The sequence below is a fragment of the Echiichthys vipera genome (genome assembly GCF_963691815.1).
Source record: "Echiichthys vipera genome assembly, chromosome: 19".
Classification (NCBI taxonomy): Eukaryota; Metazoa; Chordata; class Actinopteri; order Perciformes; family Trachinidae; genus Echiichthys; species Echiichthys vipera.
This window is the reverse complement of record NC_139844.1, coordinates 12,200,829-12,487,668: the sequence shown is the minus strand read 5'-3', so window position 1 is coordinate 12,487,668 and position 286,840 is coordinate 12,200,829. Positions and strand designations below refer to the sequence as shown.

General features: G+C 39.7%; 13 protein-coding genes across 14 annotated transcripts; 4 read left to right on the top strand and 9 right to left on the bottom strand.

The window, feature by feature from the left end:
* Positions 1 to 11,878: 11,878 nt before the first annotated feature.
* Positions 11,879 to 41,162, bottom strand: kcnk3a (potassium channel, subfamily K, member 3a; the record flags this gene model as incomplete). Its single annotated transcript, XM_083933521.1, has 2 exons — positions 11,879 to 12,795; positions 40,880 to 41,162. 2 exons carry the CDS (start codon positions 41,160 to 41,162, stop codon positions 11,879 to 11,881), a joined length of 1,200 nt encoding a protein of 399 aa, XP_083789647.1.
* A 14,607-nt stretch (positions 41,163 to 55,769) lies between these two features.
* enpp1 (ectonucleotide pyrophosphatase/phosphodiesterase 1) lies at positions 55,770 to 85,249 on the top strand. The gene is made up of 23 exons (XM_083933615.1): positions 55,770 to 55,951; positions 61,245 to 61,317; positions 66,008 to 66,068; positions 67,772 to 67,869; positions 67,952 to 68,031; positions 69,578 to 69,697; positions 70,816 to 70,925; positions 71,023 to 71,088; positions 71,169 to 71,241; positions 71,834 to 71,942; positions 73,130 to 73,261; positions 73,372 to 73,403; positions 73,541 to 73,668; positions 74,946 to 75,015; positions 75,747 to 75,834; positions 76,802 to 76,986; positions 77,585 to 77,624; positions 77,709 to 77,869; positions 79,197 to 79,329; positions 80,094 to 80,168; positions 81,256 to 81,388; positions 83,159 to 83,303; positions 83,474 to 85,249. Exons 1-23 carry the CDS (start codon positions 55,817 to 55,819, stop codon positions 83,624 to 83,626), a joined length of 2,400 nt encoding a protein of 799 aa, XP_083789741.1. The 5' UTR covers positions 55,770 to 55,816; the 3' UTR covers positions 83,627 to 85,249.
* A 1,073-nt stretch (positions 85,250 to 86,322) lies between these two features.
* LOC310962207 (cysteine-rich venom protein TEL1-like) lies at positions 86,323 to 89,256 on the bottom strand (the record flags this gene model as incomplete). The annotated part of the gene is made up of 7 exons (XM_083934594.1): positions 86,323 to 86,450; positions 86,942 to 87,024; positions 87,216 to 87,310; positions 87,478 to 87,620; positions 88,514 to 88,604; positions 88,773 to 88,868; positions 89,179 to 89,256. 7 exons carry the CDS (start codon positions 89,254 to 89,256, stop codon positions 86,323 to 86,325), a joined length of 714 nt encoding a protein of 237 aa, XP_083790720.1.
* A 3,125-nt stretch (positions 89,257 to 92,381) lies between these two features.
* sytl3 (synaptotagmin-like 3) lies at positions 92,382 to 97,464 on the top strand (the record flags this gene model as incomplete). Its single annotated transcript, XM_083933665.1, has 12 exons — positions 92,382 to 92,479; positions 92,777 to 92,992; positions 93,516 to 93,583; positions 93,900 to 93,951; positions 94,051 to 94,117; positions 94,198 to 94,270; positions 94,684 to 94,811; positions 95,111 to 95,233; positions 95,849 to 96,021; positions 96,113 to 96,209; positions 96,307 to 96,477; positions 97,334 to 97,464. The coding sequence occupies 12 exons, from the start codon at positions 92,382 to 92,384 to the stop codon at positions 97,364 to 97,366; spliced, it is 1,299 nt and encodes a 432-aa protein (XP_083789791.1). The 3' UTR covers positions 97,367 to 97,464.
* Positions 97,465 to 100,679: 3,215 nt separating this feature from the next.
* ezrb (ezrin b) lies at positions 100,680 to 135,566 on the bottom strand. Its single transcript, XM_083933798.1, has 14 exons — positions 135,470 to 135,566; positions 133,406 to 133,508; positions 125,854 to 125,937; positions 118,071 to 118,166; positions 115,904 to 116,178; positions 114,494 to 114,577; positions 114,246 to 114,392; positions 110,721 to 110,817; positions 110,037 to 110,200; positions 107,225 to 107,355; positions 105,831 to 105,991; positions 104,398 to 104,490; positions 103,878 to 104,162; positions 100,680 to 102,152 (listed from the first exon to the last, which is right to left on the bottom strand). Exons 2-14 carry the CDS (start codon positions 133,415 to 133,417, stop codon positions 101,988 to 101,990), a joined length of 1,794 nt encoding a protein of 597 aa, XP_083789924.1. The 5' UTR covers positions 133,418 to 133,508; positions 135,470 to 135,566; the 3' UTR covers positions 100,680 to 101,987.
* Positions 135,567 to 138,287: 2,721 nt separating this feature from the next.
* On the bottom strand, positions 138,288 to 142,472 carry rsph3 (radial spoke head 3; the record flags this gene model as incomplete). The annotated part of the gene is made up of 8 exons (XM_083934593.1): positions 138,288 to 138,349; positions 138,828 to 138,914; positions 139,119 to 139,281; positions 140,038 to 140,241; positions 140,718 to 140,863; positions 140,953 to 141,094; positions 141,199 to 141,280; positions 142,363 to 142,472. The coding sequence occupies 8 exons, from the start codon at positions 142,470 to 142,472 to the stop codon at positions 138,288 to 138,290; spliced, it is 996 nt and encodes a 331-aa protein (XP_083790719.1).
* A 5,927-nt stretch (positions 142,473 to 148,399) lies between these two features.
* Positions 148,400 to 154,988, bottom strand: LOC310961476 (T-cell activation Rho GTPase-activating protein-like). Of its 2 annotated transcripts, none has more exons than XM_083933552.1 (10): positions 154,918 to 154,988; positions 154,416 to 154,500; positions 154,246 to 154,299; positions 153,817 to 153,874; positions 153,388 to 153,539; positions 152,896 to 153,057; positions 151,911 to 152,020; positions 151,367 to 151,553; positions 151,058 to 151,139; positions 148,400 to 150,261 (listed from the first exon to the last, which is right to left on the bottom strand). In XM_083933552.1, the coding sequence occupies exons 2-10, from the start codon at positions 154,440 to 154,442 to the stop codon at positions 149,135 to 149,137; spliced, it is 1,959 nt and encodes a 652-aa protein (XP_083789678.1). In that variant the 5' UTR covers positions 154,443 to 154,500; positions 154,918 to 154,988; the 3' UTR covers positions 148,400 to 149,134. The 2 variants fall into 2 exon arrangements, with proteins under 2 accessions (XP_083789678.1, XP_083789677.1); XM_083933551.1 differs by having other exon boundaries at positions 154,886 to 154,982.
* Positions 154,989 to 156,037: 1,049 nt separating this feature from the next.
* Positions 156,038 to 169,640, bottom strand: LOC310962204 (rho GTPase-activating protein 20-like; the record flags this gene model as incomplete). Its single annotated transcript, XM_083934591.1, has 5 exons — positions 156,038 to 156,047; positions 156,856 to 157,020; positions 159,982 to 160,152; positions 165,057 to 165,142; positions 169,596 to 169,640. The coding sequence occupies 5 exons, from the start codon at positions 169,638 to 169,640 to the stop codon at positions 156,038 to 156,040; spliced, it is 477 nt and encodes a 158-aa protein (XP_083790717.1).
* A 6,860-nt stretch (positions 169,641 to 176,500) lies between these two features.
* opn8c (opsin 8, group member c) lies at positions 176,501 to 183,573 on the bottom strand (the record flags this gene model as incomplete). The annotated part of the gene is made up of 4 exons (XM_083934584.1): positions 176,501 to 177,019; positions 179,422 to 179,753; positions 180,798 to 181,091; positions 183,468 to 183,573. The coding sequence occupies 4 exons, from the start codon at positions 183,571 to 183,573 to the stop codon at positions 176,501 to 176,503; spliced, it is 1,251 nt and encodes a 416-aa protein (XP_083790710.1).
* A 2,775-nt stretch (positions 183,574 to 186,348) lies between these two features.
* On the bottom strand, positions 186,349 to 225,016 carry ppp2r5a (protein phosphatase 2, regulatory subunit B', alpha isoform). Its single transcript, XM_083933878.1, has 13 exons — positions 223,922 to 225,016; positions 207,396 to 207,592; positions 199,702 to 199,803; positions 199,511 to 199,603; positions 196,173 to 196,303; positions 195,287 to 195,346; positions 194,831 to 194,939; positions 194,334 to 194,387; positions 194,122 to 194,172; positions 193,907 to 194,026; positions 192,892 to 193,019; positions 191,309 to 191,410; positions 186,349 to 189,008 (listed from the first exon to the last, which is right to left on the bottom strand). The coding sequence occupies exons 1-13, from the start codon at positions 224,067 to 224,069 to the stop codon at positions 188,756 to 188,758; spliced, it is 1,548 nt and encodes a 515-aa protein (XP_083790004.1). The 5' UTR covers positions 224,070 to 225,016; the 3' UTR covers positions 186,349 to 188,755.
* A 1,849-nt stretch (positions 225,017 to 226,865) lies between these two features.
* On the bottom strand, positions 226,866 to 232,530 carry dtl (denticleless E3 ubiquitin protein ligase homolog; the record flags this gene model as incomplete). Its single annotated transcript, XM_083934252.1, has 15 exons — positions 226,866 to 226,956; positions 227,554 to 228,206; positions 228,385 to 228,508; positions 228,666 to 228,755; positions 228,842 to 228,954; positions 229,354 to 229,458; positions 229,546 to 229,652; positions 229,752 to 229,825; positions 229,913 to 230,028; positions 230,208 to 230,273; positions 230,445 to 230,565; positions 231,180 to 231,241; positions 231,324 to 231,416; positions 231,522 to 231,659; positions 232,479 to 232,530. The coding sequence occupies 15 exons, from the start codon at positions 232,528 to 232,530 to the stop codon at positions 226,891 to 226,893; spliced, it is 1,980 nt and encodes a 659-aa protein (XP_083790378.1). The 3' UTR covers positions 226,866 to 226,890.
* A 1,927-nt stretch (positions 232,531 to 234,457) lies between these two features.
* ints7 (integrator complex subunit 7) lies at positions 234,458 to 242,837 on the top strand. Its single transcript, XM_083933479.1, has 20 exons — positions 234,458 to 234,594; positions 234,734 to 234,863; positions 235,450 to 235,596; positions 235,719 to 235,856; positions 235,941 to 235,987; positions 236,667 to 236,866; positions 236,981 to 237,103; positions 237,181 to 237,298; positions 237,475 to 237,609; positions 237,944 to 238,041; positions 238,358 to 238,597; positions 238,733 to 238,870; positions 239,057 to 239,263; positions 239,533 to 239,727; positions 239,918 to 240,021; positions 240,126 to 240,194; positions 241,070 to 241,202; positions 241,525 to 241,623; positions 242,072 to 242,257; positions 242,497 to 242,837. The coding sequence occupies exons 1-20, from the start codon at positions 234,501 to 234,503 to the stop codon at positions 242,776 to 242,778; spliced, it is 2,883 nt and encodes a 960-aa protein (XP_083789605.1). The 5' UTR covers positions 234,458 to 234,500; the 3' UTR covers positions 242,779 to 242,837.
* Positions 242,838 to 245,392: 2,555 nt separating this feature from the next.
* Positions 245,393 to 284,557, top strand: lpgat1 (lysophosphatidylglycerol acyltransferase 1). Its single transcript, XM_083933750.1, has 8 exons — positions 245,393 to 245,514; positions 246,167 to 246,420; positions 258,777 to 258,895; positions 260,476 to 260,571; positions 263,921 to 264,200; positions 268,989 to 269,115; positions 280,288 to 280,394; positions 282,854 to 284,557. The coding sequence occupies exons 2-8, from the start codon at positions 246,183 to 246,185 to the stop codon at positions 283,003 to 283,005; spliced, it is 1,119 nt and encodes a 372-aa protein (XP_083789876.1). The 5' UTR covers positions 245,393 to 245,514; positions 246,167 to 246,182; the 3' UTR covers positions 283,006 to 284,557.
* The last annotated feature ends 2,283 nt before the right edge of the window (positions 284,558 to 286,840 follow it).

Sequence of the window (286,840 nt, the reverse complement as noted above, 5' to 3'; positions counted from 1 at the left end):
TTAAGTACAGCATTAAAAACAAAAACAGAATAGAGAAAAGACAACATACAAATGGAATAAAAGATCTGATAAAAAGGCAGAGGAATAAAAGTAGTCAAAATGGTAGCAGAAAAGGTCAAACACAAACCAAAAGCTTGCCTGGATTAGTAGTAGGGTTGCCAACAGTCCCTTGAAAAAGGGAATCATGCTGTATTCAGAAACAAAAGTACGCATCCCGTATTGAGCTGAATAGGGGGGCACTTTGTCACGTATTACCGTGAGAATCAAAAATAGTATGTAAATTGACAATAGAATGAATTATTATTAAAAAAAATTAGGGCAAGCTTATTCCCAGCATCTCCTGCTCTGTGACCAATGAGCTGACAGCACACTCACAAACAAGTGTTACGAACCAGAATCCAGCTCATCTCATTGGTCGAGGTATTGTTGCTTGCGAAAAAGGTACCTGAAGACAACAAAGCAGCATAGACGGCAGTGATGCTGACAGTACTTTACAGGTCTCAGGCGGCACATCTTCTATCAGCAATGCAACTACTCCTCCGAGAAAAAAACTGAAAATAATGCAAAAATACTGAGAGGAATGGTAAGAAGGAAAAACACTGGTGGAAAAAGTACAAGATAACATCTATGAAGCGCACTGCACTGTGACTTTTTCCATAGCCCATGGTGGACTAACTAACCTAAAGTGACAGGCTTCCAGTGGTGGGCAGTGGGCACACAAGAAACATAAGGGACACCAAAACTAGAGGAACCCGAGACCAATTTATGGTCCACCAGGCAACGCCAGAGGCAGATATGGTATGGAAATAACATGCTAACGTTCGTTTTAATAGGTTAACTTCTAAAATAATGACCAAAACAGCATAAAAGCGGCCAAACTCACAGCTTACAGTTTGAGCCGGTGTGCAGCAGCATGACCAATAGTCAGGATTCTTGATAAATCCTGGAAAATAGCGAGACCCTAACGTTCAGAGCTGGGCACACCCAACCCAGACGGTCTGCAGGGCTCATGTGTAAATGCAAGTACTTAATTGTTTGACCCTTTGGTATTATTAAACGTGACTATAAAACCTCATAACTACATTCATAGCTCAGAAAAGACAGAAAAAGCATAATAGGTACTCTTTAAGAGTCTGGCGACAGCGTTCTGAACCAACTGCAGTTTTCCAAACAACTTTTTTGGTAGGCCAATGAAGAGTTCATTACAATACTCCAACCAGCAAGTAATGAAAGCATGAGTCTTTTTTTTTCTCCAATTACAGAATTAATGTTTGTTTTTAGGGTTGAGTGTGAGTCTGTAAACTAAAATCTGTAATAATGATAACATGGCCCCTTTCTTTGAAATGCAAAAGCCACTTCTTTTTCTACTGCCACTTCTCATTAATGATAGCTTAAGGCTATTTTCAGATCTTCCCACAGTTGCTGAAATCTTTGCTAAATGTCTTGAGACTGCCCATTTATCACTGAGTATGCTTGTGAAAATGGAGCCTTCATTATATCAGTACTCTGTGTGATTAAAGTGGTTTCGTTCGTGTTTTTGTGAAACATTGTTGGATAAGATAATTATCAGAAACGTTAGTATCATCATTAATCCCTCTACATTTTACTGTCCAGGATGTCACATTGCTCATTGTGTATGGATTTCACAACAATCATATCTGCTCAGCTCATATCTGTGCTGATTATCTAACAGCCGAGGAGCTCTGCGACAAGGCCGGGGTGTGTGCGGGGGTACGGAGGGCCTGCAAATTTTCCTGCAGATCTTCTTGGAGGACACCTAATCACAAGTGACACAGGAGCAGCACCGCAGATTTGATGTTAATCCATGCTGAAGTCAGAAACATTTCCTAAGCTCTCAGCGGTTCTTTCTAGATAAAAGGGCACAATTGAAATGGTGCCATGAAGGCTGCAATGTGATACTTATTTCAATCATTTACACACACACCTCTGGCTACAATAAGAAGTTAAAAACTAGACTGTAAACATCCAAGCTATTTTAAGCCACAGCAGCTTGTAGCTGTGCAGGTTTTCCCTGTTGCTCTGTGAATATAAGTGTGTTCTCATTATAATATAAGGTGTTAATAAGTCTTAAATATGCACATCTGTTTCCTTACCGGAATAGTCTTTATTTCTGAAATTTGTGTGCATATTATAATAGTGAGACATGTGGAAAAAGATGTTCTTGAAAAAAGAAAGGAAAAAGAATGAAACAAAAACACAATGACATTTCTTTTTGGGCTGTCAGAGCGCCCAAAGAGTTGAGCCTCCAAGGTTGACACATGACAGAGCCTTCCTAAAGCTCTGTCTACTCTGGTAAAAGAGGGTGTTGCTTTTTTTCAGTTTTTGAACTCAATGCACTGTGAAGTTGCAGAAAGAAAAAGCCTAAGAAGGAATAGGTAAGAAGAATATTTAATATATAAAAACTGGATGAAAATAAAAGATGGAAAAAATGATGATGTTATGCTAGTGAACCACTTGAATTCTCAACAGCCTGAATGGAGATATCAAAAGCTTGTGAACTCTGAGATTGCGTTAATGCAGAACATGCATGTTTTTTTTTTTTGATGTTTGATGTCTGTGACGCTGTCCTTTGATTGTCTCTCTGCTGCGCAGCTCTATCAAATCAACCTGGCAAACGTCTCCATTAGCCATGCATTAATTCTGATTACACACAGATAATCAACACCAGATACTCTAATCTGCTAAAGTCTCACATGAAGACTGGTCCTCCTCACCAGGTTTGGTCTGTTGGGACAAAATACGTCTTGCTTGGCAGCACATTAACAGAAAGAGAAACAACAGCCTTTAAAGTATAAATAAAAGATTATTGAACAAGGAGAAAGGAGAGCAGCAGCAGCACACACACACACACACACACACACACACACACACACACACACACACACCCAAGCCGACCTCTAACAGTCTAATTGGTGGACACATATTGAGTCTTTTAAGACATTTAAATAATTTGCAGTTGCATTCATTTTTCAAGAGTTTCAGGGACTGCCTCACTAAGACTGCAGGGTGATGTTGCTACAAACAGAAAGTCAGTGAATGACTGAATTCAGGTAACCATAAAAATAGAGGACAGCTGCATTTACAAGTTCAGATTAAAGTTGTCAAAAGTAAGTAAACGATACAATGTAAGGCTGCACAGATGAAACAACAGGGAAGGGAACCAGCTGTGTGTTCAGTGACTCTCTGTCAGACCGTGAACCAGGATGAGGACTCAAATGCAGACCCAACACACAGACGCAGTTCAGAACACAGTTCAGTACACTGGCAGGCAACCAGAACAGGCAGAGGTACAAAAGGAGCAGGCTAAGGCAGGTCTAAAACAGACTAAGGTCGGTAACAAACTCAAACAAAAAGACATAAACACACAGAAAGAGAATGGCTAGACTTCTGCCATGGAGGAACAAGATGGATTGACACTGAGGGAAGGAAGGGAAGACTAAAGGGCAGGAAGGGACAACCCGTAAATTACCAAAATAAAACAGGAAACCCAAGAGTTGAAAGAAAAACAAGGTATAACTGAACTAACTGGACAAGTTACATATAACAACGTACGTATAACTACGAAAAGTAACACTGTAATTTTTAAGTAATCCACACATTTATTACTGCAGGAATGAAGTCCGGAGCAAAGAAGGAACCCAGGTTATGTAATATAAGAGCGCTTAAATCCATGGGTCAGTATGGTGGATTAGTCCCAAAACAAAGGACTGTAAACCGGGGTGCTGCTGTTTGAGTCCTTAAAGTACTAAGCCAGGACCTTTTTTTCTTATCGTAACCAAGTCATTTTGGTGCCTAAACTTAATCAAGTCCCTTTGCTGGATCAACGTATTTTCTATGTATTCTGCTTTCCTATCAGTTGTATCTCTTTATACCTTCTTTGATTTGTCTTGCAATGCCACAGGTCGGGAACCACTGTATCTGACTGTTTAGTCGTGACGTAATCTACACTGCCACGCGGTGCTGTGTTCAATATTGTTTGAACAGATCTGAGTTAAAAAAAACAACCAAAAACAACGTAATTTACCGCTCTCCTATCAATGAAAAGTTGTCACCCTGAAGAAAGAAGTGATCGCAATTCTTCACACGCTGGTGTTCGCGTTTGGACTGGGAACTCGTATTCTGAAAGGGTGTTAGTCAGCCTTAACAGCCCCATTAGAGGGTAATCTGCCTGAGACTGACATACATTATTTGGTCGAACATAGCATTTCTCACTGGTTCTTGGTTCAACCCCCAGCTCCTATATCCTTGAGCAAGATAATGAATCCCGAGTTGAAATCAGGCCAGTGATTTGAATTGATGTGTGAATGGATGAACTAGGGGCCAGTTTTGTTAATTTAACTATTCAAGTCATTATGGTGGAGTTATGTGAGGCTGTGTCTGTTTGTTTTTGTGTGACACACATGAAAAAAGATAGACCAGTTACAGCCCTTGTAAATCCAGAAACATCAATTAAACCAAACATCAAATCAACTACAAACCAGACTTCTGTATGATGGTAGCTGCTTCATGGTGGTCACAGACTGGAGATGACAGTGTCCCCAGCTTTACAGTTTCTCTGCAGCACATCAGCGGTTGTAGTGAAATCAGAAACATGGCTCCCAGTCGGATTCTGCATGCTCTCTCTAGTTGTCCTTGTCTCAGCTGACAGCATCAACTGATCAGAGGAACATCACACCAAGTGCCAACAGCTTGTTTGGCAACAAAGCTGGACTCATGTCTGAAGCCATGCGAGCAGAATGATTACAGAGGAGATGGGAGGGAGGTGGTGGTGGTGGAGGTGGGGGTGGGGGGAGGAGTCGGCGGCTGCAGAGCCGGAGGTCACAGTTATGCAACACCACTAATGTCAGACCATCACATAAGATGAGACCCTCCCCAGCATCCCTGTTGCTGGATGCCATTTTCTCTTTACATCAGTTTAAATAATCACATTACAGCCGCTTCGAACCAGCGTGTCCAGTTGATTCAGGTGTAAAAGGAAGATGGAACAGGGTCAATGTGTTCTGACTTCTATGGAAATGTATTATTTTTTGTGTCATTAAATCCTATCAATCATCTCTGTAGCACCTTTTCCTGATGGATTTATACGGCACATGCTGTGACTGCTCGCACATTTTACTAAGAGTTAAATAGGAGAGAAGGAGCCATTAAACATCCCAACATTTCCTCTGCTGACAAAAGGAGAGGAAAGCTCCAGGTGTTACTGGGAGAAAGTGCTATTCTTTCTTAAATCTTGGTCTTTAAATGTCACCAACTAGGAGAGAAATGTTCCTCACTGAGAATAGGTGAGCAATGACAATTTTGTCTTCTTAAAAAAACTCCCCCACCACCTCTGGCATCATTTATTTTTAGGCATATATTTTTTTTTATATGTAATGTAATGAATGTGTTTGAACTCACAACTGCTTTATTTAGGGCACAATGAATTGCTTGATTTCATTCTTAGAAATCATGTTTTGATCATTCCTTAAGTCATCTGAAATGAATAAAATTGACATTCAGAGACTACAAACAACAAAGAGACCAGAGTTAAGCAGCTTTTTAGCTTCATCTCTCTCTGGTGACAAGGTCAAAGACATAAGGAGCAACAAGAGAGCATTCTGTACATTTTGATTTTGCTTTATTTAGATGGGCTTGTAGTGCCAACCTCAGTCTGAGATTGCTGTCAGCAGACACTAAAATGGTAACACCAAATAGTAAAGATCATCAAACCGTTCCATGTTCCACTATGGCCACTTTGAACATGGGGAACATATGGTTCATTTTTAATCAAAACTACATGGTTAGGGTTATGAAAAGATCATAGTTGGGGTTAAAATAAGTTTGTAACGTAACTAAAGTGACTAAAGTGAAAGTGGTCTCCTGGGTGAAAGTTGTGTTTGTTTGAAACATCCAACAGCCCGACCTCCTCTCTACACAGACTTCGTTGCTCTTACTTCCAGTTGAAAAGCCAGGCGTGTTTTATGCCAAGGGTGCCTTGTGCGTTGGTATCACGTGTCAAGGGCCATGACAAAATGGTGGTAATTGATGCCCTGGGAATGAGAGCGGCTGGTTTTTGCTTTCTTGCCTAAGGTTAGATGAGAGGATTGATACAACTCTTAAGTCTGTACGGTAAATATGAAGCTTGTTAGCTCAGCTTAGCATAAAGACTGAAAATGAAGGGAAACAGTTCTGTATACACAGTCCAGATCTAAACCCCATAGAGAATCTCCGGAAAATCCTTAGCAACAAAGTAATGTCAAAGAAACCCACTACAGTTACTGAACTGTGGAAGAGACTGAAGAAGAATGGACCAAGATCAAACTAGAGCAGTGTGAGAAACTAGGGCCTCTACACTTCCTGTTTATTTTTGAATCCTAAAGTCTTGAGGAAAACATTGTTTAATACTTCTCTTCTGACACTGTTTTTTTTCACAAAATAAAGGTTTTTCTTGAAGTGCCATGGTTATTTACAAGAACATGCTAGTACAGCAGTGGAATAGCAACAACAGGATGGATATTCTATCAAATTCTGAATGATAAAAAATAACATTATCAAGTATTAATCAATTGTTCTCTAATTTTGATCTCCAGTGTATATTTTAACAAAAAAAAAACTCTCAACAACCTACCTGCTGTGTCTGAAGTGTTGTATTGTCATGGAGATGGTTTTGTTATCATATGACCAAAGAATGAAAATTTCATTAAGTTTCTGTTTCAAAGGTCACGACTGAATCTTCAAGCTAAATTTTGTATGTGTAATGTTAACAAGGACCTGGTATATGCTCTGAGGAAGGCCAAAACACGTCAGCAATGAAATTTTCATAAGATGAAGCTCCACAGACGTTGAATGTTTTGATAGTGTAACACTATTTTCTACTTTTGAACTGGTTTACGCAACACACCAGCATAAGTAATACAACAGGCCGATTTGTTAATGACTCTTTTGGTCTGGGTTCATGTAACATCTATGATTTAATGTTGTGTGGGACACAGAACTGTAAAAAACATTTATTGAGAATAGTACAAAACTTTCTAGCGAAAAGACACAAGGACAGAAAGAAAGAGAAATTCCCATTTTACCGATTTGGACTGAAGTGTGACAGTTCTGTTTAAAGGCTCACATCTTGTTGATTTTGTGTTTTATGAGTGACAACATTTTCTTTATTATAAGATATATTTTTGGGGCATTTTATGCTTTATTTAGATTGTGACAAAGACGAAGAAAAGAGAGGGGAAGAGCTTGAAGCCTGGCCACTGCGCTAATGCCGAAAACACACTAAGCAGTGGTAATAATTAAATTTGTATGTGTTTCAGGCAGGAATATATTATTTGTTACATAGGTCAACATACCACAGGAGTCACATATCTCTTTTCACTTATCCGCTGTGGGTATTATCTGCTGCTAAAAGATAAAGCATCCCCTACTTTTAGTTTGGTTTGAATCAAATGGCTGCAGATTTGGAGCGACCACTAAAGCTGCATTTGAAGCATTTGCTATTAAAGTGTTTAAGTGTGTTTAAGTGTTTCTATCTCAAGAAAGCAAAGAGTGACAGGAAAGCTATAGTTTTGACATGTCAGTTGGTAATACACAACATCTTTATTTCCTCAGGACATAAAAAGACATTTCCTCTCTTCATGATTAAAGAGCGGCGCATTCTCTGCTCGTGAGATAAAGGTCCTGGCAGTATTTTCAGTTTCCTGTGAAAAATGAATTGGATTAATGCAATTTGACTGAGGAGTGAGAGGAACTGAATACTGGACATTCAGACGTGGGGGCTCTGGTAAGATTGGAAACCCATCACCCACTAAACAACCACCACTGTCGCCCTTTTCCAGGTTATGACTTCCTCTGCTGACTCTGAAAAGGACTCATCCAGAGATTACTCAGTGGGAGAATGGCAGCGTATTCTACAAGTTGCCCATCTCAGGAGACAAAAGAGTGACAGGAAAAGCTTGAACGAAATGAAAGAGGAGGTGGTTGTGTGCTTCAAATGTTGAAGAAAAATGAGATAGAGAGAATTCACACATTCAACAGGCACAGAAACCTCAGATGTTTTGGAAAATGGTTTCTGAAGAGTGAAGTGTTTCTTCTCTTCTTCTCCTGCCAGCCCCCTTTTAACCTTCTTGTTAACTTACAATCACTTGTGTTGCTTCTTCACTCAAAATCAATGCCTTGATTTGACAGCATACTGATTACCTAGTGTTATACTTTAACAAAGTAAAGATGACCCTTTCCAGCTGGTTTCTTGGTGAAAGAAATTGATTTATTCATGTGATTAGCAGCCATATTGTTGCAGAGTGCTCATTTACGGTCTATTTACACTGGAGAACATTTAGTCCACATGTGGCCTTGCATGTTATTTCTCCATTCATCCGTCACCTCTAATAATCTTTAATTGTATCTAAAGTTATATAAGAAGACAATCAATACATACAAATGTCTTTGCAATTTATATCAATTTGTCATTAACTTCCTCTGGTGTTTATACAAGTTGAAAGTGCAGCAAAAATGGTTTAACATAAGCATCACTTCAGATTGAATTTTTCCTCAGTTCATTTTGTAATGCTTGGTCGTCCAAGCATGAAGAACTGCAGCCTGTCAGATGTCATTTGTGTCCTTAAACTCACAGATCCATGCATTTTTCTGCAGCTTTCTCAGATTACACAGCTCTTAAAAAAATTGTTTTAAAAAGTGCTCATCAGTGGGTTTTAAACAAGACTGAGAATGACAGAGGTGCTTGGACGACTTTGCAATACTTGGATAAATAGTACAGAACCAAAAGACTGAATGCATCAGAGATTAAATAAACTGACCAAAACATCATCAGGGCTATAGATACAGAGGACAGGATGTTCTTAGTATTGTTTCAGAGAATTTGGTAAAGAAGAAGTAGCACAAAAATTACATATTGTGAAGACTGTCTCTTACAATTTTTGGAGTTTTTTTTTAAGTTGTCTTTTTTCAGCCCAAAACATTTTGACCAGGAGAGATTTCATTTAAGAGTGAAAAAAAAGTACTTAACGTGGTGCACAATAAAGTTTAGAAATGTGAAAAGTATTTGGTGATTAAACCATGATTGACCATTGTCATACATTTTTTAAGGGGGTAGAGATGTCAAGAGCAGTACAGGAATTTCTCCCTGATGGAGTTTAGACACTGGTGTTGGTGAAGGGATGAAGGGAAATGCCTGAAGATCTGGATGGATGTGATGCGGAGCTTGCCTTCTGATGATGGAAGGGACCCTGGGCACTGGATGTGGCGATAAGAACTTGAGGTGAATGGGGTGGTGGGTTCTACCGATTTCACATGGAAATGAATAAAAATCTGGTTCTTTTAACTTTAAGAGTAAATGCACATCATCTGATACATTGTAAGAGAAACAGAGAGATAGAGAGAGAAAAAATGAATTTGAAGCAGTAGTCCTCCTGAACTAATCACAAGAGACTTCAGGTCAGGCCAACTTGTAACATGTAACAGAATATTTCTGTGGTTTTCTGATGTACAATATATACAATTGTTTTTCATTTGCATAATAGTGGTAATTGAAAATCTGACACATAACATGACTGTGTAAAGAAAACAGAATATGGCCCAAAACGCTTCCCTGAGGAACTCAATCGTCAATATTAAGTACCCACAATACATGCAGGACAAACGTTCACTGATTACTGTCAAACATTCATAGTGTTATCACATGAATTAATCTTAGATTACTTTCACACATGACAACAGACATCAACTCTTAAGATTGTTACTGCTCTATGGTTCTATGTGTGGGGTTGTCATACGAAACAGAGAGACAGGTGATGTAAAGACAAAGATGAGCTGGAAAGGAACACTGTGTCCGCATGTCAGACCTCGGATGGTGAAGGATGAAAGGAAGGACACCTAGATCTCAGCTGATCGTCTCTCCTTGGAAGTGGAGCAGAAGAGTTTATGGTTTGTGGCTATAAAGGTGCAAAATGTGACAGTTACATAATAACTATCATACCAGGGTTGAGTAAACTTAGAGTCACCTCGTCCTAACTTTGGTTATGTAATTGCTGAAAAGTTAGCGGTGATGAAAACAGTGGTGACATAGTCACCAAGGATTTGCTACTACAGTGTCCAAACAGGCCAGGCCGCATGGTACTGTAGGTGTGCGTTTTACTTCACATAACAAGATGTTAAGCCTTGAGTCTATTGAAACACTAAGCACAGTAGATTTCTCAACAAAGTGAATATTAAAGCCATATTCAATACACTAACAGTGCAGTAAGCCTTGAGAAAGAGTTAACACTAATGATATCAAATAAGAACGGGCAAAATTACAAAAAACTTATATTTCACCAATAATAGCAAGACCCATAGTCATTAGACCAGTTGACACTCAAATGAATAAACTATATTTTAAATTAAATCAAATTTTATTATGACTGAAGAAAAAAACATACTGTAAATGTGTAGCCACACACAGAGCCAACTTTCAGTTCATGACAGATGCTGAACAATGTTAATAAGAATGTTCCAGTCGGGAAAAAGATGTGACTGAATGTGATATGACTCAAACATTGAGACGTTGTAAAGTAAAACTACAAAAAAATAAAACAAGGATAATGTAAGAAAAGGACTTGAACCAAAAAACACTGCATGAAGACCTCAGTTGGCTGAATCAAGTGTTTCTAGGTGGGGTTGGAGTAAAGACCATGTACATGATGTGCAAACTCTGAGGCCATTTTCTAGTGAGGTGTACTGCTACTTCTCCCAATCATTAATAACACAGAGTATCAAGTCAAACATTTCAGACTGATAACACAGGAAAGAATTAATTAGGGCGTATAATTTATATAACAAAACATAATGTGATTCCATTAAATAAGAAATAAAATAAAAGTGCACTGAATGCCCTGAAGCAACAGTCTTCTAAGGTGCAGCAGTGAATAAGATATGACTCTCTATTATGCACAAAGCGAGCTTACAGGCTCTAAGTTAAACAGAATATAGTTGTGCTATATATAAATAAAATAATGATGAGCAACAAGCACATAAAACAGTTTGATGCACAGGAGGAAACTATGAAAACCAAATTCATAGTTATGAGGTCTGAAAGGGTCTGCAGGGAGGCCTAGTGGTTGGAGAGCAGCGCCCCAGGTTTGATCCCCACAACAGCTACAGGTGTCCCGTCCTTCAGCACGACATTTAAGTCACAGGAAAAGGAAGGAAGGAAAAACTGAAACCTGAACGTGAGCTACAGATACACAAAAGAAGACACTGGGAATCTTTTTTTTGAAGTCTTTCACTGAAAAAATAAGTTTTTCCTGTCAATAACACCTACTAGTCAAGTGTCCAAGTATATACACCTTTTCATTTCACTGCAGTGAGTTTAATACTTACAAGCGAAGATCCCTTTTGGAGAGTCTTTTTTGGAAAAAGTGGATTTAAGATTATTCAATAAAATATTTCTTCTTAGCGGGGCATTATATACAATCCCTCTTAAAAACATTTCTCACAGTGTACTTTGTCACTTTTCATTGTAGAACAGGAAATTCTGTCATATGAACAAAGGAAATACTGAATTCAATATAATGTAATTTAACAATGGAATTCAGAGGTGCAGAGAGCTGCATTTGTAGCAACAGTTTCAGAGTTTGTGTAACAAATGCTTCTTTTCAAGAACCATTAGCATTATTTCTCAATGACATCCATAATGATGTTAGTCCTAAATGGTTTGTGCTCAGCTAATGGAAATTAAATACACAGAGCCTGGAGGCTGCAGCACTGGTCTTTTGTGCCAGAAAGAAGCAAACATCAGGAGTCCTGCGTCTCTTTAGGACAGGCGATGTGCTCCTCTGATGTCTTCAGCTAATCTAATAACACAGCAGAAAAGCCACCTGCAGGTTTAGATGGAGCTTCTGCGTTTATTGAGTCTTCTGTAGGTGTTAATGCTGTGCAGACCAGTGGAAACTGAGCTGATGCCTGAGTGGTGTTGCAGGCCACACACGCAGCCATTAGAGTGCAGGGGGTTGGAAAAAGCCTCTCCCTGCTCCATGTAGGTGTCTGAGGTGGAGAGGTCACGTGGGATGATCATGGGTATGGAGTATTGCAGCTTCTCTCTACTCTTGTACCAAAGACAGGAGCACATGGATTGGAAGTGGAGCACTTCAGCGTAAACGTTACGTAGACCCCGGCTCGCTGACCCTCCTCCACTACCTCCAACAGCGCTTCCTCCGCACCCGGAAGGTGTGGAGGAGGAGGAGGCCTCGTCTATAGAACAGTGGATGTGTCCACCCGCCTGACCGTTGTGAGCGAGGAGAGCCCTCTGCTCAGCATCCCTCTTCTCATCCTCCGCGTTCATGGTCATGAACCGCAGCACTGCTAAGTTGAGGAAGGCTCCGATCACAGCCAGGCCCGTCAGGATGTAGATGAAGCTGAAGGCCACATAATCCGGCTGTTTCTGCAGAGCATGCTCATTCTGCAGCGCTACATAGTCCCCGAAACCAATGGTTGTGAGTGTGATGAAGCAGTAGTAGTATGCATGAAAGAAGCTCCATCCCTCAAAGTGTGAGAAGGCCAGCGCCCCCACGCACAGTGTGCTCATGCAGGATATGAAACCTATGGTCACCATGTTGACCATGGAGACTTCAGTGCGCCTCATGCCTAGGCACTTCTTTAGGCGGTGGAGCAGGTACCTAACAAAGGTGTTGATCCGCTCACCGACACTCTGGAACATAACCAAGGTGAGCGGGATGCCCAGGAGGGCGTAAAGCATGCAGAACACCTTCCCTCCATCTGTGCTGGGGGCTGCATGACCATATCCTGAGGGGAAGAAGGAGAAAGGAGCAGGGTTACTAGGGCAGAACTAATTAAATCTACAGTGCAGAGGACAGGGGTCTGAGAAAAGAAGGCTGGAGGCTGGAAAGATAGAGTCAAACCTTCGAGAAGACATATATAAATGATTTGTATTCTTTGAGCAGCACTTTTTATAAATTCACAGACTCTTCATTTCACAGCGGCAGAATGCCATTGAAGATGAAAATGCACAGCAGTGTGGCGGGAATGGCCAAGTATTGATGTCGTGGAAGAGAGAGAGAGAACCCTGAATTATTCATTGACAATTGGTCTCTGTGGAGTGACTTCAGCTAATGAGTACGTTTGCACCTTATTAGTCTTCTACATTTTTCCAGATCAAATAAACAGCAGAGATTATGTTGCAAATATTGGTCCTTATTCTGTTTATTTAATAAAATCACTCTTTGTCCTGCAGTCCTTTGAATATTTGGATGAAAGGAACCCTACAGCAGAACAGAATAAGTCAGCAGTGTGGTTGGTGCGTGCTCCTGAGTCTTCTGAACAGTGTACAGCCCCAAAACAGAATACAAATCTCATTATTAAGCAGCTCCATGGCACAGAAAATGCCACGTGAAAGATTTAAGAAGAAGCTTTTCTGTAATTTATTTCCCATAAAAGAGAGAATAGTTCATAAACCATTTACTCTACGGACATATTGTACCGTCAAAGACTGAAATGGCCACGTGGAGAATACTTGTGAGTGTTCGCCACATTTCGGATGACTCATACTGACTGAGTGATTCTGTATGCACTCACACTGTAGAGCTCATGAATTTCAGGATATATTTGAGCTTCCTTCCGGCACATTTCAGGTTAAGCGCCAACCTTTTGTCTCATAACGTCATCCTCTCGCTCCTATTGTCCCACAGGATACGGCGCCCTTGCGTGCAACATCATTACTGCCTGATATATTCCCCAAATGTGGACCTGTTGCACACAGGAGCCGGGAGATGATGTCCCTGATAACAATGGGATCAGCAAATGGAAAAGGTTGACCAATAGTTTGAATGTAATTACTCCAGGGGTTGATTTAATTCTTTGGGCTCTGGTTTTATTGTCACACTGATCCGTGCGGTCGAGCCATCTGTCTGTCTAGTGCCAAATCTGTTTAAAGCTTTCCCTGTTGGGCTGCCAAAATGAGAGCCAATACAACTGATGTATCCCCTTGTGGAAGAAAAACCAGACCTGCTTACAGAGCAAAGACACATTCTGCATCTTAGCAGCATTGCATAAAGACTATATTTACTATATACCATTTCCTGATGACAGAGCGATGACTGACTACTAACAGGTACTCTGTTCTGATTAGAGGTCGATTATGTATCTTTATTTTGAATTGTTTTTCAACTGGATGCTATTTAACACAAGTATGTTAAATTGTTGCAACTGTTTTTTCATTCAGTTACATTTGCAATGTTAAGGTCAGATTGGTCAAGTCTGCACACATATGACCTGGGAGGCAGGTTTATCCATGAGCCTATACTGTGAGAGTTCTTTGTTTTTCATCATTTAATGGAGTTGAAAATAGCTAATATTTGCTAAACTGTTCATCCATTAGGCCTTTGAATGTTTTATATCAACCATTTTCTTTTAGCTATTTATACTGTTTATTCATTACTTTTAGCCAATTATTATTTATTTGTAGCTGATTATTTCAACAGTTTAATCAGTTGCCTAGTTTTAGGCAAACTATTTAAACAATTTAACTGTTACTTTTAACCATTATTTTATTACATTTACATGATCTATTTATTTTGTTATAAAATTATGTTCGTGAAAAACGTATTTGTTACTTAAGCTAACACTTTTTATTCATTAGATTTAGCTATTTCAACTGTTTATTGAATACTTTCAGCTATCTATTTCAAACATTTATAATTGGCTAACTGTCAACCTTTATACTTTTAGCTACCAATTGCAACCATTTTTCTACTGCTTTTTGCCACGTAACAATTTATGCATTACACAGCTAACTAGTCCAACAGTTTATCCATTATTTTCAGATATCATATTTGAACCATTCATCTATTACTTATAGATTACTGTTTCTTCTCACTTGCTAATTAGCTTTCATACACTTGTTGCAGACACACTTGCTCCTGGGGTGTAGGAATCACTGCTGTACAATATGTTTAATTACTACTACAACAACTACAACACGTCAATTTATTTGACCTTTATTAAAACTCATGACAGGCTGCTTATCATAAATGCTTGAGTCTTTTGTCACTTTGCTCCCCCACACTTCAGCTCCGGTCTGTGAATATTAGTGTGTTCTATTGATCCACCATGAATATATATTAAAGTCATAACTTTCTGAAGAAGATTTGCATTGCTTCCAATTGAGAAGGTACAACACTTCCCTCAAGCTCTGCATCAGAAAATATTATAATATAAATTGCCGTTACTTTAACCTTGCACAAGCATTTACTTCTGGCCTAAGCTGTGGCTGAATCCAACAGAAATGCTGTATTTTCAGCATCTTGATTTATATTCTGTCATTAGGAAACAAAAAAGTCCCATTCATCCATAATACTACTAATCATTTTCATGTCATATCCCATATACGATTATTATATATATATATTATATATATTATAACAGTCCTGCTTAGCTTATTCTCATCAACAGGTTTGTATGATATCATTAGAAAAGTTATGCCAAAAATGTGTATGATATCTTACAAAATATGATGTTCTATTTCTGCAATAAAACAACCGGAAGTGGATCACGACAGTTACATTTAAGAAATAAAAGGTGACGGTTGGGCACCAAAATGACTTGGTCAGGATTGGAAAAAAGGTTGCAGTTTGGCTTTGTACATCCGCGACACAATCTCCAGTCCCCCGGGTGAATGTTCTGTGTTTTGGGATCTAACCACAACCCCTACCTCTCTGAGCAGAGGTTGGCAATCTTATACTATGTTATCGGATTTGAAGGATTTTGAAGGTATATGAACAAACAGTGAATGAGGATAGTTTGTTGGTTTAAATTTTTGGTGTTAAGGTTTGCAAAGTTTAGTAACGCCTTTTGGTTATCCCAAGCTATGATATGCTAATAGTCATAACAGACTATGTGAGGTTATAGGGATTAAACTCCAGAGAATGGGCATGATTGAGTTGCATTCTCTATGAAATGAATACATTTTAAGAGGAAGACTTTGTTGTTTCCTATTCAAAATGTTGCTCTAGTCTCAGTTTTAAGAAGTACATTCTATGTCCAAATCCTGTAAGTAAATCAGGTAAATGCACTGACTGACCATTCATTAGAGAATGAGGACGGTGTGTTCAGGTGAGCACACAGGCTTGAGCTGCAGACCTGTCAGGAGCTGTCAGCAGCAGGATGCAGCTTATCGAGTCACGGGGACCGCTGGAGTGACAGCGGCGCTCGTCAACTGCCGACGCAGGAGCTGAAGGCGACAAGGCCAGCAGTCCTGCCGCCGTTTGAGAGAGTAGAGAGGACCCGCATGACAAGTTCATCGTCCCCTCTCTTCCCCCACAGCAGCCGTGACAGAGTTATCATGAGACAGGACGTCTCTGCGCCTTGTCCTGGCACGCAGGGGGAAGCCACCAGGGCCACTCGCTCTGTTTACATGGATTACAATCATTGCCACTGGCAGATGAAAAAGTGCAGCCTCGATGCTCTGAAAGGTGAAAAAAAAAACAAGGGACCAAAGAGGTTTGATTGACATCTGGAAAACCCCAGACTCTTGCACCTGCTGAAGCATTAAAACTGAACATGTTTGGCTGCAACTGTTTGCACATATGTCATGGATAGACGAGGAGACACACAGACGAGACATCCAGGAAATTACAGGATATCAGTTTTTTTTCCCAAAGGAAACAGTAATTGCCTTCAAAATTAGTTCAGTTTCTTAAATTGTATAAGGCCCGTTGCAGCATATAAACAGAGAATCAAAGACTTTGCTGCAACCCCGAGCTGATCATAACATATATAACCATATCATATAAGGTCTCATAACCTATATTCTGTCATTATCCTGAAGAAAAAGAATATATCTTATAATAAAAATAATAATAACATCATAAATAAACACTGAAAGAACATTAAAAGAGTTATCAGGCAAAACTAACAAAGGTGCAGCATATAACTCTCTCCCTCCTCGTTGCCTCTCATTACAGATTCAGAGTCACAGAAACATTTTAAATGCTTCAAAACAACACAGAGAGAAGGAATATTCCCTTATGATATCTTTGCCATTCAGAAACTGACAGATTTGGTGTCAGGTCTTCAATTGTATATCTTTACATTCTCATTTATTTCACAATTTTGAAACCTCTCATTCATTTTGGCGGATAGACACACACTTTCATTCAGTCCTGTGACATGTTAACCCGCACTCTGATTTTCTGATTTGCAGTGAATGTGAATGGAATTCCATAGAAAATACAGTATATAGTATAGTTGTGACATCACAACCATTTAAAGGCACAGTTCCTGAATATGAGCTTTGTGCATTTCTCTTTAGATTCAGTGTTATGATTCTTTCAGAGTATTTATGAAGCACCTCGACCAAAAATTACACTGAAATCTCACTTTTTACAATATGGGACCTTTCTCATCTGCAATGCAAAATATATCATTGTTGCTGGCTGTTGTTCGCCCTTTTGCTCGTGTCAGTGTGAGTTTGTCTCCAAAGATGACAGCTCAGTGCATACAGTTCCTTCCTCGTGGTACCTGCCTTGAAAATACAACATCACAGCATCCAAAATCTTCATTATCCTGATTAATTAGGCAGGGATAAAAACCGGCTTTGAAAATACATCAAAGAATGGCATAATGTGCCTGTTAGGGCTCCAGTTCTCTGTCACTCAATTAAATTTTCATTGATTACCAGGCACAATGTGTTCTCACCAACAAGATGATGGGTACAACCTATTCATCAAGCCCATCACCTCAGCTAATGGGGCAGGATTCTCAAAGAGGAGGCGCATTAATCAGAGACTAATTTATCAGGGATTTGTAAAAAAAAAAAAAAAGAAAAAAAAGGAGAACTTGTTGAGACCCATGAGTATAAAAGAAATGTCAAAACATGCAAACAAAAAACCACAAAGGTGAAGTTTCCGTTGGTAAAAATATAACATACAAATATGTGCACACCAGTGCACCAGATTACAAATCATGTTATGAAACATGTTATATATATATACATATACTAACAGAAAGTCTCCACAGAGTCTCTGGAGACGAGACTTCAGGATGTGGACTTTATAACAGATATGCTGCTGGGGGCAGTGTCGCTCTCTGGGGTTCAGTGGTGACTGATAATGTCCTCAGACATCTCAGCACCCTGGAGACCAGCCAGTGCCACACTGTATAATACACTCATCAGTGTGTGTGTGTGTGTGTGTGTTGCAGAATTTCACTCCAGACTGAAAGGCAAAGGTGAAAACAGTAGCTGGCTTGATACTATCATCTTTGCGTAATTGCACAGTATGAACAGATAGCATCTCGTGCTAAATTACTTTCTAAAAAAAAAGCAGTGTTTGCTGCATAAAGAGGATGAGGTTTGGTCTTTTTTCAAGGGATCTAACTAAATTGTTACTGCTGTGATCACATATTTTCTTGTATGTGAAACCTTTTGACATATATACAATGTATCTTCTGCTTTTAACAGCCACCTGCACCTAAACATTGATAGATATACGGAGTATGGGAACATTTGTATAAATTATGAGGAATTTACCTAGAATATTTCCATTTGATTGAGTGGTGCAGCTACTGCACATATAGTCTTACGTTTTAATATATGTCACTTAGTGAACTTAATAGATATATAAAATATATATGACACAGTCAGACAGAGTGGAATAATAGGATGTTGGATCCCAACTATAAAACTATTACTAGTATTGTCTTTTATTCCCTTTTTTTGTTTGAAATAACTTTGTCTCACACTCAACATGTAGCTGTTTATATGATATAAGTTGTATGTGTGTATGTGCATCGTGATGTTGTTGACATGCGTGTTGTGTGATGCAGTGGCTCCGGGCCCAAGACTAATTTCCAGGTGAGACAATAAAGTATATCATATCTTATCTTACCTCATCTTATCTTATCTTAGAATCAAAAATGGCAGAAAACAAAAGGTAACGTTAAACCTATAACATACATGTAATGGCCAAAAATAATCTGCGCTATAACAAATTGTGTTTGCTGTGCTTTTGGTCATTGCAAAGCTTCCACTGCTGCTTGCAAAGCTTATTGCTGTGAGTGCATGGTGATATGATAATAACTGAAGGTGACTCAGACATTTTGATCAACTCAGCTCCTCTCATCTGGATTATGGCAGTTATATACTGTGAGGACATGGTTTAAAGAGATTTTAGGGAGTAAATCAAACTAAAAGTGTGAAAGTGGGGGCACAAAAGTGGAACTTATGACCTTGAGAGAGAAATACTGATGTAAAATAAGTTTGAAGAGCAAAACACTTTACAGGACAATAGAATACACACATTAAGGAGCATTATGACATTGTTCTATAGGTTAGTCACCAGGGTTGAATGATTTTTCAATAAAAACAAACAAAGAGACAATTTCAATTTGAAATATAAGGAAAAACATCCTAACATCAGTCAGTTAAAAACTCCTGCTGGAGCTGAGTAACTGGAGTGGCTGTTATGATTTACAGCTCTCCTAAGAGGACATAACTGTCAGTGTGTATCACTGTAGAGGTCAGTAAACAAATTCCTTCTGCAATGCTGAAGAGTGCTCAGAGGTGTTACACAGAATCAAAATATTCAGCCATATATGGCTAGCCTAGTTCTTCATCATACAGGTGGCTCGAGCGGTCATCCTGGCGTGACGTTACTCTTATCTGCGTTTACGCCATCCCTCAAATTCCTGCGCAGATTGGGGAATGTTCTGTACAACCATGAAAATAAACACTGATCATGTCATCCATTTGGTACAGGCTGTCTTTGAGCAGCAGCCCACTCTGCTTCCCAGCATGCCTTCTCCACAGCTCACTTTAATCTCCAGCTGCGTCTGGCCAAAGACATCATTACACGACCAACAAAGTGTAACTCTTGTCCAACCCCCCACAGCTAACACCCAAAGAAGTTACATTAAAAGTTGACTATGATCCTGTATTTCCCACGAATGATGTCGCATCCCTACCTAAAATGTGCACCCGCAGACCCCCATCAATCCTCAGTCACCGACACCTCAAACTCCAGACGACCCCATCATTGTTTATTCAGGCTCTCAAACACAAGCTGTGGTTCTCCCGCCTCCCTCCATTACTCTGTCCGGCTTCTGACCCACGAGACCCTGCTGACAGCTGCTGTGTAATGTCCGTGTTTGTGAAAGCAAAGACTTCTAGGAATATCAACATTCAAAATCAATAAATGCAATCATGATTCTAGAAAAAAGAAGATGCCTCATTTATTTTTCAATGAGTTATGGATTAGAGAGGAAGCCTTTTCTGCTGTTTGGATCGCTTCAGTGCAGTATTATCCAGACGTGCAAAGCTGCAACATCTACCATGTTCGTGCAATTAGTTAATTACGTTAATTTGTCCGGAAACAACAAATACAGCTCAAAAACAGCCATTTTGTTTAACATTAGGGCCTCAATGCACCAGACTGTCATATTTTTACATTAACATATACACATAAAATGCTCTCTTCTCATTGGGAACAAAAAAAGATTCTGAGATAATTCTTCTTCTCAGAATTAAAACCACTTTGTGGACACAGGCCCTTAGTGCACTGTTTAGCGTTTAAAATGAGAGCGTTTGTCTGGCAGTGCTGGATTTCAGCTTGGTCACAAACTTTCTCATTGTGCACAGACGCCAAGAGTGCAGATGCAAAAGACCAAGTAATGCTGACCAATAAGAGTAGACTGGCCTTTTTCGAGGGGGGGCTTAAAGGGACTAAAGCACTAAAATGAAGCATTTCCGAGTTTGAATACGGGTATATTCAGATAGACCGTATGAGAAAATTTTGTTTTTTGAACATTAATGTAAACATGTTCTAGTAGAAACTCAAGTGTGAACCCGAAAATGAGCATGATATGTCCACTATAAATGACATCTGATATTTTTGGCACTATGAATGTATATCAGCTTTTGAACTTGGATCAGGATATTTGCAGGGACATGCTTTGTTATATTCACTTCTAATGATGTTCCAACTCCGACATTTCCCCTGTAGTTGCTCTCAGCAGAATATAAGAATAATCTCTCTAATCAAACTTTCATTATAAGCCCCAGCAGTGAACGACGAGACTTTCCAACCAGTACAACAGATAGAGAAACTGGGGGATACAGGATGTATTCATCACAGGCAATCTGATGTAACGCCAAAGGAGACAGCACATTGGCAAAGCGTCTGTCTGGGTTCACTTTAACTCGGTTACCCCTGTGTGGGCTCCAAATCGGGCCTGGGAGCATGTGCTCTTGTCCAGCCCACAGCTGAGTCCCAAACATTAAAGCCTCAGAAGCCTGGACAACAAAGCGAACAGCAGTTAGATCAGAGAGCTGTGACTCCGTTCCCTGAGCGGATAGTGTTGGAGTAAAAAACCTCTCATCATCAGTCAGCACACCCACAACATTCACACGTTACATGTAGAAGCACTTCCATCAAAAGCACCAATCTGTGTCTGTGTGTGCGTCGGACCAGCTTAGTCTTATGTTTGCTTTTACTGCGGGGGAAAAAAATCAGGGTCTTTTTCCAAAAGTACTCCTTAGGTTCCTTTTTAGGGGATATGAGAGGAAACCTTGGCAGGCCGTAGTTTTCCATGAGGTCAGTAAGCAAGACATTCCAAGCAGAGTGTGAGATCTCTGGGAGGGTAAGCTAATTAAATAAATCAGGTGATTTATGTACCTGATACATAGTTGATATGGACTTGTTTTAAAACTTACAACACAGCTGGACTAAAATGGGGTTCACATACACAGATTTTGTACACAACAGGGGGGCAGGGGAGGAGGAGGAATGAGAAGAAGAAGACAGGAGGGATAAAGGGAAACAAAGCAAGATGAAAGGGTGAGAAATAACGCTGAAAAGAAACTGATCTAGAATACATAACTTACTCTCCATTATAGCAATGCTCAAAAAGGTCCATCAAAGGAGGATCATTTAAAGCTTTAAAACTAAATTTAGATGGTAGGAAGTCTTTAATTTGTAGTCATTGCTAGTGTAGGATTTCTTTCCGGGCTTTTAGGAGGTCAACTCAAATAACAGACGTATCTGTTTCAAGTGCTCCACTTGGGCTATGTGCTTTAAAAGTGTGCCTGTGTGGGCACAGAGAGAGAAAGAACGAAGAGAAAGTGAGAATGTGTTGTGTAATATGATACTGGAATTTGAAATAGTTTCTTTAGGGAATAGATGCTAAAACAGTGCTGAACAGCTGGCAGGAGAGCAAAACACACTTTTCTTTCAATGTTGGGAATGATAACAAATTCAATCAAAGCGAGCAGAGATACCCAGAAAACTGACATGATTGCTGAGCCAATGTGTCCTTTTATCTCCATGACGAGCATAGGCCGGGGATACCGGGATAACCCTAACCCTAACCCCCAGGGGTTCATGGTTAGCTAAAAGAAATAAAGGACTAGAGACTATCCCTTGATGGGATCACACCATTTTTTCAAAAGTGTCCAGAATAAATCTTTCACTGGCTTCCTGTAGCTGCTCGCATCCACTGCAACACTCCTACTTAAGGGTCAGGCCCAGCTTAAATCCAGGACATGGTTAAGCATTACACCCCAGCCCGCCCAATGATCCCGACAGAAGAAAGTCTACACATCTTCCGTTGCAGGCTTAAAACACATCTCTTTTGACTGCACCTTGGCTTAGAAGATGATGGCTTATTTAAACTTACATCCTGCACTCATATGTAGCACTCTGTAGTTAGGTTTATTAGAAGCTATCACACTTACTGGATTATTGCTATTCTCGGCTTATGCACTTATTGGAAGTTGCATGGGCAAGATTGAAATGAAAAGTAATGTAAATAGGGAATGGATAGACAGTCATTTATTCAAAAATAGCAGATATATAGATAGCTTAAAGTAATCTGAAGGATAGAACAGGTAGTGTACAAACAGGTGAAACAGAAAGTATAGGGAAATGGATAAACAGTTAGCTAAAAGTGTTGATAGGGTTGAACCGTTCCGGTTATGACAGAAAATTAAACACTATCCACTTTTGATGATTGTGTATCATTCAGTCGAATTCAAATGTCACTGCCAATGATGGTGGTGAGGATGACGAGGATCATTTTCTGTGGAATATAATAAGCGCAGAGACACACTTACATCTAGGCTAGGAACTGGGCCAAGTGTGAATCAGGAGACGGCTATTCACATACTATTAAGTGCCTTTGATCCATTTGCATTCCAAATAAGCATTTTGTTTACGTGACGGTGAAAAGACAGCTTATACTGTAGAGCATAAATGACAAAGTTGTTAATCCTAACACACTGGAGGGGGTCTCTGCGCTCCAGCATATGATAATTTGCATGTGAAATAGTCCAGTTTAGTGTCATTAAAGAACAAAGCATATGTGACAAGCCTGCTATAATTTCACATGGTTATTTTGCGCCTGTCTTGTGATGTCTGGTCATTTGGACTGCAGCCGTGTAATGTTTTATTCAGTTGAATGCTCTTTTTAAAAATAGCTGCTGTCTTGTTATCTCTTACTACTTTTTTCCCCCTCACCCACATTTATTTTCCTTCCAGCTCTGTCTTCCCACCCTCCACTCTCTCTATATTTCTAAGTCCCATCAGTCTCGTAACTCAAAGAGATGTATTTGCTCTTTCCCTGCAGCCTCTGCAGCACAGTCACCTGCCTCTGTCACCTGATTCCTGATATATGCATATGCGCTCTGGCCCCCATTCAGCTCGTTCAGCTGCTCTCAGGGAACAGATGCTGCTCTAAACAGACATGTGTTGGCGAAAGGGGAGGCTCCACATAACGCACGCAGATCAGTTTACACAGCAAAAAGTAAGACAATATGGAAAAACCCTGGATTAAATGAGAGGAACACAAGCAAGCATGGTGATAAACATCAGTGCTAGGTTACACAAAGACTTTTAATTGGAAAATACGATCATAATTACTTTCTGTGTGTATAGCAGGGTATAGTATATCCTCATCAACTTATCCTGAATAAACTGCAGTACAGCAACGCTAAATATATGTTTGAGAATATTTAGAAACAGCGTGAACATTACAAGGTTTGTCTACCAAAGAACTGACTTTTTCTTTCTTTTTAATGTATAATGTCCCACTCAGCATATTTCCTGGTCACAATGACTTAACAACCCAAATAAATGAGTCCTTAACACAATGATATTCTCTATATTGATATATTAATGACCCATGGGTGCATACTGTTCTTGCCAACCTTGAGACTTGGAAAATAGGGATGATTTGGACACCAAAGAGGTAGAGACTTTGATTCCTGCATTAAAAAAATAAACTAAATAAAAAGAACACTGAATCAACATATATATGTTAAACACTTTCAATTTGACTGTTATTTGTCAGAAAATGAATATTGAATAATTTGTCTCCATCAGTTTTCATTAAGTCATTCATATGTTCATGTTTTGCCACTCTTCCTCAGAAAGTCTGTGTGCCACTGTTGCTTTCAGTAACTGTAAACATCTCCATGTGTGTAGTAATTTGACTGCAACAGATATTGTGTGAAATTTAAGCAGCAAAACTAAAACATGTAGTGATAAACTTGGCAGAGGAAACAGAACTAAACTTTGAGCTTCTGAAATAATCAGTTGAAGTGTTCCTCATGAGTGTAGCAGTAGCTCTGCTCTGTTCACATTTTAGATAATGTATTTTCATTTTTCTTTCATTAAAAATCCATTATTTCACTCACAGATTAACGAGCATCAGCGCTGTACAGTGTCAGAAACAAAAAGGAAAAAGAGGTGTGATAATGATTCTTAAATCGGGAGACATTCTGGAGAATGGTGATCCCTGAAGGACACCAGGAGAGGGCAATGAGAAATGGGAATCTCCTGGGAAAATTGGGAGGATGCCAATATGCTTGAGACACTACTTTAAAAGAATATTAGGAAATTTTAGAAAATCTCTTGTGGAAAGTTAGATGAGAAGATACCTTGAACTTTTGTTTCAATTCAAAAAACTTTATTTGTCCCCGGGGGGCAATTCAGGTTTGAACTTCAAATTGTTTCATATGGAAAAAGAAGTTGAAGATACACACACATGCACAAACCCATATGAGGAAATGTGTGTGCTTTGCAAGACACAGCACAAACATTAACACACGAGTATGTGTGTGGTCCATTGACAATAGCTTTCTGCTGGAGACATGAGTGCCCATCAACGTACTGGCTGAGCTATCTAACTGGACTCCTTGCCACATTGTAAAGCTATCATATGTCATGTCATGTGATGCATGAGGCTAATGCTGGCACCTGTCTTAATGACAAAATGCAATTAAATCAAGTAATGAATCTTGTTAAGGTGTTATATGAACCCCCTTACTGCGCTGCCTGCTACCCCTGATCCTACTGATCAAAATACTGTCTGTTGTTCTGGTTGTTTTATTCTTCTGCTGCAAAACTAACAAGAAAGCAAACAACGAAAGCTATTTGCCTTAATGCCATTTCATAAGAGAGCCTCAGCTGTCTTTCACAGCATGGAGTCAAAGCCTTGATTGAAACGGAGACACAAAGGGGCTTCAATAGCAACAAATCGCTTTTAAAAGTGAAGCTAATCTATTCCTTAATTTTACAAGCATTCTTTAAATGTTATAATGGTAAGTACTGGAGGGGGGTAAAGGTACACAAAAAGTCATTTTGGTTCAGAATTCAGTTTACGTGTCAAGGTTCGGTGCAAGTTCAGTACAGCTGGGGGAAAAAGCTAATAGATACACAAGGACATGTTTCTTTTCATTTATTTCATTTAACAGACAACAGTGCAAGTGTCAAGGGCAGACAGCTTTGTTAAACTTTTTTCATTATATAGGAACATTTCAAATACTTTTGTTTTACAGTGAAGAAATGCTTCTCCAAAGGGCAGCAGTCACAATGGGCAAAATAATTGAAAAGCATCTCCTAATATGCTATGAAACTGAAAACGCAAAATGAAACTTGTTCATTAGGAGGAGAATTACAATTACTTCCACCGTGGCTATATTTTAGGTCTCACTCCAGACAAGTTTTAAAGTATTTAAAAACTACTCTGCTATGATTAATAATCTGTTTATTGTGGTTTTCCCACATAGAAAGTAAAAGAAAGCCAGAGAGGGGACTGGAAGCACATCTACTCTTTTTGTGAGAAATTCTGTGTCTGTCCTTGCCCTGTTGTTCTTACCTACGCTTGTGTTAGGTTACGAGTCTTCAGTGACTACATTCTAGCTTCACCGGTGAAAGAGCAGCAAGCATCACAATGAGATTCAGCCATGGACATACATGTTTGAGTCAGCTTCCGAGGCGGCGCAGCCGTCTTGTGCAGCCTTGTGGTCAGATGGCTGTCTCACATTCAAAGCACACAAACCTTTACCATCCCGGTGATCAGCACATCTGGGTGATGCCATCAAATGCACGTTAGCATGTTGGATGTGTTTCCATTTGCATCCTCAACAACAGTGCAGCAACAGCAACAAACGTCCTCGACAAGTGTGAATGACTCGCAGGCCAATCCACTTGTTGTGCTAGCCCCAGCATATGTTGCTAACGATGTATGGCAATGGCAGACTTGTGAACTTTGGTTCCACACTATGTGCATCAGTCTACATACTATGTATTCTGCGTTTGGCTGCATGCATCGGACTGGTGACAGTTTGGTACAAATTATGAACCATTACAGCCCTAATGGTAAGAGCTATACTTTCAGTAGTTTACAGAGACTTTGTGTATATGTGGGTTAAAGTTTAATCTCAATAACAAGCAGATAGTGAGTGTTTTATCTCCACAGTCATGTCAGCATATCATTTTCTTTAAGGGAGTGAAAATGCTATTGCTCATTTGAGTTTCTTTAAACTAATTATAATCATCTTAGGCAGTACTTAGCCCAGATGCAGAGATGGTATCCTTGCAAAATAGATAGCGAAGATAGCAGAAGGGGAGGGAAATGCTGCTGAAGTATGCAGCCAGGCTTATAGATCCGGTGAGTCAGACTAAGGTTGAAGCCCTGACCGTTGTTTCTTCTGCCTTTCAGCCCATACATACAAACATGTGCTATAAATGTGGACAAATCGTATATAACTTTGTCCAAACTATTACGGAATGACCATCCAGTTTTATTTGTGCGACAGGTCTCCTTGTCACCTTGGTGAGGTAACCACAGCCTTAGGCGGCCCATATGGCGGGAGCAGACAGACAGAGAGCATCAGCTCCACCTCCCCTCAATCTGCAGGTTCACCTTACCAGACCTGGGTCACACAGTATCTGCAAACCCATCTGTAGCTTTTGTTTTAACCTACTTGAAGAAGCTGCATTATGATTTTGATATATTTTGCTTATATACCAAACAGGTCATCTAATAAAAAAAAAAGGATCATTCATTATCATGAATCTTGTACAAACAGTGGTGTTAGAAAAATGTGTAAAATTGCCTTTTTTTTGTTTTAAAGGATGTCTTAAAATCTATTATTCAGTGATATTTATAATGTGGCAAACTCAGACAGTCTGGAGGAGAAAACCACTATAATAAGGACACGCAAATGTCACCACTCAAGTTTATGTTCCAGCCTAATATTCATTAGGAGTCAGACTACCCGACTGATTCATTAGATCATGACAAAGTCATAATGTGTCTAATATGAATTCAACACAAGATAGTGTTGAAACTTGTCTCATGGCACACAGCAGTTATTATTCACAGTGTCTGTGAGGCAAAAACACAAGCTTGTTTACGGACATTCTGAACGTACATGAAGATTATACAGGTGGGTTACATTTCATACATATCATCTTTTCATTCTAAATTTTGTTCATTACATTTCATCTAATTCGTTTTTCTGAAGGGTGACACAGAGCACAGTTGTAACCAAAGACCATAAATATCACTAGCCATTACTTTTTTAATACTGCAATGATAGCTGGTAGGCTTACTGGCAAGCTATTGTAAATGGGTTTTTGTTCAGGCACAAAGAAGGAGTTCAAAAACTCCCTGCTTTGTATTTGGACCACTACAAAGTAGTGGTTTATCAATCGACTTTGATAAAATTGGACAGAGGAAAAAATATCCTATGACTCTATAACAGTAAAAAGCCCTAAAGTATCTTCAGTTTAAAGTAACAAATATTAACAGAGGTAAATCAACCCAAGAGGGCACTCGCAGTACTAACATCAGAAACGTGTCTTAGAAATGGGTTTCCAAAGCTGCTCGGCCATTTTATGAGCACTTCACTCCACAGAACTGGGTCTGTCTGACGTTCCTGTCTGTTATAGGGAAGGTTTTCGTTGGCACCGTACTCTACGGGGGAATTGTTGGGTCTATGTAAATCATAAATAAGTCATAGAGTGTGATCTACACCTACTCTGTAAAGTGTCCTGAGATAACTTTTGTTATGATTTGGCACTATAAATAAAATTGAATTGAATTGAATTGAATTGAATTGAATTGAATTGAATTGAATTGAATTGAATTGAATTGAATTTAGATAAAGCATTTGGGTACATCCTTCATTGGCACCAAATGTTGTCATAGACATAAATTGTAAGGTTTACAAAAGTCCGACATCGACAAAATCTTTGGGAATACTGAGCTGATTCTTTCTGAAAGATTTTCCCCATAAAAACAGAAGAAAGGACAAAAGAAAACCTAACTCACTACCTGGTGATGGCAAAAGCTAACATGGAAGCTGTAGTGGCATTATTGCTCAACACATTTGCTAGAAATGCATCTTTGACGAATCAGATTGCTTTCGTACCTGTTTACCAAATTGCCATGACCAATACATACTCTAGTGGTTTTCCACCACTACACAACCAGCATGTGAATGAAGAGCAGACATCACTGCTGACAGCTGTGACGTTAGGATTATTCCACAGAAAATAGGTTAGCAGCCTGTTGTTTTAGCCCAAGGTTGTCACAGGGTGTTTTTTTTTGTATGGATATTAAATGTGTACTCATAAGCTTGCACTCCGATAGCAGCCCTCGGGGGTAAACACGACTCACCTATCACTGTTATTGTTATTATCATTAGGCCCCAGTGTGTGACAGTCCACTTCATCCAGGTTGGCTTGTTGAGAGATTAAGCAGATGCTGGAAACAAATTGGAAAACAAATTCCCCTGGGAGACAGTATATATGCCAGGCGAGGTACAGTCACTTGGCGCTGCCCGACCAAATCGTTCCTCCGCTCTCTGATCAAGTTGGAGCAGCGTAAAGCTAATGCAACACCCGGGTTACCAAAGCATTCAACGCAAGGAGAAGGTTGGAGCCGTCAGGATCCAGTGAGTTGTGAGAAGATCACTTCAGGTTGTTATGATAAGGACGGCAATGAAAGCGCTCCGCTTTGTCTGCGAACCATAAACATACAGTATTAGCTTCTCACCGCTCACCTCAGTGTTTAGACGCTTTTTGCACTGCTGAGGAGCCTACCATGTTTGATGTGGAAATATTTTTGGCATATGAATGTATTGAGGCAGTAAAGGCTACTGAGGCTCCTCCACCATCTCTGGGCGCTGGGGAGACAGCTCAGTGCTTTGGGCACTAAATCAACCCTCAGCCTGGTATAAACCCCCCTCCTGTCTGACAGAAATGTGTGTGAGAGCTGTGTTTCATCACATTGACTTCCTCAGGGAGAGTTTCTCTCATGTGGTTGTGTGACTCGCTGTGTATCGTCTTTATATAGCAGCAGAGGGTAGCTGTGTTTTTCGGTCCCCTGCGATGCAGCTTCAACTGGTATTTTTGATAAAATGTGTCATTTGAAGCAGCTGACGATAATTTGTGTTTCATTTGCCAGGTGACTGCTCTTCACATATTGATTCTCAGAAACTTAGCTTTGGTACACTGAGCAGTTTGTCTGTGTGTTCTGTGGGATTATACATCACTATGTGACTCTATACAGTAGCTCTAATGCTTATTGAAGAGGGTAAATAGAGTTCAAACCTGCAAGGACGCACAGACACACACCACGCGCAACACATAATGAGCTTCTCGGTGCAAATTTCCCATCAGCATTCAGACATTTCTCGAAGAAATAAGCGCAGACAATTTGCAGCTCACGGGGACTATAACATTGTGTCTCTTAAGCATCATTGAGGAAAATGTCTAGGTGCTGTTGTCAGGTGCAACATTTCTGCATAATTTGCCAAACACAATGCATGCCATTTCAGCCTGTTCATATGAAATGGCATGCATCGATTTTTGGAATGAATGCTTTCATAGCCTAAGAACTCCAGCAGTGTGGACAAAAAACACATTCACGTGAGAGACTAAATCTCAGAGGAGACACATTTTTGAGTGCCATATGTGTGAATATGATTAATGACCAGTGTTGCCAGGTTTGAATGAAACCAATCAGAACTTCAGATGCCCAAATTTCAAAACAGTAGCTTCATTTTTTGTATTTCCAAATGCAGTAAGACTTTTACATAATAGTAGGGAAGATTTTTATTATCGATTCATATGCAGATTAATTGGTGTTTGGTATATAAGAAAATAAAGTGATGCCTTTAAATGTCTTGTTTTTTAACAGAGAAAAGCAGGAAATCTTCATATGTTAGAGGTTGAAACAGCCTTTTCTGTTGAAAAAAAAAACTTGGCTATCAATAGTTGGCAATTATTTGTCTTGGATAAGATGCTTATTTGGACATGAAACCCATCTTTTTAAATTTCCATCAGAGTAACGTAAAAGAGTGGAAATTACTGTATAGGAGAGGAGAGACCAATCAGCAGAGTTCTGTAAAACTAACTTTCATTGCTGAAAACCAAAAAAGAAAGCTGATAATAACATCAAAAGTATCCCATTTTGGTGGAAAACCTTTCACTCCGGCAACAATGAGTGTAGAGACGGTTTCTATGAATCCTGAACTTTCCCTGTAAAGCTTTTATCTCTGCGGAGTTCTCAGTTCTCAGAGCCACAATAGCCACAGCCTTGTTGCCAGCATTGTTCCTGCAAACACATCTTGACTGAACTGCACAATGTTTCCATACCTTTCCTTTTCAGGTCAAGACAGGAGAATCACAGTGACACAGCCGTACTCAAGAGACAGCCCCACGACACTTTCCCAGCCAGTCTACTCTGTTCAGAGCTGCACATCCCATATCTCATTCTCCTTTGTGTGTTGGTCAGTCAGCGGGCACTGATCAACTGATCAGAGAAAAATGTTTAGCCTGAGCACACTGTTTTTCAAATGATATATCATGCACACAAATGTAGACCATGGAAATACTCAAAAGCACTCCAAGGCATGCATTATTATTTAATAATAAAGGACCACTTAAACAAAATAAAGATCCTTCAGACCGGTGTCTGTCTGTGCAGTCCAAGCTTGATAGATCTCACTCTGTGCCACAGAGCTCCATTATTGTCCAAACACTATTAAATACGCGTGTGACATCTTCCTATAAACATGGGCGCTGTACTTTATTTGGAGTAAATCCCACCTACACCATACTGCTGTTGGAAATACGCACTCTAGCAGAAAACTGCTGGAAATAATCCCAAATAAAAGCACTATTTACTCCAGTTTTAGCAACATTTGCTAAAAACGACAGTGCCCAGCTATTTTATGCATTTGCTTAGCTTTTTCAAAAAATCGAACTACATATTTGTGACTCATTTATGCATTTATTGCACTCAATGCAAATATCTAACTGTATGTAATAAACATCGCAATGTCCCCAAAGACTTAACTGAGATTCTGCATTTGGAGAGTTCATCCAGCAGACCAACAGTCCAGGCAGCGATATGAGAATAATCACACGAGGCAAGTCCGCCAGGATCAGGTCTGGGCTATGACTATCCTCACATACACTTGCTGTACCCAGAGTCTTTCTCATTAACGCCTGCTCTCTCAACATCAACCCGGACGACACAAGACTGCCGATTACCTACCACGGCACTGATGCCTTTGTTACGTGATAACAGAGACGTGACTGAATGGAAACATCCCTGATGTAGCCGTGTAGCTAGCAGGCCGCAGCGCCATCATCACGCTCCACTCCACATTGCATGCCCGCCTGTCCATTCTCCAGCAGACTTTACACGTCATTGAGTTGTATATTTGTGCTCTGGAAGAGATTCAGTCGGAAACTTCCAGTGAGAGAGATTCAGATCTCACTACTGTGTACTATTTTATTTGGTTAAACTCCAGTCAGCCCCCACTGGATTATGAAGTCTAATAAATACAAAGTCATGTTTTGTTTAGTGAGTCAGGCAAGCACTCAACTTTCCATTGAGGCAGCGAAGCATAAAGCAGACGTACAATAGGTAAACATTCGCTGGTCATGTGAACGGAGCAGCAGCAGCAATGAGAGTCACTTCTGTCAACTTTCTCAGACGTTACTCCTTCAGATCCAGAACAGCAACAAGCTCCCTCAGCCAATATTAGCTTTGGATGCTTCTCAATCTGTACACTCATTGGGCTCCCAGTTCAGTGAAATTGGGGCCTTGAAAATGTAAGCATTATTGTTAAGGTGATTTTAATTAAAGAGACTGAATGTTGCAAATGCTGGAAATAAATTAAATTAATTATTTATACAGCTTGTAACGAATGGAGTGTGTTTTACTCTCCCTGATGGCTCTGTAATATATATATATATATACACATATACATATATATATACACATATATATATATATATATATATATATATATATATATATACTGTATCTATCTATTTATCACTTATCGCTCATTATCACTTATTTAGTTTGTACTTATCTTATTTCAATATGCTGCTATACTGCACAGTGCGTATTGTTGTAGATTGTATATACCTACATTTAACCACAATGTCCGTTGCACTCTGTCACATTTAGTTATTGTTTGATTTATTTTATGTCACTCTGATCCTTTCCCACCTTTGTATTGAAACTGTTGCACAATAATTTCCCGCGGGATAAATAAAGCTTCTTGAATCTTGAATCTTAAATCTTGAATATAACTTCATGTATAACTTCAGTACGATAATTACAATAACGAAAACAAAGAGCCCATTAGAACCCACTTCACTGGAGCACTGCCATCTTCTTCATCTTCATTAAAGTCTGTTGCTCATTCAGGTCCACTTAGCTACCTTGAAAAAACTTTAGTAAACTTTTAACATAAACCTAAACAAAGTAACCAACAACAGACCAGAGACCGTCCTGTGATGGGATCACACCCGCTGCAAAATAACCCAGATAAAGTCATGCACTAATGGTCTTGTTCTGACTTCATACCCACTTACAGCGCAATGCTGTGACCACAGCCATCTTCGAACGCTGTCTTCATTTGGTTACGCCCCTGTAACATATTTGTGGGTTCTTGCACGGTCGGGATGCTATTATGGTAACAAAACGTAGCCACAGACAGAAATATTTAGTCAATACCTGTGAAGGTAGTACTCCAGACTGCCTCAGTGGTAGTTCCTGCTACTGAAGGTGTCTCCAAGACTACATTTTTCAATGATGACACCCTTATACTTTGGTTGACACACAGCATTTGATTTAAGCTATGAAACAGGTTTGTTAACCTGACTTTGGCTTTTGTATCATTCTAAGGTTAAAAGCTTGGGAACAACTGTCCAAAACAGCAGAGAGAAATTGACATCGACCCAACTCGATAAAATGTCACTGGAAGTACTCATGTCGGTTTCATGTTGTGTGTTCACTTGTCTTCTTCATGTCCTGGCATTAATGTTTGTGAGACGCCCTCTTCTGCTAATGCACAACAAATCTAGCTACAGGTATAATAAAGTAAACTGAACTTAATGATATGTGCAGGTTGTGTGCAGTGACATTTAGTGTACTAGCATTACAGTACATTTCATAATAATTAGTTATCCAGGCCTGTTACCATGCCAGCTTGCTCAGAACAGTTTTTACTTATAAAGACCTGACCTCCTGTCCTACCGTACCAGTGTCAGTTTACACTTATACATGTCTTTGTTTTGAAGTTTGTGATCTTCTTGTAACCTTCGTGACACAGACACTTAGGGCGGCAAATCAAACAAAGAGTCAATCAAACAGTTAGTCGTCCTTTCTGCTCTTTCAGTTTTCAGTGACAGCCCTGTGGCAGCCCTGACTCAAAGACAGTCCACTGCTCTGACTTAATTAACATATTGCTAACATGGACATATATGTCAGGCACAGTTTGTGCTGTGAACGTTGGGACCTTAAAACCAGTTTGAAGTGTGTAATTCCATAAATCACAACAGAGCCGTCTGTCTTTTCTTTAGTTAAAATTTAATTTTTCCGCAAACATCTCTGTCACATTACAGCTCAGTGTGTCTGTGTGCTGAGTGCGGAGGGCAGCAACTCACTGCAGAGCACGACTCTGGGTTATGTAAGGTAATTTTAGGGCCCTTTTATGCAAGCACCAGGGAGAGTTACGGTTACCTTATCTCCCAAATCACTTACAACACAAGAGCTACACAGCAGGGCTAGGATCAATCCCCCCCTCAATTCAATTAAACTGTAAAGTGAAGCGGCTCTGGTTGATTGTAAACCGTTGATTCATTACAGATATTCATAATTTTATTTTAACATCCTTTTTTTTTTTTTTTACAATTTTAAATCAGTTTTGAGATGCATAACTCTGAGAGGGCTGCTGATATTGAAACAGTTCCAGGATAGAAAAATCAATCAAAAGCCGAGTTTTTCTTGGCCAAATGAACATAACAACCGCAATGAGTAACTGGGCTCTGGTCTTCATCATGGAGCACCACCTCAAAAGGAACATAAGATAACAAGAGTCTTAAGATGTGTTAGCTGCTCTGTGTGGCTGCATTTAGGCACAGCGGTGCTTTGAGCTACGGATCCACATCCAACAACAACAACAACAACACAACAACAACAAAAACAGAAGTTATTCTCTTCATTTCCAGGACTCATTCTTACTAACTATCCCTGAAATCCCTACTGAACTGGGAAAAGGGAGGGTTAAGTATGTTGCTTGGCATCAGTTACAATATAATTAAAAAAAATCTGTATTTGGCAGCTGTTCTCATTTAAAGTGAATGACTGATGCAGACACATCTGGCTGCAGATGTGTTTTTTTTATTGTTGTATGTTTCTTTATGTCTGAACCTGTATTGTCTTGGCCATGGACACACTGTCTTTACGTCAGGTCTTTACTTCTGGTAAATGAAGGTTAAATAAAAAAAAGATGATAGGAATATCATTAGTTTTGCATGTTTTCGGTCATAAACAAAAGTGTATTTTGATCCGATGATGGTGCTGGAAGTTAAAGGATCACCAAAATCAGATGACTGAACAAATTTCATGGAAATCCATCTGCAGTAGGCAAGATGTGAGTAACTGAAGCTTGTTTGAGTTATTTTCTAGCTTTTAATGATCCAAAACCAGAAAGCATACCTTCATATAAATAAAACCCCATGGAAGCATCTCTCTTGTCTCACTGCTGATACCAATATATCACCAGGTGAGTGCAGTACAGCTGTATATTTATTTGTATTGTGCCCTTGCCAGTGCTCCACCAGCTCTCCTCTGAGAAGTGCTGAAGTATCCATCTCCCTCTGTCTGTCTGCCGATGATAGCAGCCCATGTGGAATCCCTGGTAAGAGTTATGTTCTTTGTGCACTCAACCACTTACTGCACTAACCTCTTAAGATGACTGAATAATAATGATGATACTAATGTAAGTAATTACCATTAATAATTCAGGACCTGACCTCTAATTATGCAACGACTGAAAATGGATTCACGCCTGGTTCCCAATCAAAGTCCATGTCAGTGATGAAAATAGAAAAAAAAATGATTGGATATTTTATTCATAGTGAGTCCACATATAGAAACATTAGATGCACTGACCCAGAGAGGATTTGCTGCTCTTTTTCAGCGACAGCCTGCTTCACATTCACACGCTAATGTGCTTCCACACTTGGTAGCATCCCAGCGCATCAACAACTGATGCACTGCTAGTGACAGAGCAACTAAACCAGAGCTGGAAGGGCTTCAGCTCTCTCATCCAAGACACTTTTAATGTGATTGAGGAGTGTTGCCTACAAACCAAACAGCAGATTACTCTCACAGAGTCCAAGTTTTTTAACACTGACTGGATGCTATCTGTTGGGATTACAGTGACTCGTACTGAATGCATGCCATGAATGCATTGGCGTTCACTTTCCCATTCTACACTAATGGAGTCACACACTACAAATGATGACCTGGTCTATTGAAATACTGAGCTCATGTCAAATCTGCAAGCGGCAAAAGGCCAAATGTTCATTGCAAAAACTATTTAACGAGAGGTGATTCATAATAATAAAACTCCAGGAAGGATTTTACAACCTACAACCATATGCCGACTTTAAAGATGTCTATCTAACGCGACTGTTTTGTTTATGAGCCCAAGACGAAGGTGAATGATTTCAGAGATTACATATTAGACAAAAGGTCAAAATATATTATTCTGCAAGATTGATTCTCTAAAACATTCAAGAACTAGCTCAGTTAGTAGTTAAAGGGTCAATTCCCCCCAATTATGAAGAAACACATTGTCTCAATTACTCCTGGTGTTGTCTAACAGTTTTGGTTTTATTCACTCAGGTTTACTGCATCCAACCCAATACAATGTGGGTGAATTGGCTCTGCATAATTAGATTTCTTTTAATAAAAATAATTGAAACAGGTCCTTGTTAATCTGGATACTCCACAGAACAACACTTTTAAGGGACTAGAAAGTAATTTCAACAACAAGCTAGATCAACGCTTAGAGATAAGAGAGATTTTTTTCTTTTAAATTTCAGTGAACCGACCATTTTAATTCACTCTTAAACAACTGTAATATACACAGGACTGTCAACATTAGTAAAAAAATTGGCGTTTTCTTTCCTGCAGTATCGGTACATGGCAACCAGAGTCAAGCTGAGGGAAATAATGTGGTTCTAGACCAGTAAATAAAATGCATCGTAAGGTATAGTAAGGTAGGGGTAAGTAAAGTAATTAAATGTACAGTCTGGCTGTGGCTATCAAAAAGTGTAATGTTCATTGCAGGTTTGAAACAGAGTATGAACTCCGGTCTCCTGAAAAAACAGACATGCTACACCAACATCCCTCACCCTGACTTTGTACCTCACTATAAAAAGCCACACTACTTCTGGCATTGACACTCAATGTTGGCGTTGCGAGGTCTGTAATAATCCAATTATGAATGCTCTGCAACAGTTTCTATGAAGACTTACCTTGTAAGAAATAGTCCCAATCAAAACTGTTCGAAATTTTATTCACCGAACTTCCTCAAATAGTGACCGGGGACTTTATGTTAGAGACAGGCTATTTCTTATTCCCTCTGTTTGAAAATGATAGTATACGTTTAGTATAATTGGTCATATTTTAGTACGAAGCCTCCTTTGATCTGCTCCTGCTTGCCCTCTTATAGTTACTGCCTTATGCTGTTAACACAAACGCAACACTTCCTGTAGCAGTTTCAATAAATAAAAAAAAAACACTTTAAAAAAATGGAAAAACACATCACCACACACACCTCAACCCCACTCATTATTCAAGACCCAGCCTTTATTTGAGGAAATATGGTATGTCCTTTTTCTGAATAGGGGGTTGAAGAAGAAATAAAACGTTTTTGACGTTTGTGTTTTGAGTGTGAGATTTAATTTGATTAAAAAAAAAAAAAAAAGCCAGTTGCCCAAGAGGAACAGAACATGATCCTGCCTGTGTCAGATGTCATACAACACATCAGATAACACACAGAGGATATGATTCCTATTTGTACAGTAAGACAGGGTTTTCACATGGTGCATTTGACCTGTACGTGGTCTAGGTGACCTTGAACTGCTGTCACAAACATGTACGCTGACGTGGCAATGACATGATGTGCACCCCTGGAGGTGGGCGGCTATGTTTGTTTTGAGACCCCCCTGAGCCCCGGACTTTTATCCATTCCCACCTTCTAGAGAGCACTTTTCACTCAAACCTAATTTATTTTCCCCTTGTGATGTTTCTCATATCGCCTCAAACCCCCCCACCCCACTTGGTGAGTAAATGGACACCCTGCCCTCCGCCTCCCCTTTCCTCTGTGGATAGTGATGACTGATTACTGATTGTGACTTCCCCTCCCTTCTTCACTTATCTTAAATTATTAGCATGCTGGGGCCAGATCTTGTCATGTGCGACTCTGTTTTCACTGTGCAGTTTATAAATATGAAAAGTGTATATTTATTCATAGCTTCCCAGGAAATTGTGTGCTCTGGAATCGACAGCCTGTGTGTATCCAAACATGAATTTCAAAATAGTCTGCTCAGACTGACTCGTTGCCTGTTCAACTGGATTTTTCATACAGAGGACATCGTGTCATGTTTTAGCATCTTGGTCCAGGGGGGGTGGGGGGTGGGGGTGGATCTGAATGTCCTGGAGCCTCATTTCTAAAATGACTTCATGACTCATCTCAAAGAATATGGCAGGAGGTAAGAGGTTCACGTCTGTTGTTATACTTTAGTTGATTACAAATAGTTTTAGCCTGTCTTTTACATCAGAAAATATTTTACAAATCTCAGATAGCTTCAAATAAAAGCTTAACAGATAATGTGTTTCACGCAATTATTGTGGCTCACCATTAGGACTTTACTGTAAGCCATGACTGCATGGCATTGCATGTGCAGTACAGTATCTACAGCGTTAACGTTGTGTGCCAGAAGGCAAGCGGAACAGTGAGGGTCTGGTGTTGTCATTAATACTTAATGGCAGGCTGAAACACCAATCACTGTGTTTGTAGCAGCCTCAGGGCTCACAATTACAGAATGCGGTTACAGACACCCGGGGTTGGGTTAGTGTGCAATTAGCTGCCTGCATCTGATAGGGTTACAAGTCACAGGTCAATTAACACAAGAGGGAGGCTCAGATAAGAGGTGGTGATAAGGATGGGTGAAAAAAAGATGTTAAAGCGAGGCGGTGTGACTTTTATAAGGATGAAAAACAGAATCCCCCTGCGAGGTTTAATCAATGTTTTCGTCTGGTGACTTTGAAGGGAGCATAGATATCCACTTCAGTTCCACATCATAAAGCAGTTTCTGATAGCATGGTGACAAAACAGTGAAAAATTTTGAATATAGAGTACACTTAAACTGAGACTGACTTTTTTTTTAAGGAAAGGAGAACTCTTCCTACATTAGGCCAGCCATGAGGTTGCAGTTACCTTCAATGTTGAGCAGATTTTAACTTTAGCTAGAAGTTTGTTTATCTGTCTAATGTTTTTTTCTAAGAAGTAAAGAGATACTAGATTGGGCAAAGGAACTAGACATCATAGTTGTTGCATGTGGTCATTATACCATGACTAACCATTCAGATTGCTTGACTTGAGCTACCCATTAGCTAATGTTTAGATAGATGCTGTGTAACTGACATTAATGAGCAGGCTACAATTCCTAGCCCATTTTTTTTCTTGTTGCACTAGGTTTCAGCATGTCATAGATAAACATTATGTCTTCAAAGCAAGTCAAGAGTAAGGAAAAGTCATTGCCTTTAATTAGCACTTGGGGCCACAGTGGTTGCTGGGTTAACTTGCTTTAAAAGGAACAGCATCAAAAGTTACAAATTCTGAGACAGAGGTAAACAATGCATCCTTTTTTGTTTCAATTTCCAATATTTAAAATGTCTGACTGAGTTTAGCTTGGCTTTATAGCTACAGGCAGAGTGTTATGCAAAGAGCTGAGTGAAGTTGAAATTAAATAACAAACAGGCTCATTTTGAAGGCTGTGTGATAAAGTGAGTAAGGAGCTGGGGGGCTTGTGGTGTTGCAGGGGCCTTTTGGAGCAGGAATAATGAGTAAGAGCACAAGAGAAGAGGCGGACAAATGTCTCATAACTTGAGTTTCCTGGAGCATCTTCTCTAAAAACAACCTTTAGTAATGAGCAGCAGAATTTCATATAGTATAAAAGGCTCTGATGACAACCAGTTTGTCTGGGTTCAGTTCAAAAAAAGGTCTCCTCTCTACTCAGTCTGAGGCAATACACACACTAATGACACTGCAGTAATGGGGCTTCAAGCTGCCACCAACACCTCATGCTGATGTGAAAAACTTGTGTGATGTTCCATATTCAGGTTTATGCTATTTTTAACCTTCGCTGCTGTCAATATAATGATGACAATCCTGTTAATAAGAAGTGTATAAATTACTTCATGATGCAATCTTTTTATGATACAACCATATTATTCAGATAGATCAGCAGAGGATTTATGGTGCATCTGAGTTTATGAATTTAAATTTGAATTGTGTCATCGTTAACGCATGTCATAGTTTGTTATGCATACGCATGTTTTCTGTGTCTTCAGCTGCTGTACTTGAGGCTCCATTTCATCACTTTAGATACTCCAATTTCTATGCATTTTGACATCTGACAGCTACAGGTGCTAGTTTCTCTGCATGTCTTTACACAAAAAAACATATCAAATAATGATCCAAAACCAGAATGTTAAATAAATACATTGCTCTATTAAACTGCAATGGACGAACCACAACAGCAAGAAGTAGCATTAAAACAACATAATAGATATTGAAAACTCACTGCTGCATTAGGCTATGCACTTTTCAATGCAGGACTATTACTTGGAATATTTTAAATTGCAGCATTGCTACTTATACTTTAGTGAATATCTAATGTATGGGCCTATCTATCTGAAACTTTCTTCCTTCAGCATGTTTTTAATCGTTACAAGGGGCCATGATATGTCCCACCTGCTGCATCCCACTTTAATAATAATGAGTGTATGAATATCCTCAATCTGTGGCAGCTCATTCAAAGAATTATATAATGCTTATATAAATGTTTATTTTAAATGTTCGTGATTTACAGTCATAGACATTGGTTCAATTAAACAGAAACCGACGTACAAACTTATCTTTCAACTTTTTAGTCGCAGTAAAAAAAAAAAAAAGTTCCCAGACATGATGCTCTCTCACCTATGGTGGTGATCACAGTGATGGCGAAGTAAAACGAGCCTGCGAATTTCCACTGCACCCCAGCTTTGTGCGGCTTCAGCTCCAGCACCACCTTCTCCAGCTCGTCAAAGTCCTCCAGGGACAGGTTGAAGGTCTTGAGCAGCTCCGTTTTCCTCAGGTCCAGCTTCTCCCTCTGGGTCGTCTCCTTCCGCGATTCCAGCGCGTCGAAGATCGCAGCGCCGACTATTAGGTAGGTGAAGGTGCAGATGATGAGGGCGAGGGTCCTCACGTTTTGCCTCTTCATGGTGGTGTGTCAGGGGGACGGGCGGAGTGTCAGCGCGGGTCTGGAGGACGGGGAGCTCGGCTGGCTCATGGCTGTGCTGCTCTGACGGAGAAGGGGAGCTCTCTGATTACTTTATGAGCCAAGGAGCTGTTCATTCAGCACCACGCCTCCCTCCCTTACCTCCCTCCCTCACACTACAGGAATCCTCCCCCTCCATCCACTCACCCCTCCCTCCCATTTGAGAGAAAATATTGTGTGAATCCCAGGTTTACCATCATTACAGAAGATACTGATAGAACCAGTGATGGGATGTATTTACCCAAGAAGCCTTGACGATTTTGAGGTGGGCTACATGTACTTTGAGTATTTCCATTTTATGGCACATTATACTTTTACTGAACTACATTTCAGAGGCAGAAATTGTACTTTTTTACTAAACCTTAAATCTACTGATAAATTATTATGTATTATTACAGGGGAGGCTCACTAGCAGTACGGTGGCCAAGAAGTGCCAAACAAAAAAAATGTTTTTAAAAGTTTGAAAAACACACGTTAACGGAAAACACAAATGCAAAAGCCACGTTTTTATAGAAACAATTCTATCAACATTGTTTCTATACATTCTGAGCACCCATCCGTACTTCTGAGAACAGGATACAAATGTATTTTATACTCCGTTTTGGCACAATTTTCTAATGAGAATTTTGTGACCCGAAAATAGGGTTAAAGGATACCAAATGTAGAGAAACCCCTGACCATAAGAAAACTGAATCAACTAGACCCTAAATAATTAGTTGATGAATCGGTTAATCTGCAACTATTTTTGATCATTTTACGCATTTTTTGTCATGGCAAATATTCTCCTGTTTTTCTCCATTCCTCAATTGGCCACTTGAGACTGGCTCCAAAAGTGACTCAATCCTTCAAGAACAACACGTTAAAATGCCCAACTTTACAACAGAAATAAACATGTTTATAGCCTGGTAGAAAAAACAGTTGAAGCTCTTTTCCTCGTTCATGCCAACTGTACAGAAGGTGAATCTTTATACTCACTCATTTAAATTATATTGAGTGTTAAAGTTGTGCATTGAGCTTAATTTTAGCTCTTCAAAAATCTATGGGTTATGTCATAGAGACTTCATCCAATTTTTTTCAGTCTATGGTTTTATATAAATGTCAATCTCTCAAATCGAAGTTAAGCAAAGGTATCCCCTTGAGCTTTAGGACATGTGATGGATACTTACCACTATTTTCTGACCAAAACGACTTTAATATAACTTTAGATCCCTGAAACCCAGACAAAAAAAAGTACCACATAGCAAAGACGTCACTTTTCAGTGACTATGACATGAACTTGTTTGTTTTTTGGACTAAAATCATATAAATTCCTGTGAGATACTGAATGTGGAACCACAGCAGCTTACTTTTGGAGACCACTGGGCTACTTGAGCAGAGCAGCTGGAGGTAAAAAGCCTTGTTCATTTTGGGGTTGTTGTTTTTTTGTTTTTTCTAAATGAAGGGAAACTTCTCCATCTGTGAGTGATGCTTGTGAAGTGACTCACTACTACATTTCTATCATATCCAGCTGTTACTATGGCTCAGAGGAACTCTCAAATGTCCGCTCTTTGACCTTATCATTTCCCCTGTGCATCAAGGCAGTATCAGAAACTTTTTTTTTTTCAAACTTGAAAGTAAACAAAAACCTCATATCAAAGTTTATTTACTGTGTTGTATGTGTGTAGTGAATGTAATGCTGTGAAAGAGAAAGACGTGGTGATGAGGATTTGACGCAGAGAGACAAAATGTCAAGTGAAAGTCTAACTGGGGCCAAATTTAATGACCTTCAGTGTCACTGGTTTCCAGTCGGTGGTTCCCTGATGCGTTGTACGTCAGTGGGAGACACTATTTGGCGAGGACACTATGAAGAGGTCAAGGCATTCCATATTGGGTTTGACTGCTTTTTATTCCTTCAATATTGGTGATTAATTTTATAGTTTTCATAGCTCACATTTTTGCTCTAATATAGTCAGAAAGTTTGCTTTCGTTGGTTACAAAACGCTTCTATTTTCTGCTTCTGAGTACATTTTCAGTCAGAATCACACACAACCGAAAACATATCTATAACCGTACCTCTACCACCCTATGTACTGGACTATACCTGCTCTATCTTCGACTGATAGATCCTGGCCAATCTTTTCAATCGTTCCCCACTGTGAGCCAGCACAAAAATAGCTCTGGCTTCAATAACCAGGTCAGTCAAGTCAACTGTGACTGAGCCTGCATAAATCCTCCCTTCACTAACTGGAGTGCTGCAGGCCTCGGCCTTATCAATACGTCAATTAATCCATGACAGTGTGTTCACAAATGTGGCCTTTCATAAAAGGTTCTTTGGGGAGGACTGGAAGACAAATGGCCTTATAAATAAAATCCATACCTCTTCTTGTGTCTACAAAGGGTTTTTTGATTTTATACAGTTAGGCCTATGTATTATCATCTTTATGAGAGAAATGGTTCCAATTGTTATTTGCTCAACCATTATATACCATTACGTCCCTATTATTGAATCATTAGTCACAGCAAATTTATTGATATAACATATTTCAAACCCAAAGGCAACCCAATGTGCTTCTTGACATATGATAAAAACAATAAAAGAAAGTAGGCAAATAAAATGAAAACCCAATAACGAACACACAGAATGAAAACAATCAAACATATACATTTGATTTAAAAGAAAAATAGTTAAAAACGGTGCAAAGATGGGGACTTGAGCTTGGATGTGAAATAATCAGCATTGTCCCAAGTCCTTTGGCAGCTTGACCATGTTTAGTTTTGACTCTGGGAACAGCCATTAAACCAGAACCAGCTGACATAAGAGGTCCGTGAGGTTCATACTGGGTCAGGAGATCTGACAAGTATGTGAGACCTAAACATTTTAGTGATTTATGGACAAGCAAATTAATTTTGACTTGATTCTCTGACATAAATATAAATAGTAGAAATAGTAGCAATAATACATGCACATTTATAGGAAAAGACTGGATATATTCTGTAGTTTTATTTTTTTCATCAACAAACTCAGTGGCTATGGTTCCTAGTTGCATGTTAATTGATTTCAAAGATGTTATTCTCCAAAACAGGTCAAAATATAAACTTTAATTTCCAAAAAGGCTCAGTTATTTCATGGGCATAATACACATTTAGTTGCTGAGAAAGTATTCCAGCAAACCAGTATATGTGGGATAAACTTAAAGTACAGTGCCATAAAGACAACAGTGCAGCTTATTGACATGTTCTTCTATAAGCCTTTATTTTTTTAGTCATTCTCTGCAGCACAACTTGCTTCTTTTTTCTGTTTTTTCTGTGTCTCTGCTGCTTTAAAAAAAATAAAATTGCAAATCAAATCAAAATCAAATCAAAAGGCCCTACTCTACCTCCTTGTCAGTAGGCTGCTCATTTGCAGCTCTGTAAGATGACATAGTATTAGGAGTGATAGTGGCAGGGAGTAGTGTTGAAACCGAAACTCTCATATTGAGGATGGCTGGGGTGGTGAATGGGTCACGCAAACACAGGACTTTCACCTTGCAAACTGGTGCTCATGTCCTGTGGGAAAAGATATGTGGGTTACCGAAGTCATCTTTCCTACGTAACATTCTTAACTGATGCCACAAACGTTAGGATTTTAACCCAAACCACAGACTTTTCTTAAAAACGAACTACATAAGTCTGTTGCCTAAACCTAACCAAATAATGTTAGTTTTGTCTGAATTCACAATGGGGCTCCCAGTTAACGACTGTAGTGACCCCTTTGCCTTCCAAACGATCGCCACTACAGCTGCAATTTCATTTGTTTTAGACGTGTGCAGAAAGACAACCAACATGTCCAGTGTTTCCCATAACAACAACACAAGTTATATCTTATCTTGTGTAACTACCAAAATAAATCAACATTTCTTATTATTCAACATAAATCCACGGCACGGTCAGAAAACTGTTTGCTTCTAGTCATGCAAAACCAGTTTGTCCAGTTTGATTATAAGAATTTGTCTAATGGGCTGTGCACTTCTGCCCCAAGTGGCAGGGGGTTCAAATCAAACACAAACAAAACACAAAAACTAATATGGCTCTTACAAGGACCTTCTGAACCTAGTGGTATGTGTAACCCATATCTATGAGGCTGATAACCACTGAAAACTCCCATTCAATGGAGAGATAACATTAAAGATGGATGAGATATATGAGGCTAAAGTTAGTTCAGGTATTTTAATTTGATGACAATAAGTAATGTATATGGAATATCACCCCACTCATCTTTGAATTGTTGCAGTTACAATCTGCTAACAGTGGTGACGGGTATTGATCTCATGAGAAACAAGCGATTCTGTGATGGCAAGTTGGGAAGGCAAAGGAGGAACAACTTTACATGAAAAATGTTTTTAATATGATGCTCTGTTTTGTGTGTGTTTCTCAGGTTGGTCGTGGGTCTGAAATACAATTTTCGGTCTCAGCTGTAGAGTCCTGCAGACCTGCAGGGCCTCAGCTGCAGGCCGGTCCATTCTCTACATACCCTCCACTGCGTAATCACCGATACATCCTCATGAGCCCTTCCTGCAGCCACTAACTCATCAGACCAAATTTTCCAGAGGCAGGTTCTGACCCCCGGTGGTTTGGGCTGGGAATCCAGTGTGGACTCTCATTACTACGATTTTGGAGAGGCTGAAAAGACCAAACTGAAGTCAGAGCTTTGATGTACTTTGAACCTAGTGGGTGTTCGGTTTGGGAACCTACAAAAATTATACTGCTGCATAATTTAAGTTCTTAATAGTGAGTGAGGGGAAATGATAAATAAGGAGGGTGGATGTTGGTTTTATTGTTGTTTTATTTATGCTCTGGTGCTTTAAAATAGGTGCCTGGAATCTAAACATACATTTTTAATGACTCAGATGTAAAAGTAAATCCCTTTGCAATATTTATTTACATTTTATTTGAGACATTTATCTGAGACTACGCAAGTCAAGAAAACAGGAAACCCCAACAGACATAATACATGTCACAATGCATTTGTTGTGCATCTCTAGCTGTGATTCATGGCCTCTCACATGAACAGGCCTTCTGTTTGATGACAAACAGCACTCTTCCGAAATATGTCTTCTGTGATATGCAAGGACACTCAGGTAATAAACCACTCAGCAGAAAAAAGTTTAGGATCAGAAACAGCAGATACAGGCAGGTCACATGACACAACATGTGACTCTGACTGAGCTGGAAGAAAAAGTGAAAATACGCAAATTCAAAGTTCACTTACTTAGCACTCAAATATTAACTGAAAAAGGTAAATATAAAATCCATACATCCTGTAGAAATAATGCAAAGTCATTTTGAGACCTACAGATGGAAATAAATATACATGTCCACACACACATATGCGACGTATAAAGTGCATACGAACACACAGTTTAAAGTTATTTCTTGCACTCGTTGACAAGGCCTGGGGTGTTTAAGGATGACTTAACATTACTGGAGAGCATATTATATAATGAAACGATATGAGGACATTATTAAGGCAATACCAGGGGAACAGGGGCCATACTAACCCCCCGCCCACCCCCCACCCCCAACCCCACCCCGCCTCTTCCCTACCAGCAAAGCCTCCTAGGAGGGCTGCCCTTCAGCTGCCTACATCTCATTACATGAGGTTCAACGTGGCCTGCAGACTCCTGCTGACATTCAATTAAAGCCTTTCATTTCCCCATCATTTTCTCTGCCTCCATGACTCTGTCGCTGCTCCTGCTGTCATTTGATAATTATTCCAAACATCCCTCCAATTAGAGATGGATCTATTTTGCACCTCAGTGACTATGATACACCTGCTCTTCAGCATGAGAGGATGGCAGGCAGTGATGTACTGATGTAGATATTACTGGGGGAGAGAGAGCAGTAAGAGTAATAACCTGAGTGGTCGGAAGATACTGGTTCATGTGTCTGCACCTTTGACCTGATGATCTCTGTATTTTTTGAGTTGTTGTTGTTGAGTTGAGTTGTGCCACTTTGCCATGTAACTTGGGTCAAACCCAAAATCATTATGCATGAAATTGACATATTTCAGAATCAACTGCTTTGTCGCAAAGGTTAGAAATACTTCTCTCTCTTATTTGGAAAAGTCCTAACTGCATGCTGTAATATACTGTGTAACGATATGTGTCGATACAACTATTGTCAAATAACAACAAAAAGAGGTCTGTCCACCACTTAGATCCAGATTGAAATATTTTGATATCTGATGGATTGCCAAGAAATGCTGTGCATACACATATTCTACCCAGAGGATGAGTCCCAATGACTTTGTGGTTCTCTGACTTTTCCTCTAACGGCGTCAGCAGGTCATAATGTTCACTTATTCATCGATATATAGAGATTTTCTGGATGGATCAGGTGCAAACTTTCATGGTCCCCAGATGATGAATCCTTAAGGCTTTGCTGATCCCCTAACATGTTCTTGGTGTTATCATCAGGTTTTTTAATTTAACCAATACTTTGGTTTATGGCTAAATATCTGCAAAACTAATGACATTTCTATCATACTCTGTACTTTGTGTTTAGTGCTAATTAGCAAATGTTAGCATGCTAAACTAATGAATATGGTACCTGAACATCAGCATCTTAGCCTTGTCATCGTGAGCATGTTAGCGTGCAGTTGTAGCATTTAGCTCACTGTGCTTAATTATAGCTTCACAGAGCATGAGCATGGCTGTAGACTCAAAAATCAACTAATTTTAATTTTTACTATATAGTCCTGTAATTTGCACAATCAGAAAATGGTACAGCTGCAGTTTGTACAGTGTTTCCAGTATTTAGGCGAAATTTTCCTCTCAATCTTGCTTTTAAAAAAATCCCCTAAACGATTATTTGATGATCAAAATCGTTGGGGATTAAATTGTGACAGCATCCGCTCCTCTGCTGCTCTGAGGACACACTTGTTTTTATATTTAATACATTCACGTCCAACCGGTCATCTACAGTCTGACTCAGTCTCTGTCCTTCCTCACAACTTATCCCTGCTACCTGCATTAACACCATCCACTAATGGACACTGTCACATGGCTGTTGTGATATTACATAACACTTGTCTCTCTATATGAATATTTCAGCAGTGATTACCCACACTGTTACCAGCTTTTCTTCCCATAGATGCACAATAAAGATTGACAGCATGAACCTCATTAAACCTAAAGGTCACATATCAGCTCTAAGTTATTGATTTAGCTCTAAATGGATCAATTGCACCGAAAATACAAGGAATACATTTATAAATCATGAAAAGAAAATGAGGACACCTTCAGGAGGCCGAAAAAAAACCCTCATGTGGGCGGTAAGAAAGTACTAGCTCATTATGCAATTAGATATAATTGATGGCAGTGCAAATTAAAGGAAAGTTGATAACTTTCTTTCATTTTAGATGTCATTAGATGAAAAGGCTGTTTACTATAAATAAACTTTAAAAGTTTGCGTTATCCAGTTGATCACTTCTTTCTTTAGTCAGTCACCCTTTTGCGATAGTCAGAGCGCCAAATTGACAATTCTGTCCGTTTGTTTTTTTACTCCGATCTGTTCAAACAACGGGGAATACAACACTATGGCATTGTAGAAAAATAAGGCTTGGACCCAGAAATAGTACTTTGAAAGGGCATTATGTGACAACATGTGACAAAGCCATTATCTTTGTTAAGTTCCCTTATCAAACTCAGACACTTAAAAGGAGACATACTCATTTTAAGGTTTACTTGTATTTTGGGTTTCAACTAGAACATGTTTACATTATTTAACACATTATTTTCTCATAGTGTCTGTCTGAATATAGCTGCATTCATCCTCTGTCTGAAATGCTCTGTTTTAGCACCTGTCTCGTTTATATTCCACTTGCACTGGTCATAAGGGACTGTATGAGTGAGTCACACTTGCTGGCTTGGCTGTCGTCTGCAATTGATTGTTCCCCCAAATGGCAAAAGAGTTCAATAATCGCTTTTTTAAACTAGCATCACAAAATGTTCAGAGGCCACATTAAAGAAACACTTGACTTCAATGGCTAGTCAAGCGTGTTCCTCATTCCAGGCAGCAAAACCTTCAGATGACCTTAAGGCCAATGCTGCTTTCAGGAAAGCTGATGGGATGGAAGAAGTCCCCTTAACCCAGGTTCAGGCTCAGAATACAGAAGATGAAGCTGTACTAAGAAAACAAACACTCAGTATGACTGGAAAGTGTAAAAACAATTTTTAAAAAGGTTGTTACTCCTGATCAGGGTTGGCAGGCTGCATGAGAGAATTTAATCCTTGGCTGAAAATGTTTGCAGCTGCAGAACAGAACTCCTCCACAGACGCATTTATGAGTGGAGCGATGTGGGCATACTGCTGACTGTCACTGTACACTCATGTGTTGTCCTGCTGCTCTCCTGCACTGGGCTACATTGCCTTAAAAAAACAGCCATTCCTAAATAGGATAAACCAAGTGCTCATTAAAAAAAGAATTAAAAAGGTTTAGGAATATATAAAGAGAGAGATTGAGAGATTTCTTATCAAAACAGCCCAACTCCAGTTTGACTGATATTCCCTGGCTTGCAAAAAAATATGATCAAGGAAGATAAATAAAACAGAGATATCATGTTTTGCAAACTTCAAACTTCAAATAAATAGTTTAAATAGTATATATGTAAGTTAACATGTTCAGAAAATAAACACATTCAACAATATACAGCACAAAAAACACAGATATTCAAACCAGAAAACACTATGAACAAGACGAGTGCTTACTGTCCAGTGTGCCATTTATATGAGTTGTTTTTTAATCATACAGTAAAGCCACGATAAAAAAAAAGTCATCACAGAGCAGTGCATCTTGAATTGTTGGAGGGAATACTGTATATTCCCTTTATAATGTCTACCTGTTTGTAGGTTTTTGGACGTTTTGTGTCTATTTTCAGTCGTGTAGCATCTCTTTGTGATCATTTTGTGTTTTTCCCCATCAGTAAACTCTAAATAACATGAAACAAAAACACGATGTTGACGAAGCATTAAGAAGGATAAAACACAAGAGCACTTTTTCATTTTGGCCTGAAACTCAGAGTCATTTAAACAGAGAAGCGAAGAGGCAACCTTTTAAAGGAAGCCTATGGTAAATTCTCACAGCTGTAACAGAGAAACTTTGCCAACGTCCACAGCTTTGTCTTTTTGTCAAATGCCACCTCAGCGTATTCCCAGCATCATTTGCAGGAGTAACGTTTCATCATTAAGCTTCAGACCGCATACACCAGAATTCACTCCCCTGTTAAATACTTGAACAGACTGATGTAGGCTTGAATAAGCTTTTTTTTGGACTTATTTTCCAATTATACAGGACAGTAACTGTACGAAATATATCTATAAAACCTACAGGTCAGATTTATGTTGATCTTAACAAATATATTTAAAAAACCTTTGCACATGTCAAAAACCTGCATGTTTCACCATCCCATGCTGTGAATCCTTATATCAAGATCTCAATGGGTGTCAAAAAACAGTGAAAAATCACAATATATACACAAAGTCAGTAGGTGGGCAGCACTTTTTTTATGTTGCAGTTGTGGGTGAGTGGATATCAAAAGCTTTGAAAGGTGCTCATTATTTCAGGACAACAACAAAAGGAAACAGACCAAAGACATTGAGCTTTACTGTAAATCCTGGTTGACAGGTGACAGATGTGTCTGAAAAGACAGATGCTCTCAATATAACGTGCTGAGGATGTGTCACGCTGAAGGAATCATTCATGGCAGATTTGCAAGCGCCTACAGTAAGTCTCATGGGAACGGCTGTTGAATTCTTTAAGCACACCTACTGCTGCTCTTCTCTGATGCATTATTCATAAGTCAGGGCTCAGTCTGGGTTCAAGTCACTGTACTTCACTTCAAGTGTTGCTTTGAGGGCTTTGAATTGTTCCAACAGTGGCGCCAAATTGATTTTAGAGCATCAAACTCAGATTGTAAAACTGGTAAGCACTGCATCACTTGTTGTTGTCAAATATTACAAACACAGAAAAACCATGAACACATTAGATGACACCTACCCCCTCCATTCTGAATTTGAGCTGCTTCCCTCAGGGTGGCGCTAAAGAGTACACATGGTAAGGAAAAAAAAATACAAAGACTTTTATCCCAAATGCAATTTCCATGGTCAATGAAAAAAAAAAAGTAAAGCTATAGAGAGGTGAAGACGTGAGTGCTATGGACGGGCTGGAACTGGTGCTTGTTGCCTTGTGGGCCAAGCCCTCACCACAGCGATTTCCTGTTTGATCCAATACGGGAGTTCCAAATATTGCAGTTCACAGAGTGTCCACTAGAGGTTTCATAACAGAGCGATTTCTAGTTGACCCCCATGTTAAACAGGCCGTTTTCACAGCATCATTAAACCTATTTAAGGCCTGATAAAAAAAAAATAAAACATTCTAGTCTGTATGTTAAGGTCAAATCTCCATGACAACACTGAGGGGGATGATTTTTTTTGTACCGGGCTAGTTTATATTTTATTGGAGGTTAAAGTTTAAGAATAATTAGGGGTGTGGCCTCTTGAGTGACAGCTAGCCGCTGGCCCTCACTTCTCCTCGGAGGTATACGTCAGCCAGATGGAAGTCACATCAATGCCATTTTTTGGTAAGAGGAAATGAGTCAATGAGTCAAAGTCTGTAGAGATGGCGACTCCCAAGTTGAGAGAACGGACCTCGGCGGAGATGCTACGTCCATTTTTTGTAGTCTATGGTGTAGGCTAGAGGGAGGGAGTATACAGTATGTTAATAGCTAGCTATGGAATGAATGTGTCAACTCTAATGTATCCTCTGTGTTTTAACAGTGAGACCAAAATCAATTTTCATGGTGACATGACCAATAAAGTACATTTTATAGCTTAGCATCATTCAAACCTACTTAGCTTAAACCATATTAAAGACCACAAAATGTTTACTGGGGCAAAATGCAGGAAATTATGCTCAATACGTCTTCATACGATGCAGAAAAGCAACCATGACAGCTGCATATTTAAATGTGTTTTAATGGATATGCATGTAAGCATGATGTACTAGCTTCAATCAAGTGTCGGAACAAGCAGATGCAGAAAATAAAGTATATGTGACACTGCTCCTGAGGGGAAACTGTGTAGGGGCATTCAGAGTTCAAGTTTAAACAGCAGCTTTAAAGTTTAATACATTTGTATTTCCTGCACAAACTTCACATGTATACATATTCAAACCTGAGTACAAGAGAGTGGAATATCTTTCTAAATGTCATGATTTGGACTCAAATGTAAATTTTGCTCTGCAGGTCTGAAAAATGCTTGCGGTAATGTTTCCAGGCCAAGGATTAGTGACACACTCATGAAAAGTGTTTTTTTAAAAGAATTTAAAAAGTCAGGAGGAACATGCGGACATGAGGACAGTAAGTGCTACATGTGTAGGTCAACATTAAAGGTCGTACTGTGATGTCCAGCTGGGTTAGAGACAGCTGTAGGGAGACACTCCGCTGAGAGACACACAGTTCACTGAGCAGCACACATACACATGCACATGCACATGCACATGCACACACACACACACACACACACACACACACACACACACACACAAAAACACATACACACACACACACACACACACGTTCAAACACCATGTAGCTTAAAATGACAACATGGAACCAGGTTTATTTTCATATGCAGGTACTCACACAAAGACACACATTACAGTTTACACACACACATCCACAGGGGGACAGTTAACCCGGGGCTGTTTATGAGTGCAGGACAAGGCAGAGGTCAGAGGTCAGCAGTTCCAGCCACATGTGATCTCCATTATCGCACCACATGAAACAACTGGATCTGAAGGGAACCTGGACCTCACAGAGCTGAAATATGGCTGTGTTAAAGCTGTCAGGGATCAGGAGCAGTATTATGTTATATTTATATAGCACTTCTTCATGAAACTATCTCTACTTCAGGGAAAGAAATTCAGTGTTTCGGTGTTGCAACATCACCATCTGGTGGATGCTTTTGTACCGTAGGTGACTGGATTATTAGTGCTGATGTTTAATGATGTGTAAAAAGTAAACGTTTTACATAAAAGATGTTTTCTGATGTATGAATCTATCATCTATACAAAGGAACATCTGTCAGACAGCATAAACAAACTGCAGAATAAAATATAAATGCATGCAAAGTTTCATTGTCTGGCAGACAAATAGAGGGGGGAAAGGTGCAAACATGAAGAGTTGGCTAATTTTGTGAAACACCTTCTTTGGGTAAAAGTGACTCCCACTTTCACTTGAGCCAATTTCATTACAGTTTTTCTCAGCAATGTTATTCTGGGGAGAAGCTTAAAGCAGAGATCTTCAACAGGGGGTCCAGGACCCCCGGGGGGTCCGCCATATTGTTTGATAATAAAAAGAAAATTCAAAAATATGTCTGAAAATATACATTAACATGAATGCAATGTATTACTAGCAAAGATACATTTGTGAATAAATAAATACATTTACAAAACATTGATGATTAGGCTTACAGGCTTAAAGGCAAGGTAGCCACTTAGGTAGTCACTAAGGTAGTCACTAAGGTCACTAAGGAAATCACTTAGGTAGTCACTAAGGTCACTAAGGAAATCACTTAGGTAGTCACTAAGGTCACTAAGGTCACTAAGGAAATCACTTAGGTAGTCACTAAGGTAGTCACTAAGGTCACTAAGGAAATCACTTAGGTAGTCACTAAGGTAGTCACTAAGGTCACTAAGGAAATCACTTAGGTAGTCACTAAGGTAGTCACTAAGGTCACTAAGGAAATCACTTAGGTAGTCACTAAGGTAGTCACTAAGGTCACTAAGGAAATCACTTAGGTAGTCACTAAGGTAGTCACTAAGGTCACTAAGGAAATCACTTAGGTAGTCACTAAGGTAGTCACTAATGTAGTCACTAAGGAAATCACTTAGGTAGTCACTAAGGTAGTCACTAAGGTAGTCACTAAGGTCACTAAGGAAATCACTTAGGTAGTCACTAAGGTAGTCACTAAGGTCACTAAGGAAATCACTTAGGTAGTCACTAAGGTAGTCACTAAGGTCACTAAGGAAATCACTTAAGTAGTCACTAAGGTAGTCACTAAGGTCACTAAGGAAATCACTTAGGTAGTCACTAAGGTAGTCACTAAGGTAGTCACTAAGGTCACTAAGGAAATCACTTAGGTAGTCACTAAGGTAGTCACTAAGGTCACTAAGGAAATCACTTAGGTAGTCACTAAGGTAGTCACTAAGGTCACTAAGGAAATCACTTAGGTAGTCACTAAGGTAGTCACTAAGGTCACTAAGGAAATCACTTAGGTAGTCACTAAGGTAGTCACTAAGGTCACTAAGGAAATCACTTAGGTAGTCACTAAGGTAGTCACTAATGTAGTCACTAAGGAAATCACTTAGGTAGTCACTAAGGTAGTCACTAAGGTAGTCACTAAGGTCACTAAGGAAATCACTTAGGTAGTCACTAAGGTAGTCACTAAGGTCACTAAGGAAATCACTTAGGTAGTCACTAAGGTAGTCACTAATGTAGTCACTAAGGTCACTAAGGAAATCACTTAGGTAGTCACTAAGGTAGTCACTAATGTAGTCACTAAGGTCACTAAGGAAATCACTTAGGTATTTACTAAGGTAGTCACTAAGGTCACTAAGGAAATCACTTAGGTAGTCACTAAGGTAGTCACTAAGGTAGTCACTAAGGTCACTAAGGAAATCACTTAGGTAGTCACTAAGGTAGTCACTAAGGTAGTCACTAAGGTAGTCACTAAGGTCACTAAGGAAATCACTTAGGTAGTCACTAAGGTAGTCACTAATTTAGCCATGCACAGATACAATTGAGATAAAGGATTCAATGTGCCTTCCAAATGTATGTTTAACATAAACATATGCGGCATAAATATATGAATATAATGATCACTAATATATTGGTACTATAAAAAGCTGTGTGTAGGCTTTAGGCCGCCATTGCTGTTAGGCCGAGTTTAATATGAAACTCAATTTAATACAACATTTGTAGTAGGTCCCTGCTTCGTCTCTCTTTCAGCTAAGGGGTCCTCGGCCTAAAAAAACGGTGAAGACCCCCGGGTTCAAGTGAAACATAACAGCGCACCACTCCAGTGTGACCACAAGATGGCGGCAGCACTCACTCACTTTACATTAAGTTTTTTTTGACGTTCCTCAACAGCTGTTTGACTTTATGTCTCTGCCTCAAAACTGGGAAATTAGACGGCAATAGCACCTTGAACGCACATGTAAAAACAATAAATGAATTAGTTTGTCCATTTTATTGCCCTTTACATACATATTATATTAGGTTACAAGGTTCCAGTCCCCAGCTTTACTAGTGAACAGAAAGTGACACTTGAGACAAAATAGCAAACAGTTGAGGTCGTTCTCTCTGTCCGTCTGTTTTCTCTCATCATCCTCGCAGCTTCCAGCTCTCAGATCAGTCACACGGCTGCTTTGTAAACTTTGGAGACGTCAAGAAACAAGGCGGTGCTCCACTTGAGCAGAGGGGGTCATATGTGTCCTACACACACCAGCACACACACTCCTCAACAACCAGGGAGAAGCTGTGATTCTTTCTCCTGGAAAAAGGGCGCTCAGTCAGCAGCATGGAAGTAACCAAAGGAGAGGACCGCTCGGCCGAACAGGCTGCGTCTTTGTTTGGGACACCAGAGCTGGAGAGTCAAAGGAGGAACACTGAGCGGGGAAAGAAGAGGAAAAAACACTGGAAAATCATTGCGGGGGTACGTTCAACAGAGCTAATACATACCTAATGACCTTCATGACTGACCTAACTCTTGACACAAAAATAACTTTATTATAGTGCCTCTGTGTGGTGCTCAATATACTTTACTGTATAGTCACCTACATGTTATATTTTAAGGGATTTTTAGTGTCACTGTTCATAAAATGTGTCTATGAACTTGAAATGTGTCCATAAACTCTTTTACATCCTGAGTTTATAGTGACTATTAGAGCTATAATTTTTATCTAAATATGTTGAAAAAGTGCCAAACATTCTCTTCTTCCAGATTATTTTCATGGGAATCTAAATGTTAAGTCAATTCCTCGTTAAAAGTACTGGAATTGTAAGATTCATTTGTGAGTTGCACCCCATGTCGTGTTACCTTATCTGACTTAATCATAAGTCATGACAAAACCACACAGCATCTACATTTCTACACTTGTTTACTGTCAGTGGAATGAAGCCACAGCCGAGAATGTGAGTGCTGCTGGTGTGAAAGTGCGAGCCAAATGTTTTCAGAGGCCAAAGTCTCTTTACAGGTGGAGAGGATCTACAGTTTTTAGTGTAAATCAGGACTGGACCTTTAAGGCCACAGTTCTGACTGGGATCCCAAAGAGTGGAGTTTCCGCTGAAAGTTGCATTCAGCTGAGGGACACAGGCAATAACTAGAGTTATTTACATCACCAACTAATCTGCTGATTATTTTCTTGATTGATCACTTCATTGCTTTATTGGTTTGGTTTTTAAAAATCTCAAAAATGAAACATGGCTGTTGCAATATCCTAGAGCACAAGGTGAAAAATTGCAGCAAATTCTGATATTTTTGCTTTAAAAAATGATATGGTAGTTACCAATACATAGTCTTTTGATCAGCTAATTAATTCAATATTGCAGCTCTAATTTTGTTTTGACATCTTTGCGCTCTTCACAAAACATATCTATTAAGCTTTAAATTGACAGCATGTGGAGTTTAGGGTGTATTCATATCCCCTTCTAGGACATATCCTGTTTATATTGTATTTTGTAGTACTTTAAAGGCAAATACTGCTGCTTTTTGGATTTATTTTAGTCATAGTTTTCTACAAGTTACTAACTCTGTCTATCTGACATTGATAACCATCTGCCCGGACATTTAGAAATTACTTTTTTGTTTGTGTTCTGCAGAGTTGTATTACTGTCGCAGAGTAGTCTCAGAAACAACAGCACTCTTCCACAACTCCCTGAGGCATTGAGACAAACCACACATACTCTGTAGAGAAACTAAATCTGGTATACACTTGAGGCTTTTCATAAAGACTAAAACCATAATTGAAAGAATTGCTAAGAAAAATGTCACATGTATTAGATACTGCCTTCATGCAGCTGTGGTCAAAACCATGACAGAAAGGATTTTTTTCCAAGTGAAAGGATAACATTAATTGATATTTTAGGCCAAATGGCACAAGTGAAATACATGAAGCTGTATACCCACTAATCTACCTCATCACTGAAATATAAACTGTACAGTCAGAAATCCTCTGACAGTAAACACACCTTTAAGACTGTTTACTAGCAAACTCCTGCTAAAACCACAGGCACTGGTGTTTTCGGCTGCTGTCTGCCTGCTTGGTACTAATTAAATACACATGTGGCAAAGTCTAGACAATAATACACTCTGTCCAGTCATACATCTGCCACCATACAGCTGTTAGTAATTGTGTTGATATTGGTACTTGTTTTTTGCTCTTGCAAAAGGATGATAGCCTCAAACATGAGGGTTACTCATTAGTTTTTCCCATTAATAGTGACTGCTTGTCATGCTTTAGTCTTCATGTGGACTTTGTCATGCTGTCGTAGTTTTATTTTGTCTCCCAGCAGTCTAATCAGGACTTTACTGTGTAGACAATAGAGACAAATTGAAGGTAGGTTCAGTGTCAGACAAGTAGGTTTCCACCAGACAGACTGTTTACTTTTACAACCCACAAGACCACGTCTCCCCCAACGGAGCAATCCAGGTCTTTCTCCCACTCTCCTCACCTATAGCTGGACAAAATAAGTGCACTTACCCAGACACCACACAGCGGCATAGTTTCATATCCGTCTAGGAATTCATGTGTATGTGAAACAGACTAAATGGATTACTCACGGGTGATGATTCCCTCAATCCTGCCTTTGAGACTTAACTGTGCACTACTACAGCTTTAAGAATGAGTAGATGAAAGGGCATGCATAAGTACAACATGAAATTATAAAAGAAAAATGTAATGTTGAGTCAGAGGGTAGGACTTGTCTTAAAACTAGTGAAAACAAAACTTAACTTGTTAACTGTGTGTATCAACAAGGTTTAAACATCCTCCTTTAAGCGAGCTCCTGTTGTGTGTATTAATAGCTTTTTTAGAAAAAAATAAAATCATTTATAGTTGCCCACTTCAAATTTGACTCTGTTTTTAAAGTGAAAACATATATTTAAAGACTGATGAAAAGATAAGGCTAGATTAATCAGCTTTACTAGTAATAAGAATAAACTTGAATGAGTCAGGGGAGTTCTTAAGATACACGGCGATAAGAATAATATTGTGTGAATCCTTTGAGAAAAGGAGATGATTGCAGCAGAAAAAAAGATATAATGCAATATTTTTTTGTTGCGTCAGTTAATAGTTCTGTAGAGACTCACTCTGAAGTCATTGATTTGAGGGAATCATCACCCGTGAGTAATCCATTTAGTCTGTTTCACATACACATGAATTCCTAGACGGATATGAAACTATGCCGCTGTGTGGTGTCTGGGTAAGTGCACTTATTTTGTCCAGCTATAGGTGAGGAGAGTGGGAGAAAGACCTGGATTGCTCCGTTGGGGGAGACGTGGTCTTGTGGGTTGTAAAAGTAAACAGTCTGTCTGGTGGAAACCTACTTGTCTGACACTGAACCTACCTTCAATTTGTCTCTATTGTCTACACAGTAAAGTCCTGATTAGACTGCTGGGAGACAAAATAAAACTACGACAGCATGACAAAGTCCACATGAAGACTAAAGCATGACAAGCAGTCACTATTAATGGGAAAAACTAAGAAAATAAGCTCTGTGGCAAACACAGGGATGTGATACACCGCATTCGCATGACTTTAACATCACCACTACCAAGCTTTTAACTTGTTTTTGATTTTGCATGCTAACTTCTTCTACAAAAGCACTTCCTCTTAGTGTGAACTGGCTAGTGTGGCTATATAAATAAGTAAAAAGGCAAATAGGCTATAAAGGAAGAATATCAATGCGTTTCAATCCGTTTAACGTCCCCAACGACCTCTTTAGTCTCATCTAGCTTCTTGTTAGCAATCACCTTTTTTACAAGCTTCAAAATTCCAGAGTGTGGTATTTACTAACCTATTTTATGTTGTAGAACAAAACTTGAAAATCTCTTAAGCTTGTGTTAACCGCACCTTATTCCAGGAATCTAACCAGAAACCCATTGACTTCCAGACGAGGGAACCAGGTCTGGGTTTTGGCACTCGTTCCTGTTGAGTGCTTTTGTTTGGGCCCCTGTTAGTGGTCCCAAGATAAATCTGAGGGGTCACGAGATGGATTAAAGGGTTAAAAGACACAAAGTATGGATAATGGACTTTCATGGACGTGTTATTCTAATAATAAGACATTTCTTCAATGTAAGTTGCAAAACATTAGTTAACCAGAACTAGAGACACTGCACTATTTTTAAATCCTGCTTTCAAGCTCCAGACTATTTCAACAACCATGATGACCCCGGCCTGGTGTGGGTGTAAACTGATTCAGACTTCTTTGAAACGCCCCTCTAATTACAAAGCCCATGTCCTCACTGAATGGCCTTCAATGGGAAAATATGAGCTGATCAGCTGATAAAGAAGCAGACAGGCCGACGTCCTCCTCTGACTTTTCAATTACAGACGGCCAAGACCAACATTCGGACGGTTGGATGTGATGCATGGGGGAAAGTGGAAATGATTAAATAACACTGGGCATGGTTAAGGAAATAAATAACAGGGCCACCTTTGCACAACACTGCAAGACATTAATCCCATCTTGAATAAATCTAAGACTCAAGAAAGATAACCAATAAAGTAATGAAGGAATCAAAGAAAGGACAAATAAAGTAATGAAGGAATCAAAGAAAGGACAAATAAAGTAATGAAGGAATCAAAGAAAGGACAAATAAAGTAAATCAGACTAAAGGTCTACAGCCACCAGCTCTGGAAGGCTGTGAGCCACATTGATGCTTTGAGCTAAATGCTAACACCAACATGCTAGGATGCCAACTTGTTCTCATCCCAACTAGCCACATTGAGATGTTTTCTCAGGACCGTTTGGGTTCCTTGAGCGTAGTATCTTATTATGGCAGGTTTACAGCTGAAAGTTTAAACAGATGCAGGATGCCTTGATGGTCGGTATAGAACGCCATTGGGCAATGGTATAACATAGGTATTGATGCTGTGGGGTTAAGAACAGGCTGTAGATGCTCACAATGCAGTAGAGCTAAAGTTTAGAGGGTGATGTTTACCATGTTCACCATCTCAGTCTTGCATGTTAGCATTTGCTTATTACTGGGGTGTTATGGGCAAAACAGCAACTTAAACTGTGACTTGATGATGGCGCTAGATAAATGTTAGGGCATCAGAGAAGAAGTTACAATTCCTCCTGAAGGAAACATGAATAGTGTGAATCACATTTCATGGCATCCACCCAATTTTTTTTGATACATTTCACTAAAAAACACAATTGTAACAAAGGAGTCAAAGTTGGGAGATTACTAAAGTTAGCATGGTTCTTCCTCTGGGGATCCTTATTTCTTGTTGAGATATTTCAGTCTGGACCAAACTAGTGGACTAAACAGTTTCCATCTCTAGAGCCAACACTGCTAGAGTAGTAGAGTGGTTACAGCACACTTTGTGTTGTTGTTGATGATTCCTCAGAACGTCCTGATTTATGGCTTCTCTCAGGGAGTCATAAGTCGGTTTATATTATGGTCACATGTAGCTGACACTAGAGTAGCAGAAGAATGCGTTTTTTTACCCCAGTATCATTCAAAATATTGTGCAGAAGTTTGATGATTGTTCAGTTTTCACTTAGTTAAAGTTTGAGGGGAGTTACTAATAAAAATGGTGATTCGTCATCATTTGTAACAATAGCACATTGCTATTGTTCTACCTCTTGTTTCTTTTACGTTCTGATCACCTGATCCAAGAGTTAAATCTAATCGTGGGTCATGTTTGTTTACAGTTCAGCTGCATGTGATTTATGAACTGTTCAACAAACATCTTGACATTTGTTCTCTGCATTTTTAGGTTCTGCTGCTATGCTTACTGGTGATCATCTTGGCTGTGGTGCTTTCCCTGAGAAAGAGCAGTGACAGGAAAGGTAGGTTCTGATGACTCTGACTGTCTTGATTTTTACAGCTATGGCATGTTTTTTTAAAGTGTTGCCGCACATTTTACATATCCATCCACACAGATTTAGGTGCAGTATTTTAAGGCTGCAGTTTAAAGGTAACCTGTGAATTTTCCTGTTCTGGACCATATGCACACTCACAAGGAAACTCATGAACATAACGTGAATGTGCCAAGGGTGATGCAACACATGTTGCTGCCAGTGGTTTTGCACTGACTGACAGGTGGCAATAATCTGCCAAGAAAAGTTGCAACGTGCCGGTAATAGGCAGGAAGAAGAAAACGGCAAGCTAGAATATATGAACAATATATGAACAATGAGGTGTGTAAAACAAATGGTTTAGTAAATGTAAATGCATGTTTTTGGACCTCGAGGATATGTAAGATACACAAAAAGTGCCGTTAATAATAATAATTTAACTGTGTCACCTGCATTTTGTTGTAGTTTATTCTTGGTTGTTGGTGATGTTGTGGTGGAGTACTCTGCTGATAAATGTCTGACTTTAGCTGTAATCTCTCTTGTTGTTGTGGTATTTGTCTAACAGTTGCCACAGACACACAAAAACAAAACAAAACAATAACGAACTAAAACTCATGGATCTGATCCGGGGATGGAAAGCTATTTCCATCGGGATTATCTTTTTTTCCTGGCAAGAAAACCATACGACAGCAGAGTAATTTGAAAGATATAGACAGAGACAAACAAACATGGGCTTTAATTTAAAAACATATCAGCAGTGATTCTCCAGGAAATGGGAGACAAAGATTCACACAGTAATTCTCAAAGATTTAAGATTTCATGCCCAAATCGGGAAAAGGTTCATCTGCTTAAATATCACTGATACTAAATTGTTATATTATATCATTATTAACTTATTTGTGAACCCGGTCACAACAACAGAGTAAATGAAGATACTTTGGCTGCAACAAGAGAGACAGACAGACAAAAACAACTATCTCTGGTTACATTTTGGAGCACTTATTCAGTGAAGACTTAGAAGTAAAATATGTTCTACACGTTGTCAGTGAGCAGAGGAACAACTGCATCCTGCCGCTGTGAGACTACAAACCTGCTGTCTTGGAAAGTGTATTTAATGTAGAGTCTGCTGTCATTAGATCCCTCAGAAACTCTAACCTGGAAGTATTTACAGCGCCAAGAGGGTCAAGTTACCAACCAACCAGTCTGTGAAAGAGAGAGAGCGACACAGAGGTGAAAGTTACCTCCTGAGAGTGCATATGATTTGTTCACCGGATATGTTTCTGTCAGGGTGGTGCGATCCAAGCTTTTTCTAGCCCACTGTTGCAAAACACATCGTAAACACACATTAAGCTAGACAGGAATGTTCACCCGAGGTTGGCATGTCTTCTACCGCTATAGATTCCCTCTGGTTAGACGGGGGCAGTGGCGTCAGTATGCTCTTTGTTGCAAACCGCCGTGCCAAAACACCCCTCATCCATTTTCGGTGACTGTGGGCAACAGTCCCCAGCCCTGGGCGGGGTGCTCTCTCTGCTGTGGCATTTCCCTTTAACTTATATTTCCCACCCAGCTAACATGAAAGCCATATGGGAAGAATAAATCTTGACTTAGCACTCATTCAGACTTTTGCACATGTATGCAGCTTTGTTAGGAGCTCTGCATCTTGCGTAACCCTTTCTTGGTAAGGCCTTTGGAAGCAGATTAAAAGAAATGAAAATAACTCTATTTCTTCCTAAAGGCTGACACTGTGTAGTATGTATGCTGAGAGCTGGGTTTTCCCGTGGATTACAGACCACAGCAACTTGTCTCCAGAGACAGAGCATCCCCGAGTTTCGCTCCAAACCACACTGCTGGCCTCGAGAGGCAGCGAGGAGGGGCTTTCTCACCGACATGCTAAGACTCCCTCCGTCAAGTGTCCAGTCAGCAGCAGACTTGACAGATTGTATTGGGAAAGCAGTTGCTAGAAAGGTCTGTCCGTGTCCTTGAGTTAGACACAGTTTGTTTCCAAAACCAATAGAGGATATATTGGATTTGTAGTGCTTCACAAATACCAGAGGGCTTTCTTTCAAATCCCACTTTATTGCAACACCAAAACAAGACACACCTGTCTTTTTCACGTTTCTCCCCTATCGATTGTGAAATTTTGAAAAGGTTTCAATACTAATTTTTCACATTATCAGTACTCTCGTCTCTCCCATAGCAAGTTGACACACACACACACACACACAAACACACACACACACACACACACACTCACACACACACACACACACACACACACACACACACACTCACACACACAGAATCACCTCCTCTTACAGTGGTTCTTCTCGACACTCTGCAGTTGAATATAAAAATGAACAGGTTTTGTCATAGTGTTATCTCATTAAAGATGGTTAGTGCAGAGTTTCTGCGGATTTCCATTTGGATATACTTACATTTGAAGCAAATTAACATGAAAAGAAAAGACAAAAGATTTGTAAAGTGATAGCGAGGCTTTAAAGGGAACCAATCTAAATGCTGATGGTGCCATTTATTCTCATACTCAAACATGATTGTAGCAGTTTTAAACTACTGTCATGACACTTTGCATTTCTCACTTGTATGGACTGTGTTCTGTTTTTTCTTTGTGTGAATGTTTTGTTTTATCGGTGTGTTGTTTTGCTGTTGTATGTTAATACAACAGGCCTCAATGAGATTGCCTCTATAGATAAAAGTTAAATAATAATAAATAGTCTTGTCAGATTTAGGATGAAACCAGAGAAAACAACAATACAGGCTATGATATTGTATGTATTTTTCATGACTTTCTTTATAGCTGCACTGATCACTTTGTTTATACGATGACTGTGTGTTGGGGAGCTGGTCGCTCCAAAGAGAGACTTATTACCTGACTCTGCAGGCTGACACAGTTAGCAACTAGCTGGTGAACAAAGTGGAGGATTTTGCAGTTAAGTAGAGCCAGATATTTCCTCCAGAAGTTGTTGGGAGAGCTAAAAGAAGAGTAAATATTGGATTTATACTTGTCAGATGGTCACGACTCCATATAAATGCTGATGTTGACAGCTGGATGTGTAAATAGACTGTTGGCTGAGTGCATAACACGTATCAGTTTTATGTTTACGTCCCCAAAGTGTCCACTGTGTAAATGCAGGTTTAAATAAGTGCTGTAGTTCCCTCAGATTCAGTAAATTAAATGAGTCTGAGGTCACAATGTCTTATTTCACATGGATTTTAGGTATCAAATGATAAAATATAAGTTGTGGTCATTAGTTGAATGAAAAGAAAATCAGTTTTTTTCTCCCTAATGGTTTCTATTAAACAGTTTGAGAAAACATCCTGTCCAGCACATAAAATCTGATTTAATGTGAGTTTTTAGTCTCAACGGCTGAAATCTATTTTTGCCTTTACGCAACATATTCATGTGGTTCACAGTTGTGCTCTCTTCCAGCTCCAAAAAAACAGCGGAAAGACCGGCCAGGAAGCAACAGAACCATTCAGTGTCCTTCTGTCTTTCGTCATCTCATGAATGTGTGGATGACAATGTGGCATTTCTGCACTTTCGCTTCCTCTTGTACCGCATGCTATTGGAATAACTCAATGATCCCATTTTATTTGGCATTAAAGGCCCTGACGACATCTTTTCTCAATCAGCTTCTTGTTGAAGTTGAAGTTTAAACAGTGTTTTTTATTTTACATGAGGGATTTTGTCTATCTCTGTTTTTGTCTTTGCCTTTATCACTGCTCTGAAGTGGGCGGGGCTCCGTTGTAAAAAGGTGATGTTATGTATTTGTCAGAGATTTTCATCCAAATCTGATAACTGTTGTGACCCACAGAGGCCCTGTGAAGCAGACTGAATTAGTTTTTGAGTATTAGAGCAGTTACCATTAAAAACCTGCCTGCGTGTCCTCTGGTGTTGTTGCTTGCAGGTTTCTCAAGAACTACTTTTACAAACTACCTCACACTCGACATTGAACTTCTTTGGAGCAACACACCTGCCTTCTCTTTCTTCATCTGCCCTTGAATGTTCAGCAGTGAGCGACGGAGAGCGAGCTTTACCCAGCATGCCGTTTGGCAGTGCAACAGTCTCCATTTACTACACTGTTTACAAAACGCACTGCTAATAAATATGTCCCCTAGATCTCTAGAGCTGACACTCGACACTGCACTTCCTTTGGTCGTCAGAAATACACCCAAACGGGATTTCAACGGTTGTCAAGAAAATCGTACTTCACTTGAGACAGAGACCATTTTAGTTACACTGAACTCTATTTTATTTTATTTAAAAGAGGAACATTACAACATTTGTTGTCGTTTTTTAGCTGCACACACATACATAATCACTAATTTTCATCTTGCCATGTGGTTTTAATACAGAAATTTTCCAATAAAACACATATTGTGTGTTAAAACTTTTCATTTTTCAGCTCAGTTAACTTGTATGTGAAAGTTGACAACCACCTTGACGAATAGGCAAGACTGATAAGCATCAACAGGAAAATAAAGTCGTACATTAAGACAATTTATTCCTTTGTATGTGTAATGCTACTTGTTCTGGAAGCTTTTTCAGGTTTCTCTGAACTAACTCTGGTCTTTCTTGGCATCAGTATTGTGTATACATAATATATAGTATGTAACTGGAATTGTATCTTTTTTTACTGACAACACTCCTCTTGTCCAGCAGCAGGTGAGCTGTGGATGCAGGTGGCAGATGAGGACAGTCACGAGTCCCAGTGTCCACCTGGGTAAGACAATGCTCTTGTCCTGCTGTTTTAATGTGAGAACTGATGTGGTTTTAATAGAGAGCAAAACCTCAAATCTCAGCTGGTCTAGTTTGGATTACAGCAGCTCTTCTTTCCTCTTCTTCACAATAACTTTCAGCATGTTTTGGTCCTGAGAATGAAGCTTTTCAGCAGTACTGTAACCCCCACAGTTCTGCACAGTTGAGCCCATTGTTCCCAGCAGGCAGATCTTCATGGAAATTAAACGGTGACCACAGAGAAAAATTTAAAAAAAGCTTTGCTGTCAAAGTGTAAATATCCCAAACACATGATTCTTGTGTTTTTCTGGTTTTGTGGAAAAAAGTAACTGTCACTATGGAAACCAGGCTAATGGCTCTGAGTAATCAGGCATGTGTGAGTGTGAGTGTGTGGGTGCATGTGGTCACGTGTGTGTGTTTCTGCTTTGGTAAGGGAGTCACCCCAGACAGACTCGTTAGACTATGGAAAAACCTGTGGCTCCAAATGAAGCTATTTTTGGTTTGAAAATATCTTAAAACAAATTAAAGTGGTCTGTATTTTTGATATTAAAGTCACTCATTCTCTCACTTGTTTGTATTGTTTCTGTTTGTAAATCACACTTACTTTGAATGTGTGACTCAGGCTTTACACGCAAAGAGGAAGCTTTTTTGGAATGTGCTGATTGCAAACATTTTTTTGCTTGGTATATTTTTGAAATAAAGTGTCACATGAATGGTAAATTTTAAAATTGTCAAATTGATTTTGAAAATTATTTATTTACTTATTCATTAACTAATCAACTTTCAAATGATGTATTTATTGATGTTTTTCAGTCTTTTTAATAGAATACACATTTTATTTGACCCATGTTTTTTTTCTTTTGTTACTGTATACATTCATAAATGCTATTAATAATTCCTCTTTTTTCCCCATTTTAACATCAGTTCATGAACTAATTGAACTCAACTTTATTCATAAAGGATATTTCATACAAACAACCAAATGCTTCACACACATCAAAATTAAAAACCAAACAAAATGAAAATAAAGTTGAAACAAAGATAAACAACAATAAATAAAAATTTTGCAAGAATAAAAATGACAACAATGAGGCAATACAATTTTAAAGACAACCTGCGATACTTGACACTTTTCGATACATCCGGACAATAGTTACAAAGCAGGGTTTCCCCCAGCGTAGTTGGCCCCCAGTGGTCCTAAACATCTGGGGATTTTTAAAAAAAATCTATTTTGAGACATTTTTTAAACTACAGTTGCAGTAGGACGAGCTTGTCTCTAGTTAGCTTTATAACGGATCACAAGTAGAAGCAATACATTTTTAATCAGCAGATAATAAAAAACAAATGTGTTGCTCCCAATGAAATAGGGAGGGGGACCATGCCTCTCTTTGGGAACAAAGAAAGACTGACAGAAGTCTCTTAGTCTTTGATGTATCTTCTTTAGAGTCACATTTGTTCCCTGTTCTTCTCCTCTGTGTGTTTGTGTGGTCTGTGATTTCATTCTTTTTCTCCTATTGCCTGCTCAGTCAAAGAGCTGCTTTGTGCCCGGTCTACACAGACCTACTGTACAACACTACTGCTGCCAAAGATATCCATGTGTCCTGCTGAGTAATTATTCCATTTCCCATTCACAAACCCACCTCAGTGTCCACTTAAAGCATCGCTCTTCCTATCTGTCTTCCCACCCAGTTTCTCCAGGCCCCCTCTCATCCTGGTGTCCTTGGACGGTTTCAGGGCAGAGTATCTGAAAGATCACAGCAGCCACCTTCCTGTCATCAACAAGTTACGTAAGTCACCGACATTGTTGACTGCACAGCTCGTCATGGTTTACTGAGCTTCCCGGTGCGACTGAACATTACTGTGTTGCAGGAAACAACGGAACAACAGCGACGTACATGAGGCCGGTTTATCCCACAAAGACCTTCCCCAACCACTACAGCATTGTGACTGTAAGTCTGGTCAGGCCAAATAGTCAGGGGTTCATTTATTGGACAGTTTGGGATCAGATCGTGGCTTTGTTTGTAGGATTTAGAAAATGTAGCGCATGATGGGAGACTTTGGCGTTCCTGTTGGCTGTGCAGATGTATTTGCATGTCCCCTCAGATGGTGAAAGTCTGATCCAATGGTGGGAAATTTTGCAGGAAAACATGTTATTCTCGTATTTTTTCCCCACAGCTGTCAACAAAGGAAGACAGAGTTATCAAGCATTTCAGAGATGGAGAGAAGAAGCAGCGTATAGTTTAGTCTTCTTCCAAAGGCTTACAGCCACAGCAAATTCAATTACATTTTAGCTGAGCTTAGAGTCACAGTATGCCTTCTCAAAGAGCTTTACAGATGTTTGCAAAGAAAACATTTTTGTAAATTGTGGATACCTTAAAAATAACACCAGGTTTACTGAGGAAATGTCTCTTTGGTGGAACTGCTAAATACTGATAGACACTGGAAATGTGTGCAGTGGTTCTTAACCTAGGGGTCAGGCCCACTTCGGAGGGTCACAAAATATATCTGAGAGGTCATAAGATAATTAAAGGGGCAGAAAAGAAGAAGAAAAAAAACAACACTGTGAAGCAAATTTGTATACTTTTTAAAAAATATTCTAATAGAGTGGCCCGCCCCTTCCGCTAGTCCCCAATAGGACCTCTGAGATCATAAAAAAATAATGGGTCTCTCAATGCAGATAATTTAATTATTTTCTTTTCCCAGTCGTTATATATCCCCAAATTAGAAATATGTTGTTTGTGGATTTAAATTACGTCATCACCCTTTCTCTCCACATGCCCCAACTTTTAATGGTTTTCACCCCTTTCGATGCTATTATCCTCCCCTTGGAAAGAAGCTGTGACCAGAGAATAATTTCATATAAAATTCATATTGAGGTCCCATGTACCGGAATTACAAAGGCGGGACTTTGCCACTCTAAATCTTTGCTTTTAAGTTTGACATCATCACAACAAAAGCATTTGAGAAGTTAAGGAGCAACATCTCACATAGTAGGTATCTGAAACATAATGAGAGCCCCCCAGTAAACTGTGTTTTTCTGTAAAAAATAGACACCAGTGGTTAAACCCTTAACAATATATTGCATTTCATCAGCTCATTGTTTTTTTTTAATGTAAAATTGTAACCTGAATAGCACTTACAGCTGTGTAATGTGCTTACCTACTTCCCACCACTCCTGTGCCACAGTTCAACAGTGAACTTCAGTGAAATTTGGGGCTTTTCCCTGCGATTGTAGAGTCAGTATCTCTTCACAGTAATATGGAGGTTACTGTGGAGGCTTAAATGCTTACATATGCTTGTGGAGAGGAGCAGCAGCAGCAGAACAGAGCAGCTTTCACCTCTCCTGCTTGAAAACAGACCCTGCAGTTAAAATAAACTGCCATGGTTGCCAGTAATATTTAGATTAGAAAGACCGGAGAGAGGAGGTAATCACTTTAAATCCCTTCAGCCTCACAATCAAAACAGCTCACCTCGCCTGTGTGTTTTATTCTGCAGGGCCTTTATCCCGAGTCTCACGGGATTGTGGACAACAAGATGTACGATGTGACCCAAGACGCTTTCTTCAGCTTGAAAACTAGCGAGAAATTCAACCCAAAATGGTACCAAGGAGAGCCAGTAAGTGAATCTGTGAGCTCATGATATTGTGTGCTAAAGGTGTGTCCTAATAAACACTATGTTAGGAGAATTTGTTTTCATTGAGTAAGGCCACAGCAAGGCAGTTCTGAGCAATGCTTTCTTAACATTTCCTTCACAGCAGAGAGCCGGACAGTATTGTTCTGTTACTCGTGAGAGTAACCACACCCTGATTTTGTGGAAAACCTGACACGAATCCAGAGAAAGCACTTGTCTTTTGTGAGAAATATGAAGCACAGTGCTCAAGTGTAATTTGCTGCCAGTGAACAGCATTTTTTTTATGACAGCGTTTCATAGCTGAGAATCAACTCTCCCCGTAATAAGCTTCTTGATATAATTATGGATTCTGCTCGTGCTAAATGACAGCTTGTGAGGGCCACGAGTTGTGCTTGTTTAGACGCTTTGTGGTCCCCTTTCAAATGGGAGACCTCTTAAATCTCATTCCTCATCTGTGTGACAGGCAGCTCCTCTTGAAAATGCACAGTGCAGCAGCCAGATGACTTTCCAGGAGGAAAGGAGACGTAAATTAACTGAGACTCCTGGAATGAATTTTTTCATAATGACCCAATAAAACTAAGTGCACCAAAGCAGGATTACAAGCCTGCTGCGTAAAGAAAACACTTATACCTGCAGATCAGTCTAATAGGTATCGATTTGACATATGCGTTTATATTTCCATCGGTCTTCTGGGCTGTGAGGGATTACACTTTTATCCTAATGGACTAAACACTGCGGCTGTGATGAACTGAGTTGAATGAATGAGTCCACTACAGCTCGTCCGCATGAATTAATCATGAAGGACACTTTCTTTCTCTTGTTTATATCCTCCTGTTTCCTCCCCTCTTCTCTCCTCGCCCATGCTTTTGTATCCTCCCCTTTCCTCTCGTCTTTTCTCTCCTCTTCCATCTTTTTGTATCTTCTCGTTTCCTCTGTTCTTTTCTCTCCTCTCTCATCCTTTTGTTTCCTTCTTTTTCCTCCTCTCCTTGCCCATCCTTTCATATCCACCCATTTTCTCTCCTCTTTACCATCTCCTTTCCTCCCCTCTCCCATCCTTTTCTTTCCTCTCCTTTTCTTTCCTTTGCTTTTTCCTCTCCTCTCAGGTCTGGATCACTGCCATGCGTCAGAAACTAAAAGCAGGAACCTTCTTCTGGCCTGGCTCAGATGTAAGAATCAATGGCACCTTCCCAGACTTCTACAAGATGTATGACAAGTAAGAGTGATGCCATTACGTTACTTACTTTTAAATTCACAAGAAGGACATTACTGTGTTCATAAATACTGTAACACTGAGCCTTTTTTGTGCCCAGGAGCATTACATTTGAGCAGAGAGTGTCGACGCTGTTTGAATGGCTCAGTTTACCTCAGGGAGAAAGGTATCACATGTTCTTCATTATCATCATCATTGTCATGTTTGAAAACACTGAACATTACACTGAAGTGTTTGTGATTTTAGACCCGACTTCTACACTTTATACCTGGATGAACCTGACTCCTCAGGACATCGTTATGGGCCAGCGAGCAGCCAGGTGAGTCCGTCGCTAAACATTAAACCTGTAAACTTCCTCCCTTTTCTTTTCTGTAAACCAGAATCTTCAAACCTTCTAGCAAAATAAAACTATTTCATCCATTCTCAAAGTCAAACAATACTTTACAGACAGTAAAGAAACACTACTGAGCAGTCATTAATGCATGTTTAGGGCATATCGCTACAGAAAAACGCACACTACTTTGTACAGATAGAAACATATCAAAAAGTAACTGTATATATAAATCAAAACAATGAAATGTGATATGTCTGGTAACATGCGATGAATAGAATTCATATTGAATGATGATTTTTAACATTAACGGTTATTATCTAACATTTAATCCTGTCACTGTTCTTGGGAGGAGCCAGTTTTGTTTTTGTAATTTTTTTTAACTCCTACTGCAGCATCTTGCCTCACTTCCGAACCAAGTGACCCATTTTTAATAAAGTCAGTTATGAACCATGCTGACACTGCAATGTTAATCATTATATTTGCTAATCATTTGTTTGCTGAAGCAAGTTGTTTCTTGAGGCGTTTACATGCTCGCCTCTCCTGCTGCAGTAACACGTTAACTCTGTTGGGCCTTCAGGTTCTTCAGGCCTTGAAAAATGTGGACAGGATTATGGGCATGCTGATGGATGGTCTGACGCAGAGAGAGCTGCACAACTGTGTCAATATTATAATCATATCAGACCACGGTGAGATAACTACACAGTCCGCACACAGTTGTGATACACTTGATACAAAGGTGACAAAACAATCAATAATTCAGAAGTGAATTCGAGCTTTCGAGTGCAATGAAAAAGAAATTGACACTTTTCAGATGAAGTGACATTCTCTGCCCCTTTGTCTTTAATTTAGAGCTGTGCAATACAAAACAAACTTGCATCCCTCCTAAATCTCTGTGGTTTCACAAAAGTAAGACATTTTACAGCCCGTGTGCCAATGAGGGGGACTTTAGAGGCTTAGTGTCATCTTCAAATGTTTGACTGGGTTGAGTCACTGCAGCTGTTACAGGAGAGAACTACAGGACAGTGCCAGGGAGAAATCTGAGGATAAATGGGTCTGTTATATGGGAGTAAACTGGGAACTGGTTCTCAGTGTTACGTTAGAAGGAGAATTTGTCATTAGATATTCCTCTGGACATCTGGAGACCATATGTTTAGTCTTGTATTTATTTTAAAGATCAATACACAAGTGTCAATGTGGCTCAGGGCGATGCCCAACTATCTTCATCAAAGACATTATTTCCAAGAGAAGATATACAATTTTTAAGGGATTCTTCGTTGTTCACATCACGCCCAAAAGATGTCAACAAATATTACTCTGTAAATATAAATCTATTAATGTGCTGTACATTTAAAGGGGCTGTGAAACCGTGGAAACGACAAAGTAAGTGCTTCTACAGGGGAAGAACGGTTAAAGGGACAGATGGGATATTTTGATGTGGGGTTGCAGGAGGTGCTCATAGTGAAGACCATACTCCATCACCTAGTCCAGGGGTGTCAAACTGATCCAGTAAAGGGCCGTGTGGCTGCAGGATTTCATTCCAACCAAGCAAGAACACACCTGACTCGACTTACTCAATCACCTGAACTGTCTTCACACAGTTGATTTGTAGGACCAGGTGTGTTTTTGATTGGTTTGAATGAAAACCTGCAGCCACACGGCCCTTTACTGGATCAGTTTGACACCCTTGAACTAGTCATTTTCTGAAGCATTTCCATGCTTCTTTACAGCCACAAGACAAAGAGTAATTCTACCTCAGAACAAAAGAGCCATCTCAATCTGTTTGTGTTTCTGTGTGACTTTTGGTGAATCCAACTAAAATTACACAATACTATCCCTATCAAACTTGAAACAAATGTTTTCTCTTTTTCTACAGGCATGGAGGAGGCTTCATGTGAAAAGGCATCATTTGTATCAACCTATGTGAGCAAAAATGATGGCTATGCTGTCATCCAAGGCCCGGCTGCTCGCATCAGACCTACTCGCCTCCCAGAGGATTTTTTTTCCTGTGAGTTTCTTCCGATAACACCAAACATCCCCTACTTCTCAGCTTTGTTGCTCAGTGTAAGTTTGGATGTTACCAGTGTCATTGACTTTGTACTTTGTTTCTTTCCTCAGTCGACTACGAGGGCCTGATGAAGAACCTGTCGGTATGCGAAGTATTCCAAATGTGACCTTTGTATTGATAAGAAGAATGAAAAATTATCTGCTTGCTTGACTTCGCGTCAAACAATCCCATTCTCCCTCTGCTGTGTGTTGATTCTCCTCTGCTGTGTCTGTTCTGAAGTGCAGGACCTCTGACCAGCCAATGAGGCCCTACCTCAAAGAAAACCTCCCCAAAAGGTTGCACTTTGCCAACAACAAACGCATAGAGAGAGGACACCTCTATATGAAGGAGGGGTGGCAGGCTGCACTGTAAGTCAACGATAAGGCCACTGTCTTTACGTTTTTACTGTGTTAGTTCATTTAATGCGTTAAGAATGCAAGAAAGAAGCTGAATTTAAACATCTTATTTAAAGTCACAGTCCGCAACACTGAAGCTGTCTCTATGCCCGATAGAAAAGCATAAATCATCCGGTTTAAAAAAGAAACACGCCTCTACGTTCACCTAGAGCCCATGCTTTGTTTTGCAAACTTCCACCTGTATCATCCTGTCTTCTCAGCTTAGTTCACATTTCGTGCACACGCCACAGATCTCCCCCTCGCGCATGTTACAATATCACAAGCACACGCCTTAAGCTAGGCATACGCTAAATGACGTTAGCAGTTGCCACTCATGAGTAAGTTAGCCAGGCTACCTCTGTGTAGCGTGTACCCCATGCTGTTTATTGATGAGAGAAGACACAGGTGCATACACAGTAATCTGGTGCGCACTGACGAGCACTCGATGGGAGGAAGCTGAGGAGCTTGGTGGTAGTGGGGGAGGGGAGTGAGAGTTGTAAATATTGGAAATTTGACTGAATCAAGTTGAATCTGCCAGACTTGACAACTGCAGCTTTAAAGAGGCACTGTTGGAGAGTAAACCTTATTAAGCCTTATTTTAACCCAACATTAAATCCAATGATTTATTAGCACTCATTTTGGTCAAACGCCTTTGAAGTTTTTCTAGCTTAGAAATGTATTCTTGACCTGATAGATTTGCCTCAAGCAGGCTTACTGCAGGCTGACTGGTTGATCCACAGAGAAAAAGAAAAAAAACATTATGGTACAAGTTTTAAAAGAAACAGCTATGAACATCTGCAAACGCAGTGGAAGATACCAGAGCTGTTGGCCGGTCTTACTGTATGTGAATTATAGTACAGTAGGTGTCATGGAAACGAACGTGAATGTCTGGTGATAAAAAAAAAATGTTTCTTTGGCCACACAGAAGTTGAAGCATTTACAGTAATTAGTGTTAGAAATCATCTATAATGAATGAGGCATGGGATGTTGGAGAGCAGTTGTACAACTCCTTTGATGGATAACAACCATGTAATCATGGAAAATGGTTTCAGGCTGAAGAATCCAATCAGACCACTTTAATGGATTTTCTCTTTAGGTTATATAGATCTAAACTCGCCTGACCCTGACATTGAGATTGGAAAATAACACGAAAATGTCAGTGGTGTTTTGGTGACTTCCACAATCTTCATTTCTCTCCGTCTTTGTGTTTATTTTAATTTTATTTTTACGGTTTTGTTCTCTCTTAACAGCAACCGCCAGGAACTCAAGTACTGCACCGGTGGATTCCACGGCTCAGATAACCTCTTCACCAACATGCAGGTCAGAGAAATGTAATGTATGTGCTCGCAAGCCTCGATAAATGTTTATCATGAGATCCTGTTTTTTAAACAGGAAGTGTGATGACGCATTGACACAGGGAAACTACTGAAAGCTTGTTTTCGTCTTTAGCTTTAAGGATGTTGTGACAGAAAACAGAGCTTAAACTGGCCTCCAGAAAACAGATACAGCACATTTAAGATTATGAGGATATTTTTGTCGAGAAGGATGCGACAGGATACAAAATCTGTTTTGTATCTGAGTTATTGGACTGAGTTATTTTGTCTCTGCCACTTTTATGTTAGTCATTACACTGACAACACGTCAGTGTATGTTTCTGGACATGGTTTACACAGGAATTTGACCTGGTATAATTAGCTTACACGGTTGCTGTCTTGTCTTAACAAAAGTGTCTCCACACAGCAGAGAGAAGTGTGCTTGAAACAGAGTTTACTCGCCTTCAAATATCTCAAAAACCCTTGCAACCAACGTCTTGCCTAGAATTAAAATCCCTGATATATAAGGTAATGTCAGGTCATTTTACAGCTTTAGTTCATTTCAAATATTTACACGCGCCTGACATTTTGTTATTTGCAGAGAGAGTTTAAATTAAGCTTTCCATGGCAGGAGCAGTTTTGTTTGGATAGTTCACCGTACTCTCTCATTTGTATTTAGAAGTGTCTCCAAATAAATACATGAATGTCAGTATAAGAATGCGTATCTACTTTTTCCAGGCGATCTTCATTGGCTACGGTCCGGAATTTAAAGAAAACACTGTTGTGCCCCCTTTTGAAAATATTGAAATCTATAACCTAATGTGTGGTAAGTGAACTGTACTTTATCCTCCTGCCCTGCAGCTGTAGCTTCTTCTTGTAAACTCTTTTCTTTAAGGATTTAAAGGGATAGTTTAACATTTTGGGACATGAGCTTATTCACTTTCTTGCAGAAAGTTAGATGAGAAGGAGCCGCTCTCCGGTACTGGGCTTCAAGAGGGACTGCTCGCAAGATTTTTTTACCAGGCTGTAAACATGTTTATTTCAGCTGTAAAGTTGGGAGTTTTTACATGGGGGTCTATGGGGATTGGCTCGCTTTTGGAGGGAGCCTCAAGTGGCCATTCGTGGAACTACAGTTCCACATTGGCTCTGTCTTTAAACCCCGGGGTTTGCCACTTGAGTTAAACGGTTCAAAAGAGGAAACAGGTGCACTTCTCCTGCAGTGAATCTCAATTTGTTTGGTGTCTCCAAAAATAGAACACAATCAGATGAAGACCACCAGTTAAACCCAGGTGTGTAAAAAGAAAATACAAAATACATGTCTGACCTTGAAATACTACTTCAGCTCACAACTACAGTAAGTACAGTTGGTCAAAGTAGTACCAAGTAAAGAAGCTCCCCATCAGTTAACAGATGTTTACAACAGACTTACTAATGAACTAGTAACTAGTTCATTAATCACCTTTCATGCCCAAGTAAGTTGTTCAGGTTCGATTTTAGACTGTTACTTAGGATAAATTAAAAGCAAAATTGGCATTTAAATTCAGTGGACATTTGTTCCTGGCTGGTAGCGCCCTAAATGAACTGTCTTCTTTTGTGTAATACAGAAATTGGAAACCTGCAGTGTCATCCCTTACTCATGACACGTTGCAGAGGTGTCACTGGATCCTTGTTTCTCAGCTGTGTGATCACCCCCTGGAATAAGATGTTATTTTAACTTACATTTAGAATTTTCAAATGTCAAATGTGATGATATGTTGTGTTAACGTGCAGTGTTTTCTCTCTTCTTCCTCCAGACCTCCTCGGTATTCGCCCCGCTCCAAACAACGGGACTCACGGCAGTCTGAACCACCTTCTGAAGCATCCCGTGCACTTGCCAGTTCATCCAGCGCAGCTCTCCCATGAAGCCCCCTGTGAGGCCAATGACTCCGTCCCTACTGACGATCTACAATGCAACTGTACATCCCAAACCAAGGCAACGGTACGTGCTGACAAGTTATTGAGGTCATGGCAGAGTTGGTTAGTCCACCACTTTGGTCCGGACAGATATATCTCAACATCTATTGGATGGACTACCATGAAATTTAGACATTCATGTTCCAGGAGGCTAAATGCCCCTGACTTTGGTGATCCTCATGATGTTGCCTTTACCTTCACCAGCAAGTCAAAGTTTTAACTTATGTAAAGTATCTTCACATCAACCAGTAGATTTTTCCCAAGCCCTACCTTGAGTTTGGCATTTGTGGTTTTGAATAAAATGTCTTAATTTTTGACTGTACTGCCACTAAATTTGGTTCCCACATTCATTCATTATTATGTCCGCGTTGTCAATGTGTGTTTCCCTGGGTCAATATATTGAAATTAATAATATTAATACCATTAATATTGAAACCTAAATTCTTGAATCTCGGTTCATTTTTTATTTCTAAGCGCCATTATTGAGCAAATCTTTTCTTTAGTGTGGAAGAATCTACTTGACACCAGTGGAAATACTTTGAAACATCACAGTCTTCATATACTGAATGGTGAAAGCATTTAATGCATTTAACACAAGCACACTAACTTGGATTTATTTTTAGGAGACCGAGATGAACACAGTTGTCATGGCAACTAATTCTAGTGAGTATTGTTTTATTTTTGTTTGCATTTATAATGTTTTTTGGAGAAAACTTTGTGAGACATTTGTACGTTTTCCCTTTTAAGGCGATAAAGCCAGCTTACGTCGCCTCCACCATCCCTTTGGCACACCTCGAGTCGTCCAACCAGATGCCACCTTTTGTCTTCTCCACCAATCCAACTACCTCAACGGATACAGCAAAGACCGCCTCATGCCCCTGTGGGTGTCGTATACCATCCAGCCTCTGGTGAGTCTGCTGTTTGGAACAGTCTTTCATCTCTAAACATAGCCTGTACAGTTGAGTGGTTCCTGCTGTATTTCTTCTGTGGTTAGGGTATGAAAGGAGGTTGTTTGGTATCTGAAACATATCTGTAAGCAGCTGTTACTCATCTTCTGTGCTCATGTTGGTTTAAACACTTCTTGTCTTCTCATTATGCGGTTGAGCTTTAGCATAAATCATGACTTCAGGCAGATTGATACATTCCCAGGAGAGTTTTACTGTTGTAGTGTTCTGTCTGAATGATGGAGTTAGTGAGGATTTGTTTTCATTCATTTATCCAAATACGGTGCGAGCTAACTGTGATTGTACTGTATCCTCATGGTTCATTTTGGCTCAAAAGAATCGCAGTTTGGATTGTTTTGGTTTTTTATGTGTCATAACGTAGAGTATTATGCTCTACCCACAGAAAAATTTAAATTTCACAGCTTCTCCAAAACTTGCTTCTACCTATTTTTCCCACTAGAAAATCAATTAGTCAATAAAAAGCATGCTTCACTTCTATTGTTGTACATGCATGAAAATATGCACTGCTTTTAATGCTTTATTTTTCTGTCTGTATTAAGGAATAATACCTGTCTGTAATAATTTTGCATAAGGTTCCTGTGAATAGCTGATGTATATAAATTAGTTGTATATTTATGGAGAATTAGGTCATTCAAATCTCCATTAAACACAAAAACACATGTAAATATTAATTTATTACGTGATATTGCTGTTTTCCCCATCAATTTAGAATTGTATGCTTGCCTGTAAACAAAATGTACATCTTTAGCCATGCTGGCGCCGTGGCTCTATGAAAGTTAGACTGATATCGGTCCACCACTTTGGTCCAGAGGAAAATGTCTCAACAGCGATTGAATGGAAATCCTAATGACTGCGGTGAACCTCCCTTCTAGCGCTGCCATGAGGTTTACATCTGTGGTTTTAAGTTAAATGTTTCAACAACTATTGAATTGATTGCCATGAAATCTGTTATAAACCCCTCAGGATAAATTCTAATACCTTTTGGGATACAATGACTTTTAATCTAACATCATCATCAGGTCAAATTTGTCCAAATACCTGTAATTATGAGTCTTAAAAAAGCAGCATTCTATTCAAATTATCGGTCATTGTCTTCTATGACATGGGATGGGAGTGAGGTTATTATTTTGGGAGACCCCTGCAAACAGAAACAGTGCAATGCCCTCGCTGACCCATATACACAGGCAAACCAAAACCAAGCCAAGGGATCTTACGCAACGTTCAGAGTCTCACTCCACACTGTCCACCACTGACTGATCCTCTCTTTCAGACCACAGTCCAACCCCTGAGCCCAGAGTTGGAGTGTGTTCGTGCTGACGTACGCATCCCACCGGCCGCCAGCCAGCTGTGTCTGCGCTACAGAAACGACCCCGCTCTGTCCTACGGCCTGTTGCATCCCCCCAGTGAGTGTGTGTTAGTGTATGTAGTGGAGGGGCTCAGACCACGCTGTCCCCAGCCGGGTGTTGAATTCAAGTTGATGTCTTTTAGAGCCACATTCTCATGTAAAAATGCACCGATTCTTTTGGTTCGCAGCAGTACAGAGTGTCCCCCCTATGGAGACGCTAGATTCACTGTATTTTTAATTAAATTCAGGTTGTAGGTAGCTCCACAAAAGGAAGTGACGGACTGAAAGACTGGAGAAAAAGCTCCTTAACAGCTGTGAGAAAATGTTATTGTCATTATGGCTCTGGCAGAAAGTGATCCCAAACTGTGATCTGTGCAGTTTAATGGCCTTAAGAGCTGCGACAATAATTGGATTAACCGATTAGTGGATCGCCAGACAATTTTACTATTTTGACAATTGATTAATCATAAAATGTAATGCAAGAAAAACCAATATTTATTTGTTCCAGGTTCCCTCGTGAGGATTTGCAGATTGTTTTAGTTTAATATCATTGTAAATTAAATACATGGGGGGTTTGAAAAGAGAACAAACATTCTGTGACATAACGTCGGACATTTTTCTCTATTTTCTAAATGAAACTGATTAACTGAAAGAAATACAGGTAGATTAATCAATGGTAACTGAGGTAAGTTGCAGGCAGCCATAAATGACTCAAGATCTTTTTATTTAGCTCCAAATACATGTGAAGTTCAGGTATTCCTTCATTCCGCAGTACTCGTCAAACTTTTACAACATGCAGTTTCTTTGATTTTCTCTCTACAGATCTGAGTGCCAACGGACCCGACACAGACTCTCTAATCACGAGCAACATGGCACCGATGTTCCCTGCATTTAAAGGCGAGTCAGACTCTCAAAAATGCATTGGTTCCATTTTTTTATAGCTGAAATGGGGATTGAGGTGATGCATGAGTTAAATATTGAATTCCAGTTGTCAACAGAGAGCTTTTGAGATAAATGAGAGCTGAATAATTTAATTAACATGAAGTAAAGGAATACTCTGGATCACAACTAGACATTGGGTCATGCTCTGTCGTGTTGTGTGTGTTAAACGCTCGTGTTTTCCAAGAGCAGGTATTATGGCTTGTCTGTGAGCTGTTTTTTTATTGCTCAATATTATACTTTTTGTTATAGAAAAACAGGCTATACTTTTGGTTCTTAAATACACATAACAGGAGTCCAAAGATCTAACCGCTGTGATTATATGGGACTACTGTACTTTCATGTAGTTAGGATTTCTGTAAAGCACAATTAAAGGTTTAGTTAGAGGAACTTTTCCAGAGTTAATCCTGCTGTAGACACCAGTTGTCTTCACAATAAGACAGACGGGGCTCTAAAATAAAACAGGACATGGGACATAAAATCCTGCTTTGTTTTAAATGATCTATGTCATATGAAATGCAGTGGGATGAGTGTCTGTCACTCGCTTAATTTTTCTTCTTTTGCTCATACAGATGTGTTTCCTAGTTCTGTTGAGGAGTAGGTCTGGACCTGCACTCACAGCACTACTCAGCATTACAAAACCACATGTCATGTATAATAGCATGTGGATGATTTGATGATTTAATGCTGTCGTGGGTTCAGCAACACAGATGAGTCATGCTTTTGTTGGAACTGTTGGGCGATTAATGTATTGAAAAGTTGAGTGTTTCAGACAACACGGCTCAGGTTCCACTGGGGCCACCCACGCTATAAATGGAAACACTCTCTCACTAGTATGAGGTCCCATTGGCAGGAAAACCCCGGTCTGAGGATTGTTGTTTGTGTATGTTGGAGCCTCTTTATCAGCTCACAGATGCTGCCCCCTGGTGGCACATTACTGTGTCTACACTGTTTGAACCTCAAGATATGACTTGTTCATTTGTGAACCTGTAGGCAGATTGTTGGAGAACTAAAGATGTTTTGTGTGTATTTTCCCTAACCACAGATGTTTGGACCCATGTCCATGAAGTCCTGCTTCCCAAATATTCACAACAGCTGAACGGAGTAAACGTCATGAGTGGGCCGATATTTGATGAAGATTATGACGGAAACGTAGATGCACTCAAAGAGATCTCAGGGTAAGTTAATGGCACATGTCCCAAGTTAATTGATTAGGGCTTCATCCATTCATCCATTTATAAACCTATTATTTTTATTAAGTAACTGAGTCAGAGTCAAAGTAAAGCTTCAAATGGTCATATCTGAGAAGCCTGAAACCATGAACATTTGGCATTTTCGCTAGAAAAATAACTGAAGCTGTTATTAAAATAGTTGCAGATTAATTTCAACATATGTTCCAATTTATTTTCTAAATGTAGATTTCTAAAATCTACATTTAAAGATCTCTAAAATCTACATTTAGAGAGCAATGTCTCCTGTCTTCATAAAAAGATTGTTGTTAATAATGACACTTCCTTTGAATTCTTTGCCTATAAAAACAAAAAAAACCTCATTACAAAAACCAATGCAAAAGATTTAAAATGCATTCTTTCAATATTCTAGAGATGAAACGTAGCATAAAAACATCTGTTAACATATAAATTAACATATTATTGTCAAAATATTCGCTTTGAATCGCAGTGTGCAAAGTAGGGATGGACGATATGGCCAAAATTTTATATTTTGATATAGGTCATTTCAAAGCCTATTTTTGTATACTTCTGTTCTAATTAACTACTTGATTAATGAAAAGTATATTTTATACTAGGAAATGTGGTGTAATATGAACATAATTCACAAACATTTAAACGTAAATATTTTTTGGTTGTTTTTAAAATCGCATATCAAAAGATATAGAGAATGTAAGGCCTGTAATTCCTTAAAGTTCTCAATCATCTTCTTATTGTGAGCAATGAGCTCCTACATAAACACACAATTTTCTGCCAACGCTGGAAAAGTTTGGGTTGTAAGAGATTTCTGTTTTTTTTATCATCTCTGCACCAATCTAGCCTTGTGGGACCATCCTGATCTTGCAAAGCTCCATTGTAATTTACTCGCAGATCAGTCTGGTAAATTGCAGCAGAGAAAATTTGGAGAAGTTTGACCAGGTGACCGAACCAATCAGCGTTGGTTTTGAGGCAGATTTAAGTTTGATGAAACGAGAAGCGACTGGTCAGTGTAAACAACCCGGCGGCTCCCGTGGATGAGATGAGCGCAGCTATCGAGCAAGCTGCTTACTAACGCTTTTTCTTCTTGGATCCTTCTGATGGAATATGGATCAGGCACCTGAAATTTAATTCACATTACACAAACGGCAAATATCCTTTATCGACTTTTCTTTCTGAGCTTTGCTTCATATGCTTCGTTGATCTGATTGGCTGATTTGGCCCGTACGTTGGTGATAGACAAATGGTTTATCCAATCAGCAACCAGTATTTTCGCCTCTTCCCAAAAAGAGGGATGGATTGATTTGCAAATGCAAATCAATCCATCTGGCAATTGCAAATCAATCCATCTGGCAAATGCAAATCAATCCATCTGGCAAATGCAAATCCATCCATCTGGCGGAGTCAGTTTAGCACCAATCAGGATTTAGAAACATTTGAATCAGAGTTTTTTTTCTGCTCCTTGTGAATCAAATCAAAGCTGAAACAGATTAGCTGAAGATAGTTGACTATCAGACAAATTAAGTCAAAAGCTGCAGTTCCTTCAATGACCACTTGAGGCTGGCTACAAAAGCAAGTCAATCCCCATAGGCTTCCATGTTAAAATGCCCAACTTCAAAGCAAAAATAAATGACAAAAAGAATGCAAGTTTTACAGTTTTAGCCATGATCTACACAGAGTTTTATGCATCTGGTCCCTGGAGTTTTGAACCGTGAAAAACCGTTTGAGCTCATATTTCTCTAGGAATGAGGCTCCCATCCCGACACATTTCTACGTGATCCTGACCAGCTGTGGGAACACGACCTTCAGCCCTGTGAACTGCAAGGGTCCCCTGCAGGCCAAGTCCTTCATCCTGCCCCACAGACCTGACCACACTGAGAGCTGTGCTGTGAGTAACACCGCTGACTCCTCTCCTACTCGTTTCTACTCATCAGCCTACCTCTGTGGAAACCTACCGACAGCTCCTACAGTGGAAAAAATGATCAAACATTTATTACATTTTCTTTGTTCCTCTTTTCTCTTTTTAATGTCTCCCTTCTTTTCTTATTTTCCCTTCAGAACGGGGCGGACCTTACGTGGGTGGAGGAATGGCTGCAGCTTCACAAAGCGAGAGTCCGAGACATCGAGCTGCTGGCCGGACTCAGCTTCTACCACGACAGGTTATCGGTGGATGAGACGCTACGGCTCAAGACATTGCTACAGACTGCTTAATATCAGAGACATTATCAAAGGAAGCTTTATTTTCCAAATGAAGCCATATTGGTCGGCACAACAGGCCTCAGTCCACAGTTTTTTAATACTTCTGAATCCCCCCAAAATCTATAATTAGTGATAGCTGTATATTTGTTTTTTAGTGTTTTTATAAAATGATTTTATAGAGAAAGTCAGTCATTTTTTTTAATGAGGCTTTACAGCTCGGAACCAAAGATGCCGTCTCATCTGCTGAGTGGCTCCAAAGCATTTCCTCAAATGGGAACAAAAAGGGAAAAGAAACATTTATTGATGAAAGAAGAATCTATTTATACTACAGTTGCTTTTATTGGCAAGGGCACTTCAAGAAACACATGACAATCTGGAAACACTTGTGTCTGCTGCCACACATCTGGAGAGCTGCCTGCAGCAGCCGGAAAGACACCCAGCATCAGAATTTCAGTTGTGCTTTAGAATAAGAGAAGTTTTACCCACCAGATGTTGTCATTGTATGTTTATGTTTATTATTTTCTTCATATGGCACCAATTTAGTCTTTAGTGTTTTGTAAATTTTTGTTTTGGTCAATTACATTTTGGAGATTTATTAAATAATTGAGTGTGTGCACGTATGTGTGTTAACTGTATGCATGGTCATGGATGAATTATGTGACATATTTTCCAGACATGGGCCTGGGCACAGACATGTAAAAGGCCAGCAACGTGACTACAAACAATATGTTTAGTTTTATCAAGGCTTCCTCTACTACTTTTGTGATTTTCTGTGGTTGGTTGCATGTCTTTGAAGTTCTTTGTGACGCTTTGTTGTCTCACTATCTCTCTGTAGCCTTTTTTTATCAGTAGTTTCATTTGCATCTCTTTGTAGTCATTTTTTGTCTGTTTATAGTAACTGCATGTTTTTGTAGTATTTTTGTCTCTTTATAGTTCTTTTTTGTCTCTTTATAGTGATTTTATTTCTTTATAGTTATTTTTTTGTCCTTTTGTAGTAATTTTGCATCCCATTGTGGTTTTTAAACATATTTTCGTGGTCATTTTGTATCTCTTTGTAGTCATCTACTTTTTTCCGCTAACTTGGCATCTCTTTGTGGGCATTTTTGCTTTTGGTGACAGTCTGAATGTGAAGCAGAAAAGCTAGGTACTGCTGTTGGTAAAATTGCGGCTAAACTTCAGTATTTACTTCACGCAGGAGAGGACGAGAGGTCATATGTGCCCGGTAGTCCCAGTCAGTTCATCAGTAATTCATCCGTGTGTGTGTGTGTGTGTGTGTGTGTGTGTGTGTGTGTGTGTGTGTGTGTGTGTGTGTGTGTGTGTGTGTGTGTGTGTGTGTGTGTGTGTGTGTGTGTGTGTGTGTGTGTGTGTGTGTGTGTGTGTGTGTGTGTGTGTGTGTGTGTGTGTGTGTGTGTGTGTGTGTGTCTATAGCTGGATTTTTTTTCTGGGAACAACACAGTTTCTATCTTCTTATCTTCCCTCTTCACTGTGACTGTCTGGAAGCTAAGGTTAGCAGGTAGTTTGTGAAATATGAGATAAATTCAACAGATGTCATTCCCATCGTATATCACAGCTTTTGTTTTTTTGTCAGAAAGTACAACTGTGGTCACACTTTCATATAAAAACTCTTCTACACTGGCCTTGTGACTTGTATTCTTTGTCCCTATTACACATAGAGATCAGGGCTGCACAGAAACACTTTCTACAATATCACACCCATAACAAAAAGGAAGGTATAACCAGCAAGCAGATCTCAAGATTGCAACAGTGTGAACTCAGAAAGGAAGGAAACTAAGCTCTGTACATTTCCAAGTCTGCCACTTCCTCAGGCTGACCATCTCTGGCAGTGCAGCTAACCTGAAGGTAAAATCTTGCAGCTTTCTGCTTTGCACCGCTTATTTCTGCAGTGACCTAATTCTCATGTCACAGACCTGAGCTTGCTTTCTTTTCTAGGTAGGTGTTGTAGTCAAAGTGAAGTTGAGATGTAGCAAGAAAGAGGTGGTGTTGAGAAAAGTTTTGTTATCGCAGCTCACCTTTTAGTCATCGTCAAAGGGAAAAGCCACAGTGATTGAAGTTGTAAATGGTATACTAAATCTGTGAATGCATGGTGTAAATGGAAGTTTCCTGTTCTGTGAAGTTTTATTTGCCACGCTGGCTGCATGATGTGTATGCACTTTTGTGTCACATGTTGACAAAGAGATGTATAAATCGGTACACATAAAAGACTGACTAAGGACAGCATACTAGGCTCATTTTGCCACCAATAATGACATATAAACTACAAGTAAACAATACAAACTTAAATGAATCATGTTGTCATATGCAGTGACAAATGCTGTGTAATATGTATGTTGTCAAAATGTCTCTATTTGATCACCTGACACATCTGCAAGCCAAGTGAGCAGTCTTGCTTTTCAAACGTAAAAGCAGCAGTAAGAAAAAACGAGAGAAAAGAACAGGATGAGACGGTAGTAAAGCTAAGTGTGTGTGTGTGTGTGTGTGTGTGTGTGTGTGTGTGTGTGTCTGTGTGTGTCTGTGTGGGTGTGCTTCATAACCAGCGTAGACTAGGGCCTGTAATAATCCACTGCTCTGGTTTAAAACTAGAGGCTATTTGATCTGTTTAGTCATCAGCAGAGGGACACAAGATTCAAAGATAAATATCTTTTATTGAAACTGACTCGTGAGTCAGAGCACACGTGGACATGTGGCATTTAAATAATCTGAGAGCTGCACTTGCAAGAGGCGGGACACCAAGAGGACACGTCGCCATTGCTGCAGCCCCACTGCTTCTTCAGATCAGGACAATTATTGTACTTATCGGCGTAGGGACAGGGGTTGGCTGCAAGAGACAGAGAAAAGGGAAGTGATGCGTACATCAAAAAGAAAATAAAGTCAGATTGGAGTTCTGAAGGCACAAATAATCTCACTGGTCGGAGTCAAAGGAGGTTTTTCTGTCTATTACATCGAGTTAGGAGGTCTCTAATTTAGAAGGGAGTTATGACATTTAGAGGTTTATAATCAAACAGAAAAACCTTTAAATCTATTCTGAACCATAACCGTAACCGTCATAAGACTGCATAGATTGGACAAGTCGTTTGGTTTCATGGGGAGATAAAACTATTTGTCAACGGAATAACAGTGGAACAACATATTGTTGAATGATTTGGAAGAGGGAAAGCATGTGCTGTATATAGAGAACAGAAAGAGACCTAGGATGGAACCTTGTGGGACCTCAAAATGTCTTAAAGTGTTACCAAAACTCCAATCAATCTCATTCCCAAAAATGGATGAGAAGAGAAAGTTTTGTCCTGTGCTGAATTTGCCACTTACTGCACAGTTTGTTGTCACAGGCACCGCGGCAGTCTCCGCAGGTAGGTCCTGCTTGATAGGGGCGAGCGTACTGGTAGTTTCCACTGTAATGTAGGGCAAAGCATCAAATATTACACGTAACACACAGGATTTCATTCAAAACATGGCACGGATGTCAACTGAGAAGGCAAAGCACCTTTAATAACTATTTAACTCAATGCACATATAAATATTCATGTCTGCATTCAAAGTGATGCAAGACATTCTATTGAAAAATAGAAAAATGTGTACTCACGGTGGGCAGTATTGGCAGACGTAGAAGTATTTGTATCTAGAGTTGGGGCAGTAGGCCAGTCCACAGCCAACCTTGTTGGATCTGTACCAAACAAGCTGTGCAGAGGAGAAATATCACAAGATTATCAGAGCCCACAGTATTAATTCTGTTTTTAAAGTCACTTTATGGATTACTTAGTTTCTAAAGAAGTGAAGAACTAATTGTAAACAAGTTAGTCCGAATTAACAAGTGCTTTACAAACTGAGATGTAGAGTAAGAGAACCTGTGTGAAGTGCCCAACCACTCCTCCATTGGTAGATCCCACTCCGTAGCGCCAGTCCTTAATCTCGTCGTACCAGCTCTGGATAGCGTTGCTCCAGGAGTTCTCAAAGCTGGACATGTACAGGTTCTCTCCACAGCCGCTAGCTACAATTAAAGAGTGGGAGATAATGATCCTTTATTCTTCTTAAAACCCTACATGAAGTTGCTCTCAAGCTAGCACTAACTATCTAGCTTGGATAGCAAGATTGCAAAAATGAAGGTTGTGACTAGATGGTAACCCAAGATTTGCAAAAGTCTCTCAAATTGGTTGAACTTAGACACTGAGCTCAAATAGTTTAGATTAGGATACATCATCAAGCAACAAGTCTTGCGAGAGACTTATGACCAGGTGCTAAAGAAGCTGGCAGAACTCACAGAGAGCATGAGAATCTGGGCAAATGAGAAGCCCCAATGTCACCAGAAGCAGCTTGTCCTGTTTATAACGGCTGGACATTCTGTGCAGACTTGCCCAACACAGCACAGCACATCAGTCTTGGCCCCAGGAAATGACTGGCTAATAAGAGCAGACCTTATCAACCAGCTAAGGTTCCCCACTGATATCTTTAGCACCACACTGAGACCTGACATCTTGTCAGCAATCAAGAAGCGTGTCTTGTTAGTCGTAGTGACAGCTCCACAAGAAGGGGACATCCAGGGAGAAGTTAAAAGTTGGGGTGTGCTGAATAAGTGGCAGAATGCCAAGGGAAAAGCTGGAGAGCAACAACCCTTCCAGTGAAAGTCAGTTGTTGTGAGCCATATACTGTGTATATATATATATATATATATATATCACGTCAGCAAAAGTCAAAAAAATCTTTCTGAATAAGCAGAAAAGGGAAGTTTCTGGCTCTGACAGTGAAGAAGAGACGAGATGCCATGTACGTAGTCTATAAAACCTGCCACTTATGCTTATTTATTCATTTATTAGCATTAGCTAATGTTTCTGCGAATAAAACCAGTTGTGTTTAGACTCAAACAAGGTGTTGTAATTAACTTACTGCTGATCTCTCTGGAGCTTTCAGGGCTGTGATTCATGGAGCAGGTGTTGGCCCATCTCTGAGCGTTGGCTGCAGCCTCGCTGCTCCAGCTCTGTAAGGAGCGGAGGACAGATGAGCACATTTAGACCACTACAGTTATATACACCAGAAAATGGTGGTGCTTTTCTGGAAAATTATTTTAGCTTTTTCTGATTTGGTGCTCAGAATAAAATTCAGTGAAGCACACACTGCTTTTGACATTATGAAATCAAGATGTTACCATTTCCAACATGTTGCTAGCAGAAGGCTGAACTCCTCTTCTCAGGGCATTATGCTTGTTCACAATATCACTCGGATTGGTTTGACCTGCAGCCAGCTTTATGGATGGTTCCCCGAAGTCTAAATAATTGCAAAAACCAAAATACAAGATTCAGTGAAGTTTGTGTACAAATGTTAAATTGTAAATTGTATAAATACATAATAATCCTAATAAAAGTGATTATAATAACAAATACTCACCCTTCAGGGTGGTTTTCAGAGAGGAGAGAGAAATAATGGTTAGTTTATTGCACAATACAAGCAAAAATAAAGAAATGTACATTGAGAAAAAGATGGATTTTTAAGATAACCACAAGAAATACACTCAATATAATTCCCTATTAGAGAGGATATTTCATTTCACTTACCAGCGCCGAGGTGCTAGGAACCTGAAGAGTGATGAAGACGCCCAAGGCGCACAGGAAGGTGAAGGTGTATGTAGCCATGGTTAGGACCAGGACTGTTAACTTCTGAGAGCCACAGGTGTCACTTATATATACACGGCCGCACAGACATGTGACAAATGAACACACAGACTCATGTCAACCTGTGCACCTGTGAAATGTCCTTGAGGATGTATGGAAAGCTGCTGGTCTGTGTTTACATTGTACATGTGTTCTTCATGATAACTGTGATGAAGGGGCATGCCATGTGTTCGTCTTATGTGGCAAGGTTATGAGGAGAGGGTGTAAAATATCAAACAGAACATGGTATCTAAACCAAACTTGATAATTAAAAGGTTAAACTAACATTTGGAGTACTGCTAATATTTTTTTTTCAAAAACATTTTCCGTCTCTTGTCCTTGACAGCTTATGGAGATCATTTTGATTAGACAGGCTTTCAGTTTCATCTGTTTCATGTGTAAGACACTTTTCATTTAAGTCTTATATGAATATTTAAAAAAGCAGGTGCATGTATGAATGAATGAATTAATTTTTATTTTTGAGTCTGGTCATGTTACCATGACCCATCTCATAAAGGATTATACAGACACCTAAATATATACAGAAATTAAGCACAACAACACAAAACTAAGCATATCAATATAAAAAAATAATAAACCGAAAATAAAAAATAAAGCAGAATAGGATATGTGCAGATTCACAGACATGGTGCAACTATGGAATGCTGTACATGTCTGGTGGGAAAAGTTTCCATTTTTGTCACAAGAGGGTTTCCCTGTAACTCCAACTGTGCTGTGCTTATCTCTAATATGACTTTTAGTGACTGTAGAGAGGTGGACAAACAGGTGCTACTGAAAACTACTTGAAAACCAAGTGCATGGTTTGAAAAATACACAGATGTCAACACCATGCAGATAAATTCCTGCAGAGTATTTAGAGGTACTTTCAGCTCATAGCAGGGTTTGCGTAGCCTTTGAGAGAACTTTCTTTCTAAAATAAAGGACCCTCTATTTCTGTGTCAGAGCTTGTGGTGAACATTACAGTCGCTGGGTCTTTATTTGGAATTTGCTTGTGGTGATGAGCACAGACATGCTGCCTGACACGAAGGTATGCAGCCACTCACACAGGTCTTCCAGGAAGCTCCCCTCTACGAGGGAAACATATCAGAGACCTCGTGACTGGTTTGGTCTTTCTCACGACTTATTCGGGTCCCACAGTAATCAGTCAGGTTCTCTTTACGGTCACTGCTATGGTGGGCTGATATTGTCTCCCCACCCTCTATTCTCGGATGTTAACCCAGTCACCACTAAACCACAGACAGCCTGAATCATTATGGTCCTTTGCATAGTGGAGGCCAGTGTGAAATGACTTGCACTGAATGATCATCTCATTCCATATACAAGTAAAAGCCTCCTGTCAAACTATCAGTCTTGAAATGAGCAAATGAAATAACGGACGAGCATAAAGAAACATCGTCACTGCATCACAACCTTCACCTGGTAATTTCACATCTTGCCTCATTTATATTTACAACTTGAGAGAATCCCTTCAGGCATGCTGGACGTCAGCAGAGGACAGATAACAGCTGTGAGCCTCTGTGAGCCATGAGGCCTAATTACAGCTGAAGCTGATTGTTTTCTCCGGCCTCCTGGCAGCTCTGGATAGTAACCAGGACAGGCTCTTATCTACAAACACAGGCTGGCATCCAGCTATTCAGCAGCCCATTTCCTCTCTACTCCCCCATGCTTCACTTGTGTGCTACAGGAGAGGAAAGTGGTTTTGTTCCAAATTGAGATGTTTGAAATAATTAGACCCACTAAATCAGAGCTTAAAAGAATAGTTTCACATTTTGAGAAATATGTTGAGTGCTTTCTTGCAGAGATTTAGAGACAGGAAACAGGGGAAACAGCTAGCCTGGCTCTGTACAAAAGGTAGATGCTAGATCGTAGTTACCGTACCAGTTACCAAGTGTAACTGGCATATTGCACAAGTGTCAACACTGAAGCTAACTATCTATGAAGGGTTATGGGTGGGGTCAAGGTTAAAAGACAGGGTTTAGGTTAGGGTTACATCTCGTAATAGGGTGAGTCACTATGTGGCGTTACACAGGGTTCAAATAACCATTGATGTTGAGATCAAACAACAACTTTCTCCAAAGGTAACAAAATACAGTCAGTGCGCTAGTTTCTAGCTAGATTACAGCTAACGTCTAGCCTGGAAACCAGACGAATCTGACACACTTGCAAATGAGCTTATTATTCAAAATATGAAACTGTACTTCTAAAATCAAGCATTGCAGTCTGTATTTACATTTCACAAAAACAGACCTTTAATCTTTATTTATAAAATGTTAAGCTTCAGATGATGACTTCCTTTTTGTGATTCTTATTAAGCCGTCAGAATAAGATTTGAGTAAGTCTGTTGACCTGCAAAAAAAGAGAAAAAAAGAAAAGAAAACAGAAACTAGATCACAGATGCACGTCAGCCATCAATAATGCAAGGGTTGGCATTTGGTTTGTTTTGCAGCTCTGCCATCAGTGAAGCATCACTGCTCCTGCAGCTGAGGAAGCGATGGTGGTTTGCCAGAAGAGAGGTTGAATAATGGGGTGAAAAAAAACCTTGTGACACAGACATAGGAGGGGAAGATGAGGACATGAGCAGTCTGTGAAAATCAAGATTTGGTGCGTAAAATATTGCCCAGATGTCGTAGTGTGTTTCAAATCTCATCACATCCTGTGCCGTAGAGGCTCTGAGGTTACTAGCTGACGAGCTGTCTGCGTCATCAGGCAACTGACTTGCAGTTCTTCACTCGCCATTAGAGAAAAGAATATTAAAAGAGGGTGTTTCCACAGTCTAATCATCCAAGTGGAAACAACTATCTGCTGAGGAGGTTTATACTGTATCTGGCTCTGACGTGGATGGGGACCCGGTGGAGATCACAATCAGCATAAGGGGAATCTTACCAGCTGCACATGCTGTAGAATAACCTCACTTTTGGTTTTTACCCTTTCAGCTCCAGAGAACTTAAGAGGAGGTCTTGGTCCAGTAAGTGGGAGGGTTGAAGAGGAGAGGAGGAGGAGACAGCAAACAAAAAAAGACAGTGAAGCAGAGAGACACAGAGAGAAAGAGAGGACCAGTGAGGGTGATTCATGAGACTGCTGTAAAGATGGATTTAAGTTTTCTTCAAGCTCTGGAGAGAGAAAGAGTCATGGAGGTTCTTCGGAGAGACAAACAGCTGCGAACCATTGAAGAGGACAGGATAAGGTGAGTCATTTTTGGCCACATTCATACACGACAGCTGAGAATCTTCTTTCATTATGAGACCAGCAACAAACAAGGTTAACATGAAGCGATAATAACCAGTCATAAAAATATGATTGTGTTTATTTCTTTTACCAAAAGCGTCTTCATTTAGGCTCCTGATGTTTCTTTTATTTGATTTTGAATTTGCATATTAAATTATAAAAAATATGTCAAAGAATGTTTAACATTTTATAAATTGAAGTTTTCTCTGTGAAAATAGATTAAAGATGTGTGTTATTCCCTCCATCTGCATCTCAGGAGGATGAAGTATGAGCTCCAGGATCTTCGAAGGAAAGGTGCAAAGAGTTTGGCCCGGCAGTACGGTGAGCGCACCTGCGCCCGCTGCCAGAGGCCGCTGGGAAAGTTCTGGAACTCGGGTGCAGTGTGCCGCGGCTGCAGCCATCGGATCTGCGGCAAGTGCCGCGTGGGCGTGGGAGCGGCTGACTGGAAGTGCACGGTCTGCCACGCCTACAGGTGCAGTGGGGGGCTATGCCATCTGCTTAATGCAAAGACATATTTGACTCAACCAAGCTCAAAGTGACTTTCTGTCACTGTTTATAATGAGATCTTATATGTCAACTCTTGTTTTGCTACTTTAAAGTGTAACTTTCTTTAAAGCAGGTTATTGTCTTGAGGGGTTGGTGGAGACCAAAAACAGAGCTAAAAAAAGAGAGTGAATATTGGACTCACATCCACCGTCTCGACTCTAAATGAATGATATTGTTGCTGGATGTGTAACTAAGCAACTGTTTGCTAACAAGTCAAATTAAAGGTGACGTAAACATTGTGTTTGCGACTTGTTTCTGTTGCCCCCTAGATGGCCAAAACAACCATAGACACATACATACACAAAGCATCTCCGATAAAAATAAAATAAAAAATAAAAAAGCAGCAATGATACCTAAAAATAATAATTCAGTCAGGTGCCGTATGAAAAAGTAAGTATGAGTGCTAATAATGCAGTTATGTAATCTTTATGTGTTTTTCTTCTTCGCAGGGAGGTGAAGTTCAAGTCTGGAGAGTGGTTCTTAGAGGAGAGGGCAAAGAAATTTCCGGTCACCACAGGTTTGTTTGCAGCACTGCAGGTTTCCTTTTTGTAAATTCATTGTTATTGATTGATACTCCCTTGATATTGTGTTCGCTTTATATTTAAGATTTAAAAGTAACTGAGGTATTCAGTATTTACAGGGTGGTAAACGCAGAATGATAATATTTATACGTATTATATTTTTCTTGTTCTTTTAAAATATAATATTTAAAAGCTTTATTGTGGGTTTTTAAAAACAATAGTTCATGCTGTTTAAACAGGGAAGTCCTATTTATAGTGTCATTGTATAAATTGTCTGCCAGGTTTTAATCATGATATTTGTTTTCTTCACAGACAAATATGAGATGGTTGGTGAGAACCTATTAAAGACCTGCAATGTGATGAGGTAGGAGAAGTCTCTACATGTTTATTTGAAACGTTTGAATGAAATTCTTGATGATGAAACACAGAGCAACATGTTTTTTTCCCCTGATATTTCTCACAGACATATATCAGTTGTGCCTCCCACTCCTCCGCCTCACTTGGAATATCAGCTTCTGAGCAGATCTGGGGTAAAATATTGACATATTTCCAACCTTATTTTACAGTCAAAATGATCAGTGCCAATTGATGATGTGTTTTTGATCTGCAGGATTTCAAAAACTCAAAACCTTTTACCAAATCAGTGGAGGATCTAGTGGTTTCCTTCACCACTCATATTAGAAGTAAGTTAACCATTAAACACTCTCTCACTCTTTCACTTCTTTACTGAACAACTTTGCTTCAGAATAAGCTGCATCACTTCCTCTGGATGCTATCATGATACAATCTGATGAGCTGCGTATATATACCCAATAATAACCACAAAGGAAATGTGCCTGAAATAATATGACGCAATAAAAAAACCAAACTCTGAGCTCATCCTCCAAACTGCACAAGAGTTACAAAGTTACACAAGATGATGTGTAAAGATAGCAGTGAAATACTGCAGAAACTAAAACAGTTTGACATCACACAACCTTCTGAGAACCATTAAACGCTCTTGCATTAAAACGTTTTTGGGTATATCTCTGGAAGCAGTCACTTTGTGCTTTTATCTGAGATTTGAAATGTCTGAATTCTCGTTTTCTCAATGCAGAGATTTCCACTTCTCAGAACGACGTGCGAGGAGACCTGCTGAGAGTCGACAACGACCGGAGAGGGTCGTGCTTCAATTACGGCACTCAAAAGAGCCTCTCTGACACTGACATCAACAAATCTAGCACTGTGAGTCAGCTGCAACACTTCACACGTTCATAACGGTAGTGAAAATCATTCAGCTCCAGGGCCTTAAAGATGGTAGTCCAGTTAATTGGTTCACACCTTGAGTTACAACAGATCACTCGCCTGATTCATCTGCTTTTGACTGAGTTTGGATGGACTTTATTATCCAAATGGTCCAATGAGACCACTGAACAAGCCCATTAAAAAAAGAAGCTTAAAGTCATTTAAGACCTTTACTGGTCCCTACTGGTGCTTAGAGGGAATAACTAAGAGTCAATAAATGACCCTGCTTCTTTGTTCAGCTCTTTAAAGGCCCCAGTCTACCAAACCTGTTCAAGAAAAGCAAAGACAGCGACCAGGAAGGCTCCTCCACCGGAGCGGAAGAAGAAACTTCCTGCAGTTCTGAGTACTCTGGAGGAAAGAGAGTAAGTACAATCTGATAATAATACATTTTTAAAAACCTAAGTGACATCCTGTGACACTTCAAATATCACACTACAGATTGTGATCATCTCAGCCTCCTAGCTCAAAGGCAAGGTCACATTTTATGTTTGTACTGTGTCTTTTTTAATATCATGCTCATTTTGGGGTTTCTACTAGAACATGTTTACATGCTTTAATGCATTTTACAAAAACATGGTTTTTCTCATACTGTCTGTCTGAATATACCTGTATTCACCCTCCATCTGAAACGCTCTGTTTTTCCAAGCCCAGTCTGCTCTGATTGAAAAGCTTTTCCGGGGTCTTTCACATCTGCGCTCTCTGCTTCTCTGCACCATTATTGCAGACTGGAATGACTGTAACAGCACTAAAGTGGCACTTTCTATTTATATATAGTATAGTTGGGACATCACAAAGATACAGAAGTCTTGACGGCTCGTTTGAAGGCATTTCTGTTCTGAATATGGGCTGTGTGCACTGAGCCTTTTGGTATTTTCACCGTATTCATAAAGCACCTCGGCTTGTTTTTATAATGAAAAAAAAAGACATGGAAATCTTAGTTTTTACAATATGGGATCTTTGACATCTCACCTCCTCAGGGCAGCAGCAGTAGCAGCATCAGCACAGACTGCAGCCTCTTCGAGAGGATCAGCATAGCAGGAGAGCTGGAGCTGGCTCTGGCCTACAACGCCAATACCTCCTGCCTGGAAATCTCGGTCGGCGCCTGCAGAAATCTCACCTATGGAGACACCAGGAGGAAGAAGTGTCACCCGTAAGGATAATACATCTAAGTGTCTGCATCATGTACAGTTGTTGTGTGATTCTCCATCAAAACCTCAGCGCGCTGTTGTTTCTTTGTGCAGATTCGTTAAACTCTACATGCTGCCAGGAAAGAGCGGCAAAATGAAGACGACAGTCAAGAAACACACAACTGATCCAGTTTATAATGAAGTTTTAAAGGTAAAAAGAAACTTGTTTTATTTAACTATATTGTGACAATCAATGTGGGGCCGTAGCATGCTCAATTAAACCAAGCTCTTTGTCTGGTTCTTGACAGTATCACATAGAGCGCCACCTGCTGTTTGGAAAGAGACTGCAGGCCTCTGTGTGGCATTCAGGAACCCTGAGAAGGAAGGTGTTTCTCGGTGAGGTCCTCATCCCGCTGGATGGCTGGAGATTTGAGGACAAGGACTCCCAGTGCTTCAACTGGTACCCACTTTGTCCGAAGGTAAAGCTGGTTCAGATGTCTAGCTCTGATGTTATACAGCATTAAAAGGTTTACACTTTAGTTTGTGTGGGAATTAAACAGAACACGATATAATGTGATAATTGCAGAGATTTAGAAGTTCTGGTAGGTGAATTTTGTTACCTTTTGACAGAGCCAGGCTCGCTGTATCCCCCTTTTTCAAGTCTTTATGCTAAGCTAACTGGCTGTAGCCTCATATTTACCATACAAACACAAGAGTGGAGTGTAAGGTAAAAGCAAATAAGCACCCGAATGTCAAACTATTCCTCTAAATAAAAAGATTATGAAATAATCATAATCATAAGAACAAATAAAGACCATAGTAAAGAGCCTATTTTCTTTCAGTTTTCCACTTCCTTTGCTCTCCTTCCTTCATCACTAATGGGCTCAACTGTTTTCACACTTGTCACATCTCATTTACCTGATGAAGTTCACCTTCACATGGGGCGGCGGTTCTCATTCAATAGCTCATGTGATCTCCTTTTATGCTCTTAACTGCAATTCCTTTGAGTTCTTTTTGAGGAAAAAACACTTGATTCAAAGGACTGAATTTTTCTGGGTTTATATCCATGCATTCTGATCCGTTTGCCCTTGGCGATGGTCAACCTTTTTATTCATAATTAGAACTCTGCTCATTATTTTGACAAGTTATTTCATCCTTCCCTTTGTCACAGCAACCTAATTTGTAACAGGTCACTTTTATTTCATTCCAGAAGGTCCAATCAAAATGTCCTTTTTATAAAGATTTTAAGTACAAATTACCTGCAGTAAAATCTTTTTTTCTTTTTTTAAAATACATTTATATTGGATTCATTTCTTTTATTTCTGCATCCATCAGGCTGAGAGTCCAGAGGGGGGCGCTGTGGAGTAGGACGGAAGTGCTGGTCCGAGTCAAGTTCCAACAACCAGGGTGAGCTCCTGCAGCTCAGCTCCCTTAAATGTCTGCAAGAAAAAGACACACGTCGCCAGATAATTTAACTTTTATTTATTTTAATAATTTATTATAACTTATCTGCATTTTCACCTGATAAAACGTCTGTTGGGTTTCTTCAAATTTAAACCAAGTCTTGAAAATGGATGATATTGATATTGTAGTTGCTGGTTTGCACATAAAAACTACCTAATGTTTAACTTGTTTAACTTTGTTGCATTTTTTCTAATCAAGTTTTGACCCTTCCTCGACTCACATGTAGCATTATACATCTTTTTGTATTGAATGTGAAATTGGGCTTCACAAATAAACTTGATTAACTTGACTTGAGTTGCACGATTTTCCTCCACCAGCAGTGTTTTATTATGCATACTAATAATAAGGTAATAAAAAGATATAAAAGTAGCAACACCACTCTGCAAAACTACTCTGTTAGGTCTACAAGTAAAAGTACATTTAAGATTTCACTTGTCAAAGGTACTAAAGTATTAACATAAAAATGTACTTAAAGCATGACAGTAAAAGTAATTGTTGGAGAGAATGAGAGTTCACCGCAAAGTTTAACTACTTTTTACACTGTTGACTAGTTTAATGTATAGTACAGTATTATTTTATAAACTGATTATGTTGTATACTATAAAGTATCATACAATTTACAAACTCAAGTGAGGTAAAATGTACCTCAAAATTGTACATTACTTGTGTATATGTGCTTAGTTATTTTCCAACAATGTTAAAAACAATTTAGAAGAAAGAAAAGGCACCATGTCCCGGCACTAGAGGTCAGAAGAACGTTTCCTTAAGGACGCCGCCACATGGCAATGATCGACTAACTGTCCTTATCAAAGGTGCCAAACACCTTCCCATTAATGCAAACACAGGTCAGCACATGCGTCAGAGTGTAAACACACCTCATTGTGGCCCTGCATCATGTGTCTTTGTGTGTGTGTTTCAGTGTCTGCAGGTCTGCGAGGTGTGTCGTGTGTGTTCTGGTGTGTGTTTGTGAATGCATTAAAGAGTGTGTTTAAAAGGCGTGATGGTGTGTTTATACAGATATTTGTGTGTGTGTATGTGTGTTTGGTATTTAGGTGTCTGACTCTGGGAGCAGGCAGAGAGCTCAGCCAGACAACGCCCATTTCTGAGCTCAGGGTGGCTCTCTGAAACCGGGAGCTGTGGCCGCTGCTGCTCTGAGAGACCCCTGAGGAGGGGCTCAAATAGACCCCGGTAACTCCCTTCATCACATGCTAAACAATTCAACTCTGGATTTCTGTATAGAGAACTGAAGGCCATGACAGGCTGCATCTATTCACATGTTTACAGTTGCTGTTAGGACCCCTTGGCATTAAATGGATTCATGTCTGTGATCACACATTATTAATAACAGATGAATACATTAAGCTAACTGGCTGCTGGCTGTGCAAACATGAGCGTCATATCAACCTTCTCATCTAGTTCTCCACATGAACGTGGAGAAGGGAATTTCCCAAAATATCGAACACACAGCTCTGTGAAAGGTTTATACACCAGTTATGAATGCTTTATACAAGATATAGTCAGTGAGCCTTTTTCAACTTCAGTAGACACACAGGGTGACCTTCTTCCAACTACATTATAAAAATGTTTAAAATTATTGATAAGTACACTGCTTATAAATGCAAAATAAGTGAGGCTAAAACTCTGCAGCACTCAAGTCATCTTTCAAATTCAATTTCCTCCTCATTGATGTTCTGTCAGAGGAGTGGAACAGCTAAACATCCATGCAAATTGAATCACTTGAAAAGACACTGAGATGATATTTCTCACCAATTAAATTTGAAGGCAGCCACACCTGCCACTTCACAGGAAGTGCTTTGACTTATTTCAGAGTGAGCGCCGTTTCCTTCTGTACAATGAAGCCTTTCTTGTCTCTGTCTGAGCAGTGCGTGAAAGACTTGCTCAGTCTTTGGTTTCACCAAGAAAAAAAAAGGTTCCTGTGAGGCGGTGGTGATGTCACTGACCTGGATTTCTCTGTTGACCTCATCCTCTCCAGGGTCACCATGGCAACCGGTGCCGGACGCCCGCCAACAGGTGGAGTGACGTCAGCTTCCTCATTTCTCACCATCAGGAGACCATGACGACGTTCAATGTGTCTGCTCGACGACAGGCTCACAGTGCAGTGTTTATTTTGTGTTTGTGTGCATACGTTTGTGAAGACGTTTTTAATTTATTTATATGTCAACCTGAATCACTTTACCATTAAAATGATTTAAATCTGGAGCTTGAACGTCCCTCTTCTTAAATTCACTACATATTATGTATCCACTTTGTCACAAGCCATGCCATGAGATGAAACAGTGGTATGTGTAACCAGTCAGTTTTGCAGCGTAGGTTGATGGAGGGAAAATTCTGGAAGTATAATGTTGGATGGTGCAGCAACAAACACCAACACGTCGACCAATAACCAAATGGAGGAGAGAACCAGCAGCTCCAAGAGGGTTCTAAAAGGAGCACTGGCACACAGGGCCCAGGTTTGGTGTGTTAGCTGATGGGAATGTCTAGTTACGCAGGTATGTTGTCATAAACCATTAGTTTGGAGACATTAAAACATTGATGATGGCACTGGGGGATACGTTAAGGGGTTACCAAATATATAATTCTTCCTGGGGGGGATGTTTCACAGGATAAGTGAGAACTTTGATCTGCAAATGGCGCTGAAAGAAGTTGTTTCTGATAGGGCTGCTATAGCTGCAGACTTAAATGATAACACTCACATCACTTCCTTTATGTCATGTTTCTGCATTATAGCCAATGAGATGAGAGCATATCTCCTCTTGCTATAAGAATCTGATCTTTGCTGTTTGAGCCTCCGATTTAAGATGGCTTCACGCACTACTTTGCGTGGACGACACTTTTGTTTCTCTCCTTGGTCCAGTAATTAAACTCATTCAGTATGAGACATACAGGACTCTGGCAGTTTGTTTTCCTTTCTGCCATCATAATAAATTATTCCCTAACAATTTCATCCTTTGGGGAACATCCAATAGTCGACGAGATAGTTCAGTTAGGACCAAAGTGGTGAACTATTCCTGGAGCCACGTCACTGATGTTGCTAAAGATATTGAAGAGAGTGAAACGTATGCTTTCCTGGAACTAAGGGGCCGAACACAACCATAAAAATATCCTTTGATAAAAATTCAGCAAAATGATATGCACATGGGTGTTTTGGTCATACAGTGTACAAAGTAAAAACACGCTGATGTGTAATCATGGATTTTTATTGCCAATATGTTGAACACCTCATTATAAAATCCTGTTCATATACAAAGGCCAGCAGAGCTGAGTGTTTCTATTACAGTGTCAGAGGATGCTACTCTAGTCCGTGTCCAGAGAGAGAGGAGAGTGATGGTGTTGTACTGTCTGGGTCAGTCCTGTGACCAAGCTGCAAAATGAAAACTCTTTGTAATGTTCACCTAGGTGTAACACTAAAATAACTAAAAGTATTTTTCATGTGAATAATCACCATGGATACGAAGTGAAGACCAACAGTCTGGCACTGGTCCCTGCAGAGGGGCCACCAGAGAGAAAGGTCACTTAGGAGGGTAAAAGAACACAAACACATGCTCATCTCTCACTCAACAGAAACATGACACAAAACGGAGAAATACAATATATTAAACTATTAAATTAAGTGTCAACACAGCGCTGAGGATAAAGACATTCCTCAGCATGCTGTGAACTGCACAGCCAAAAAAACAAAATCAAAAGTACCTAGATAGATATCAATCTCCTTAACTGATTTAATGGCATGCAGCTGGATATTTCCTACAGTAAAAAATAATAATTTACAGTTAAATCTCTTTAATTTAGTGATCTAAAGGAAAACATATGGAACATAAGACTGCTATTATTTTGGTCAATATATAAAACCTTTGAAACATTAAATGTTTTCATTATCATTAGTAGATAGCAAAAATATACAAACCAAGATGAAATACCCTTTTTAATGTCCCATATACAGTATAAATATCAAACTAGGGATGATTTTAAACTGCTGTATAGCGATATTAAACATAAATGGAAGTGTTCAAATATAATGGAAAACAAAAACAAAAGTACATTTTCCCCCTTTCTGAGTGGTCGCCATAAACGACAAACTGTCCTTTTCTTCCTACGCGACAAATGACAGACATCATAGAGAAGCGAGGCTTTGATTACATATTATATGTGCACATCATGAAATAATATTAATTTGGCTAGTCCCACTACTTCATCACACCTCTGAATAAAAACAATAATGATTTGGTCTGAATTTGATCAAATTACACACACAAAATTAAATACACAAATAAGATCTGAAACGCTAAGAAGAGAAAGGTTTTGGCACTAAGTTTTCTTCGAAGGTTTTGCAAAGCTCTGCACGCTCACAACAGGAGTGTGCCTCTCTGAAAGTGATGCTTACGCTGCTCCAGTTTAGTCTGCAACTGATGTGTGTTATACATGAGTTTGAGCGTGTTTGTGTGTGTCCATGTGTGTCGGCCGACCATTCAGAAAGGGTGAGTGGCCGAGGGGGTCGAAGGCTTCTTTATAAGGCCTCAAACTCGTCGATCCTCTGCTTCGTGTTGCCCTGCCTGATCTGTCGCAGGGTCTTGTATTTGTCTCGGCCGGCCCGGACGTTCTCACTGTGAAGGAGGTCGTTCTGGGTATTCTTGGATTCGTCACGCGCCTGAGCCAGCTCTGAGGTCAGGGCCTGAGGGAGCAGAGAAGGAGAGGACGCATGAGATGGAACCTCAAAACAAACCCAACAACTGATACAGTCTAGCATAAAATTTCACCGTATTAGAGCCACCATGTCACTGTGGCGTTCCTCTACTGTGTCCAAAATCAGTGTCTCGTTCATTCATTCACTACACCCTATACCACATGATGCATTCACCTGCTCCTTGGATGGTCCCTACCCCCGATTTGGAAATCCTTCTTCTCACTTAGGTGTGTTCACGAGCTTTAAGCAAGCCCCCACCACAGCGATAAGGAAAGGGCAAAAACTGCACTTCTCCGAGTGTCCACTAGGTTAGTTTGCGGAGAACGCACCCCGATGGGTGTGCTACGTCCATTTTTTATACAGTCTATGGCTATATTATATTGATTTTGTCTCAGATTTGTTACTGTACATGAACATTCTTAAAAACCTCTAAATTATTACTTTACCTGACTTGTTCTCAAGGTTAATGCTTATAAATCACTTTTCTAACTAATCTAGGTCACTCTACGTGGACAGAAACGGTTAGAGCCTATAACTATATTACAAATTACATGAGCAAAACATGTCTATGTAATACATGATTTGATAAAAAGTTTCTTAACATGAATCCAACATTTACTTTTGTTGCCATGTTTCTACTCAATAGGTCAACTCGGCAAGTTACTTGTAAGTAAGTAAGTTTTCCCAGTCGGTAACTCATTTTCAGGTTTTTCCCGGCCACACGTGAAGGCAGCATTAGAACTACACTCTTATTTTGGACACTTGTGAATCATTATCATTTTTGTATCAGCACTTTATTAGCAGCAAGTAGAGCTCATGCCATACACATTCAGTGAAATGTGAATATTATTTTCAACTGAATAATTTGAAGTTGTGTTAAAGTGTGGTCCGTCGCAGCCGATTAGCACCAGATGAGAAAACATCAAACTCAGAAGCAAAAGAACCTGGTCCCAAAATGCATAATGGAGAGCCATTATGTGCCATTAATGAATGCCTCAGAGCAATTTAAACTGGGTGTGCAGCAGAAACACAGGGAGAAATTAAGGTGCATTCTCACCTAACCTGTTCAGTTTGAACAAACTGTCACGTTTACCCATTTAATTTGGTTCGTTTGTGGTGTGAAAGCGAAGCAGACCGACTGCAGGATGTTCTGACAATATATTTGACTTCAGCCTGGATTCAAAAGTGAAGCAACAGTTAAATTTATTTGCTGATTTGGTGAGAAAGCAATCTCCTGATCTGTATGGCTTATATTTATACAAAAACATTTGGTAACCCTGGTAACAAGTGTTGTTTCAGCACATGATTACAGGGCATTACATCATACAGGAGGTGAAAAGAATTTGAAAGGAGGCATGTTGATCTTGTGTCCTATTCCATCTATTTTAGCAGTTCACCAATTAAAACGAAGCGAGCCATAGTGACCACACAACCATCCTCCAGTAATGTTACAGATTCCTGACTATTAATATACAATAATTCCAATTACTTGACTAATGATTCTCATAATCAGTTATTTCTTTGTGACACCAGAAAAGACAAGTAAACACATACAGTAACTAACAAGAGTGTGAAGAAGACTTGTATTCAGCTGTATAGTGAGAGATATTTGTCATATCACACAAAATAAACTGAATAATGTATCTATATTTTGTGGATGACTGACTGTGTTAGGTGTTAATTTAACTCTCTCTGGTTCAGACTGCTCCTCACCTTCAGCTGTTTCTGGACGCGCTCGTTCTTCTCGGCCTCAGTCAGGCGATCCTCCTCGTTGCGGTGGTCGTTGATGCCTTCCATGTGCAGGTCTGCGCTGTGATTGCTTGCGTTCTCCTCGCTGGCGTTCTCCTCGCTGGCGTTCTCCTCGCTGGCGTTCTCCTCGCTGTCGCTGTTATCGTCCATGGGGTCGTACGCGGGGGGAGGTGGAGGCGGCGGGGGCGCCGTCATCACCATGTGCAGCTCCTCCCTGGTCTTCATCAGATCATTCTGGGCCTCCTGGGCCTGGGGAGAAGAATGAGTAACACAGAGGTACAGTCAGTGTGTTGCCTCTGTGGTAGGACATCTAATTTGTTTTTTTTCCAGTTTTCCTTTTTAGTCCTTGAGAAAGAAAGTCTAAACTAATTTGATTCAGTCTGTGTAGGTATAACTTGTACCTGTCTGCTGTAAATGACAGAAATAGTTGAGTGAGCTTGAAGACAGTGTACATAGCTTCCCCTCAGATAAAGCTCTCTCTCACCTTGTGCTGCCATGTGTCTGCCTCCTCCTCTTTACGTCTCCTGGCCTCCTCCAGCAGGCTGATCTTGGCTGTGTGCTCTGCCAGCTCTGCAGCCTGAGACACAACAACAGGAGAAGCACTTATTTAAGGGTCCAGATTTAACACATGTGGGTGTGAACAGGTAGTCCCATTGAGATTAAGATATGTTTTGCAAAAGAAACCCGAGTACAGCAGAAAGAAGGAAAAACAAACAGCCAGATAAAAACAAAAGCACATGCTAAGTCCTCGAAAGGACTCCTACGTTTTTATAGATCTAGCGCATCTTCCGTGTCCTAACAGCAAGCAAACGTCCGACTGTCACCTCACATCACATCAACACCCCCTGTCCATACTGAATCTGTTAAATGTGCACTGAATGTGTGGAACAAGTTGTAAAATATGCTCCTGAAGAACAGCAACATTACCCACGCGCCAATGTGTCATAACAGCCGAGTTGGTGAAAACTCATGCCCCATTTCAATAATGCCACATGCCACATTAAATAATTATTAGGTTTAGAAGCATTCAGAGCTCTCTGTACTGTCAGTAAAATGGAAATCAATTAAAAAAATTAAGTTAAAGCTTTGATAAAACCTAACCAGACGCTGTTCACCTTTGCAGGTGTTGTGGTACAATACTTCTAACCACCACAATGTGAGCAGTTTGTCTTTCACCAGACTGAACTAACTGGAGGCTCAGTATTAAATGGTACAGCTGCTTTAGTTGTTAAGACACCGAACAGACTCCTTGACTATGATACTGTTTTGTTAAAGGTGTTCAGCTGGAAAACACAAGGACACAGTGTACTATTATTAATAAGTAACATGCTTTCAAACATTTAACATGTTGACAACACAACTCCCACATGTCTTTTTCAGTCAGTCAGTGGAAGTTACACAGAGACTAATCCACTGCACAAGCACGTTAATAGGGTTTAAGTATAAATGGTGTCGCTGCAGGTGTCTGCGTGATAAAACTGTGAATGTGGAGAAGGAACCACAGCTTTAGTGTCGAGACTGTTAAAACTGCACACGGAGCTGTGGGTGGTCCACAGACGAGCGGCTCGGGTGAGGGGGCAGTAGCTCTGAAGTAACAGGGTGTGGTCCAGCTGGACGCTACAAAGTGGTTTTGTCTGGAGCTACAGCAGCCAGGCACTGCTGAATACACCAGCCTGCAATGTGCCTGGTACAGACCTGGACAAAGTACTAGCTGAATGTAGTGAGAAAAGGTTTTAAATTATTTTATCTTGCAAACAAAGGTGCAAACGTTAGAGATTTTGTTGATTGTCTTCTCTTTTGAATTAAGGAGAAAGCAACCAGACAGCCTTTTTACATATCAGCTGTGCTACAGGGAGTAAGTACATACGTATGGTATAAAGTCCCTAAACAATTGCACGTTGTGATTAAATTACTGACCAGCTGCTCCTGACTCTTCTTCTGGTCCTCAGCATGGCGGGCAAGCTCCTCTTTAGCCAGCAGAGCGGCCTGACGCTCAGCCTCCAGACGGGCAGCCTCCTCCTCGGCTCTCCTTCGCTCCTGCTCCAGCATCATGGCCCTCTGGAGCTGGTCCTGCAGATCTGCAATCAAGAAATAGAAGAGATGTGACACAAAGCTCACGGCTACTACCATTTAAAGGAAATAGACTGATTGCCCAGCTATTTCATGAGATATTCCAACGACAATTCTTTACCTTTTAAACCAGAACCACGGAGCTCTGTGATTTTGCTCTCTCCATTTTAAAAGACAAAGACAAAACTCAGCGTATGTCCGAACAACCTGGCAGTACTTTTCAACACAAAATTTAGCACTTAAGACGTAAATCTCTGCAGATCACAAATGTATAGTTTAATTTTCATTCAGAGTCTCATCGATTTCCTAAAACATTTTAGCAATGTGGGTTTTAGGAGGCACCACTTAACCAGAAGGAAGTATAATATTTGTGGGGACTAATTTCAGTCATGGATTAATAAGCATTTAGTGAGTTAGGTCAGCTGTCATGATAATCTTTGAGCATGATGGCATATCCTTTTTCTTTCTCAAATTCTCAGTTCTCAAATTACTGTCAAATGACCATAGATTGCCTAATAATCCACTAAGAGCATCAGAATACAGCTACAGAAATATTACCCATTATTATTTGCTAACTGTAGCTTACATTGAAGTGCTCTATCTCATCCTGGAGTTATGAACATTGTCATAATGTGTCCGAGCCACCACAGGAATCTAATAACTAGTATTATACTAATAATAACAAAGAGGTCTAATCTTTATCTGCAACTGCTGCAGAAATATTAATGAACAGCCCAAGAGACATTGCTCCAATGAGATGAAAGCATCAAGCAAGTACTGAAACTCTTTCCCATGACTGTGTAAACGTTCGGTTATTTGTATTATTCAGGCTGCGAAACCATAATCAGCTGGAATTTAAAGCATTTAAAAGCAAACACTGCAAATCATTCGGAACAAATTTATGAGCAGGAAATGTGTTAATCATTACTAAAGAGGAAACCCCAGAATCACTTAATGATCTAATTAGCCTGGTAGCTTACTGTATGTTATTTTCCCAACAATAAGATTCTGAGACCAATCAGTGGTAGTTACTGCTTCACTGCCTGCAGACGAGACGAGGCTCAAGCAGAAACGTTTACTTGTCCGATTTGGACACTGAACAAAATAGAATTAAAACACAAAATTAACATTACTAACCATCATGCTTTATACTTTAAAATCTGCTAAAGTAGATAACAGAGGCTGTAATGTTTCGGTTCAGCATTTGTCAAGGGTTAAAGGATATGTGAGCCCCCCCTCACCTCTCTCTGCCTTCTTGGTCTTCTCCTCAAACTGGTAGAGCCTCATCATCAGATCCTGCTTCTCTTGCTCCATCTGCTCCTTCTCTTTCTCGATGGCCTCTCTCTTCTTCTTCTCATTCTCCAGCTGGGCCCTGCAGATAAGACACAGCCGTCGTGAGCTGACACGGTGGATGCATAATTACGGCTGACAAATGACAGTTGGTGAGCCCACATACACGCACTCGAACACACACAAGCCCATGTGATTTCACAAGCTGCTCTATTGCCACTGTTCAAGAAAAACCCATCATGCATCTGTCCTGGTCACATACAGTTCACTAAACGTTCATGTAAATATAATTTACCTCACATGATTTGCAGGTGAGGCCTCGCAGTTGGAAATTACACCACATTTACAAGCATTTGGGAATTCAGTTCCCATTAATGAAATCGATTCCATAAGATCTTGTAAAAGCTGGAAGTGAAGCCTTCAGTAACAGGGGTTCTTTAAAAGGTGTTTACCTTCAACAGGGGCTCAACAAAGGATTGCCTTGTTGCCCATAATACTGTATATCTTATCAATATTAAAAATCAATCTTTGACCCTGCATTGACTAATCATTTGATCTTTTAAAATGTCAGAAAATAGTGAAAAATATCCATCAAAATGTCCTAAAGCTTGTTTAAATTTTTTTTTCTTTTAAAGTTTAAATATTCAGATTGCTTATTTTGTAAAAAAAACTGATGATCATTGTTCTTCAACCAAATATATTCACTTTATTATCATAGAAGACCGAGCTATCCAAAAAATATTCCTATTTGAGAAGCTAGGAGGTGATCATGTAAAAATGACTTTAACGATTCATTTAAGAAAAGGATATTTTTAATGTAATTCCAGGAAAATGTACAGAGAACTAAGGGAACAAAATGAAGTTTCATGATTATCAGGAGTTGCTTAATTTTCTGTCTAATGGCTTATCTAGGAATTGACTAATCATTTCAGCTCTAGAGAAAAGCGAATAATTAGAATTAAATGATTAGTCGATTATCAACATTGTTGTTGATTTTCTGTCGATGGACCAAAGCTTATTAAAAAGTTAACATGCAGCACATATGAACAATAAGGCTAAGGCTTTGTTGTGACTGAATTTGTTGCTTATTTAAAGTTGATTTGCTTATTTTATATTGTGTTGCACACTTTGCACTTTAAAAAATAATTAGAGCTGCAACAATGTGTCACTTAATCATGCACTGTTCAATTAGCCTGTGTTGACATTGATTTCTACAGAAGATTTATAAAATGTAAAAGTTTTATTGTAAACTACAAGAAGGAAATCGCTCTTCAAGGGGCCAAATGTTTCTGTTGGAGGGCCTCCGATGCACTTTGTCTCTATTATTAATTATTCTGCATCAACAACCTGATGCAGTATCTCCCTCAGGGTTTAATTATGTTTAATTAGCCATCTGAAGGGACTTGTCATAAATCTAGTATCTGTTTGGACACCAGCCCTGCCTCGGTCGCAGACTGCTGTGAGCTTCTATGTGTGTGTGATGAACCCAAACTCTGCCTGCTGGTGATCTAATGGTTCGCCCGCTGGTATTTACTGTGTCGTCTGCTAGTCGTTACATCACTGTGTTTGATCAGCTGTACAGGACAGACAGCTGTAGCAGAGACCAGGGTCAACATCCATTCACTAATAGTTCAGCCAATTCAGGAAGCACATTTCCCATATTTGAAAATGAATGCTGCGTTGATGCCCAATGAATGGAGGTTTCACTTTACATGTTGAACTACGTTTGAAAGTGGCTGTAAATCGTATTTGCCATTGGAAAAGCTGGTTTAGACAGCAGAGAGCAGAGTCAGAGGGCTCATTCATATTCTGCTGGTCCTGATCTACTTAATGGAGCTCATGGTGTTGATAGTATCATGAAGCCACGTATTTAAAGAAATGTAAGTTATCTTAAAATGTTACAGTGTACTGTATGTATAAGAGGATGTGCAGCCTCTATTAAGTTTTTTATTCACCATATAAAGAAGTTCAAATACACTCATTATCAAAAGAGTGAGAATATACAAGCTGTAAACTCTCATAGAGCTGGATAAATTAGTCGATTAATCTATTAGTCAAGTGACAGAAAATCAACCATTTTGATAATTGATTAATTATTTAAGTAATTTCATAAGCAAAAATGCCAAGCAATTGTAGGATTCAGCTTATTCTTCTTAAATGTCAGGATTTCTTGTTTTCTTCCTGTTTTGTATGATTATAAACTGAAAAGATTTTGAGAAAGACTGTGGGAAAGTCTGACAGGAAGTTTTCACTATTTTCTGACTTTTTAGACCCAATTATTAATAGAATATTGAAGAAAACAGTCTAGGACTAAACTCTTGTTAGTTCAAATAATACACATTTTGAGAGGTTGTTTGGTATTTTATATTCAAAGTAAAGGGCTGGCTGTTTTACTTAAGGATTGTAATAAATATCACAGCTTCACAGACAGACAGAAAGAAAGAAAAATCATCTGACAATCAAAGCAATTAATTATGTTCCACTGTTGTGCTTGTGTGAAACAAAAACTTAAACTAATCATGTATTTGACAATAGAAGAATTTAGAACAATTCCATAGTCAAATATAAAATATAAGCTGTAATTCTATGATCAATAATATTGAATTAATGCCCAGCCCAGTCAAAACATTCATATGTTTTAGCCAAAGAAAACAGAAAGTGCTAGCTAGCTGGTGAGCTACATTTTGGATAGTGTTACTGATTTTGTAAGTGAAATACACACATCAACATATCACATAAACATGTTTCAAGGCGTCTGCGTACCTCTCCAGCTGTTTCTGTTGCTTCTCCTCTCGGGCCTGGGCCTTCATCTGCTGCACCTCGATCGTGTCTGGCTTGCGGCGACGCATGTACAGCTCATGGTTGCCCATGCACAGCTGCAGGATGCGCTTGTTTATGCGCAGTCTCGGTGCATAAAACACAAAGTCCTGAAACAGACAGGAGGAATAAGAAAGACAGAGAGGAGACGTGAACAAACACCAGGCTCAATAAAGTGTTTAGCTGCCTGTTCATTGTGCTTTGCTGATAAAAAGGACAAAGACTCCAGTAGTGGCTCTGAGAAGGTGCAGGGAAACTTTTAATACTGATTACTGCTACAAATACTACAACAGTGACTGCTCCACTTAATGAGAATAACCTGAGCTACACAGATAAGGTACCGAACACTTCTGTGTGAGTGTTTAGGGTCCTACACTAATTGCAATGCCTTAGTGGCTATTCTGTGTGCTAGATCCGACTGAGGATATGTATAATATTTTTTAGCTTAATCATAAACACACACTTCAACTCAATTGGTTTTGAAAGCTTAATTTTATCTAAAGGGAAATAAGAAACTCAAAGTGACTGTAAAGAAGAAGAGATATTTACAAAAAAGAAGTATTCCAGGATTAGAAATGTCAGCATGTGTGAAACCCAAACGCTGGCTGATGCTGTTGAACTATTACTCACTGGAGATTTTTTGTCGATGGGCTTGATGATGAACTTCTTATCATTGAAGGAAATGTTTCTGATCTCACTCCAGGGGAAGCCAATCTTTGGGGTCAATCTGAGGAAGTGACCACATGAACACGGACGTTATACTGCGATAGAAATACTGTATGAGGTAACAGGCAAACCACATGTTATCTTATTTTGATGTATTTTAACCAAAAATATATAGTTTAAGAAAAACATGATATAACCCTGACATTAATTGCAATGGCACAATGTAAATGTCCGTCACTATGCATATGACTCACAACATGTACATAATCACGAGTGCCCATTTAACAGAAGGCCCTTGAAATATTAGAGTTTGGATGTGCAACAGCTAATTCAAATTAAATGAGGATAAAACCAAAATTATAGGTATTGGTGCTGATCCTTAAACAGATAAAGTTATCTGTATTTCATTTTTCCACCTAAGAAATATTTCAAATGTTAGACCACAGTTTACCTTGATTCATGCACTGGCTTTCAACCTCAGGACTGTTGTTTGACTGTTTTTTTCAAGCAAAAATGTCAATTCTTTCAGCTTCTCAAAAGACAGTTTTTAACATTTCAAAAACTAAAATAGGAATCGATTTATCAAGAAAATACTCGTCAGATAAAATAATCCTTAGTTGCAGATCTTATTATAGTTGAAGTGTTATGTAGACAGAATCAAACCACCGAACCATTTCAGACAAGTCATTCATTTCAACCCACTGCTATATACTGTCGTGCTGGAATAAACCTCTCTCAGGCTGGATTTGTTCCAGTATGGGGGAACTGAGCGGAAGCCAAACTTTATTCAGCACAATACAGAGTAGCACTGCAAACACTGACAAGCCGATAATGTTGTAATCTCGAAAGGCAGCCATGCTCCTCGCAGTGAAACTCTGCTCTGAAACTGTACTGACTGGATTGGAATTTCATTTGATAACCGACCCTGACACATGCTTATGGAATTGAGAAAACAATGTGGAAGTTATCTTAGCGATTGAATATTTCTATCAGAGTCCTTTGGTTTATTTTGAGTTGTGCTTTAACAATGGACTGTTTGTAGGAAATATTATTATAGTGATCTAGAAAAGGAAAGACACTGCAGTTGGGGAAAATTAAGCTGGATTTCTTTAGTAAGTCTCTTGCCTTCTGTGGAAAATATTATTAATGTATGAGAATATACTGGTTAGCAATATAAATCTTTGATAACAATGGTTGATGGAACCAGTATGTCATAAAACACAAGTAATAAAAATGTATTTTTCAGGTTCAGGTACTGTTCCAGTCTAGGTAGATAGGTAATAGGTATCTTTATAGGTCATTTAATATCACGATAACAATATATCACAATATAGCATGTTGTCTGGTAATTTCATACATAAAAAGTCTTTATCAAATAACCACACTGCAAAGCCTATTTTTGTATACTTTCGTGTGAATTAAATACTTGAAAAATCAAGAGTTTATTTTCAAATTTTATTAAGAACTTTAGTGCAAAATTAAAAAAACAAGTGAAATTATAGAGATTTTTTCCCCAGATACAGTGTACACTGACTATATTTGCATGGATGCACACAAACAGTGTTATGTAAAATAAATACTGCAATCTTCAAATGATAATCTGAGTAAGTATGTGCTTGTAATTATCAATTTAGACGGTTACGCCGTGTATCACGATATCTCAATATATGATTTCATCACGATATGATTCCTTTGAAAGAATCAAAGTCCTACAACTGATTTAATATAAGTAAATTAATTGTGTTTAAAAATTAAAACTAATTTCATTTATTGATTAATGTACAGATTATTTCCTGTTGGTCTAAAAATGTCTGAAGCAATGTCCTAAAAACCACCATAAAGTCTTAAAATTGCTGAATATATTGAATATATATAACTAACGCACAAAAGAAATAAAATCAGCCAATCATTACATTTGTGAAGGTGAAATATATGAATATTTGCCATTTAAGATTCATTCATTAGAGGTTTTTATATACATACATATATATGTATGTATAAAATGAGCAGGCTATGGCTGTTAGCGGAGAGACAAAGGAGTTAAAGCAGCACCAGACTGTGCTCGGCAAAGCCTTGGCTGCACTGCTGCATTGTGGGCCAGCTGCCCTCATTGGAGAGACACTGTTGTAGGTTTGCCTCACATTCTTAAGTGCCGCACAGCTTGAAAAACCAGTTGCCGTAGCCATGGTTACAGCAGAGGGCACCGTGGAGGAGAGGCATTTCTTTGCTGATCCCAGGAAGCACATAAAGAGACAGACTCACACAAGGACACAACGAACCCGGTACGTTCTTTAACAATGTGTTCCTCGCTCTTGTTGGAAGTTTTGTGACACAGTTAAGATACAATAAGGCCTAATGAGAGACCGGGTGAACTTAGAACAATAGCAGTTACAGTATTTAAATCATTAAGACTTCTTGAGCTGCTAAAAGACAAATAATTATCCAGTGAAGGTTCAATTAGAGGCCTGACATGCTAAACTTTGTCCTTATACGTCACCAACTTTCTCTATTCATTTCTTTCACTAAGGGAGACAAAGTAGACCACACTGCTTTCAGTAGATGCTGGCATGAAAGCTTACACAGTGCACCCAGTTTAATATGTGAAGAGCTACAATCTGGTAGCTACACAAAAGATTTCCATCACAAGGTCAGTGGCTGAAAGGCAACTGGGATGAAGTGCTCCTTTAACACGTCACTCCAGTATCCCCACAGACAAGGCTGCTAGCCACAGGAGATCTCAGAAGTAATTTCACCAAATAGAGTGTGATTACCTCCAAAAAAATCACAACCAAGACCAGGCTGGATGCTGGCAACACCCTTCCATGTGTCTCAAAAAATAGGTTTCCCACAATGCCAACCAAAGAATCATCATAACAAATACTGAAGGGATTGTCTGTGGGTAAACAGGAGGAATGGGTAGTGATTAATAATAATAACAACAACTAGGCATGGACCTGCACAAGTCTGTACTAAGTTAGAGGGAAATAAAACCAAGAGAAAAATTGAAAATTAAGTCTGCAAATGTAGCAGGGATTCTACGTAAATCAATTAACTATAAAAAGCCACACAAATTTGTTCTTTGTGCTTCAGGTGATAGTTTATTTTAGCATTCAGCAGCATGTAGCAAGTAGTTATTATACCTCAATAAGCAGAGGCATGAACAAAATATGGGGCATATTTTGTTCTTATCCTTATACAGACGATTTTATGCAGCAAAGTCTGTTAAACTAAAAAAAGTTGGTTTTAAACAAAAAAGAGATATAAAAGCAAACTGCTGAGTTGGAGATACACCTGCCAAAGACTGCATTCATTTGATTAATTGTTATTCCTGCCATACTGTCTGCAGAAAAACAGGAATAGTGATTAGTCCAGACATGGACCTGGCCCAGCCAGTTTAGCTCTGTGTCACAGGGCTGCAGCTACTGTAGCAGCAGGCAGAAACAGACAGAACAGACTAACAGCAGGGCTGTGTCAAAATTAAGTGCTTACTTGTCGTCCTTCTCATAAATGTTGAGTCCCAGTGCGTCCACTCCCAGCCACAGCTCTGTTCCCTTCTTGTTCTTGATGTCAAAGTAGTTGACTCCATACATTTCCAGATCCTGGGCGATCTTCAGATACTCCAGCATAGCGTCCTCCCTGCAAGAATAGACAGAGAACATTAAGGTATTTTTTAAATGTTTTCTTATTAACTCGAGTGAGAGTGAGTGAGACTACAGTATACAAAAACACGAACTCACTTTAACATCCCATGGTGTTCCTCGTGCCACACCTGAATCCTCTCCTCCCACTGCTCTCTGGATAGCTTGTGCTGCTCCATGACTCTACAGAAAGGGATGAGAAGAAAGCAGCAAATATCAGCAAAGTCAACATTGATGCAGACATTCCACAAACCAATCATGTTTTACTTTCATTATATATTCCCACATAAACATTTACATTGATTACAGTAATAAATCTGGCGTGGTTCATATTATTATCGGATTCTTAAAGTATATTTATTTTGTGCAGCTCAAATCAACAGCAATGCTGGAGATTGTGACAACCTCAGGGTATATGGAGCAGACAAAGTTCAAATGGAAACACACAACGACCTCCTGACTTTCAATTGTTAGAACAGGGCAAGAGACATCATTATGTACTTGACGGCATGTTTGAGCTGTGGTTTTGTCACACTTTTCATTGCACGAGGCGATGACCGATACATTTGTACATGCTTTGCACCAATCACCCACCTATTGTCATTAATTCAATCACTGTCTGCTTTCAACCATGAAAATACCAAAAGAACACAGCCACAGTCTTGGCACACTGTTCACGGTGCTCTGCTTCGTGGACTGTGCTATAATTAATGATGTAATAAATCTTTGATCTGTCTCTTCAATGCCTCAGTTCAGTGAGATACTCACACTTGTATATATGCATGCCTTGAAAGCTGATTTGGCAACATTATACACCGACAAAGGGAGGTAACCTGAATAGATGGCACACCAACACCCACACAAATGGTTTAAATGTTTTTGACTCATTGTCTAGAAATGTGGGAACGTAATACTGCTGACCTTATGCAACAAAATGATTTCTGACCAGCACCAAACCCTAATAGCTTCAGTATAATTAGCCAAGAGTATGACTATATAATCTCTATAAAGCGACTTTTGCTTATTAATGCAGAATCTGTCAGCAACAGGACAAGATTTGAGTAGAGGAAGCGTTCTGGTTTCTGTTTGTAGCCAGAGTAGTATTGACCAATCACGTTTGAGCATGCATGCGGGTAAACAGTCCATGTGGAGAGCAAAAGAGGCACAACGTCTTGGCTGAAATGCAATCACAGAAACCCATCCGCTATCATCAGACGATGATTTTTGTTAGCTTTCTGTTAATATTTATATGCATATGAATGTTTATAGAGACAACATCTCTCAACTCCAACTCCATTCTCACAGCTCAGGTTGCTAATCGGACCGTAGGAAGTCTTTGCCAAGATATCTGCTGACTACACACTCTTTGGTTCTCCTAGAGGCTAAATCGTCACCAGACAAACAGCTGATGGGTTCTGAGACTGATCACTGTATGACGTCTTGCTTTTTGATCTAAGTATTAGCACACCGAGCTTAATTCCCTGTTCTAAATCTATTGGCACATCTCACCTGTGTGGCAGCAGGCGTTCTGAAAGCAGGTAGCCAGGCTGGTTGAGTTCTTTGTTGTAGTCTCCAAACTTGGCCTGAACAGAGTAAGAGGCGAGCAGCACGGCCGTCTCTGGTGGACAGTAAACCTCGTCGCTCAGGATACCCTCCTTCACCTGCAGGAAGAAAAGCTTCTGGGTGATGTCCTGGATCAGCTCCTCAGACACATCTTCTGGGAAGAACTTGGCCCGAAACTTGAACTGCAGCGGGTTCTCCTTCTTCACGTCCTGGGACGACACCTGGAGAGGAAAGTTACAACATTGAGTAAACGAACAGTATTGTGTGAGCATTTAAGGGATAGTTGGACATTTTGGGAAATATGCATACTCACTTTCTCACCATGAGTTCGATGAGACAAAAAATATAAGCTTAGCTTAGCATAAAGACTAGAAACGACGGACACAGGGAGCCTGTCCAAAGGTAACAAGATCTTCCTACCAGCACCTCTTAAGCTCCCAACTTAACACCTTATTGTTTTTTTAATCCATACTAAAAAACAAAGTGTAAAAAAAACGCTTAATTTTACAGGTGCATATTTGCTGATATATTTTTGAGAGCCAAGATAGGATCAAGTAAGAATCTTGAAGGTTGTAAATCAATTTACAGTTATTAATAGTAGAAACTCTAAGAATCCTGGATGACCACCAGAGGCAGTGCCTAACGCTCAATACCTTTGCCTCTGGCGGTCAGGAAGGATCAACTAGAATGTCTCTTTTAAACGTTTAAACATGTTATTTCATACAAAAGAGTAAAAATCAGAAAGTGTCACTGTTTGATAATTCAGGAAACATCTTAGAGTTCTGCAGTTTCCTTGGTGCACAGCCTTTACTGAAAGGGGATCTACCATTCTCTTTTAAAATAATGGAAATACACTTCAATAACTCAGAGTTAAAGTACAGTACATGTTTACACAATGTGCCTCTTCCTCTAATTTCAAAACAGGAACCAAGCGGTCTTGATGGAGAGAATGGGGCCGGGAATATTCCAGTTTGAGCGAGGCATTGTGCTGATGAGCTGCAGCGCAGCGTCAGCACACAGTTTACAGTTTACTGCTGCTGACTGAGGCGAGCATAACCCTTTCTGTCGCTCAGTGAGCCTTGTTTATGATTATAAAGTGCAAATCTACAACTTTTGAACTTTCTCTAGACAGATTAGCACGGTTTACTACATTTTTTTTTTTACATTTCAGTCAGGAAGTCATCCATCGAATTAGATAGAAATAGTCATAATCTATTAACTGCAACAGTCTTTAGTGTGAGTGTAGTAGTATATTTTAAAAGTACTCCACCAACACTGTCAAACTAACATACCTTACATTACCCACAATTCAACTTGACTTCCCCACTAATGAAGCAGCACTCCCCAAGACCTGTAAACTGACATTGATTGATTGTTAATGCAGAACTAACTGGTCTAAAAACCTGCAGGGGTTGGGAGATTATAAAGCTGTGATACCAAAACAATCCTGAACATCTGGAATTCTGATTTTTTGCAGACACAGCTTCATTCCTCTGGTTGATTCTCTTTTTGTATAACAGATAAGTTAGATTGGGAGCGGCTTCAGGGGTAACAGTTAGTGAAGGTTCAGTAACCTATGTTTACTTAGGGACAACAGAGAAGAACCAAAGCAGCTCTGGTTCAATAAGAGTTCACTCTCTTGTCAAATAATCCAACTCCAGCCGATTACATGTGGTGCTCTGACCCCCCCGCGGACAAAATTAGCTGAAGTGGAACCACAATTCAGCATTGTGTATATACATGTAATATGGTGGCTACTGATTGACTGAAAAGCAAACACTGGAGCTCTGAATAATGCATTCTTTTTCTATTGTTAATATGTTTCACTCCATAGGGAGAGGGAGAGACATTGAGTGAAATGACCATGTAGGTATGACTGTGGTAGACATCAAATTATATGGCAGTATACCAGCATAGCATTGTGTGGTCTAATCAACAGTCTTTTATACAGTGTAACTGACAGTATTTACAATTCCAATGATTCATGACTAAAGTTTTCTAAACACAAGAAATGTTTTTCCTACAACCTTAATGAGCCAATAATCTTAATCATTTGAGCATTTAAAAGATAAAAAGAAGGATTATCAGGGAGATTATCAGAGATTAATCTTACCTTTTTGTCCAACTTTAGCCAAGTGTAGTAACCTTTGCCATCCATATACTGAAGTCCGAAGTACCAGACCTCCCGTAGACCGATGGTTTTCACCACCTGCACAGAGTAAAGGAATGACATAGGCAGACAAATTATTACATACATTCTCAATTAATCTGCCCATTTATTTTATTCGATGAATTCATTAATTACTTGTCCAAAAGTATAAAAGTCTTAAACGCAAAAAGTCTTAAGTGAGTCAGTATTAATATGATATATGACGAAGAGTATCAGTAAATCCTTACATTTGAGAAGCTGCAACCTTTTCCCATTTTTTTCTTTTTTACTTTTATTATCAATGAATCAATTACCAAAATAGTCACTCGACTTTCGTCACACTAGGGCAAAGTTGTGTGAGTTTTCCACATCACCCGAAAACAAAGATAACAGTCTATGAGATGATGGTGTAACTGTAGTAATCAACACAAGTGATCACACCTAAAAAAAAATCAATGAGGTCCTTTCAAAATAAATAAATGAATCACTGATGGTTCTCTTTCAGCAGAGCGAGGAGTTATGAAAAGGCCTTTGAAAGGTTTACGGACGCTGACAAGGCCCACTTTAAGGTGACATACTCAGGTACCAGATTAATCTGGTGGGCAACCCTTATAGTATTACACATTCCTTGGCCTGGGTCTGGACTTGGCAACCGTAACGATACAAACAGTCAACTTCTGCCAGGGAAAATAAAAGTACACTCTAAAACACTACATGGTCGTTGTCTGGACAGAGAGATAGTCACATGGACCGTCACCACTGTCACTGAGACTCTTTAATATCTAATTTTATATATATATATATATATATATATATATGTATATATATATATATATATATATAAATATATATATATATAAAACTAATAGTATATCTCTTAAGATTGGTACCAAGGCTGCAACCATATAAATAAAATGAGAGTAACAGACATTCAAATGTTTGCTGTGGTCAGTTAACTTGTTCAAATGAGAAAATGGTGATTGTTGTCAGTAGTTACAGTGAAAACATACAACACACTCACCAGCTTTAGAACTTTCCTAATGACTTACAAATACACATGTGAAATCCTTAATTTCTCTCAAGCAGCAGGGCACAAAAGACACCTCTTAATGCATCATACTACTCTGCTGCTCGTTCGTCGCAGAACCTCACCTCAGTGAGTCCAGTGATGCAGGTGGGTTTATACAGAAGTTTATGCAGAAGTTAGCCCGCTACAACGCTCACAGTTCTTTGGCAACGGTACACATAAATCTGGCCACCACTTTGACCATCCTGCTATGTCTGTTTGATTCTTTTTTAATTTCTATCATTTATTAGTTTCTCTTCGTGCTGGCAGTGCGCTCTGCTGTGGAGGTTTCAGGGTTTGTTGTGTAAAAAGGCATTCCCCCTTTGAATAGGGTTTCACATATTAGACATTGATTGGTTTATGGATTAGTGACGCAACAACTAAAGCTTGCCCAAAATACGTCTAAATCTCAGAATCTCAGGTTTCAGAGAAGTGCACAGACATCTATTCCTTCAGGAGAGCAATATGAAAACACCTCTCTAGTGACAAACTTTGCTCTGATACAAGTCACTATGGTCAAAGTAAGACATTTTAGAGGCCATAAATAGAAGAAATACACATTTTTGAGTGGAGGGGGACTCTATAAAATGACAGAAAAAGATGAGAAAGGTTCTTCTATTTTCTATTATACATGACCAGGAGGAAGAGTAAATCCTCAAAACTGACAAGCTACAATTACAACAAGTATACAACAAAATAGCTGCAGATTAATTTCCTGTCAATCGACTAACTGATCAATCATACAAGCTCTAACTGGCACTCATACCAATAATGAATATTGCAGATATCAAAGACTGGAGACTTTGAATTACTATCAAAGGCTACATTAGGCTTATCTAGTGAGCAAACATATTTACAACCAAATTAAAGCAATATCCACAGATTTCATTTTGGGTAGTTCCTAGTAATAGGAAGAGATTTTTCCATTACACTTTGCTAAATGAGAGTGTTTTCTATCTCTCATATCTTCATATCTCTCAGTCTGTCGCAATATGCCACAGCACACAAGAGCGCGATGAGAGCTGGTTTCTAACAAAGTGGTCCCATTGTTTAACTGGTAAGGAGGAGTGATACTGTATAAGGAGGGTGTGCTGCATGACCAGCATCCTGTCTCTGACTCAAGGAACAGACTGAGAAGGCTGGAGCGAGGAGGTGGAGGGAGTCTGCTGTTACTTTCTGGCAAAACTGCAACAGCCAAAAACTCCCCACTGGAAACACTTTTTTCAAGTTTTCAGATCCCTAATTTCAAGATTTTTTTCAACTCATTTCTAACTGTGCAACTGAGGCACAAAGTGAAAAACCAGTTATAGATCTGGAATAATTACTTGTGCTGCAGGAGGAGTTTTTCATTTTCCACTGAGCTTCTGAGGAAAAACCTCAACGACCAGAGGCCCTTTATGGCCTTCAGAGAGGCAGAGCAATTTTCCATGTCAGAATTCATATTCTTGTGTGTGTGTGTGTGTGTGTGTGTGTGTGTGTGTGTGTGTGTGTGTGTGTGTGTGTGTGTGTGTGTGTGTGTGTGTGTGTGTTTGTGTGTGTGTGTGTGTGTGTGTGTGTGTGTGTGTGTGTGTGTGGTGTAAGTGGGACGATCTCTGTGCCGGACCCCTTTTTGAATGCATAACTGCCAAATTCCCCACCCCGTCACCAGGTGAGGTGTTAAGTTGCCTGGGTGAAGTTTGAATCAGCATGCTGGCACTCGGGCCGAGCCCTTTTCTGAAGATAAGCTCCAGCCAAGGTTGAAATTACGATCAGACTTTTCCCTTTTAGTGGCCGACACAAAAATAAAGGGCACGCTGGCCCGTGGGAGTAAAAATGGACGGCTTTGATTCAGGGAACTTTTCCGATGGACTGTGTTTGGTGCAACAACAACAAGCACTATAGAAGGGGGCCTGAAATGAGAGAGGCTGCATCTCACCTGTAATGAAACTCATAAGGCCTCAGAAAACAATCAGCCCTTTCATGGTGGTTTTTGCTTCAGGGTCTACAGAGTGAGAGGCAGAGAAACACAGTGGGCCGCCGTTCAGATACCTAAACAAACCTAAATGACTCTCTTAGGGGATAAGCTACTGTAGAGAGGCTTGGTACAAACACTGATAGGGGGGTAATACTTTTAACCTTTAACAACATTGTACTTCACTTGACAAATAGATTAATTATCTTTAATAGCATGTAGTACATATGAACAAGTGCTGCTAAAGGATACTGAAAATAGTACAGTTCATTAGAGGAGGATTAAATCTGAATCTGGGGACGCAGGTTTAGTAAACTGGCATCGCAGCAGGCTGCTTTGGCAGGCTGCCTTGACTTTAATAGGTTGCTAGGTCGCTCCAATGTACGCCAAGAGCTCCCAACACCTCAGATATTATAAGTGAGATTATTGAAAACCCTCCAGTGCAAAGCTCAGGGCTTCTGTAGGGTTTGGTTAGATTAAAAGTCATTTTAGAGAACTTTAAAAACTTTGAACATTGAATAGAATTTAATACTTGTTTCACAGTGATAGAGTATGAAAGTATGAAGGTAAACCAGTGGGAACGACTAAGCCTTTAATCATTCATTATTATATTACATGGATTTTTTTCAGTACAGCAGTAGGTATCATTAACTCCCTATGATATAATTAATTATATTTACACAACTTGGACCCATTGGATTAATAAATTGAAAAAGATGAATACATTTAAGTTTATTTAATTTTTTGCCAAGATCGACACTTGCCCATTATGAGCCGATGAGCTTCACAGGTACTGTAGCTAGAAGTCTGGAGCCCCTTTCACACTCCCTGTTCATTGCAGGGCTGTGTGAAAGAGGCAGCCGGCAGGGTGGAACGACAGTAGTGGAGCGTGTGTTGGTCCAGAGGAGGGTCAAAAAGTGACAAAGCAAGTGTTCCCAGTCTTCAAAGTTATTAATAACTTACCGAAACATTGTGAGCAATAGTCCACCTTCTCTCCCTCTCTCTCAGACACACACATGCATTCAGTACTTCTCTGTCCTCCTCTCTACTGACAATTGTGCTACTATAATGTATAAAGGTGGAGGTTTGTGGGTCGTGTTGTGTTGGAGCGGTTGATAAATGGCGGATTGGCTCATATGCGTTAGAAGTCGATGCCTCCTTTGCTTAGAGAATGCCGGCTGCTATGTGAAATCACACATTGGGGTTGAATAAACAAAGCCCGAAGTTGGCCGTTCCTTCATTGCGGTTCTGTTGCGTAACCTCTGTGTGATGTTTAATGGTGCTGATTGAACCTCCACAAAAAAGGATTAAACAGCCCCCTGCACACATAATTCAACTAGCGTACTTTTAGTTTATAGGTGTGTAGTGTCTTCTGACAGCCAGCAACCATATAAAAATAAATTACCGGTATAACTAACATTACTGTCTAGACGGTTAGTGAAAATATTTTGTAAGACTTTTGTAAAAAAAAATCTGAGGCTTTTTGATACATTCTAAGGCCTTTTTGGATGAGGAAACCGAATTCAAAACCTTTAAAAACTTTTCAAGACCTGCTGCTGATACCTGGCAAAACTGACCCTTTTAAATAATCTTTGCAATTGTATCCAGCCGGGAAATAAATAAATCCATAAATATGTATATAATCTGGCAACCACACTTCTTTAACAAGCTCTCATAAGCAGAGGCACCAGTTTACTTCATTCTGTCAATGATTTTTTTTTAAAACTGTAAACTCAGTAAAACATTTGCAGTCAGGTCGAAGTAGCTAAACGCTTCAAATTCTTAGGAACAATGTCACCACCCACTTCAGACTTGTTTTAGGTTGAAGGAGCAAAAGTTGACTTCAGTCTGAAGCCTCGTCTTACAGAGATTGACAGAGAGTGAAAGTTTCTCTGCCTGGTTTATTGGAGCTCGGGCCCTGTGGTGAGAAAGAGGAATGCCACTGGGCTGAAACAGCATTACTCACTACATCCTCTGGGTTGAATAACGTAGAGTTCGCAGCTACTGAGGAGGGGAAGGGAGGGGTTCACCCAGTCGGGCCCCAAACAGAGTGTGTTTGGTGGTGGTGACGGGACAGTGTGTACTGGCCCAAAGGAAATGGATCTATTACTGTCAGACCACATATTAATTGTGACTGACCAGTAAGTGTTACAAAGGGTTATATCCAATATCTAAGAATAGTTATGCTGCAATATTACAGCACAGTATGATAGCTGTCATTACGTGTTTGAATGCAGCTTTGACATGTTGGTTGGGTGTATTCGGTGAACTAGTTTCATATTTTGCTCCTGGCACCTGTCAGCCACAGTATTCAGACTTGGATTCAGTTCAAGACATTGTTGAACTGTTAAAAAATGTCATCATGTTTTCAGCTGTACATCAACGCTCCTTCTGCTTTTAAACAATCTAAACCAGTTCTCAAGACCTGACGATAAAAGCCTTTGAAACCACATTAATACAGGAGAGAGCAGCTGGAGATTAGGTCTGAACATTGCACATGACAAACACTTACGACAGCCATAACTAACCATCGACTGTACACTGCAACTGCTGTGATTTTTTTTCTAACTGAGGCCCAAGTCAAAATGAAACAAGCAGCAGTGAACAGTCATATGGAAGTGAAACTGCGCAAGGGTGTGTAGGGGAGTGGCAGGAGTTTCTCTTAAAGAGCAGCATGACAGGACCTAAGCTTATGATCAGCGCAGACCACACGGGCCACACCAGGCCTCACATTCACCCTGAAAATGAGCTCACTGCTGTTACTCAGCATTTCTACAGAACCTGTTAAAGACTCAAGTTAGTGTACTTATGCCTATGCAGCCGATTAATGCCAAAGCAGTTGGTTAATACTAAATCAGGCTTCAGGGACATGACCACTAAATGTCAGACGACTTAAAGAGTAGACGCCGAAAATGGCTGCTCAGACGTCAGAGTTGTGAAGCTTTGTAGACAGTTTCCCATGCTCAAATTAGTAAATTGTATGCTTGCACTAAAATAGAGAACTGAACTGTCTCTGACACTATCACAGGGAGTGAATGATTATCTGTGACACACACCACTCAGACCCATTTAGAGCAGAAGCCCCACTGTGTTGTCAGTGCAGACTTGGTCAAAACTAGCCAAAAGACATCCATGTGCATCATTATCCCACACCAATTTCTGAGCATGGCTGTTAGTCTAGTTGTATTCAGATGTTTTTTTTTGACTGGAATGTTCTTGACATGAAGGGTGAATCCCCTAACATGAAGCCACAACACATAGAGTCGGCTACACTTGCTATTGTAAAACGAGTTATACAGGAAGTGGCAAAAACAATGCCTTTCCTCCCCTGGTGCCGTCATACAGCCTCGGGGGAGCTCACTCTAATGACATGTCATCTACATTTGGATTTCAGGTTGTGAGCTTCAAAATAGAACTTTACAACAAGAGGAAATACGCAAATAAAGAACATTCCTCACTTAACAATATTGCATTTGACTGGTAACAGGAGCCACAGGGGTCATGAACTAAATGATACTACCTACCATACATATGACCACTTCTAGTTATTACATAACCACACCCAGTGTATTGGACAAACTTTACCTCACTAACTAACCTTCAACATTTGATACACACCTGACAATCGATTTGATGTCAAATGATAACGTCATTAACTTATAGATATAAACCATATATAATAAGATATAATAAGAAAATGCAAAAAAAAAAAGGTGGAAGATAAACCATAGGGATTCATTCTTATGTTCCAATTATTGAAACCACACATTTTACTCTGGACTTCCACACAGACTTCACTCACTTATGCCATTAATATTTAGTTTAAGACATGTCTCTTAAGTTATCTTTGTTCACTTATGTTAATCTGAATTTTTTTCCTCACTGGAAACCATTTATAAGAATCCCTGAACCTCAGCAGGATGACAAGTGCACTTGAAGCCAAAAGCTCCTGTAATCTCGTCTGTAGGAGATAACTTTTCAGACCTGGAAGTAATGAATGGAAAGAGCTTTGGAGGGATGATAATAAGGGCAGACACTTTCTCCTTTCCCAACTCAGACCTCTCTCAGTCACGTCAGTCCAGTGTGTTAGATGATGAAGGTTGGAGAAAACATATGCTAGTAGAAATATAGAGCAACAGCAGAATATAGCTGGACTTAAAACACAGATATGAACAAAATCGTTTAATTTGTGAAACAGATAAAAATGCGTCCAACATCATTATGCCATGAGTTAAATGAGAATACGGGTATCACTCTTATGTCTGTGCATTAAATATTTGGCTGGAGCCAGTAATTACTTATCTTAGCTTGGCATAAAGATGAAGAAGGTAGCTTAATTTTCCGATTAGACCTAGTTAGAGTTAGGTGGCAGGGGATTTCTTGGCTGCCAGAAGTAGCTTCCTGAGGTCTCCGCTGGTTGCCAGGCAGATAAATTAGTCCACATAACCCCTACAATCCCTATTTGTTGTTTTTATACTCTACGGTAAGGTTTTGTACAGATTAAACAAATGAGATGTGTTAATGAGCAGGCTTTAGAGTTGCTGGGAGGCAGCTTTATTTAACTCTTAAGTCTAATAATCGACTAGTCGATCCGACAGAAAATAAATCATGGTTTTATATCAAATTAACTGATTAACTTGATTCCAAAACCCTTTCAAAGTGATATTGATAACATATTTAATGGTCAACACAAATCCTAGAGGTCCATACAGAACTGGTATGCATTGTACCTGGTCAAACAGCTGCTTGCCGGTGGTGCTGGGCTGGATGGCAAACTCCAGCTCAGCGTCCATGGTGGTGACGCGAACATTGACCTGTGGAAAAACATGAGAAAACAGGAGTTCAAAAGCTACCCAGAGCAACATAGAGTTTCTCAAAGGTACGGGTCTTTTCGTGGCAAAGCACGCCACTCTGCAGAACACTGCTTTGGTGTGTGTGTGCGTGTGCGTGTGCGTGTGCGTGTGCGTGTGCGTGTGCGTGTGCGTGTGCGTGTGCGTGTGCGTGTGCATGTGTTAAGGGGGTGTTTTGAAGAGTAAACACACAGAGCCACACAGGCTCTGTGTGTTTACTCTGCTTTCTCAGAGCCAGACGGGCTGTTCGAAGGGAATTCTGCTGCAAAACTGGAGGTGTTTTAGTTATGATAGTTTTGTGATAACTTTTTATTTTGGGACCATACGATTGATATCAAATGCAATATGTAATGCTAACCCTGCTTATAAGTTATCACGCTAAAATAAAAGAGGCACTGTGAATTTTATTCTGAATGGCTAGACTGAAGAGAGGAGGAGTAAAACAAGGCAACTACAGCAGTCAATCACTCCCATTCACAGAAAAAAGGCATGTCTTTCAGTTTTCTGGTTAATTATTGATCAGAGTGGCCTGTGCATACAAAAAAAGGTGGTTCATCTAACTGAAACCTGCTTTATGTGGAGAGAATTTAATGTCCACTTACAGGGATCCACCCCGGTGATTAATGTGCGATTTCAAAACCATTATAAAAAGCATGACTGGTGCCCTGCACAAAATAATGAGAACTGACGTCAACCATGTCCCATAATGGAGGGAAACAATATTCTGTATTGTAAGTTTGATTAGTAATCAGCGACTCTGAATTTTGTAGAAAGGCCATATAACAATGCACAAATATTGACAATAGCTGCTTTGAGGTAATGCACATACTGACTTTCCTCTCTGTGGGTATAATGTCAAATGTCTCTGGTATTTGTGGGGGTTATGAAAAGACCCTCAAAGTATTGACGGAACTTATTAAAGCTCAGTGGAAATGACACAAAGCAGTTAGTGGACACAGTGAAGAGAGACAGAAGGCCCACTAACAGAGCCCTCCAGTGACATCTTTCATCTCCAGCCCATTGTGAGCAACGCTGAACAAATTCAATGACGCCCAATGGAAAAGGGATGTCTGGGGCTGCAGCAGCCACTTGTCTGCTGATTCAGAGCTCCACTGATTCCTACAGTATGAAGCTATACAAGCTGAGCAACTAACTGACAGGCTTAAATCCTACACAGAGGGCAAATCCAATCACAGCATTGGATGGAAAGCGCCTCGCCACAGTGCTGTCCAGGATCTTGTAAGAACACAGTAGTCTAGACAGTAAATTTTTAAGGGATGTCCCATTTTTTTTTCATTCTTTGACTCACTTCAGATCAAACCCCAGGATCTTTGGCAACTAAGGCAAACTCTCCTTTACGGACAAAAAATCAGAGCCCCATACAGTTTGGTAGCTCTGTCCCCCGGTGCCACATGTGCATACAATTTTAAATTTGTTGGAGTCGAACAGAGAAGCTTATACCAGCTTCAAGTCACTGCTGAGCAGAGGAAGGAGGGGAAGCTCTGAATTTACTTTACACAGCAAAACAAAGATCCCATTCAGCTGCAGTGCCCCAGCAGTCCCTCGCTATCATCATCTGCATTCTAGTGGAGCCATATTACCAAACACTACCACAAAATTGCAGCAGAAGTGATCAGAAACTGCTCTTATAAGATTAATTTTCAGACTCCCTTTGTTTAAAAGTGATTAAATGATTTGGTAGCAGCAGCTCAGATAGATTTGGGATGCTTCTCTCAACATCACAGTCTATATTTACAGCAGCTACAGATGGAGCACCTAGAAAAACACACTCTCTAACCAGCAGAGAATGGAATATGTGAATGTGTGGAGCAGACACGCCAACAGAAACCACTGAGTGAGTGATATCTGATCTCAAAGTAAGTCCTCCAACGGTAACTCACAATAAACTGAGGCCATTCAGAGCGGTAAAGAAAACATGACACATAGGCTAAAAATATACCAGGCAAGGACCAAGGGTTCCACAATGAGCAACTTTAGTCAGAGGAAAATACAGGCGTTCATATTAACCATATAAACCCCTGCAAGGACACGTCGTTTTAGCTACAGGAGCAGTGGTTCCCAAATCCAACAAAACTTGCTATCATGATACAAAGTATTACATATTTTCACACTCTTGGTGGAAGGTACAAAGCTTTTGGAACCAAGAAAGAGCAACATCAATGCAAGCTTCATGGTAACGCAGTATTGACCAAATTATGACCACCTGTTTGCAGGATTTTTTGGTTCTGCACATTGACCCGATCCCAGATAAGCAGTTGAAGATGAGTAAGTGACACTGAATTAAAAAATAGAGACATTTAAAAAGGAAAAGTTAGAAATTTGTATATATATATATATATATATACACACAGTAATAAGTTTTCCTGCCAAGAATCATACGAGACGATTGATACGACTGTCACGTCTGTAAATGGTAAATACTGTATGGAGCTACAGCCAGCAGCTGATTAGCTTAGCTTAGCATAAAGACTAGAAACAGCTAGCTCTATAAAAAGGTAACAACAATCCAACTACCAGCACATGTAAAGCTCACCTATTGACATATTATATTTCATTTGTTTAATTTGTATAAAAAACTTATTGTAAAGATGAAAATTTTCGATTTTAGGAGAGATAATATCTAATATATGTTAATTATTTAGCTTTAGAGGTGCTAGTTACTAGGTTGTTTCCCACTGTTAAAAGTATAGTAAAGCTAAGCTAACAGTCGCCTGGCTCCAGCAAGCAACATATATACAGGCGTGAGAGTAGTGTCAATCTTCTCAGCCTCTGAAAAACAGTATTACAGTATTCCATGCAAAAGAAAGACACTTTACCATATCTACCTAAGATAATCCAAAGAACAACTACAGAGTTAACATGTGCAGCTAAAGCTGAGACAATGATTGAATCAACGATAAGTCAATTGACAGAAAATGGTGCTATTCTGTTAATCAATCAATGAAGCAAGCAAGTCATTCCTTAAGAATGTCAAATACCAGCCTTTCCCTGTCCCATAGTCCTCCAGACTTTTCAATGGGGAGGTTAAGGAGCTGCTCTGGGTCACGTTAAATAAATGAGGTGGTCATCACCTCAGTAGTTAAACTGTGTAGAACGTATGAATAGGATGCACTGCATTCTTCAGTGAAGACTTTTCAATATTTAACCCTTTGCATAGTTTGCAAAGCTTTACGAGAGTCTTTTGCAATGGGGGTCACCAAGGGGATTCCACTGAAAGGGTCTGAGAGTAATATAACCATAAAGCTACTATTGAAAGAGAACAGGCCCATTGTGTCTTTTATTATGGTTTTAGGAAGTGACATATCTTCTCAGTGTATTTTCACAGGCTCTGTCAGCATTACGTACATGCATATAATTGAGGGATGAGAGTTAAAGGACTTGTAATCATTTTTGGATTTGTGAATTAGGTCTCGAGGGCGTTCCAGGAATGATTGAGTTATCATTTATTTAAAAGGAACAAATACTAACAATAGGACATGGACATGAGAAGGAAACACCCGTCCATGTTGATGGTGGCCACGCCTTGTATGGTTTCTGTCACTGGGCTGTGACTGCAAGGAAAACAGGATTCTGGGAGAGCCAAGGAGCGCTATCCTTTACTTATGACAATGTGTCATTCAGATAAGTGAAACATGAGTCACAGAAGCACCAATGCATGAGCTTTAACTGCTCCTCAAATCTGGCCCAACGTCCGGCCGCAGGGCGTCATGGCCCTCTGTCATAAAAGTCCGTCTTTTCCAAACAATGTTGGAATGTTTGATTTCATGCCAAGTATCTGAGCTGAAATAATTCAGACTGCCTGCAGGTTTCTGTGCCAGTTAACATCACATTTAAGCCAAGTTGGCACTTTTAACCTCTTTGATCTTTGCTTTTCACAGACTACAGTGACTTTACGAATAAATTGGCCATACCATTTTATTAGATTTTCATGACTGCTCAACCTTATTTGATGGAAGGGAACCTTTAAATGTGTTGTGACCCTGAAATTTTGTTTACACGGGGCACTGCGTTGTATTTAGGGCAGGGCGGTACCAATGCCAGAAGCATTAAAGAGATACTAATAGAGTACTTCTGATACCTTTTTTCTACAGGTGACTTAAGGCATTCTGTTGCACAAAAATGCCACCTCCACCCATCCCACATTATTTTTCACACAAATAAGCCTTTTTGAAAGTGTTCAAATTGTGAAAATAAGTATTGAATAACTGTACAATGAGGTATTATTTGGGATCAACTTCACCACACCACAGTCTTTATGGGTTGTAGAGCTGCTGCGGTAGTGGCCCAATTACCTGATGCATTAAATCAATTAATGATTGCGTTGATTGGCTGCGAGACGTTTACTTAGTACTGGATTATTTACCAATACCCAGCCCTATTTGTCACGTAATAATTAGTGGTGAATTAAGACAGAGAGGGTCAGGAAAAAGAGACATGGGGTGAGGATGCTGTAATCAAATCTAGGCAGCGTGTACAGTATGTGACACGTGTCTCACACCCAAAACTGTAGGACTCAAATCACTTGCTTTGAAGATACAGGTGCATCATGTTGCATTTCCCCAATTACTCTTGTATGTTGTATGAAGAAATAAAAATTGAAAATCAATCTGTTGTTCTTTAAGACTTTCCTACAGGTTTAATGACAATTTAGCATCCCAAAACTTTATAAGTTAAGATGGCATTAGAATGTATTGATCAGTTAACAAAAAAAGGGGCCTGGTGTCAGTTGCCATCTAAAATTAATATTACCATTATACTATATACACTAGCAAGATTAGACTCCTGAGGGGAATTTCTCAGCACAAAAAAAAGATGACTACAGTTAGTTTTAGAAAGGAAGGCCTAAATATATAACCTGACTCTTGCCAGATGAATTTCATTCCGCCTTGCTTCTGCCTAGCTCCACTCATCCATCTGGGATCGCTCCATAGGGGAGGGATTTCGTGGCCATTGAAATAACGGTTCAAGCCAATCAGGACCGCCGGACGGGATTTTTATAGATGTGACGTAGCAGAGAAGCAACCGTTTTGATTCAGACAACAATGGCAGTTCGCTTCAAGGAAGCAGGCACCAACATTGATGCTGCTATTTCATCTTTGTTGTCCAATATAGCGGATATTTTTTATTTGAAAGAAAATCAGAGAACGGCTCTAAAGGCTTTTGTTGTTGGAAACAATGTTTTCGCCCTTCTCCAAAACCGGGTTTGGCAAAAGCTTGATCTACCAAATGGCTCCGCGAGTGGTTGAAGTAGCACGACGGACAAGTGTTTTTATCCAATCATATGCAAGGATTTTTGTTAAGGCCCAGCCTTCGGAAACACCTCTCCTATGGAGCAATCCAAGATGGATGTGTGGAGGTAGGCGGAACAAAATTAATCTGGCGAGAGTCAGGTTACTAAATGTATATATTTAGTATCTCTATTCTACTTATTTGGACAAAACAAGCACATTGATGGCATCACTTTGGGTTTGTAGCTTTCACTACTTTTTAATAATGTGTGCACCAAAATGATTAATGGATTAATCAAGGGAATAATCAGCTGAATACTCCATAATGAATATAATCGCTAGTTGCAGCCCCAGAGTAACACATCTTACCACAGCTTTGGGTGTTTTTTCCTGTCATCCCACCACCCCCGGCCTCCCACGCTTGTTTCCAGTTACTGTACAGGCTGGAGCCGCTAACACTCGTCAAACTAGTAATCTAATTACACACCTTTCCCTGAATTCAAAATATAAACCCTTATTTACATATCTCACTCAGGCTGAAAGTGAGACTCAGCACTCTACAGGATTACTTTAAGAGGACGAGGCTTTCTGGTGGAAACGGCATCAAAGGAGCAACTTCATTAAAACAGACTTAGTGTCGTTTTCATATTTATGCTACGTTGCAAAGGCTGCGTCAGTCATGAGGCCACATATTGAACGGTCAGTAAACCAGGGGATAAATTAAAAAACTAAGGCTTGTATTGTATTCTTGATATCATGGAAAAGAAAACAGTCCAACATTAATGTCCAAAAAGGCTACTTTGTGGCAGCTGCGCACAGTGTGCTGCCCTATCAGACAGCAATGATGTCATTTCCACAGTGACGCTCATGACAACCATGAGGCCACTCTAAACAAACCGACAACACACACTTTATGATACTGACCGGGGCTTTAGCTATTGTCATCACAATATGCTGCTCTGTTCAGTAGCAACCTGCCTCTGTCATGATCTGACCAGCAAATGTATAATTCTGTTTTTGTCTTTTTTTTAACTCCCACTTGAATCCTAGTTTACAAGACAAACTTTAGTAACTGTAAGTTTTAGACACCTGTAGAAAACACGGAGGCTGTTATACTAGAAATGCCCAACAGTAAGCTGAGGGAGGGACATGAGCCATGTGCGACTGTACAGTGTGTAATAGCTAGGGTGGGGCAGAACGAGTCAAGGAAATTTAACAGCAAAAACCTCTTCAAATATCTAGGGCAGCTTCATCATATGTCTCTTTTTGTCTTTTGCCTTTTATGATGATAAAAAGCCAATGATACTGTAAGACTGTTTCACATTTCTACCAAGACTCCATGATGACTATGGGAACCTGACATCTAAATGGGGAACAACCTCAAATTTCATCCTGGAAAATAACCTTAAATGCTAAGAGAGTACCCTGTATTCATCACAAACTCCTGGGGATATAAACAAGACATTTTCCACCCCCTCTTGTTTATGGTGCTGTGCAACATTTTAGAGAATGATGTCAAAGATACAGGTCCTGTGACTGTGACCGCCCACACCGTGAGCACACAAAAACAGCCCATAGCTGTCCACGTCTAGAATATAAGTTTCATTATTCTTGTTCCTTTGCTTTGGATCAAAGTGGATGACGTTCACTGAAACATATGGGACACCCCCGGGCTCAGGATATGAGAGGAGCATGTGATTTGAGCGGCATTCCCCTTTAACACAGAGTCCACTGATACTGTACGTTTCTATGGCAAAAAGACAAAGTCAAGTGAAAAGTGACGTTGTTGTGGTTATTATTCAGTCTTTAAATGTATTCCTGTTTAGTTTAAAGCCCCATTATGTTGACTGGGAGCTTAAAAGAAGTGACAGGTTAAATATATGTTATTAAACTGACATGACAAATGTTTTTCACTCAGGTCTCAAGTTGAGGAAACTGCTCTGGTAGCATCATTTTAACATCTGTCACTCCCAGGAAGTGATTTATGAGTTTTTTCCCCTTTTAAAGTAGCAACAAAAAAGTCACACCTTTTTATAGCCAAACATAAACAACCATTTCTCTCTCGACAAATCCAGTATGACTCCAAAACTCACTCAGTTATGACATTTTTCACACATTCATATGTGAGTGAAGCTTGACAGTGACACAAAGTATCAATAAATGAAATGGCTAAGGTTACTCACCGCTTTAGGCATTTTCCTGTCCTTTTCCTTTGCTCTGTGCGAGCAGCTGTTTAATGAATAAAAAAGTGTTTCCAAAGAAGAGACCAGAGCTCCGTGTGCCTTCCTGGGAGAGAGAGAAAGAGGAGAAACGAGTTTCAGCCACTTCGGCGTTACTTAAAGCCGGGTGAGAGCAGCTCGGCACTCCTGCGGGCTGACAGTCATCAGGATGAATCACCGCGAGAAGGAACCAACGAGATCACAGTGGGTCTCAACTTCAGAATAAGAGCCCGAGTCTGATCACACTTGTATCTATCTATCCATCTATCTAACTATTTATTTATCATTTATTTATTTCAACCTTAAATACTTTCAATTGTATGTGTAAAATTAAAAAAAAGCATTGCTATTAAACGTTATATTGACGTAACTCCATAAACCCCCTGCTCTGTATATCAGGAAATTATGATCATGGTACAAATTTTACTTTATATTTTATATTCTATAATATTTTATTTAGTTTTAGTTTTCTATGTGTGTATCTACATATTTTTCTGCATCCACCAAGCACAAAATCACAGAGTCAAATTCCTGGCATGTAATCTGTTTACATACTTGGCAATAAAGTTAATTCTGATTCTGATTCTATAAGAAGAAAATGGTCAGATTTAAACACTGATTCATAGCTAAAATATCTTTTGGTTAATTGTTTCGACTGTGAGCTGTTCAACAATGGTGAAAAACATCCAGAGACGTCTTTAAGACGTCTTTAAAATGTGCAAAACAAGAGTCCAAAACCCAAAGACATCCAATTTAAATTAATATACACAGCAAATATTAACATTTGAGGAAGAAATAAAGTTTGAAATTTTTGCTTCAGGGCTCCAACAAACAATACTTCTAAATTTGATTAATATGTCAAATAAATTAGACTGACTGAATTCTCATTTAATCTATAAAGCGTCTTAATGTAGTGAATAATATCCTCCACAAATTCTCAGAACAAATAACAACATTGAAATATCATGTTCTCAATTAACATTACTTTTAAAAAGAGAAAAGTAAAATTCTTACAGTTAAGAAGCTACAATGTTTAATTGTTTGGCATTTTTGCTCAATATATGACTTCAATTATTCATCAATTAATTTTCGACCAATTGAAGAATCAGTTAATCTACAAATAAACAAAAACGGTCTGGACACAGTAATCCTCTGAGTATCTCTTTGATAAAAATGAATTATGTCTATCAAGTATAATTTATTCTTCTTTTTTTTTTTGCTCTGTATATTGCAGCCTAAAAGGTTTTATTTTGAAATCTAAAAACGGAAGTCAAGCAGCTCTGTTCTACCTTAACACTGTTGAATCATTCACACACACGGCAGGTTAAATATGGCACGACTCAATACGAGCCTCACCCACTAGCTATGGTAAAGTCATAGACCCCAACCTGCCCTGTTTAATGTCTTTTATTTTGAAGCCTTGGGTCGCTGACAAACCCGCTGCCCAGTTTAGATCAATGAACGCCAGCACTTCTTGGATCTGTAATGAAGTCGCTCCAAGAGGCGAAAAAACAATGTTGCATTACACTACAGATAACCACCAATGACCGGTGCCACTACACCATTCTCATATCACCTTCTGAGCTTTTAATGGTGTTTTAAAAAAAGATGTAAATGTAACAATGCGATTATTTCCAGGGTGTATTTGCGCGGAGGGCGCGTCTATGTTGTGAGTACACACCCCCAGCGACAGTGAAACGATCCAAGCCCAAGCAAACGAGAAATCCCACTTCTTTAATCGGCATTGACAGAAATCCTGTTTCCCAATAATAATAAAAACTGTTTACAGATTCGACCTCAGCGAATTTAGACAAAGGCTGTGACATTTAAAGTCGCCCCTTTGTGCAGGAGCTTCCTCTGCGCTGCAGCCATCACTATAATCCCACAGACACCTGTTGGGAGATTTGTCTCCTTTGTGCAAAGTGCGCGGAAAAAAAGTGTGGAAAGTGTTTTTTTGCACGTCTTCGAGCTCGCTTCGCTGCAGTCAGCGAGACAGAGCAGGCTGTCTGCTTATTTTCAGAGTCTTACCGGAGCTGATGAGGTTTGGAAGATGAGATGATGGGCCGAGGCTCACAGACGCAGATTTCCCCTTCCTCCGCTCAGCCCTGCGCAATATGGCGCTCATCCACCCCGTGTGTGTGTGCGTGTGTGTGTGTGTGTGTGTGTGTGTGTGTGTGTGTGTGTGTGTGTGTGTTCCTGCTGTCACCGGTAGGCTGCAGGGGCACTGGTCCTGCAGGGGACCGAGGGGCTTCCCCGCAACACCGAAGACAGTGTCATCATAGTTATAAGGGCCATCGTGGTATTTCCCCACCTACGGCAGCAGCACATTTAGTACTTTTGAATCCAGAACCACATCTGTCAGAGAGTTTTAGTGCTCGTTTGCATGGAAACTTAAAGTCTTGCGTCATACAACCCAAAACAACATTTCAGAAATGGGTCATATCAAATAAAATGTATTATATATCATTTTAAAGATCTAAACATATGTCACAGTTATTATCTCCCATACTGATAATCACAGATGGCATATTTAGCTTATATTTATACAACAACATTTAATCTTTTTATTTATTTATTTATAACAGAAAAAATGAATAATGGATAAACCTATTGTGTTTTGATTTATGCTTTATCTTTAGACTAGTATTTTATAATTTTTGAGATTTTATTTCAATGTGTGTGGAGCTTTTGAGTAACTTTAACTGTATTCTTTAAATCACTTTCATTTCTTAATGTATTTTTTTCTGATATTCAGACAATAACTGACTTTGACATACCATTAAAAACACAGTTTATGTAGCATGTACTATATCATTCTTCCTAAATCAAATCATATGACATATAACACTATATGCTATATGTGCATGAATAACACTTTTAAATGTGCATGACGGATTCTGCTCAGTATTTGACTTTATTTGGCACAAAAGGATTGGATGGCTTTTATTTGCGTGTCAGATTGACGGTGACAACTAAATGAATGCGAATACAACGATCTGAGCAATAAGTGTTGATCCAGCCCGTGACTCTGGGTGAATACACTGAAACCTCGTGTATCAGCTGTGTAAAGACTGAGGTGTGACCTGTCCTGGGCGCTGATGCATCACAGCACAAACTTTCTGGTTTCAGTGAGGAAGTGCGCGTCACCCGCCCTGCAGAGAACCGAGGAGAGGGCGGCGTCATAGGTGAGCGGCCAATGAGGTGACGGGATTAAAATAGAGCCGTATATATCAGAGGTTAGACCTACTGCTCACCACAATACAACACCAGAGTGATGTGACAGTCCTGCCTGCCACTTTGTGCAGTTTAACCGGCCATTGTCACCACTACAACCCCCCTCACGAGCCCTTCCTTAAGTATAATAGTCTTTGAGCCTATTGAAAATAAAAATGTTATCATGTCCTTGACACCAATCTCTGGTCATTTAGTTGAGAAAGCTACACACACAAAGGGAAACCCTCTATTTAAAAATAAAATAGAGTCATTGCCTCAAATACCTTTGTTTTTGTTGTGTTTGGGTGGTGAGCTAAATATAGCAGAATAAGAAGTCTGTCTGGGCAATGCAAAACATTTTTTAATTTGCCTGTTACAGCATCTGCATGAACTGTTTGCAGAGCGATGCCAGATGCAAATAGATGAAATCCACAGGAAGGCTCGGCCCTCTAAATATTTGGATATCATTTAGACCCGTTGTCCACCTCGTCTCTGACGGAGATCTCCTTCTTTTGATCGATTCATTCTTTTCAGGATTCAACTTCTTTTCGTTTCTTTCAATCGTTGCTGTGTTTTGTGTTTTGAAAACGCGGCAACAGGAAGGAACTTTCTTATAAGTGGCAAAATGGACCAATGCGATGCCTGCCCAAAAGTAAAAATAAAATGGTACCACAAAAATGAGATTAATGATAAAATATTTGGATAACTTTTTCTCCAAAGCTGCAGCAGAAAACACTTAGGAACAAGACCATTTTTGAGTTAAGGGACTTCTGGTCTTCCTTTGGCAGCGTAGTGTAGATTGTAGATTTGCAATGCTAACTAAATCTTTTTATACCGCTTTGATTGGTTTTGCAGTGACTGACGTTTACACTGCTGTAAGTAGAAGATGACGCATTATACCTGTCTGTTGTGCGAATTCACAATGATCTGCTGGACAAAAGTAGCCTTAAGTAACTAATGGAAAGACATCTCCACCTGCTGATGAAGGTCACAACCTACTTTATGGATGAAAGCATCAGACAAAAAGCATTTTCTTGTATAACTGCTCTACAAGGTCAAAAAGTGGTTTTCCTTGAGGGTTTCAAGCTCAATAAAACCGACTTCAATCCAGAGTTACTTCTTTTGTGCAAAAAATTATATTTTGAGAAATATTTTGGCAAAAAACAAAGCTTCAAACACTGTTGAGGCCAACCTTCACAGAAAAGTTGCACAAAAGGCCCTTTTCACTGCAGACATTTAGAGCTGTCATAGTAGGAAACGAACTAAAAACACACAAACAATGGCTCTGAACCTGACAGCAAAGCAGCTAAATATTCGTTATTTAAACCTTTGCTTTTTCAAAAGTGTCAAAATGTCTGCTGTGGAAAAGGTGTGTTTCTTCATACTGTACAAAAAGAAATCCTTGATTTATAATAAACAACAAACTGTAAAAAGATAATACTAAGCCGCATTAGAATTTAGCACTCTGTCACAAATACCCTACTAATCATTAGAATCATAATACTAATTATAAGATGTAGATGTAGTATTATGTACTCAAAGAGACAGCTCTGGGTAGTTTAGTAATTTAAACATTGAACATTTTATTTTTGAGAATGCACTCGTGCCCTTGACCTTTCTCGCTGAATCATTATCAAAGTGTCTGCAGCTCTTTGAACGCCTCCATTCTCTTCAAGGTGACATCGTGGATGATATCTGAAGAGAGAGAACACGTTTTTTAACATTAATGACCTCCGTAATGTTTAAAAAAAAACACTAGATGGCACTCCAACAATGTCTACGGCCTGATGAGGTCATGGTCTATGACCCCTGCAGGAGGACTGAAATACCTTTGGTTGTCGGGGATAATAACATAACAACCTCTTACAACTTAGAAGACGGTCATGTTTGTACCTGAACAGTTTGATTTGTTTAGCAGGGAAGCTAAAAAAAATAGGTTAGTTGCTGTGGTACATTTCGACGCACAGCCTTTTACCCAATGACTAGTTGATACAAAATTGTTATTGTTAAATTGTTACGTTTCTGTCCCATCTATAATTGGGGTAGGTAGGATTTTTCTTATCCCTGCTTCTTTTTCCATTAAATAATGTGCCTAATGTTGTGACAGATTGGGATTTAAACACTGTTTGTGTACAACTGTGTGCTACACTGCAGTGATACTGTATTTCCTTACTGTCCAGCAGCTCTCTTGCTGTGTATCTCTTCTCCAAACTGGTGTTAACCTCAGCCATCAGCCATGGGAAGAAATTAGTCTCAATATCTGGAAAATAAGTGAACCACAAGCACGATAAAAGATGAAACACTCATACAAACTCTTTATCCTTCATCTATAACTACACACAGATTGGATTAAATGCTGCTGTGTGTCGTGGAGTGCATTGATGCCCTTGTGTGTCAGAAAGGTAGGAGGCTGCGTTTGAATGGAAGTTGATGCTGGAGAGCAATGCAGCAAAGGAAGGCTGACCTTTCTCTACGGGGTCGTAAAAGTAGCCTTGGCTTCTCAGTGAGGTGAAGACTGCAGGACAGAGGTCAGCCAGGTACTGCTGTGTGTACGCCCGTGCAGCAATCTTCTCTGCGGTCTCTTTTTCTTTCTTCAGCACCTCCTTCTGCTGGGCGATTCTACGCTCCTGAGGTCAGAAGAAACGATTTATAAATAAGCAGGAATAGTGAATCACAGTGTACACTGTTTATCAAAGCTGCTGTCTCAAACATTTAGTGTGTGGTTGTTCTTGCTTTGGAAGCACGAAGGACCAGATGCTTTTTAGTGCCAACAGGATATTTGCTTGAAAGAAAAAAAGAGCGTAGCACGTAACAACACAACAACAATTTCTTTTGATTATATTACTCCTAAATTATTATGACTATTTGTAAAAAGGCCAGTGATTTCATACTGATGCAGCTGTGCTGAGTTAAAGCAGAAAACAATACTTTCAAATCAGGTATTTCCTGCCACATGAAATATTTATGACTAAGTAAGCAAAAATGTCATTTGAAATTAGGACAAAAAGAATTATGAGTTATACATGAATACACATTTAACTCTCAAAAAAATAACTTATCTGCTTCATCTGGACTAAAAGTTTATACTGTAGTTTGATCAGATCTGACTAACAACGGACAATCCTCACTCTACTTTTACAAAATTGGAGTTGGTGCAGATGATGTGACCTTTATCCAACACAACTCTACACCAGCAAGAAGAGCACAGAGAAATCAGAGTCCTCTCTTGTGAAACAGTCTTTACTGTGGCCATGTAGGGTCACACTGCTTGTAGTAAGAATCTACATGTAAGGGACTAGCCCAGTCTCTCTCAATTTTCCAGTTCTGGGATAGACCTGTTCTTATATATTGATTTAAAAAAGGATTTTCTATCATTTACATACTTTCTCCTCACAGTGGCGCCTCTCCTGCTCCTGAAGCCGCTGCATTTCTGCCAGCTCATTGTTTCGGAGCTCTTTGAAGGCCCTCTGCTGGGCCCTCAGACAGGCAAGCTCCTCCTCCTCCATCACCTCCAGCAGAGACTGTTCTACCGTCTTACCCACCAGGACCTCCAGCACTGGCTGCACCTCCCTGTCAAAGTCAAACAACTGCAGAGGATACTAGTAATAAGTGATGGTGCATTTTAAAACATTAGGTTTAATATGATCAAACCTGCAAACATTGAACATGTTGTACATCATTAATATATGAAAATACTATTTAAAGTGGTATTGATGCGGTGCCCAGTGGTTAGAGGAGGCGCCCCATGTACAGAGGCTAAAAGTCCTCGCTGCAGCGGCCCAGGTTCGATGCTGCAAAGCTTTAACTGTCCTAAGAAATACAGCCATGAAAAGGCCAAAAAATAACTTTAAAGTGGTATCCATCTATTTATTATTACACTTCCAAGTTGGGGGACTCACAAGAAACTATGTAGCATTCAAGACAATAATAGCAGAGGCCGCCAACACATCCTGACTTTTAGTCCCAATAATTGGTAATAATACATCTAATACGTTTTCCTAGATTTACGTTAAGGCTATTTCGTGTGAAAAGTGTGGACAGATCTCGCCCTTGGATTACCTACCTCTCCCTCCTCTATCTGGGTTTCAACATCTTTGCCAGATTTGGCAGGTATGAAGAGCGGAGTTGCTGGTTTGTCCAGGAAATCATCAGTCTGGCACTCGATATCTGTAGCCTCTATAACATCACTCAACTCTTCGAGATAACGCTCTGAAGGTCAAGAGTATTACACAACAGCAGCCTGTTTAAAAAACTCATAATGAATGAATGTTTTGAAGAGTTCAAAAGAAAAGCCTTACCTGTTTGTACATCCGTGTGTTTTCTGCCCTGCAGGGCCTCAGGAGTTCTGGTTCTCAACTGCTCCACAGCTCGTTTTCGGGAAATGGCTCTCCTCCTGATCTCCTGTTGTCTTTGTATTTCAACAGAGTCTGGCAGAGCCGTCTGTCAAAGGTGGATGATGAAACACATTTTTAAAGATAAAAATAGCAGAAAGGATGCAAACCTACCAGGCTTCAGGCATACTAAAGTGGATGTTTCATACTTACAGTTGGTATGATGTGTTGGGCGTAAGTGTTTCCTCTGACAACACGACGGTCATACATAATGTTGCCATAATTACTTTGTGCCCTACATTGTCAAGGAGAAACACAGTGCAGTCCTGCAGTCAGCTCATTAGTAACAGACCTTGACACTTGTTTGCTTTGAAGGTGACATGCTTATCCATGTATAGCTGGTATTTGACAGCTGAATAAGGTGGCATTAGAGATGTTTTTCAGGGATTTTCAACACAATGGTTGACGTAGTACTGGGATTATATATCTAAAGGACTAACTTACTTAACTCTCAGAATAATTGTTTCTATATCAATTACTCATGTTACCTTGAATTCTTGTAGAAAAACATGTTTTTCTAGCATGCCTTACAGAGAAAATCTCTTTTCTGTTTCTCTGTGGACGCTTGAAAAAAAATATTTCTTCAAGAAATGAAGGTCACACAGGTGTTTACCTTTAAGTACAAAAGTGTTTTCAGCAAAAACTGGTTTCTTCCTTCCTCTGTGACAGTAAACTCAATATCTATGAGTTGTGAACAAAACAAAAGATTGGAGTATTTGAGAAACACTGATCAACATATGGTTCACCATTTTCTGAACCAAACTAATTCATTACAGAAGCTAATTGGCAGATTAATTGATGATGAAAATAATCATTAGTTGCAGCCCCGAAATATATAAAATATATATATATATGTATTTATTATATGGTATTTTAACGTTGGAACTGGTACTCAGTGTGGGAATTGTTGGGTCTATGTTTATCATAAATAAGTCACAGAGTGTGGTCTTTACCTACTCTGAAACGTGTCCTGAGATAACTTTTGTTATGATTTGGCACTGTAACTAAAAATGAATTGAGTTAACTGGTTGGGGTTAAATCCATTTTAACGGACTTAGCAATAAAACGTTACTGATGAGTAGTATGATATAGCTGTGCATCTTATTACGTAGCGTTAAGTAACTTGTAAATGGCAATTTAAGTGTCAATTAAGTGTCAAATATAGAGGAGTAAAAAGTACAATATTTGCCTCTGAACTGCTGCTATACTGTGAGTGTGAGTAAATACTGTGACGTGGGCTAGCTATGGTAAGTGGTAGGTCTATCTGCACTCAAGGTTGCACTGCAGCAACGATAACGACCATATTAACGGACTCACTGCTCAGGCGGAGGCTCTCGGTATTTGCTGCGGTTCTCAACAGGTCTGGGGCGACTGGAGAAGGTGTAGCTGCCGTTTGGATTTCTCTGGCTGTGTGAAACAAAAGCCATTTTTACCGTTGTTGAGTAATGGTTGGCGGGCAGGTTGCTAACACAAGCAGCAGGAGAGCAGGCAAAGAACTGTTGTAGCAACCGTCTCCAAGGAAGCGTCATATGACGGTCGTTGCGTCACTTCTTTTAAAACGACGGTTTGAAAAAAGGAGCTTTATTTTTTTATTTTTTTTTATTTTAAGAGCTTATTATAGTATGAAAAACGTTTTTTTAAATGCCTTATTTATATATCCTTTAAAAAAATAAACAATGGTCCTCGATAACAAATAATAACACATTTGAAAAAAAATAAAAAATAAATAAAAACTATATCATCACTTATGCAATCATTCAATTAAACCAGAAGTCAATGATTTAATTTTAGACCCCTAACATACACCTATATTTAATATTACATTACATTTACATTTCAATGTACAAATTGATACATTTCACTGGGATAGTACAGTATGTTCTATGGTTTCATGTGAGAAAGTAATTAACTGATTGATTGATTGATTGATAGCACTAATAACACTACTAATAAACTATTTACCAATTTTAACTCAAACAAAAAGGGCTGTTTAGTACAGTAGCTGTTCTGGAGCTTTCCATTATGTTATAGCCTTCTTGCCTGGTATCCCACAGAATTATCAACATTCAACAATCTGTTCAATCATCATCTGTGTGGGCGGATTTGAAGGTCTGGACCCAGGAAAACCATTATTTTCAACTGATGGAGTTTGCCCTAGTATGGAAATGTAGATGTGTATTACAGTTTTGCTATCCCCAAAGCAATTTCAGTCAAGGGCCACTGGACTTGGTTATTTGTCTAGGAAGACGTTTCACCTCTCATCCAAGAGGCTCAGGCCTGGCCCACTCCTTTGATTTCAACAATGTCCACATCCAGTCCCAGCGTGGTCAGATGTGTACATGAACTGATGAAGCCTCTTGGATGAGAGGTGAAACGTCTTCCTTGACAAATAACCAAGTCCAATTGCTTTTGACCAAAACTGCTTTGGGGATAACGATGACCTGGACAAATGAGAACATTCACAGGCTACATTTTTTCTGAACAAGAGGACACCTCATTCATGATGGCTTGAGGATTTAAAAGGATCCCTTCTAACCTTGGAATTGTTTGTACATTCAAATGTTATATGGACCTTGTGCTGTTAATCTAAATTCTTCTAATTCTTCTAATTCTAAATTTAAATATCATATAAACTTTTCCTTACCTCTAGTAGCATTTCCTTCAACACAATTTAGTGGTTCAGTGAGTATTTAACATGCTGTCATAAGGTGACAAATAAAGTAAATCTTGAAATTCACTCATTTACAAGTTGCTGGTTTTGTTTTTGTACATTTTCTCCCGATATTACAAAGGTAATCACAAAGATGGAAGTAACATTATCAGTGAGTTACAGTGCAGGCTCAACATCTGTTAACTCTTTCTTTTCTGTGTACTCAGCAAACAAAACTGTGCACAAGAAAACATTTGTTTTGCTCACAGGCGACACTGAAGTGTGGTTGGCACGAGGCATTTAGAAAAGGAAGGCAGAAACTCTACTGAAGGTGACGTTAACCACAGAAAGCTTCTTCAGTTCTACGAAAACTCTGAAAGTGTTGCAGAAAAATAGGGCACTGCAACCTAATATGAAAAACTGTATTTGTGAGTACAAAGGTGAGGGCTGTGCAGTCAGAGTGACGACTGAACTTCCACTTTGATTTTGCATATCAGAGATTTCATGGCAAAGATGTTAGTGATGTCTTTGCATGTTTGGTTTGCAGACCACACACAGTGTCAGTGTGGTATTTAAACACTGACTGTTTAAAATATAGAAATATGCTACCACTAATACCACAGTACCAATACTACTACTATTACAACCACTGTACCACAGGTTGGTACCACTACAACTACTACTACTATATCTGCTATTACTACTGACAATACATGAAAACTTCAGGTACTTAAAGGCGCTGTACCCGACATTCTGAACAGTATTGCAGCAGCAAATAACTATTATGTAAGTAAAGGAATAGTGGAGTAATGACGTCCTGAGTACAGAATGATGTCTGTGTGTGTGTGTGTGTGTGTGTGTGTGTGTGTGTGTGTGTGTGTGTGTGTGTGTGTGTGTGTGTGTGTGTGTGTGTGTGTGTGTGTGTGTGTGTGTGTGTGTGTGTGTGTGTGTGTGTGTGTGTGTGTGTTGTAATCTGAGTTGCAGAAATGTCAGTGCAAAAAAACATGGTTATTTCCCATATTGGGGTGACAGCCATGTGGATTCATCCTCTGCCCACTTTTTTTTTCTATTTCACGGAAAGCTCCTTTAATTTACAACAGAAACACCCAAATACACTGCTTCTACTACTATTATTATTACTATTATATATTACTGCTACTTAATACTACTAGCATAAGTGCTCCTACTACTACTAATAACATTATATTGTTTTGCATATTTTATATCTTATAAACGGTGACTAACCAAACAAAGCATCATTACATTCATTCCCATAAAAAAATATACTGTTGTCACAACACAAACTGCCAAAAAATGCCGCTGCTGGAGAAGAAGAGCATGTTGCAACTACGTCATGTGTTTTTAATTATTTTTCAAAAGGAATAATGAAGGTCTGTTCAGATGAGCGCAGAGGTCTGCCCTCGTGTTTTATTGTTTACGCTTCAGCTGTCACAAATCATTAAGCATTATTAAAGGGTAAAGTGTTCAGCTTGTCACTGTTAGCCTCTTCTCATTAGTGTTGAATGTAAGCCACGAGATTATGCAACCAACAGGTCACACATTCCCTTTTCAGTGCAGTAAATGTTCTCACAACATCATCGTTTCTATTCCAGACTATAGCCTTGGTTCACTTTTACTAATCCACAAACTTACTATAATTGTGGCATTCTTAATCAAACACAGTGGAACTGTCTGAAGTAACTCAAGCAATCAGGAAACAAGATGCTTATTAAAGTGAAGAGCGTCAAGTGGGAAAAGGATCTATTAGTAAAACAGTACACCTAATAAGCAGTCAGTAGTAGAAAAGGTGGTAATGGAATAATACAATGTTAATGGGGTGGACACAATAACAGGGACAATTTAATACTAACCAATGAAGTTAAATAACTAATACTTAGATAATGCTCATCTTTTATTGAGACTGTTAATTCAAGTCTGTGAGATGTTCAAGTGTAGTGAGAATGAATGTATACAGCCTAAAAGGTATATCAGCAGACACTCTTCAGGGCAAAATAGTACCTCAACCACCATTTCATGTTTTTCGGATGAAAAATTTAAAAAATGAGTTAGGATTCTGCTTAAAGACGCTTACAGCAAAGGTGAGGGACTTGATTCACATGACTTACCTGGAGAGTCAGACTAGTGTGTATCCATCACCGAGGCTTGACTTAGACTAGACACAGATAACTAGAAAATTATTTGTTTTGTATTGAGAATTTAGCTTTTGATTGGGTACTTTGATGTAATGCATGCAAACCTGGCAACCACAGAATGCAGCGGATGAGCAGAGGCCAAAGTGTAGGCAGGCTGCAACAGTTTTAACTCAACTTTTCATGACCACTGTCTTTAAACTGATTAACTGATTAGATCATCAGAATTTTATATGACATAACTTGTGACATGCATGACTTATATCAGGGACCTGACTTGTTTGATTCTCACGAAAGTAACTTACTCGTGAGTTGCGCATGTGCGACTTACTCCCCCCTGTTGCTTATGAACATACCTCATAAGATAATAAATCACAAAGTATGTGTTGTAAAGATGGTTTAGGTCATTAACAATGAAGCAAAGATCACACATATAGAGATCATTTTATCATGAATTTTAATAATAGTTGATTTTAATCATTAGTAGGAAGTACCGGGGAAGCAGCATTTATTGTGGTCTTTAATGCCAATATAAGTTGCATGCTGAAATACCAAAACCCAAGGAAAACATAAAAGAAGAAACGGTCATTGGTGCCAAGGGGTAAAGTATTCAACATGTATTTGAATGTAATATAGCATATTTGCTATTGATAACGAACCAACCATCAAACTGTTTATGATATTTAATAATATATAATATTCTATCTATCTTGGACCGAACAGGAGCTTGAGCTGAGTTATATGCAGCTACAGCAGTAGAGCCACCATCTGTTTTCAGACCACTAACAAGGAAACAAGATATGCACATTTAGATTAAAAACGTCAACATCACATAATGTGTTTTTTTTTATTTTGTTTAAAGCATTTTCAGTCAAAGGTTAAACAGCAAAAATATATGATGAGTTAGTGAGACTGGCCATGGCCGCCCCATTAACTTCAATAGAGCTGGCACAAATGCAAAATTCTAATGTGATGTTCTTTCACTCATTTTTTCTTCTGCAAACCATAAAAAGAAAATGTTAAGGAACATGAGTCATCAGCTCTTTGTTATGTATCTGTGAGGTCGCTTCCGCCTAAACAAAGTGGTTGCGGTGCGGATAATTTCCAAAACCTCAACTTAAACACTGACAGAAACTGTTTAATTGGATTTCTTTTAATTATCGAAGCTCCAAAAAAGTCTCATAAGATGAGATAAAAATATGAATTTACATCCATATATTTGCAGTATGCACTGAATTGCTTTTACTGCAGATACACCTTCACATGTTAATGCTGCTATTTAGCTGTTTGTTTTTGCTGACCATTCTGTAGAGCTTAAAGTGCACATTGAAAAGGCAGAGTTGGGGCTACACGGTGTTGTAGTGGTTAGCACTGTCACAGCGAGAAGGTTCCAGGTTCGCATATCAGGCCTTTCTGTGTGGAGTTTGCATGTTCTCCGCGTGTCTGCGTGGGTTTTCTCCTGGTACTCAGGTTTCCTCCCACAATCCAAAGTCATGCACGTGTTAGGTTAATTGATTACTCTAAGAATTGTCCTTTGGTGTGAATGGCTGTCCGTCTCTATTCCTCTCTATGTGCCCTGCGATAGACTGGCGTCCTGTCCAGGGTGTACCCCGCCTCACGCGCGATGTCAGCTGGGATCGGCTCCAGCCCCCCGCGACCCCGACTCCGGGATAAGCGGTTGAAGATGAATGAATGATGCAGAGAGTGAGAAGTGATGAAAGTAGTACTGTACCAAGATAACACAACTGCACACACCTGTGATTAACTAGTAACTTTATAAAGCTTGATGAGACACTTGGAAGTAGAGGCTTGTGTAAAGCTCTCTGGTTGTTTTTGAGGCATGTTGTGGCGTTGTACTGCATCAAGTTTAAGATCTTCCTGTTTTTGTTCCCCCTGCACATAGAAATACTGTTAAACAAATGCCTCTTTGATTCATGTTTAATAAACATTATGTGCCTCAAAAAATCCTGCAGGTCCACTGTAATGCATCTCTAATTATAGTGGCAGTTCTTGCTTTGCCCTAAATACTTATGTACGATGAGCATTATCAGAATGCAGCATTCTTTATCTTAAATGTCACCGAATGTTGCTAAGTCAGACTCAGTTTTAATCTAGTTGCAACGTTCTGATGAGTTTGTAGTTGTAGAGGAAGGAAACGATGTGTTAAAACACTTTAGAAAGGAAGGAAGAGAGGGGGCATCAGCTCATTATGCAGACACAGACAAGAACAGCAATTCAGAGAAAAACCAAATCCGCCCATGTGACCACGTCTGGTTTCCTTCTGTTTTAGCATATGCCCCAGAACATGCCGTTCTCTCAATGAGGTCTGTTAGAGTCTGTTATGTAACACATCTAGCAAAGAGAAGTTGTACCAAACAAGTCACTGTCTTCCATCTTCTCATTAATTCTGCCACTAATGAACTGCCTGGGGAGCAACTCAGGTCTACAGCATCCATTTGTAACATGAGCTTTCTAAAACGTCTCATATAGAAACAGAGACAGAAGACACTTTTTAAATTTGTTATTTGCTTTTATTGTGTTATTTCTCTTCCACTTTCCCTAAAACCATTCATGGTGCAATTGCATGACTCTGGAATAACTCACACACATATATATTTACCTCATTATATTTACATTTTACACACAAATAAACAAAGCATAGTCTAAGTCAATAAAAGTGCTTTAGTGTAGTGAAAGAAAAAGACTATGCAAGGTGAAGACGATTTAGAAAAGCAGGGGGAAAACAACGTTGTGTCTAACGTGCTGTACTGCACATATCACACACAAAAAAGAGTTCAAACAAAACATAGAAAATTCATAGCATATTTCATACACTGTGAACTGTGCATTCATAGCTTAATTGTGATAGACTATCTATCATAATAACTGCGTAACTTTTAAATGTTGTACTCTAAACAGTACTACTGAGAAAGTGCAACCACAGAGGCAGCACATAGCTGATGTTCATCCAAAGTGAAACAGTGAAAAGTGAACAGATTCATGTACACATACAAGCATCTTTCTAACAAAGAGCTGCTCAGTGGGCAGAGCCTCAAAAACACAGTTTACCAATCAAACAACAATGAAACTGAAATGAGTAAGTGATGAAGTAGCCGCTAGTCAGCCTGATCAACTCTCTAAGATCACAAATGCCGTGTCTTGGAATGAATGAAACTGAAAGAAGTTATCCAACTTGCAGTTTAAAAACTGGTTCTTTGGATTTGCCCGCTGATTTGTAACCCCAACAAATGTTTGTATGTAAAATCTGATCTGTGAAACAACTGCAAAGTCAAACATAAGACTCCTTGGCATAAGAAACTTCCTCAAACACAGGCTGGCTACATCTCCGTGACACAACCTCGCGATGACCTGCAGACACGGACTCGGACATAGCTCTCTGGCGGAAAGGTTGCCGATGCTCTACAACGTTGACTTTGTCCTGTGCTGCTCGAGCACAACAGTCTTTGTAGGTCGGTGGGAATTCATAATTTACAGAGGATGGACGGGACCTTCTCTCCACCGTGGCATCGTGTACAGTCATTGAGCTGTACTGAGGAGGAAGGCCGGTGTCCTGCACCGCCTGCCTGTATGATGGAGGCCTGCAGGGGAGCTTGCTGTCCACATGCTTAAACACTTCAATGGCCGACAGAGGACGAGGTTTGTGCAGAAGCTCAGCTGGTGGGTCTACTTCACTTTGAGAGTCCTCCTGGAGAGTTTCACAAGGGAATGAGTTTTCCTTCTGGGAGTCTTTCTTCATGCTGCTCCTGCTGAAGGCTCCTAAGCTCCTGGTCCTCATAAGGACTTTACTGGTGACTCTCATGGACTGCGAACGCCTCTTCTCATCTGAAATTGGTTTTGCACTTTCCTGCTGAGCCTTTGAAGGCTGCTTGATGGCGTTTGCTCTCCTGAGGCAGGCTGGTGAGCCCACAGGGGAGCTGGTGAAAACAGAGCCTTCAGACTGATTAGAGGCAGTGCTCTCAAGGGAAGAGCACGAACAGTTACCTGCCATGTAGGGCAGTGGATCCATGTTGGTGCTGCTGCTAAGTTTTGGAAAAGACAACACTGGCCTCACTTCGGATTGTCGTCTGAGCAAGAAGGAGTCGTCTGAGATCTGCTTTTTCAGAGGCTGCTCCTCAAAGTCCCTGCTCTCCACCGAGCAGTCGTCATGGCTCCTTGAGTGACTGCACAGGCTCTCGAGATCAGCCTGGTGGAGGATAATGGGCTCAGAGCAGCGGCGGCTGAAAGCTGGCTTTGTGTTGAACATAGTATCAGCTGGCCAAGAGGAGGTGCTGGGACTGAGAGAGGAAGATGATCCACTCTCTCCATGAAGGGAGCCGGTGCTCTCTCCTGCCTCCCCGTCTCCATCCGGGTCCGTGCTGTCATACGCAGAGTCGTGATGCTGGGAGCACAGTGAGTCTGTAGAGTGAGAAAAGGAAGACATGGTTAGGAGCTTTCAGTTTTACAATAGTTATTCACGTTTACTTTTGTTGTACAAATACCAAATCAATTTAACTTGAGTTAGGGACTGTACAAAAATGATTACAGTGAAGATAGGGTAAGAAAATGAGCTGGGTTATGTATTTATTAATGCAATTATGCGTTTTGATAGAGCCAGGAAGGGTCTTCAGTGGCCCCATGCTCCAGATTTATATTTTATTCATCCAATCTATTTCTTCCAGAAATTAAATGCATTGTATATGTTCGTGTTAAATGTATTTATGAAAGGACAGTGAACATTAATTAACATGAGCACTTATTAACATGAGTCCAACAAGTAAATGTGCCATACAGGCTTATTTTCACCTGCAGTCCTTGGCAGGTTGATAGCATTCAAAGAAAATATGCAAGAACACATAAAACACAAACGTGCACAAAGTGTGTAATCAGAAAAACAATTAACCTTTAGCATGTTGAGCACAACAAAACCTGTAATGTGTGAAGCAAAACAGGATGCACCATTTATGTTTACTATCATTTTGTCAATTCTACTCCTGATGTGCCATAAAATGTATTGTTCCCTAAATATATCAAAAGTGAAAATCCAGATCGAGTTGATCCAGGACGATGTTGCGAAAGTCAAGGGGATGGTACAAATAGGAACGCTAGTTTTGTTCCTTTAAAAGGTCAAACAGAAGCTTCCCCACCCCAATAATTTATGTACAGTGCCTTAAATGGAGATAATAACAGAGATTTGAGTGCTGTGTAAATGTACCTGCATCAGTATCCAGCAGATTTGGGATATTATCTCCAAGTATTTCACAGTGCTCAATCAGGAACTGAGTTAGCTCTGTGACCTGCAACAGATCAGAAACGGTAAATCAACAATTCAAAATTAGATAAACAATTCAGGAAATCAAAGTTGATACAGTCCAGAAGAGAGTGGGTTTTTTAGCACTTAAATAAACAATCATCTAGCAAAAAGTCTGTGCAAGTCATTACGAAACCTTTTGAGGTTTTTCTGCTATGAGAAACCACAAAGCTTCAAAGCACCAAAAGTGAGAAAGTATGTTCATCTCTGTACCTTCTTCATCTTCTCCTTCTGCTCATCCAGCGGGGTGCCGTCCAGCTGCAGCAGCGTGGGGGCGATACACACCGCCAGGTTGTAGGCGTCCATCTTGTTGGTGTCAGCGTTCTCAAGGATGTGATGGAGGACACAGACTAGATGCTGCAGGAGGAGCTTGTTGGGTCCTGGGAGGTCGTCTACCACCCTGTCAGCATGAAGTAAAAGGGGGAAGGAAGAAAAAAGAGAGAACAGGAAGAAGACATTAGTTTGGCGCTTTTTTTTGATTATTTAAACTCTCTTCCTCTTTTAAACTGAAGACAGACTAAAAAAGAGAAGTGATTTGTGTTCAGCTACAGGCGAAACCCATTGGGAATGTTCTGCAAAACTCCACTCAAAATACCCGTCTGTTTACTGTTGACCACCTAAGCAGTCATGAAAACACCAACAGATTCCTTCATATAATGTGTGTACTGTATAAATGTCCTATATAAATACACGCAGAGGGTCACAGCTGAAGGGTAGTGTTGCAGTCTAGAATCATTAGCAGGTATTGATTGCTTACTTTCTAATTTCCAGAGCTCTCTGCTGGGTTTCTTCATTGTCTAGGGCCGCCATCCACTTGTCATAAAGTTCAGACACCAGCAGGCTGCCAGGAAGTTCCTTCAGAAAACTCTGCAACAAACAAGAGAGGGCCGGGGATGAGACACTTGGAAATAGAAATGGTCTGGTGTGTCATTCAAACTAAACTGGTGCTTGTCTTTAGGATTGGCTTTGGGTGAAAACAACTTTAAAGTATCAAGAAAGGGCATCATTTTGTACACAATGACTTAAATATATTTCATATATTATGTTACAGAAAATCAAATATTATAAAACCACCATTAGTAGTAGTAGTGGTGGTGGTGGCACAGTTGTGGAGGGTAACTAAATGCTGTACTTAAGTACAATATTAAGGTTTTTTTTCTTGAGTATTTCCATTGTTCTCCACTCAATTCCAGAGGCAAATATTGTCCTTTTTATTCCACTACATTTATATGACAGCTTTAGTTACTTTGCAGATGCAGATTATTGATATAAAATATGATCAACAAATAAATTATGATGTATAATTAACGTCTAAGCTAGCCAGAAAAGTAGTTAAAGCTGACCCCGCATTTACCAGACGCAATATTAAAGTGATGCTTACACATAAATGCATAATTAGTGATGGAAATTATGGGTCTCATTATTTTTTTTTGTGGGGTGGGGTTCAGTGTTTATCTGCAAATATTTATCGGGCATTGTGCAAGCCAGCTGTCTGTCATGCATGATGGATAAAAAGTGTTTTTGGTGTGTTTTCACTGTCACAGCCACTAATACTAATGTATTTGAATGGAGGACTTTTACTTGTGTCACAGTATTTCCACAGGATGGCACTTTTCCCACCATTGCGGTAGTAGTGGTGATGGTAAAGGACACATAGTCGGAGCATCAGACCATATAGTAGATTCATTATTTCTATTGCAGTAGTGGTTATATATAGAAATAATATTAATAAGGGAACGTACTTTGAGCAGCCCGACAAGCAGGAAGACCGGCTGGCCCTCCATGTCCACCTCCAGGCCGCTGTTGAGCTGCTCTCTGATGTCCCGCATGTTCTTGTTGTTGCACGGTTTCCGAAACACTCCTTCTGTGGACGGCCCTCTCTTCCTCAGCAACACCAGCACCTCCTGGTGAGACGAGGGAGGAGGAGGAGAGAGGTGAGATTATCATAGAAAAAAAACAGACGCAAGCTGTGTGTGGGAACATGGTTTCCTGTCCTCATTAAAAACAACCTGAGAAATGTCAAAGGTCAGCTACTGTAGGTAGGTTCTTGTTTATTATTCACATGTTGTCTTATATTATATGTAGCCTTAAATTGTTATATTGCTTGAAACAAGAGGGAAATAACTGACAATTTGCTCCAGAGAAAAGCAATTTAGTCTCTTCGTGAAGAAGAGAAACTTGACCAGCAAGAGGAAGTGATGAGATCTGAAATTTAAGGTAGAAAGTCGACTTACTGTCATCGGTTTGGGAAGTGAGCATTCATCTGGGCATATCTTGCAGAGGGGCTGTCCAAACAGCTGAGTCTTGGTGTCGGTATCTGATCGGCACGCTTTGTTGACGAAACTAGAGCCCTTTCTGAGCCTCCGAACCAGGTTCCACTTGGTTTCTGATGGAAGCAGAAAGGTTTCCGTCAACATTTTACATTACACCTACAGTTAGGAGATTAACTAACGCTTCCATTCACGACAATTTAGAAAGTAGCGCAACACAGCAACAAACCTCACATGCACAAGGTCTCAAGTCAAAGTGCCAACAACCTGTTCTCTACTTGTTAGATTTCCCTTTTCTGTGTCTGTGGTTATTCTCTGTGGTCTCATCTCTACACAGGATGGCACAATTTATGAGCTCCTCCCTCCAACAAAACTGCCACTTTTTAAACTCACCAATGGTTTGCTTGTCCTCCTGGTTACTCAACTGCTTTGACAAGACCTTTGCGTTGCCCTGGCAACAAAAGTAAAGAAAAGAGTAATGTGGTGATGAGTATGCAAGAGGAACATGAGCATGCAAGAGGACGGAAGCACCAGACACCCTCCCCAGCCACGCCGTCTAACACATGAATGAGTTAGAGTGAAATATTTACGTCAAAAGACACTAATACGAGCCAATAATCCGATACCAATCTTTTTTTCATTTGCTTTGAAAGTGTGATCAGCTGTTTTTGCAGCTACAGTAAATGCATTTCAGAAACTTATATTATAACTTATGCATCCAGTAAATCCATTTAATGTTGTGTCCTTTCAGCATTAGTGGAAAGGCGCTTGAGGAGAAGAAGAAGAAGAAGCCAGTGAAAGTTTTTTTTTTACAGTACTTACATCGAGTGGAAACTCAATTAATTGTTCCATGCCACCTCCTGTTAGAGTTTTAGTCTAAAAGATAGTGGAAAAAAGAGAGATGGGACAGAGAGTGATTATTTAGTAAATGCCTTTTTTTTAAAAATACATGTATTTTGGTTTCTGGGCAGAGTGGGCAGTGAGAGACGTACTGTGATGCTGCCACTCAAAACCTTCATTAGGGCGTCTGGAGGGGAAGAAGCAAAACCAGCTCTCACTTTTGCCTCTTTAATTTTTCTGTGATGAAGAAAAGATACTCGTAAATTTACACTTTCTGCCTGAGTATTCACACTTTTTTGATATTTACATACAAAATGTCAACAGTGGGTCAATATAATGCCGTTATATACTTCTTTATCTGTTCATTTTTTAGCATTAGCAACAAAATGAACAATGTTCTTTATTATTTGAAGATGTTATCTTGCTGTAATCCATACCACATTATCTAAAATATTGATTATTAAAGCATTATTCTTCAAACTTCAATTTAAACGGACTGCTTTAGCTGATAATTATACTCCCTGCAGCAATACTATAGATGAAAATGGATTTACAATGTAACTCGAGTACTTCCCAACTCTTATTATCTCTTACATGTAGAGTATTTAATGCCTAATCTTACCTGAGAAGAGTATCTAACCAGCGTTCTTTTACCTCAGGCGAGCTGTGGGCAAAATAACAGCATGGTATGAGTTACTAATCCACAGAGAGACTCGAACAGGCCAGCAGAAACAGTGGGAGGAATGAGACAAAGTGCGCACCCACGGCCTCTTTTAACAACTCTGTTGGAAATTGTAACTCAGTCATGGGAACAGGAAGCAGCGTCACGGCGGCCCCCAACCAGACACCTTCCACTTCCTCTTCGACTAGGTATGTTGCTGCGGCTCCACCAGTGGAAACATGACGACGAAACAGATACGTGTGTCCACATGTGCACCTGACGGGCTTCACCTTTTCATAACCTGTTTTTCGCCGTGGCCTCATTAATGCCAGGCAGCTTGCAGGATCATACTGTATCTCTGTTCAACAAGTGGGCATATGGTTTCTCGTCCATGATCATCTCCATGTGAGTGAAAAGGAAACCTTCAAACAGTGAATCATTAGGCTACCAGAGACAAACCATCATACTCAGAAAAATAAACGGTGTCTCAATTCAAATCCCACTTGGGGATTCATCAACTTCTTGGTATACGAGTCAAAAACGAAAAGGTTTATGGTTTGATTTTTTACATTGCAAGAAACGTGGGAGTCAGTGAATAACAGACTTGTCATTTACTGCAGAGGAACATTTCATTCCATAATACATACTACTTTCTAGACGAACAGTAGACAGTGTTTCTCCTGCACTTCATCTTTATTATAAAGGCCACTGTTTCTAGTTAAAGTCATCTGATCTTCATGATCACATGAAAACTGGTTCACTGGCCAGCTCCGCACTTCCTATTTTGCAACCCTTTGTCTTGTGATGCTGCAGGGACGACTTTCTCTTTGTTTCTTTTCCTGTTTTCATGACAGCAGAAGATCATATGACCATTTACTACATGTGTGAATTATATTCATCTAAAAACTGAAGAAAGAAAGAGACTGTCACTGTTTGTGTGCTGTTTTATCACGTGTGAGAACCAGTTTGACCTCAAGACCTTTAAAGGAATATTTCAACATTAGGGGAAAATGGAAATTAGCTTTCTTGCCAAGAGTTTGATGAGTTGATACCAATCTCTCATCTGAAGCTACAGCCAGCAGCCAGTTAGTTTAGCACGAAGACGGGAAACAGCTAGGACCAGCTAGGAATCCAACACGAGATCACACAAAAAGATCACAAATTATATATAAGTTATTATAGTTCAATATGTACAAAACATGAAGAGGCGCTGGTTGTTTCTCATGGACAGAGCTGTTTCTTTGTGCTAAGCTAAGCTAACAGATAGCTGCTGTTAGCAGCTTCATATTTAACTCTCACAATAAAGTTAAAAAGTAGGACTACATTGTGAAAATGTAATGTTCCAATATGCAAAAAATCTGGTTACTCCTGGTTATAAACCCACAAAAGTAACAACAGTCCTGTAAACTGTAAATGTGAATTAAAAGCTGGCTCTTACTCTCTCTCACTGAATTTAAGTCAGTCAGAATAAAGACTCTAGACACTGAACTGCAAATTTACGTTATGTTTGTTGACGAGATTTTATGTCTGTTTATGAGATGTGAAGCTACAGGTGGTGTAGGCCCATCCTACAAACAAATAACTAAATAAATACAACATTTTAGTCTAACATTAAAGCCATGAAATGTCTCCAATCATGACAAAAATCAAGACTGTCTTTTCTTGTTGTGCCCTAACTGTCCAGCACTGTACCTCTAAAGGCACAGTACTTTCTCCCCATTCAGGGTTTATTTTCATTCTAGAGAGAAGGACTCCAGCTGAGAGCAGGATTAGGCTGTGAGAGAAAGATGAGATCAAAATCCTGTACAATAGCATGATCATGCTTGTGCATGTGTATTTAGAAACATGAGCATATGTGAAGCATGTGTGAATCAAAACACTCAACACACACTGCTGTTTGGGTGTGGATCACCTGCTGCTTGACTGCTTACCGAAAACACAGCAAACAACAAGTGAGATCCCAGGCCAAGACAAGAGTCACACTGAGATCAATATCACCCGTCGTTCCCTCCTCTTCCTCTGCTTCAACTTCAAATCCGTAGATCCAGACGTCCTCGAGATTCACTCTGTGTTTCAGACGATAGCTGGAAGTTGTCCTATCCAAACAGAAGCAGAAACACAGGGAACAGCCCTCTAAATTGTCCTTTCTATTTGTATTCATCACTGATTGAAATGCAGGTTTTCGTTCCATATATTTCTGCGTCAGCCATTGTGATAAAAAAATGTCTTCTCTGCTTGTGAAAAAGTCGGAGCTGGACAAAGAAATATTCCATTTATCAAGTAAAAGCCTCTTTGAAAAAGTGCACCTTCGGAATTGGCTCTTCCACTTTAATGTAGAATTGATTTTTGTACATAAAAACTCAGCAAAGAACAAAGGGACTTTGATGTAAACAAGGATGGTCAAAGAGATAACAAATTGTTCTTGTGATGCTTTCTGAAAACAATCTATTAGTGCAGCAAAATCCTAACAATGCATGCTAGTTCACTTTTCTGAAAGCTTTAAAAACTTTCAAACAAAGTTAATGGATGGAAGTTAATGTATACAATTGTAGACTTACACTTAACCTTAGCCTTAGACTTAGACTTAGACTAGACTTAGACTTAGACTTAGACTTAGACTAGACTTAGACTTAGACTTAGACTTAAGTTAAATGTAGAGAAAATGTATAAGATGAAATATGTAGATGTAGACTGGCGTCCTGTCCAGGGTGTACCCCGCCTCCCACCCAATGTCAGATGGGATCAGCTCCAGCGACCCCGATAGGGACAGGCGGTTGAAGATGGATGGATAAAAAACAATGTCTATAGGGATGCAAAACGACCACAGACAGATGCTAAATGAGTAAAAATAGACCCAAAACGACCACAAAGAGAAAAAAAATGACTATAGGGATGCAAAACAACCACAAAGAGATGCCAAATGACTGAAAATGAACACAAAGCGTGAATATAGAGGCAAAAACGATGACAAAGACACGCAAAATGATTAAAAATATATGTAAAATGTAAAATGACTACAGAGAGAAACAAAATGATGATGAAAAAAATGTAAAATGCCTAAAAATAGATGTAAAACCACCACAAAAGTTGCAAAATAACTAAAATTAGATGCAAAACAACTAAAGTTGGACGTAAAATGACCAAAAAGGGAAACAAAATTATTATAATTATTAAAATAAGTCAACAATGACCACAAATAGACCCAAAATGACTACAAAACGACTAAAAGTAGATCCTGGGTGATTTTGGGTGTCTTGTTCCTACATAGACTAGAGTGGAGGGGCTCTTACATGTCTGTGCTCAGGGGCTCATTGTCTTATTATCCGTCCATATTTGGGATTACCACCAGTGAATGTAGCCTGCATTAGACATTGTGTTATAGTAATCTGAACTTGCTGTGTAAAAAAAAGCACCTTTCTCGACAAGCTAAATTAAAACAAAATGAAGTGCTTAGTAGCGTATAGCATCATCTCTGAAGGTAATGAACGCTCATATCAAAAGTACTGTAGTCTCAGCTGTGCTCACCGACTGGAACAGTGGGCAGGTTCTTGTTTACAGATGAATGTGACTGAACTCCCACTCAAGAGCTATAAAACTTCCACCGGTTTAACTGCGTCTGACTCAGATAAACGACAACTTGAAGCTTGTTCATAATCATTTGTTCTCCTTAAATAAAAAGTAGTCATCTGCAAGATAACGTTGTTTGCATGACAGGGACAGGAATTGTGCCTGCTGATAAGAAAAATAATAACAAAAAGTAAATAAAACCGTCTTGAATTGTGTGTCATGACTTTCTTCATTTCACAATAGATTTAGGATTATTTTGTATTTAAGATATCGTCTCTTGTGCGACAAATGAACCAACACTTAAAAGTGAAACTATCTCACTCACATACAGTATGTTGTTTGTTTTAAAGGCAACAAAACTTCAGTTTAAGATGTGTTGAAATTACTTTTTGAGGTATATTTTTTGTTTGGTTCCCCCGCCACGTGACTCCTCTCAGAGGGAAGTACCATACTTTCTAATTTTATGTATGTAAAGTCAGAGTGACTAAACACAAACCGTTTTGTGTGCTGGGAGATTCCCTAACAGTCCGCGTATCCAGCCCAAAAATACACATGCTGTCTGTACTTCTTCTTTCACTCTCTCATTCCAACTGTACGCATTTCTTTTCACAGAAATGTATTCAAATATGAGCTGTATCAGGGCGGGTGTTAGGGCATGGCTACTTGGGCTCAAGCCCCGGATGTTTTTGCCAAAGCCCCGAATGTTTACAGTAATTGGAAAAAAGCTCAATGCGGTTCATGTCAGACTCCTTCCCCTGAGCGCACCGGAGTCTGAAGTGTAGCCTTCCTGCAGTACCGGAGTCCAACAGAGAGGCAGCAGCAGCAGCGGCAAATAACCTGCGCAAGTTTTTCTCGGCGACCCACCAGCAACGCCAATGCCGGAACAAATGTTACAGGTTTGTGGATTTTTAGATTAACAGCATTAGTTTGATATCTTCAGTACAAGACTCTGCTCTAAACTCAGTGTCATCTCTTGAAGAGAACCTGAGAAAACATACCACAGGAGATGAAATTGAGTTTAGAGCAGAGTCTTGTACTGAAGATATCAAACTAATGCTGGGAAGGAAAGGAGTGGACAGAGAAGTAAAAATGACTTGACGCAAGATAAAAGGAGTTTGGAAGAGTATATGTAAGAGAATAAAATGAATTTCTTGTTTGTTTGTTTTTTCAGCTCTGAAGTTTATCAGATGTCAATCAGGATTACATGCACTGCAGGATCCTTTTTATTTAAATATAAAGCTTTTGATCAGTTTTAACACCTATTTTCTGTGTCAGCAATAAAAAAGGAAACCAAAAAAAACAAAAACCCAGAACTTCACGCATACATCTTTCCTCCCTCTGGGCTAAGCCTCGGATCTCTCATAATCCTAGATCCACCCCTGGTTACAGTTTTCCCAGTGGTAATCTCCATGGAAACGTATTTGATTTTCTACTTAACCTTTCTGGTATATGTATATATGTATATGTAAATATATATTTACACTTCTTACTTGAGTTTAGCGAAGACAATGACATCGCTGAAGAGGAACAGGTGTCTCTCCTTGGTCTTGGAGCCATCGATTACCAGAACACACTCGTCCAACAGCAGCTCTCCGTTCTCACTGGTGAGGCCGAGGACAAATGGACTCTGTTCCACGGAGACCCAGCACGACGCCTCCTCCCTGAGGAAAAGGACACGCACACAAAAGGTGGATGACAGGGACAACCCACAGTCAGACTAGTCTAATTTTGGTAAATGTATTTGGATTAAATGCTTTTCTATTGCTGAATACTGAATTTGTTTTGTAAAAAATGAATATGACTCCAATCAATAGCCTCCAACACTGTGATCCTTTCCAAATACCACAGAGAGCAGGGAATTATGTTTTATATGAAGAAAAATGTCAGATCTGTGTGTGAAGGCATCACCTGCCCTAACAGCTCAATATCATGTCAATAACTTAGGAGGACAACATTTATTAACTCAGTGACTTAAGTTTGATTACTGTATTTATGAAGCTGAGGTGAGAACCGACTTTCCACGCGACAGCAAAGGAGATTTAATCTTAGAAAAGGAACAGTGACTTAGGCTGCACTTGTTGATGATTTTATTGGGGGATTATCTTCCATCTCACATGGTATTAACACCACAGCTTACCACCTGAATAAATTATTTGACATCTAATGATAGAATCATATCTGATTAAAAAAAAAGAATAAAAAAATGTCGCTGCAGCTCAAGCCAAGGTGTTGTAGAAGTAAGAGTTGTTTGTTCAAATGATCATGAAACCAATTTTGGTCATCGCTCTTCCCACTGACTCTGGGTGCAGGTACTTTCCCTGTCACCCTTCTGGCCTAAGATGACACATAAAATACCAGCAAAGAAGACAGTGGGAGAAAAACAGACTCCTAGTTGTTTTCAATGTGTACAAGCGCAAAGAAAAGAAAACTAAAGTAGTTAACAAAAGCATGTGAACCACTACTGAACGCAACTGCTGTTATCCAATAGGACTAGCTCATCATTATGGGATTAATAATTAAATAACTATATCCGTCTGCTAAATAAGAAGTTACACCCATGGTTACTGCCTTCGGGGGTTCAGATTAGGGGTTCAGAATCTGCTACATAAAACGTTTGGGTTCACGTCAACCGGAGCTGAGAGCAGAAAAAACTTTTGGAAACGAAGCCTTCAGGACAGTCTGAGAGTTGTTTTTTTTGCTCACTGATTACTTTTACACATATTTACCTCATTATTTTATGTTTTGGCCAAGTTTAATACGAACACTGGCTATATATACATATATATATATGACAGGAACTAAAATAAAGCATAACAGGTCCCCTTTAACCATTTCATATTCAACATCAGGGTATCAAGCAAGGAAACAAACACAATGTGAAACTATTCCTTAAAAGATAAATAGCAGTCATATTCTAATCAACTATAATGTTTAATATCAATTATTATTAAGCTGTAAAATCAGTCTTAAAGAGGTGTTTGCTTTGCTTTGGGCTACGATGAAATAAGATACACCTCTTTTATACATCCTTGATGTGAAGGATCTAAATCTAATATAGCAGTTATAGTTGTGGAATAATTAAATGAACCTGTATTAGGACATCCACAGTCTGTCAAACTAGATCAGAGTAAAATCAGAGTTTAGTGTTTGGTTCAGTGTTGTGTTTTGTATTGATGTGAAACAGTGCACATGTTTGGACGCACGACAGAGTTCATAAAATATTCAGGTGATAAAATAAAATCAATATAAATATAAATACATTGTCTCCAGCATACTGTTAGATATCCACGTCAGTGGCAGTCCCACCACTGTGAAACTACCGCCCGCAGAGTCCCCCACCTTGAGGAAATGCACAAGCGTGCGTTGAATGGGAGGAGGTGTTAAGAGTGGGCTGTGTCTGACATTTATTTGATTTACTTTGCTTATTTACTACGCCCACTTGGATGCTCTGGGGGTCTTTGTGTGACTACTGCGATAGCGTCTCTAAAAGGTTAAAGAGTTAAACATCAGAAATAGAAGAGGAGGTGATGAAGAGCAGACACGTCAATGATCTGACTTTACAAACAGACAGTCTTCTTTTCTCTCCACTTGACCCAATCAACTCCCAGCTGCCAGAACAGCACCAGCTAGTTGCTGTATCTGATAGTAGTAAGTAAGTAGTAAGTAGTAATAGTACATCAACACATCAACTTAAAGTGTAAGTCCGGCGTTGGACCCCATGGACTTTTTCCGCATGAGTATAGATCAAACAAGCCATCGAGAAAAGTTTTTTGGGTGATGACCTATTAACAGAGAAATCCAAGAGAGATGCTGAAAGCCAGACATGGCTAACACTGTGTAGCTTGGGTCAGAGCGCCGAACGCATTAAAACTGCTTTTTTTAACTACTGATACTGCTCAAAACAGACCTCTGCAGTAGCCTGATAACAGTCCCTACACATAAGACGAAGCACCAACAACGTAGTTAGAGAACCTGCTGTTTATTAAAAAAAGACTGTTTTAAAATGCTAAAAGCCTTAGCAGCAGGCTCTGTTCATACTGACAGGCAGTCCAAACATGTCTATTATCACTTTTATGCTATTGAACTTCTATAGAACTGAACTCCAGTGCATTCGGTAATCAACTTGTCAAGAAGGCCTCCCAATATGGATGTAGCTAAGGCTTGTAGCATTTTAAAACAGTTTTTTTTTGTAATAACCTTTTTTCTCTGACTACGTCAACACTGCTAGGATTAAGATACCGATGGGAAAATGCTGAATCTTTACCTTCTTATTACTTTTTTTCCCCCTACAATAACTAAAAATTATTGTAAACAAAAAATATACTGTAGATCAAGTGGTTTAACTGAATGTTGCAAAAGCCCCAGATTCCCAAAGGACATGACCCCAGTGTCAGAGGTAGCGACAGCCCTCAATCAAATTTCAGTGATACCAGTTCCGATATGATACTTAACTCAATAAAATGCAGGATAAAACATATATATGTATCTACTGAAGATAAAATACCACAAATCTCCCTTCAATCATAAGTGTTTTATTTGCTGACCCACTACTGCTGTTACAAAATAATTCCCCAGTCTGGGATCATTAAAGTAATTCTATTCTATTCTATTCTATTCTAATCTCGCCATGTTTCAATCTCGCCAGGGTAAAATCCTTCAAATGACACAATTCAACAGCCAATTACAGTCTGGAAACGGTCTCATGGCAGAACATGGTAATTTGTTGATTAAGTTTTCTGGAGATAATACTTTGAAATAGAAGATAGATCAATATCAGCCAGCCGGGTCCTCAGCAGGTTGCGGTTTCAAAACTTTGCTCTGTAAATTCCCCAAAGGGACATCTGTGTTTGTGGCCTGAACAGAGTGGGCTGTGTGGCCTGTAGACATGTCACCTGTGACATCAAGGTGACATCGTGACTGTGTCTGTTCAACATGTGGTGAGAGCATAAGGAGAGAAAAATATATTTACTGAAAGTGTCAAATGCTCCTCTGTGACAAAAATAGAGATGGTTAGAGCTTGTATGATGTGCTGCCATCTGTAGGAAAGAGAATGTGAAAGTGGATATGAGCCATGACCTTTTTTGTAAATCCTCGATTCATCAGCATCAAATAAAAGCAGTGACATATTTCTACTTGAGGCGTACCCCAAAAATAGCCCTGACCAATTTGAGAAGGGAAAAGTCCATTTGGAGAGCAAAAGAGGTGGAAGGCATTGGCTGAAATGCAATCTCAGAACTCCTCGTCAAACTTTCAAAATACTATTTTCATGTCCAAACGCTTCCTCAGACAAAACAGACAACAACGGCTGAACCTGTGAACCTTTTACAAGCACTTCTTTCTTTAAGTGAAATCATCCCAGGGTCTTTTTCGGCAAATCCACTCATCAAATAAGTCATTGAGACATTTTTTTTGGTTCACAACTATTAACAAATATATCGCGGACAGCATCCGAATGCGGCTAACACTGATAAGCTCGCTGCATCACAGTGAACGCATTAAAACGGCTTTTTTAACCACCAATACTGCTCAGAATAACACCAAACCTCTGCAGTAGCATGATGAGAGTCCCTACACATTAACCGAAGCACCAATGGGCTCTTTCCTTTTGGATTGCATTTGGTTATTGACTTGAATGGACTTTACTATGAGAGGAGCTGGTACCGGGGTCAGTAGGTTAGTCTTTAAAACACTCTTTTAATAAACTCACTAAATACCTTGTTGGTGCTTCGGTTAATGTGTAAGGATTATTCTCATGCTACTGCAGAGGTTTGTTGTTATTTTGAGAAGTATTAGTGGTTAAAACGCCGGTTTAATGCATTCACCTTCCTGTCCCGAGCTAATCAATGTTAGCAGCATTTGGCTGGTAGCAGCTGTCCGGGATATCTACGTTAAAAGTTGAATTTGATGAGTGGATTTGCAGAAAAAAAGACCACCGTAATTTCCCTTCAAGTGAGACACCTTTTCATCAATAGGAAAGCGGTAAAATGCCAATTACATCTTTTTTTCTTTTACTGAGATCTGTTCAAACAACGGGACAAGACAGCACTGCAGGATTGTAGAAATACAAGGTTTGGGTCCGGAAATAGCACTTTGACAGGGCTACACTGGAAATCCAGAAATCTTGGCAGTTGCACCCAGAGGCTAAATTGTCATAAGACTTTAATCTGACGGGTTCTGAGATTGTTAGAAGAGCACTCGGAGAGCAAGGACCTCTGTTAAGGCCTTGCCCGATCTCGCATTGCTAAAGAAAGTGAAAAACAATTTGTGATTCAGATCCGCTGCAAAATTGAATAGCTTCTTCGTTCACCCTTTTACAGTTGAATGAAAATCAGGGCAAAGGTTTATCTGTAATCCTGCTAACGGACAACATAACCCAACGTATTAACATTTTGCAAGTTCATCAGTAAACTGTAATCCCTAAAAAATCAGAGATGGGTGCTAACGCTACTTGTTAAGATTGTGATTGTACTTGCAGCTCTCCGTAGCGCACTGTATGAATAAGAGATATATTATGTTCTGTTAATGTTCAGTGGATGGAAAAAGTTTGAAACAATGATGTACACACCTGATTGGAGACCATGGCATCCCCAGTGCCTTCCCAAAGGCCAGTGCCGGAGCCGAGCGTCGTCTCTGAGCCAAGTGTCTGAGGTGCTTTAAGAAAACAGAGGATATTTTAAAACATTTGTACAGTGAAAAAACAACGTTTTGCGGTTTGTTTCTACAATGTAAGTGAAACATCGGTCTCCGTATTGTCCCACAGATGACTGCACACATCAGCTCAGAAAGTCTAAAGTAAAGAAACTGATTTGATAATAGTTTGATGACTAATGAGACTCTTAAAAGGTACCATAATTGATAATTGAGCCATGAAGCCTCACACAGCCTGACAGGCTCAGTTGTCACAGTCTGGAAATAACTGTCAGTATTGAATCAGTTGTGTCAGGAATGTGAGCAATGATTAGATGATAACATGACTTGGGGTGATATTAACAATTACTTTTATTATCCATTCATCTAGCAATTTTTTTCTCAATTAATCCTTTTTTCTATAAAATGTCCTAGAGCAAACGTCAATAAAAAAGATATCCACTATAATGTCAGGCAACGAAAAACTGCCATCGAGAAGCTTGAAACATCAAAGGTTTTGTGTTTTTGCTTGTTTTTTGCAAAGGTTATGTGCAGCTCTAAACGTGTCTCATCAATTCTTCCAAAAAGAAACATGTAACCATCAAAATGTGATGTTGTAGCACAGTGTAAAATGAATCATAATGCTGCAAATAACTGCCATACTGTATCTCGCACCTATTTTGTTAAGACGTAAGATTTGGGAGAAATTTGGCAAAACGAAGGACATTTTTCATTTTCAAAATTAGACCAAGGTGGGGAAGTTAAGCAGATGTACAATAACCAAAAGAGAAGTCTTTTCTCAAGTTAAACGGAAAAATGCAATTTGAAAACACTTTCATTAAATCATACGTTTCACTCTGTCTTTTCCTAATGGGCTCACTACTACTGCCTGAGAACAGAAAACCCACTGTGAACGTGGATGGTTGACAACGAGCCCATTTAACAGCGGAAAACAGACTTTGACAAGCAACTAAAGGTGAGATTTATGCTTTATCAGAAGCATTTAACAGGTCTGGTTAACTATTCCTCCATATCTGAGTGAAGAAGAGAACTTTATTGACATAGACTATGAAAAAAAGCTGTGTCAATGTTTGTTTTGCACCACAGAGATGTAAGGTTCATCCAGTTACTCTGGCTTAAAGTTCAAACTAACCATAATAGTGTCAACGAAACGTATTGTCAACGAAACGTTTTCACTTCCACCGGCCAACTTGTTCTCATCCCAACTCAACAGCCTGAGGCAATGTGTCTGTGTTTCTCTGTGTCTGTGGGTCAAACTGACCAAAGATCATATGAAGGACGTAAATGTGAGGGGTATAGGGCTGGTAAGTCCCGCCCCCTGTGATACGGCTTCCGGTAGACCCCATGGAAACCTCAACTCCGTTGGTGTCTACTGAAAGGGAACAATTATTTTCTGGTCTCAGTCATTATCGGTCCTGGATTACACATAAGATGTTTACGGAACGTTACGTCATCACGCTTTCCCCCCACTTTCCAAACTTTTTGTCCCGACTTGTAGTGGTTTTCGCCATGCGTAAGGGTTTTGTCCTCTCCTTGAAAGAAGGCGGCGAAATATATGAGCCTGAAAATGGGTATAATAGGTCCACTTTAAAATAAGTCTAAGGGCTGTGTCTTCAAAGTCTACGTGCTTGTCTTCAGATGGCTGCACAGGAAAAGAAAGCCTCAGCTCACTTCAGTTACCAACATAGATTGCCTCAGAAATGATTTCTGTTCACTCTGCTGAGAGAACAGATACAAAACCATCCCCAGCAAATGATTGAATCTCACTGAAGCCACGTGCATGAAAATGTGTGTGATTTTGAGTGCCTCAACAAATCTCCCATTGAAAATTATCATCTCCCCAGCATGGAAGTGTTGGACAACTGATTGCATGTTGCCTGGCAACAACAAGCCCTTTACGTTTAAAAAACAAAAAGCCCTAGAGCAAATAATTAATCAAAAAAGGTTTGTTTTAAGCAATAACCCCCAAATGGCTCCTAGCTCTGTCCTTTTTACAGTGAACCAGTGTACCTGGGTTTATAAAAGCATTCATTTGAAATGAACTACTTCCAAATTACTATCACATTTCTCCCAAATTCTAATGTGTATTCATTAAATGGTGCATTTTTGTTTTGATAATATCAAAGATCCTTCTGGACAGGTAAATAAATAATGGAAAATTAACTTTAAGACTAGAAAAGACAAATGTATTTTGATGAGGATTTCAAAACTGAGACTTTTGATAAAGGTGGTCAGAAGTCAAAATTATGACCAATAGGAGAAAGTTGTAACGTATGTTTACAGTGTTCATCATCTTAGTCTATCTATTTATATCTAATTATATATATATAAAAGATAAAATATATACAAATATTGATTATAGCAGCTTTCATGCATCAATGTGATGTTAAAATCTCATTACCTCTCAACAAAAATAATTATTTAATTTCAAATGATTCATTTATTATTTGTAATTACCTTCCACGGTAACCCATTGGGCACCCCTGCTAACAGGACTTTAGATTTTTTCAAAGATGAACATAAACATTCCTAATTGTGTCCTCATTTCCTGTTGCAGTGAATGTATGCATCAACTGACAGGAAATTACCTAGGACCAAGGCTGTTGCCTAGCAATGGAATTCCATTAAAAAGGTCTATAGGGGAGAGTGGGGTAAGTTGATTCATCCCTTATCTCTAGTCACGTGACCACACCTTTTTTTGTACTCATTTTATTCAGCATGTGATGGAGAGGGGCCCCTAGAATAAGTGCTAAGCAAACCTTTTTCAAAGCAGACCTTTTTTGTCTTTCAAAGCATGAGACTAAACTGCTTCATGACATTAAATCTAAACTGCTGGATGAGACAAGTTTGTTAAAATGGTGTGGGGAGGGGTAAGCCTAATGAAATTATCAAAATATTGTATTACTGTCATTCTAAATAGTATTATTATCGCCAAAATAATGAATTTTAGGCCAAAATACATCATACATGCTGGAGCAGAGAGGAATAAGCAGCTTAGTCTAAGTGAGCATTTATAAATGGAGTATTTAGAGAAGCGCCCACAAAATGACTAGGTCTAGGACATTAACTGACTAAATCTGCAACATTCGACTGCTACTACCCAAATGTTACCTCATGGCTCATGCTTTCCCTATAGCTCAACGTACCCTTCCTTTGGGGCACACGACCCAAGAGACCACTTTTTCAGGAGAAGGCATATTTTGAAAAACTGTTATCTCAGATTCAAAGTGATCCTGAAATACATATTTCAGGTGGATACATTACTGTCATGCCCTCCCTTTAAAGACTCTGGATCAACTCTACCCTGCTCTTCTATTTCATTTGTCAGGGCCTTACAAAACTGACAATACAACCTTTATGAAACTAATTCTATGGATTAGGTTTGGTCTGGTTAGGCAGCTTAAACCAGTGTTGGCTCTTGTCCAGAGATATGATGGGGGCTGCAGTCCTCCGTGGCCAAGTAAGACATTTGGTGCACCAGATCCTCTCTTAACACCTGTTCCTGCAAATGTTCACTCCATCACCATCCTATTCACTTCAATCTAAGCCCGTAGTGACAAATTTAAGCACCCTGTTTAAACGATCCGACACATATACAGTCCAGAGATCACATTTGTTTAAGGAGAAACACAAATCAATGGGTAAACAGTTTTTGACACAACACCAAACTAATCGATGCATAGAAATTGTCAACGTTCTCAACAACTGATCCCAGATGAGCAGCCAAGGAACACTAGACCAGATCTCAACAGCCGAGGCCGAGATGAACCCGCGACCAGACTCAAGCTACAGTCCTGCGATTCAGACGTAACAGAAATCCATCTGACCCCAGCCCTGTTTCCTTTCACTTAACCACAGTCAGTAACATAAAGATGCTGCAATCGTACTGTAGGGCCAATAGGATGGATGGAAATGTTCCTCTTGGCCATTAATGATGTCTTCTCACCACTCTCATATAAAATGGCCTTTAGACATCTGCCTCATACACAGCAGATGACGTGCAACTGTCTGTTGATGTAAGTGTCAGATTCATGAGTCTGCAACAATTTAAAACAGAAGTGTCTCTTGTTCAACGTACTCGTCTTTTTCCCCTTTGCCCTCCAATGGTGGATCAGGCTCAGGTTACTTTATTGATACCCAAGGGTAAACTAGTTTCGCAGTCGAGAGTCGAAACATCCATCATAATTCGAACAATCAAAACAAGACATCATAATTCGAACAATCAAAACAAGACATAAAACATAAAACAAGAGACATAAAACACGAAACCAATTAAAATCAACAGAAATGGCTGCAGTCCATGAAATAAAAACAATGACTAAAATAAATGAAAATGCCATATATACGTAGGTTAAAAAAATGAAAACAGTACAACATGTACACAACAATACAATGAGATAAAAATCAATCTATAAATAAAAAGTAGGATACATGCTCCAAAGTGATCGATACTCACAGGATGCAGAGAAGCTGCAGCATCATCATAGCTTCCTCTCCGCATTGCTGCAACTCCATAATCTGGAGATTCCATGCTGGTGTCTCCAAGAAAGACCTCAACACCTTACTGTGTTTCTAGTCAGTTGGTAGTTTTTGGTCTGTAACCACGAGAAGTGATTTGAGGACTCTGCTGTGAACGAGCCGGGGAGCGGCTGCAAAGTGACGCCTCCTGTCCTGCAGAACAGCTTCTTCTAACTGGTGCTAATGAGGGTGACAACAATGGAGGCCCGGCTGGCAAACAAAGTAGGAGAAGGGGGTTTTGTGCCCTGACCTGGACCCGCAGCGCCACTCTGATCCGTTCTGCCAACCCCTCCCCAAAACTATACTCGCCCCTCTTTCTTCATCTCCCCATCCCAGCTTGTCCTGTTCCGCTCCAGTGGGGCAACTTCGCATAATGAGATCGCCGTGCATCCCATCAGGGCCTGCTGCCTCGTCCCCATTTCCAGGCTAACGAGGGTGAGATGCCGTGACTGCCAGGGCCTCCGAAAACACAGGGACTCACAGATTCTCCCCATCCCCCCCATACATACGTGGATAGCTGCATACACCAATGTTGAGTTTTTAAGGCCGGACATGTTTAGCCAAGGCCAAATGTAGCGTTACAGGCATAACATTCAAAGGCTTGACTGACAACAACAAGCAAGAGAGACTTCAACAATAAAATGAGCACAAAAATCGAGTCATGGTGAACTTTAAAGTGAGGAATCCATCTTTTCATTTTTGTCTCAGTTAATCACTCGATGTGTCTCTTGAACATTGGGGATTAGCAGAGTAACATTTTAGTTTTAGTCTGTAAAGCAGGAATAATCTCACTGCTTAAGTAGAATATCATTTGACAGGACCAGACATCTGCAATTGTGGCTCTGACCGAGTGCATCCAATCACAGTGACTCAATGATGCACATCCTCATCGTTTGTGTTTCTCTCTAATATTTTAAACTGATCACATGGTGTAGTTTTAATTGTGACTCGCTTTTTCATAATTTCTCCAGAAACATAAATCATTTGCTCCGTCATTTATCATCAGCCAAACAAAACTAATCTTTCTGGTACAAAAACAGGCCACCCACAGCTGTCCTCAGCAACAGATTACTATATTTGTGGGAAATTCAGGGACTAAACAAGATGACTTGTCAGCAGGGTGACATTAAGACAAACAAACAGCACTGTCTCCCTTTTGTTATTAGTGTTTTGAGTTGGCCCTGGTCTTGCAGGACTCCATTCAGTCGTGTTTAGAAAAGTTAATGGTTTCTATCCAGTAATCAAAAGCTCAGCGTGGAGCGAGTTCTGAGTAGGTCACCGCTTGTTTGATGACTGGTTTGATGTTTGGGGGCAGTGATTGGTGACTTATATGCAATTTATGATTTCACATGTTTCCTTTCCGTGTGAAGCAATCACAAAAGTGGGAAAAATGTGTGTAGTATGAACAAATAATGTTTCCAAATCATAAAAACGAATACTAGTAGCCTACTTTGAAGCGCCCACTCACGTTTCTCAACCAGTGTTGCCAGGCCGCTTATTAGTATAAGCAACTTTGGGCTTGTTTTTCTGTAAAGTCGCTTACAAATATTTTCAGTTGCAGGTTGCGACTCTTTGGGCGAAATATGGGAAAAATCTAATAAGGAGTGAAAGAAAGAGAGTGTCTAACCTCAAGTGGGAGACAAGTCAAAGGCACTGTGCAGATTTTATAAGTGTGAAATATGTGCACACCATGCAGATCTAGTTCAAAATGCTCACACTGATACACACAAAAAGAAAACGCAGCACCTTTTTCTTCGATGAGGCTAACGGACATTGGATTTACTGTGTCAAAAAACATGAGACAAGCCACATCGCTTTTGAGCTTGTTTTCCTAAACCTGGTTGCCTGTTTTTCTCGCGATATCTTACAACCCTGCTCTCAAGTGTAACAACAAAAATGGCTGCTTGAACAAAAGAGAAGATGACTTGTGCGGCAAGAAAACGTTACTCTTAGGCTAACTTTAGTTCTGTAAGTGAAACTAAAGCATTTTGACAGTAAGTACGAGCACACGTGTCCTTTTATAAGCATGTGAAGTGGACCGTCATGTGATCGCGATGATCATTTCCGTTAGCGCTTTAATGGTAATTGCAATTATGTGTTAGCATCGAGCTAGTGCCTGTGTACACTTTTGGCTTCATAAAGGCTCAGTTTTCTGACTGGGCAGCTTGTAATAAAGGTAGTTCTTTGTTGTTCACCCCCGACCTACGGCAGAATTTAGATCGATGCAACAGTCAATGCTCCACCTTCATAATTCAGAATAGCAGTCTTTTAAACTTTTAAAAAATCACTGAATTCACTTTACACAGACTTTGATAAAGAAGATCTAAATTGAAATAAGTACCCATTTTGTCGAGCTGAGCGCACGATTGTGTCTTGATTGGCAGTGAAAAGATTATCCCGCCCACACAAAGCTTTTACCTATCATGTTTAAATGTCTGAACACACTTAACCGAACACAGTGGCTTGACCTTCGACAGCAGATTGATGTAATTTCTTGCTTTTTTAATAAAAACTTTGGTAAGTGTCCTTAACCACAGTAAAAGCCTTGATGAAAACCTTGCGATGTGTTAATACTGGGAAAAGTAATTAAGTCTTGTTGCTGTTTCGGACAATAGAGAAAACAATAATCAATGCAGCCTTTGAGCTGCCAAAGAGCTTACATAATCTGCAGCACTGGCACAAAGCCGGGCCAAAACTCTGCCCCTCATATTTACCCGACCTTTAACAGGAATAGCCCGCCCCCGCATATAAGATCTGCCCAGATCCCAGAGGTTTTTAAGTCCTTATTGAAGACTCACCTTTTCCCCCTGGCCTTCAATTCAGGCTGAGCAAGACACCCTTTTATTGTATTCCTATCATACTTTTCTTATTGTGTTATATCATATTGTTTATTGAGCTGTGCAGCACTTTGGTCGGGCGTTGGTTGTTTTAAATGTGTTTTCTAAATGAAGTTTGAGTTGAGTTGTGTTGAATAAAATAAAGGTTTATTCCAATTATTACAATGTTGCACTATCATTATGTGCAATAGCAGGACAGAGCAGTAGAGCGCTGATTGTAATGGGTAAAAAAACACATCAAAGCAGTCTGCAACATGACCAATGAGCTGAATTCTACATGCGTGTAACACAATTTACCTTTGTACTGAGAATAAATACAAAAAAATATATAAACAATAGAGCATGGCTCTTACAACCAGCATGTGGATAGCTGTTAAAAACGTTTTCCGCTCACATAAGCACACACTGATTATGTCTAATTATCGCCACAATGGACCACAAGAAGCTTGTTATGAGAGAGCACCAGACAAATGAACCAGTCTCATTAACATGCATGAAGCTGTTAAATTTTGCCGGCTGAGAATTAAGTGATTCTGCTCTGTGAGGTCATTTCATTTCTCTCCATTTATACAGCTGTATAAAGCAGCAGAGAGAAGCAGAGAATTAAAACCTGCATAGAAATGGGAGAATATTTCAGCTTTTTTTTTACAGAACAATATTTGTTTAAAGTTGTACTAAGGTTTAAGATTAAGAAACATTGTTTCCAGCGGCCTCTTTGGTGGTAAGATGTAACTGAAGGCGAACCTGTTCTTTCAGTCGTCTATCTTGACACGTTCACGGTCACTATGTGTTGACATTTAAAAAAAAAAAAAAAGTATTTATGGCTTTTTTTATGAATTTTATTAACACACACTCACCTCAAGGACACAGTCCGTCCTTTTTTATGTTACCCCCATGGACATAGAAAAAAGAATGGACAGCGGATTCCTATGGAAAGCTGCTCAGAGGCGCAGGCAATAGAAAAACATCCAACACAATGCACAAAAAGTTTGAGCAGAAGAGTTGCTGCTGGAGCCTTGTACTTGGCTCTGATGAGATGCCACATGGCAGCTTATCTACATCTAACCCGCAAATGTCGCCACAGACATGGGTAATGGGATACTCGTCAAAAAGGCGAGTAGAAGTGCTTTCATTAGTGGGTCCTATGATCAATCACCATTGTTTTACCTCACTCTCTGATAGATAGTGACTTAAAATGAATGTATCTGACATCATACTGCAGCACTGTTGCTTTTTTTCAGTGAGGATTTCCAAATTCTGTACGTTACATAGACATACTAATATTTATTTTCAGTAAGACAGAAAAAAACATTACAAGAACAAATTCACAGCTCAACTTTCTGTAGAGGTAAAAACATAGAGACAGACAGAATTAGTGGTCAAGCAATTGTTTTAAAATGCCCCAAAAATGAGCATTAGTGATTAAAGTCCCAGCTGGTAAAATTATGTAGAAAGGGAATGTGCAAAGAAACCTTAAAATATCATGAAAATATGGGTAAATGACCTCACATTCAAAACATTACTGCTAATTCAGCCTGGTTTCATTGTTACAGAGTGTACAAACTTCTACAAATCAAAGACAGAAGCACATTACACTGTAGGCGGAAATCATGATAACAACAGAGGAAAAAGCTGCCAGTGTAAATAAATCAAAATAAATAAAGATAATAATATAGAGATAACAGTGTGTGTAGTATGATTAATAACCACACTTTCACAGAGTAGATACCAAGTGCTTAAGCTAAATGTTTTCATGTAAAACGGATCTCAGTTATCACTCTGCTTATTTATTAACGCACAATCATTTACACCAACACCAATATTTAAAAATCAGCATAAATGCAAAAATCTGATGAAAATATTGCAAAAATAGGCCTTTCTCTGTGCAGAGGGTTTGACTTTGACATAGCCGGTGTGAGTGTGCAAAGGACGAACGTCACCACGTTCACTTCATCTTGGATGGATGCAAACATGTTTATCAAGATGGTTGTATTATTAAAGGGTTGGTTGTGTGAGGATTAATGTACTGACGATATAACACAATATTCATTTGGTTATCAGGTACTCTCGTATTATTAAAAGTTCACAGCTTTCAGATAGAAATCCCAGTTTTCCAGTTGCAATTATGACTTCTGATTGCAATTTACAAGTCATAAACATGTGATTGCTATAAGTTTGATAAGATATGAACACAGCAGGAGGCACAGCGGTACTTTGTGCTAAATGCTTTGCGACTTTGGCTTAGATCTAACTGCCAGTCAGACTACGGACAGACTATAACTTTTTAAGATTAAAAAAAGTCTAAAATAGCTAGACTAAACAAGCAGCAAATTTACTACAGACTAAAATGTCTTTGTGAAATTGGTTTATCTTCTTAGTTTAGCATGTTAGCATTCTAATATTTGAGTCAATTAGCACTTGATACAAACTGCAGGTCAGTCTGATAGAAATGTCATTACTTCTGCAGGTATTGGACACACTGAAATGAAGCTAGATGAAAAGATCAGAAGACCCTTCATTAAGATTAATTCTGAGGGGAATATGAATCATGACAATCCATCCTTCAGTCTAATGTCTAGTGCCAACATGTGAACCTCGGGGTGGCATTAGAGGAAACGTGCGGATCACCAAAGTCAGTAGGATTAATCCTCTGGGGATGATACATGTCTATATGACGTTTCATGGCAATCCATCCAAAAATGATTGAGATACTATTGTCTGGACCAAAGTGATTCCTAGAGCTGTGACAAAATCCGCAGCTGCAGCAAAACATACTTTAGTCACCCCACCTACGAAAAATGCGATATCAGTTTAAGTTTATGCGATATATATACAGATAGATAGATATCGCACTGAACATGCCTTAAATAAAGTTGTTAAATATATACATATATATATAACAACTTTATTTAAGGCATGTTCAGTGATAGAGACAAAGATTAACATACTGCACATACATACACAAACATGTCAATTCTCCTGAACATAATACCGTACTAGTACCCTCCCCACATACCCTCCCTTGGGAACATCAGTACAATAGAATAAAGAAATGAAAGAAAGAAAATAAATAAATAAATACAAATTAAAAGGATCGAAAGCTGTATAATTGTAACAGCAATAGGCTGGTCAGACAAGTTGGCAAGACAACAGGATTGAGATCTAACTTCTTTACATTCTCAATAAAGGGAGACCACACCCTGGTGTATGTGTCACAAGTGCCCTTCAGTGTATGTCTTTTATAACTGAAGTGGATGAGGTTTGAGGGGTGTGTTGCATAGAACTGATAGACAGTCAAAAATGGAGGACCAGGACCAGGACCAGGCCGTCAGACAGCCCGATCCTTTGGCACTACATTTTCTTATGTATATACGTATTCCTAGGCAAAAGCACAACTGTGCAGTGCCGTGTATTACTCAGCAGACCAGCTGTTTGGGTCAGACTTTCTGTGGTTTATGGAATAAACTGGATGGATGAAAAAATGGAAAAATAGATTTTTTTTCCTGATGGTTAAAATATGTTTAGCTGCTGCCCCCGTCCACAGCAGTACATTTCTTAGCTTTCGTGTCGAGACTCCTGCCGGTGCGCTAACCGTCATCTAGTGAAGGTTATACATGGTAAAAAAACATCACACAGCCCCGCTGTAACTATCACTTTAATGCACTTTTCATCATTTTATTTTGTGCTCAATCTTTGTGCTCAATCTTTGTCATGAAATGTCCTTATTGTAAAGTACTTTATGCTGCATTTCTTGAACAAAATGTGGTATACAAATAAAGTTATTATTATTATCATAATCTAAGCATGTAACAGGATGTAAATGTTAAGTAAATAGAAACTCTCAAGTACGTAGCATGTATAAGTACAGTATATTCATTTACAAACCAGCAACAATGCCCTTCAATAAAACAGTATAGACATTTGGGGTTAATGGCTGTCCACAGTTTAACCACACTGCCTTTCTTTGTTGGTATCAATGATGATACACAGAGTTCATAGAGACAGACTATGAGACTTTGGCAAGATTATTCTCCAAGACTATGGTTTCGTTCTTCGACGTGGACCCCCAGCAGTTGTACAATGGCCTGTCGAGGACACGGTGGCTGCTGGTGGGCATTTCTCCGTCTTTGCTCTTGCTCTTGCTCTTGCTCTTGCCCTTGCTTTTGCTTTTGCTTTTGCTTTTGCTGTGAATTCTGTCCTGGGACGGGTTCTTCTTGACACATCCTCTTTCCTGCAGCTCGATGTGGATGGGATATTGATGGCTCACGGCAATGTTGCCCACTCGATTTCCTCCCAGCTTTGGCCAGTAGTTGACGAGCAGGCAGCGAAGCTCCTTTTTGAAAGTCTTGTTAAAGTAGAAGTAGATAAAAGGGTTGTAGACGTGGGAGCTTTTAGCAAAGAGGGCAGGGAACACGAAGCCCTCTGGAGCCATGTACTGGCTCTCCTTGTGGAAAATGAAGAGGAAGGACACAATGGCGTACGGAGCCCAGGCAATCACAAAACCCAGACTGATGCAGAAAAACATCTGAAAGACGAAAAATCAGCGCTGTTAGTGATAAAAATTAAATGAATTACTTCTTATGATGCACGCTAGTTCCATAAAGCATGTTCCCTAGAATTATCATTACACTCTTTTCTTATTAAACTTCACTGTGGTTTCTTTTGACCATAACTGCAGTACCCCTGTCCCTTTGCTACATTATGGAAAGATTGTAAAGTCTCATTTTAGATCTCCTTCTGAAATTTCGCAAATTGACTTGTTGTGAAGTGAAGCTTTGTGTTTTCTAAAAGATTTTTATTAAAATCAATGATATACAGAGAATAAACGTCCTCGCCAAAGCTCTCTGGGTTTGACTCTTTAGTGCATGTCATCCCCTCTGTCTCCCGTTTCCTGTCACTCTTCAGTTGTCCTGATAAACAAAGCCATGAAAATGCAAAAAAACCCCAAAACAAACGTACACTACAGCTTTTATAGACTAATATTACCTTTGGATGCAGACACGCTGAAGCTGTGGCGAGTTTTGGTACAAATGGATCCTAATACTCTGAACGGCAGCTTCTGCATGTTTCCATAGTAGTCAGACACTTACAATAACTGTTTAACTCTTCATGAATCTAAAATCTATTCAAATAAAACAAGTCGTTTTCATCTAACAAGTCAAATAAGTTGGGAACAGCTGCTTAACCAAGTGGTTTGGTGAATTGTCTCCACTTCAATCTTTGTACAGCAAAGGTCACTGAATATTTTATTTGTCTACTAAGGAATTCTAAAGGAAGTAATTAATCTAAGGTGTCCCTACTAGTCTACTCTTCCTACATCATATAGCCAGACGAGAGGAGCTGTTCTCAACCTCAGTTACTAATCCACTAATAGACAAGTGAGTTGAGTTGATGTGCCCTCTAAGTACACGTCTAAGGATTAATTCGATTATAAAATGGATGGTTCGAATCAAGCAATCTTGTACAATTCTATATCACTCCACTTTCCTCGTATTGGACAGGGTGCTTGGGACTTCCTGCCGTTCCTAAGCAGCCTAAACCGCTCGTGTGGGGGTCTCTTTAATCTAGTTTAACCTAGCTAATACACTGCGACACAATGGAAACATTTATGGTCAACGTCAACCTCTGTGGTGGATTGGATTGAACAGTGTATATCTCTGAGGGAAAAATCCATGCTGAAACTAAAAAAATAACGTGCAGAGATCTGTAAAAGGGAGGTCAATGAACTGGAAAAAAACTAAATGAACAGAGGTAAATAAATGGAGAGAAACTATATCATTTCAGTCTTTGTTTTTTGTATAAGTGAAGTTAATAGACAGAGAAATTAGACTTTTCAGTTGTATCTACGTATCTCCAGTTCAGCACCACGGACAGCGCCAAGCAGCGCCAACTTACCATTGTGCCTCATTTGATTACATGTGACAAATAAACCTGATTGATTGATACCAGGTGATGAGGTTGGGTTCCTATCTCTTGGCAAGAACAATGCTTTTTTGAGTTTAGGGGGACTTTAGAGATGTGAAGTGTCTCGTTAATGTTTCTGACAGATTTTTAAACTAGAGGTTGACTGATGAGGTTTTGAATACATTATGACTACCTGTACTCCCCTGTACACACCTCAACAATCAGCTGTAGTAAGGACTCGTAGTGTAGTATAATAAGTTATCATTGTATGTGTTCAGTAGTGAGTGAAGTACATATTGATGAAAAACGAATGCTTAATCATTGTTGGAGGTAGGTTAAGTGTGTATTTGAAATAACCTATTGCAGTTGTTGGAACATCTATTTCACTGTTTCCATCCCGCTGTGAAAATGAAGCTTGACAACATGCATTTAGTCTTAACACTACAAGTCCTTACAGCTGATTGTTGAGGTGTGTATTCATGATGTATTCTATATACGCCCCATCACCTAGTGCTTCTGAAATAATTGTGTGTGTGTTTATGAAGGAAATCATTGAACATTATGCATGCACTATAGATTTCAGTTAGTCATTTCCAATAACTGTGTGTTGCCATGACCACCGTATTGAGTCTCTCATTATCAAAGTGCATTGCTTCATTATTTTCTTTTTCTTTATCTTTTTGTGTCTTTTGTGGACCACTCCTGTTGATTAGAGCTTGCATGTTTGCTACTTGAGAAAGAATTCTATGTGATCTTCTTGAGCTTTGTCTGTTAACCTCATTGTACTACAAGGCATTTTCCTCGAAAGCTCAGACAAAAGAAAATGTGATGTGTCTCAAACCCGATCTCCCGAAGTTTAGGAAAATCCTCCCACCACCTTGAGTCTTTACCAGGATTTTAGAGCCTTTTAAGACCTGAGACTTGAATGTTTCTGCTTCAAGCATCAAACAAACACCCTCGTTTTGGAGTCAATTCTAAAGTTAGTCAAGTTAAGTTCAAGTCAGTATCCCTTTGTCCACTCACCATGGAGAGTTGTTTTTCAGTGTATCGCAGGTTGTTGGGGATGCCTCTCGCGGACAGCGAGTAGGAGAAGCGAGACAACTTGTAGAGGATCTGACACTGGGACACCACGATGAGGAGAACAGGAATAAATGTGAAGAAGATGAAGGAGCAGATGACGTAGAACGCATCCTTGGATGAGGTATGATAACCCCTCCAGGCGATGGTGCAGGACAGTCCGTAAGGCTCAGGGACGTACTCACCCCAGCCGAACAGAGGGAAGCAGGACCACACAGTAGCCAAGAGCCAGATCAAACAGCACGCTATTCGGATGTTAGCTCCTTCCAGCCACACAGCTGTGGAGAAAACCAGTTAGGTATCTAATTGTGTTGCTGCCATAATGCTTACAGGGATAGTTCAACCTTTTGGCAAGTTTGCTTATTCACTTTCTAGCCAAGAGTTACATGAAAAGTTCGACATTCAAGTCTGTGTGGGCAAACATTATAACGAGTAAGTTAAGCTGTTTTCTTATATGAACTCGAGACAATGTCAGACAAAACAGTCTCTTGCCGTTTCTTGAATTTATCTGACAATTTCCGCTTCGGCCCTCGTTGACAGAACTTTCCAAATATCATCGTCTCTGTCTTTGTGTAAATCACCCTTGTGCTTCACCCTCAGATGAGACATAAGAGTGCTAATATCTAATGCTCAGTGAGAAAAAAAATAGGCGCTTTTTTCACGAAATCACAAACAATTTTAAAAAGCTCTCTCTGACCCGTCTTGTTGCTTTCATCTTTGCATATACTTTGTGAGTAAAAGAGTGAAATTGACGCCAAATGTCAAATATCAAATCTCATGTACCTATCGTTGAAATATGGATCCTGCTATTTTGAACAATTTTCCAGCTGTGAAATGTAATTATTTTTTAGAAAAGTACGTGTCAATCTACAAGGTTACAAAAAAATTTTTTTAGTAAAAGGAGACACGTCAGTTCTGTGAATATCCAGCTCAATTTAGCATGAAAAACATCTTTAATGTGGCCATTTCGGCAGATAAAGACAGAGACACTTTAAAAAGCGTTATTAAGGCATAACGCATGAAATCACTGTCATTTCTAGCATCTCGACGGAAGGAAAAAAAATCAAGTTTAGTCAGTAGAAAGGCCATGTGATGCTCTCTTTCTTGCTTTCCTTTATCTTCACATAAAAGGTCTCATATTGAGCATGGCAAGCTTTGTGAATGCCTTACAAGAAGAAAATGTGCTGTAAAACTACCAACAGAAAAAAAGCAGCTGTCTGAAAGACTTTTTTCTTTGTGGTGACCCTTAAACCCACATCCTTTCACACATCATTTCATCCTTTAAAAATGTTTCCAACCATTCAACAGCAAACTGCCCTCACCGTATGACACACTGTAGCAGGTTTTCAAGTAGCGAAAAAAGCTGATGGCGGCGATGGTGAACATGCCGCACAGGCCGAAGATGAAGCAGCCAAGGCCGTAGTAAACACATGTAATGTTTTCTCCTAACCATGCGTGGTTGAAGGAGGACGTGATGGAGAGCGGGTAGAAGAAGATGCAGCACAGGAAGTCGACCACGGCCAGATTGACGCACAGCAGCTCCGGGCCGACCATCTTCTTCCTCCTGCGGTAACAAATCACCAGGACCAGCCCATTCCCCAGAACAGAGAGCAGAACTAGACAGAAGAAGATGTTTCAAAACCAAAGCTGCATTCATTTTTTGGGCCACTTGGACAACAAGTAAAATTACTGAGAGAAAATCCTGGAAAATAAACATCTCATCAGGGAGCTGTTGCACAAAACCGGGAGAAGGGAATGACTTTACTACTTCAGCCATGACCCGGTTTCACAAAAGACGAGGCCCATACGTTACCATGGAGATTTATTCTGTGCTGTTCGCCTGCTTCACACCAGGCTTACAGCCAGGCTTGATTAATGCTGCTGCTGTATCTCAATCAGCTGTCACTCCGATCGCAAATCAGTGTTTCACAATTATTCCATGATCTTTTATTCTACATGATTTTTATTAGCCTGCATGAAAGGATAACGGATAGATTGTCAGTTGAATAGTCTTTAATTATTTTTATTGTAACAGAACCATTTAGGCAGCCTCATTAGAATCATTCCTGTGATTCTTTGTTCATATTAATGTGAGAAGTTTGATAAATAGACTTTGATTAAATATACAGAATATATATAAAACCTGAGATCATTATAAATGGCCTATAAAGCTGTAAATAAGGTTTAAATGTGGGATGTTTCACAATGTCGTGTCTGTTTCTGAATGGCATGTTTGACAACAAAGTGCTGAGAGAGAGAGAGAGAGAGAGAGAGAGAGAGAGAGGGAGAAAGAGAGAGAGACAGAGAGAGAGAGAGACAGAGAGAGAGAGAGACAGAGAGAGACAGAGAGAGACAGAGAGAGACAGAGAGAGAGAGAGAGAGAGAGAGAAAGAGAGAGAGAGAGAGAGAGAGAGAGAGAGAGAGAGAGAGAGAGAGAGAGAGAGAGAGAGAGAGAGAGAGAGAGAGAGAGAGAGAGAGAGAGAGAGAGAGAGAGAGAGAGAGAGAGAGAGAGAGAGAGAGAGAGAGGAAAACAGAGACTAAAACAATGTTATAATTTACTGGACAGACAATTTCAATTGGCCCAATATTTAACCCCAATAAAAGCCCCTAAAAAGGCAAACCCTAACAAAAACAGACTCAGTGACCATAAACTTCACATTGAAACTGGTCGCCGTAAAAGAGAACGGCTAGAAAGAGCAAAAGGAATTTTGTCCAGTGCGAAACAGGAGAAGTAGAGACAGAAACTGACTTTCTCACAAAGTGTCCAAAATACAAAGAAATTCGAGAAGAATTATTTCCCAAATTTAAAGAGAACTTCCCTGACTTCCTCACCCCCCCAACAAGACGAAACCATTCAAACCCTTCTGGAGAAGACGGCTCCACTGTGGAACTGGTGTCACTGCATGTCACACATCAAGAAATGTCCCAGTGTAAGACTGTTTATCGTTTATGTAAGTCTTTATTCTTATGACCACTTATTATTTTATGATTGTTTATTATTTTACACACACATTCCACATTCAAGTGCACAATGAGAGTCTATGTAACACCAACTCGGATGAATAAATTCCACCCCAATAACCCTGACACGTGCTAAGAGTGTGGTAGAGAGGGCACACTATGCCATCGCCCCTGGGACTGCCCACTGATTCAGGCCTTTCACCTTTTGGAGTGAGGTGATGCTTATGATTGTGCAGGTTACAGGTATAAAACTAATATTAGACCTCAAACTATGTAACCAAGCAAGGCAAATCAATCTATGGTTATTTTTGCATGCTACAAGCATATACACTAGAGCCAAATCATGGAAATCCACTACTAAACCGGGTGATAGTGTCACTCTATCAGATTCAACGGCACTGGAAAAACTCGCCTTTACGTTAAAGGGTAAACATCTGATTTTGTTCACTATGTGGAGATCTTTAATGGTGTTCTTAGAGGGGAGGAGACATTGGAGTCATGCTCTCCCTGCATGTCAACCATCAACAAACGGAAAAACATGTATTTATGCTTTGTTTTTGGCTCTTTTTATTATTCATTTGAAAAGCTTTTCTCTCAGAGAGTTGACGGATTATTTACATTTTATACTCTGAAAAATAACTCACGCTACTGCCCTGTGATGTTTACCTCATTAAGATGTGATAGTTTTGGTTTGCACCTGTTTTATACTTTGTTTATTCTAAAAAATGAATAAACACGCGCAGAAAAAAATGCACCTAAAAAATAACCAAAAAGTCAAAGAATAATAAAAAAAGAAACAATAATAAAGACGGTTTCGTTTCCATTGAATCCAAATAAAACCATTTCCCTGCATCTCAGCATTCGTTCTTTATTGTTTATTGTGATATTAACTCAGATTGTTTGGCTTTGAAATAAGCAGACGTGCATTTGCATTGTATAAGCATAAAAAAAACTTTCATTCTATTCTTTTATTCTATTCTCTAGTTTGTCTCTGACAGTGTTTCATAGATAACAGATAGAGAGGCACGTACCGACGGAGAGGATGGCCAGTCCCACACACATGTCCGCCGCCGGGGTCAGTTTGGAGGAGAAGGCGGAGGCGGTGCGGTTGTCTTGGTCCGGAGAGTTCAGAGTCATCGGTTGTGTTGTTGTCGGCTCAAAACTGGACTCAAAGAGCGAGGTGTGCGCGCGGAGGCGGACTTTTAAAGCGAGTCGGTGTCGTTCATGGTTGCACGTGTCACCGTGGTAAGTTTCAGCGCGAGCTCTAATATAAATGTGTACCTTTCAGACCTGAGACTTTGATAGGGCGAGGCAACTGTCAATCATTTTCTAACTGGGCCAATCAGAGCTCGTCATGTCATGGTTTTTATTCAGCGACCACCTCACAGTGCAGTTTAACTCTAACAAAGATTGAGCTCATGTCTTAACAATCACAAATATTCAGCAGAGGACATTTACTGCTGATACACTTACTGTGCTTTAGGACATGCTGCTACATTTCACTGTGGTTTACTGTAACTTACTTCAGTACGAAATGCTGCTACACTCCACTGTGCCATACTGTCACTTAGTTCTGTAGGACATGCTGCTACATTTTTAACATTTTTAACACTTATAACTTATCGCTCCTTCTCACTTATCTAGTTTGTACTTATCTTATTTAAATTTTCTGCTAAACTGCACAGTGCGTATTGTTGTATATTGTATATACCTACGCTTAACCACAACGTCTGTTGCACTCTGTCACACTTGGTTCATAGCTTGATATATCTGACGTTAGCTTTATTTTGATTTGATTTATGTTTATGCTTATTGTTACTCTGATCCTTTTCCGCCTTTGTACTGAAACTGTTGCAAAATAATTTCCCTCGGGATAAATAAAGCTTCTTGAATCTTGAATCTTTACATCATTCATTTATCTCACTGTAAGAAAAGCCCTGTTAAATGACCGTAAACGACATTTGCCTTTAGTTTCCTGTCATCCTACAGTGCATCTACTGTCATATACAACAGTTATTACTGTGAAAACAGAACAGTACTGCTCTGTATAGCATGCAAGCTTTACAGTATAATACTTTCATCTGCCGTATAATATATTGTTATTTTAGTGTTCTTACTGTGATCACCATACAGTTTATTACTGTAAAATATATTGTACTGTAGCTAATGATTCAAACATGTTTACATTTTCAAATGAAAACCCATGAAAATTGCACAAAAAAGACTAACAAAGAGATTATACTACTTATAAAATTCATCTTTTATTAAACCCAATGAAGTTATAAAGCATTTTATAAAACATTACATACAGTAACAACATTCCTCTTGCTGGAAAGGCTGTCGGAATGCATGTCCGAGTACATGTACCCCGAACCTTCGTTTTTTTTTGTTTTTAACAAGAGATGGCCATAAAACATTTAATGTACTGTTTTAAAGCGACATCCTAATACATTCAGTATCTGACACATTTCAGCAGATGAAATTCTTGTGAAATAAAACCCATAAGAACAATAAATCTTGTCAAACCAGTTCTCAACCAGTCAACTTGAATACCAAGCTTAAAGTATCCTGCCTTCTGTGTCCATCTTTCAAGAGTTAGGATCACGTGCAATGGAAAGTGAATGAAAGAGCAAACCTGGAACTGCAAATGAAGACAACTGAAAGGTGCTGACATGAACATCTGGTTGCAGTGTAGAGTATACCTTTGTGAAGGTGAGGTCCTGTGTGGAGATGTCCTGTGGTCTACATAAAGCCCCGTTAAAAGTCCATGAGGTTTTTTATGAGGGGGGCCACATGTGGATTCACAGTTGCTAATTTGTTCTGGACCAGCTTCCCCGTCTCCTTGGACACCACCTTCCCCGGGCTGGCCTTGGTTCCCCTCTCAGGTTTGATGCCATTAAAGATGATTTGAACTTAATATACAACCTCATCATACTCACCAAACTCTAAGATATTTTATCATTGTAATGACCTCTGTGTCTCATAATTATAAGAGATTGATCTTGTTTTGAGAAACCATTGATTACATCAGACCAGTTGTTGCCATGATGACAGTATCTAAGTTTTTTTTATTTCAACTTTGGCAAAAACTACATCCATAGACCACAACTACACATAGGAGAAATGAGGCAGAATGACAGACAGACTACTGTTCTATACTCTATGCCTTACTTATGTGAAACTTAACCAGTAGTGTCAGTCATGGACTGTCTGGGAGGGGTCATCCCTGTGTTCCCACCGTCCTGTTTCTTCCAGGTGCATAATGCAAACCCAGGGGGTAGCATTAATACAACGATCTTACGCATATATGCTAGCCTTCTGTATCATGACGACCTCTTTGGCTGAATCTAACTTAATGTAGCATACAAAGCAATAATATCCATAAATGAAATCCCTTTGCTCTTTCACTCCCTCGTTCTATCCACTTCTGTCGATTTTGCTCTCTAATAAAGGAATAAAAGGGCCAATAAAAAAACAAACTGCTCAGAACAAAAGAATACATTGTAAGCCTCTGGTTGATGAAATAATTAAAAAAAGAAAAGAAAAAAGATTGACAGTTTACCCCTCAAGTCCCCAGATTTACCCTTCTCTCAAAGATATAAAGCAATGAGTGTTAAAGTCCAATCACAGTGGATACATTTAAACTTTTAAATTTTTTAGAGGTGTGTGATTTGTTTTTGTGTCTTGCAGAAGAGCTCTTCATCTTAATGAGACAACTGGGTTCGATATAAGAGGATTTATGAGATCAGAACTATTCAAAGAGATGGATTTGTCATATGAAGTGTAATTTCATGGGGCCCCAGAAAGATCGCTGTTGATGACATAATTGGCACCATCTGTTGACCTCTATGGGGTACTACAATTCAACTCTGGTGAGAGGAGATGAAAAAAAGACTCTGTTATGAGTAGAAAGATAGAGTAGACTTTATTTGATGGTGAAACCTAAATAAGATCTGCGATTACAAAACAGGTTCCCCAGCACACAGTTTTTAACGCCACAGAGGTTGGAATGCTGTACTGACAGAAAGGCATCAGAAAAGACTGGACCTAAAATATGAACATAGAAGAAATAAGAGAGCAGACACCCAGGGTTCAGAGGGACCACCATTCACTAAAAAAAGAAAAAGTCATTCCTATGATCGACGGCAGTCGTTTTTAAGTTTATGAACACATTTATAAACTCCCAACGTGAGAAACTAAAAGCAAATGTGAGGTTATAAAGTCTAGAGATGCAGGGAGTTAACAGGCATTGATGGAAAAGATTACTTGGATTTTCTGGTGAATTCTGTTGATTTTTTTTAGTTGATATCACTACTTCATGATGAGCCTTATATGGATATTAAAACTCACAATACACAACATCAGCCTCCTGTGCACTGTAGATAAGTGGAAAGACAAGTGTACGTCTTTGTGTTCCTAAGCACTGACTGCACTTTCCTAGACCACGGAAACAATATACTGTACAGAAAATCTTAAATTGAGTGGCATTTCCCTTTAAGTAGCCTCCAAACTAACATATACACATATACGCACTCTACAAATATACACTCAAGCGCATCCTGCATCCCACCATACTCCATCTGCAAAAATATATGCCTCGTCATTGCTCTGGAAAAATAAAGTACTGTAGGTCTCATGTCATTTCTTAAGCTACTACTTTTTAGAGAATAGTTTGACATTTTGTTGTTTTTGTCCAACTCTCTTGCCGAGAGTTAGTCGAAAAGATGGTAACCTCTCATGTCTGTTTGGTAAATGTGAAGCCACAGCGAGCAGACAGTTAGCTTAGCTTAGCATAAAGACGGGATAGGGAGAACAGCCAGCTTAACTAAGTGCAGAGGTACCAAAATGTAAATATGTTCTGGTTTCTTCCCTCGTCCTCTTGTCCTTGACTAAAAAACATTTGATGACCTCATTTTTGTGCTTTGGGAAAACCTGATAAGACATTTTTTTTTTACTATTTCCTCACATTTTATGGACCAAACAACTTACTGATGAAGGGAGAAAATAATTGACAGATTAATCATCAATAAAAATAATCGTAAGTTGTACACGTCATTGGGGCTGCATCTGTGGCAGCGCGGTGTTTAAGGTAACGGTGAGATAATGAAATAGAAATAATGCGTTAAAAAAACACTGCATAATGGTTTGTAATACTCGCACATGATTTTACAACTCTGTAAAGTCAAATCTTTTTCATCTTTGGTCACGACGACTGTGAGGTAATCTACCGGGAATGTCTTTGCATGTTTGTGATTGGCCAACGCAGCGTCTTGCTGGATAATAACTTGGATTGTTTTTAGTGCTCAAGCCGGTCTTAAGACATCTTTGGACCGGGCTCGCCGTTTCCTTCTGTTTCCGCTCTTTGTGCTAAGCTAAGCTGCTGAGGCTTCATATTTACAGTAGAAACATGAGAGTGGTTCTTTGAATCTAACTTTCAGCAAGAAAGTCCATAAACCTATCCCTCAAAATGTAGAAACATTCCTTTAGTCAAGCTAAAAAACATTCCATTCCTTGAAAGCCCTGTCTCAATACTTTAGTGTAATCTTATGAATGCAACTATCAGCCTTACCCAGTTAAAAAAATATTTACCAACACCTCAAAAATAATCTCACAAATATGACATTGATTCTAATTGTCAACTAGTAACTAGAGTCATTTACATAGATTTCAATCCATATCTGGGATTATTACTCTTTAGGATGTGTCTTGTTTTTGGCCATGCATCTCCCCCTCTTATTGTTCTGTAGCTTCTTCTGCTCCTGATAACAGTCCTTTTTTATACATTAATGGACACTGAATGTCTACTCATAGATCTGGTCCCATCTACACCCAAATACTCGTCAACCCAAAGTCTGCAGTTCCCTTCTTCCTTAAGATTTGCACCCAAGTGTTGGCAGCAACAAGGAAAGCACATTAAAAAATAGACATCTTTAAATAGCTATTCAGCTTGTCTAAGTGCAGCACAATCGGAAACATTAAATTCAAGTCATTATTCTCCCCTCCCATGTATCATACAACGAATATAACAAAAGAGAAGGAAAAAAAATCATTTTCAGTTAAGAAACTAAATGTGAAAGGATAAATCTTTGATCAGACAAATAAACAATATACTGCAGCCACACTGTAACATCCAAAAATAGTCTTAAGTTGAAATATATATTTTTTTTTTGCCAAAGAAATGCTGGCGTTCTAAGTCATTCTAAGTAGATTTAATATACTGTTGAGGTGTAATTTGTGTTTTTCTGTCTCCGTTAATCCTCTCCTGACAGTCCTGAACACGATGTCAAACCGTTACGGAATAAAAAACAGACATCCGGTGTCATTTGGCACATGAGGTGCTCTCAGTGGCTGCCACACTGACGTCAGGATCTTGGTTGTCAGTTGTGACGGCCGCAGCCTCAACGCTCTTGTCCTGGTTGTCATTATTATTGTTACTATTGTTGTTGTTGTTGTTGTTGTTCTGGACACTCGGCAGCCCGTGGCTGTTGTTTTGGACCAGAGCAGTGTTGCTGAGCCTCAACTTGTCCAGCTTCTTCCACAGCTCGTCCCTCTCCTGCTCCTTCTTCTTCTCCCTGGGAACATTGAAAACAAAAATAGAAATAGTAATTGACACAAATTCCCTTTTCACATGTGCAGTGCAAGCCTGAAATGACCTAGACATTAATCCGCAGTGCTGCATGTGTGAATGCAAATATCCAATTCAGTCAGACCGGGCATCAAACAGAGTACAAAGACGGTGACAAAATTGTCTAACTGGAGAGATGGGAATCAGGGCCGACACAAAAATCATCAGAAAAATTCAAAGGATGACAAGAGACTCGAATCTTCTGGTGTTTCTACAGGTGTGAAAGAGGAACTCTCTCCATCTCTGGACATGGTTCTCCAGACATTGCATAAGGTTCAAAATGTGAAAATTGCTTTATAGATACTATAAGGTATACAACAGAAGTGAGTACACCCCTGTGCAATATCACTTAAATGATCACTTATACATTTTTTCACCTTACAGTCATTTCATCACTTCTGAGTGGAACAGTCGGATATTTGCTCTTATGTAAAAAAAATTTAAAACAAGTATAGATTTAAAAATACAGGTCCCACAATAGGAACTCAAAGCAACAAAAGTCAGTACACCTTTCATTACTGAGATTCAAATATTTTACTTTGTCAACACTTTGTATGTCCACTTTTGTTTTTGATGACAAACTCAATCCTCCTTGGCATGGAGGACACCAGTGTTTGATGCTCTGTCATTCTTGAGGGACAATTTCTTTCAGCTGCTCTTGCTGGAGGGGTTGTGTTGCGCTACCTTTCACTTTAAAATACCCCAAATGCCTTCTGTTGGATTCGAGTCAGGTGACATACTTGTCCAGGTCATAGTTTTTACTTCTTCTTTCTTTAGGAACTCTTGTGTGATTTTGGCAGCGTACTTTGGATTGTTATCATGCTGGAATATTCCTCTTCTGCCGAGCTTCTGGAGACTGGGAGTCATCTTTTGGTATAGCCACATGCATTCATGGTGCCATCTGCAAATGTCATCTCCCCAACACCTTTTGCACTCATGCATCCCCACATCATCAATACTACCACCTCCATGCTTCACTGTCGGGACGATGCATTCACTGTGGTAGCCTGTGAGCTTTCACAGAAACTCAGATTACCTTTGATAACCCCCCTGCCAAGTGTGAAGCACTTGCCCGTCTGTTTTTCAGGGCTAGATTGTGCAAGTAGCGTACTGTCCGTGGCGTCATTTTAAAAGGGACGGCCACTTTGGCTCTAAATAGTGGTGCAATGGCTCGTTCTTTACCTCCTAATTACTGCTGCAACTGTGTTTTGACAGATTTTTAGTTGCTCTCCGATCTTCCTGTATCCTTTTCCATCTTTGTGAAGTCGCACAATCAAATGTTTCAATTCCTCTGGCAATTCTTTTCCATGTGGAGCCATGCTGCAGACATGCAGATGGACAAAGCCCATAGGTCAAAAACTAATAAAGTTCTGATGTCCATAATTCCTTTGATAACTATGCTAATTGGAAATCACAGCGTTTCTACTTTGAGGCCTCTATTTTCAATATAGTCTTTCTAAAGATTTTGTTTGTGATTGTTGAGAAGAGGAAATACTCTCCTTGACAACTTAAAAATAATGCAAATACTGTAAGGTGATTCTGTTTTGAATCATTTGACATTTAAGTGATATTGCACAAGGGTGTCCTCACTTCTGTTGTATACCGTAAGGCAAGGCAAGGCAGGTTTATTTGTATAGCACAATTCAACAACAAGGCAATTCAAAGTGCTTCACACAGAACATTAAAAGCATTGGGAGAAATAACACATAAAACATAACATATCAATTTAAAACATACTATAAAAGGTCATTTTTAAAACATAAAAGATGTTTACAGTTAAAGAAGTTACAGTGCAGTTTACTGAAAAACAGCGGCAAATAGAAAAGTCTTCAGTCTTGACTTAAAAGAACTGAGAGTTGCAGCAGACCTGCAGTTTTCTGGAAGTTTGTTCCAGATTTGTAGTAGTGTAGTTGAATTTTCACCTCCTGGCCCATCTTTGACCTACAAAATCTAATCGGTTCATAATCGAATCACAGCAGTAACTCAGGAGTAACATGTTGAAAACTGAAAAATCTTGGGCGCCGTTTACACCAAAAACCAATCCAACTCTGGTGTTCAAGGCGTTTGAAAATGAAATGTCACTGGTAGAAAACCAGTATTGCGTTGGACCCTGAGGAGCAGGACAGAGTGATGCTGCACTGATTCATTCTTTCAGAGAGGTTAATATTTTCTCATATGTGACAAAATCAGTAAATTGTGTTCAGCATGTGTCAAACATTGTGATATAAAAGTGTTCAATCTACTCACCGTTGCCTGTCTGCTTTATAGGAGGAAGTCAACTCATCAAACAGCGTGCAGTTCATCTCCATCAGTGTCTTCAGAACGTTGTAGACCAGAGCTACGATTGTCCTGCAGCACAAGAGGATGAAACATAAGAGCAGATGCTCAGAACAGTGGACATCGAAGGATGAACTCAGTTTACTTGTTTTAATGGAGACTATTTTCAATGGGTAGTTAAAATAAAAACTGTATTTTCTGTGGGCTATCCACAAAAAACATAGATTTCAATCCATATCTGGGCAAAAAAACATGCTGGGAAAATATGTTGCTGATAACAGTCCTTTTTCATACATTAATGGACACTGAATGTCTACTCATAGATCTGGTCCCATCTAACCCCAAATACTCATCAACCCAAAGTCTGCAGTTCCCTTCTTCCTTAAGATTTGCACCCAAGTGTTGGCAGCAACAAGGAAAGCACATTAAAAAATAGACATCTTTAAATAGCTATTCAGCTTGTCTGCGTCGCTTTGTTTATAAATTTTTCCATAGACCTCAGAGATGTTGTGCGTCTTGTCCAACTGTTTTTGAATATTTTCATCCGACCAAATCTGCAGTTAACACTCCACCTCCGCATCACACCAATGTGAACCTTTCACTGACATTGTTTTAAATGTCCGCGCATGGTCCATCTTTTTTTTTCTTCTATGTCCGAACAGGCGCACATAAAATGACGCCAGAGCCGCCGTAGGCCTCGTGCTTGTACACGTGTGCACGCTCGTGCTCGTACATGTGCAGACGTGCCTTACAAAAGCCCACCTCTCCCAAACAGTCCGTGGCCGGCAAACCTGCCGCACCTAGGCGCAGCACGGTTGCACTCACACTGGTCAAACAAACTATGCTTTACCCGTAAAACCTGTTTGGGCACAGTACGGATGGACAGTGTGAGTGTTTCATTGCAATTGGTGATAAAAAAACAATTATTTTCCTGTCTTTGGTGTTACCATGGTTACCTATCAACTAGTCTGTTAAACGTATTATTAAAATGATCATTATTTTATTAATGTACACATTCCAATTAAATAGACATAACTGCGCCGAAATGTCATATGTCATTTCTTCTCTTTCAAGTGATGCTTTATAAAAAAAATGAGCATCCGTTAGCTACTAATGTTAACAACGCAGGATTAAAAAACAACAACAATGGCTGGACTATAAGGGGCCGTCATTGGCAAAAAAAGATGACCTCTCATGTTCGCAGTTTGGCCGCATTTTGATTTGCTAGGAAATTAAATACAGTTATATGAAGGCTGTGTCAGAATAAAACGGCACGAAAGCACAGAGTAATGCATAACCACAATCAGTGCAGGCAGGTGGATGTTAACCTGCAGGGAGATCAGGCTGCAGGCTGCCAAACTCCGCAAAACCCATACAAGCAGCCCAGTCTGCAGACGCTGTGAACCTACTCTGACTTAAAAGATAACCCGGCTCATCAAGGAAATGACGGCGCAACATGTGCCTCCACTCAACCCGAAACTCTTTAAACTTTATATGAATGATCAGTCAAATAGCTTTAGCTGAAACAAAGGTCTCCAGACTGGAGTACTTACGGATTCCAGTGCTCTTTGGAGATTCTGTACAGGCTACCGAACATGATGGGAAGAACCTTGTCAATGTTCTCCTCGATGAGGCTGAGAATGTACTCATTATTCCAGAAATACAGCGCTCGCTCTGCTACCTGCAATCAGAGAGAAAATTGTCAAAAAACTGCAATGTGTGGGGATCAGCATTGGCCCCCTTAAGTATATAGACCTATTTTTTCTACCATGATTGAAATGGTTGTTCACATGCAGAAAACAAAAGCCCCTTTCAGCCATGTACCTCATGGTGATTTATATATGTCATGAACCTTTCACAGATTTAGGTAGTAAATTCTCCACTCACTGGGGCACTTTGCGGTGGCCTGAAGATTGTTGAACAGTCGACATAAACAGCGAAAATATAGCAAGCAGAATTCTTGGAATAATGAGAGCACAGCGCTGGTTGTCATTATTTTTACATTTGAAGTTTCTGTTGGGTTTTTTTTTTTTAATGAAGTAAAAAAAATCCTCAATATAGTTGAATAAATGTTATTTGACGTTCTGTTAGATTGCTGTTTGATTGCCCCATTAAAACATGTGGGTGCCAACGTGACCACAGTGAAAACAATTGATTTCACTCACTGGCTCTAGAGTCTGTAGAGTTGCTCTTTATTGTGTTAACTGCTGTAGTGTGTTTATGTTAAATAAAAGTATATTAATGTAATGTAATAATGCACAAGTTAGAGGGTTCCTTGTAAAATGAACAGCATTAATTCTCTGAGAAAATATCCCTCATCAAACAGATATTGGATCAAATTGAAAATCTAATCTAGACCTTGTGAACCAGAATTTAATCAATTCGGGGAATCAGTGGCGATACCAAGCCCTGGCACAATGTCATTTATCAAAACCAACGTGTATTGCGATTGGTATTGTATCACCTCTGGATCATGAGGTTGCAGGAGAAACCTTTAAACAGAATGAACAGGCGTGCAAAAACTGATGTGCCTATAACTGTCTGTGCATGTTTGTGTCATAAGCGTACCTGAAAGTGTGGATTGGCCACACATTTAGAGATCTGTTTGAACAACGGCTCCTGGATTTTCTTGAATTGTGTTGGCTCAATAACATCCAGAATCTCTTCAATTTCACCCAGGAACATCACCTAATTAGACACGAGGTGCAGAACGTGAAGCAACATTAAGATCTCGTCGACTGTGATAAGCGTAACGTGCTACTAGAGACATGCAGAAAGAATACCTCTTTCTGGCTGCAAGTTTTCGGCCAAAACTTCAGCAGTCCACGGATCACCTGCACAGAGAAGATAGACGAGAATTTTTGAGAAAAACAACCATCAACAGTCTGTTTGAGTGGGTGGTTGCTGGCACCAACTACACATTTCTCAGCAATGTAGACTAATATAGTGCTCAAGGCTTTGTGCTTTGAGTGGGAGGAATGATAAAAATAAGTACCGGTTCAGTGAGTGTAGGATCTTTCTCCAGGAACTGGACCACACAGTAGGCCAGCTGAGGGACACAAAAGAAAAAGAGTAAAAGTACACACTGTTCCCAAAAACGGCATCTGTCAAACACCACGTTGCGCATCATATCAAACGAAGCTGAAAACGTATTTAGAATGCAAACCTATGATCAGTCTAATTATTCTTATACATTCCCACTGTGTTAACATTGAGAAATTTAAGATGCACTGAAAAACAGTAATAATCCTTGAATCAGTGCATTTCCACTCCAAAGCCACCAGGAAGTGCTATAGTACAGAGATTACATCATGGCAGTGCTTAATCCTGCAGACAGTCCTCAACAACAGCTGTATTATTTATGTACACACATATTTTCTGTGCAGCTCAAGAATTAAAAAAAAAAAAGGATGTTTATCACAACATGCAGCCAAAATGAACCCGAATCATAACCAAATAAATATAATTACTATTAAAGACAGCTTCTCCTACCTGTGCATGGAAAAGGGCGAGTCCTTTAGCTGTATGTAACGGGATGAGCACCTTCATAAGGAACTGCTTGTGCTCTGCTTTCAGAGGCAACGCAAACCCATTGATGATACTGTAAACAGAAAAACAGCAGGGCCATGTTAGACAGATTGCTGTGCAAAGAGATAACCACAACCTGGGCTGTCCATAATAAAGAAGGTTTCTATGATGCTGATGATTACAGTTTTGTTATTATTACCACTTGCTTGCTTTGTATCTTACACCGAGAGTTAAACTGTATAGTTTTTAACCTTAATTAGGCATCTACATGCTTGCTCCAAATAACATTCATTGTACTATTACATTGACAATAAAGGTATCTTGTATATTAATGAATATTAATAATCAAACGTTATTGCATTATGCTGCAATTTCCCAGCTTGGGATTAATAAAGTATTTCTATTCTATTCTCTACTCACCTTCCCAGGATTTCTAGCAGCTCAGCAACACCGTTGAAGTGCTCAGTTTCATAAATGAACCTGTGACAGCAACAGAAATGATGAAACACGAACACAACAGAGCAGACTGATCAGAACAATTGATGCAAGCAGTTCCCAACACTGTGTTCCCCGTCAAATATCGCCACTCAGATTTGGGACTTGGGTTTCAAGTGTAAAATTTCACTTGGGTCCTATGATTCTTACATATGCAGACCTAAAACCCTAAAATTAAAGCCTTTATATTAAGTTTTATATGACCCACAAAAGCTGTCAATCTGCCATTTGGGTTGCTACCAAACGAAAGCAGGGATCACTTGTCACTGATCAAAAGAGTGCAAATTCTTTATTTGATAAAAAAAAAAAGTCCCATTTAAATATCTGACTAAGAATTAGTTGAAAAATGAACACATGTGGCTGGAGACCTTAAATCGACTGCTCTTATGCAACTTAATGATCCAATCATCATTCACCTCCTCTGTTTGGTGACCCCACGTCTCTTTCGCTGTGCAGCCACGGTATATATAAACAGCCTGACAACTGTGGCACTATTTTTATTCTCAGTGGCAGATGGTCAACGTGGGTGCACCCGTTTTGCCACCCTGCCTGTTGGAAACGACATCAAGTGCCCCATGTTTCAATCACGTGAAGCCCATTGTCACACAGCAACAGGGTCTGTAAAGACTCAGCTGTTGAGAATATCTGATGCCTCCATCAGAACATTTTCGGGGCTTTGGAGGCCAGGGTACATCTATGTCATGTGGTAACGTACAGTGAAAATTGTGAATGAAAAAATAACATGACTAAACGATAGGACATATAATATGTTTCCCTGTAACATTGGCTTCCTTTTAAATGTTTCACTCACCGCAAGAAAATGTTGTTGATCTGCTTCCTGATGAAGGCACGCAACCCCAGGAACTTTCCATAAATCCGATGCAGGATGGTCTTCAGGAAGTCCCTCTCCCTCGGGTCTTCGCTGTCGAACAACTCCAGAAGCTGGAAGGCCAAACACCTCAGTTTTAAGTAATGTGAAAGCAGGTTTTTTTTATCAAAGAAACCAAAAAACTCTGGTTTCATGAGCCCACAAATGCAGTTATGTGTGGATGAAAGGCACACACGGTTTATCGTTTGTGTGGACGCCGCCTTATAGTGCAGCCATAAAAAGCATGACACCTGCTGCCTCATGAAAGCGGTAGCGGCACATAGAGCAAGGGAAGAAAACTGTAAAAAATATGTTTTGGTAAAACTTGCATCCTTACTGACCAGATATTAGAGATAACTTTATTATGAAACAAAAGCCATCAGCCATCACACGGTGTGCCCGAGGTAACGTCAATATTTAATCACAATAGAGTTTTCTCAGGAGCCTGGCCAGTACATGACCCAAAGTTACCCAGTAGGTCCAGAAAAAACAATCATTACTCTGCTGTGTGTTGTGTCCATCTGTAGACAAAAGGTTTCTTAGAGGGGTCCATAGAAATATTCAGGGAGAGAACACAGATAAACACAAAGAAGAACACAATTCTCCTCACTCTTGTGAATCATGTGCAATCAAGTCTCTCTTTTCATTTTAATAGTTATGATAGAAAGATTATCCACGGAAAGAATAACCAGGTCATTACTGAAATTAAATGAATAGACTAAAAGCCTCTGTGCACCAAATATGATTGAGATTAAGAGTCTACAAACATGTGACAAGAACGACAAAAAAGGGATATGTATAAATAACAATAATAATCCAGACTATAATGACTTTAAAGCAAACAAAAGTTGTGTGTAAAACCTCAGACTTCATCTGAAACTTTCTGGAAAAACAAACTTTAACCTGCAACTGTGCAATAAGATTAAAATGAAAACAATGTTGAGACTCTCAGAAATAAAGAAATTGACCTTAATATCATTTCCATGTATTTTGTGATTAAATGTCTTTGCAGGACTATTAGATTATTTTACCCTGCTCACACTTGACTCATATACATGTTTGAGTGATTCCTTTGGTTATATGATCATGAGTGGACAGAGTTACATACAGTAGAGCAAGCCCCCTGAATCACATTAGCTGTAACATGGACCCTAATATTCCACTGACCCCCTCAATCTAAAAACACTGGCCCAATCCAGCTTGATCAGAAGGAATCAGGTTGTCGCAATTTTTCCCGTCATCACACTCTCAAATAAATAACAAAGAGACTGGTGAAACTTTCTGACGCATATATGGATTTCATATATCCTAAACTTAAGACAACCTAAACACTGTATGCGGAACCAAAAACTCAAAAAGCACACAGACACACACATTGTTACATACAACAAATAAATCATAAAATATATCCTGACCACGTGTCTGACCACGCTCTGCTCTTAGCTCCACATATGGTGTTTTTTTTCCTGTGTCAAAGGCTCTTTTTCTGCAGCAGCTGTGCTCTGCACTGGTTGATCCAGTGGCACCAGAGCTTTAAAGCTATTTATTTTGTGCCACTTCAGGATGTTGTAGTATCATTGACCTCTTTACTGCACCTCAGAGATAATTCTCCCTGGTGTATCCTCTCCATATGCTAACAGTTAGCTTCTTATCAAATTACAACATCTCTCAGCAAAAAAAACTGTGGGATGGTATGATAAAGGGTGCACAGATCCACAAAGCTCTGACTAAATCAATGTTGACATCAAAACCTTTTTTTCACACGGAGCTACTGTGCTGCATGTTTGTGTTACTCCACGCTCATTTCGACAGAGCCGTCGGGGGTTGCAAGACAGTAATACAATAACCCAAACAAATACATGTACAAATGTCAAGTTCGTAGAAAAGTGCACTAAGTAGAGCGCGCTCTTCTTCTCCAGTGTAGTGGCTGAAAGTCATGTGTTTGTTTGACCTGGCTGTGCACCCCTGTATCTCCCTCTCCCCTCCCAAACAACTGAGTCAAATCTCACTCAATTGTCCATCACAGCTCTGCTAACGCCAAAATACAAAAATGCCAAATGTGGACAATGCCTTGGGACAAAGTCTTAAAAAGTGTCCAGTACACTCAGATACAGGTAACAGGGATTCCCGTTTGTGGTTTCATATGGATGCCCTGGTATCTCATCTTTCTGATCAGCGAACTATCAACTATCCTTCATGAACAGACCACTGAACGTCCTGGCTGCTCCTGAGCTTTGACCTCAATGTTGAATACATATATTAACCTCTCAGAGGGATATTTGGAGATCTATTCCTACACTGTGTGCATTATGATAACTGTAGTAAAGCAAACCACAGGGCGGCATCATACCCTGCCTTTATTGCCGCCCAAAACTCCTCGTTCCCTTTGCTCCAACGACAGTCCTCCTTTTCTCAACCTGAAGAGTAAACAACCTGCAGCTATTTAAAGCTCCCTCATGACACACTCACATCATGGAAAGGCGGTTTAGGCACCTCGGATGTGGCCAACATTCCTGGCCCTGAGGTCCCCCGTTAGCTGCAGCTTCACACAAGAAGTGAAGCATTCCTGCAGCAGATGGGTACTGAAAAAGGGCGATGTAGCCGGGCTACAGCTTTTTAATGATTTGAGTTCATCCTAGGAAAAAGGCCCAAAAACATCACAATGTGCTGCTATACTGCTATTCACCAAATTAGAAATTCTAGGTATTTGACCAAACATCAGCCAATGAGAGCTGTTAAGAGCTGAAGCCATTTATCAATGGCAAAAATACAAAGGTTGCAGCTTCTTAAATGTGAATATCTTCTGGTTCTTTAACCCTTCCACAATAGTAATCTCATCATCTTTGGGTTTTGGTCTGTTGGTCGGACAAAACTTGTCATTTGAGGGCATCACACTGAAATGTGTTATGCACACATTTCACAATTTGCTGACATTTTTAATTCAAAACTATTTATAGTTTAATTGAGCCATAATGCTGTCACAACACTAACAGCCCAAAAGCCAGCTAGTAGTCTCCTCTAACATAAAATAATTACACAAACTAAATGAATTCGTATTTATTGTACATTTTGTTTGCTACTTTTTGTAAGCTGTCACTGTAATAGCTTGTGAATACACAAACTATTCATAGTCTAACCCTGGTGTGATCTGTTAATATAAGAAATCTTGATAAATGCCTATAACTGACAATTCAGTTTCATAAAGTAGGTTAATGTGGAACCTGTTCATACATTTATACAATCATCACGAAAAGAGCTAACTGTTTCAAAAAGACACCTACCTGCAGAACAAATTTCTGATCAATGTGGCGCTTTGCAATGCTGGGCTGGAAATCTGGATTCTCTAGAAAGCGTAGGAGAAACTCATACACCAGCTGCAAGATAAAAAAAATAAACAAATAAATAAAAAATACCTTACACTTTGTAACTAAAGGGTGATAATGACAGGCTGGGTGAAGTGTCGGACCCTTACTTGAATGTGAGGCCAGGAAGCCTCTAGAGTGGGTTCATCCTCCTCTGGGTCAAAATCCGGGTTGTCACTTGGAGGAAGAGTTCGGAATATGTTGGTGCAGATCTGGAGGGGAGGAGGAATAAAATCATTAATAAAGTCTCATTATTAATAAAGGGTGAACATCCCATGAGACATACAGCAAGAAAATAGTGTCCTTTGCTTAAACAAAGAGAGACATGATGGAATGGATGCTGAAATTTGATGGGCTCACCAAAGAGAAATTATTATAATTAATTATTGTAAGTACAATATGTCTATGAGCACTGTTTTTTCATGATACGGTCCGTTTCACCAAAGTGTATTTGTTTTCCAGTGCTCCACACCCACGTCTTATTCTATTCCTGTTTATTGAACTGCTTCTGTGATTGGTACAGACCTTATTTTAAAAAACACACACATGTAGTATAGTGTGACTGAGTAGAACAGTGGTCTTATAGCATGACAAAACTGGCAATTCATTTCAATAGTTAATTTGTCTTTAGCCCAAAAAACTCTGAGAAGGTTACTGAGTTTGTACCTGAAGCAAATAGACACTGTAATCCATTTTTGGAGCTGTATGGCAGGTTTCTTTTGCGATAAGCAGCTGTTACAGTTTCAAAAAAAGACTAAATAAATGTGGGCGGGAAAGCAAAATTTGATTACAAGCAGTTACAAGTGGTCCAAATGCATTTTGAAAAATGTGAACTGCAATCCATCTCAACTGGATCTACACACAATCTGGCCACAACATTGAATTCTTAATGCTCCAGAACTGGTGGTGCAACCCAATTACACTCTCACACAAACACACTTGAATGAACATCACCGGCGGTTTGCGAATTGGAGTGGAAAGCAACTGTATCTGGACTATTTCTGACCATGTTTAATTTAACTGAGGATGTTTTAGAACAGCACCAAAACTCAGAGGCGCTGGCTGAAACCATTACTGAAACAGCATCTGCAGCAACCCCATTAAAATTCTGTACTGAAGACAATCATTGCAGACAGGTCCCCACCACCTCTATCCTACCTTGTTATTTTTAGCAAGGGTAAATTTGAGAGTGACACATACAGCAGCAGGGAGCTGGACAAGCTGGCATTATGTGACTCAGTGCACACACTCAAAGACAACATCAAATTACATATTGGCAGCTGGAAAATCCAAATGACACTAATGGGAGAGTAAGGCGGCTACCTAAAATACCCTACCTTTACCTAAAATCTGACATGCTGAAAAACACAGAAACACTTTGCAAGAGTATAATTTCAGAACTAGCGAGCAGAACTTGGATTGGGGGAAATCAGATCAACTTTATCATATGTAATATATTTTTATAGTTTGAAAAAAATGATTATTGTGATTTCTTGCCAGATTCACTTGTGGCTTGTGAAGAAAATAGACCAGAAAGGAGTCGGCGTGGGGGCCCCATGTGGCTATGGTCCGAACAGCCCAACTGATTAACTCATACAGCCTATGGTTAGCATGGGCAGCGAAGGGAAGCAGGCAAGGCTCCAGGGCGCTTCTGCCTCCAAGATGAACTTAATTAAATTAATGGTTAAGTTTCCTCACCATGACATCCCTAGTGGAAATGGTAAAAGCATAACATTGAAATCTGAGAATATATTGATGTCCTACTAAAACATACAGTTCATTAAAGCTCAATACACAATACAAACACGGACAATATTTGAAAGGGTCAAAGTTTAATTTCGTTTAACTTTGGTCAGATAACCTGACTCAAAATGATGCTTCCTAAGTGGCCTGAATTGTTCAAGAAAGTGTTTTAAAGTTGCTGTATATATTCTTCTAATTTAGATTCATTCTAACTTGGTAGTATTGCACATTTAGCATCCAGAGACACCACTCGGCTGAAGGTACGCTAAATAAAGAAAAGGGGTAAACATGGTCAACAACAATGCTTTGGTGCTGTAACATTCAAATGATCTGGTTTTGATTTTTTCACATCACCATCTTAGACTTCTCTTGGCAGTAGCTGAAAGGAATGGTACCCAGCATGTTCTCTTGCTGCTGTAGTCCGCCCCCTTTCAAGGCTGAATGAGCTGAGCATTCAGAGATGCCCTTCAGCTCGCCACTGTTGTACTGAGCTGTTATTTGCCTGCTTGTGTCCTTCCTGTTATTTTAGCGGAGTCCAACAGTGTGACTGCAGCTGTTTCTTAGCTGATGAAAACACCATCTGGAAACAACAGTTGTACAAACTCACATCCAGCATCTCGCCCATTAGGCAGTAACAGAATACACCTTAGTACAGTACTTCACTGCCAACATAGATCACAGTTTTCAAGAGACAAAAACTAGACACTGTCGTGCAATGAGATCACATCAGCCACATCGCCAAATCAGGCCAGGCGGATAAAGTGGCAGAGAAAGGGCTCCTTCCTGCAGTGTCGCAGTCGGTGTGTTTACATTGTTGACAGAATTACGACAGCAACGTGTCTTCTTGGTAGTGATGTTTCGCGTTTCTTTCGGCGCCATTGTTTCCTGGTTTATTCTATTTCCGGGTCAAAAGCCACCGCCGCGGAGTGGGGAGGGGAGAGTTCTAACCCCGGCACATGCGCAGACGAGAAACCCGATGGTAATCCGGGTAAGATGTTTACATACATGAATACCCCGGTTACTGAAGGAGTTCTCTAGGTCTGTTAACCAGGATATGAGAACTCCGATTTTACCCGGGGTATGGCGTTTACATGGTGTTTGAGAAACCGGGGTATGCCCTTAACCCAATTATAAGTTTTTTTTTAAACTGCATGTAAACGCACTGTGTGACAAAATCTGTCCGCGGAAAGACAGGCATATAAACACCTGGCAGAAAACTCCTGTTGTCTTCGTGAAAAAAAACTTTGATATTTGACAGATTGGGATAATGTTTGTGTGACAGATCACAGATCCTTAAAACAGCTAATTCAGCATGCTTTGAATTGTTCCAATTTGCCCGCAATTATGGAAACTGTAAATAAGAGCAGTGTTATCCCCCAATTAAGGAAAAGAACAATAACAGGTGTGACACAATTAATTACATTAACTTCTTACAATTATGATTGTGGGTGGTGACGGGATAGATTCTATCTGAGGAGTCAGAGATGCACACTGTCTGCACAACATAATAGATTACATAATTCACCACACAAGTCATCCCACTAGCAACCGGCACGCTTATTTAATCCTCCCAGTCACTTTTACAATGTCGAAAAATAACTACAGTTGGACAAAACAAGAGAAAATGTTGTGGGAGGATTGCAAACATGGGAAGTGTGTGAGAGAGAAAAAAAGCAAACAGTAAGTGCTGTAAGGGAAACCAGTGCCAATGACAAGGGAGGCTGTAGTTTTGTACAGGGTCAAATACAGTAGTACCAACCTAAACCTAGTAACGCATGGAATGAGATAGAGAGAGAGGGGTGGAGGATAGAGGGTAAAACAGTGCAAACATTGAGCGTATCATTAGCATTAGCAAAACTAAGGAAAAGTGTGAATCAAAGCAAATAAAAGGGCTATTACTGTTTGAAGAGGCTCTTTTCAAATAACCCTGCAGGCTTTTCAGTCATATCTGGCCCAGAAAAGGAAGAATCGAAACAAAACGGTCTGAGAGAAGTGATTTTCTATAATATACTCAAAACACAAATTAAAGAGTTGCCAAATATGGCTATACCCCTTTAACATAGATGAGAAACCTTGATGTTTGTACTCCTAACAACCTCAGTGATCAAAGCGGTCTTCACTGCAGCAGAATAATGGGCAGCACTTTAAACCATTATCATGTGATGCCAAGCATGGAGTATCCAAAAGAGCTATTATCAACCCAGCTTTCTGAAAGTGCAGCTGCTATTTGTCTAACCTCATTCAGATCCCTGTCTGTAGTACAGGACTGGGTTTCTCTTGAGCTCGACACATGATGTCCCTCCATCCTGCCTCTGAATAGATGAATGAGATTAGAAAGACAGACCTCTGACAATACCTGTGCACCGGCCAGAGTCATGTGTTTTAACTACTTATAGACCTGCTAACCAAAAGACATCACCTACCCACAGGATGTGCAAAGTGCAACCAAGCTGCTACATGTTATGCAGCCAATTATCAAGTGGATGACCTTTCTTGTGTGCACTTTCCTGGATGCATGTTTTTTCTGCCAAAGCACGATTGAAGAAGTGTAAAAAAAGGTTTCATATCAAAGCATATTTACCAGATGCGACCCTGGCCCGACAACCGTGCAAGGTGCAGTCACCAAACTTTACAGGTTTGTATTTGAAATCAAAATGAAGGCTAAATTCAAAAATGGGTGTGGCCCGAGTATGTACAGCGGGAGTAGGGGGGTATGACGCAGGGATTTTATATATATATTCTGGTGTTATTAGCAGCCATAGCTCTCTGTTTGAAATTGAAATTACATCCTTGCTGTGTTTTTGGTTGCTTTAAGGGTGGGACCAGCACAATAACAGTGTGCAGAATGTTGCCAATACAAACTGTACCTTAAACACCGATGTTGCACCAGTTTAAACATTGACATTAAGTGTTCGTTTGCTGACACTGTTCGCTGTCAACTTCATAATTACCCTGCTATTCCATGTTTGCATTGCCCTCCTGCTGCCAATGTTTGCCCGTCAAAACTTACTGTACAAGCTATTATGTGTTTTTTGGGGGGAGCATTTTTGATTATTTGAACACATTCAACAAAGTCCCTGATTATTATCATCTTACTGGAAATTACCCATTTTTTCTTGATCATTTTGATTAATCCATAAAATATAATTTAGCACATTACAGCTTCACAATGGTGCTGTTGGCAGAATGTGACAGCTTGTTGTTATTGGAGTACAGTACTTAATGAAATATTAGCACCGAATGTGAACAGTACTTTTTATACAAAAATGTACAATCCTAAAATGGAACAAATCTGTGCAGAAAATATACAATTATACTTAAAGAGTAAATAAACCATTTAATCCATCACTCTCCAACCAGCTGATGTGTCCGGCATTAAAAACTGACCATTAATGTGCAATTAATGCTGGTAAAGCAGTCTGTGGCCGACCACCATGCATTGGTAATTACAATAGTGTGATTACTTGTGTGACAACTTTCAAAGACTGCCAACTCTTCTAGTTCTTCTTCTCATTTCGGTGTTTAAAGTAGGGCTGCAGCTATCGAATCTTTTTGTGATCAAGTATTCTACCAATTATTACATCCAGTAATCAAGTAATTGGATAAAAAATATTTATATAATTTTGTGTAGAAATGTATTATAATTTGCATTATTTTGCTAAAAGATATATTACGTCTGGGGTAGGCCTATTTGGTGTGGTAATCTAACAGGGGTTGGTGTGTGTTTGTTTGTGTTTAAGTGTGCAAGTGTGTGTGAGGGGGAGATGAGATGTGTGTGTTGAAGGCAATACACTTGCAATTTACCATGAATAAGTTCACTATTTAAACAATTCAAAGTGGTGCATAAAAATTCTACCTGACACAGGTGTTAACTCAAACAAGTTTCAAAGACAAATAGATTTATTTAGAAAAGATATTATCAGGAAGAGCGACTCCCTCTCTTCCTGTTTACCGTAACAACAAGCAACGAACAAAACGCCACTGGCCCATTTACTCAAACAAAACTGACTGGTCAAGACTGATCAGGTAGGTGACGTTTTGTTTAACATTCATGAAAAACTAAACATAGAGGCATTCAAGAGGACAGCTAAAGTAACGCATTATCTTCCTGTTTCTCCAACACTACGGCAACCGCACTCCTTAAACCGAAACAGCAGAACTCGATGAAGTGGCGTTAATAACGGGCTGCTTTAATCATTGATGTCGGGCTGTTGTTCTAGTTGGACGCTTTGCACTGTTTTGGCTTCTTTTTTAAGTGTGAAATGATACCAAACTTATTCTCTCTATTTGCCTTTTCCGGATGTAGTGATGAGCATCCGCAAAACCAGTCCGTGTGGAACAACGATCCCTGTGGTGAACAGGCCGCATAACGCGCAAGATAGGAATTAAACGAATCATCGGGGCAAAGATTTTGCATTTCTGTAATCAAGTAACTTCAGTTACACGATTAATTGTTTCAGCCCTAAAACAAAGTTATTATTTTTACCTGTAAAACACCTTAAATGACAACAGTGAGAGACAAACTGAATCCTAAATCAGTAGTAGCACGTATGACAGGGATTACTGCCTACAGTCCATTAATAATCTGAAGACTCCTCGACTCAGCTGTGCTCACTCGTGTCCATCATAATAATCTGCATTGTGGAGTGAATCACTGCAGCACTGACTACAGGACCGGCCGTGGTGTTCTAAATGTTGCACATGAGTCATTATTGTACTGTGGGAGGAAACTAGGCTGCTCAGGGCACCTGCTACTTGAACACAAATCAATACCACTGGTAAGGTTGGTTTTCCAACTGTAACAAAATTTCCGCTAAATTGGCCGTGCATTGTGGCTTCTCTAGTGAATGCACTCATTATCTGGAGATATACAGTACTTCCATGTTAATACAATATAACTAAATGAAATGCATGTGTCAATTTTACATGCTGCTGTTCACTGGCTGACTTTCTGTTTGGTGAGTGCAAAAGAAATATTTTCAGATTCCTAAGAATACTTCTGATTCATGAACTCTGATAACAATCACACCAGACAGAGATGGCAATTTTAAATACCACAGGTGTACAAATTGATTGTAATTATGATTCCATATATGTGTGTATCAGAGCTGACTGAAATGTCATAAATAAATATAGCAGCGCTAAGATTTTTTTTAATAACGTGTGTGCAGTGATTTGAGGAAAATATCTAACTGCAATTATTGTGATACATATTTTGCCTTTAACGGATACTGTGCCCCTTCTGCAATTTGAATATTGCATTAGTCCATGGGATTGTGAATCTTTTTGCAGCGCTAATGTGAAGGGGAAGAAAAAAATGCTTTACCAAACATTACCCCAAGTTAAGAGACAAGACAGCAAAAGAGAGGTTGGGAAGGTGTTTGTTGTGAAACAGCTACAGGAAGTATTGTGCGACAGAGCCCGACTTTAGCTTAGAGCATGTTATTTATGTTTTAAATTAGGTTATAAGTTTGTTTAATTTCACACAGTGAATATGACTGGTAGTGAGCTAAAGACACTTACAGCAAACCTCAAACCTCTGCCAAACGTATTTTCATTTTGACCTGTATTGTGACAATGTGGGTGTCATCATATAAGCTTTCATAGTTGAAAGACAGCACCTATTACTTGTAAAATCAAACATGCTTTTTAGAGAAAATTGAGAATAAGAACAAGACATTCAGTTTGTACAATGCAATGTTGGACACAATGTAAAATCAAACTTAGGGAACTCTGCTCTGCATGTACTGTATTAAGTGGGTGATGCAGTGGGAGAGAGAGAGGGAAGAAAGAATCAGACAAAACTTCAAATTACACACAGAATATTGGGCTACAAAGGAGCCAGTATGGTAAGGGGTTTGGTATGAAGATGGTAAAATGTTCCACCTGTGCTGCTGACATGAAGCACCCCGTCTAGACACATGATCCGCCTCCATTTTTTAATCCTGTTCAAGTGCACAGGATGTTGCACAGTGACACAGACAGGGGACCTCTTTGCGGTTTAATAATAAACACTGGGAATAGCCAAATAACGTAAAGCCCTGTATACGTAAATCCTCACCATATTAGTGATCTCTGGGTACGTAGTTTCCACCAGCACCCCTCTGTTAGTGGAAACGTAGTCTACAAGCTCGTTTAGTGTGGCCCTCTTGATCTCCTTGCTCTTCAGGTCCGTCACAGAGTCCAGGAAGTCAAAGAGCATGCAGCACTGCTGGAGTTTCTGGGTGAAGAGCTCCTGCTGCTCTGTGGAGGGGGCATCTGGAAGCACACAACAGAAAGAAATATGCTGATTCTCTGCACACTTGGAAGCATAACGTAAGGCTCTATTCAAACAGATTACAGGTGAGACAACAGCGACAACTGTTCCCTGAGATGCTGTGGCTTGCAGAACAGTAGCCAATGTAAGGTAGTGCAGTTTATTAGAGCATGGTTCATTTTTGTTTTTAGCATCTACTAACAAAATCACCACTGAACGATAAAGACACATTGACACACAAAAGTGCAACATGTTACCTAACTAAACTGCTGGACCAACAGACACAATACACTGTTACATTCTGCCACACAGAGGCAGCCCAGTCATTCTCAGCTTTGATTGTAAAGCCTTTTATGGATTAGACGGTGAGTGCGTTCAGGTTATTAGAGCTGTCAAACTTGACCCCAGCTAAGCTATAAACTGCATTTGGCAGCCGTCCAGAAATGCAGTGACACACTGTCCAGTGATGTTCTGTTTTAACACAGCAGCAGCTCATAGCTGCAGACACAGGACTCTTTCTGAAATGGTGGTAAACCAACACCTGCAGATCTGATTTACAACACCTCAAGAACAAGAACCCCCTGAGGTTTTAGGGTTATGCAAATATAGATGCCATCCATTACACTTGTTGACACTGAGGTGCTAATTAATGTTTTCATTAAAATCAATATTTAAATTTTACACATTTTATTTGTGTAAAAACTGAAGTTCATATTTTATTAGTTAAATTTGGTTATTCATAAGTACTGTTTCCCAGACAGCGTCACATGCATGTAATGTGTAGTCACTCCATGTGAAGCAGTACTCAATATATTTACTCATATAATTACTCACAAATACACAAATATTGATATGCATTACTGTCCTAAAACACAATAGAGCCAGAGCAATTAGTCGATTAACTGATTTGTTGAGTGATAGAAAATAAATTGGAAGATATTTGGATAAGAGATTATAGTTTGGTAAATTCTTTCAAGCAAAATTGCCAAACATCACTTGGTTCCAGTTTGCAAATGTGGGGGCTTTACTTTGTCTTTACTCTGTCGTACGAGGGTTTTGAACTGTTGGTTGAGTAAAAAAAAAGCTATTTGAATTTGTCACTTTTTGTATGTGCATGCTTTTCACTATTTCCTGACACTGTATAGACAAAACAATTAATTAATTGCAGATTCATTGATTACAAATTATTGTTTCAGCCCTAAAACACGTATTCACTCTCCAGTACTAGAGAGTGTATTTTAAAAGCAAAAGGAGAGCAGTCTGGGGAGAAGTGTCATGGTGCAGACTTTCTTATTGAGCGATATTATGTCACTGAAAAGGCATTACCCATAAAATGGTGTGGCATGGGGACAACGCACAGTCAGGCAGATCCAAATAATTCACACTGGGTCTCACACCTACTGAAAATGTTCCAGTGGTGTAGACAGCTGACGAAGCACTTATGCAACTGAACTCCACAGGTCAGACCACTGGCTGCTGCTCTGAAAGAACTCAATATCTGAGAGTAACTACACCGAGCTAACTTGTTAACGAACTATTTTGTCGGAATGCCAAATTTCCAAAGTATCAGATCTCAAAGGATTCCACATTGAAAGGACAGACTGAATACCAAACTGAAACCAGAAAGGAAAGAAGACCACGACGCCCTTGTGGCCTGATTGTGCAGTTATTAACACAACACATGAGCGGCTCACATTTTTTCCCACTTGTGCAACATTAAGTGTCATCACTTTGGGCATGCCGGATTCAAACTTTCAGTACATATTCAAGCCTCTAACACTGATAATTCATTTATTTTTTGCTGACATCAACATTATTACCAGTGTAACCCTGGAAAACATACCAAGCAACCGTGTGGTCAGACAGTCACCACAATATAGTACCACCAACTACAGCTTGCCTTGGATACATTTCGATCTCAAATCTCAGAGAAATGTCCTCCTTCAAGATAGAAATGTGAAAACGCATCTCTGGTGACAAAATTACTGCTCAGAGAAAAGTCAATAAATTCACGGTCAGACATTTTAGCGGGCATTAATATAAAAACACATGTTTTTGCAAGAATTTAAGTATAAGCTTTAAAGCCTTTCTCTTTTTGTTGATCTATATTTATAATATATTTTTCTCTTTGATGCCCCACAATTCCCCCGTGATAACTTAGCCTCTATCGCTGTTTCTGGGAAACAATGCAGGCAACATTCAAGTATTTCATTTCTTTACGGGGAATTGCTTTGATCCCCCTGAGAGGAGAAAGGGCTGGACCTGTTAGATGCAGTCTGACATGTAGATGCTTTTCCCAATGTGAAGCTAGTTTTGCCTTTCAGATACAGATGCATTAGTGCACAAATTCCCCAGGGTGCTTAGAGGAAGGAAAATATTTCTATTAGAGCTATAAAACTATGTACAAAACAAAGAAGTACAAAACACTTTGGATATTGATAGATAATCCAAATTAATCAAGCTGCATAAGATATACATGGACTGAATGGATATTTTAATCTGGAGGATTACTACTCCAACGTGAAATATTTTATCTTGGTATTACAATGCGGCCGACATTTAACACTGACATTCTGACTGCTGTATCTTACACAAAGCTCCAGGAATCACTTTAACAATTATCTTGATGCAATAAGCTGCAATTTCATAACCACACATGGACAAGAAAGTAACAGGGTTAAAAGGAGAGACACTTACAGCACACAATGTATAATCATTCCTTAGAGTGAGTTAGAGTAAATAACACAGGGGCTTAATTGTGTTGAATTAATCTCTGCAGGCTTATAATTGAACTACTACAACTATCTTTTTAGTATAAATGCTTCAACTGAGAGGGAGTCAGTACCTAGAGAACCATACAGGTTTTATCATTCATTCATGACCTTGTAAATAAATTAAAGATGACCTGAAATGACAGACAAGAAGCAGCACTTCACCCCAAACAGAAATTAAAAAGAGAAGCAATTAGACCACATTGCAAGTTAAATGTAATAAAGCAGCATTAAGAGGGAAATTGAATGGCTTCTGCATCATTTTGTGAGCAGTGATCACCCAGAGACAGCCATGTTACAGTTGGTGGAATAAGATCCAAGAGGAATCACACAACAGTCCTAAAATAGGCTGCTGCTTTTTCTGTGTGAAAAAAACTCGATATAAACACAGAAACATAGCTCATCTGCTCTGTATTTAGCCACACCAAACTCAACCAATGCTTCAAAAGCTTTTCAGTCATGAAGTCATTTTCTGGCCTTATACCATGTTTGTCATACTTTTCGGCCTAAACTGCCGAATACCACATTGGTATGTCATTATGAGACAAGCACCATGTCGAGTATCATACTGGCAGAACAAAGCATGTTTGGCAGGCTGTATAATGTACAATGTTGTCGTTTCCTATAATTGCATAACGAGAAGACTTGCTGAAATAAATTCTTGTTGTTCATGTGCTGAAATTAAACCCTTTTCTGAATATTAATTAATTAATTAATTAATCAATCTTTGTTGCAAAAGAGGTAACACTCAAACCTAATTTGCAGTAATGCTTAGAACTGCAGTCCAATGTGCTGCTTTATTCAGTGTTTCAATTGATCATATCATTGATTTTTTATAAAAGAGTGACTTCTCAGACACATACACTGTATAACACACTACAAAAAAAAACAGATTTGATGGCAAACACAGGAAGTAGGATCTGAGCTCTATAAGCAAAGCACAGCAAAGAACAAAACACGTCTTGAATTGTTCAGTTAACCACATAGACCTGTGACAAATTAAAGGAATAAATGAGGAGAAACATAACGAATGCTGCCCTATAGAACACAAGAGGCGTCACTGAATGGGATGATAGGTACAAAATGACCTTAGTCACAAGAGCTCAACCCGACTGAACACCTTCAGAGGAGACAGCACTCTCTACCACCATCATTGAAACAACAAATGAAGGAGTAGCTTTTACCTCCAGTAGAGGTATCTGAGACAAAGAGCACAGAGACGGCCGGTGGTGACCCAAAAATAATGTTTCTTTCATTTGTACAATATCTGTGAATCTTTTTGTGTTATAAACTTTGTTACTATTAGCATAATCCTGATTTTTTAGACAAAAATCTACACACAATACCTCATGATGACAAAGCAAAAGCATATATTCATAAAAGTTTGCAAATGTGTTCTAAAAAATTACTAAAAATGTGTCATATGTACACGGTAGGGCAGGGCGATATGAAAGTACATATCAAAATGATGTAAAAAAGTATGTTGTATATTTTATCGTTTCTTTTTGAAATGCCTCATTTTACGGGCTCATTGTTCCAAAATTGTGAGGCTGAGGACTGATACTATTTCACAGAGAAATTGAATGTGTTTTGCAGTCAGTGGTTCTTCTAAAAATAATTGTGTTTTTCCTGCAAGTCTCTAAATATGTCCACAGATAAGATATTGTGACAATGTACCAATGTGCTTGAGGCCCATGGCTGCATGCTCATACACAACAACAAACAGGAGACATCTCTCTAAATGGTGTTGAGTTCTTATTTGGCCAGACTAAACCTGTCTAAATAAAGTCCTAAGGTTTACAATGAGGCCAAAAAATAAATAAATAAAAAATAAAGCCATGAAGTCTAAGCAACTCTCAATGGATCACAGAAAACATGAATGCTTTAGCTCCCGGAATCCAACAAGTTGCAAACAAAACTTTTGCTACAGTGATCCTAAGCCAAACTCTGTACTAAATAAGTAGAACTCTTTAATATTAGAACGACAAAGAAAATATACAAATCTACTGTAGATGCAAACTGCAACATGCATGGTTGGCAGATGTACAACTAAAATACTAATAATAAGTACTGTTTTGGAATACAAATTATTGTTCAGAACAGCAAAGCTTTCACAGCATTACATTAAAACAATATCTGCATCATCACAGTTGACATATGTGTTGCATACAAACAGAATGCAACGCTGACCATGAGCAGGATGCAGTCTGAAGATAACTGCAGTTACACAACCATTTTCCATTTAAGCATACCATCTTTATTGCCCCACTGACTGATGTGTATTGTGCCAGGGATGAATCTGCGGTCTTCTGCTGCAGCAGAGGGCAACAGTCATGGAAAACAGAAATGCATATCTCTATGGCGATCATGCAGATTTATGGGAATATTTGTATAAATGTATAAAAATACATTTTTAAAGCTATGATCTTGACACAATGCTTGGGGGTGATTTAGCAATTGTATCATATTTGTTTTATTTTGACTTCTTATTTATCTTTATTTAAATGGTCTGAAATTGACTGATGCCTAACACGATTGTTATTAGGCTATTTGTTTTATTTTTATTTTCTCAGTGGTCATTGTAGAATTGGTTGACAATGTCATAATGTATAATAAAAGTTAAATATTCTTTAAGTAAGTTATTTAAGAAAGCAGCCTTCTGAACATTGTTGCATAGTCATGTTGCAAAATATGTGTCTATTTTCATTCCAGCTCAAAAATTCACTATATTGTTAATCTGTGAATTCACCCTTCTAAAATTAGTATCAGTCTTAAGAATCTAAAATCTGTCTGGCCTTTTTTTGATTACAACCTAGAAACAGCACTGTACATCTCTTTTCAATCCAAAATGTGATTACGCAGAAGGAAACTACTGTATCAATGCATGATTGTCTTTCAAACTTTACGGGGATGAATCAAATCTTAGTAATAAGGTTACATTTTTACAGAAGTCCTCTGACTCTTTGACTCTAATGCTTTGAGAAGACTATAAGGACAGACTTGTAGTGTGCACATATATGTGCAAATAATCACCATGATGGTAGAAACACTTCGGGTATTGACCTATGCAAAGTTAAATATACAACAAAAGTTATTTATATTATACATCAGAAATCCTAAGCTCACCATGTAATGCCTGCCCTTTTGGTGCCCGTCAACATTTCATAGAACGACAGCCAAGCAGAAAAAGACCAAAACAAACTGAAGGGAAGTATGCAGGTCAGGTGACCTCTGCACAGTGACAGGTTTGTGCTGCTAAGTCTCAGTCACTTAGGAATGTACGATAGTTCGGTTTGATTTGTCTGCTCTATTTCTGTATTAAATAAGTAAACTCAGTTGACCTCTATAAACCTACCTAGATATGAGTTCATGATTAACGAACATTAACGTATTAAGAAAGTTGTACACACCTATTTAGATACGGACAGTTTTAGAGGTGTTCTGAGGAATTTTTTGATGGCCAAAAAAACCCATCCTAGACAATATTTCAAGTTAATTGATGATTCATATCAAGATAAGAAATATCCAAATATCCAAATAATAATTTATACTCATGCATATTTTACTTTGTTTAGAGTGCTTTACTACGACTTGACCTTCCTCATTCCTTGACAGTTGCTAGCATATTGAAACATGGAAACCTAAGACCAAACTTAACAGGTGTGTTGTTGAGATCAAAATGAAGGTTGAGGTAAAAGATGGGTGTGGTCCAAGTGAGGACGCCGGGGGAAGGGGAGTAGGAGGTAGCGTTCAATATAACCTGTAAGGCATGACAGCAGTGACACCACGTAGGTCATTCAGCAGCTGCTGAACTGGTTGGGTAAGATGGAATCATATGCACAATTTGATTTAGACTCGTCTCAACAATTGTTTGGAGTGCACATTTTAAAAAATGCTGGCAAAATATGTCACAACAGCAACAAAAAGCAGCTTGAAGAACCTCTAGGCAATTCAGAACCAAAGTGAGAACTATTGCTGAGAAAAGACTTCATAAGAAGAATGCAAAATACATTTGCATTTTACTATAGTTTAAAGCATGATAAAACAACTGGCAGTAGGTCATCATTTATATTCCTTTTAAGTTGATATATATATTATATCAGCACCATAATCCAAAATGTATTATTTCCTCACTTAGAGAGAGAGTGAGTAAAGACCCAATGAGACATTAAATACGAAGTAATAAAAAAAGTAAAGGCTCAGCAGTTCTGCAATGATTTCAAGCCTAATCCCGACAACAATATTCTCCCTCGTTTGTCAATCCACATAAACACTTTAAGTTTCACTCATATGTTTGCTAGAAGGGTGTGTGTGTGTGTGTGTGTGTGTGTGTGTGTGTGTGTGTGTGTGTGTGTGTGTGTGTGTGTGTGTGTGTGTGTGTGTGTGTGTGTGTGTGTGTGTGTGTGTGTGTATATAGAATAAGAGGTCAACACATCGGCCTGTCCTAATTCCAATTTGCAATAAGCAGAATTTTGTAAAAAGATAAGATATGATCACACACAGTTCTATTGAAGATCAACAGACGAGGCGAGAGCATTTCGGTGGCCACCTACAAAAAAAGACACTGGACACAGCACCTTCCTTTGTGCAGCCTCTCCAAGCACCTCCAACTAAAAATATAAGAAAAGTGTTGGTGTCATCACGAGCACTCCTGTCACAACAAAGACAGAAAAGCCCATTTGTGGGAGCAGATCGACTGGACGTGCTTTTGTGCTTTTATCACTGTACGCATTGTAAGCTTGTTGTTAGCTGTGTAGCCAACGTAGCTAATGTAAATGCTACGGTCACAGAAACAAAACCCATTGGCAGAGTCTTTATGCCAGACACAAACATGGACACACACTCTTAGTTATAACAAGTCCTACGATTGTCTCTGAGGGTGCACAAACGTACACACGTACCGTGTCCAAGCACGCTTCACAGCTAAAGTCTAGTTCGTTTGACCAGTGTGAGAACAACTGTTCCGCACACCACGGCACGGCACGCTTGCAGGCACAGCATGCTTGAGAGAGGTGGCCGTTTGTAAAGCATGTACGGGCAAGAGCTTTGACGGTCCTGAGACTATTTATATATGACTGTTCTCTGTGACGGACATTAAAAAGATGCCACCGAACAGTTTGCAGTGTTCTGATGCGGAGGTGGAGTGTTTACTGCAGATTTGATCAGATGAAATGTTCAAAAACAGTTGGACAAAACTAAATCTCTAAATCTCTACTTAAAGATTATGACTTATAAGCAAGAAGCAATCGAGCCGAGGCCCGGATCACTTCAAGTAATGTGAGTGCAAGCGGGCCTGTACTGCGAGGGAAGAGGGAGGGGGGACAACCATCCTAAAGCATGGCACGGATCATCTGCGCCAAGTGTGAGGTCCCACTTACACTGTCCTTCCATACCCTGCCACAGGACGTTTCACGGCTTAAGTCTAGTTCGTTTGACAAGTTTGAGTGCAACCGTACCGCGCCTAGGTCCGGCACGCTTGCCGGTCATGGACCGTTTGGGAGAGGTGGACTTTTGTAAAGCACGTTTGCTCATGTACGAGCACGCGCATGTGTACGAGCACGAGGCCTACGGCGGTTCTGACGTCATTTTATGTGTGCCTTTTTGGACATAGAAAAAAAGGACGGACGGACCATGCGCTGACATTTAAAACAATGGCGGTGAAAGGTTCACATTGGTGTGATGCGGAGGTGGAGTGCTTACTGCAGATTGGGTCGGATGAAATATTCAAAAACAGTTGGACGAGACGCACAAAAACTCAGAGGTCTATGGATGACGTATAGGCGGGCAAGAAGCCTTCGCCGAGGCCCAGGTAGTTTGAGTACAAACAGGCCTGGCCTGCGGGGGGAGAGGGAGGGGGGGACAAGTACCCTAAAGCACGGGGCACGGTACGGATGGACAGTGTGAGTGCGCCCTGAGATATGAGAGTAGAATATGGTGTCAGAAGACATCTGGAAGTTAATGCATAGAGAGAAGAGTGCCATAGTGACAAATAGGTACACTAACAGCAACAAACTATTAGAAAATCATGTTTAAAAAACTGAAACCACCTCAGTATTACTGGTCCTCCTTTCTAGGCGGAAATGAGGGAGGGTAACATAGTAAAGTGGTAGCCTTTCTCCACCATGTGCCCCTGGCTGTCTGTAATGATGAGGCCACCCTGAAATGGGCTTAACAGTTGCATGAATGATAAACTGCAAACACGTGCAATCAAAAAAGACACTATAAAACATTAGAAAATCAGGGCGGTTAAATAAATGCTGTTGTCAGCCGATCAGCCAACAGCAGCATGCTAATAAGTAACATATGTGGATAATAGGTTTGTTTACCCATCTGGGAGCAGTTCACCAGACATTCAGAGGGTGTTTCAAGACCATGTCTAACTAGACAACTGAATGGCACTATTTTGGAATGAAGCTAGACTTGTCAGAGCACATAAAATGTTGACTTCAAGTCCACACTAGTGGAAACACGTGGGCGATTATCAGGTTCTACGTAAGTGAGTTTCTAATTAGAAGCATTCAACGCCAAAAAGAGTTTCAAATGCTCATTATTATTTAACACCAAGACCAAAAGCCAGAAATCTTTTTTCAAACTCTTTAGAGGTTTAGTTCTATTTTGGACATTATACTGTTGTGCAATGAACAGTAAACCAGCCTGCCGCAGAAACTACTAGTGCAGTTTTACTCACATTAGCTCTATGGGATACACTGACACTTGAGCATGTGTTACAGTTTCTGCGAAAGACAAATGTCAAATGATCTGGTCAAGGGAGGTCAGGGCTGTACATGGGAGGGCGAACAAAACTGGAAGGTCGGCTGCCCGGCACATTGCTATTTCGGCAACGGATTGTAGATTTCAACACGTCAAGCTCTGCTTTCACTTTACTGGTTCGTCAATCCTGAATGGCCTTGTACAAGCTGCCAGCACTAATATTTGAGTCAACCACCACAAGGTGGATGGAAAGCAGGTGCTGAGAGAGTGAAGTTGAAGACTTTTTGGATGAAGCAAAACTTCAACTGAAACGGGGAAAGGTCACAGAAGTATGTAGTTGTTGTCTGTACTGCAAAACTTTATGCTGTGTTGAGAGCTATTATGACTTAAATTGTACAAGAGTTGCTAAGATTAGTCAATTAAATGAATAGTCAAGAGAGGGAAGCAATTATTTTAAAAATCAAGTAAATGTTTAAGCCATTTTTCAAGCAAAAACACCAAATGTTTTGATGGTTCCAGGTTCTCAAAAATGAGAATATACCGTCTTTCCTTTAGTCTTACATTATAGTAAATTAAATATGTTGGCAATTTGGGCGGTTGTTTGTGCTCTAGGTATATTGCATTTAGCATTTTCACTGTTTGCTAATGTTTTATAGATAAAAAGTTTAATCAAGAAAATAATTGGCAGAGTAATTAAATGAAAATAATCAGTTCCAGCCCAAGGTATAGCCTGTAAGAATAGCACGAGATAGGCATCATTATATAATTTATTCTGGCACAGCACATTTCAATTTCCATTTCCATGTTACATAAAGTGCTGCGTATCAGTTAAACTTACTGCATAACGATGAGTGAGCATACATTTCCTTATTGTTAATAAACGATTAGTGAAGATATGTAGATGGGCAGTAAACAGCTACAAATATAATGAATGTTTGAGAATGTGCTTTGCTGCAGCTTTAGCTGTGGTGGGGAAATTAAAACCACAACCAACCCATTCTTGCCCCAGTCACTAATTAGCTGCTGAAGAATTGCCAGTGGTGGTGGAAGGATGATGACATGACATAGATGTGCATTCATGTCAAAACATAGTTTCCATCATAACTGTTGTGAGAGAGGGCTATGTTGTACCAAGCGGCAAACATTTTACCTGAAACTAGAATTGCCGCCTTGCGGTTGTATGCCTCTGCCGACGAGTCAAGTTGCAGCTCAAAAGATCGTTACAATCAGCACAGTTTCAAGATTAGTGTGACCAACTGTGTATCAGACCAAATGTCTCCACTTCTGTTCCTGAGTTATGGTGATGAATAATGGAAAGAAAAGCATTGTTTTGCAAAACATTGTAGCCACTTTCCACTGCAAAAACTGAAATCTAGACATTAACCTGTGCGACTGTAGCTCCCTAGTACAAAGACCGGGTAATCTCCAAGTGGGTTCATGTGTGAATACAGACGCTTATTCCCCGGTGTATTCTCAGAGAATTAATGGATTTTCTTGAGAACGTTAACATCGTATGTCAGCAAACAGTGGAGCAAAATTAAACTCTGAGGGTGAAGAAGAAGGGTGATTCAGACAAAGACACCAAAAAATCAGAGATGATGACATTTGGGAACTTCTGTCAGTGAGACACCAAAATTAAACAAGAAACGTGTTTGTCTGTGACCAAATTACAAAGTGGCTCTGTTGGCGCAGTGCAATAGTCGTCCTCCCTCCTGCAGGCTATACCCAAAGTAAGCAGCAGTTACGTACAAAAAGGTGGAATCGGATCCTAAAATGCCAGAGGCCACATTTATGACACTGACAGCAATAGACCGAACACAAACGCCATTGCAGTGCATCACAAAAACTTTGTCCCATTACTTCCTGGAAAATTGTTTATCGATTTGCCATCTGCTGGCAGACATGATGGAAGTGGACTATCTGGCACACACTTTTCAATCAATAGGCCAATAGAGTGAACAAGTTTTCCATGAACAGACATTGATGAGCAAAAGGTAGATATAATCACTCATTTTTTATTATAGGTTGATTTAATTCCGATTAATCATTTAGGCTGTAAAATGTAAGAAAATAGCGAAATGTCCAAGTTGACATTTTCAAATTATTTGCTTCACTTCAACAGAAATCCAAAGACAATCAAAAACAAGAGAAAAGCAGCAAATCACATTTGAGAAGCCTTAACCATTTAACGTGAAAGAATGATTAACCAAATATCTCAGTTGCTGATTTATTTTCTGCTCATTGAGCAATCAATTAAATAATTGTTGAAGCACTATCACGGGCCAAACAAATGCGAGGGAGGCTATGTGAAATGCTAGAACAGAAAATTAGATCTTGCTGAGGTGCTCTAAATCTGCATGGAGCCTTGGTCCTGGTGGAGGAAAGATGCAGAGCTTGGCATCAATGTCTGGAGCCAGACACAACACATTGCAGATGCTGGTGACAAATGATTAGCTGCCATTTGGGTATGGAAGCATAGTGGTAAATTTAGTGTATAGCAGGCTTTTATATCTTGGGGAATTTTCACAGTTGATGAGTTTGTAACCTTGGAGCGTTTTCCTCTTGGTTTGTTTGTTTTCACACACAAATAATCCAAGTGAAGCCAAATGCATCATTCACTACAACCCACATGAGAACGTTCTCTCCGCTGTGTTCCAGACTTGTGAATATTTTTATTTAGGGTTAAGACAGCCCGCTCCTCATCTCTGCTTGAAGCTAGCAGCTCTAGACTACATTAGCTGCTACTAGCATAGCATATCTGAATCTCCACTTTAACGGTATGCAGTCAAGTTGCATTGTGGCAAATGTAGGCGTCAGGTTTTCACAAGGAAGAGGAATGTGTGGAACACAAAAGAAAAATCTCTGGTTTTGTCAAAGAAAATCAAGCGATGAGTTCAAGAATGGGTAAACTTTAAACCAAAATAAAACAAGGAGATTGATTTTGTGTAGAAAGAAGTCTTGGAAATTTATATTACTATACTTACTGTACCACACACACCACCCAAACGTGAGCTTAGGTCTAGTTAGGAATCGTGGCTCGGCTCAAAATTCACTATAGTGACAGAAATATCAACCTAAATCGAGCAGTCTGTATTTGGCAAGTAAAACATTTCCCTGGCTTGCTCTCAAGGCTTCTGGCTGCCATGGAAACAATGTTGGTCTCGGAGTGACTCATCTTTTCAGTGTCTATCACACAACATGAGCTATAAACACCCCAACCTCTCCACTGCAGGAGGGAAGAAGCATCTTTGCAATCTGCTATCTTTTTTTAGTCTAGTTACTCTTAGAACAGCTGCACATTATTTTGTTCCAAAGTACTAATATTTCTGGACTTGTGCTCAATTAGAGATGGTTTGAGTCAACAGCAGCTGACAAGGATCCTGTTAATTCCTCAGTCTATATAACATCTAAAATGTCCAACACATTTAACATACAGCAAGTATGGACAGCTATGCCCGTGCATGCTGCCTTTTTGTAAATACAGATTCATGTAATCACCAGTCATAAGATGTGTGTGCTACTAGGCAACAGATGGTGAATCAATGAATTTAGAACAACTGCACCTGCAGACAACCTCATGGTAAGGGACCAATGTCCGCCTTGATGACGCAAGTAAGCAGAAACATAGTCATATTTATGGATCACTAATTATGAATATGGTGAAAAATACACTACCGGTGAAATGCAAGTTGGAGCGTACTTAGCATGAGTACTGTGACGTATTCCCAGTAAAACAGCAGGTCGGATTGAGGTAGGATCACAAACTGCTCCACTTTCTGTTCATTTAGGACTCTCCATATTGCTCTGTTAGCTACTACGACCATGAGTCACGAGTACACGATGAGTCATCAAACATTAAAACACTTTTACAGGACGAGAAAAGACAGGTATTTTAATGCATCCCTGCAAATATGTTTTCGACAAATATACATACTGTTTATATGGCATGGGTAAATGAACAATTGATAGAGGGAAACAGACTTAAAACTGGGAAAAATATATTTTTTATTTCACCGGGATTTTAAACATGGACTAGATGTCCCTAAAGTTTTGCCTATCAATCAGCCAGACACTCAGAATAACAATAAGGGGTGTCACAATTTCAATTCTAAAGCAAATGAAAGGTTTGTTGGTTTCAAACTAATCCACCGGCACAACACAACCTAAATCTCTAAACCCTAAAGTCTAACTTTAAATGAGTGCCCTCTGGTGCAGTTAGCTCAACACTTCCATGTAAATGATGCACCAGCTCCTTGGCTCCTTAATATAAACATTTTACAGCCCTGTGAAAATTTACCACACAAGGGAAAGGGTGGTTGTATAATCTCTTTAAAAGCCTGATTCCTACATTACATTGATATAAATAATATTTTACTTATACTCTACTCAAAGCATTGGCTTCAGGGGGCACTTTGATTAATGCACTAACAGAAAGACAAACGTCTCAAAGACAGTCAGATTTGTACCTAATTTTTTCACCTGCAAGGGCTTTATGACTTTGGTGTGAATGTCAGGTAAGTAAGATGCACACCCTATAAAAAAATGAAAAAATAAATAACTGTAAAACAGATTTCCTTGATTCTATACAGCAGTAGTCACCATGACAAGGCATAACTCACCCTCAAGCTTCTACTGGAAGAAAAGCAGATAATTTAGCTGTCACTTTCATGCTTGTCAAAAAGGCACTCTCTGCCATGATGGTTCATGTGAATTTTGGGTGGTGTGTTGCAATGCTCTAGTTTGGAATAATCATACATAGTGTTTCCAGTGCTTCTTTTTACTATCTGCTCTCTGTATGCATCCTACAATATTCAACATGACATTTTGGACACTGGTTTTTCTACAATCCTTTAAAATTGTATGACAGCAATCATTGTTGATACTCATTTGAGCCATTTTGTTTTCTTTTTCTTAAGAAGTTGCATCATTTTAAAAAACCTTCCAGCTACTTGACCAGGCAAGTCTTTCTTATTTGCTTGTTCTTCCAGCAACACACACACCTGTGTTACACTGTTGAGGCTTGTCTGTATAGGTATGAGCAAATTACTCAATACATTTTATGATTTTGAATATTTTTTGAATGACATGTAAGGAAGAGAAGCGAGGTGCCAATACCTCTGCTCACATTTTATTTAATTAATGTAGGACTTGATGAATAGTGTCATAGAAAACTGCTGAAACATGTCAAAGTACGTAGTGAAAATAAACAAAGTGTAGTGAATGGAACTTAAATACACAAGGTTGTAAGCAGGCTCTGCTCTTCCAGATTTAACCACAGGCTACAGGAAGGCAACCAACAGGTATCTATCTAGTCAGTCAGTTTGAAATATCCAGGTTTAAAATATATAACTCTACACTAGATAAACTGTCAACCTGCATTAAATACTGCAAGGGTTATAAGTACATATATATGTTACATAACTGTTGCATTCCCATAAACATTTGTAATTTGTGATTAGAATAACACCAGGAAAGCAACATAATTAAACCAATTAGGAACAAGTGCAAGTTAGGACCTGCTCCTTTTAGGAAGAGCAAAACTACACTGGACAGACAGGGAACAGACTCCTAGATCAGGCCATATGCCAACCTTACTAGTCCTCTACCCCAAATGCCCACTCCCACCTCCACCTACAACAGACTACTGCATCAACTGATAACAGACTCTCCATAGTGTGATACTGGCTACCCATATTATCCCACACAGTCTCAAATTTCACCCGACACATTTTGGAAGTCCTGTATTCTCCCCTGCACTATTCTAAGTCTTAGTAGTGCCTTCTGGTTACCTCTGACATTCATTCATGCAATGAAAAAATACATCAAAACAAACGACCTGTTATATATAACAAGTGGTTCTAATTTTATCAGGCGCAACAGTGCGATAACTCTTACCAGTTACCCTTCAGTCTTAAAAGTGCTGGAATTCAACTGTATTATTGTGGGTATGCTTTACTGTCAGGACTGTGGCCTGCTGGCTACAGGTTCATGTTCTTAGACATGCTTGGGTGATTTGGATTGTATCTGAGAATGAATGGGAATGAGTTAAGCCACCTGAACACTTCTCTCTTGTGGTGTTCAACAACCCTGCCTCTGGCACAGCACTTGAGTTATAATTCAGCATTTTTGCATTTTGCACTGGAAGCGGCCTTGTAACATCTAAAATTATAAACTTGTCAATCCATAGAGAAAGATTATGTAACCTTTCAATTGTTGTCTTCACCATCAACAGTCTCTACCAGCATCAACATACAGGAGGAAAACACATGCGCAAAAGCATAAATCCCTCTTAACCCCTGCTTCATCATCACTCTGTGGATGTGCCTCTGCATGTTAATTCAGCCCCAACTACCAGATTGATGTAACTGTCCATGATAAAATCCCCATATAACTTGGAAGCAAGCACAAAGCATCTGTAATGCAAGGGAAGTAAACACAACTGTTGACAGAATGACGTATTTTACACATAAGGCACAAAACGGATGTAATGCACTTTGGCAGACAGTCATGTAATATGTGTGCAATGCCCTGTCATCAACTCTTGCAGCAAATAACTGAGATGGAAATGTTTGGAGATGGGTCCACAACTTTGACTACTGTGTGTCCCTGTCCAGCATGGTTAAAACACATCAGCCTAAGACGTATACTATACGTATTTTACATATAGGGTATAAATTGTGTAAAACATTTGCACAGATTGCTTTCACTTCACTTATGTTTGCTGCAATTCTGGTTATGGGGCTACATGCTGAATGCAACTGTTGCAGATCTCGCAGTACACATAACACTCGTGGTCATGACAGATATAGCCTATTTTAAGCGGCAGACCCCTTCATCCTCTTACCGTACCTTTGAGCTGCGGCAGCGGTGAAAGCTCCACCGGAGCGCTGTGTGTGCGGTACTGAGAAGAACCTTGGGATTTTCTCTGTTTCTGGGCCTTCCTCATGGACTTTCTCGTAAATCCATCCACTTTCTCGGATGCGGAGATGGCCGACATTTTGATGCATAAACTGACGACTTCAGACAAAGCTATTGTATCCCTAGGACAAATGAAAGGTTTCCTCTTCTGTTCGCATCAGCACAAAAAAATATAGAGCCAGCTGCACGACTTGAAATCTCGTCTCCTCTCCAAGTATGATGTTATTCTCTATGATCCAACATGGTCGCTCGGTAGTGGGGTTAGACTGTGTCCAAAGACTGCATCATTCAGGGTAACTTGTTTTTCAGGAACACGGCAACAATCTTCAAAACACGAACCAAAAAGCCAAACTACAACTCATGACATTAACACAGTATATAACCTGGAGCTACAAACACAAGAAAATTAGCATTAAGTTTAAGAATTTCTGAGTTTTGTTTTTACTGCTTCAACGTGTTTGCAAAATATCTACCTGTTGCAAAACAAATGCAAGACATTGTGATTAAAAAAAAGTTGCCTCAATTAGTCCCGACAGATGGCAAACTACTGTGTTGCTTTAGGCTGCCTGCTAATGTAGCTAGGTAGCGTGCTAACATTAGCAGCCAATAATGTACGCCACTACGACAACAGTTTGCACCGCTGTCGAAGGAAGAAAAGTTACAAAAAGATAGTTGCTCCGTTATATTCACGTAGGTTTTTGTAAAAAAAAATCCAAGTCCAAGTCTTCAAGCGCTGCTTTTTAATCCTAGTTTGACTTCCGCTGAGTGTATTTTCACAAGAATCATCGATGGAAGTTGAATTTCACTCGACGACCAAGTCTCATTTAACGGTTAGCACTTAAAAGTTAGCTGTCAGTCGACTTTTCCTCCCTCGCTACAACACAGGCTGCTCACAGTATTCTCGTTTTCACGGCCTCTGGAAACAACAGTATTCTTAAAATACAACAAATTACTGGCCGTCGTGCTGAAGAGGCAGGCGTTAAACACTCCCCAGTACAGCCGTTCAATCGTCGTCTGTCTCACTTCGCTGTTCGCTGGACTGCAGAGCCCTGACAGCTGTACGTCATTGAGTGACGTCTCGATCGGCCAATCACAAGCAGAGAATGAAAACGCTGTAAACTTTTTAAACCAATCGTGTCGCGAAGAACGTTAGACCTGAACATGTGACATGTAAAAACAAATACGTGACGTTGTAGAGTTGAATGAGGAGTGGCAGCTGTAGTAGGTGTTCAGAGTATTATGCGATACATTTAAATCAACATTTTTAAGAGAGAAGCCAAGTTTTCCTGAGCTGGCTGCCAATATTAAACAATATACATTTTTTCCATATCTGAATATACAAACATAAATAAAAGCTGTGTCATTCAATCATATGATCTCTGTAAGTGTTACAAAATAATTATTTGAATCTTCTTTGCTTTTGTGTTGGTATATAATTTAATTTTGTTAACCCCTTGACCTTGTGATTGTAGACTCAAAAGATGTACAGAAGATGTATAGACATGTTTGTCAGTAAAGATGTTATTTGTATATTTATGCATCTATTTATTTATCTAATCAGCTGAGAATTGAAGACTATAGCTTACAACATTGGGGCTATTCATTGTTTTAAATCTTTAATACATTTAACCTTTATGTATTTATTTTGTTTCCATCAGTTTGAAGAACACTGCTGATCAGTTACATTAATACTTTTGTTTTGAAGGTACTGGGCAGCTTGAGCCATCTACATATACTGTATAGGTAGGCACTAGGCAGGTATTGTACCAGGATAGCACCTTTTTACCATAGAAAGAGAGACATCAGATGCCATTGTTTGTTTGCTTGCTTGCTTAAATCGTAAAATAAACCACAGAAAGCTTCATGCTGGCCTGGACAGTGGACTTATGTTCCCTGTGTAAGATTCATTCCTTTGGCGCCTCAGTAGCAGTTTGATTTCTGAGTTATTTTTTTAGTATTTATTTAGTTCTAGGACAAATTTGCCACTACAGTATATAAGTGGTTCACAGCCTGGGGGATCAGGGCCCCACCACGGGGTTGGGTGAAGCTTAAGCGGATAGAAAAATCAGGGCAGACGCATTTACTTTTCTCCCTTGAATAACATGATTTAAACAATAGCCGTAACAGTATTGACATAGATACTGAAGATATAGCATGCCACGCACTTTGAAAACTCTTATCAATTTAATAAAATCTGACCACAGCAAATTTGTGTCAATTAAATACAAATGAACCAAGCAACTTTGTACATATAAACATAAGCTATTGCTCAAGGAAAGTCACATTTTGCAGAAATATATGAGTAACACTGAAAGAAAAAGGTCAGAACCATACACGGAGAACCCACAAAGAGATAAAGAAATACATTTTAAGGAGGTTCATAAAACTGCTCAAAGACGTGGTTCTAATAAATGGCTTTTTTTTAGCAGAATGTAAAATTTCCACAACTGCAGAGAGACATTTTTCTCTGCACTTGAGGATTAATATCTGGTTGACCACCTGAACAACTTTATGAAATGTGTGTTCTTGTACCACTAATGTGTCTCTTCAAGTTGTCAAGTTTGAATAAAATGAACGATTTACTCATAAAAACACACTTGATTTTTTTTCTTTCAAGAAGAGATTCTGCACAGAACATGAAAATTGCGTAGGAGGCAACTGCAAAACCAGTGGCCCAATTAAAATAATAAAGCAGCCTCTTGGGATGTGAAAGCTGCAGCGTCAAATGTTCAGAATGACTGTTCCGTCAATGTCTGTGCAGCCCAGGTTCATATGCTCATGAAATCTGGATATAGATCTGTGTTCTTCAATGCTTATTGTCTGTAGGTTCAGGTTAAAAAATACATACAAATATAGCATTTTTAACAGAAGTACAGGTCAGATTTGATTGCCATAAATGGTCACTCCAGAGGCCTTCTTGTGAAATACATGGAGATTTTCTTCACGCTTTGTGGTGAACGCATGGTCTGAAAAACAAAAAACAAATAGGTCAACTGCAATATTCATCTAAAAAGCTACAAAACATCTCCATGCATATTAACATTAGCACTGATAAGGACGGACAGACCTCAGCTACCAATTATTCCTCAAGTCTGTGTGTTTCCAGTGAATTCAAATGAAGATACAAGAGAGCATTGGATTTCTGGACAACAACATTTGAAGTAAGTTAACAGTGCACAGCCCTACAGTGATGCTACGTGTCTTACACTGGTGTTAAATAAGTGCTGTGGTTCACTCTGCCTTCAAGAAAAAGTTCCACAATATAGGAAATACATATTCACTTTTTGGCAAGAGTTAGACGAGAAGCTAGATACTACTCTTGTGTCTGTACGGTGAATACTAAGCTACCATTGGCATGGCTTATGGTCAATGCATCCCATCTATTTTGCTCTCCATATGGACTGTTTACCTGCATGCAACCAAAGTATGCTCAAACGTGATTGCTAAATACTAACTAGGACTACAAAAGAAGTATTTCCACTAAGTGAGAACGTATCTGACACAGAGAGTTTCCAGTTGTGTGCTACATGTGTTAAAGAGAAACTCTAAATTTTTGTGCTTACCGGTGAAGCCGCTGTCTTGCCATCTTGTTTCTTGTTAGAGGCACTGGGGCTTCCGGGAGCACTAGGGCTTCCTTGACCTTTCCTCATCTTTTGGCCCATCTCTGACAACCAATCCTTTCCTCTGGGGGACCAGTTCTCCTTGCCATTCTGTCTTGATGATCCTGGCATGCTGTCCCCTGTGTGACAGTCTGTTTGTAAGCTGCTCTCTTGAGCTGTGCAGCAGATTCCAGACAGGGCGCGGCTTTTCTTGGCCGAAGGGTAGAGTTCAGTAACACAGTCACACTGCTCTGCGTCCCCACAGTCTGCAGATGCACCGTCACCAGTCTCCAGCCTGCGCTTAGCCCGTCGCTCTGTGGTCGAGGTGCTGCTCGCTGGGCTCTGGGGGCACGGGCTCAGCACCTTACGGAGCAGAGGGCTGACTTGACCAGGAGATCCACGGCCTGGTGATAACCACTGTTTGATAGAAGATGGTGTCCTCTGGCGAACAGCAGCAGCCTTAGCACTTTGAGAAGGGACAGGTGAGGTTGTGCTGGATGGCAGAGGCAGAGCAGCTCCACTGGGAGCACAGGCAGCAAGCTGTGGTGACGCCAAGCCTCCAAGACTCTCTGTCCTCTGGTTCTTGGCAGGGCTTGTCTCAGCTCTGATTGAAGGCCCTTAACAAAACAAATTCCTCCTTAGTTCACCATGAATACTTTGAATGTCACAATTTGCAGTGATTTATGAGAAAGCGTCTACACGTTTCTCTTTCAATAAACAATACAAAGAATAGAACAGACATGGGAAGACCTTGTATATACTGTTAGGACGGTTCATGGTAGTTGTTATACTTACTTGAGGGAGATTTAGGGCACGTCCAGCCAACAAGGTTGGCTTCGCCCACTGAAGATTTTACTCCATCCACTTCCCGGCGTAGCCTCCAAATCCGGACAGTGTGGTCATCAGAACAGGAAGCAATCTGCAAACAGAGCAGTGGGGATTATAGGGAGCCTAATTTATCTTCCTGGCCTGTTAAAAGAGATAAGCTTCACAGCAGGGAAACACAAAAACCTCTGAATCATACTCAAAAAGTCTTTGAAAATTCAAATTAGAAACATAAAAGTTTGTTGCCTCACCTTTGTAAAATCTGTCGGGCACCAGGCAACAGATGTCACTTCCTCACTATGGCCCTGAAGCACCATTGGAGGATGTTTAGGATCAGAGATCTGAAACGTAAAATTAATCAACAATTATAAATCACCCTAAACACAATTTTCCATTTTAATATGGCAGAATAAAATAGGGACATTACCTTCCAGATGTATGCGTTATTGTCGCTTGAGCCACTGACCAAGAACTGGTCATCTGGGCTAATAGTGGACTTGACATAAAAAGAGGAGTTCTGGTGGCCACTAAAAACTGCCACTGTGGAGGAAAACAAACAGCGATATTAGTAACACTAAATAAAGATGAACAGTTCCATGTTATGCTCATTTTCAGATTTATACTTGTACATGTTTCTACTAAAACATTTTCCATGATTTAATGTTAAAAAAACACATTATTTTTCTCATACTGTGTCTGAATATAGCGGTATTCACCCTCTGGATGAAACGCTCCATTTAAACACCTGTCTCTTTAAGCATTTAAACATTTCCTCTGTCAAACAAAGCCCTCTTGCTTTACTCTCTGCTCCCCAAGGACATTAGTTTGCAGCCCCATCTGGTGACGTGCAATGGCAATGATTTAAACTCATGGAAAATGCCTATTTTTATCATAGATACACCATATGTAATGTATAGTCATAGTGGAATCCTTGTTTACCTGGAGTTGTTTTTATTCCACTGACATTGAACATGTAGATATTATCATCAGTGCAGTTACATAAGATGTTGGATCTTGTAGAGTCAAGAACAAGTCCAGAATAACCTGCAATGCATGCAAAACAACTTTCAGCTTATTCTGGTCATTTGCATATTTCAGGTAAACATGACGCCCAGTAATGACAAAACTAACCCAGTCGCATGCGCGTGCAAGAACCCGGGTACTGATACGTCTGCAGTGGGACAGGATCATGACGGTGTGCAGTGTAGTTCTTCCTCAGATCCCACATCTTGATCACTCTGGTTAAAAGGAATGAAAAAGAAAAATGAATGTGCTGTGAAAGTCATTTTTAATACCGACTCACTGGATGTTAGAAACGAGTAGCAGTGGTTTCTTACCCATCAACAGCCCCAGAAGAGATGAGGGTGTGCTGATCCTGAAATAAGACCACTGTAACACTCTGCTGGGTATCCTGCAAGAGAAGTGGGGCACTCAAAGATCAGCCTTCCTCGTGCACAGCCCAGGTCTTTACTTCACTAAAGTCGTTGAAGAAACTCACCACACTGGGAGCCATGCCACGTGTGCTGTTCCGCCTCTTCTTTGTTTTGGTCGGGGGGTTTGTGTCTGCTTTGTTGTGCGCACCACTGATCTGTTTTACCTGCCTGTAGAAACCATCTGAGAGGAAGACACAAATATTAGCAAACACACATAAGATACCCTGACTACTTTTTATGCATTTGAAAACATTATATACATAAAATATACACAAATACACTGCAATACATGCACTAATACATCATACATTTTAGAATTAAACTTACATGATACAAATTTATTGAAATTTCTAATGATACCTTTTTTGCTGCACCTGGTGTCCCAAACCATAATGTTTCCATCTCTGGCCCCGGTACAGAACACAGCTGTTTAATAGAAGGCAAAGCATCAATGATGTGATCTATAAATTCAGATTCCAGTTGTTTTCTTCTCCTTGGCATACATTACTGGTTATTAATGCTACACTAATAGGCGAGGGCATATATAAACCTACAAATTAACTGCCAAATTACCAAAATCCAATGTATATAATATACCTTTCTCCTGGGGTGTGAATGAAACAGACTTGAGGCTGCAGAGGTGACCCTTGAAGCTGCCTAACAGCTCCCCTGACTTCACATCCCACAGCCTGGCCATCTGATCACCGGCAGCAGTCACCTAAGGATGACACAGGACCAATCAAAATTATTTAAAGAAGGCTTTATTTGTTAGAAAGTGAGTTTACAAACTGCTCTAAATGCTACACATCAATGAATAAGTCAGAAATATATGTGTATGGACTAAAAATTTGATGTATTGACATTTCATGCATTTAAATGAAGCATTTGAAAGATGTTACCGATATCACGATAGGGCTGCGCGATATGAGGAAAATATGTGATAACATTGTTCAATATTGTGATAACAATATTACTTTAAATAAATAAACTGATAATAAAGTGTACTCATTTCTGCTGCTTTCAGTATACTGCTAAAATACAACTTATAGCTAAAACTAAAAGGAATCATCCAACATTATTTTATTCAACGAATTGACCGTTGAACTGAAAACAAACACAGTTAAAAAATAACAATAATTTTAAAGCACAGGTTTATACCGCTCATTTTTTCAACTTACTCAAAAAAAGACAAAATTGTCTTTTGCCATGTTTTTACTGTGCCAATTTCTATTGCAATGGCAATTTTTTAAAGAAACATTGATTGTGGAGCCCTACATTATGATTCATAGTGGACTGATGATGATGATAGGGCATGAATTTGATTGTACTTACTAAGTGAGGTTCCCCTGGTTGCCAGGCTATGTCAAAGACAGCATTCTCATGAGCCAGCCACTCTGCAAACATTCACACCATTAGCCACGGATATTTCCTGATAATGAACAGTATTGTGGCAAACAAACGAGTTTCTTCACATACCTTTCAGAAGTGGCCTTTCACGGCTCTCTGTGTTGTAGATCCTAACAATGCCTTCTTCATTAGCTGCTGCGAGGACGCTCTGCATGTGCCCCGCTGAAGAGAGACACACCGGTTAGATGGATGAATGGCAACAGCTCCGAGCTCTGTCTGTTGTGATTTATCTGAGGATAATATGGCATGTGCAGGTGTGTTACCTACCGGAGGAGAAAGCCAGGCCAAATGGTGGCACAGAGTCACCCAGGTTGCCATAGGAGATGTGTTCATCATGTCGGACGCACTGGTAGCCTCCCAGCAGAGAGCTCAGAGGATGGCTGGGCCAGGGCTCTGCAGGATGGGCTGGAAATATCAAAAAAGTAAGTACATATATTATATTATATTTGTCAGACACTGCACTAAAACATCTACTACCGATACCTACCTTTTGTGAATTTACTTCTCAACATTCAGCGGTTAAATTGCATATTTAGTCTACTGCATTAAACTTATGGCTGTAGTTATTAGTTCTTTTTTCAGACCATGTTTGAATTTTTACTTCTGCCCTTTAAAATCAGTAATAAAAGGCTCAGCGGTAACTCAATAGCATCAGCTTTCAGTGGCATCCTATCAATAATACAATACATGTTGTCATTCTGTAAATCATTGTTGACAAAAATGACAATTTATCACTAGCTAAGGATTGTTTTTCCCAATGTAACAGTTAGAATGAGCATTAGTTTATTTGTTTACGTGTTCCCTGCAGTGATCGCTGTTGTTCAGACCTTAGAATCCGCCATTTACAAATGTGTCTGATATCAGACAAGTGATATTATCGATTTTAGACCCATTTAAGAAGCGGGTTTTATTCATAAATCCAATCTGACGCGCGACACTAAAATGACACGTTCTTATCGATATATATCTTTCATATATAAAACGTAAACTGACGTCAATATGAGCTACTTTGGAACGTTAAATACTTCTACCGCCATGGCAACAGAACACAGCCCAAAGATCCAACAGTAACCGCAGTGCTCTAAAACATAAAAACATTAAATGTGAGCGTATAACGCCCTTGGTTTTAACCTAGCTTCAGTTTAGTTAGCACAATAAACCACAGGGCTCACCCGGTATAAGTTAACCCAAACCCCCGCCGTAAAAAACACTCAATTCTCTCACCATTCTGCCTTCGCCTGCCCACTCCTCTGTCAACTATTGAGCGGAAAAGCATCCCTGCACTTCAGCACAGGACGATCTGAACTTATTTCCAATAACACGGAGAAGTTTGTCAGATCTTTAGCTGGGGGTCTTTTCTCCTGCTGCTATTTTTCCCGCGAACTGAAAGTCTGAGCACAGACACTGAATCCCCCGCTAAACTTGCGTCACACGCTCCTATTGGTTGAAACAGCCACTTCCTTATCAACGTCATTTCCGTATCCTCTTCCTTTGTAGCGCTGTGCAGTAAAGTGTACAGTGATATCTACTGACTGATCTGTTCCTTCAAAATAAATCGCCTTTTCTTTTGTACAATGGCCCATTGCACTGATGATAATACGAACCGGCAGTGGTTTTACTTCAGTCAAAGTTTTAATAGCACACTGTAGAAATACTCTGTTACAAGTAAAAGTTCTAATTTCAAAATGTTACTTAGGCAAGGCGTCTTTATTTATAAAGCGCATCTCATACCAAGGCAATTCAAGGTGCTTTACATAAAGACAAAACATTTTTTAAAACAAAAAACACAGTTAAAAGAAGGAGCAAAGAAGAGTTATTAAAAAGAGCTCAGCTATAAGCACATAAAAAGAGAAATATTTGTAACCTGGATTTAAAAGTGCTCACAGTTGGGACTGATCTCAGATCTGCTGGTAGTTTGTTTTAGTTGTATGCAGCATCACATCTAAATGTTGCTTCACCAGTTTGAACTCTGTGCTCCACTATCTGACCTGAGTCCGTAGATCTCAGAGCTCTACTGGGTTTATACTCTACTAACATGCCATCCATGTATTCTGGACCAAAACCATTCAGTGATTAAACCAGTGGCAGAACTTTAAAATCTATTCTGTAGCTGACTGGGAGCCAAAGTAAGGTCTTAAGACCGGGGTGATGTGATCTCATCTCTTTGTTCTGGTTAAAACTCGAGCTGCAGCGTTTGAATACTCTTTTGGGGGGAGTCCAGTCAGAAGACTGTTACAGTAGTCGAGTCCATTGGAGATGAAAGCATGAATTGGCCTCTCCTGATCACTTTGGGACATCAAACCCTTAATTCTGGAGATGTTCTAAGTTGATAAAAAGGCTGATTTGGTGACTGATTTGATACGGCTGTGACTGAGTCTATCAGCACGCCAAGGTTTCAGACTTGGACTTAAGTAAAATTACAAATATATTAGCATTAAAATGTACTTAAACCAGAAAAAGTGAAAGTAATCATTATGCACCAAATATCTGGAACAATCTCCCAGAAAACTGCAGGTCTGCTGCAACTCTAGACTGAAGACTTTTCTGTTTGCCGCTGCTTTTCAGTAAACAATATATGTTCATATAATGTTTAATATAAAATATGATATATACAAACCTGTATATATCATATTTTAAACTGCCTGTACTGCACTTACTTCCATTACATGTCTTGCAATGATATTTTACTTATATTACTCAAATGTCATTTTATATGTTTTACAACACTTTTTTAAAAATTTGAATAATTTTACTTGCCAAATGTTTTTAAATGTAATTTTATATTTATCTATTTAATATAGGTGGGGCTAATTTGATTTACTTTCTATACTGTTGTGTAGCTTAATCTATAACAACATATATGTTATTTATTTTGTTTTTTAATACTTTGTATAATAATCTTAATCTGTAAAGTAATTAGTAACTAAAATTGCCAAAAATGTAGTGGAGTAAAAAGTACAATTTTCTCTGAAATTTAGCGGAGTTGAAGTATAACGTAGTATAAAATATAGTACAAGTACCCCAAAATTGTGTTGAGTAAATGTACTTCGCTACTTTCCATCACCGAGTATTAAACTCTATGTATCGTCGCGCTTTATTTTGAAAACCCAAGCTGTGGGCCGGAGTAATAATGGTGTAACACCCGTGTGGTTTGAGTGTGTCCTACTCGCCGCCTGTTTAATGAAATGCTAACGGCTCACTGGTGCTGTCAAGTCTTTGTTTTCTAGTAAAACAAACTAAACAATAATGTCTCTATCAACTGCACGTTCATTCTTATCAGAGGCTTGTTATGGCGAACAGGAACTCGACGCCAATTCCGCTCTCATGGAGCTGGACAAAGGTGCGTGCTAACAAGCTAGCATCTGGTTTAGTGTGGTCCTGTGTGTTGTGTCTTCTCCATGAGTTGGTTTATCTAAATGTTACTTAGTACATGAGGCGTCCCTGTTTTGTTGTGACCAGTGAACTTGCTTTAATTGCAGGGTTGCGTTCAGGGAAGCTGGGAGAGCAGTGTGAGGCTGTGGTGCTCTTCCCCAAACTCTTCCAGAAGTACCCCTTTCCCATCCTCATCAACTCTGCTTTTCTGAGGCTGGCAGACATCTTCAGACTCGGGTATGGATGCTTTATTACTTATAACTAATAAATAAGTACATTTACACAACCTTGATGATAGGCTTACTGGCAAGGTAGTCACTAATGTAGCCATGCACAGATGCTATTGGGCTGAAGGATTCAATGTGCCTTCCAAATGCATGTTTAACATTAACATATGAGGTATAAATACAAATATATGAATATGTGAATAATGATCATTGCAATATCTTAATATTGTATGCACCATAAAAAGCTGTGTGTAGGCTTTAGGCCGCCCTAGCTGTTAGGCCCAATTTAATATGCAACTTAATTTAATACAGTATTTGTAGTAGGGGGTCGCTCCTTCATCTGTTCTTTCAGCTAAGGGGCCCTTGCCTTAAAAACCGTTGAAGACCCCTGATATATACAGTTGTCAGTTTGTTAGGTATTGAACACTTAGTCAAAAGTAATGTAGTAGATTACAAGAGCAATAAATCGTCATATCACACACACACACCTTTCAATAACTACGGTGACAACATATCCTGTGGTGTGTGATTAGTGAAACTGGTCTTATTGTGGTACAGAGCTCTTTAGTTATAAAAACTTGTCTCTCTGATTTCAGGAACAATTTTCTGCGCCTCTGTGTGCTGAAAGTAACTCAACAGAGTGAGAAACATCTGGAGAAGATCCTAAATGTGGATGAATTTGTCAAAAGGGTGTTTTCGGTTATCCATAGCAACGACCCTGTGGCGAGAGCCATCACTCTGAGGTAATGATACATAATGTAGAAAAAAATAAAATGAAAGTTTTACCTTTTGCTGGTTGGCTCATGGTTTTTGCCACCTTATCTGAGGCTTAAAACAAACTATTTCCCTGTTTTTTTGTGTTCAGGATGCTTGGTAGTTTGGCCTCCATCATCCCAGACAGGAAGAACGCCCACCACAGTATTCGCCAAAGTTTAGACTCCCATGACAATGTGGAAGTGGAGGCTGCCATATTTGCTGCTGCAAGCTTCTCCGCACAGTCAAAGTAGGAAAAATGTGTTGCTTCACCCGAGCTGCGGTGTGTATCTATGACGATGTTGTTTATAACATACATTTTGTGTGTTTTCAGGGACTTTGCAGCGGGGATTTGCAACAAAGTCAGTGAGATGATTCAAGGTAAAAACTCTATTCAATACTAAAAAGGTCACTTTTAGAAAGAAACAGCTGTCTGAAAACAGGAGTTTTCATTTGATAAATAATCTAAACATCCAAGCTTTATATAAAAACAAATAAAGGCCAAAAGAGATATACTGTGAATATATATTTTACAAAATACACAAATCATTTCGATCATGGTCACCGTTTTCAGTTGCCTTTGATTAATTAAAATACTATGCAGTTATTCGTCAGCTTAATAATGAAAATGTGACGTAAAATAATAAAAGTTTAATTATAATAATAACAATAATAAATTATTTTCTCTAAGTCGAAATGACTTTTGTGTCAGTCAAACAACTTAATTTGATTCACCCTTGTAACTTAAACAGATGCATGTGCACACGAGCTGTCTCATACTGGTTTAGACTGTAACAGCATTATTTAATATCTACACTATTACTAGTGTTACTACTATTTAATATCCCTTACTTATTGGCTGTCCCTTTTTTGTCTGTTAAAAAGTGGTTGCCAGCGAAGACAACCACTGGCTAAGAACTGTGTGCCAATTTCTCAAAATGGTTGCCAATGGCAACCTGGCAACTGTTCCTGTCGAGCCCTGCGGTTCGGCACATAAGTGGGTGGATGTCCATTTTGTCTTGTCTACAGAGTTATCGTTCCTCTTATGTCTCAACCTCAGGTTTAGACACTCCAGTGGAACTGAAGCTAAAGCTGATCCCCATGCTGCAGCACATGCATCATGACGCGAGCTTGGCCTCCAGCAGCAGAGAGCTTCTACAGCACCTGGTCAACTCTTACCCCTCCACCCCCATGGTCATCGTCACCTTGCACACCTTCACCCAGCTGGCTGCTTCCTCCCTCATCGATATCCCAAAGCAGGTAATGCCATGACACAGCTTATTGTCACACATTGTTGCTGTTATTAAGATAGATTTGCGCTTTTGTACCTTTTTAGAAATCTAAATAACAGACTTTTAATTCCTATCTGTGCAGTTGCAGCTCCTCCTTCAATACCTGAAAGATGACCCCAGAAAAGCTGTAAAGAGACTCACAATTAATGACCTAAAGCTCCTGGCTAAAAAGGCTCCTCACCTGTGGATCAGAGAAAATACTCAGGTAGTGCAGTTGCACTGAAGGGTTGTCTGTCCTCATGTTTTAGGTTTGTAGTAATCTATTGTGTTTCCTCTCTGCAGAGCCTGTGCGAATGTGCCTTGGCCAGCCCTTACAGCAGTTTGAAGCTGGGGATGTTGGCTGTCCTCTCCACCCTCTCTGGAACAATTGCAATCAAGCAGTACTTTAATAATATGATAGGTTGTGTTCACTTTTAAATATAACAAAAATGTTCTTGTCACACTGTGAATTTCTTAAAGTATGTAAGAATTTGAACTTGACCAGGTTTAAATTAAGGGTTTCCATTTCTGTTATTTCTACTGTAAAATAGGAATGACTTTGGACTGATGTGTACACGTCTCAAATATTCTTCTCAGGTGGTTGTTCGGTTCCCCCCCGGCTCACTGACCTGGTTAAACTGGCACAAGAATGCTGTTACCATAGCAACCTGGCAGTGGCTGCTCATGGGGTCATAGTGCTCTCAAACATTGCCATTTCCTGTCCAGAAAAAGGTTAGTTCCATCAAATAATGCCCTGGGTTAGAGAATCTTCAAAAGCCAGATGCTCATCATTCACCCCACTAATGTTTGCTCTTGTGTGCCAAAGCTAAAGGGACATCGAATCCAAGAGTGATAAATATAAATGTATAGTTTTGGCGGTATCGTTGGGATCAATTTTGGAGTGATTTGATGAACGATAAAAACACAGACAGCCAATCAAATTCATCTAAATTTACAGGCATCACATTCAAACTCTGTATAATAACTGACACAGCTTGGGCGCACAGCATGTGTTGGGCACTGTACAGAGCCTCTAAGTGTTGCTGTTTGTATTTCCCCTCCTCAGATATAGTACAGTTGGAGCAGGACACAGTTTTGGGAGTGGAGTCTCTTTTGATGCTTTGCAGTCAGGACAGCAGCCCCAGTGCACAGGCAACACTCAAAGTAAGACAATTTTATTACCACAAGATAGAGGACATCAATCATCACTTGGTACCAACCCAGATGTGATTGTGTCACAGTGTAGAAAACTGTCATGTTCTGTAAGCTGGAAATGTCTTTTCCTAGTGTGGGGTATTTAGGATGCTGTATTTTGACTTTTAAGACACAGAAAATATCCCAAACTCTGTTTACATTTGTATTATTTGACATCAAAGCAATGATATGAGGCATCCATCTTTAATATCTGTTGGACAAATGATCCTGAGGATGATTCCCCTACTTTGCCCGACTTCTATGTACCTTTTTGTGTCAACCGTAGACGGCCCTCACCTCACTGGTCAAACTGCTGAAAAGTCGACCTCATCTCAGCCAATCAGCGGTGGAATTCCTGCTCGGCCAGCTCCACTTATCCTGTGACTCATCGCGCGTTCTCATGTGCCATGCTCTGGCAGCCATCGCCACCCACTTGCCGGTGTTGGGCGACGGTATGCTTGGAGATCTGGTGGACCTCTACAGAGTGGCCAGCCACTCCTCTACTGACAAGCAGCAAGAGCTCCTGGTGAGGCATGAGTCAGACATGAGCTGCTGCAGCAAATTAAAGCTTTGAATGCAGCTTTGTCTCCTTTTATCGTCCTGGTGTGGGTCTCTGTCTCTGACTTTGGATTTTAAAACTCTCCCACTGTGATTGCTGCAGGTTTCCTTAGCAACAGTGATTTTTGTTGCTAGCCAGTCGTCGCTGTCGGCTGAAGTGAAGACTGTCATCAAACAGCAGCTGGAGAATGTTGCTAATGGCTGGACGGTGTATCGCATCGCACGACAAGCATCCCGCATGGTGATCTCTTCTGCTTGCACATAACCAGACTATACAATAAAAAGGCTTCACTCTTAAATCTTTGTAAAGCTTGTAAAAGGTCTTCCTAGGCAGAAGCATCTGTTTCTTTGCATAAGAGCTGAAGAAGCCTCAGACACAGTACTGCCAAATCTTGCAACATCATTAAATATTATCATTAATCTGCAGGGATGCCATGAGTTCTCCAGCGAGCTGTACCAGAGTCTGCGGACCCGTGTGGCATCAGAGCACTTCTACTTCTGGCTGAACAGCCTGAAGGAGTTTTCCCAGGCAGAGCAGTGCCTGAGTCACGTGGAGGACGAAGACTACAGTGGAGCCATGGGCGCCATCGCCGAGGCCCTGCGCACCTACCAAAAGGGCATCGCTTCTCTCACAGTCAGTTATCTCTCAGGCAGCTGATTGTCAAAAAACATTAATACAATCCATTCTTCTACTTCACCAATGCTTAAAATGCTTAAAGCTGCTGCTGATTCTTTGTGTGTGGAGAGTCTTGCTGTCAAAGCTGTTTTCACTGCATCTTAAATTGTTAATGGATTAAGTCACCTAATACCTGACTATATCTTGTTAGGTCAACTCAGCAAGACCTGTGTCACTATTTACCTGTAGTGTTTATGTGCTGTTATCTGATTAATCCATCCCTCCAGGCTGCCAGCACTCCTCTGAGCCCACTTACGTTCCAGTGTGAGTTCATCAAGCTGCGGATCGACACCCTGCAAGCCCTGTCGCAGCTCATTTGTACCTGCAACAGCTTGAAAACCAGCCCTCCTCCTGCCATTGCCACCACCATCGCCCTCACCTCAGGCAATGACCTGCAGCGGTGCGGCCGCATTGCCATGCAGGTAAAGCACTTATGGTGTGGTAGTTATAGCCAGTCTACGTCTGAAGGGAATAAGTCCTTTTTTTCAAGGCTACAGAAAAGCATGTCTTAACATGGCAATATAGGGCTGATGATTGATGATTCTTTTCCTTTTCAATTAATGTGGCGATTATTCATGATTAATCGTTTTGTCTGTTTTCTTTTTTTCCCAGATGAAGGTGTGCATGGATGAGTTCAGAAGTCTTGCAGCCCGCTACGCTGATTTACACCAGTCGTCATTTGATGCTGATTATGCCACCCTTCGCAATGTGGAGCTGTATCCTCAAACACGCCTCAGTCACGACACACCTGTCTCTGTATACCCTATGTAGTAGTAGACTTATAATGTCGGTCATTTTTCTTTAACTGTTGACTGCTCAGACAACAACAGAGCTGTTTGCTTGTCTCCCATGTGATAGAAGCGCTGATACTGGACCCACAGGCAGCCAGGTGAGAGCTGCTGTAGTCCACAAAGGTGGAACAATGTGATTTGAATTCATTTGTTTGGTGGTTTAGGAGAAAGTTTCAAATTAAATTCAGTGTAGATTTGATTTTGTAAAGGAAAATGACTTATGCATTTGTTAATTAACTTGGATTACAGGTTATTCACTGGCTTGAATAATGAGAGAAAGCAGATTCCCTCATCCCATGTATTACGGCAAACAAAAATAAAAATAATCTGTGTCTGACGCGTTTTAAAATAATATAACACGTTAAATACTTAAAGTGGGAAAAACTCCTTCATTGAAAAAATCCAGATTATAGGAATATGCAGATATTTTTCATTTCCCAAGTTTAACTGCTGGACAAATAATGTCTCATACTTCACTGCAGTGTCCATCCTCAGTGTTTCAGGTTTCAACTTTCCACATCATACTAGTTTACTATATGATGCCACAAATCACACTCTTAAAATCGGATTTTGAATTAGCACAGAAAAAATGAATGTGACTACAGCTTTCTAGTTTCAAACTCTACACATGCATATTTCTAACCAGGAAAGCTCAAACATTCAAACGGAGTAAAAAAACAAAATTAAAACATTTTTGCCTGGAGGGGGGCTCTAAATGCATCATATTGAGTTTGTCCAGGGATGCAATCATGCGTTAACCAACTACCGTATGACGTATGTACGTAGCTTTTTTTGTAAACTCCACATTTGACGTAGATAACACTGTAATGAAAATAAATGCATCTTATTTAATTTGATAAAAAGGCACAAGAGTATTTCTAAGGAAAGTGCTTTGCTATAACACACATCCTCCGGGGGCATTTTCCCGGCAGACATTTGTAACAGATTGTCTCTCTCGGTTTCTGTAATCTAGTTTTCAGGAGTATGGCACCCTGGGGACGGTCCAGACAGAGAGTGAATATGAGCGACGGATGATGTCAGTTTTCAGTCGTGTGTTGGAGGAAGTGGAGGGCCTGACCAAGAAACACCCTCCTGTTTCACACCTGGTAAGATTAATATAGAATAATGATCCTATATTCTGGATTGCAGAATACAGGTTGTAACTTGTGGTCACAAAGTTACTTATGCTCCACTTATTCTCGATGCTGTTTACTTCATTAGAGATGGTTTTGGAAACTCATAACTATATGCTTTTTAACTGGATATTGTCCATACAGTCATCTTGTCCTGTTAATGTTGTATTTTAATCTCAACAATCCTTTCACTTGGATAAATAGGGGAAAATGACAAAAACTTGGAAATGAGCTGCAACAAATGGCTCATGATGTCAATAATGAAAACATATTGTTTGTTGTTATTGTTTTGCAGCATACAGGTTGTCTCTGTGATGCTGTCATAGCTTTGCTCAAGGTCCCACTGTCTTTCCAGAGGTATTTCTTCCAAAAGCTCCAGTCAACAAGCATTAAGGTAAATTTTAATTAGAAAAGCACAAAAAATGACATCTCAATTCACAGTTATAGATGCCAAACATAATGTAAAACATTAAAAATGATAGAGTACCCTGTACCAGCTATACCCAATACTAAGAAAATGTGGGGATTACTTATGTATGAGGGATATGATTTATCTCTTTATTAAATAAATATATGCAGTACACTTTAAACTTCCTTGTTTGCATATATTTTAATAGATTTACATATCCTCGAGACAAGATACAGGATGCCTTTGATTTTCCAATAATCCATCAACAAAACAAAACATAAATCTGATTAATTTAATGGCAAACTCCCTCTAACTTTTTATTTTTAAGTGCTCCAATGCAAAGGACCATGCAGTACAGTTGCAGCTATATATGACAGTCTTCCTTTAGCTCCCTTAAGGCTGACACATGGACATCTTTTTTTCATTTTTCCAGCTCGCCCTCTCTCCTTCCCCACGAACGCCGACTGAACCGATCCCAGTGCAGAGCAGCCAGCAGCTGACTCTAAAGGTGGAAGGGGTGGTGCAGCACGGTTCGACACCAGGACTCTTCAGGAAGATCCAGTCCGTCTGTCTCAATGTCACTTCAGTCCTCCAGAGCAAGACAGGACCTGACTACAAGGTATCTAGTGTTTGCCTTCATCTTTGATTGTTGCTCTGATAGTTAGGAACATGCACATATTTGAAAATGATAGATATCTGAAGTCCATTCTCCTGTGCTCTTATTATCTGTATATCGATCTTTGTTCCATGTATTGAAGCTCATATCTGGTATTCTTAACCTGTATAAGCAGTGCAAACACAGCTACATACTGTGTTTATCCACAGATCACACTATTCTTAGGTTTTTTTCTGTTTTAGATTCCTTTGGACACTAAAACTAATGAGATTGAGCAGCGGGTGGAGCCCCATAACGACTACTTCAGCACCCAGTTCTTGCTGAATTTCTCCATCTTGGGCACTCACACTGTCACTGTGGAGGCCTCTGTGGTGGATGAGAGTGGCATCGAGTGGAAGACCGGGCCCAAGACGACGGTGACAGTAAAATCCCTAGAGGATCCTTACTCCCAGCAGCTCCGCCATCAGCTGCAGCAAGGGGGAACTCAGCCTGCTCCACAGAGGAGTGCATATGCTCGCTTCTAGCTTTATCATAAAAAAAAACGTTTTAGCTTGTGTACTTGACCTGTTGTTGCTTTGTAGAAACTGAATATGTACAGATTGTTCCACTGATTAAAATACCAGATTTAATTTTAATGCTGCACATTGCGTGTAATCCTTCCAAAATAATGTTGACCACAAGGTATAATGGACACAAGATTATGCAGCCCACACATTATTGACCTTAAATCTAGTCTCAAGGTTAAGATGTTCAGCATAAAGGCCACCAGAAAAGGCTACATTGTTTTTAATTCCCTGTCCATCTTCTTAACCCCATAGTTGTTCATGCATGCTGTAATCTCCAGGACAAAGTATGTAAAGTCCTTGGCTTTACCATGTCCTCTATTCTACATGAAGTGTAATAACCTAAAGAGCCATCAGGGGGCAGACCGATGTCATTTAATGGACTTCATTGTCTGAAGTGCACTGAAATCTCATGTCAATTCCAGACTTGACTGAATCACAATGTTTAAATGCCAGCATCTAGACTTTTAGAACAGATAGTTTTGTGTTAATTTTTACAATATAACATCGAAACCACATTACCGAACTACAATCTTTTCATGTCCATCCCCCAACATCTATAACACTTTAACTCCAATCTATCTCAAACTTGCAATGACATGACATCATAATGATGCAAACTCTGATAGCCAATGCCATTTCCGGTTAAAATTAAACTAAATGCATCGATTCTAATGTTGAACTCACGCAACCACACTTGTGATGTCACCTGGAAATGACTCGCTGGCGGGAATGATTCCAGGTTGTTTCAGATGAAGTCATAAGATTGAGTCACTAAATTAGGAAAAGCAATTTCTTGTTCATTATAGATGCTAAACCATCAGCACTTGACAGAGTCTGTGCACACAAGCCAAGAATCTGGCGTCAAACTGCCTTAATCATGTAAACACATTGAAATGAATGCTTTTTCTGATTGTAGTCCCGTTCTTTATTTTGGTATACAGGTGTGTTCTCCAATTTGTACACTTATTTAAGATTTAATGCATTTACTTTCCTTCAGGCAACATTAATGTAGTTTCCAGTTGCTTGGATTTGGTAATAGCATTGATTGTGAGTGTTTAAGGGAATTTGCACCATTATATTTGCAATTGCAACATTTTGCGTTATTACCTAGTGTAATGTCCCCGTTTTTTTTTATTCATTTATTATTTATGTGAGATTATTGCCTGTAGCTAATTTCCATCTTTAGTCCCTTTGGCAGGTTGATGTTAAATAAACAAGGTAAACATATCAGAATCCAATCAATATGAAAAAAACGATAAAATAACAAGAGTACCATACAAACACACAATCAAAAGATTATATATATATTTTTTAAAAACGTTTTAGAAGGTCTATTTCTACACCTGCATTTTCTCTATGTTTCATAAGATCGAACTTTATTAGACATGAAGGAAAGTCTTCTTCCATATTGCTTGAAATTTTGCAGTAACAATAACAAAAACAATAACAAAACAAGATAATATACAACAACAAAGAGCATCAAATAGGTGAAATATAAAAAAAGTAACCAAGGAGTGAAGTGCAAATGTACAAATGACATAACATGATGCAATAGAAATACTTGCACATGATAATTAACACAGAATAGAGCCAATGGTATTGAAGTTGAAAAAAATATTGATGGTGAGAGGTAAATACAAGTTAATGTAAAATTATAAAATTAAAAATAAAAGGCAACCTTAATTTAGATTATATTTAGTTTTGTTTTTTTTAAAGATGTATAAGTTCTATTTCTAGTTTCTACTTTCAAACTACCAGCAAAACTGAAATCAGCGAGCACTTTTAAATCCAGGTTATAAACGTTTCTCTTTTTATGAGCTTATAGCTGAGCTATTTTTAATAACTTTAAACTTTATCTATTTTCTTTTATTTAAATTTTTTCTTCTTCTTTGCTCCTGCTTTTAACTGTGTTTTTTGTTGTGTTTATGCTGTTTTTTAAAAATGTTCTGTCTTTATGTAAAGCACATTGAGTTGCCTTGGTATATGAAATGTGCTATATAAATAAAGATGCCTTCCCTACTACACATATCTACATAGGGCGCTTTTATTTTGAAGGTGAGGGGGACCCACTTCCGCCGGTACTCCCTTGATCTTTTGTGTACATTACCGCTGTGTGAATCGAAGGTCTGGGGAAAATAACGGCTCCAACCGCCAGCCTACAAAACGATAAATACGTCGTTTTCTGACGTACATATGCCGTTTATAGTTTGTGTAACCGGTATCGTTGGTCCCAGGCCCGAGCCGTACCACCTCCTCTCGTCGATATTCGCTAATGTGAGCTCGGTGTAGTCGCTAACTTGACGACGACGACGATGATGATGATGGTGCATCAGTGGGTTTATCCCGGTGTCTCTGACTGAGATGGAGCCAGCGACGCTCAACTGGAGTCGCCTGCTAGTTAGCTAGCGAGCTAACGGTTGCCCGCGGGGTCCACTGTGCGCCAGCAGCCCCTGGATACAGTTCTCTAGCTCATAAATGGGTGCTGCTGCAGATTTATCACACAACAGGATTTGTTGTTGTAACGCTATCAGACATTTCCACCCCCAGATTTGAGAGAAGACTATGACCATGACATTAACTAGCTAAAAAGATGCTAACTTAACCGTTTAAGGTTTAGCTACACACGTGACACACGGTTAACTAACAATTAAGCTACATCCCTGGTCGTCGTTGGATGCTTCAGTGACATTTTGGGTGAGTAACTGAGACTTTTACTACATTACAGGGTCGGACTATATTCTGGATGAGGCAAACGGATATTGCGCTTTGCATCAGCCTCCAGACATCCGACTCAACGTTTGGTGTTTTCTCATAAAACACCCGGATACTTAAGCGTATTATCTACCTCTATTAGTGTGTTTTTGCAAAAATGTTACAGCCCAAGTGTTGTCATACCGTTAGGACATATTTCTTAACATCTGTTCCCGTTGTGCTAACTCAGCCTACTGCTGCTAGCTAGCATGTCATGAAATCCTTTTATGGTCCTGTCTTTGCATGTATTACTGTAAAGGCTAGGCAGCTAGCTAAGCAGACAGTTACAATTAAAACAAACAGCCACATTGATTAATATAGCCTCTCGAATAATAATCACAAGACAGCGTCCACTACGCCTGTTTAACATGTGAATTCCCGTGAAATAGCCTCACCCTCAACTGGTTATAGCGGCAGACTCACTGTACTGTATGATGTTACACTGGGTTATTTGCGGATTTGTGTCCTGTTGAGAGCACATCAGTTTGTTTACAGTTAGGATAATGTTGTGTACACACATGACTCATCTTGTCTTTTTGTCAAACAAAGCCACGCCGAGATGCTAACTGCTGCTGTTGTGTCTCTGTTGTTACAGACGGTGTGTATCAAGGATGGCACAGCTCTTGGATGGGGCCAGCACACTGGGCTGGGTTCTGCTCAAGTCTGTGATCCGTTTTGTGTTTATGCTTTTCAACAACTGTGTAGCCATTCCATCCTACTGCTTATACCTGGTGCTTCTCCAGCCGCTAAGAATATGGGACAGCTCCACTTTCTGGTTCATCGAAGGAATAATGTTCAAATGGTTGCTGGCCATGGTGTCGTCGTGGGGCTGGATCGCAGGTTACACAGGTAAGATAGTTTATGGTTCATACACATAGGCAATGTTCCACGTGCTGCCTTGCATGCAAAAATATTTTTGCATGCTGGACTTGATGATAGCAGCTTACAGATGGGTACGCATGCAAGAACACTTTAAAACCAGTGAAATTTCTCCCCAGTCTGCGCCTCATGTATTTACTATCAGTCACAGAGATAAGCATCTATTTCACTGAAAAATATACATGACAATGTCTGAAGAGCCCAGAAGTTTGTTTAACAACATTAACTGCAGTTCTCAAAGACTCCTCTGACCATCGGGCTGAAAAGATTTTCTGTTTGCCTACACGATAAACAAGTTACAAGGCAGTTTGCCAGTCCAAACAAAGATGGCAGTTGTAAAGTGAAACATGTCTTTGCTTAACTTATACAACGTGAACCAAAATGATGATATAATAGAGTATAGAGTTAATAATGAAATAGGTTTTCATCCAGATGGTTAGAAGAGTCTTTGATGAACAACAGCAGGAAGTTTTATGAAACAACTGTCTTTTCAAATGTCAACGGATATATAGACCCCTTCCTCAGTGATTCCAATATTAATACAAGAGAGGCACAAACCAGGGCTAGTTGCTCCTAAACTGATGACTATTGAATGGTGCGGGAACATGTACACAAACGTGTAGCTGCTATCCCACTGCCCTCTATTATAAGTGTTTTCTCCTGACTTGAAAATAACACAGAAACAGTGTTAGGAAAGATGAACGAATGAAAATTAGATGGTTGAAGAAAAATGATTAAAATGCTTATCATTGCTCCACTTTCAATAGAACATTTCCATGTAATCAAGATGACTTGCTTCTTTATTTATCTTTGGTGCTTTGAAATCGTCCTTATCTTGAAATGCATAGTTTAGTCTGTTACTATTTGTATAGTCATATAATGTAATTTGTACTATTGTCGAATTTGGGACAATTGAGCATTCGGTGATATGGAGCATTACTTCAAGAGCTGAAGCAATTAGTCAATTAATTGATTAGTAAATCTCACTACAATTTAACTATTTTTGTAACCGCTTCAATCAGGTTTCTAGAGAAAATCCCATAACCTGCGAGTTCAAACTTCGTAATTGTGAGGGTTTGCTGCTTTTCTTAGTCATAAATAACAGTGAATTAACTTCCTTTGGTTTTGGAGTTTTGGGCAGAACAAAACAAGACATTGAATACATTTCTTTGGCTTTTAAATTGGGCATTATTAACATTTTATTCACATTGGATAGACTGACTAAGGAAACTGGACAGATTGTTCAATAATGAAAATAATAGTTGTGGTCGTAAGTTGATTTTACTAAGTGCTGTCAAGGAACATAAATTGTTCTTGGTAATACTTGTACAGAGACGGTACAACAAACACGCATAATTGCCACATATGGTAGAAGAATAGCAGGGTATCATAAGTGTTTGTTGGTTCCTCTCAGCTGGCTGGTTGAATCTTGAAGTGATTCAGTCAGTCAGCGGTGTTTGGTTGCTCAGAGCTGCCAGCAAAATGCTTACAAATTGCTAAGCGGTGAACACGGGGAGCAACAAGGTGCAGTGATTAATAATGCAAAGCGTTCAGTCTATAGAACACCTGGTCTTCAGTTGAGTAATAATTGAAACAGACCTTGATTGAAATTGTTTGGAAGTGAGATATCATATGCCCCTAACAAATGAATGGGGACTAAAGTTTGATTTGGACTGAGATATAACATACACTGTCATTTTCTTTTTATTATTTAAAAAAAAATAATTATTTTTTTAAAATCTGGTTCTTCTTATAGTTATTTCATTCACTTGTATTTAGCTGTGTGTGTGTTAGGGCTGCAGCTTTTTCATATTTTCATTATCAATGAATCAATGTTAATACAAAATCAAGAGCTTTAAAATGAATCACACTCAAAAAAGCACATGGGTAATCTGTCATTTTACAATGAGTTACACTGTTTTATATATGATGAGCTCAGCTATGATGCAGTGTAGCTGCATGATGACACCCAATGCACAGCCACTTTAATTAAAGTGTCCTCCATTTTATTTGTATACTTATGCACAAGCATGCCTGGTGTTAAATCTTGTTGTTTGGTACATGTGGGTCAGCTCAGAAGGATGATTTATGCGAGACAATCAGCTATTGGCCACTTTACAAAGTGTGAACAGTCTGAGAAAAAAAAACAGCAGATAGATGCACTGTTTTAGTGGAGGGGTCAACATTCAAGGGCAGTAGTCCTGGAGATTGTGAGCACCAGTGCTGTGACCCACAATCAAGGACACTTTGACAAGGATGGTTTGATCAACCACGTTGCCTCTCCCTCACAAGGCAGTTCTGTGTGACTACCAGGCCCCTGCACTGTGAATGACCTTTGAATCTGGACAACACATCCAATTTAGATGCTCCAGCTTTTGTCCAAGGTCGCAGTTATCTTCACACTCGCAGGACATATTTTCCCCTATTCTTTCCAAACAATAGCTGCAATTATGTGTGTGTAGGTATATGTGCCACTGGTTTTCAATGCAAACAATTTCAATAAAACAACCTCCTGCTTGTATTAGACGAGTATTACATTTTGGTTGTGTAGTCCCAGATGGAACATAGATTTTGTATTTCTCTTTTGTTCAGTCTGGACTTGCTCTCGAGAAATGCTAAATGTGTGTCAGGGAAACTGGGATACTCCCTCACAGCTTGACACACTGCAGTCTGGAAGCACAGTTTTGCATAAAGCAGAACAAGGGTGCTTTGTAAATACTATACAATTATCATGCTATCACTGTCAAATAGGGACATTACTGTATCATTGGGACATTTTGGACAAAAAGATACAATATGATCCGTAGGAAAACTTTCTTGTAAGGTTGTCATGATACCAGAATTTTAAACTTAATTACAATACTATTAAATAAAAGATTCTTAGTACTTCCTTCATTGCCACGGCAAAAAGTGCATAGCAGACAAAATGGCTATTAAAAGAGTATAAAAGTATTTTGACAATCTTATTTTCTAGGCTAACCCCCTGACTTTTTAAATCTAAAGTGAAGGGTGAGAGTGGTGAGAGTATTTATTGCAGTGTAATGTGAAAACTCTATGTTCGTATCATTCCATTTTTCTTGAACTCTTAATTTGAGACTCAAGTAAAGGTGGGAGTCTTTTTTTTAAGTTCCACCAAAGACTCATCAGACATCTGACTGTAGTTAGTGGTGATATACATTGAACAATATCAAAGAAAGAAGTAACTAAGCATATTCATAAAGCTTCAGACTTTTCATTCTTGTAGAATTTTAATCATGACGACTGCTTTAGTTTATCTCAACTACCTAGTGTGTTTAAGTCTTTCATCCATAACTAAAACAACAGAGCTTCTGATCTTTGACAGATGCTCATCGTATTTAAGGACATGCTGGCCAAGCTAATATTGATATCATTAGCTTGACTGCTTTGCTTAGCAGAGCAACATAAACCTTTTGTTTAATTTATTTTATAAGCTAACTGCATGTGATTATTTAGGCTACATTTCAAGAGCAGAACACTATTTTTCTGTATTATCAAGACCTGCGACTGTGGACTTCATAGATCTTGTTTTTGTGTTCTGATCATGCTCCCTCTTTCCGTCACCGGCATATTAGGACTACAGCACAGGTGCACTGTGTAGTTGGATGGATTAATCTTGATCATTTGCAAACTAAATTTCAGAGAAAGCTTCACGTGTCAAGAATGAAAGAAAAACAAATGTTTGTGCGACAGTAACAGAAGTTGCCTCAGAAAGCCTTTGATGTAGGAGTATTTTGGAGGAAACAGCATTATTTAGTGGCATTACCATTATGTGGTGACTTGTACCGAGATTTGACCCGATACCCCCCCCCCCCTTTCCTGTTGGTGACAGAAGCACTCACAAGGCCTGACCAGTGTCCCACACACAACAATGCACACAAACGTGCACTAAAACTAGCAGTCTTTATTGAATGTACCATGAGTTGTGGTCTGCTGGCTTAGTGCAGAGATCAAAGATGGTGACTGTGGGATTGCGGACTTTTTTTTCCAGTCTTGAGTGATCTTTTTGAGTCTTTGATCATATTTTAATGTGATTTACACGCAAACGGAGTAACCTGGTTATTCATGTCCTTGTACACATGACTATAACATTATCCAGACTTCTTATCCCTGTCTGCTGGCTTTAACTTCTTGAGCTTTTTTGTCTCAATAATCTCAACTCGAGCTGCAAACCCCGAGGTGATGTCCAAAACCCAACGATATTCAGTTCAGTGTCACATTCGAGTGTCAGGGACCAGAGAATTAGTTCAACGTCAATGACTAATTGATTAATCGACTGCGTCAGATTTCTAAAAACCAGGAGAAAAGCTTGTCACATTTCTGTTTAGGTACAAGATTGGTTAGATTGGTGACGTGCTGAGCAGTATGTGGGCCTGGAGTAAATTCAGTGTGCATCACCTCACTTTTAAGCTATAACAGGGACTGCATAAAGCCTCTGTACAGCCATCATGCACCCACACAAGTGTTACCAGTTACTTGGATGATTAGACTTATTCTCTGGACTGTGTGGGTGTGTACAGATCCTACTTGATTGACATATCTCTAACTGTCCTTAATGATCTTAGTTGCACCTGTAAGACTGAGACAGTTTACAGCTTTACGATCGTTTCTAGTATATGGACTGTAACTGAGCTGTATCGTACGTCAGATCTTCATCAAATCATAGCTCCTGTTCCATGTGCTCTAAAAGCATTTGCACTTCTGGAGGCTTTTATTTGGGGAAGGGATCATTTTTGTGTCTTGCGTCTTACAGACTCTGGTATGAGTTTATGAAAACATACTGTAGGTCAAGATACACATGCAGTGATGTTGTGAAGGAGGCAGCTCTTCATGGAATAATGATATGCAGTTTGGGGTCAGTTGAGAGGGCAATAGCTTGAATAGGAATTAACATCACTTTTGTTCCAAAGCCTTGAAACATGTTTGAAGTAGCTGATGTGTAATTCCTCGGTGTACAAAAAGACTGGGGGAGTATTGATGTGGATGGACAGCACATTGTGGTCAATTCATATTTTAATGTGTTGTCATGTTATTAATACAACCCACTTTTTTAGAAGCAACCAACAGGATCAAATGAGCTTTTAGCTTAATGAGGGCAAGAAATTACAGGCAATTCATGAGACCATTTACTCCCAATAAACCAACATGCAGACTACTGGGCTACTACTGTAACCTGCTCCTGTACTGTCAGACCATGGCTGTGATTATTGTTTTGGGTATCAGTACTCGATACCTTTTTATGGTATTGAACGAAATGACCCAGTACCAAGTAGTATCAAAGTAGTCAAAGTTGTTATTTCTCCAGTCAAGCAACCCCTGCATTTGATCTTTTGTTGTACCCAGAATTAGCAAAAAAGTGTGTGTTTTGTTTTGTTTGTTTTTGGTCACAATCTATCACCACAAGCATACTTTGATTTAATGTGACGTGTGATTGGCCCACTACCGCAGCAGCTTCAACCATACAGTCTGTGGTTTGGTGAAGTCCAGCACATTTGAACACTTTCTGGATGGGGAGTGGTGGTTGCATTTTTTTGTAAAACTGAATGCTTCCTTTCATGTGATGGGTATCGATTGAAGTAAAAGTGAAAAAAAATGAAGTACCGTATTGGTATTCAGTCAATCTTGAATGATATCAAAAGAATAATTTTTGGGGTTCTGGTGTAGTCTTTTTTTTTTTTTTATTATTTAGCTGACATCTATGATGTTGGACATCTTTTCCAAAAGTGTTGTTTACACTAGCACCCCTATTCAACCCTACATTCAATCATGATTATAGTCTGATCAAAACCAGAGTTTTGAGGCCAATTTTGATATTTAAGATTTTAAAAAATACTTTTTTTTACCACACTAGCTCCATGGTTTTCTACAAGCATTCACAGTCTCAAAGAGGATGAATCCGCTGACTCTCTGATCCCTCTAGTACCACCATGTGAGCAACTTTTAGCGTTTTTAGTCAAATGTCTCGACTGAGGCATGTAGCAGGATGTACCCATCAGTACTCTGTGATGCACGACCCATGTGATTGTGGTGGTATTTGGCTTTTCTGTACTGCTGTTTCTTGTTACTTATTGCCTAACATAACCAGAAATAATAAAATGTCTGCAGTGAGTTAATAGTGGCCCGGCTGTAATCATGATTGCTATTATTTTTTCAGGGCCGTAACTGAAGTTTAGGGTTTTTGTAAAAGCAAAAGCTTCCAATTTTCCCTCTGAGTTGTCGCTCTTCAAGCCGTTGACCCACTAACCAGAAAGGTTTAACCATCAATGAAAGTTTCCCCTTTTCAACTCTGGTTTCTAACCACTTTTGTGAAGGAGGAGGTGTAATGCCTTGCTACATCTCTCTTCTCCTTTTAGAGAGTGAGAAATAAGTGTAGCGGTGGGCAGCAAGGTCAGCGGTACACCGTTTAGCTGACCACTGATACCGGATTAGACGGTGTGCCTGCAGCGTGGCTGTCATCCTGCTATGCTAACTGTGTCATCTCTCAAACACAATTTCCCTAATGTATTCTATCTGACAGATGACCCATCTCTCTGATATCATTTACGGCCGTCTACCGCAACAATGGGAGACTTCAGCAAACACAAAATCATGCTCCTTATGAAATGACATTGCCTTCTGGGTACATAGCCCCCCACCCCCACCCCACACCCCTGTCAGGTGTCACAGATGTGTCATTTTACAAGAGTTATGCTCTCGATTCTTGTTCTCATGAGAGTCAAGCTTATTCTCTGGACAGGAGGTGAAACAAAGGCCTAAATTGAACATGCCAACAACTTGTCCACCTCCATTCCATTATTAAAAATCACTCCTATTTTTTTTAACCTCAAACAGATCTCCTTATGGGGCTGTTGGAAGATTCAAAAGCTCCATGTGTTGCCAGGCTGCAACACAGACAATGTGCATCAGTGCATTAGAGATGGTAGAATGAACAATGATTAAAATGCTGTTGCTGATATAGTCAACACATGCACCAGGTAACATTTGATAACCTCTAATGTCTACTTAAGTGCAGTCATGGAGTGTGTTCTCTAATATCTGCTAATGAACTGTTGAATGACTTGAATGACTAAGTTAAGCATTAGCATTACATGACTAAATCTCATTTTGAACATCTAAATAGCTAGCAGCAGACACAGTGGGTTGAATTTCAAGGTGGAATGAGAACAGCTTGAACCTTTTGTCATCAAAAAGTATCCTGTCAGGGAAATGAGTCGGCTTTTTACTGTGAGTCACACAGAAATGGTTAATCACAGTTCACGATTGACAGTTTTCTTGAAATGCCTTTCTTCTGGGGTATTGATGACAGATCTTACATCTCATTTAGTTTAAACTACACTTGCATATAATTGCACAGTTTTTAATATAATAGGCCGGCTGTATTTGGATACCTGCCCATGTGGTACATAGTTAACTTTGAAGAGTTTTTAGTTTTATTCCAAGAAACCTCTTATTTGCTCAAGCAATTTGATCCTTGAACTGTAGGCCTTGGATAACTTGGTAATTAAGAATGCTCACAGTTCCTGTTAATTTAGTTAGAGAGAGGAACGATCAATAAAAGGCTTCCTTGAAAATGCACTTCAGATGTCACATCTCTTATCACCAGCCTCAGTTATCTGGTGTTATGTGCTACGGAAAAGTAGAGTCACAGGGCTCAGTCATATTCAGGAGGCTGTGTGAGAGAAAACTCAGCACAAAAAACTACTCAAGACGCATAAATAATGTCAATCTCAACAATACCATGCAACCCCTCAATAGTATTTTAAAGCTGTATCGCCCAGAGCAAGGTCTTCACAACAATGCTATGCAGGCGAGCTATCAAATGTATTGTTCTTTGAGCAGCACAGTTGTGTTGTGAGCTTCACTGACGGATCCTTTGTCACTTTATTTTAAAGGATGAACCCTTTTCATCCATTTCCAAGATGAACCTAACACGTTCAGCCTGGTTCATGACTGTGAATACTGGACTGCTACTCAATATCCTTTTCAGCGACTGTGCCAAGGCGGCTGCTCAGAAGACAAAAACAGAAGAGAACAGATTTTTTTCCCCCAGCTGTCTTTGGTGTACTGATGGTTTGTGTAATGACTTCCTTCATTTCCCAGAATGACTTTTGAGTAACCCCAGACGATGTGAATGACCGTTGTATGTTTGTCCTTTGGTGTACAGAGGCAGGGCCATAGTAAGAGAAGGAATGGTAGGAGCTAACTGGTTTTTTTAGGTAGCTGTTGGATGAAAAAATTAGATACCAGCTTCAAAAAAATTAGATACCAGCTTCTGCTAGGTTTTGTTTCTGTATGACTGCCTTTTGGTCTATGATTCAGAGGGACCAACAGCAGCCATTTATCATCTTCAATCACATGTTTTTTGTAGAGCAGCAAAGTCAGCCATTCAAACAAGAAAACCAATCACAAATTAGGAGATTTTTGAAAATGATGTGAATTTTTATAAACTTTGGGCTCTATTTTGACATGCTTTGCATGTTACCACTTACTGGAAGAAGTTGAACAACAGCAAAGCTACCCTATAGAGAAATCTAGTTTGGTTGACTAAAAATAATTAGAAAAAGAAGTTCATACTACTTAAATACACTGTACATTGTCAACTTAATAATATTTTTAACACAAAATGCCTGTGCCAGGATCAATTCCTCGATTGCTCATACAACACCTCCTCATTTCACAACAGAAATAAATTTGTTGTTGGAGCTAAACACAACTAGAAAAGTCTGAGAGCTAAATAGTGTGTTTGCAACTTGCAATGATACAAATATGGCACAAATATCCACTTGGACTTAAGGTTTAACTGATTAGATTTTGGTGGTCAAATGTCGAGATCAGTGTGACCACAGGGCGGAGGGTCAACATAGGGCTGGTGGGCTGCTGGGCTTGTAATACTTTGCTTTTACAGTCTGACATTGTTGTCGTTTCAGTAGTTGACTACACCAAAAATGTCAAATGTAATTAAACTGCTTGTATAATGAGTTATGCAAATATGAATGTAGTTGAATGACCAGCAAGCTACTGCCAAATGTACTTAAATTCCTAGTTTAATTACATGTAGTCCACGGTCTGGTGTTTTGTTGGTGTCATGTTCTAGCTTAATTAAATCTTAAACTTGGTGTGTTAAAAACAATTCTGATTAGTCCTTATCTGTCAGTACTCCTAGCATTAACTCCCCCATCGAGGGGAAGCGCTCACTCACTCTGCAACATCTGATGCAACATTTGCATTATACAGACGATCAGGCACGCCCAGAACCTTGGGGATTCCTAGCAAACGAGAGCAGCCCCTGCTGAATCTTTTCACCTCCTTGGTGCTCTGTTAATATGCAGAGCTGTTGGAAGTGCATTTAAATTGCAATGGCAGCTCATGTGTTCTACAGGAGGCTTTTGTTGTCATCCCTCATCTTGCAGCCGTGTTTCCTCTTTTGTTGCAGTCCCTGTGTGTATCCCGTCAACAATAAGACAGATGAATGGTTAATAAAGTAGCATGTATGCTCTGAGGCCTGACAATGTAAATCAGGGGAGAAAGCAGAGGGCCGTTCCATTCACTCCTGTAGGTGTTTATAGAGACACTGGTCATTGTTGGGTTGAAAGCATTTTTCAAGCAGAAGCCCTGTATCTTTCAAAATTATAAACCTTAGCAAGAGTTCACTGATTCACACCTATTGCAGACCACAGCATTATATAAATACATGTATGATAGTCTGTGATTCAAAGCAAGCTTTGATTTGACTTAACATTGATTCAGTTCAGAATAAATTTGAGATCCTCACTTGTTAATGAATTAAAGTATTAGTTTTTAACCTGTTTCTTCTAGCTTATGGCTGCTGAGTGTCTACCTTAGGTCCTGCAACTGTTGTTTGCATCTAATTTTAACATTTCTTTATGGATGCTTATACATTTTGAATAACAGCTTATAATATTGCCTTCAACACGGAAGAGTTCAGGACCAGTGCGCTTTGGAAGTAGAGTTTGCTGCTAATGCTAGTCATTGTTTGGTAAAGCTAGTTGCCCCTGAGTGCCTGCTCCTGTCTGTAACTTGACTGTCAGGGCAAATGTTTCTTGAACTACAAGCAATGTTTGTGGTGTCAGCAGCAATTTCATAGATCAATCAAAACAGGTATGTGATTGGAGACCATGGCTAGCTAACAAGAGACGTGCTCGCCCAAACTGACACATGCGAAGTAGGTACAGGAGTAAGCACACTCAGAAGAACATGCAGTCTGTTCTAGAGATGCACCAATCCAGTTGTTTCCAATATGATACCTGGGCTGAGCGTATCGGCCGATACCCGGCACTGATCCAATTCTACTGTTGAATGAATAAATCCTATACCTTCCCATGTGAGTGAAGGCATCAGGCTTGACATAAACATTTAGCCTTGTTTAAAAAAATGCAGATATAAATGGACTTAATATTTAATGGATTGTTTAAGGTCATTTTGAGAAGAGGTTTAGAGCGATTTTACATGTTAAAATGCCAGTAAAACCTGATCTTAAGCCAGATCCTCGACCGGTTACATGACTACAGAACCTTTCATATCCCTTTTCTGTGTATTTGCTGCATCACCACTTAAAGCCATTATTTCAATCATTACAAGCTTCCTGCTGCATGCCACGGACACGTGATCATGGGTTTTGATTGACGCAACTTAACAACAATTGACTGATGATTGATTAAGTGTCTACATCACTAATTCCACTTGACGAGATTAATCCAAACCATTTGGCTGCGACATTTGAATGAAGCCGGCTGTAAAGTCACAAACAGGAAATGAGTCATATCTCCACATTTTGTCGAATCACGATCAGAATTGTTCTGTGGGTAGATGAGACCTTGGTGTACCTGTTTTCAGCGTATCCTGCTTGATGTGCCCAAAGAACTGCAGCTTACAGCTATATTTTGCATTGTATTATTTTTATCACTTTGACAGCGAACAAAGCCGTAGTTCTGTTCTCAGCTTTACAGAAATGCCTTACTACTCACTGAAGAGGGAAGCATTATTTATGGATCGTAGACATGCAAATAAGCCTGATCTCCTGTTGTAGTCGGATGTAGATTTAACTTACTGCTTATCCATATGAAATGTGTAATTTCAGGCTGGGAGCTTCTAAACCAAAAAGTCCACTGATAATATTGACACGAAGCCTGTAGACTATGTTTTAAACAGAGGATATTCAGACTGTGGTCTCTGAAGAGAACCTGATGTGGTCTTTACTAAAAATAAATTAATGCCACCAAAAAAACAGAAATGGGTGCACAAGTGCAACTTCTGAGACGAAGAAGAAATGGTCGTTAGTATTCCGTCCAAAACGCCTGCGCCCTACCAACATATGCTGTGCGTCCATTCCCTGTGTTGTTTGGGTGTTACCTCGAAGATGCACACACACACGACAAACAATGTGAAAAGCAGTGAATTTAGGGCCCGCCCACACGAAGACGCGTTTTCCTGTGACCGCACAGCTTTAGTATGGTTTTGGCCGACCATCCACACTCAGCCGGTGTTACCGGAGCCTGAAAACAGTTTTTTTTGTAACCAGCTCGCAGAGTGGGAATATTTTAGAACACCCCCGTAGCGTTGTCTGGATGGCGAAACTGCATACTTTAACGAGGACGTCATCTCCCCACATCGGACCTCTTACCCCCGCGGCGACGCACAACAACAACAGCAGTGCTGCTGAGGGGAGAGACACGGACCCACAGACTGAATTATACTCTGAGCGACTGCATGTGAACAAATTAGACGACCTAATATTTCTCACTTTTCCCTGATGCTCAGAATAAGTTGCTAAATTGTTCACCAGAAGCTTTTTATAAATAAAGTTGCCAAGAAGGTCACAAAAAGTAGCGAGACCGTGATCACCTGTGAGTGCTTTGGGACGGGGAAAGGGTCGGACAGCTGTTCGTTGAGGACTCTAACTGCAGAGTGATTTGTGCATCAGAATCTCCAAAACACCACAACAGTCTCCAATAACACCAGAAACGAGAGTCTCCTGTGTTTGTATTACAATTATACACAACAGCGGCTCTCCTGCTCTTCTTCTCCTTTGTTGGTGTATTTCTGTGGCTGTTACAGCGCCACATCCAGGCCTGGCATGTGTATTACACTGGTTTCACTGGTTTTGTGTGGACGCAGATATTTCTTGAGCCAAGTCCGTGTGGACGGAAAACTTTTTAAGAACGATGGAGAAAGAAAAAGTAGTTTTTGATCTTGTGGACTGTTTTTAGAAAACTCCACGGGGCACTTGTAAGATTTATTATTCAGAGCTCCTGTTTACCTGTAATGCGTTTGTTTCTTTCGCCCTGCAGTAACGGAGTGGGGTGACGACGTACGGCCCATCTCTGAAGAAGAAGCCATGGTCATCGTCAACCACCAATCCACAGGAGATGTGTGCACCCTCATGATGTGCCTGCAAGACAAGGGCATGGTAAGAACAGACATGAAATGAGAAATATGTTACCTCATTCTATCCCTTTTTATAAGAGTAACAGTGATAAAACATTAAGGTTGAACAGGGTCACATCTCTGTAAATGCAGTAGTTTGAACCTGCAGGCACTATCGGTATTTTGCTGAATGGGCTGCTGTCTGGGCATGTTTGCATGTCTCTGTCACTGCAAATGGGGAGTTACTGTAGAATGCACACATTGCATTACATTAGGTTTGTTTCAAGGGTGTTTGTCAAAGGTTTGCCGATGCCTTAAGTGTCAGTTTGTTTAGCCAAATGATGTTTAGACAAGGTTCAGTTCAAATTAAAGAAAAAGGGCCTCTTATCTTACACTACTGGTTATCAAGTTAAGATGTTTAGTGCATTCCAGAGCTATTATGTAATGAACTTTTTTTTCTTCTATTTCACATATTGACTTTTTTACAGTCAATATGGCGGGAAGGGGTTATTTTTGGCAAACAGGAGAGCCATAGTGATGGGATGACGCGTCTTGCGAGTCAAAACAGTCGACATGGGAGACAGACGGCCTCACAAAGCAGTGCTGTGGTTTGCTGCATTTAAATTGCGAGTTCGAGCATTCAGCAGAGTTGCTCAGGCAGCCGATAACCGATGTGCAAAGCAGCTGCCTCTTGTTGATTTTACTCAACACATTTCCATAGAAAATAACACGTCATGTACATCTACAGAGCTCACATAGTTGTGAACATGTGTAACCTTTAAGACAGTCAGCGATAACATCTGTATTGCATAATTGGATATATTGATACACAAATTACAGAGAAAATTTGAGCCGAATTTCAACGTTTTTTGGGGGGATAGGAAATACTTTCCTTGTGTGGTTGTAAGGCGAGAGAAAAAGTTATATATTGAAATGTATCTGCATTTATTTGAAGCAAGCAGAAACACTCCAGACTGTAGTGTCACTGTCACTAGCTGTGACTTATTTGTTATTAGTTAATAGTTATTACTTATTAGTTTTTCCCTCAGAGTTAATCAGACATTGTTAAGGGCTCAGCTGTTTGCTTAATTACCAAGGTTGAAATGTAGCTGCTACATTTATTAACCAGATGCACATTAATCACATTCGGAAAGAGCTTCTATATCATGAATTATTGCCAGCAGCCGTTTGTCGAGCCTAAAAGTCAAGTCGCTTTACTTTTTACGCAAATAATAATTGATCTTCATATTCAAAACCTGCTGCTTGCGCCCTGCCGCTCAAATCATGCTAGAGATTAGCTTTGAATTCTGGGACGGAGGGCGCAGCTATGTAGTTTATTTTTTGGCCGAGGCTGACGCTGCACTGGAGCTGCCGAGCTGCACTGCACAGACATGATGACATGATCTGCCTCAACAACTGCATCCCTGGCCCAGTTTATCCTCTTAGCACTGAAAGGACACTAAGCCAAAGCTGCATTGGTGCAGGTCATGAGGGTGGAAGTGCTAAGAGGGGCGGTATCTGTTTTGGGACCAAAGAATCCAAAGTCTTTGTTTATTTATTTTTTAGCTTTCAGGTGAATGTGGGATTTTAACTTTTTTAAATGTATTTCTCTGTTTTTTTCAGGTGGTAGAAAAAATGATGTGGTTGATGGACCATGTGTTCAAATACACCAACTTTGGCCTAGTGTCCCTGATCCACGGGGACTTCTTCATCAGACAGGTAAGAGAGTCAGTTGGCACCCAAGGTCGTCGCAGACCTACTTTCAAATTTGTGCGAAATGTTGCAGTGTCTTTTTTTTTTTTTTTGTAATGCCTGTTATTTGCCCATCTGAAGTTGAACATTAACACACACTGCTTGAAATAGTAAGCATTACACATACTATCTATATATCTAGGGAGCAGCCTAGCAGGTTTGACAGTTGTTGCGGGGGAGATTAAAGACTATTTGCTGTCACATGTCAACACCTCGTTTTTCTCTGAAGGTCTCAGGAATGCAACATAGAACTTTAGGCCATAACCTAACTCTTTCAACCTCTTGGCTACTGCTGGCCTGTTTTTACTGCGCTCCGCAAAGTGGGATCACCACCTCTCTGCTTGTCCCAGCTGGACAGCGGATAGGTTAGAGGGATTCATACAGCCATGGCATCCTCTGAGAAGGATAAAGGCAGTTGACAGTATTGTGGGAGGGCTGCCCAGCCTCGCTGGGTCAGATGGACCTTTTGTTGTAGGGGCAGCTGGAACAGAGCAGCCTGCTCTGACAGGCCTACACATGGAGCCGACAGGACTCTTGGTCAGGGAATTCCTGGAATATCATGCAAGTCTTGGAGGTTTATTTCAGGCAGGAAACAATGCTTTGTTACAAATTCACAGCAAATGGCAGAATATCATAGAAGTTTGTGGCTACGATTACAATAAACACTCTGGATATATCAATCCTTTGTAAAAATCTCAATCTTCCATTCTCCATAAAACCTCCATTTTTGTTTTTGTTTCCAGGTGTTTGATTAACAATATATATATTTTATGCAAAATTCTGGAAGACCATTTACCATGATTTAAACATATTTTTATAGGATCTCATGTGTATGACTGTTGCACAAAAATAACAAAAGGCCTTGAGCACTGCAACATCATTGTTATGCATATTGAACATTCAACTGTCCGTCAGTATCCGGTCCTAGAACTAACTAAAATATGGACATCCACTTAAATAATCCATTTCAGCAAAGATGGATGACATTTCTGTACACAGTTTGTGCTTCTTGTCGTTGGTCTGAAGCCACCCTGCTGCCCAGCAATTAGAGACAGACTGAAGACGAATCTGCACAGAGATAGTATGCATATTACAATCCTACTACTATATGTTAGAATCAAGCCCCCACCACAGCGACTTCCTGGTTGATCCAATAAGGAAGTGGCAATAATTTCAGTTCTCCGAGTGACCACTAGGGGCTGGTTTCATAATAAAGCAGTTTCTCCCCACAGGCTGTTTTCACAGCATAATTTAACCTATTTAAGGCCTGGTACAAAAAACTATTCTAGTCTGAATGTGAAGGTCATATCTCCATGACAACACTCAGAGGGGTGATTTTTTTTTTTTTACCAGGCTAGTTTTTATTTTATTGGAGGTTAAAGTTTGAGACAAGATGGCAACTCCCTTAGGCGATTGGATCAAGTTGAAAGACTATGATGGAGAGGCTGCGTCCATTTTCTATACAGTCTATGGTCAGAATTCATCAGTTTATATGCATTTTATGCCTTCGTTGTTGGAAATGAGCTCATCTTTTCTCTCTCTGGGGTTAAAAAGTACTTGCTGCAACCAGCTCCATTATGACAAATATCTAAAAATATCATTATTATGTTAAATAACAGCACTGCTAATCGGCTGTGTTTGTACACATTTGTTTTGTTGGAAAAATTAATGAAAAGTCCACACATTCCTCTCTTACTTTTTGAGCTGCACAACCACCACAGACATGGCAAGAGGGAATTAAACTTTTTAGGTCACGGAAATGCTTTGCCGTGGAATTTCGCATCAGGCACTGTGCCGAGGGTGAAGCACCCTGAGCCTGCTAACAGCCACACAGGTTGTAGGGGAAGGCCTGAGCAGGCCGGTTCATTTCTGCCATCCTCTCTCTCTCCCTTTCACTGTGTCCCCCTTTGGCATTCTTGTGTGTGCATTCTTGACATCCTTCCGCAGAATACTTCACACATCCACACAGCACAGCAAGCATCTGCCTCAGCCTTCCAAGCATCTGCTGTCCACTCAGGGTGGCAGACATGTCTGTAACATCATTATGCACAGCACAACACAGCAGGCTTTGAAGGCTGTAGTACACTTACTTGTGGTACATGGCTGTAATTGCTTTTTTTTTTCTTAAACTCAACTTCATATTAGAGACATACCTCAAATAAGTGTTTCATGTTTTTTAATTAAAGGATGGACAAAGCTTAAAGGTCATAAGTCTTGCCACAGTCACAAGCAGCTGTTGACATTTTCTGGTCACATTTCAGCCACCGAGCTACACAAATTACTCACTGTGGAGTCAAGTAAAACTGAGTATGGTTATAGTGTGCAAGTACACGTGATAACTAGAAGGTGTCATTACTGTCAAGCAGTTGGTGCCGAGTTGCCAGTTTATTGGGCACACCAATTAAAAAAGTAATGCAGCCTAAGGCCCTGATCAGGCAAAGCAACCTGCAAATGGCTAGGCACACTGCACTGCCTTTTTGTTGAGGATGCCCAATCAGACAGACCTAGATATATTTCTGATATTAGGAAAGGAGGAGAGGTGCTCTCCTCTTCCCCCACTATATATAGACAGTCTGACTCGTAGTCTGACCCTTGTAGCTGCAGTAAAATCACAGAAATAGTCTCAAGGTCATGTATAGGTTTGTGAAAACCTGCTTTTCTCTTTGAATCAAATACTTTGTCGCTGCAGCTACAAAATCCTTCACTTTACTTGATTTGGTGATATCTATCTCTTTTCTTTGTTTTTACCTTACCTTACTGCAACAGCACACAGCTGCATGTGTGCTCACATGACACACAGAGTCCAGCGCGGCTATGCTAATGCATTTAAAATGGCTTTTCACCAGGCCTAACTAAAAATCAATCATGGTCCCCTACATCCCGTTACTGCTAATGCTTTTAATGTTGTCAAGCCCATCATGCTGTGCATCAATTTTAGTCGTGCCATTAATGCTGCTCTGAGTGCTCCACAGTGTTTCTGCATCCAACTTGTGATTTGTTTTAGCTCGTTTTCATTTGTTTGGTTGATTTTATACCGACACAAACATCTTTATTGTTAAGTTAATTAATTTAGCACTTAGCCTATATCATTTTGTGCCCTTAGAGGAAATTGAGAAGGCAGACATTTTTTGTTTTTAGATAAATGCACTTGTTTTGAATGTAGTGATCTAGTTTTAAATTGGCCCCTTTTTTAGCGTGCTGATGGTATGAATCAACTGAAAATGCTCTAGAAACTCATGTGCCATAACTTTTCACCTGTTCACAAGACTTTGATGGATGAAGTATAGTGCTTGCATTGTTTCCTTTGTTCCAACAGGGCAAAGCTCACCGAGATAAGCAGCTGATCTACCTGAAAGATCACCTAGAGAAATACTACCACAGCCGTGACAGGAAGTGGATAGTGCTGTTCCCAGAGGGTGGCTTCCTGCGCAAGCGGCGGGAAACCAGTCAGTTATTTGCCAAGAAGCATTCTCTCCCCCACCTGACCCACGTCACGTTGCCTCGTCTTGGGGCCACTCAGGTTATCCTGAAAACCCTGTCGGCCCAGCAGGAGAACGGCAGTGTGGGCAGCGAAACTGGGACCCTTAACAAGACAGGTAACTAAAGCCGTTTTGACATATGAACTCTGGACAATGTCAGGAGAATCCGGTCGGAAGAAGTCTCTTTGACACATGCAGCACACAACCGGAGATTCTCTGTGTCAAATGTGTTCAGATTTGCTGAAAATACTCATGGTTCGCTCATGGAGCGTGCAGGAGGCAGGACGTGACATGGAATACACGCGGTGACGCAGCTGGTAGCTAACTTGGTCATAAACAGCCGAAAAGTTTTCTCTGTGGCAATCGTATGTTTCCTAGATCCACTAAACTCAAATGAAGTTGGGATTGAAATTAGAGGTGTTCTTTGAAGATGCAGGATTTTTTTTTCCCATATTGATTGAATGCTATTCCTGGCGAAGTGTGGTAAAAGTTTTTTTCTTCCTTTACTTCAGTCTCTGTGAACTCTTAATCAAATGTGATCTTATGTTGGCTGGAAGGCCAGGGATGGAGCATGCCTCATCACTGTCCTCTGGGAGTCATGTTTTAAATGAGAGGGGACTGGTGGTAAAGATTGTCAGGAGAGTAAAGGGGTGACATGCACAGAGGTGCTAGAAATTACATCAAGGTCCCTGAAACCCCAGTGGTTATATGTAGAAGAGTAATTTTTCTGTCTAGAGACCAGCCCTAAATACAGCCAGTGAGCAGGAAGATAACTCTGCAATTAACAACCTTTTGATGGCGAGAAACGCAATATTTTTTTTCACACTTGAGTTTATTTGTAACATTTTAAAGATATTTCAGAAAAGTAAATGTGTAAACGGAGACTAAAAGGTGTTAACAACTGGGGTTCCTCTTGTTCCACGGGAGAAACCCCACTTTTTCCCACCACAGATGCTCATGGTTTTACTAAGTAAAATGATCCAGGTAACGCAGTAAACTTGCTCCTTGGAACCATCCCCAGAAAAAAAGCACAGTGTTTAAATGGCCATTTACATACAGATGCAATGAGTCCCCCGTGCCCTTGCACACTCGGTTTACCCAGCGGGTTCTCCTGGCTTTGGTTCAAAATCCATTTTAAGAGTGTGCTGTGTTAATTGTAATTTGGAGAGACTTTAGGCCTGCATTATTGAGAATGTGGCTCAGGGACTTTAGCCTTTCACAAGTTTGCTAACACAGCTCTGTGTCCGACAACCTCAGCAGCAACTGTCTGTTTATCCCTCTGCAGGACAGACTGCCCAAACCAGAGAAGTATCTCTTAATGAGCTGTCATGAATCTTAGATAAAGATGAGCACTGCTCCATTTATGTGCCAAATTATATGCTGTATGTTTTTCTGCTAATTTAGCACAATGTCCACAAACACTGATGACCACAGAGAATTTGTTTATGACCTCTGGCAAGAAGGGGATTTTTTTTTATAAACATTTTAGGGTTTTAGACATGTCAATCCTTTTCATGTCACATTATATTTCCCCCGCTTTACCCTGCTAGTTCCAGTTAAAATCCCAGTGCTTTCTTTATCTCTCTGTGTCCTGTCCTCTGTTCCAGCAGCTCAGGAGGAGGGATAGCTGGTTGCTGCAGTAGGGCTTGTCCTTCCACTTGAATCTAGCTAATGGCATTAAAACCTAGGAGAAAAAAAACATACCCAGAAGAGCGCTATGTCCCTCACTTTCCTTTGGTGTGTGTGTGTGTGTGTGTGTGTGTGTGTGTGTGTGTGTGTGTGTGTGTGTGTGTGTGTGTGTGTGTGTGTGTGTGTGTGTGTGTGTGTGTGTGTGTGTGTGTGTGTGTGTGTGTGTGTGTGTGTGTGTGTGTGTGTGTGTGTGTGTGTGTGTGTGTGTGTGTGTGTGTGTGTGTGTGTGTGTGTGTGTGTGTGTGTGTGTGTGTGTGTGTGTGTGTGTGTGTGTGTGTGTGTGTGTGTGTGTGTGTGTGTGTGTGTGTGTGTGTGTGTGTGTGTGTGTGTGTGTGTGTGTGTGTGTGTGTGTGTGTGTGTGTGTGTGTGTGTGTGTGTGTGTGTGTGTGTGTGTGTGTGTGTGTGTGTGTGTACGCACGCGCGTGTGTGTGTACGCGCGCATGGCTGATCAAAGACACTGCTCTGTCTCCCTCTGACCCTCCCTGATGCTCTGCAGAGGTGCCCGGAGCTTGCTGACTCACTCAGAGACAAATGGGCCACTTGGAGAAAATAGGATTTGATGTAAATGTGTGTGCCGTTGTGTATCAGCCACACAATGTCACCCGGGCTAAATACACTGCTCAGCGCAGATACAAGGCACATGGGTCACTGGTCACCAGTATAGTTCACAGCCTGCAGAAAGGCTCTAAGTGCAGCTAAGACTGATAAGGTTTATGTGTTATAAAACTGTTTACCGTTGGCAGGTATGCAAAGTTCACAGCTGTGAGTCATTTAGGGTGGGGAATGGAGCTCCATGTCACACAAAGGTAAATGTGTTTGATTGCAATAACCAATCGGAGGCAGTTTTCATCCACATTTTAGTCAGTGGGAGGGGACATGTGTGGGTTTCAAGTGTTGTAATTGGCCTGCAGAGTGGCCTGATAGAGAGCCAGATATCTGCCAGTGTGTTTCCTTCCTCAAACAGGGCCTCTCTGATGTCATTTTAAATTACCATGGCTGCTGTTATTACAGTATTGTTTGTCACAGCGTACAGGGCACCAGTGATACCTTGGCTCAGTCCCCGTTCTTTGGCTGGCCACACACAAGAGACGATGGCTGCCTTTCAGCACATTGGACAGACATCCAGATCCAATTACCCACACAGGGATAGGTGCGGTGTAAGCCGTTCCCTTCAATACCAAGGATGCTTATCAAGTCACTGCAACATTGGTGTAAATGAGCCAGCAGCCTGTGCATCAGCTGCTTTCTTCATTTCTTTGCTTTGCTGTTAGAATTGTGAAACCAATATAATACTAAGTAAACCGAGGTGTGCATTCTTAAAGGACATGTGTCATTTATGGTATTCTGTCCTTACTTTGCATGCAGCAGCCAAACAAACTTCCTGTGAAGACTGAGGACAAGTTGGCCTTTTTAAGTCTTCACTGGACGCAACTGAATTCAATGATAGTGATTATGAATCATAAAAAGATGAGATACTGTAAACCAGAGTTAGACCAAAGGTATTGTAAAAATGAGTTAGTACAGTGACAAGGATCCACAAAAGTGTAGACAAAATTTAAAAATGAGTTACATTGTGCTTCATGCCAAAAAGAAACAAAATACCACCAGTGAAAGAACAACATTAATGTGTAATGTGTAGAGCCACTTATCATGCTACTGCAGAGGTTTGGTGTTATCTTGAGCAGTGTTGTTGGTTAAAAAAGCCGTTGTAATGCGTTCACCGTGTTGCCCTGAGCTAATCAGTGTTAGCTGCATTTGGCTGTCAGTGACTGTTAGTGACTCTCCAGTATATCTCCGTTAATATTTGTTACGTGGAAAAAAAAAAGTCTTGATGGCTTAAATGACGAGTGTATTTGCCGGAAAAAGACCCTGGGATAATTTTACGCCCGAATTCCACTTTAAGTCCCTATAAGAACACAGTAATTAATCTAGTAGACATGCGCAAGTAGCTTAGCTAACAGTAATTACATGTTGTATTAGCAACCATATAGCTAGCTTGGTTAGCATGCGATATAGAATATTCCCTGGAAGATCAATTAGGAAATGTTGGCCTGAGAACCAGGCAAATCTGCCGAACTCATTTTTAATTTGCTGTGACGGAGCCTCCGTTCAGAAAGGTTTCCAGCATACCAGGCCCTGGGCGTCATTCCTCACACACGAGTCCTTACGCTGGGGACACTACTGCGATCATAAACCTGTTCAGAATAAAGGGAAATTCCAGCATTTAGTTAATTCACTTGTTTGTTATCAGAATCCACGGTTGGGTGTAAAGGTGGTTTCATGGCTACGTGTCCAGTACAAAGACAGATCTGGGCTGTGTGTAGAGTTGCTCTAATGTGAAATACAAGGGGAAACCAGTTACTCTGTGAAGAAAAATGGCTTTCAACAGTGTTGTGGCAGTGGATCCGTTCTTGTTTGTTTCTCACCACTCCCAGTAGTAACACACATTGACATACTGTGTAAGTCACTGCTCCCCATGTTTTCAAAGCCACAGCATACTTCACACACACAAGTAATGTCTGAGACAGCCTCAGTAACAGAATAACGAATAACAGCCAGGAGGTTTAATGCAGAGGAGCTGACCCTGTCTAATGTACATAAATACACGCTCACATGCACCCTCACAGCTGACAAATATTTATCACCTGTTAGCATTCCCTCTCCAGCATTCATCTGTCAACCTTCACCTTCTTGTCCAACTTCCCCCATTTTTACTTCTTTTCCACCTTTTGTCTTTTCTGTGTACTCTGCTTTAATTTTAAAGTTTTTCAACCCTTTTTGTGGGTCATTTATTGGTAAAATAACCGTTTAGAAGGATTCACTTTTGATGTGAAAATGTTTCTTTTACTGTGACTCAATTGTAGCTGCCAGACAAATTGGGTTTTCAGCTGGTCAGACTGTTTTCCCCCAGTCACTTTGGCAGGTAACCAGCTTTCATTTGGCTGCATAATATAAAGATCTCCAGGGACACCTGGTAGTCAGAGGTACTGTTCTTAATCTGGATAACCAGTGTTTATTGAAGTGTCATTGAATCTCTGACAGCTGTGTGGCTGCCATGTTGCGTGTCCTTGACCTGAGAGCCTTGTTGGTTTGGGGCAAACAAGAAAGCTTTCACTGTGTGGATTCATTTAAGTAGTCTTTAAGTAAGCATGTTCTAGAGTAGACCCCTACCTTTCAGATGTGTCATAACTTATATTTATGTTTCTTCCGTGACAGGTAATAAACGTAAAGGCCTCCAGTGGGTCATAGATGTGACCATAGCTTACCCCAAAGCAAGACCCATGGACATCCAGACCTGGATATTTGGCTACAGACCTCCTACAATCACACATGTACACTACAGGTAAGAAAAAAGTGTTACATTGGTTGTTTTTTTTCTCACCTAGTTTTAACATGAGGGAATTCTTTAATTCTAATAATTAATTCTTACAGTCTCTTTTCTATTGTCAAATTGTCTCTTATGTTTTGAGATTTCATGTTGTCCTTGTGATGTTTTTTTATGTTATGACACCGATTGCAGCCCTGGACCCAGACAGATTTCCCCTCTAAGAGAATACATTTTTACTCTATTATGCAGCCAAAGAAACTGCATCACATGAAAATGCACCACATTACATCATGAAATAAGTGCAGTAACGTATTAGATTTAGTAGTTTTCTATCATTAATGCATTTTAAACTTTACCATGTGTTGCGGGTGTTAAGTGATGCTGTGTTATCACTATCACTAAATAAAAAACACAAAAATGTAGACATTCACTTGTTACAGCAGCTCAAGGAAAAAAGTAATTGAGTGATAAATAAACACGAAACAAGATAAGAACAAGATAAAAATACAAATAAGATAAAATGGCTATCAACACGTATTACACCGTTCACCTATAGCCTACATATATGCACATAATGGATAATTGCATTGGTACAGGATAATTTAATGTATACAATCCATACAACCCATGTGTTTATGATTAGAGCACAAATTTAGCTCTCAAAGTACATCAGATTGATGCATTCAATTTTTAAAAAAAGTATAAAACATTATTCTCTCTAGACGGTGTAAATTCTTGAAGGCAATTTCTTAATATTGCAGAAATAGAAAATATTGTAATGTCAGTTTTTTTTTCTTGAATATCGTGCAGCCCAATATATTTTATTTGTAGAGTTGTTAACTAGTATTTTTGCAGATTTGACAACTTATTTTACTGCAGGTGTGCAATTGCTTTAATGGGATGTGTGCAATACCCATAAAGTGAAACAAAGTTTTAGTTATTGTGATAGTTTAGACATCACAGTTTCAAAGTTGTATTGTAACAACGTGGAAACAAAAATACAGGTTGTAATAAAATACAGTCATCATCCTGTATTCTGTAACAAAGATTATCGCTGCTCTAATTCAAATGCATTTGCTACTCCATGTCCTGCCGTCGGTGCCCTCCAGGTTCCCCTCTGTTGTTAATCCACCCACTCGAGGGTATAATGAAGGTGGGCCAGGATTAGATTTTCTATAGGCTCTGTTCAAGATGAATGTGGCCCCATGTGCATTGTCTTCACAGGGAAGATCATCAGGGATGTATCCACACTCAAACCACATTTATCAGATAGAAGTCATCTGACCCGTAATGTTGTCTTTTGCCCCCGAACAACCTCCTGACACAGCTCACGTGTGTGTTCACCTCCGTGTGTAGGATATGTTGGGGCAAAGTAAAAGATGATTTATGAAGCCTGGCCTGCTGGCTCCTCTCCTGAGGCTTCTCTACACTCTTGGGCTAAAGCTAAGGACTCATTAAGTCTGTAATTAGACGAGCAGAGGATGCACTAGTCCCACCCCACCTCTGAGACTCTCTAATCAGCCATTGACACAATCAGAATCAGCTTTCATCGCTTGGTCAGCAGCTCTGCAGGCTGGGGACGGACAGGGAGTCACCCAACCCAGCTAAAGGCACAGCTGTTCCTGTTACACGTGTGCACACTCAGTTCCAGTCGTGTAGATGACGCTGATCAGACAAAAGTTAGACCCATGCTGGTACAGGTGCAGAGTCAACAAGAGGATTAATCTGCTTGCCTATCAAGGTAACACTGTGGGGGAGTGAGCAATGCGGTGTACTTTGGTGATGAATAGAATAGAGATACTTTATTGATCCCAAGCTGGGAAATTTCTGTCCGGATAGGAGGATGCGTGCCATCCAGCGTAACAAGAATAATATACAACAAATCTGTTATTAAGTTAAGATAATGAGTTTTGAAGACTGGTTGTTGTGTTTTTGAGAGTAGTAAATCAGGCTTTAAGTTGCTTCAGCAGACTGTGTTACATTCAGTCTTTTGTCCTTTATCTGATAATTGTGACACAAAAAGGCATTTACTTCAGACAGGAAGGTCAGGGATTTTGAGTTCTCAGGGGAAGCTTGTGAATTTTACAAATTGGTTATTTCACCAGAGTAACTGGCAAGTTGTGAGTTTGTTAACCTAAAGGCTCACACGCACCATCCCACATCAAAGAACTCACAGTGAGGAGTGCAGACGTTTGCTTCGCCTCTGTCTGGGCCAAAAGCAGGCAGTTGTAACCACCACAAAGACAGTCCTCAGCCACCTAGTACGTATGTTCTGCACCCGCATGAGGAAATAACTGTCCGTGCTAGCAGGCGATGATAGTCATTCAAAATGGGAAACCAGCAGACGGACTGGTATAACAAGTTTGTTTTCGATCTTGCACCCTCTTGACTTAGGTCGTTTGCTTGCTTTCCTCATTTTTGTTTTCTCTTCTCATGCTCTGATTAGCTCAAGCTGAACTGACAATCATAGCTCTGCCGTCATCCTGCTCGATTGGCTGAAAAGCAGGCCCTTAGATTGTGGTTGTCAGCTCAGTTTGTGTTTGCTCATGTGCAAATTGAACTCCCAAAAATCCTGTTGAGGAACCAATTTGGTCTCAAAACTTACTTTTGCCAGCCATATAAAAGAAATTTGTGTGGGCCTTTAATAGGTGTTGCGATTCCATGGGAGGAACAAATCAAACTAAAAACCCACCTGGCTGCACCAGTTGTGAAAGATTATCCAATATTTATGATAAAAAACAACTAACTTTGTATCAGGGATGTTACGGAAACCATGTCCATGCTTACCTGAGAATGAGCATCAAGCAAAGCTTTCACAGAAAGAAAAAAAAATGGGGCTTCCCTGTCTTAGTGTGTGTTTCAAAGTGTTGTGCCTCTGGTTCCCCATAGATTGCCGTTATACTAATATGATAACCTCAGAAGGGATCCTGTTATCAGAAAATATACAGAAGAGAGAATCCTCAGACCTCACGTGCAGAGTAAGGGCCGTGACAACAAGCAGAGTGTCAGCTGTTGGCTTTCATCTGTGATTCAGCGTGTTGAATCTGCAGCAGGCAGACTGGAGGCTGTCTGTGTGAGAGCTCTCTGACTGGCTGTTCAGCTTTGCAAATCAGTGATTTCACCCATTTATTGAGGCGTCTCTTTATTTATTTTTTTTGCATCCTCCTCTTCTCTAGTCGTTCTAGAAGCAGAAGAGACCGTTTCACCAGATTCACAATAGCATGAAAACGATTGGCTAGATTTGTTTTTCATTAGTTTATCATTTAGAGATGCTTTGCTTTTTATTTATTGGGTTATAAATACAGACTAATAATGAGTTATTTCCTCCCTCGCAGGCACTGAATGTAGATGTGCATCAGATGTTAGAAAGATGTTAAATGCACTCTCTGGGGTGTGATAAAGTTCAACAGAATACATGAAGCGTTTTGATCATTCTTTGCTATCCTGTTGGTGTGTCAGGGCCCTGAATCCGACTGCCTCAGCCTGAGTTTCCATGTGAACTGATCTTGATAATTGACAGGCCGCCTGTGTTCTTGTTTTACAGGGCTGTATAGATTACTGCTGCGCCTGAGTCTTCAGCTTCAAAACAGACAGCTTAGAATTGAGTAATATTCTAGATGAATCCACGTTGAGCACTTTTTTTTTTTTAATCCTTCCACCTCCCTCTTTCACTCGCTACCTCCAGTCCTCACCCCTCAACCCCACCCTCCCTCGCTGTCTCCTGCCCTCTCTCCAAATAATCTCAGTCTTCCAGATTGCAGCGTCGTAAGCCCTCTGTGAATGGCAGATGGGAGAGCTAGGTGGGTGCACGGAGGCCGAGTGAGGGCAGCAGTGGGTGTGAAAATAGTTGAAATCCTTTTCTTTTAAATGCATCATCTCCTCTCTTCATTTTTTTGTGCTGCTGTGTGCGTTTCTGAAAGCTGCTGTTTGAAAATATCTGAAAGGTGACATGATTTATAGAGTCTAAGTCTGCCTGGTCATCACACGGATGCTTTCGAGCTGCACACCTGGCTTTCTCTCAGAGACCAAACACTCACACAGAATTGTTGAGCTTGCAGCCCTCAACGCTTTCTTAAGATATCTGAGGCAGGTTTTCTTTTCTCTAAGCACCTTGTAAAAATGAGTAGTGCCTAGATGTAAATCAGACACCACATTTTCTACTGTTTTTTAAGCGATTTTCTATTTAATTAGGTTCATTTCACACCTCACACAGAATCAATATCTCTTACACTCGTGTTTTAACTGTGAGCGTAATTAGTACCTCAGTGATTAGAGATGGTGTCTTGGGGTAATTCATTAGTAGAGGGATGGTTTTGGTTTTTTTTTTTTTTTTTTTTTTTTTTCCAAAGCTTAGAGTCTTTTCCAGGACATGTCGCCATAGAAACACTTTACAGGAATCATCCCCCATCCATACCACTTCATTCAATAGAGAGGTGGAAGACCGGGTACCTGCAGGTCTTAAAGGCTTATTGGCGCTGAAATTACTTTACTCAAACAAAAGCCTGAGAATGAAATTAGCATAGTCTCAGAAATGTTTCTCTTGTTTGCTGTAGACGGTAATGCTGGTTATAAAACGGCCTGTTGGGACAGTTTGTGCTGTGGGAGGCTGTTAGTGTGCACCTTTAGACCTGTAGAAAATGGTCTCTGCTGCTGGCTACAGTTAGAAGCTCATCATCTCACATTGGGCAAGATGATAATGGCAACAACCCATAAGTTTCAACGGCTTAACCCACTGGTTCTCAATCTAACCAGTGACATACACAAAAAAGGGTATGATTTGCATTTTTAAACTGACCTATAAATAGACATGCAATCTTAAAAAATTTGACTTCTATTGCAGAAAATACACTCATCATACCATCTAAAGTTCAGCAAAAATAATTACACTACCAATAATAGCTACAGTAGGTAAATCAAAACATGGGCATAATGGGGATCTCCCTCGTGAGAAGTTTATTTTAAAATGTGATTTTATAGTAATAAATAGAACAGATTCTTACTACCAAATATGCAGATTTAATTCACTTTTTATAACTAAATAAACCTGTAAGAACTCAAATTCCAGTCCAAAATGACTTCATATGGTGATTATATTTTTCACCAAACAATGCATCCTATTAGGTAGGGTACTACCTGTTAGGTAGGGTACCACCCAATGGTACCTTTCTTCATAACTTTATTCTCTGTTATAACAATTAGTAATTTTCAGTCAAATTTTATTTATCTCAACGCACAAAATAAAACTGCTTCCTACCTCCTTCTTCCCTCTTCTCCACAAACCTGTCCCTTTGCCATTTTATCATATTATATTGATTTAACATGAATCAGTACTCGTGTTGCTTCCTACTTTACACTTACCTCAAACATGCCAGCTGATAAACTACAGGGTTTACTGACATCTGTGTGACTGTTGAGTTAGCACAGGTCACACAGTCCATATCCACCTGTGACAGTGGTTTTATGGCCTCTTACATCTGACCTCTGCGGTGATAAGAGGTCAATGCTCCCATCCTTGGCTGTTATTAACCTCCACGCTGCTCCTCCCACACCCTCCATCTCTCTCCAGTGTCCTCAAATGACAAGAGCAACACTCTGTCAGGGGCACATGGTCACTGTGACCATGTGAAAGTGTGCTCCTGCCACGTAGACACACAGATCAAAGTGGGGATAAGGAGCACAAATACCTGGAAAAGAGGGTGTGCATTAGAGCAACTGGGTGTGCCACATCTAACTGTGTGCGTGTGCGTGTGCGTGTGCGTGTGCGTGTGCGTGTGCGTGTGTGTGTGTGTGTGTGTGTGTGTGTGTGGCAAGTGTTTTCAATGACAGTGAAGCATTTCACTCGCTGCCTTTTTCAGTGCCCTGAACATGTCAAACTGAAAAAACTTTTTTTTACAGGACAATGTTCGCTTACGAATTCATGTATGAATATGGGGTATACTGTATCTACGTATATATCAATCACTTTTTTATCAGTTCAATCAGAAAGTAATTTTCAAAAAATTTCACAGCTAGAGAGATTGAGGGCCGTATAGAGTCCCCAAACAATGGCTGGCTACCCTCCAAAGAGGCTTGTCGAGTGGACAGACTTTTCCAGCAAGAGTCCAAATTTAATTAGCTTCCCGGCCCAGTTAAAAGGGGAAACGATATCTCAAGAATAAGAGCTTTACAGAAGCTTAATGGTTCAAACAAGGCAGTAAATATTGAGGGTGGAAACTTTCTGATTTGCACGGTTTATAACCTGAATCTGTCTTTCTTTTAATGAATAAACACATGGCCAATGATTTTCATCTGTTCATAAAACTAAACATTTATCCAGAAAATAACCACAAATGCAAGTTAGGATGGAGGATCATCTGTTAGATGTAGCACAGGTGCACACATGTTAAAAGTCTTATGTTAACGCTTATTGACAGAAGAATCTTCAGCTCTCTTGCAGCTGTCTGTCTGTGCACCAGGGTGTCAGGTTAACAGGCAGGCCGCTGCCAAGTGGGTTAGGGTGGAATGATGAGCGCCGCTGTGGCTCCCCGCCAACACATCACCACCAGTTCCTCACCACCACCACCACCACCACCGCCGCCATCACTACTGTACACTGTTACATGTGCCACTGCCACGTCTCTCAGCACAACAAACACAGCCGCGCTCTGTTTCATTTCACCTGACACAATATAAAGTTTCTATTTTTCACACTTGTGTAAACAAAATCACAGAATCTGTTATTCAGCGTAACCATACACCTGATTGATCAAAGTCTGTTTGATGTTGGCTGCAGCCTGTACTTCTGTACAACCTGTTGCACGTCAGCAGCCAATAGACCTACGTACATTTTTGTTTCCTTTTTTTAACTGCTATGCAAGTGTTGTGTAATAAATTCTTGCTTCTGCTTTTTTGTTGGCTATACTTGCTTCTTAAAATGGTTTTACGTTACATACAACTTTCAGAATCCTATTATTAGAGCACCTGTACGTGTGCCTATCATTGGGTACAAAGTAAATACAGTAATTTGCAGAGAAAGCAGGACTATTACCGCTACTGCTTTATATCATGAACTGACAATTATGCAACAGTGTGCCTTCTCTTGCACTTAGAAAGAAAGCATGGCAATCTTATGTATCACTACTGGGGCAAACAGTGGTTAAAGAATGGGGTAAGAAGTCTCAGCAACTGTAACTATTTAGAATTTTCTAATATAAACTTCTCTTCATGCTGAATAAGTCATGATAATTAAAAAAAACGGCACACTGTGGGATACATTTAAACTTCAATATAAAGAGCTAAACGTTAACAGCTGTGTCAATGAGTGTAACTATTTGTTAAAATTCCATTAACTATTTTAGTCATTGCTTTTTGCTTGTTCCAACTTCTCAAATGTGTGGATTTGATGACAGTCAGTTGTAGCCCTAATCTGAAATAATACATGGACTGGAGCAAGACAGTTGTGATCAACCTGAATTTGAGGACAGGCTATGAAACCTGTGAACCTCGGCATGCTTTTTGAATTTGCCTGCGAGAGGATCCAGATAGTTGCTCTCCAAACAAACTTGGCTGATAAAACAATGAGCTGGTACAGGGACTGTATGTTTTCGAAGCATGTTCATTTTTATCTTGACAAGAATCAGCAGCGACTCCTCCTTTCTGCATGAATATTTCCGCTGCAGGAAAGCCCTATGGCCGCCACCTACTACTAAAGTTCTTAAATGTTCAAACTTTCTGATAAGTGGCTCCTATTTTACTCTGGTAGGATTACAAAGTGATTGGTTTACATTTAATAGTAGAGGAGTGGGCTTTTGACTGGCTTCCTGTACTGGAGCAGGTGTAAAACATGTTACATTTACTTATATTTAATGACAACAAGACCACTGTCACCAATCACTTCTGTGGAAAAGATGCTCAGTTTCAACTCCAAAAATAAAGCCCTTAATTGGAACTACAGATGAAGCCAAAAGCAAAGAAAATACCACCCATCACCATTTCTATCCATATAATAACATATCAGTAGTACTATAAAGAGGCAGTGACGTGCCTATCATTCTCAGGCTCTTTTGAATGTATTTTTTCTCTTTTCTTAGTGCCTTGAGGACGCATCAGTGATAGTGTTTTTTTCTTTTGGCACACCAGTAACAAGACACCTGATATCCATAGATGCAGTAGAAGAAGCACTGTGGAACGTCTTGCTGTAGCCTCTAATCACCCTATCAAGTGGCCACAGCAGCTCAGCTCCAGTTTTGGACAAGCTAGATCCACGCAGAGGGGCCCGGTGTTGCTACTGGTCCAAAGCTGTTTTATCTTCCAAAACTTCAGCTTTACTAGAACCTTAAACAGATGAAAGCGACAGGTTTTTAGTCAGTTTCATCTGGGATTTATCGAGTTTCAAGGCACTGGGGACGTGGGAGTTACTCTACCTAAACAGGACGTTGTTCAGACTTGCCACAGAGTGACACACACTGAACTGTCTGAAGGGTCCGTAGATATGCACTTAAAACATACAAACGCAACGGAAGTCTGTGTTGAAACCGTCAGCTCCCGCCCTTCTGATCTATGGAACAAGTAAGCCAAACCTTTTCCTGCATGAGTCATCAGGACTGCTTCAGTACAAAGACCAGGTTTTTACTGCACTGACAAACTCTGACAGAAGCTTATCACACCAATAAAATTCAGAATATGGGCTTAGGTGTAAAAAAAACTGCTCCATGTAAACCCTTTAATCCAACTGACTCATGTCTAGAACACTTGACTTATCAAAGGGTTATATCTTTCTTAAATCTGCTCAACTAATGGATATGTGTCATTACATTTGTCATGTGGACAACTACTTCTGAATATCTTTTATTTTTATTCCATGCATCTTTTTATTTATGGGATCTTTTGAATACTTTCATGGAAATGAGGGCTGTAACTAACCATTATTTTCATTATCAATTAGAAATGTCCTTGTTTCATCTGACGATTGGTACAATCATTTAAAGAGACATTTTGCTGATTTTCATCCAGGTCTGTATTTCTATCATGATACTGAAGGCATTGCGTTCACATTAACGGTGTTTGGCCTGTGTCTCCACGGCAGAAGTTTCACGCAACTCTGTGGATTTTGGCAGAAGCTCTCTGATGCTCTGTTTTGCTGGGACAGACTGTTCATCTGAACACAATGGCCAAATTATGACACAGACCTGCATTAAAATAGGTAAAGTATCTCTTTAAAACGGAGAAAAAACATCAAACCTTACTTTTCAGAAGCTGGAACCAAAAACTGACTTTTATATGTAATTACAAAATTGGCTATGATTAATTTTCTGTCTAACTGATTCTTTTCGGTTCGATTTTAGACAATTAATAATCAGAATAAAGGCTAATCCTGAGCAAAATGCCTCACGTAACGTTTCCAGTACCTTGTTGAATCTATGCCGCAAAGGATTAAAGCAGTTCTCAAGGCAAAAGGGGGTCCAACCCGGTAATAGAAAGGTGTACCTAATAAAGAGTTTATGTCCTACCTGCAACAGAGTCGTGAAACAACCCTGACAGGAGTGTGTTTGCCTTTTGCTTGGATTGCTTTTTTAATATATTGATCACTTTAGTAATCAAAGTTGTATCACTTATTACTTCCCTCTTACAGAAGCTCCCCTCTTAGGCACAGATGTACTTTTACGGAGGACATTATCCAGTCGGGAATATTGAGTAAATGTTGAGTGCAGAGGAAATGCTGTCTGCGGGAGGAGACTGTAACCTCTATTTGAAGGTGACCAGGAGCCGGTCTGTTTGCTAGTGCAGCCTACTAGGGACCCCTTCTGGCTAGAGGCTAGATTTCATCAGCACTCATCGTGGCTTGTAAAAGTTCCCCTTCTCTGTCAACCGGTGCATCAGCCATTGTTTTATTTATGAACTGTGTGATTGCAAAAGGTTTAATCTGGCTGGTTCATATGTGGAATAAAGAGCTCCTGTAGCAGAGATGGACAGTTAGATGTTTGTGAGCAGAGATGAAACACTTATTCACTTATTTACAGGAAGTTGATTGGCAACAACAAACAATCCTCTGGTTTCCACTTCATTTCTTTCATCTCCAATGAAAGTGCAGTGAATACTTTTGGATTTTTGAGAACGCACAAGCGCTGAGGTGAATACGAGAGCTTGAAGATATCGTACACCATGCTTTAACAAGAAACATTTGGTGTCAGGGTGATGTCTGAGGTCTTTTCTGGGGGTCCTTATATTCAGTTCATTAATCAGTCATGTGGCTTCTGAATCACCATGGATACTAGAGCTGATTAGTTGTCAGCTATAAAAGTCATTGCCAATGCCAACCTTTTTGATAATAAATTAATTGTTTTGTCTAAATTATCTGATTCCAGCTTCTTATCAGTGAATGTCTTCAGATTTCTTTCCACCTCTGTGACTGAACATTTTCTCCATTTTCTGATTTTTATAGTCCGAACAACTAATTAATGACTCAAAGGATCGACAGATTAACTGAGATTGAAAGTAATTGTTTGTTGCAGTTCTAATATATACCAAGGAAACAAAATTATCCTACGGTTTAGAGGAATACAATTCATACAATACTTGTTAGAGGGCGTTAAATCAATTTAAATGGACAAAAAAAAATTCTGAATATTTTCTAGCAAATAAAATCTTTCATCCTATTATCCATTAATGCATAAATACATTCTGCATTCTTTAAACCTCAAAACCACTTAAAGAAATCGCCACAGGCTCTGGTGACTGGTGCGGCGCAGTTTGTCTGACGTTCCTTAATCGATTGATCGAGAAACTTAACAGTTAATAAACTTATAATGAAAATAATCGTTATTTGCAGCGCCACAGGTTAAACATATTTTTGTGGTTGCCAGAATGTAATAGTGCTGCTTCTCCTATGTTTTTAACTTTTTCTTCCCACACACACACCATTTTGGAGCCACACGACTTTTCTGTCTCCTGTCAGGCTCCCCTCAGCACCTCTGTCTCCCGCTGATGAGCCTACCAGCTAATGAATCTCCAAAACAACACACGCACACACACACAGACTGCATGTAATAGTTTCAGTTTGAAATAGACTGCTCTGCTCAGGGACCACGGCTGACACCCTGAGTTTGGACGACGGATCAATGCAGACAGTTTCTGCTGAGTGACACTTCAATAATCCTTTTTTTGTGTTTCATCTCTTCCTGTCTGCCCGTCTCTCCCTTTCTCCTCCAGGATGTACCCAATAAAAGAAGTTCCTGTGGAGGCAGCGCCTCTGACTGACTGGCTGTATCAGAGGTTTGTGGAGAAAGAAGAGTTGCTGACCCACTTCTACGACACAGGTCTGTCTCATCATATCAGCTGGTTAAAGTCCCTTCTCCTCAGTTTGAATCTGTAATGATACTGCAGCTGTGGTGCATGTCTCTTCTGCTTAACAAAACCTATTTGATAAATACTTAGCTATTAGTCTGAGCTTCAACTAAGATTGGGCGTTCCCATGGCAATGTTTGACTGACAGTTGAGGGCCACTGTTGCAAGGAGTCACACTGTCAACTCCCGTGACTGGAGCACATCACTCTGTACATCAGGGTTCTCCAACTCGTCGCTTGCGAGTTATCAGTAGTTTGCTACCCGTTTGAGTGGCTCGCTAAAGGTTCGAACAGTATGTGTATACGTTTTTAACACTGTCAATTGGTGAACCTGTTTAAAATTCACAGACATCCCACCTCCTCCTGACACATAATGATTATTTAACAATCAGCTGCTAATTAAAGTTAAGAGTTAACTGCTGCTGTCGTGTTTTGTCTAGAGGTGGGCAGTTTACCGGCTTTGTCACATTTTAGTTTTAGTGCGCACGCACGCACGCACAAGAGAGAGAGATCTACTGCTGCGTAAATGCAGCTATGAAGAACCTGCTGGTACATGTACAGCGTCGTTGAAAACATAGACTAACTTGTGAGAGTTAACCGGCGCATCATCATGGTTTGATTCAGCCTGTACACCAGTGCTTCCCGTCGCGACTGGTATCATTTGTCTATAAAATTGTTCTAAGTACACCTCTGCATAACATTGTATCCTTCTTAACATTAAAGAAAAGAAAAAAGAAAGAAATATGGATCAATTTACAACACAGAATCACTTTATCATTGTTTTTGAAATTTGAAGTGCATAAATTTGCCTGAAATTTAAAAAACAAATGAAATCCTTCTTTAAACTTTAAACATTTTTGACTGACTTGAACCATTTGAAACTGAGAAATGAAAATAAATAAACTCAATAAATAATTATAAATAAATAAAAATAATAATAAATAAATTAAAATAATAATAATAATTTAATTTAACAATTATAATAATAATAAGAAATTCAAATTGATCAGCAATATTAACTCAGGAGCACAATTTATAAGACACTTTAACTTACAAAACAAAAATAAATAAAAACATTTGGTGTTATGGTATGGGGTTTTTGCACTGAGCAATTTGACAGCAGTGCTCGCCGGTTTACTGAAGTAGCATTCACAAAGCGGGACGATTGTTGGCAATATTCTGCACGCTTTCGCTGAAAAAGCTGATTTGGGTGTAATGTCTTTGAGTGACCTCTCAATTTATTTGGCTTCATGCTGTCTGCTGCCAACATTTTTAGACACAGTTAACACACCGGTATTTCCTCATTATCTCTGTCTCTCTCAGCCTTTCTTTCCCCGGGGTCACGCGCGCCCCCTTCACATCACCACCTGTGATATAATACCGTCCTAGTTTGGTTACATCAATGACGCCACAACATTAGACTCTGTTGACAGGCCAATTAAAGGCCAATTAAAATAATACTTTTACAAATATATACAGCTATGTGATTGGATGTTACAAATAATGAGTAGCTCTCAGCTGCTTTCGTTTTGTCAAATTAGCTCTCAGAGGGGAAAAGGTTTGAGACTCCTGCTGTGTATGTGTGTCTGCATCAAATCGGAACAGTTTTTTTCAGACATCTTGAGAAGACTTTTAGTCCCAGCAATGCTGAAGTCTTGAATGTGTACACTTGCAAAAAGCAGAATGAGATTCCCTGCATGCAAACCCTGATTATAATTACCCCGATTATTGAAACCTGGGTAACTTTCAATCTGGAAACGGTGTCATTGAAACCAAAAAACGGTGCACAGTGAGGGTTTTAAGTTTGTTTTTTTTCTTGTTTTGTGGATGTGTTAGAGGTGTTAATCAAATGGTGCAGCTGTCAAGTTGATATCAGGAGCTGGAGACACGACCGTTATGAAAGTGACTCATTGGTCACTAAATGGAAATATCATGTAAACTGCATCTCCACAGGGTTCCCAGCGACGTGTATGTAAGCTTGTGTTATTCTACACAACAGGGTGTTCAACGTACCACAGTTTCAGACTAAATAAGTCTGAATGCGACCCAGGTTTCTTGTCACAGGATGTTTAATAAGTCAGCTTTATGGAGAAAGGCGACTATAACTTGGTTATTTATGTGCATGTGAACACACCGACAGCTACAGTACAGCGGGTTCTGTGTTTGTCACACACAAGATACTAAAGAGAGGTTATAGCCTCTTTTAATGTGGTGACTGCTAATAGCGAGATTGTCAAATCTTATTGCAACAAGTAGTGCCGTAATCACATCGTTTAGACACAAATTAAACGTACATTTCTTCCTTTTGGTAATTACAATCTTAAATCAACACCAAGGAAATCCTTATTTCTCAGAACTAAATTAATTTTAATTGCAGTTTCTTAAGAAATGTGAAAATTCTGACACGTCTGTCCTTCTGTCTTCCTCAACAGGATCATTCCCCTCTCACGAAGGACAAAAGGAGGCAGTTTCCCGGCCGATGATTCTTGACCCCATGTGGCTGTGCGTTATCCAGTCGTTGGCTTTCGTCTCCGGCTACCTGTGGTACAGCGTCCTCCAGTACCTCTACTGCTGTTTATTTTGAGTGCGCTGATGAGGCGAGAGTCTTTGTCGGACCACTGGAAAAGCCTCAGGATCAGTTGGTGTGTGGCCCAGTGTCATACTTGCCCCCTACGATGGATGAATGTACATTTACAAAAGTGGAGAGACAAAATAGGAAACAAAAAACATATGAAGAACACAAACACAGAATACAAATACCAATACAATATGAAACTGGTCACAGGAATAGTTAACTTGCACACAACCCTAATACCACACACTCGCTCCAACGGCCTAGCAGAATAATCTCTCGCACTCGTCACGACTCACATTTTGATGTTTACACGTCCTCATACACGTAGACGCTCACACCTACATAACTTTTTATTCGAAGTGAACGAAATGAGGCTCAGGACTCCTCCAGAGGACGCTCTGGACCGGACTCTCTCTCTTCCCCTCCTAGGTTTTAGCCGTAGTAGTTTTACAGAGTTTAAAGTATGTATGGACGCGTCTGTGTGAGTGAATATATGTGACTAGAAGCATAATGTCTGCCCTTATCTTCTTCCTGGCGAGAGCTGATGAAGCCCACTGGACCTCTCTTTCGGCCCGCCGGCTGGCCACACCTTCCAGAGCGAGCAGCTGTATGAACGTTGAGGCTGCGCAGCCCGCTGCTCCTCTGGCCTTCATTGCACTAAGGATCCATACTGCCCTAACTGCTCCCTGTCCCAGGAAATATTCCTGTCTGGTAGCTGTCCATATTTTAATTTCTTTTGTTCCCCTTAACCTGCATATCTCCACTACGACGGCCATTGTATTTGTTGTTGATGTCTTTTTGTTGACTTTATTTCCCCCTGTTTCCGCCTGTCTGTCGAGGCAGTATTCTGAGCTCACTGAGAAAGGGGGATCATGTTTACACTGGCAGCCCTGCTGAAAGCCTAAAGGGATGGCGGCTATGATGCAGCGCTTGATTTAAGGATCGTTTGTGTCAGACGTTGAAGGGAGGAAGAGGAGACAGTGCCGTAGTGCTAATAAATAATGGAGGGAAAAAAGGAAAAACAGTTATGGCACACAGGGCAAGAATTGCAGTCTGTTCACCTAAAAAGTAACTCCCTCTTTGTGGATTCTCCTTTTCACCCTCTGCTCTCCCACACACACACACACACACACATACACACACACTCTTACACAGACACACACACAGAGCCATGTGCAGCTACACACAGCAGAGTAGATGTCGGGTCTCGAAGGATCAGCAAGCCAGACTGAGAATCAGAGACTCTTGTTCCGCCATCGGACAACATAGTTTTACAAATATTTAAGCCATATGCTTAGTGTCCTCGGGTGAGAAAATGACATGGGAAAAAATTGATTTTTTTTTTTTTTTTATAGAAAGCTACCCTAATGTTCAGCATTCTAAAATAGAGATTTTGGCTTACAGAACTATAGGTGTCATTACTGTAAATTTACAGCATAACCTGCCTAAGTGAGTGTGTGTGGTCGTCTTTCCCCCCATTTTTGATATATATGATTCATGTCGTGTTGCTCTGTGATGTCAGAGTGTGGCGGCAAATTTCAATTAATTTTAAAATTACATGAAACTGTCGTCCTCATGTCACGGTATGTTTAAATCTTGTACATAACAAAGCTGAGGAAGAGTTTTCATTGTTGGAAATGACGGCAGCGTTTCTCTCTCTTTTGGTCCGTGACAATTTCAGAGAATTTTAATTTAAAATATCATGAATGTTTTTTTTGTATTGTTTTGTTTTTTAAAAAAGAAGAAAGCGAGGATTTCCCTTCACTTCTCAGTGTTAACCCTGCTTTTATTTAAATTTGTTTTTAAATCCTGACCAGGAAGTTGTTGAGTGCTTTAAGACATTAGAGCTACTGTACGTCCAAGTGCTGACTGAGGCAACGTTTGCACAGCGACATGTGGGCCCAGTTTCAAACATGTACCATTGTACATTTTAAATCATCAGGATTTAGTGGGTGAACCTCGACGATCAAGCCTTACCTGATGTCCTGGTCGACCACAATCCCAAATAATGCTGTTTCCTCTCACTCCCCTTTGACAAACATTTGTTCTAAAGATGGTTTCATGGTGTTGAGATCAAACTGGGCCGGCGAGGAAGCGATCACTCTTCACTTATGAGGGAAACTCTGGCAGGGCCCTGCAATGATGCAGCTCTCGAATGTACCTGTGTTGTGGTTTTGAGGTCAATTATATGTAATTTGCTTAGCCTGCTTTAATTAGGAAAAGTATAGAGGGGCAGAAATGATCATTTTCGTAAACTAATGCATAAAAGTTGCATTTCAGTAGTTTGCTGCCCTCCCTGTGTGCCACTGTTGGTAGAAATTGTGTGAAATGCAAAAAGGGCTACCTGAGTGGGTAGATAATACATTTCAAATCAGGCTGTAAATGGGATTCATCCAGCGGCCCTTTCAGATTCCCCTCCATCGTGAGAGTGACTTGAAGTGAAGCTTCATCTTTTTCTTTTACAACTTTTCACTCACACTTTTTTTTTTTTTTTTTTAATTTTCTGACCATGTTTCCAAAGAAGGCAGGGAAATAATGTTTTCCTAGATGTGGTTTTAGGAAATAAACACAATAGGGAATTTAAACAAATTATACTAGAGCTGTCTGTAATTTTCCATTTTGTACTTCTCCTTTAATTCCTAGCTACACAGCCATTTTACAACACAAAAGACTTGTGCTGGAATAAAACATCATAAAGATCTTAACAGTGTAATGCTTTTCTTTTAGCAGGTTTTATGCCTTTAACGTTTTCCTTTGCTGTTCAGTTCCTCTGTAGTCAAGGATTTTCATTTATGAGCACAGTGCACGTTAAAGAAAGAAGCTGAAGGAACTAGTTCAACATTTTGGAAAACGTGCTTATTTGTTTTCTTGATGAGATCGATACGTGTCATAAATATGCAGCCGCTTAACTTAGCATAAAGACTGCAAGCAGCGGGAAACAGCCAGTCTGATAATGTGATTAAAAAAGTAACTTGTGTGTCAGGGGGGAAATAGATAAGGAAGGATTGGTCGAAGGCGCTGAGAAAATAAAATGATTATGAAATATGATAGTAATTTAAACATCAAAATCATTGTTTTTACCATGTAAACATCTCTATATGGTGTTTTTCATATGCTTCAATAAATAGGAGTGAAATGAGCGTTCAACATCCTGGCTGTCTAATTTCTGGATTGAGACAGTCAGGGTCTTTTACGTCTCATACCTCAGGAACCAACCCATAGTGTTGCTATGGCAGCAGTGGTGGGCGGGGACTAAGGCCACATTCAGAATTTCTCAATGAAGGAGAAGAGTCGATGTTTTTAGAGTTTTCTCTCCTTTTTGTGGGAAAACCATTTTTAAAAAATAATGATTAAAATACTTTAAAATGTGTCTGGAGGGAGAGTTTAAGTTCTAGTTTATTAGAACAATTAATTGGTGGTGCACTAAAAAAATAAAAAGCTTTCTGCGTTTTTTAACCAACTGATTTGCAGTTAACCCCTGAAATTCATCGTGTAAAAAGAAATTTGATGCTTTTCCTTTATGTGCCAGCAAAGAAATGTTTATTTGCACTTTTTCTTTTTTTAAAAAGTGAGTGATTCGATATGAAATACATGTGCAGGTGAGCTTGAAACCCACTATGAGCGTATCTAAAACAATCACCTAAAGTAAAAGGTTATGTGTATATATGTATAAATAAAAAAGTAAATTAGTTTAGTACATAAACCCATAAAAACCATAAATCCCAATTTGTAGCTTTTGCTCTCATATTTATGACATTAATTGAGCTTCAAAGGTGCTAATAGCAGAGTACATGACATACAGGGAGTGTTATCGATCTTCTCATCATCTTACATGAACTCTGCA

What these genes read in the sequence shown, in the direction of transcription:
- enpp1 (XM_083933615.1), top strand. Translation starts at nt 55,817, where the DNA reads ATGGAAGTAACCAAAGGAGAGGACCGCTCGGCCGAACAGGCTGCGTCT. An exon ending in TCCTGTCATCAACAAGTTAC is followed by an intron (nt 67,870 to 67,951) that starts GTAAGTCACCGA and finishes ACTGTGTTGCAG; the next exon opens with GAAACAACGGAACAACAGCG. An exon ending in TTCTACAAGATGTATGACAA is followed by an intron (nt 70,926 to 71,022) that starts GTAAGAGTGATG and finishes TTTTGTGCCCAG; the next exon opens with GAGCATTACATTTGAGCAGA.
- ezrb (XM_083933798.1), bottom strand. An exon ending in GAACACCATGGGATGTTAAA is followed by an intron (nt 114,393 to 114,493) that starts GTGAGTTCGTGT and finishes CTATTCTTGCAG; the next exon opens with GGAGGACGCTATGCTGGAGT. An exon ending in CCATCGACAAAAAATCTCCA is followed by an intron (nt 110,201 to 110,720) that starts GTGAGTAATAGT and finishes TGTCTGTTTCAG; the next exon opens with GACTTTGTGTTTTATGCACC.
- LOC310961476 (XM_083933552.1), bottom strand. Translation starts at nt 154,442, where the DNA reads ATGAAGGTTTTGAGTGGCAGCATCACA. An exon ending in TTTTGAGTGGCAGCATCACA is followed by an intron (nt 154,300 to 154,415) that starts GTACGTCTCTCA and finishes ACTATCTTTTAG; the next exon opens with ACTAAAACTCTAACAGGAGG. An exon ending in AGAGCTCTGGAAATTAGAAA is followed by an intron (nt 151,554 to 151,910) that starts GTAAGCAATCAA and finishes TCATGCTGACAG; the next exon opens with GGTGGTAGACGACCTCCCAG.
- ppp2r5a (XM_083933878.1), bottom strand. Translation starts at nt 224,069, where the DNA reads ATGTCGGCCATCTCCGCATCCGAGAAAGTGGATGGATTTACGAGAAAG. An exon ending in ACCCAGAGATCACTAATATG is followed by an intron (nt 199,804 to 207,395) that starts GTGAGGATTTAC and finishes CCTCCCCTCCAG; the next exon opens with ATCTGCACCAACATATTCCG. An exon ending in TCGCCCTTTTCCATGCACAG is followed by an intron (nt 194,388 to 194,830) that starts GTAGGAGAAGCT and finishes TGTGTCCCTCAG; the next exon opens with CTGGCCTACTGTGTGGTCCA.
- ints7 (XM_083933479.1), top strand. Translation starts at nt 234,501, where the DNA reads ATGTCTCTATCAACTGCACGTTCATTCTTATCAGAGGCTTGTTATGGC. An exon ending in GCGAGAGCCATCACTCTGAG is followed by an intron (nt 235,597 to 235,718) that starts GTAATGATACAT and finishes TTTTGTGTTCAG; the next exon opens with GATGCTTGGTAGTTTGGCCT. An exon ending in ACAAGCAGCAAGAGCTCCTG is followed by an intron (nt 238,598 to 238,732) that starts GTGAGGCATGAG and finishes TGATTGCTGCAG; the next exon opens with GTTTCCTTAGCAACAGTGAT.
- lpgat1 (XM_083933750.1), top strand. Translation starts at nt 246,183, where the DNA reads ATGGCACAGCTCTTGGATGGGGCCAGCACACTGGGCTGGGTTCTGCTC. An exon ending in GGGACTTCTTCATCAGACAG is followed by an intron (nt 260,572 to 263,920) that starts GTAAGAGAGTCA and finishes TTGTTCCAACAG; the next exon opens with GGCAAAGCTCACCGAGATAA. An exon ending in ATCACACATGTACACTACAG is followed by an intron (nt 269,116 to 280,287) that starts GTAAGAAAAAAG and finishes TTTCTCCTCCAG; the next exon opens with GATGTACCCAATAAAAGAAG.